At 41.7% G+C, this 235,313-nt stretch overlaps 3 protein-coding genes, 2 long non-coding RNA genes and 7 pseudogenes across 14 annotated transcripts in view; 4 read left to right on the forward strand and 8 right to left on the reverse strand.

Annotated features, from left to right (window-relative positions):
- Positions 1 to 25,656, reverse strand: part of LOC100402531 (intraflagellar transport protein 172 homolog) — a 35,681-nt gene extending 10,025 nt beyond the window's left edge. The window contains exons 1-11 of one of the 8 annotated variants that reach the window (XM_078349750.1): positions 25,564 to 25,656; positions 24,921 to 25,018; positions 24,638 to 24,770; positions 24,436 to 24,552; positions 23,310 to 23,452; positions 21,882 to 21,975; positions 21,672 to 21,736; positions 20,965 to 21,074; positions 20,724 to 20,852; positions 18,758 to 18,793; positions 8,172 to 8,291 (exon numbers count right to left, since the gene is read on the reverse strand). In XM_078349750.1, the coding sequence (XP_078205876.1) occupies positions 8,200 to 8,291; positions 18,758 to 18,793; positions 20,724 to 20,852; positions 20,965 to 21,074; positions 21,672 to 21,736; positions 21,882 to 21,975; positions 23,310 to 23,452; positions 24,436 to 24,474 (708 nt within the window). In that variant the 5' untranslated portion in view covers positions 24,475 to 24,552; positions 24,638 to 24,770; positions 24,921 to 25,018; positions 25,564 to 25,656 and the 3' untranslated portion in view covers positions 8,172 to 8,199. Of the gene's footprint in view, positions 1 to 8,157; positions 8,292 to 15,074; positions 16,590 to 18,757; positions 18,794 to 19,420; positions 19,564 to 20,476; positions 20,853 to 20,964; positions 21,075 to 21,671; positions 21,737 to 21,881; positions 21,976 to 23,309; positions 23,453 to 24,435; positions 24,553 to 24,637; positions 24,771 to 24,920; positions 25,019 to 25,563 lie in introns of those variants that run through there. The other 7 variants (XM_078349753.1, XM_078349754.1, XM_078349752.1 and 4 more) reach the window with 7 other exon arrangements.
- Positions 25,657 to 35,354: 9,698 nt separating this feature from the next.
- LOC144579339 (uncharacterized) lies at positions 35,355 to 36,198 on the reverse strand. Its single transcript, XR_013526741.1, has 3 exons — positions 36,152 to 36,198; positions 35,590 to 35,626; positions 35,355 to 35,491 (listed from the first exon to the last, which is right to left on the reverse strand). It is a non-coding gene; the product is annotated as an uncharacterized LOC144579339 (long non-coding RNA).
- Positions 36,199 to 37,176: 978 nt separating this feature from the next.
- On the reverse strand, positions 37,177 to 39,067 carry LOC118147375 (uncharacterized). The gene is made up of 5 exons (XM_078349758.1): positions 38,660 to 39,067; positions 38,329 to 38,472; positions 38,139 to 38,250; positions 37,718 to 37,922; positions 37,177 to 37,266 (listed from the first exon to the last, which is right to left on the reverse strand). Exons 1-2 carry the CDS (start codon positions 38,972 to 38,974, stop codon positions 38,329 to 38,331), a joined length of 459 nt encoding a protein of 152 aa, XP_078205884.1. The 5' UTR covers positions 38,975 to 39,067; the 3' UTR covers positions 37,177 to 37,266; positions 37,718 to 37,922; positions 38,139 to 38,250.
- A 1,907-nt stretch (positions 39,068 to 40,974) lies between these two features.
- On the forward strand, positions 40,975 to 47,245 carry LOC100896126 (uncharacterized). Its single transcript, XR_013526742.1, has 5 exons — positions 40,975 to 41,205; positions 43,486 to 43,539; positions 44,712 to 44,855; positions 45,573 to 45,678; positions 47,127 to 47,245. It is a non-coding gene; the product is annotated as an uncharacterized LOC100896126 (long non-coding RNA).
- Positions 47,246 to 52,169: 4,924 nt separating this feature from the next.
- Positions 52,170 to 53,101, reverse strand: LOC100405605 (mediator of RNA polymerase II transcription subunit 4 pseudogene; annotated as a pseudogene).
- Positions 53,102 to 91,383: 38,282 nt separating this feature from the next.
- Positions 91,384 to 232,589, forward strand: ASXL2 (ASXL transcriptional regulator 2). 2 transcript variants are annotated; one of them, XM_035272994.3, is made up of 12 exons: positions 91,384 to 91,682; positions 134,881 to 134,963; positions 174,236 to 174,344; positions 180,010 to 180,160; positions 203,864 to 203,964; positions 206,755 to 206,890; positions 208,155 to 208,298; positions 213,182 to 213,345; positions 215,966 to 216,062; positions 218,450 to 218,555; positions 220,327 to 221,044; positions 225,844 to 232,589. In XM_035272994.3, the coding sequence occupies exons 1-12, from the start codon at positions 91,626 to 91,628 to the stop codon at positions 228,295 to 228,297; spliced, it is 4,320 nt and encodes a 1,439-aa protein (XP_035128885.2). In that variant the 5' UTR covers positions 91,384 to 91,625; the 3' UTR covers positions 228,298 to 232,589. The 2 variants fall into 2 exon arrangements, with proteins under 2 accessions (XP_035128885.2, XP_078205885.1); XM_078349759.1 differs by lacking the exon at positions 180,010 to 180,160.
- Positions 104,159 to 104,842, reverse strand: LOC103788052 (U2 small nuclear ribonucleoprotein B'' pseudogene; annotated as a pseudogene).
- LOC144579340 (beta-enolase pseudogene) lies at positions 118,254 to 119,578 on the forward strand (annotated as a pseudogene). Its single transcript, XR_013526743.1, has one exon. The product of XR_013526743.1 is annotated as a beta-enolase pseudogene (transcript).
- On the reverse strand, positions 120,737 to 120,834 carry LOC118147567 (U6 spliceosomal RNA; annotated as a pseudogene).
- LOC118147444 (prostaglandin E synthase 3 pseudogene) lies at positions 155,389 to 156,003 on the reverse strand (annotated as a pseudogene).
- On the forward strand, positions 167,781 to 168,820 carry LOC144579342 (uncharacterized; annotated as a pseudogene).
- Positions 206,459 to 206,598, reverse strand: LOC118147657 (U2 spliceosomal RNA; annotated as a pseudogene).
- Positions 232,590 to 235,313: the final 2,724 nt, after the last annotated feature.

Here is a 235,313-nt window from a genome sequence, read left to right on the forward strand (position 1 = left end):
ATTGTTTGAGCTCAGGAGTTCCAGACCAGCCTGGGCAATGTGGGCTGGGTAATGTGCACAAAAAATGCAAAAAATTAGCCAGGCATGGTGGCACACGCCTGTGGTCCCACCTACTCGGGAGGCTTAGGTGAGAGGGTCACTTGAGCCTGGGAGGCGTAGGTTGCAGTGAGCAGAGACGGTATCATTGCACTCCAACCTGAGTGAAACAGTGAAACCCTGTCTTAAAAAAAAAAAAAAAAAAAAAAGGGCCAGGTGTGGTGGCTCATGCCTGTAAGCCCAGCACTTTGGAAGGTCGAGGTTAGAGGATCATGAGGTAAGGAGTTCGAGACCAACCTGACCAACATGGTGAGACCCCATCTCTATGTTAAAGAAAAAAAAAAAAGAAAGAAATGGTTATGGGAAAACTGGCTCACTATAGAGAAAAATAAAATTGGATCACTTTTTAATACCACATATAGAAGTGGACTCCAAGAATATTAAAAACTAAAATGTGAGATATAAGACTGGAACATAGAAAACAAGGTAGGAGAAAATCTTTGTGACCTGAAGCAGAGAACTCCTTAAGGAAAACTTCAGAAAAATAAACCATAGGCATAATTGCTAAAAGAGAAGAATTTAAATGTTTCTGCCACACACAAAACAGATAAGTGAGATGGCTATGTTAATTCACTCGATTTAGTCAATCCACAATGTAAGCATGCAGCAAACCATCACATTATACCCCACAAATGTATACATTAGTATGTCTCAAATTTTAAAAAAAATAAATTTTTTTCAGATAGCGTTTCCCTCTGTCACCCAGGCTGGAGTGCAATGGTTCAATCTAAGTTGCTAGCAACCTCTGCCTCCTGGGTCAAGTGATTCACATGCCTCAGCCTCCCAGGTAAGCTGGGATTACAGGCATGCACCATCATGCCCTGCTAATTTTTGTACTTTTTGTAGAGATGGGGTTTTACCATGTTGGCCAGGCTGGTCTCAAACTCCTGACCTCAAGTGATCCACCCACTTTGGTCTCTCAAAGTGCTGGGATTCCAGGTGTGAGCCACTATGCCCGGCCTCTCAAAAAATTTTTAATCCAGTAGAACACCCTCCCACATTCAAATGGAACCTCACAATGACAAATCTGCCACTCACTCCTAACCTCAGGTAACTACAAAGAAAGTTGCCTTCACACTGAGAAGTTCAGGGGTCTGAGGTGAAGTCTCTGGGAAGCCATAACCACAAGCTCACTTCTGTATATTTGGCAGCTCAAGTTCACATTATCTGAGTTGTCCCAAAAACTCTTCAAGCCATGAATTTAAAATGCTCCTGGACTGATGGTGCTAGAGTCAAAAGTAAATGAAATACTCTCTGAGGAAAATCTTTATCTTAGGCTTCAAAATCTCCACATAATTAAATATAAGATGCTACTGATTATAAAATATACCATCTATTTATATGCTAGTAGAATGAAAAAAAATACACTGTTAATTAAATTATTAAGTGCCATCAATTGTAAGACATACCCCAATTTCAGAAATGTTAACTATTAAAAAAATAAGCACAAGCACAGAAACAAACCTGCAGAGATGTCAAGTATTGGAATTATCAGATGTAGATTAGAAAACCCCTAAGCATATTATATTTAAGGAAATAAAATTCAAGTATAAATAAATTTGTAAGAAACAGAAGCCCATAAAAAGTGATCTAGCAGATTTGAAAAAAGAATCAAATCTTACTTCCAGAAATTAATAAGAATGAAAAGTACTGAAATGGATGGACTTGTCATTGATAGAATATTTCTGAATAAAGAATGGATATGTACACATATTTAAGTCTGATGAGTAACCACTAAAAGAATAGAAACAGAGTTCATAACTTCCAAACTAGTAGAAGGGAAAAAATGGAAGGAAAAAAGCACCAGTTTGGGATTTCAATTTATAGTAGTGGTTTGAACCCTTCAAATAAAAATAACAAGAAAAGTTGGACAAATATCTATTTTAAAATATCTATTTAAAGTCATTAAGGATCAAGGGATCAAAAATCAGAGGAGCCAAGATCCCAGAGGAAAATGAAGTGGAGGTAAATAAGCCCAGCTAAATTGAAACTTCACAGTTTTGTAGGGATAGATGAACAAAAAAATGAGTTGAGGGCCCTAATATCACAGGCTTTCAGTTGGGACCCCCAAAGGGCTATACTTAGGAGTAAGAATAAACCTGAAATAAACCAGGCTCAAAAATGGAATCTCAGTCTCTGACAAATTCAATCCTTATTTGGATTGAGATGATTCTTAATCTAAATGACTGCCAGAAGCTAGAATAGCTCTACCCTCTGGAGGAAAGTAACTTTATCCAGAACCTTGAATTTTTCTCTTCAAATTTATATATAAACTCTCTGGTATTAAATCAAAAATTACCATGCTGGCAAGAAGACAAGACTGAGTGATTGAAGACTAAGAGATAAACCTGGGGAATAAAAACAAATTCATAGGCAATCCAGATATCAGATAACAAAACATGGTTTTTTAAATATATGTGCTTTAAATATACAAGAAATTAGATGACAAGATGGATAATTTTGGCCAAGAACTAAAAACTAAAAAAATACAAATAAAAAATCTAATGGAAATTGTAGAACAGAAGGAATAAAGAACTCAGAAAGGGGTACATATTAGACACAACTGAAGAAATGTCTGAAGAAAATATCCATAATGAAGCATGGAAAGAAAATAGATGTAAGAGCCAACAGACATATGGGACCGAGTAACAGGAGACCCAGAAGGAAAGGGAGACAGAATAGGAGTCCCAGACAGAAAGGGAGCAGAAACAGTATTTGAAAGTTAAAAGTCAGGGAGTATATGGTAACTCTCTGTACTTTCTGCTCAATTTTGCTATGAACCTAAAAACAGCTTTAAAATGTAGTCTATTTTTTTTAAGGGAATAGCTGAGAGCTTTCCAAAACTGAGAAAGCCTTAGATGCGAGAAGTGTTATGAAGCAGCATGAAGACAAAGAAAACCTAAACTTAAGTACATTACAGAATGCTGATACCAATGCAATGAATCTTACCAGGCAAAATTAAAACACATTATATTCAAAGGAAGAATAAGATGAACACTTTATACCTTTCAGGAATATTGGAAGCCAGAAAACAATAGAATAACATCCTTTAATGTGCTAAAATAAAATAACTGCCTACCTAGATTTTTTTTCCTTTTAGAGACCAGATCTCTCTCTGTTGCCCAAGTTACAGTGCAGTGGCATAATCATAGCTCAGTGTAACCTCAAACTCTTGGGCTCAAGTAATCATCCTGTCTTAGGCTCCTGAGTAGCTAGGACTACAGGTGCATAGCACCACACCCAGACTTTTTTTTTTTTGGTTTTTGGAGAGATGGGATCTTAGTATGTTTCCCAAGCTAGTCTCAAACTGCTGGCCTCAAATTATCCCTCTGTCTTGGCTTCTTGAAGTGCTGAAATTACAGGCATAAACCATAGCACACGGCTCTTAGACTTTTATACTTAGCGAAACTACCCTTCAAAATATAAGGCAAAATAGGAATATGTTCAGTCAAAGAAAAGCAAACTATTCACAGTCTGCCTAGAACTTTCAAAGCAATGTTGAATAGAAGTAGTGAAAACAGGATTTTTCCCAAAAATGCAAAGGTTTTTTAACACAAGAAAATAAATCATTGTAATATACCACATTAATAACTTAAAGAAAAAAACACATGATCATATAACTGGATGTAGAAAAGAGCATTTAATGTAATACAACAACGATTTATGATAAAAACCATAACCAAATAGGAATAGAAGGAGACTTCCTTTGCTGATAAAGGACATTGCAATGGACCCAGTGTTAATGTCCCCCCCAAAATTCATTTGTTTAAATCCTCACCCTCAATGAAATGTATTAGTAGATGGGGCCTTTGGGAAGTGATCAGGTTATTCACTAATTCTTGAATGGAATTAGTGTTTTTACAAAAAATTCTCCAGAGGATTGAGCACGGTGGCTCACACCTGTAATATCAGAACTTTGGGAAGCTGAGGAAGGTAAATCACTTAAGGTCAGGAGTTTGAGACCAGCCTGGCCAACATGGCAAAACCCTGTCTCTACTAAAAATACAAAAATTAGCCAGGTGTGGTGGGACATGCCTGTAATCCCAGCTATTCAAGTGGCTAAGGCATGAGAATTGCTTGAACCTAGGAGGAGGAGGTTACAGTGAGCTGAGATCATGTCACTGCACTCCAACCTGGGTAACAGAGAGAGACTCTGTCTCAAAAACAAAAATAACCACACACACACACACACACACACACACACACACACACACACACAAAACAAAACAACTCCAGAGATAGCTCTCACTCTTTCCACCATGTAAAAACACAGTGAGAAGCTGGCAGTCTGCAACCTGGAAGAAGTACCTCACCAAAATCTGACCATGCTGGCATCCCAATATTGGACTTCCCAGCCCCCAGAGCTGTGTGAAAGAAGTTTCTGTTGTTTATAAGCCACTCAGTTTATCATATTTTATTATAGAAACCTAATGGACTAAGATAGAAATTGGTACCAAGAAGTGAGGGTGCTGCTGCAACATACACCAAAAACTGCGTAATGAGCAGAGGGTGGAAGAGTTTTGAGATGCGTGCCAGAAAAAGCCTACGTTGCCAGAATGAACTATCAAGGGTGATGCTGCTGAGGGCTCGGGAAGAAAAGAGGGGAGTTGTAGGGAAAGCTTCCATCTTCTTAGAGAATATCTAAGTAATCACAAACAGAATGTTGGTAGAAATATGCACAGTAAAGGCCATTCTGACAAGGTCTCAGAGAGAAATAAGGACCATTTTATTGGAAACAGAATTGGTGATCCTTGTAAAGTAGTGAAGAACTTAGCTGAATTCTGTTCATGTTCTAATGTTCCATGGAAAATAGAACTTGTGAGTCATAAAATTGGATATTTAGCTAATGCGATTCCTAAGTAAAGTTTTGAAGAAGTGCCTTGGTTCTCCTGTTTAAAGTAAAATGTGAGAAGAGAGAATCGACTTGAATATGGAATTATTGAGCAAAAAAGAACTAGAATTTAAGGATTTGAAAAATTCTCAGCCTATTTGTATTGCCAAAAACAAAGAAAAATGTGTATTGAAAGAGAACACTAAAGGCGTGGCCAAGTAACCCTTTAACAAGGGGATCAGTATATGTGTGAAACATGGATTAATCAGTCAATCAGTCACCACAGCAGGAAAACTGCCAGGTTGAACTGAAGAAGCAGGAGATGGGAGGGAATGAAGGAAAGCTGTTGGTCTTCTGGAATTTTACAGTTCAGGACCGTAGAGCTCTTCAGCCACAAACATGTACTATTCTTGAAGACAAGGGAAGAGTAATCTGGAAGGCAATTCAGAGATCATCGGGGCTGCCACCTCTGTTTCAAAAAGGGGGACCACCGCCTCACTTGGTGGAACTCCTGCCCAGTAGAGACACTAGAGCAGGTCCTTCACCCCAGAGGGTCTAGAAGTCCTGACTTCACTGCCCCAGTGAAGCCTCATCTGTTTAAAATTGTACAGAAGTTCTAACCAGAGCAATTAGGCAAGAAAAAGAAAAGCCATCCAAATTAGAAAGAAATAAGTAAAACTGTGTTCACAGAAGACGTATCTTACATACAGAATATCTGAAAGAAACCTATTAGAGCTAATAAAAGCAACTCCATTTTTAGCATCCAAAAGAATAAAATACTCAGGAATAAATTTAATCAAGAAGGTGCAAGATTGTACACTGAAAAGTACAAAGCATTGTTGAAAAACTAAAGAAGACCTAAACAAATGGAAAGACATCCCTTCTTCCTGGATTGGAATATTTAATATTGTTAAAATGGCAGTATTCCCCAGAGCAATCTACAGAGTTAGTATAATCCCTATCACAATCTCAATAGCCTTTTTGACAGAAGTGAAAAAGTTGGTCATAAAATTCCCATGGAATTACAAGGGTCCCTGAATAGTCAAGATAATCTTGAAAAAGAACAAAGTTGGAGGACTCATACTTCCTGATTTTAAAACTTACAAAGCTGTAGTAATCAAAACAGTGTGGTAGTGGCATAAGGATAAACATATATATCTATGAAATCAAACTGAATCTAGAAATAAACCCTTATATCTATAAATCAATTGATTTTCTATAAGAGTAACAAGACCATGCAATAGGAATAGTCTCTTCAACAAATGGTGCTTGGACAACTAGACAGCCACATGCAAAAGAATGAAGTTGGACTCTTAATTCACATCATCTACAAAAATTAATTCAAAATGATGCAAATATCTAAATGTAAGAGCTGTAAAATTATAAAACTCTCAGAAGAAAGCATAGAATTGTGATGGTTAGTTTCATGTCAACTTGGATGAGCTGTGTGCCCGGTTGCTTGTTCAATAGCTAGTCTAGGTGTTGCTGTGAAAGTAGTTTTCAGATGTGCTTAATATTTAGAATTAGTACACCTTAAAGCAGATTAACATCCATAATGTGGGCGGGCATCATCCAATCCATTGAAGGCCTTAAGAGCAGTCACTGAGGTTTCCTGAAGAGGAAGGAATTCTGCCTCAAGACTGCAATGGAAAATCCTTGCCTAAGTTTCAAGCCTGGCCTACACACTGATTTTGGACTCAAGACTGAAACATCAACTCAGTTATCTGAGTTTCTGGTATGTCCTAAGGATTTCTGATTTGTTAAGCCCTGACAATTTTGTGAGTCAATTTCGTAAAATCAATCTCTCTCTCTCATATATGTGTGTTTGTTATAATAAAGAATAATCTCGTTTTGTCACAGGTTCCTGGCATAAAACATCAAAAACCTTTAGAATTTTGTTTTAGGGGTGTCTCTTATTCCAATGAGGTGAAAAAGAGGAATGACTTCTTCTTCTATGTTAGGAGGCAGGACTGACTTGATTCTAAAATCTAATAAGGACAATATTAGAAAGAAAAATTATAAGCCAATCTCTTTCATGGACGTAGATACAAAAGTCCTAAAACAAATATCAGCAAAGTGAATCCAGTAATATATGAAAAGCATCCACCTGGCGCAGTGGCTCAGGCCTGTAATCCCAGCACTCTGGGAGACCAAGGCAGGTGGATCCCTTCAGGTCAGGAGTTCAAGACCAGCCTATCCAACATGATGAAACCCATCTCTATTAATAATATTAAAAATTAGCCAAGTGTTGTGCAGGCACCTGTAATCCCAGCTACTAGGAAGGCTGAGTCAGGAGAATTCCTTGAATCCAAGAGACGAGGTTGGAGTGAGCCGAGATTATACCACTGCACTCCAGCCTGGGTGACAGAGTGAGACTCCATATCAAGAAAAAAAAAAAAAAAAGAAGAAGAAGAAAAGAAAAGAAAAGCATCATGAACATGTTATATTTATTCCAAGAATTCACAGTTGTTTTATTTTCAAAACTCTGTGTAATTCAGCACATTGATAGAATAAACAAGAAAAACATATAACCATCTCACATAGAGACATGAAAATTACTTGATAAAATTTATCACCCGGCCAGGCACAGTGGCTTATGCTTGTGAGCACTTTGGGATGTCAAACTCCTGAGGTCAGGAGTTTGAGGCCAGCCTAGCCAAAATGGTGAAACCTCATCTCTACTGAAAATACAAAAATTAGTCAGGTGTGGTGATGCTTGCCTGAAATCCCAGATGCTCAAGAGAATGAGGCACAAGAATCATTTGAACTCAGGAGGCGGAGGTTGCAGTGAGCCAAGATCGCACCACTGCACTCCAGCCCCGGCAACAGAGTGAGATTCCGTCTCAAAAAAAAAAAAAAAAAAAAAAAATTAACACCCATTCATACTAAAACATAAAAGGGAACTTCCTTAGTTTGACAGAGTAATTGCAAAAGCCATATAGCAAACATTACACATATATGGTAAATTCTTGAAAACTTTCCTCTACTCAAGCTTACCTTGTTGGCATTATTTTATTTATTTATTTATTTATTTTTAAATTTTTTTTATTGGATTTTAGGTTTTGGGGTACATGAGCAGAGCATGCAAGACAGTTGCGTAGGAACACACATGGCAGTGTGCTTTTCTTTCCTTCTCCCCTTCATCCACATTTGGCATTTCTCCCCAGGCTATCCCTCCCCACCTCCCCCTCCCACTGGCCCTCCCCTTTTCCCCCCAATAGACCCTAGTGTTTAGTACTCCCCTTTCTGTGTCCATGTGTTCTCATTTTTCATCACCCGCCTATGAGTGAGAATATGCGGTGTTTCATTTTCTGTTCTTGTGTCAGTTTGCTGAGGATGACGTTCTCCAGATTCATCCATGTCCCTACAAACGACATAAACTCATCATTTCTGATTGCTGCATAATATTCCATGGTGTATATGTGCCACATTTTTCCAATCCAGTCTATTATCAATGGGCATTTGGGTTGATTCCAGGTCTTTGCAATTGTAAACAGTGCTGCAATGAACATTCGTGTACATGTGTCCTTATAGTAGAACGATTTGTAGTCTTTTGGATATATATCCAGTAATGGGATTGCTGGGTCAAATGGAATTTCTATTTCTAAGGCCTTGAGGAATCGCCACACTGTCTTCCACAATGGTTGAACTAATTTACACTCCCACCAACAGTGTAAGTGTTCCTTTTTCTCCACATCCTCTCCAGCATCTGTTGTCTCCAGATTTTTTAAAGATCTCCATTCTAACTGGCGTGAGATGGTATCTCAATGTGGTTTTGATTTGCATCTCTCTGATGACCAGTGACGATGAGCATTTTTTCATATGATTGTTGGCCTCATATATGTCTTCTTTCGTAAAGTGTCTGTTCATATCCTTTGCCCACTTTTGAATGGGCTTGTTTGTTTTTTTCCTGTAAATCCGTTTGAGTTCTTTGTAAATTCTGGATATCAGCCCTTTGTCAGATGGGTAAACTGTAAAAATTTTTTCCCATTCTGTTGGTTGCCGATCCACTCTAGTGACTGTTTCTTTTGCCGTGCAGAAGCTGTGGAGTTTCATTAGGTCCCATTTGTCTATTTTGGCTTTTGTTGCCAATGCTTTTGGTATTTTGTTCATGAAGTCCTTGCCTACTCCTATGTCCTGGATAGTTTCCTTCTAGGGTTTTTATCGTGCCAAGTCTTATGTTTAAGTCTTTAATCCATCTGGAGTTAATTTTAGTGTAAGGTGTCAGGAAGGGGTCCAGTTTCTGCTTTCTGCACATGGCTAGCCAGTTTTCCCAACACCATTTGTTAAACAGGGAATTCTTTCCCTCTTGCTTTTGTCAGGTTTATCAAAGATTGTATAGTTGTAGATATGTTGTGTTGCCTCCGGTGCCTCTGTTTTGTTCCATTGGTCTATATCTCTGTTTTGGTACCAGTACCATGCTGTTTTGATTACTGTAGCCTTGTAGTATAGTTTGAAATCCGGTAGTGTGATGCCCCCCGCTGTGTTCTTTTTGCTTAGAATTGACTTGGCTATGCGGGCTCTCTTTTGGTTCCATATGAAGTTCATGGTGGTTTTTTCCAGTTCTGTAAAGAAAGTCAATGGTAGCTTGATGGGGATAGCGTTGATTCTGTAAATTACTTTGGGCAGTATAGCCATTTTCACGATGTTAATTCTTCCTAACCATGAACATGGAATGTTTCTCCATCTGTTTGTGTCCTCTCTGATTTCGTTGAGCAGCGGTTTGTAGTTCTCCTTGAAGAGGTCCCTTACGTTCCTTGTGAGTTGTATTCCAAGGTATTTTATTCTTTCTGTAGCAATTGTGAATGGCAGTTCGCTCTTGATTTGGCTTTCTTTAAGTCTGTTATTGGTGTAGACGAATGCTTGTGATTTTTGCACATTGATTTTATATCCTGAGACTTTGCTGAAGTTGCTTATCAGTTTCAGGAGTTTTTGGGCTGAGGTGATGGGGTCTTGTAGGTATACTATCATGTCGTCTGCAAATAGAGACAATTTGGCTTCCTCCTTTCCTATTTGAATACCCTTTATTTCTTTTTCTTGCCTGATTGCTCTGGCTAGAACTTCCAGAACTATATTGAATAGGAGTGGTGAAAGAGGGCATCCTTGTCCAGTGCCCGATTTCAAAGGGAATGTTTCCAGTTTTTGCCCATTCAGTATGATATTGGCTGTTGGTTTGTCATAAATAGCTTTTATTACTTTGAGATATGTTCCATCGATACCGAGTTTATTGAGGGTTTTTAGCATAAAGGGCTGTTGAATTTTGTCAAATGCCTTCTCTGCGTCAATTGAGATAATCATGTGGTTTTTGTTTTTGGTTGTGTTTATGTGGTGAATTACGTTTATAAACTTGCGTATGTTGAACCAGCCTTGCATCCCCGGGATGAATCCTACTTGATCATGGTGAATAAGTTTTTTGATTTGCTGTTGCAATCGGCTTGCCAATATTTTATTGAAGATTTTTGCATCTATGTTCATCATGGATATTGGCCGGAAGTTTTCTTTTCTTGTTGGGTCTCTGCCGGGTTTTGGTATCAGAATGATGTTGGTCTCATAAAATGATTTGGAAAGTATTCCCTCTTTTTGGATTGTTTGAAATAGTTTTAGAAGGAATGGTACCAGCTCCTCTTTGTGTGTCTGGTAGAATTCGGCTGTGAACCCGTCTGGACCTGGGCTTTTTTTGTGTGGTAGGCTCTTAATTGCTGCCTCGACTTCTGACCTTGTTATTGGTCTATTCATAGTTTCAGCTTCCTCCTGGTTTAGGCTTGGGAGGATGCAGGAGTCCAGGAATTTATCCATTTCTTCCATGTTTACTAGTTTATGTGCATAGAGTTGTTTGTAATATTCTCTGATGATGGTTTGAATTTCTGTGGAGTCTGTGGTGATTTCCCCTTTATCATTTTTTATTGCATCTATTTGGTTGTTCTCTCTTTTCTTTTTAATCAATCTGGCTAGTGGTCTGTCTATTTTGTTGATCTTTTCAAAAAACCAGCTCTTGGATTTATTGATTTTTTGAAGGGTTTTTCGTGTCTCAATCTCCTTCAGTTCAGCTCTGATCTTACTTATTTCTTGTCTTCTGCTGGGTTTTGAGTTTTTTTGATCTTGCTCCTCTAGCTCTTTCAATTTTGATGATAGGGTGTCAATTTTGGATCTCTCCATTCTCCTCATATGGGCACTTATTGCTATATACTTTCCTCTAGAGACTGCTTTAAATGTGTCCCAGAGGTTCTGGCATGTTGTGTCTTCGTTCTCATTGGTTTCGAAGAACTTCTTTATTTCTGACTTCATTTCATTGTTTACCCAGTCAACATTCAAGAGCCAGTTGTTCAGTTTTCATGAAGCTGTGCGGTTCTGGGTTGGTTTCTGTATTCTGAGTTCTAACTTGATTGCACTATGGTCTGAGAGGCTGTTTGTTATGATTTCAGTTGTTTTGCATTTGTTGAGCAGTGCTTGACTTCCAATTATGTGGTCAATTTTTGAGTAGGTGTGATGTGGTGCTGAGAAGAATGTATATTCTGTGGCTTTGGGGTGGAGAGTTCTGTAAATGTCTATCAGGTTTGCTTGCTCCAGGTCTGAGTTCAAGCCCTGGATATCCTTGTTGATTTTCTGTCTGGTTGATCTGTCTAATATTGACAGTGGAGTGTTAAAGTCTCCCACTATTATTTTGTGGGAGTCTAAGTCTCTTTGTAAGTCATTAAGAACTTGCCTTATGTATCTGGGTGCTCCTGCATTGGGTCCATATATTTTTAGGATCGTTAGCTCTTCTTGTTTTATTGATCCTTTTACCATTATGTAATGGCCTTCTTTGTCTCCTTTGATCTTTGTTGCTTTAAAGTCTATTTTATCAGAGATGAGAATTGCAACTCCTGCTTTTTTTTGCTCTCCATTTGCTTGGTAAATCTTCCTCCATCCCTTTATTTTGAGCCTTTGTGTATCCTTGCATGTGAGATGGGTTTCCTGGATACAGCACACTGATGGGTTTTGGATTTTTATCCAATTTGCCAGTCTGTGTCTTTTGATTGGTGCATTTAGTCCATTTACATTTAGGGTTAGTATTGTTATGTGTGAATTTGATACTGCCATTTTGATGCTAAGTGGCTGTTTTTCCTGTTAGTTGTTGTAGATTCTTCATTATGTTGATGCTCTTTAGCATTCAGTGTGATTTTGGAATGGCTGGTACTGGTTGATCCTTTCTATGTGTAGTGCCTCTTTTAGGAGGTCTTGTAAAGCAGGCCTGGTGGTGACAAAATCTCTGAGTACTTGCTTGTTCGCAAAGGATTTTATTTTTCCTTCACTTCTGAAGCTCAGTTTGGCTGGACATGAAATTCTGGGTTGAAAGTTCTTTTCTTTAAGAATGTTGAATACTGGCCCCCATTCTCTTCTGGCTTGTAGTGTTTCTGCCGAGAGATCTGCTGTGAGTCTGATGGGCTTCCCTTTGTGGGTAACTCGACCTTTCTCTCTGGCTGCCCTTAGTATTTTCTCCTTTATTTCAACCTTTTTGAATCTGACGATTATGTGCCTTGGGGTTGCTCTTCTTGCAGAATATCTTTGTGGTGTTCTCTGAATTTCCTGCATTTGAGTGTTGGCCTGTCTTGCTAGGTGGGGGAAGTTTTCCTGGATGATGTCCTGAAGAGTATTTTCCAGCTTGGATTCATTCTCTTCGTCCCCTTCTCGTACACCTATCAAACGTAGGTTAGGTCTTTTCACATAGTCCCACGTTTCTTGGAGACTTTGTTCATTCCTTTTTGCGCTTTTTTCTCTAATCTTGGTTTCTCGTTTTATTTCGTTGAGTTGGTCTTCGACTTCAGATATTCCTTCTTCTGCTTGGTCAATTTGGCTATTGAAACTTGTGCATGCTTCACGAAGTTCTCGTAGTGTGTTTTTCAGCTCCTTTAATTCATTCATATTCCTCTCTAAGTTATCCATTCTTGTTATCATTTCCTCATATCTTTTTTGAAGTTCCTTAGTTTCTTTGCATTGATTTAATACATGTTATTTTAGAATGGAGTGCAGTGGAGCGATCTCAGCTCACTACAACCTCTGCCTCCCGGGTTCAAGCAATTGTCCTGGCTCAGCCTCCCAAGTAGCTGGGATTACAGGCACATACCACTACGCCTGGCTAATCTTTTGTATTTTCAGTAGAGACAGGGTTTCACCATGTTGGCCAGGCTTGTCTCAAACTCCTGACCTCACGTGATCCACCCACCTTGGCCTCTCAAAGTGCCAGGATTACAGGTGTGAGGCACCACACCTGACCCCATTTCTTCAACACATAATTGGATAAAATAAAAGAAAGAAATGAAAATGAACGATTTACAGATTAGAAGACAGTTAAGAGATGCACAAATCCATTTCAATCTGTGATCTTTAATCAAACAGACTGTAAATAATAATTTATATCACTTAGAAGACAATTCGAATTTTTTTTTTTTTTTGAAACAAGATCTGGTTCCATCAGCCAAGCTGGTATGCTGGGGAGCAGTCTTGACTGCAACCTTTTCCCTCCAGACTTAAGTGATCCTCTCATCTCAGCCTCCTGAGTAGCTGGGACCACAGGCACACACCACCACACCCAGCTAATTTTTGTATTGTTAGTAGAGACAGGGTTTCACCATGTTGCCCAGGCTGATCTCCAACTCCTGAGCTCAAGCAATTCTTCTGCCTCGGTCTCCCAAAGTGCTGGGATTACAGTTGTGAGCCACCACACCCAGATGATAATTGGAATTTGAACGCTGAAGGGTATTTGATGGTATTACAAAATTACGGTTAAATTTTTTGGCATGATAATGGTATTGTGTTTAACTAATTTTTTGTTTTTTGTTTTTTGAGATGGAGTCTCACTCTGTAGCCAGGCTGGAGTGCAGTGGTGCAATCACGGCTCACTGCAACCTCTGATTCCCAGGTTAAAGTGATTCTCCTGCCTCAGCCTCCTGAGTAGCTGGAATTACAGGCACGTGCCACCACTCCTGGCTGATTTTTGTATTTTTAGTAGAGACGGGGTTTCACCATGTTGGTCAGGATAGTCTCGATCTCCTGACCTCATGATCTGCCTGCTTCAGCCTCAAAGTGCTGGGATTACAGGAGTGAGCCACTGTGCCCAGCCAAGAATGTTTCATTAAATATCTCGATTATTAAGTTTTGGTGCTCCTTACATTCTGTGTTCAAGGTAAGTACCTCACTCATTTTTACCCTAGTTCCTGCCGTACTGGAAGAATTAGATATCTACATAGGAAGGAGGGGAGTGTTGACCCCTACCCCTCACCATACACAAAGATAATTTGAGATGGATCATGGATCTAAATGTGAAAGAAAAAAAATAAGGCTTCTAGAAGAAATATAGATGGGTATCTTCATGGTCTAGTGGTAAGCAAAGATTTCTTGCACTGGGGGTGGGGGTGGGGGTAAGGAGGAGAACACTAATCTTAACAACAAAACTTCATAAATTGGATTTCATTAAAATTTAGAATTTTTGGTCGTTAAGACACCACTGTAAATGAAAAAACGAGTCACAGAGTGGTAGAATTTATTTTAAATACCTATATGTGGCAAAGGACTCATGTCCATAGTATTCAAAGAATTCCTACAAATCAGTTAAGTAAAAGAAACACTGATAACTCAATTATTAAAAATGTGCAAAAGATGAACAGGCAGTTCACAAAAGAAAATTTCTAAATAGCCGATAAACATGAGAAGTTGTACACTATTATTAGTCATTGGGGAAATGCACATTAAAACCACAGTGCAATATCATGCAGACTCACCAGAGTGACTAAAATGAAAAAGGTGGGCTGGGCACAGTGGCTCACATCTGTAATCTCAGCATTTTGGGAGGCCGGGGTGGGGTGGATCACCTGAGGTCAAGAGTTCAAGAGCAGCGTGGCTAACACAGCGGAACCCCATCTCTACTAAAAATACAAAAATTTGCTGGGCATGGTGGTGAGCCCCTGTAATCCCAGCTACTTGGTAGACTGAGCCAGGAGACTCGCTTGAAGCTGGGAGATGGAAGCTGAAGTGAGCCAAGATTGCACCACTGCACTCCAGCCCGGATGACAGAGTGAGACTCTGTCTCAGAAAAAAAAAAAAAAATTGTCAACAACATGTGTGAATCTCAAACACATTATGTTTAGCAAAAGAAGTCAGACACACAAGAACATATACTGTATGATTCTATTTTTTGCAAGGTTCAAGAACAGGCAGAACTAACAGCCAACAAACATATGAAAAAAAGCTCATCATCACTGGTCATTAGAGAAATGCAAATCAAAACCACAGTGAGATACCATCTCATGCCAGTTACAATGATCATGAAAAAGTCAGGAAACAACAGATGCTGGAGAGGATGTGGAGAAACAGGAATGCTTTTATACTGTTGGTGGGAGTGTAAATTAGTTCAACCAATGTGGAAGACAGTGTGGTGATTCCTCAAGCATCTAGAACCAGAAATGCCATTTGATCCAGCAATCCCTTTAATGGGTATATACCCAAAGGTTTATACATCATTCTGCTATAAAGACACATGCACATGTATGTTTATTGCAGCAGTGTTCACAATAGCAAAGACTTCGAACCAACTCAAATGCCCATCAATGATAGACTGGATAAAGAAAATGTGGCACATATACACCATGGAGTACAATGCAGTCATAAAAAAGGATGAGTTCATGTCCTTTGCAGAGATGTGGACAAAGCTGGACACCATCATTCTCAGCAAACTAACACAAGAACAAAAAGCCAAACATGGCATGTTCTCACTCATAAGTGCAAGTTGAACAATGAGAACACATGGACATAGGAAGGGGAATATCACACACTGAGGCCTGTCGGGGAGAGAGATAGCATTATCAGAAATACCTAATGTAAATGATGGGTTGATGGGTATAGCAAACCACCATGGCACGTGTATACCTATGTAACAAACATGCACATTCTGCACATGTATTGCAAAACTTAAAGTATAATAATAAAAAAAGAAAAAAAGAATCCCTCACGATGCTGCCACATTGGGGATGACATTTAGGTATGACTTTTGAAAGGACAAAATATTCAAAGCATAGAACATTTACTGCTATAAATTTCCTTTTTAACTGTTTTTGCTGCATTCCATGAGTTTTGGTATGTTGTTTTTTACACTTTTATTTGTTGTAAGATATTTTTAAATTTAACTTTTAATTTCTTCAGAAAAAAAGAACAGGCACAACTAATCCATGATGATAGAAATCAGAATAAAGGTTGTCTCTGAGCAGAGAGGAGGGCAGAGACCAGAAAACAACATGAGGGTCATTTCCATTCAGGGCTGTGGCTAAGCCAGATCTCGATCAGGGTTTTAGTTACATGGGTATGTACATTTGTCAAAACTCATCACCCTATACACTTAAGATCTGTGCATCTTATGGTATTCATTGTACCTTAATAAAAATTGTTTGTTAACAAAAAGGTTTTTTGTTACATAAATATGTAGTAAGAAATTGTATTAGTTGTTTTATGAGGCAGAGTGACTTCCTGAATAATTTACACTATATTTTTATTGCTGCATTTTCTGACAAAGAAAGTAGATTCATGCTTCCCTGTACCAAAGAAGGTAGCCAGGCCTTTATCCATAGGGTCTTGGAACTGCTAATGCACAGCAGGGAGTTCGTATTTCAGGGCTGAAACAATTGTCAGGAACCTAGAAACCAATCCTCAAATAAGTCTAGATCTGTGAAAATTTTAAGCTGAAGTGTCCCAGAGGGTTGAGACCGGAAGGAAGCTGGCTCCCTGAAATGCCAACAGTCCTGAAGCCTCAGGTGCACTGGGTAGGAGGACCCTGGGTAGGGAGTCCCCGAGCCCTTTTGGTGTTAAGAGCCCAGATACAGCAGTTTAGGAACCTTAGCAAAGACCCTGGAGACCAAACTTGGCAGAGAGGGGTTGAGACAGTTTTTGCCTTCAGACGGCTAAGCAGAAAAGCAAGAGCTGTCCTTGTAGCTTAAGGGCCTGTCTCACTTCTACTCTGGATAAACTGCAGAAACTCTGGAATTCTTACACAACACAAAGGTTGGACTTTTTTTTTTTTTTTTTTTTTTTTTTTGCCAACCTAGGTAAAGGGAGGCTTAAGCCAGATTATGTTTGATATAGACAAAAATCAAAAACAAAACCTTTGCCATTTCTCATGCGCAGTTGTGAAAACTGTCATACCTAATATACTTAAAGTCAATTAAATGTCATGCATCACTTGTTACAGAAGAAAAAGTAGATGTTTGTCTTTTACTCTTTAAGATGATGTTAAAATAACTTTCCAATTATAAAAAGTTATTGTTTTAAAATCAAATTTATCTAAAATAACTTATATGTTATGAACAAAGGACAAATTGCTTTTGAAGTTGCTAAGGAGGTTGACAAAATTATGAGTGAAAGAAGTTTGAGAATCAAAAAAGGTTTGAAAATGCTGCTGCAGGCAATAGGATACAGAGAAATTTTGTGTGCTTAGTTACTTTTAGCAGAGTGACACAGTTAGCTTTGGGGGTTCTGTGTGTGCTGTCTTTGTTTGTTTGTGACAGCATCTTGCTCTGTCATCCAGGCTGGAGTGCAGTGCAGTGGCACCACCCTGGCTCACTGCAGCCTCCACTTCCCAGGTTCAAGTCATTCTCCTGCCTCAGCCTCCTGAGTAGCTGGGACCACAGGTGCATGCCACCACGCCTGGCTAATTTAGTATTTTTAGTAGAGGCAGGGTTTCACCATGTTGGCCAGGCTGGTCTTGAACTCCTAACCTCAAGTGATCCACACACCTCAACCTCCCAAAGTGCTGGGATTACAGGTGTGAGCCCCCTCCTGCCAGGCTATGTTCTCTTTTTCACCGTATTCTCTTATTCTTTTATTTCCTCCCTTCTTCCCACTAAACCATTAAAATGGCCTAGCTATGCCAGAGAACTATAATAAAAGCCTGCTGGAGGTATTTAAAGCCTCACTCTTAAAGTGCGGTCCCGGTCCAAGGGCAGCAGCATCACCTGGGAGCTTGTTAGAACTGTAGAAACTCAATCCCTACCCCAGACTTACTACATCAGAATCTGCTTTTTAGCAAGACCCCCCCAGGTGACACATATGCATGATAAAGTTTGAGAAGCATTGCTCTAAAGCACAGATCTAAGCACATTTTTTACCTGGCTGTAACATCTTTGATGTCTTTCAAATTGCACAGTTGTATTTATATAAAGTATTCAACCTGGCATTCAAAACTCTACAATGTGACCTCTGTCAACTTTTCAACCTTTCTTTGAGTCCCGATAGTTCTATACTCCATCCAGATTGGTGACATCTCTCCTCAAACACATCCAATACTCTTCCCTTTCCCATGCCTTTTTCCAGTGTATGCCCTCTTTTCTCAAGGTTTCCACCACCCTCCTCTATTCACCCCAACCACCTTACAAATCCCACTCTTCCTCTGAAGCACACTCAAACCTGAGCTCTCCCAGATGGCATTTTATAGAGCCCCCTAGTTCAAAATGCTGTCTACCTCCCATGTCTTTAGCAACATTTATACATCTACTAACTCTTAACACATTCTCTTTCCTTGAAGTTATGTGTCTGTCTCCCCCACTTCACCTCGAGCTCCTAGAAAGTGGGGATAGTTTTTTATTCTTCCTCAATGTCTACTACACTGCCATACATAATAGCTGCTCAAGGTCTGCTGAAATGAATTGAAGGGAAAATGGTTTATAGTGACCTATAGGAAGACATCCATGGGCACTGTCTCAGCTCCCCTCTCTCCACATCCAGTTCCTCCCCGACCCAAAGTATAGGAGTTTCTATGGCCTCAGGAACAGGAACCAGTGAGTTTCAAGGGAGGGCTACATCACTTACCTCTGATTTTTTCTTGGCTGGCACCTGCTTCCAGCTCTGAGTCCCAGAGAACAGCATCCAAAGCCCCAAAATGAAAAAAACAAATAAGAATAAAAGGTTGATACATGACAGCAGTGGGACGTCCATCCCCCAAATGGGTGCCATTTTTCAACCAGATGCTCTTCTCAGCTGAGGGGTTTTCTGCCTCCAGGCTGTGACTTCATGTGCTATCACAATGGGCTTTCCCAGGTAAATCTGACAGCATGCAGTCAGTGTGCAGGCTGCTTAGGTCTCTTCTCTGAGCCACACCCAAAGTAGCATCTGCTGCCCCTTCCTGCAGCTGTCCATAGGCTCTGCTCTGACAGCCAAACTCGGGGAAGAACTCCTTTATGACTCTTCTAGGATTGGGCTAGACAGCTTGTCATTAAGTAGGGAGTATAGAGGCAAGGTTTCAAAGACGCAGGCCTTCCAAGTGGCCTGTTCTGCCCTGCAAGCATTTTCTCTAGAGCCAGTCACTCCCTAGAAGTCCAGGTATGGAGTTAAATGTCCCAAACCACAAACTAGAATACAAGATCAAGTAAACTAAAGAAAGCTAGGATATTTTAAGTAGGTACTCTCAGAACATTTGAGACATACGGTTTCCTAAATCTAAGGCTTGACACATTTCCTAGCTGCTATTGCACTGGGACAGAAAAGAGATGCCAGAGGGAAATTAAATGACCTTAGAGGATCACTCTGCCCCAGAATCTACAGTCTCATTTTCAAAGTCTGGAACATTTATTCTGTCAGGTCATCCGGACGTGACTGGATTCTTCAGGGCTAATTCACTAAACAAAAAATGTACAAGGAATCAATTCATGCTATAACAAAGATTAATAGAACTGGCCAAAGCATTCTTCCTTTGTTTTTTTTTTCTTTTTTTGGGACAGAGTCTCACTTTCTCACAGGCTGGAGTGCAGTGGCATGATCTCAGTTCACCACAACCTCCGCCTACTGGGTTTAAGCGATTCTCCTTCCTCAGCCTCCCAAGTAGCTGGGACTACAGGCACGCACCACCACACATGCCAGAATGCAGCACCGAGCTTTCTAAAAGCCTTGTCTGGGGCCATTAAGAGAATGGAAGCATTTTGGACAATATATAGATGGCACGGGGTCATCGCTGTGAAGGTTGCTGACCGGAAGCCAACAGAATGGTATTTTAGAAAATGAATTAAGTAGTACTGTAGGAACAAAGTCGGAAAGGATAGCATATCAAGACATGATTTGTTTTTTCTTTTTTTTTTTTGAGCCGGAGTTTCACTCTTGTTGCCCAAGCCAGAGTGCAGTGGTGCAATCTCAGCTCACTGTAACCTGGGCAACAAGAGGAAGACTACGTCTCAAAAAAGAAAAAGAATTGAAGTTGGGAGACTTGAACCTCTGTGTCTAAGGTTCAAGTGATTCTGCTGCCTCAGCCTCCTGAGTAGCTGGGATTACAGGCATTGGCCACCATGCCTGGCTAATTTTTTGTATTTCTAGTAGAAACGGGGTGTCACCATGTTAGCCAGGCTTGTCTCGAACTTCTGACCTCAGATGATCCACCCGCTTCAGCCTCCCAAAGTGCTGGAATTACAGGCGTGAGCCACCGTGCCCAGCCCAGCGATTTTTAAAGTTGTAAAAATCACTTCGAAAACACCAAGTTTGACTTTTCTTTGCTCACCATAATACCTAACTCTAAGTCATGCACTTTGGTCTTTACTCTGATATAATATCAACTGAGCCATGTGTTAGTCCAAGTTCCCTAACTTTTAGCTGTCAGGGCTCTGTCTTACATCTGCTTAACAGCCTTCAGAGGTTCTGGCTCTATTATCCAGCGGGCACTCCACAGATTCCCGCTACCTGATTGTAAAGGAAAAGACACAGAGGAGACAGCTGCAGATGTGAGAAGGGAAGCTGAGTGTGAATGGAGGCCTAGGAAGAAGGAGGGCCAGAAAGAGCCTGCTGCCCTCACCTTCATCCAGCCCTTCTCCATCAGGCCGCTGTTTCCAGAGTCTTGCACTCTGAGGTAGCAGTCCACGGCACGGCTGTACTCCCAGCCTGCTCCCAGTGTTGAGCTTGTTCCACGAGTCCCTCCACACCCCTGTGGAGATTAGAGCACTGGGATTAGGCATGGGGGGGCAGCATGCTCTAACCTGTGCATGCCTCATGACCCTCCCAGCCCTGCCACTGCTGCTGGACCTCTGGCCTCATACCTGGCCCCCTTCTTAGTAGCTTCCCGCTCATACTCCTACGGCAGAGCCTCCAGCTGGCCAGGCACATACTCCTTGCAGATCTGCAGCGTGTCACTCCATAATCCAGCCTCCTGCTCAGATTTCCAGGTATCAAGAAGGCAGAGGCAGGCATGACAGCTTCCCACTGCCACACAGGTGCCCTGGTCCACGGACTCCTGGGTCCTTAGACCTCTCTTCTCCTTCCTCTTTTCTGTCTTTCCCACTCCCCAGTACTAATCTCCCTGATCTTTCTTCATACCAGGGGTCACTGTGGCTATCTGTGGGCTCTCAGACTCTCTCCGTCCCCTCATGGCCCTGAATCCAGTGCCCCACCTTATTATAATTGAGAGTCAGGCCTGATCTCTGGGCCCGGAGCAGCAGCTCTTCTGCTTTCTGAAAGTCCTCCTCCTCCGAGGCCCTCCAAGCCTGTCCCACAAGCACCTCACGTGGGCCTCGGCCACACACTGAGCTGTCTCCCAGTCCTGATTATGAACAAACCTGCCCCCAAATGGGGACAGAGGAGAGAATGAGTATAGGACTAAGGCCCCAATTCAGGGAGACAAACAGCCATGTCACTGAGGGGTGTAACACTGATTTGTTCTAGGTTTGAATGAAGGTCAAGATAATCATGAACGATCCTGGGACTGTGACTGGGGAAACAGGATTAAGGAATGTATGGGGTAACTCACATGAGGACTGCTTCCCTGGGTTTTCCAGCTCTGATGAATTCAGCTTCAGCCTCTTCGAATTTACCCTACAGGGAGACGGACAGCTGTGCGTGATGGGAAGGAGACTGGCATCACAGGCAGCCACGAGACCCGGGTCTGCACACCAGGCAGCAGTGCACTAGGGGATGGAACAAGAGGGCTCTGCGGTCGGGGTCCAAATCACACCCATACCTCATCCTCCAGGTACATAGCGTATTTGAGATGGATCTCGGGGGTTTTGTGCTTGAGGGCCAGCCGAGAGAGTTCAAAAGCAAGTTCAAAAGAGCTGAAACAGAAGGTGCAGATAAAGTTTTCTTACTTCACACTTCCCTTCATAAAAGGAACAAGACAAGACAAAACAGAGAAAGGACAGGATTGAGGGGAGAAAAAGTGACAGGTTTAAGGATAACAGACATGAAGTGACAGAAAAGCATAGAGATAAAGAGGAAGACAGGCAGGCAGCCCTGTGAAGACCATGTCACTGTCGGCGCGGATCAAGAGACGTCTGGAAAAGCCTGTGGCTTCCCTGAGGCCAGCTGCTCCTGTGGAAGGAGAATGGGCCTGCGAAGGGGAAGGGAGGAGTGAGCCTCTCAGTCCTATGCTGACAGGGCCAGGAGGGCTCCTGGTGCTCATCACCTCCTCCTGAGGTGGAGATGATGATGAAATATACTGGGTGAATTTGAAATCACTGATGATCATAGAGCTAGGAATATTGTTGTGAACCTCACAGGCAGGCCGAACAAGTGTGGAGCGATCAGCCCCAGATCCGACATGCAACTCAGAGATCTAGAAAAATGGCGGAATAATCTGCTCCCATCCTGCCAGTTTGGTGTTTTGTTGTTGTTGAGATGGAGTCTCGCTCAGTTGCCCAGGCTGGAGTGCAATGGCAGGATCTTGGCTTGCTGCAACCTCTGTCTCCCAGGTTCAAGCGATTGTCATGCCTCAGCCTCCCAAGTAGCTGGGACTACAGGTACCCGCTACCATGCCCAGCTAATTTTTGTATTTTTAGTATAGATGGGGGTTTCACCATATTGGCAAGGCTGGTCTCGAACTCTAGACCTCATGATCCACTCGCCTCGGCCTCCCAAAGTGCTGGGATTACATGTGTGAGCCACCGTGCCTGGCCACCAGTTTGGTTTTATTGTACTGACAAACTCAGCTGGCATCATGGACCATGAAGAAGCAAGACAACAACACATCGGAGGGAAAATCCTGGGATTCTCTAGAGATGTAATACATATTTACAAATAAAATACCTCATGAGCTCTGGTGCTTCCAAAAAAAGAAAAGTTCGCTTTGAATTTGACAGAATCACACTTCCCCTACCCAGAAGCAAGTGACTGGCTTAGAGCAGTCTGCAGTGCTGGCTTTACAATCTGTTCCCTCTCCACCCTTCTTAGAACGGCCAAAACTTAAACACTGTTCGGAGCCCCTAGGGAATAGGAGCAGTTAATTTATTCTTGCCACTCTATCATGTCCTTCCAAGGATCTTCCTTTACTATGTTTCTTCATTCTTGCCTCTGCTTCTGGAAATACTTTTCAGTTATACATCAATTCTCTTTATCTAGAAAGGGGCTCTGGCTGGGATGGGGCTCATGGAGAGAAAGTTTGGGGCCTCACCAATTGTCTGCAGCGTGGTCAACAGAAGCTTCCAGGAGTCCCAGCTTGGTAAGCAATCTAACTGCAGCTTCTCCTCCCAGGCTCTTTGCCCACAGATAGGCCACGTGTTTGTGGGCATTGGCCCCTCCTTGAGTCCTGGCCACCTGTAAAGCAAACTCACTCAATAATCCTCCAATACAGAGTTGTTTCCTTCTCATCTCTGACCTTGGCTTTGACAAGGATCCAGTAACTGTTCTAAATTAATAGGGAGAGGCTGCGTGCGGTGGCTTATGCCTATAATCCCAGCATTTTGGGAGGCAGAGGCAGGCCGATCACTTGAGGCCAGGAGTTCAAGACCAGCCTGACCAACATAGTGAAAGCCCATCTCTACTAAAAATACAAAAATTAGCTGGGCATGGTGGTGAGTGCCTGTACTTTTAGCTACTCGGGAGGCTGAGGCAGGAGAACTGCTTGAACCTGGGAGATAGAGGCTGCGGTGAGCCAAGATCGTGCCATTGCACTTCAGCCTGGGCAACAGAGTAAGACTCCATCTCATAAAATAAAATAAAAAGTTAACAGGAAGAAGGCTACATCTCAGGGTTTCTTAACTTAGGTTGAAGTACTTAGGGTCCAAGGAGAGGCTTCACCTGCCACAGACCCTTAAAATTATAAGTGACATTTTCTGTATATAGATGTGAACGTGGTTCTGGCAAGAGAGACTCTGATCTTCACTCCATTTTCAAAGATGCTCTGACTGATTGTGAATTACTTAAAATGGGAAAGAAGGGCTGGATGGTGGCTCATGCCTGTAATGCTGACACTTTGGGAGGCCAAGGCAGGTAGATTGCTTGAGCCCAGGGGTTCAAGACCAGCCTGGGAAACATGGTGAAAAGCTGCCTCTATAAAAAAATTTAAAAATTAGCCAGGTGTGGTGTGCACACCTATAGTCCAGCTACACAGGAGGTTGAAGTGGGAGGATCCATTGCTTAAACCCAGGAGGTCAAGGCTGCAGTGAGCTGTAATTGCATCACTGCACGCCAGCCTGGGTGACAGTGACACCCTGTCTACAAGAAGAAAAAAAAAGAAAAAAAAAAAACCATGGGAAAAAAGGATGCATGTATCCCTCACTGTGGCCTGAATTCCTTACCCCATAGGCCTCTTCCCAAAGCCCACTGGCTTGGTACATGTTCACTGTTGCCTTCCATTCCTGGGCCTAGAGGTAGTGGTACTCGGCCTCCTGTAGTCAGCCTTCAGCCTCCAGCTCCTGCAAGAAGGTGAGTCAAGATGGAGGGATGGGGAGGTGGAGCCTGGCTGGGGAAGAGATAGGTAGAGCCAGGAGAAGGGCTCACCTTGCCCAGATGTAGGTGTGTGTCACTGAGATCTGGATGGTGCTTCCCAACCAGGCGGATCATGTCATCATACAGCTTGTGCTTTTTGTACATGGTGATGGCAAGATCAGGCTCTTCTACTGTCACATAGAGCCTGGGGAAGGGAGATACATCTGGGGCCTCCTAGACCCAGATCCCTACTGTCACTGCCTTCTGGGCAGAGGGTACATATCCTGAGCCCCATCCCTCTTCCCAGCAATGAAATCTCATCTCTCCCTACACCTCCTCTGAGGCCACAGCTCACCTTTCAGCCTCACGGTACTTGCCCTGCTTCTCCATTTCCTGGGCCTGAGTGATGTACAACACCAACACATCTTCTGGTCTCATGCATTTCATCGCCAGCTGTGGAGGCACAGAGGCAGGGTAGCCTCAGGTCCAATTCCCCAGGGAAGCAGGGCTTCAAGGGAACCTGTTTTTCAGGAACTCTGAACTCTCCCAACAATCACAGGAGTTTGGTTATTGCCACTCTACTAGTCAGGTCGGGGAATTCCAAGTCCTTATGGAGCAGAGGAAGAAATATATTCTGCTAAGGTCTGCAATGCCTTGTGCTGGGACATACACTCCCATTGCCACTGTAACCACTGGGCTCTGAAGTGTAAGGCAAGAGCAAAGTCATCATTGTGACCAGAGCCATCAGGAGTGGTAGTTCAGATTCTGCAGCTCGCAAGCCCATCTGTTCCTTCAAGAATGATAGATAGGTCTGGAAACAAGGGCCTCTCTTCATCCCTTCCTTTCTCTGTGGCTAGGGGTCAAAGTGGCTCAGACTGTTTTTTGGTACTCTTTGTCAGCTTTCAGGGAGCCAAGCAAAGAGGAGAAACAGACCCAGGAATGATGCCACACTGCCACTAAGGCAGAGTTCTCTTATCATGAACTCCACCCATCTCTACCTTGTGGGCTTGTTTCCAATGGCCAGCCTGGGTGTACATGTCTATAGCATCTTTCGTTCAGTCTCCCTTAGTATAGAGCTCCTCAGCAATCTGTAGTTGACGAGAGGTAGATACAAAAGGTCAGAGCAACAGGGTTGAATGAGGAAAGAACAAACCTTGGCTGGGATGATGTTTCTAAGAGATGGCATCAAAACGGTCCAAAGACGGTGATTCATACTCTGGAATTATAAACCTCCTGGGTCTCCTTCCCTGAAACAAGGTCCCCTACACCAGAATGTTGAACCTTCACATGGAGATCTTACCCCTAGGGATTTTGGGTCCCCACAAGTATTAAGCCAAGATGCCCCATTCCCCACCCTACCCTCAATTTTGGTTCCTACCTCACTAAGGCTATTAGTGTTCAAGTCCCCCACCAGCAGTGTGTGTGATGTGTGGGCCACCAAGTAATGTTCCTTTCCCAGGATTTTCACCTCTTCCCCCTCATAGCCAGAGTGGGACTTGAGCACCACCCGGGTTCCCGATGACAGGTTCTTCACAATCACCTTGGTAAAGGACAACTCTGAGCCCCTTAGGCTTCCCCAGTCCAAAAGAAGGGTGAACATCCATGCCCTTTGCCACCTCCACAGTCTAAACAAAGCTAATATCTTGTTCCTCCTTGGGCCTTGGATATTGTTGACAGTAATGGTACCTTACATTTATATGGGGATTTACTATTTATGAAATGCGTTCCTATTTAGCTCTTTTGATGCTCATAATTTATTTAATTCTGAAAGTTCCACGGGGTAAAACCAATCACTCTATGTTTTCATAGTCTTGGTACAAACCTTATATATCACTGATCACAGTATACGTATTGATTGATTAACTGACTGACAGAGTCTCACTATGTTGCTTAGGCTGGCCTTGAACTCCTGGGTTCAAGCAATCCTCCTGCCTCCACCTCCTGAGTAGCTGAGACTACAGGCATGTGCCACTGTATCTGGCTAATATTATTTTTTTGTTATGTCTGTGTCCTCTATTATAACAATCTCCTTGATCCAAGGGACAATGTCTTACAGATAATTATCTGTGTATTACCAATGCCTAACACTGCTGACACATAGTAGAGAATGAATACATGTTTCTGGAAAGAACAAAAGAATGAAGAAACCAAGGTATAATAAATGGAAGGACAGAGGTAGAAAAAAGAGAAAAGTGGGCTCAGGAACCGAGAAATTAGCTTGCAACATCAAAGACATGAGCTCAGGGGCCTTAAAACAACAGAGTTCACATTTATAATCCTGTTTATCAAACTGCCCCATTGACAGTGTGTAGGCAGTAAAGTTTTAAACCAGGAAGGTGTAAGTAGCAATCACTGCACAGCTTAAGCCCAGTGCTTAAAAGTTTTCTTACAATAAGCTGCAGGAACCACAGCAGGAAAGATACCAGGGTGTTGCTCTGACATATTCTGTTGCCCAGAAAAATGCTTCCAGAGGGACAAAGATTAAAATTGACACTATGGCTGTGGCCAGAAGGCAGGGAAATGTTAGATATGTATCAGGATGAATGAGCCATGCAAGGTCTCAGTGCAGTAGGCTACCATCCTGCTTACCTGGCTAGGTCCCACATACGTCAGCTCAAACTTGTTCTTGTAAATGCTTCTTCGGAAGCAGCAAACTGTTCCACCCCACCACATAGTGTGCCCTAGAAGGGAAAGTGATAGCATAAAAGGTCACACACATAGTACACTGGCATGGGGAGAGTATCCACAGACATCCTCAACACCTAGGCTCTAGAGTCTAGAGAACGGTTGGCAGTAAAAGAGCTGGCAGTTTTTGGAAGTACCAAAAGGAAACCGGCTACAATCATTGGACTCAAGGGCACCACATATTAATGGGATAAAAGGGAGAAACTAATGCTGCCTACACACAATTCTTTGTCCTTTTTGTGACCTCCAATAAAGTATGAATTTCTCCTTCCTGCCTTTAACACCAGAATTTTAGGTTAGGATCAAAAGGAAAGAGGAAATTCTCTAGTGTCGTGGGAGAGTGCTGTAGGATAAGGGAGGTTTTTCTAGTTTGGTGAAAGTCACCGATCCAGAAAGGGATTACTAGTAACACACCACACAGAGCCATGAGCCATCCCGCTTCCAGGCCAAGGCAGTGACGGTATATAAATTGGCAATCTCCTTGGGCTTTGCCTCTTCCCAGATGCTTCTTTGAGAGCTCCAGTTGAACACCCGAAGCCTGAAATAAAGTATGTGGCTTTTAGAAGAGATCGAGGCTGAGCTAAAGGGTGCAAATGAGCTGATAACCAGAGGAAATTAGTCTTGCTGTAACAGAAAAGAAAGGAAATAAAAAGAACACACAAGCTAGGCATCTAGCAGGAGAGGACACAAAGGTGCACAGGAAGTAAGCTGGGAAAATCAAGGCAAAACTAAAACAGAATAAGAGTGAGAGGAGCGGAGAAAACAAAAAGATCAGGGCAGGTGAGAAAAATGAGCTGTTAGGAGCAAAAAATATGGAACAAGGAGATAAATGGTAGGAGGCAGTGAAGAAAGGACAGAACACGAGGAGACATAAGATTGAAGGGGATAGAAAGACAGGACTGACAAAGCTGGGGTTAAACACATGCCAGAGAAGTGATGAGACCTGGGACATGGCTGTTCATCTGCTGCTCCACCATTCATTCACTCATTCACCAAACATCTGAGCATATCTTAAATATATACAGCATACAGATGCTAATCTAGGCACTGGAGATAAAAGGATGAATAATAAGCCCCCTTCTTAAGGACTCTGATTTAGCCAGACAGATGCAAACAACAAACTGTAATATGATGTGAGAAACTCTACGCAGTCTCAAAGCAGGCAATGGAAACAGATCATAGAGATGAATTCTGCTGTGGAAGTGCAGGGAGAGGCACAGACAAAACAAGAGCACAGGACATCTGGAACTGCCTGCACACCCATGGATGGTGAGAACAGGACGAGGAAAGCACATGAATTACAATCTGAGAATCTCTTTCAACAGACACTCGATTTTGGTCCAGTCTCCCACTCTGGCTCGGAATAATTTGGCTAAAGCATAAAGCAGGGAGTGTCCACAGGGAAAGTAGGTGGAAGATAAAACTAGAAAGGGGACTCACCTGTCACAGCTTCCTAGCACAACGGACTGGCTGCCAGGACTTGCTACAGCTGTGGTGAACTCCCGCTCCTGAGGGTCACGGCTATAATCAAGTTTGTAGCACGTGGCCTTCTTTTCCATAGGCTATAATCCTCCTATCACAGCCTGCAGCCATGATGCTATTGGTTGCCCATGCCAAGGCACAGGGTGGACACGGGTGGTTAACCAACTTCCCCTAAGACAGACAGAAGGAGAGGGTTTCAATCACTCTCTGAAGACTCCACCCCAGAAATTCCTCACTCTCAGCACCTGATACATTCACTCTGACCATCGTACCCTGCAGAAGTCTTTCTCCCAACATTTTCCCATCTCAACACATCCTAATCCGGAACTCTTCACAAACTGTCACACACACACACACACACACACACCCCTATACAGATGCTTCTTAACCTTGTTCTCTAGAAAACCTCAAAATGCTTGCGTATTGGAAATTTTTAATATGCATCTGGTAAAGCTCCTCTGAAAAGGAGATGTCCTACACATTAACTAACACTGTCTAGCCCCACAAAGAGCATAGGGCTTCTTTTTTTAAGGAGGGTTAAATTTAACTATTATACAAGTCTTGTTTTTTTTTTTGTTTGTTTGTTTCTTTTTTAACATGGAGTCTCACTCTGTTGCCCAGGTTGGAGTGCAATGGCACAATCTCAGCTCATGGCAACCTCTGCCAGCTGGGTTCAAGTGATTCTCCTGCCTCAGCCTCCAGAGTAGCTGGGATTCAAGGTGCATGCCACCATACCTGGCTAATTTTTATATTTTTAGTAGAGACGAGGTTTCACCATGTTGGCCAGGCTGGTGTTAAACTCCTGACCTCAGATGATCCACCTGCCTCAGCCTCCCAACATGCTGGGGCTACAGGAGTGAGCCACCATGCCTGGCCTATATGATAAATTATTATTTTTTTTGATATGGAGTTTTGCTCTTATTGCCCAGGCTGGAGTGCAATGGCATGATTTGGCTCACTGCAACCTCTGCCTACCGGGTTGAAGTGATTCTCCTGCCTCAGCCTCCCAAATAGCTGGAATTACAGGCATGTCCCACCATGCCAGCTAATTTTTTGTATTTAGTAGACATGGGGTTTCACCTTTGTTAGTCAGGCTGGTCTTGAACTCTTGACCTCAGGTGATCAACCTGCCTTGGCCTCCCATAGTGCTGGCATTACAAGCGTGTGCCACCGTGCCTGGCCTACAAGTAATTCTTAATATAAATAATTCAAACAATACAGAATTATATGGAGTAAAACATGAAAGTTTCCTTTTTATCCCCCATCTTTTTCCTTTCCCCTCTCCAGAGTAAACTGTTAATTCTTTTCTCTATAAATTTACCTATATAAATATATATTATATATATTTTATGTAAATAGGAATAATTTTCACTTTTCATTCCCCTAAGAGTTTTTATTTCCCTTTGTCTCAAGGTCCTTTGCACCTGAGCCATCCCTTCTTATAAGCAGTAAGCTCCAGGCTCCTAAACACAAATCCTCTTGGTGGCCATATTCAATTTTTTTCTCTGTCCCTGAGGTCTCACTCCTCTAGCCTCCTCACTGTACCTCGACCCAAATGCCTTAGAAGTCCAGCCTCCTCTAGGAGGGTTCCTAGAATTTCCTTATCCCCTATCCCACAGCATCTGTTTTTTTTTTGAGACAGGGTCTTGTTCTGTCACTCAAGCTGTAGCGCAGTGGTGCTATTGCAGCTCACTGCAGCCTCAACCTCCTGGGCTCAAGTGATCCTCCCCCTCTAGCTTCCTAAGTAGCTGGGACTACACGACCATGCCACCACACCTGACTAATTTATACACACACACACACACACACACATATTTTATTATATATAGACTCACATATATATATATATATATATATATATATTTATTTATTTATATATATTTATATATATATTTTTTTTCCTGTTAGAGACAGCGTTTCACCGTGTTGCCCAGGCCGGTCTCAAACTCCTGGACTCAAGTGATCCACCCACGTCAGCCACCCACAACATTCTTTATTCATACCTGTGACTCTCCGGAGCCTTCATCATCAAAGAAATACCTAACAATGGTACCGACTACGTGACCAGAGAGAATTCTGTCAAACAAGCGCAGGGGAGCATATTTAAAACCACTTTCATAAACAAATTGCCAAACATGATGCTGAGGGAAGAGAAGAAAGAGCAGATTTCTTCCTGGTCCACTAGTGTTTCTGACTACTCTTTAGGAGCCCTGAAAGGAGGCATATGAGGGAGCCTAGGTAGCTTCAGAGCAGTAACAAAGACGCAACATCCCTCTGGGCTTCCAGGATCTCACACGGCCTCCTGTTGACCTTGGACTGATTCCTCCAGGGATGGGATTGCAGAACACATGGGACAGGCGAAGGTAGAAAAGCAACAACAGACTACAGAAAGTGCCTTCAATACCCAAGCTTGGCTTCTCATCCTCTTCATTTCCCCTCCCCAGAGAGGCATTTCTCTTGCCTTTCCTTCTTTCCTGGGCCATTCCATCTCCCAGTCTCTATCCTCACCAATCTTCTCCAATCTTGTAGACACAGATGACATCAGTCTGTCCTATGGCAATTTTAGTGGAATCAGGAGAAAAAGCCATGCCCTTCACCATATAGCTAAAAGTTAAAAAAAAAAAAAAAAAGAGAAAAAGCAGTAATGAGTATACATTAAAGAGAAAAGAAAAAAGAAAAAAAGGTACATGTGTGCTCCTAAGGGGGAGAAAAACGTTGGGTACACCATTTCCTATGCCTATGGCTAGGAGACAGACTAGGTCTTCCAGGTTTGTATGACCCTATCAGTAGGTTAAGGTACACATGAATACACTCTTTACCTTCATGTCAGCTGGTTTGGTGGAGAATTTCTCTCTCCGTTCTCCATGTTCATCATACAGCAATACCACTCGGTCCACTGTGCAGACAGCAAATTTGGCATTGTTCTGGGACAAGCCATGCAGGTCACCTTTGCAGCTCCATCCTGCAGAGGCAAAGGGGTAAAAACAAACCCATGTGCTGGTCTAGAATGACAAAAGCATTTCGAGCTTCATTAATTCTAGTGTAATTCTAGTCAATTTTCTTCCTGTCACAGTCCTATCCTCAAAATAAAGAGATGCCTGTGGCCCATCCTGGTCTGTAAGGCCTTCAGACCCTAGACTGTGAGAGCCGTGTGCTTCTAGAGACTCATATGCAAATGTACTAAGCGGCAGTGTGCTAAGTCCACTGTATCAGTGAATCGCTGCAACAGCCTCCTAGTTCCCTTAGATGCCAGGTCTGCTACTGAAATAAATTCAATTCGTCTGATAAGTTTTGATCTTTAGCCATTCATTCAATTAGTATTTTTTGAGCACCTTACTGATCAAGGCACTTGGCCAGGGGCTGAGAGAGAGACAAAAAGCAAAACAAAGATCCTGCCTCCAGGTCTAATAAGATGTTGCAAAATAGGAAAAGTCTCATTAAAGTCTGTATAAAGTGCTGTAATAGTTTGGAGAAGGCTGAGAGAATTTCATGCTTAAATTACCAAAATTAAGCTTTGAAGAATGAATGCAGTTGAGTAGAAATTATCTGAGATGTGAGCAATGGCAATGAGCAAAGGCAAGTTCTGGACAAGAAACACGAATTTAGTTTATTTAAGACTATTTTATACCTTATAAATAGTAGAACAGAAGGGGAAAGGCAGGAAAAACAGGCCAGCTCAGGAAGAGTCTTTGAAGCCAGGCAAAGGAGTTTGGGCTTATTTGGCAGGAAAGGGAGGGACAGTGAGAGCTCAGGATAGGGGGAGTAAAGTAATTAGAGCTGAGACGCAGGATAAACAATGCCACTTGCTTTTCCTCTTACCCACCTACTTCACAGAAACCTAAGTTAGAAGTTATCTCCAGGTGAATTACCCTGACCAGACCTGACCCTTCCAACACTAGCTCTGCTCCTGTATGGTTCTGCTACAAAGGGTTTCCTTCCTTGAAATCAAAACATTTATTCTGCTTTTCTTCTGCTCCAACTGTTTTTTTTTTTAAATTACTTGGACACTAGAGTTCTTGATTAAAACATTGACACTTTTCACTCCAAACTCACCTATCTCCAAAGTCAGAAGTAAAAATGCTCTTTTCCCGCAAATCCTCAAACCAGAAAATAGCCACCCCAGCATCACTATCACCCTCTGACTCTTCATTACATTAGGTTAGAAGGGCTGAGGCTCCTCATCAACTTTTGCTGATCCTCCTGCTTCATCGCTTTGCCCAATCCTGGACGTTGAGCCCCACCTGCATCATGACATCACCTTATTTAGAGAGACTGAAGGAGGATTTCATTTCCAGGTTTTCCATTAGGGCAAAGAAATTTGTAAATTACAGATTACAGATTCAAGGGACAACTTGCTGAGCAATGAGCACAAATCTCTCTCTCTCCTTTTTTTTTTTTTGCCTTCTTCCACTGAGGAGAGAGCACAACTCTCTTTTGTTCTAATTTCCTTCTTTTCTTTCTTTCTTTTTTTTTGGAGATGGAGTTTTGCTCTGTCCTCCCAGGCTGGAGTGCAGTGTCACAATGTCAGCTCACTGCAACCTCTGTTTCCTGGACTCAAGCAATCCTCCTGCCTCAGCTTCCCTGGAACTATAAGAGTGTGCCACCATGCCTGGCTAATTTTTTTGTATTTTTCTTAGAGACGGGGTTTCACCATATTGCCCAGGCTGTTCCCGAACTCCTGACCCAAGTGATCCAGTCGCCTTGGCCTCTCAAAGTGCTGGAATTACAGGCATGAGCCACCATGCCCCGCCTATGTTCTAATTTCCTTCTATTGTCCAGATGCCACAGTATGTATGAAGTGAAGCCTTCCTTATTCCCATAATCAATTAATTCTCCTTTCTCTACAATCTTTACCTCACTAGATTGTTTTATGGAGTGAGGTAGGGAATAAAATAATAAGAGCTTGCCTTTAACAAGTACCTACCAGAGAATAGGCATTTTGATAAGTGGCTGACAAGCATAATCTCATTTTACCTCATAACACTGAGGTAGATGCTGTTATTATCCCTGTTTTACAGATGGAGGAATAAAAGCCCAAGAAGATTAAGTTATTTGCCCAAGTTCCCACATACAGTTTGTAAGTGGTAGAACCACGATTTAATTAATTAATTAATTTTTGAGACAGAGTCTCACTCTGTCACCCAGGCTGGAATGCGATCGTGTCTCACTGCAGCCTCGACCTCCTGGGTTCAGGAGATCCTCCTACTTCAGTGACCCCGGTAGTTGGGCCTATAGGTGCTCACTGCCATATGTTGCTAAATTAAAATTTTTCTGTAGAGGTCCTGGACTGCTGAGCTCAAGTGATCCTCCCACCTTGGCCTCCCAAATTGCTCGGATTACAGGTGTGAGCCACTGTGTCTGCCCAGACGTCTTATTCTTACTAGCTTTGTATTATTCCACCCTTTGAATTTTGAATGTACTTTCCTGTTGTCTATGAATTTTTCACACTGCTTTTCAGTTTACAATGCTCTTTTGTGTATATTATCTAACTCTTACCCACATCCCCTAAAGTTGCTATTAGTACACATGTTTTCCAAATGCAGAAGCTGGTGAGTGCTCAGAGACACTGTATGATGAAGGCTAAAGGTCATTTGCTTAAAGATGTGGTGACCAGGCTGGGCAACATGGGGAAACCCCATCTCTACAAAAATAAATAAATAAATAAAAATAAAAAATAAAATTACCCCGGGGCCTGCTATCCCACGTCTGTAATCCCAGCTACTCAGGAGGCTGAGGCAGAAGAATCGCTTGAACCCAGGGGGCAGAGGTTGTGAGATCGTGCCACTGCACTCCAGCCTGGGTGACAGAGCAAGACTCAGACTCAAGTAAACTGTTAAATAAATAAAGTAGTGGTGGATCTGAAATAAGGGAAAGGTAAGACATTTGAAAAAGAAAGTAAGAAAGTAGTGGTGGAGCTAGAACTTAAATTCTGGTGTGCTAACTCCAAAGCTCACCCTTTCTTCACCGTGTTCCAGGGCTCCTCCCCTAGGGCCCTGCCTCTCCTCAATCAGAGGAGATTAGATCTCTACCATCAGTATACACCGCTCGGTCTTTGCACTCCCCCTTCACGGCTTGCACCTAAGGCGCTTATTTATGGGTGGATGTATACTCGCTGCTTACACGGGCACCTCTCCCTTTAATACGAGCCTCCTGAAGGCAGGGGCAATAAGTCGGGTGGTTTGGAATTCCTTCGAGCGCCAGCACGGGGCCGGGGCCTGTACACAACTGATGTGAACGAAATGTAAGGAAAGCTCAGGGCTCCATCTCACGTCCTGAACACAGTATCGACAGGACAGGGCCTGGGTCATCGCTATACCCTTTCCAGCCTTCTGCACAAAGTAGGAGCTCCACATCATTAAACTTGAGTTTCTTGGCACCCAGGGACTAAGACCAAAACGAAAAAAGAAAAAACAAACTAACAAACTTCAGTTTCCCCACTTTTCTCGGAACGTAAAGCGAAACGGGGAGGGACGGGCACGTAATTCCTCACCTGAAGGCTCAGCAGGGTCCTCAGGTGCTTCAACTGCCTGAAGCGCAACTGTTGTTCAGATGCTACCGGACGGCGACAACTCCCGTGGTTACTTGGACAACCCGCCACGCAGCCGCAGTGACAGCCACAGACGCTTCTGCGACCCGAGCGCTACAAGCCTCGTAGGGTCACATGTCGCTTTGCGACGAATCAAACAGAAGGTGTACAGGCGCAGTGACATCTGGGGCGGGCCCTTGAGAGGGCTTGATGAATGCTCCTCTTGACCAATCCTGTCGCCGCATGCAAACCCAAGATTAAGCCCCGCCCACAAGCCTTCGGCCAGCCCTGGGTCCTACGTCATCGCGGTCCGTCTTGCTGTTTGTCATACCTGACTTGCTGAGTGCACTCTTTTAATCCTCACAACCCTGGAGAAAAGCAGGACAGTTGCTACGATAGGCCTTTTGCAGTTGCCGGAATTGTGCCCAAATAGGTTAGTTACATGACTTGCACGAGATCCAAAGAGTCCAAGGAGTGAGATCACTAGCAGCTGAAGGGCCTGCCAGGTGAGACAGGGAGCACCTGAGGCTCCATGGAAGACATTGGAGTAGTGCAGTGCAGCATCTGCCTCTAGACTGTGACAATTCCTTTTGTTTGCTGGGGAAAGAGGAGTACCCACAGAAACACCCCTCTCTGAGGCCCAGAGGCAAGATGTGGGGGCAGCTGGGGATGCTGAGAGTCCTGATACAGGTGGAATGGGGCCCCCACTTGGGACCTAATGGGTTAGGGTAGAACAAGTGACTCTCCCCTGGACCGGGGGATGGGAAGAGATATCCCATCTGATATCCGCTCCCCAGGTCCAGGGGCACAGACTTTTAACAGACCTACCTTCTGGCTCTCTCACAGTGGAAAGAGGATGGGTACCAGGCCTGAGATTGGGAGAGTGTCATTACCTTCTGGGAGTCTCAGGCAGATCACCATCTTGGACTTTCCTTGGCCCCACCCCCATCCCCAATTTGTTAGTGCATCTCTCTTCTGGGTGTGTTTCTTTACTTAAACGACGATGGTGTTGACGGATCTTGACTTTTTCTGTGAAAGAAAATGGACTGAGTCTCAATTTCAGGAAGGTAATAGGTGCCACCCTTTCTCTCCAGCCTCCCTCCATCTTTTTCTGCCCCTCTTTGACCTTCTTCCTTTCCCTGGCTGCCCCTCAGGGGCAAAAGCACCCTTTCTGCCCTCACTGGCCCCCACATCATCTGTCTTGTCCCCACTGGCCTTCCCTGAGGACTCTGTTCCCGTCCCTTTCCCTTCTGCTTGGGATTGTTGGTGGAGTCGTTGTCCTTGATGATGTCATACTGATGGCAGAACAGCCCAATTACAGCTGAAACACAATACAGTCTGAGCTTTCATCTCCCACAACAGGGAGAAACCCACATAGCTTCTAGAAAAATCCATGAAGAACATCCTGAATTCCTGGTGCCCAATGCAGTCCTCATCTTTGGGCTCTCAACAGCCTCCTCTCCCTCTCTTCAAACTAACGAATCATCCCTCCTCAACTAAGTATCACCCCACTCCATTTCTTTCACTTCTCTCTTTTTTTTTTTCTTTGAGACAGAGTCTTGCTCTGTCACCCAGGCTGGGGTGCAGTGGCGTGATCTCGGCTCACTGCAACTTTCACCTCCTGAGTTCAAGCGATTCTCCTGCCTCACCCTCCCGAGTAGCTGGGGTTAAAGGCATCCTCCACCACATCCCGGTAATTTTTGTATTTTTACTAGAGACGGGGTTTCACCATGTTGGCCAGGCTGGTCTCGAACTACTGACCTCAGGTGATCTGCCTCCCTCAGCCTCCCAAAGTGCTGGGATTACAAGCATGAGCCACCGAGACTGGCTCAATTCTCTCACTTCTTTTTCTCCTGACAACCTTTTCCACCTCCCACCTTAACTGAGTCCCTGGTCCCCTGTCTAGCTGCTTACTCACCAGCTCACATGAGCAACACCACCACAATGATGACCACTTCCCCAGTCTGCAGTGGTCGCTCTCCATCAAGACCCTCCCCTGTGATGTCACCTGAGAAGGGAGAAGGCAGACTCCAGGTTATTGGGGAATAGCTCTCTGTGCAGACATATGCAGGATGGAGATGCTGGGGATTAGAGAGGGCAGACCCATCATAATGTTGCCCTTGGAGTGTAGAGTAGCCCCTCCGTGGGAGGAAGCCATTGGTGGACAGGTGGTTAGCGACTAAAAAGCAGATGGTTGCAAGTTAATTACTCACTCATGCAGGCTGCAGCTGATGTGAAGTTGGGTAACAGGAAGCTTAGAAGCCCTTCCCCCGGAACAACTCAATACCAGCCTGTCTATACCCAGTCCCCTTCCCACCTGCTTTTCCTTCCTTTCCTGGTAGTACAATGGATTAAATCATCCTATTCATCTCAGCTGGATTGTTGCTTGTCTTGGGGAAGTAAGAAAGAGGCTGCAAGCCGGGTAAGCAGCCAGAGAATCCAATAGCACAGACCCTCACCTGGGCCTGAGCTGTTTGAAGTTAGCTGGTCAGAACCCTTGAGAGTTCGGAAGTGCACCCGGGGCCCTGGGGGGCTCTCTCCCCGAAGGCCGATGCTCCTGACCTACACTGTGTAGTCACTGTCTTCAGCCAGGCGTCAGAGGGTACCAGCCCGGGTGGTGGTGTTCACCTCCCAAATCACACGCTGCCCGGGGACATTCTGCCGCTGCAGGGAGATGAGGGAAGAGGAGACCAGCCTCAACCCAGTGCCAGGCCACAAGGCTCAACCGAGACTCCTCAACATCCAAGCACTCCGGGGAAGTAGCGTGAAAAGGGCAGCCTGAGCCAGGATAGCCTGCTTCCAGATCCCCCACCTAAGTGAAGGAATGTGCAGAAATCCAAGGACACAGGTTGGGGGAGCAGAAGGGTGATTAATACTTGCTGGGAAATGGAGTAGCCAATGACGATGTTGCCCTCTGGGACGTCCCAGGACACAGTGGCCGAGTTGGCTCTGAGGTGAGTGACGGTCGCATTCACAGGAGAGGGAGGCCGGTCTGCAGGAGCCAGAGTGTTAACAGGTTCACCCACTGACTAGCTCTGGTGGACCCTCAGCCCGGTTCCCCTTTACTCACCTACTGGCACGAACCCAGGTCACAGCTGACCAGCAGGAGGACCGTGGGGCTTAGATATGGGGAAAGGGGCAACAGCGAAGCCATGTCCCCACCGAGTCCGCTGGCGGGGCACTGGGGCATCCGCTTGACATCCAGGCGGGGCTCCTTGAGGTGGCAGGAGTTGTGGGAGGTCAAGGACTGCCCAGAACTCCCGGTGGTCGGGGGGCGGGGGCAGCACCTCTCCTGGGCTTTCCACAGCTCGCAACAGCCCTATTCCCCCCCACACACACGCCCTCCCTCCTCTGCATTGCCTGGGCGCCCCCAGAGCGCGGTCAGCCCTGCCCACACCCACCTCCACCGGTCCTCGCGGTCGATCAGGCTTCCGGGGGCTGCTCGGTGCCCAGAGGGCGGCCCATCGCCTGACTCGGTGGCTCTGTCCGTACCCCATCCTGACGCGGGCCCTCCGAGGCAGGCAGCGCGGAGCCGAGCTGAGGGCGGAGCGGGCGCGGGTCTGCGGAGCCCCCACAGCTCGGGCGGCGGGGGGAGTCTGTCCCGGAGCAGGGGGCGTTGCCCGGACGCTGGCCTGGGTCCGCGGTGCCGGAGGCAGTGCGGCGGCCTCCGCCAGTCCCTGCAGCGGGATGTGACCGTCCCGGAGAGCCAGCCGCATTCTGCTATGCTGGCCCTGCTTGCTCCGCCGGAGACCCACCGGGATCCGCGGGCCGCCGGGGTTCTGGCCGCCGTCATTTCCCTTTAGCCCCTCACCCCTGTCCTCTCCGGGCTCCTCCCACGACCCTCCCAATGGCGCCTCCGGGGCCCCGATCCCTTAGCCCTTCTCTCTCCCAGCTCAGGCAGCGGAGCCGGCGGGAGCGTGAGGGGAGGCTCCGGTGCGAGGGTCTCCGGTACCTGGGAGATCCCCTTCCTCCCCGCGTGGAAGAGCCAAGTTGGCAGGAGGAACTCCACATCCAGTGCCAGAGGGGCTAAGAGAAGAGGGGACAGAGTGATGGAGATAATAATTGCTTTAACAATCCCTTACTTATAGACTGGGTCAGCTTTTAAGTCTCTTTCCCATTCGTAATCTAATTACGTTCCCTTTCTCATTCATTCTTTCATTTGTTCAGCAAATGTTTATTGTGTTATGTGTCTGGTTAAAACCTGGGGACACAGAGATTAAGAGTGTTGGGCTTCTAGGGAGAATCAAAGCTCAGAGACCTATGGCTTTTTAAAACAAAATTGTTATTCCTTTCTTTTTGTCTTTTTTGTTTGTTTGTTTCGTATTGTTTTGTTTTTGTTTTTCTAAAGCTCTGCCACTTACCCTGTGGTTTTGGAGAAACTGGTTTATCTGTGCCGCAGATTTCCCACCTGTAAAGCAAAGCAAATGAAACCTCAGGGTTGTTGTGAGGCTCAGATGAGACAATGTTGGGGAGAGATCTTTATAAATCTCACAACACCGTGTGAATAGATGGTGATTGTAAATTTGCACCAATGTTTTGGTTCCTTCCTTTGTTCAATAAGCATGTAAGCCCTTAAATTATTTCATGCTTTGGTTGAGCTTCAAATCTGGAGTGGGAACCTGGGTGTGAGTCTGAATTTGTCCAGCTGAGTGACCTTAAGCAACCAACTCAACTACTCTGTGCCTGTTTCATCATCTGAAAAATGAAGGTGTCAATATTGACCAACGTCTTAGTCTTGGTGTATCCCATGAGATACTGTCTGTGAAAAGTGTGTTGTTCAGTGTAAACAGATGCTGGCTAGCATTGTGTTTAGGGCAGACCCTTTGGTTTCTAATTCTCCATGCAGTATTCCTGTCTCTGTGGCATTTTTCCAGCTGTAATGTCCAGTACAGTGTGTGCACACTTGGGGCTCAGAAGCTTCTGCTGCCTTCCTTTCTGAGAGGAGAGGGTAAAATGGGACCAGTGGGACTTTGCCTGTGGAGCATGTGATCAAGTCATGGGCCAGGTCCTCTGACTTCTGCTGACCTGGCCACCCTGATCTCTGGCCTTGGAGGACACCTGCCCAGGGATTCTCACTGCCCTGGGTGTTGTCCTGTACTCCCAGGCTCTAGGTCCTCAGGAGAAGAGGGCATTGTCCCTGTAGAGCAAGAGTCAGGAGCCTCAAGTCTACCCCTTCAGGGGCCAAAGCAGAGGCTGCAGAGTCAGGGTACATGCAAAGAGGAGTTTTCCTGAGGTTACCAGAGGGCTGGGGGCCTAGTCATCAGGAAAGGGTGGTGCAGGCGGTGGTACAGGGGGTAGTGCCCTGAGAGCCCAGGGTGCTTCAGTTAATCATCACTGTGGCTCAGATAAGGCCCTGCCAACTGGAAGCAGAGTCACTGTGACCAGAGGGGTTTGTGTGGCTGAAGAGGCAGGCAGAACAGTGTATCCACAGTGCAGGACCATGCCAGCCACAAAATGGTTTCAACATGTCATTGAGACCCCAGAGCCTGGCCAGTGGGAGGTGAGACCCTTCTCCATGTTGGCTTTCCGTGCTGATTCCTAAAATTGTTTTTCATCCAGTCTTCTGTCAGACCTGGGTTTCTGCTCACCTCTTTTTCCTTCCTGATGTTCTTTCCTTAATATGCCCAGAGTATCAAGTGCAGGCTGAGTTTCCGGTGTGGGGGGTGTGTGTGTGTGTGTGTGTGAGAGAGAGAGTCCAAACTCCGTGCCTGCTGCCACTCCCACCTCCAGCTCAGCAGGCATGAATGAGGCTGTGGCTTCCTGCTCCCTCCTTGTCCCCTCTTCCTTCTAGTTGTCTGGGTATGAGGCAGCTGTGCCAATCACAGAGAAGTCAAATCCACTGACCCGGGACCTAGACATAGCAGATGCTGAGAAAATTGTTCGACTGCTGGGGCAATGTGATGCTGAGATCTTCCAGGAGGAGGGGCAAGCTCTGCCCACATACCAGGTAACCCAGACCCATGTCCTGGACCCTGCAAATAAACATGCCAACCCCAATCCCACCTCTGCCCTCCCTGACGGTGGCTCCTAATACTGGAAACCCTGAGACCCCCTCCCCAATCCACCGTCCTCCTCGTCTTGGCTTCTGATTCCTGCCTGTCCCCTACAGAGATTCTATAGCGAATCTGTTTTGACCACCACGGTACAAGTGGCCGGGAAAGTTCAGGAAGTGCTGAAGGTACAACCTTCCTTCTGCTCCCTGCCTCAACTTTTCTGCTTCCCTCTTTCTCTTTCTTTAGTCTCTATTTCTCACTTTTGCAGAACTCATTCTCCTTTCTCTCTTTTGGAGATCCTCCCTTTTGGATCCTTATTTTCATCTTATTATTAATAATAACTTAGGCTGAACGTGGTGGCTCACGCCTATAGTCCCCGCACTTTGGGAGGCCGAGGCAGGTGGATCACGAGGTCAAGAGATCGAGACCATCCTGGTCAACAAGGTGAAACCCCGTCTCTACTAAAAATACAAAAATTAGCTGGGCATGGTGGTGCACACCTGTAGTCCCAGCTACTTCGGAGGCTGAGGCAGGAGAGTTGCTTGAACCCAGAAGGCGGAGGTTGCGGTGAGCCAAGATCGTGCCATTGTACTCCAGTCTGGGTAACAACAGCGAAACTCCGCCTCAAAAAAAAAAAAAAAATAATAATAATAGTAACAAGTTATCTGCTTAACACTTGTAATTGACAGTCTACTTTCACAGCTATTACCTCACAAAAACCGGTGAAGTTGACATGATTTTTGTTTGTTTGTTTTTATCAGGTGAAAAAACAAAGACTTAGAAAGATAATCACTGTAGCTTGTCAAATACACTCAGCTAATAATTGCTGGATAAGGCTGCTTTTATTATGTGCTTTTATTTAGATGACAAAGCTGCTTTCCTTCTTTCAGGGATAAGTAAGGATTTGAATAAGTAGTGGAGCAAGACCTGGGAGTCAAACTGGTTTCTCTAATCCGGTGTTCTTTTTCTACACTACACTGCATGTATTTGTTCACTTTTGTGATGAGAGGAGGGATAAGGAGCCTTTTCAGTTCCTCTTGCATTACTGACAAAGAATATGCTTCCCCCAACCTAAGCCAGGCCCTGGTGATATACGCCTTTTTCCTTCTTCAGGAGCCAGATGTATTGAGTGGAGGGGGCACCTCTGGCCGGATGGCATTCCTCATGTCAGTGAGCACCGTGGTCCCCGGTTTTCTTACCTCTCCACTTCTTGAGGTGACCCTCAGGACCATAAAGATCACCATAACTGAGCTCCCAGGGCCCCCCTCATTAGACCTGGACTCCAAGCGTGGCTCTCTCTCTCTTCCAAAAGCTAGGCGTCACCATGAAGTCCCATTTCTTCTGAGCCCATCTGAGTCCCACCAGTCTGTTGTCAATGTCTCTACATCCCATGCACTGCCAACTAATCATCCCCAAGTGGCTGCTTTAAGCGCCAGATTCCATGTAGGACTGGGTTAAGCACTGGTCTAAGAGAATCATTATATAGTCTCTGTCCTCTAGGAGTTGAAAATCCAAGATAATTGTTTCTTCTCTGTCATTACCCCTTCACATCCTCTCCCCTTCACACATGTCCTCTAATCAGCTGATGAAGGGTCTGGGACAGAAACCTCTTTACACCTACCTCATTGCAGGGGGTGACAGGTAAGCCAAGTTAGGCTGTGAATATTTTGTTTGGCCTGAATAGTGCTTCTTAGAAATTGAGCTGAATGCCTTTAGGCAGAGATTGAGTCCAGCTTGCCTTAGTCCCCCATTCCTTACTGCCTTACACTTGGTCCACTTTATATACTTATCTCGCCTGACCGGCTGTTGTAGGTATTTGGGTTATTTGGGTTTTTCAACTCTATGGAGTGTCTATCATGGTGCCCAACAAACAGTGGGTGCTCATTCAATGATAGTTTTCCCTTTATTCCCATCTCTTAATGTAGCCTGCCCTAATAAACCATAAGCTTCTGCTTCCCAGCCAGTGCCACTGACCTTGACTCTGTGGTGGCCTCTAGGGAGGGGACGGAAGATAGTGCCTTGCACGCGATTAAGGAACTGAAAAAGGTCTGTGCTTCCCACTGATACTTGACCAGAGACCTCTATCTGTTCCTTCTCATGGGGACATAAAAGCCCCAGCATTCAGCCAAAGCCTATTCCCTCTCTCCCCTGTTCCTGGCCCTGATACCCTCACACAGTAGGTTTGTGCCTGGAATCCTCCCATTTACACTGCGTTGTCCATCCTCTTCTCCTAGGTGGATGCCGGGAAGAAGAGGGTGATTGTCGTTCACATTTCTGTGGGACTCTCTGTGAGTAGAAAGATGGGTTGAGTGGATGAATTTTAGAGAGAAGAAGTGAGTGGGAACGGAATAGCATGGAAGATAGATCAATGAGGTGGGTGCTAGAAAGCAGGAAGTTTGCTCAAGGAATTTCGGTTTTCGTTTCACTAACTTGGATCGAGTTGTATGAATGTGGGAAGATGGGGAAGGGATTCAATTTGAGAATAACTGTATCAATCAATCAGCAACCAAGAGAGGTGGACTGGTCCAAGGGTAAGCAAACTATACCGGCTGGCCAATGCAGCCAGCTGCCTGTTTTTTAAATTTTTTCCTTTTATTGAGACTGAGTCTTGCTCTGTCACCCAGGCTGCACTGCAATGGCATGATCTCATCTCGCTGCAGCCTCCACCTCCCATGCTCAGATGTGGTTCTATGCATGAGCTGTCTGGGGGGAGTGTTACAGAAAAATAAAAAAGATTCTTAGTTCCTTGTGCGAGAGGTCTGGTTTTGTAGGTTTGGAGTAAGGCCCTGAAATATCTATTTTTTGAAAGCATCCCTAGAGATTCTGATGCAGAGCCAGAACTGGGGAACTCTGCTAAATAAACCATTGGAGTGGGCCACCTGACAAAGCTGAGGGCTTCCTGACACCAGAGGGGTATGGCAGAGGCTTGTTGAAAATTTTAGAGCAGCTTTTTTTATTTAGTGGCGGTCTTGGGAAGGGAGACCAGCGGATTTTTCAAAGGTGCTTTTCCACCTCCCAGATTCTAGGCTGTATAACTCATGTGAAGGTGTAAATGAATCTGAAATACCCTAACCCTGATCCTTTTCATGAGGGCCCTCCTTCACCAAAAATGTATCTGCTGCAGTGGATGCTAATTTCAGGCCTGATGACTAAGTGAAATGAGGAATTTCAAAACAGTGTAGGCGTGGAGATCTTCCAGTTGTTTCTTAAATCAGTAGCTCCCAAACTTGGCTGATTTTCAGTCATCTGGGAAGCTTTCTAAAAATACAGATTTTGGAGCTCCATTCCAGAACTACTGAATCTGAATCTTAGGGTGGATGTGGTACCCAGAAATGGCTAGTTATTAAAAAACAAAACTCCCCAGATGATTTAGATGCCCAGCTGTGTTTAGGAATCTAGACGTTAAACCATCTAATATGAACCCTATCTCTGCTTTCTGCTTTGGTCTCCTCTTTCTTAGATCTCTAGCAAGTTTCAGAAATAGTTTGAGGACAAATGACAGGACACATTTTACACCATGGGCATAAAATATGTGAAACTCCTCTGCCCTAGCAGTGATACAAAAATAGTTCAAGAAGGGATGGAACCTTCGCAGGATTGGATGGTAAGGCAAAATGTGGGGTGTCATGTACAGAGGTAACCAACTCTTTGAGGTCCTGCCATAATGGGCGATTCACAAATTATCCCCTAGCAAAGCCATTAGAAATCAACTAAAGAAGATCCTCATTCTTTGAGATTCCATGATTTGTAACTAAGCAGATAACAAGTCTGCCTCATTAACACATTCATTTGTTCCTGATTAATTCATTCAAGGAACGTTTGGCAACCGTGAGGTGCTACACCTACCTTGCAGCTTGGTTCCCTCACCATCATCCCTCCCTCCATTACTAGGGGTTCACTCTTTGGAGGGATTTCCAGAATGTATTTCCATGAATGGCAAGGGCTTCTGATGAACCTTAAGATGGAAAATAGGTGGCAACTTTGACATTTGAATGACAGGCATTCCCTAAGAGGCCTGCAGAGGGTGAGGTTAGTGTGGCCATGGCATTGGGGCTTATGCAAGACAGTCTGGGTCTCAGGCTGGAACTTTAAACTTGAGTATTGGCTTTGCTCTGGGCTTGAGGTGCTGAATGTTTTATTAACCCCCGTCCTTGGGGTTCAGGGACACAGTGCCTCTAAAAGCTCCAAAGCATACGTTTATGTGAAGTTGTTGACCTCTGACCTCAATCCCAAAGCAGTCCTTGATCATGACTCCCAGCTGAGGCCCTTCTTTGAAATCCTCATAGACAATCTCCCCACCTTGTGTCTCTCTGGACCCCAGAAATGACCCCATTGAAGACTGGAGTTCAACATTCCGACAAGTGGCAGAGCGGATGCAGAAAATGCAGCAGAAACAGAAAGCTTTTGTGCTCAATCCTGCCATCGGGGTAGGGCTTCTCCTTTTCCTATGTTCTCCAACCCGCCAACACCTGGGAACTGCTTGCCACTTCCTTGGGGCCTCTGATTTTAGGTTCTTTTACATCTTGTTTAAATTCCTGAGGCTTTGTGAGTCAGCTAAGATGTTATAAACCAAATCCTATTTTCCCATTTACTTTTTCACCTTAAGATATTTGTCTTCATTCCTATCCTGTCTCTCAAACCGATAATCATTAAACACTTTAGTGGTCTGGGCAGTTTCTGTAAGAAGCTCTTTGCCACCTATGTATAGACAGTGGTGAATAGCCACAGTTATGTCTCAGTCTGTTTGTCTTACATATTTACATTTTAAATATGGGCTTTAAAAAATGGGGTGCAGTTTTGTTTCATTCTGCCTTCTGAATCCTCTCCAAAATTGGCTGGTCCTTCTTAACTTTAAAGCTGTTTTCTCCTGTGTCTTTTTTCTCATATGGATTGCGGATATATTTCACTAGCACCATTTCTCCTCACTTGGGCCTTAGGAGGGCCTTAGCCAAATTCTAGCCGGTGCCTCCCTCTACCAGTGATAGAGACATTCTCCTCCATCTTCCTTTTGTGAGATAGGAAGGTAGAATTCCGTATGATGTAAGAATTCCATAGCTTTGACCTCCTAAATACTCGTCTCTCTTTCCTCCTCTCTGCAAATGTTGACTTTCAATCTTCTTTTCTCATCATTACTGTTATCATTCTGTTTGCTGGAATCTCTTTGCTGTCCGGTGTGCTGTGTTCCACATCTGGACCCCTGTCCAAAGCATATGACATGTGATATTTGGATTGATAAACTACCACAGAAAATGGTAGAGGTGGGGGAGAAATTTCTTAGAAAGAAAAGCACTCTCTGGGCCGGGTGTGGTGGCTTACACCTGTAATCCCAGCACTTTGGGAGGCCAAGGTGGGCAGATCACTTGAGGTCAGGAGTTCCAGACCAGCCTGGCCAACACAGTGAAACCACATCTCTACTAAAAATACAAAAATTAGCTGGGTGTGGTGGCAGCTTCCTGTAATCTCAGTTACTCGGGAGGCTGAGGCAGGAGAATCTCTTGGATTTGGGAGGCAGAGGTTGCAGTGAGCCAAGATTATACCACAGCACTCCAGCCAGCCTGGGCGACAGAGCAAGACTCTGTCTCAAAGAAAAAAAAAAGGAAAGTACTTTATGAAAAACCCTTGACCCAGCTGACAAGAGACCCAATCACTGTGACTTCCTCCCCAGAGGGGCCTAAATATATACCCAGGAATGACCAGAGCAGGCCTTTTCCCTCTTTCTAATCTTCCTCTGAGTCAAGCCCACCCCAGCACCCTTCCTCACAGGCACACTGGGGGCCAGCAGTACCATCACATGCACGCCTGGGGGTCACTAACAAGCGGTCTCCGGAGTCTTCATCCTCTCCCAATTCCTCTTGGGTGTCTTCACGTCATTCAGCCTGAGGGACTCAGCGGCTCCTCCCGGATGAAAGGTGGAAGTGCCACCAAGATCCTGCTGGAAACCCTGTTATTAGCTGCCCATAAGACTGTGGACCGGGGCATTGCAGCATCTCAAAGGTAGGGAGGATCTGGACAAGAGAGAGCTCAGTCAGGTGAGTGTGAGATGGTGTGGATGGGGAATGGCAGGTCTAGACCCAAGGACTGGGCTGGTGGCAGTAAGACTGCAGCCCACCATGCCTCCCCGGAAAGGGAGCTGGCGGCGACATGCTGTTGCTCCCACCATGTAGTCACAGAGTCCAGATTGTCTCTAGTGGATCCTGGATTTCTCAGGCCCAGACCTAATCCCTGAGCCTGCCTGGAATCTCCAAAGCTAGCCTGGCTCCCGAGGGTCCTTTGATTTGGGGACCTATATGTTCCATGTAACGTTCTAAGTGCTGGGAATATAGCAATGAACAGAAAAGACAATCCCTGGCTGGGTGCAGTGGCTCATGCCTGTAATCCCAGCACTTTCAGAGGCTTAGGCAGGTGAATCTTGGGGCCAGGAATTCAAGACCAACTTGGCCAACATTATGCAACCCCATTTCTACTAAAAATACCCCCAAGATTAGCTGGGCATGGTGGTATGCACCTGTAATCCCAGCTACCTGGAGAGTCGAGGCAGGAGAATTGCTTGAATCCAGGAGGCAGAGGTTGCAGTGAGTCAACATGACTGCATTCCAGCCTGGGTGACAGAGTGAGACGATCTCAAAAAAAAAGTCCCTGTCTTCATGGTGCCTACATTCTAGGATGGTGAGAAAGACTTTAAATGAGAAAACTTATTGTATGTTGGATAATGATAAGTGTGGTTTTGTTTTGTTTTTTTGGGACAGAGTCTTGCTCTGTCACCCAGGCTGGAGTGCAGTGGCGCAATCATAGCTCACTGCAGCCTTGAACTTAAATGAGCACCTCCTGGTGATTTCTTTTTTTTTTTTTCTTTTTTTTTGAGATGTAGTCTCACTCTGTTGCCCAGGCTGGAGTGCAGTGGCGTGATCTTGGCTCACTGCAACCTCTGTCTCCTGGGTTCAAGTCATTCTTCTGCCTCAGCCTCGTGAGTAGCTGGGACGACAGGCGCACACCACCACACCCGGCTAGTTTTTGTATTTTTAGTAGAGGTGGTATTTCACCATGTTTGCCAGGCTAGTCTCAGACTCCTGACCTCATGATTGACCCACCTCAGCCTCCCAAAGTTCTGGGATTACAGGTGTGAGCCACTATGCCTGGCCAATTTCTTTCTTTCTTTTTTTTTTTTTTTGAGATGGAGTTTCCCTCTTGTTGCACAGGCTCAAGTACCATTTCACAATCTTGGCTCACTGCAACCTCCACTTCCCAGGTTCAAGGGATTCTCCTACCTCAGCCTCCCAGGTAGCTGGGATTACAAGCACATGGCACCATGCCTGGCTAATTTTTGTATTTTTTCAGTAGAGGCAGAGTTTCACAATGTTGGCCAGGCTGGTCTTGAACTCCTGACCTTAAAGTGATCTGCCTTCCTCAGCCTCCCAAAATGCTGGGATTATAGGTGTGAGCCACCATGCCTGCTCCCTCCAGGTAATCTCTGTGAATACTCACTGAAGTGTGAGAATCTCAGTCCCAGCTTTGTTATTCAGAGCCATCCTCACAGTGGGCCTGCTCTTCAGTAGGCCCAGCACTGGGGCCCCCACTGTTTTGTGACACCAGGATTGGGCTCCCGAGTAGTAGAGCACAGAGGGCACAAAGCCATTGGAAGGCACCCCAGTGCTCAGCCACGTTTCCCTTTACAACAGGGTGGAGGGTGGGGTGGGGTGCTTCCCTCTTTGGACTAGGAAACCAAAGTGATGGTGATGATTGTCGTCATTAGTTTTTGGTTAATGACAATAATGAAAAATTGTTGTCACTCAGCTTGGAGTGCAGTGGAGCAATCATAGTCGTAACCTCCTACTCCTGGGCTCAAGTGATCCTCCCACCTCAGCCTCCCAAGTAGCCGGGACTGAGGTGCATGCCACATGCCCAACTAGTTTTTGTATTTTTTGTAGAATTGGGTTCTTGTTATGCTGTCCAGGCTGGTTGCAAACTCCTGGCATCAAGCAATTTCTCCATCTCAGCCCCGCAAAGTGCTGGGATGACAGGCATGAGCCACTATGCCAGCCTAAAGTGATTATTTGTTATATCCAAAGCTCTTATTTTGCAATAAGGAAAAAAGTAGGCCAAGAAAAGGAAACTGATTCTGGAAAGTCACACAAATGATTAGCAGGCTTGGGATGGGCATGAGCAAGGCATGAGGACTGATGAGTCAGACACACTGTTTATGGTTTTTGTTGTGTGTTTATTTAATTTAATTTAATTTTTTTTTTTTTTGAGACAGAGTCTCGCTCTGTTGCCTAGGCTGGAGTCCAATGGCACAACCTCGGCTCACTGCAACTGCTGCCTCCTGGGTTCAAGCGATTCTCCTGCCTCAGCTTCTAGAGTAGCTGGGATTACAGGCACCTGCCACCACCAGCCTGCCCCCGCTATTTTTGTATTTATATTTATTTATTTAGAGACAAAGTTTCACTGTTGTTGCCCAGGCTGGAGTGCAAAGGAGTGATCTAGGCTCACAGCAACTTCTGCCTCCTGGGTTCAAGCGATTCTCCTACCTCAGCCTCCTAAGTAGCTGGGATTATAGGCATGTGCCACCATACCTGACTAATTTTTTTTTGTAATTTTAGTAGAGACAGGGTTTCTCCATGTTAGTCAGGCTGGTCTCAAACTCTGTACTTCTGGTGATCTGCCCACCTCGGCCTCCCAAAGTTCTGGGATTATAGGTGTGAGCCACTGTGCCCACCCGAGTTTTTTTTTTTTTTTAATAATTTAAAACTCATAGAACAGGGCCAGGCACAGTAGCTCACGCCTGTAACCCCGCACTTTAGGAGGCCAAGGCGGGCAGATCATGAGGTCAAGAGTTCAAGACCAGCCTGGCCACCATGGTGAAATCCTGTCCCTTTGAAGAATACCAAAGTTAGCCGGTCGTGGTGGCACATGCCTGTAATCCCAGCTGCTCGGGAGGCTAAGGCAGGAGAATTGTTTGAACCCGGGAATCAGAAGTTGCAGTGAGCCAAGATTGCACCACTGTACTCCAGCCTGGGTGACAGAGCCAGACTCCCTCTCAAAAACCCTCACAGAACAGGCCAGGCATGGTGGCTCACACCTATAGTCTCAGCACTTTGGAAGGCTGAGGCAGCTGGATCACCTAAGGTCAGGAGTTTGAGACCAGCCTGGCTGACATGGTGAAACCCCGCCTCTACTAAAAATACAAAAAATAAGCTTGGTATGGTGCTGGGTGACTGTAATCCCAGCTACTCGGGAAGCTGAGGCAGGAGAATTGCTTGAACCTAGGAGGCACAGGTTGCAGTGAGCCAAGATCATGCCACTGCACTCCATCCTGGGTGCCAGAGCGAGACTCCATCTCAAAAACACATTTAAAAGGAATAAATAAAACTCACAGAACAGTTGCAAGAAGCATTGCACTAAGAACTTGCATATACTCTTCATCTAGGGACCCCATTCAAGTTTTGCCAACTGTCCTAAGAATGACCGTTACAGCAGAAGGATCCAACCCAGATCCTGGGTTGCTCTTCGTTGTCATATCTCTTTAGTCTCCCATCTAAAGTTCCGCAGTCCATTCATGACCTTAATGACCTTGATGCTCTTAACAGACTGTAGTATCCCAGGCAAGTTAATTTGCAGACAGTCCTTCAATTCAGGTTTGTCTACTGTCTCATGATTAGATTCAGGGGATACACAGAACTGATGCTGTGGTCTTTTCACGGTATCCCATCAGGTGCGCATGGTGACATTGCCTTGACCCGTTACTGGCAATGTTAACTTTGAGCACTTGATTCAGATGGTATCTGCCAGGATTCCCTATTATACAGTTACTATTTGCCGCTTTTAATTAATAAGCATTTTATGAGGCGATACTATGTAACTATGTAAATATCCCCACTCCTCCTCTGAATTTCACCCACTAGTTGTAACATTTTATGACATTTCTTGCACAAAATAATTACTGCTATGATGATTGCTAAATAGTGGCTTTTTTTTTTTTTTTTTTTTTTTTTTTGAGACGGAGTTTTGCTCTTGTTACCCAGACTGGAGTGCAATGGCACGATCTCGGCTCACCGCAACCTCTGCCTCCTGGGTTCAGGCAATTCTCCTGCCTCAGCCTCCTGAGTACCTGGGACTATAGGCGTGCACCACCATGCCCAGCTAATTTCTGTATTTTTAGTAGAGACGGGGTTTCACCTTGTTGACCGGGATGGTCTCGATCTTTTGACCTTGTGATCCACCCGCCTCGGCCTCCCAAAGAGCTAGGATTATAGGCATGAGCCACCGCGCCGGGCCTTAAATTGCAGCTTTTAAATGCCATTATTTTTTCTTTTTTACAAACAAAAGTAAATGTATTTACAAAAATTACAAACTGTACAAATTGAGGCAGTTTTCCATTCCTCCAACAGAAGCCAAGAGACTTTACTGTCAAATAAGAGTTTTTGTCATTTTTAAATGACACACAAAAATATGATCCCATTTAGTTATCCACTGCCAGTTTAAAAATGCTTTTCTAAATAATTCCAGGAAGCCTATGAGTGATATGTACATGGATCATTTCCCTCAACTCTATTTCCTTTGTGCTTTACTGTATTCGCTAAATGTTTGATAATATGTTGTATTACCTTTGAAATCAGAAAAAAGATACATTGTCTAAAACTCATAATCAAGAAATAGTTGTATAAGCATATTACTTAAACACAGAGGTTAACCACTAGAAATTAAAAGTGGTAAAAAGTGACTTCTGGCAAACTGCAAGAAGAGGAAGGTGACAAATCCAGCACAACTGGAACAGAACGGGGTAAACAGCACTTAGCAACCGCTTTTTCTTTTCAATAGTAAATTTTGACTATTCCCCTAAATATCTGCCTAGGGGCTGAACACTAAAACTATAATCTTTGGCTTCAAAAAGAAAGTTCATTGACTTTTAATGGCTGCACAATTCTACCAAAGCCAGAGTTTACCTGGCTATTCTTTGCCATCTGTAGTTTATCCTCCCCTGCTACTGTTAAAGAAACAGAATTTGACGCTATTCAATTCTGTATACTCTCTTTTACAGTGTTTTAATCAGGCTCACTACTACTGCTTGAGGAGTCCGTTGACATAATCTCTACATCATCTTCATTTTCTTTATTATGCCCAGGAGGTTCCGCAAAAAGTCAATGCTATGATTTGGTGGTAACGTATTCATTGACATGTCATTCGACTGCCATGGATACTTAGGAGCAAGGACATCTGGCAATTTTCCTGCTGCGAGTGCATCCCCTGGTAAATGGCCATTCACACCATTAGTGGAAGGATTGTTCATCTGACCCAGTAAACCACTTCTCATCTCTAAATCAGTTGGTTAAGGTCTCCGGGGTCCCCTGGAACCCAGGTTAGTGGAGCACATACAGCATTACTTGCACTGATCCTATGTGCATACTTCATTATTTCTTCAGAGGAGATAGAGCCTTTTCTTGCTTTTTCTATGGACTTGAGTTTCTCCTTTGCTTGGTAAACAGCTCCTGCCAGTATTTGTTCTGCTTCCTTTAGCTGTTTTTGTAGTTGCCGAATATCACTGTCTCTCTTCTCTACTTCTTTTTCCAAAACTTGCATTTCATGATGAATTTTTCCCTGATTAACTGCCAATTTAATTAGTTCTTGAAATTCTCCATCTCGAGGAGTTAACAATTCCAGGACCTGGTTTTCTTCTCCAGCCTGTAACAACTTTTGGTTTCTTGAAATTGCCAGCATTTCTACAAGTTCCCTGGACAGGACTTCCAAATCTTCAAGGGCAGACAGCAGCCGCTCTCATGTGCCGCTACCACTTGCCACTCCCAAGCTGCCTACCAGCCACTCCTTCTCCGTCTTACCACTCGAAGACACAGCCATACTCCGCCATTATTTTTTCTACACGTATTCATCAGCATTAACTTGTGAGAAACAATTTTCTCTTTCTCTCTCTTTTTTTTTTTTTTTTTTTTTTTTTTGAGACACAGTCTCCCTCTGTTGCCCAGGCTGGAATGCAGTAGCACGATCTCAGCTCACTGCAACCTCTGCCTCCTGGATCAAGCGATTCTCCTGGCTCAGCCTCCCAACTGGCTGGGACTATAGGCACCCACCACCACACTGGGCTAATTTTTGTATTTTTAGTAGAGACGGGGTTTTGCCATGTTGGCCAAGCTGGTCTTGAACTCCAGGTCTCAGGTATTTCACCCACCTTGGCCTCCCAAAGTGTTGGGGTTATAGGCATGAGTCACAGCGCCTGGCAACTACTTTCTCGTCTCCTTATTTGTTAAAGAATGTGTGGGCTGGGCATGGCTGCTCACGTGGGAGGCTGAGACAGAAGAATCGCTTGAATCAGGGAGGTGGAGGTGGCAGTGAGCTGAGATTGTGCCACTGCACTCCAACTTGAGCAACAAGGCAAGACTCTGTCTCAAATCATCATCATCATCATTATCATCATTTATATTGGCCAGGCACAGCAGGTCATGCCTGTAATCCCAGCACTCAGCAGAGATTGGTGGGTGAGGCTGAGGCGGGTGGATCACAGGAGGTGAGGAGTTCAAGACTAGCATGGCCAATATGGTGAAACCACATCTTTACTAAAAATACAAAAGTTAGCCAGGTGTGGTGACACAGGCCTGATATCTCAGCTACTCGGGAGGCTGAGGTGGGAGGATTGCCTCAGTCCATGAGGCCAAGGCTGCAGTGAGCTGTGATAGCACCACTGCGCTCTAGCCTGTGCGCTCTAGCCATAGCTGTATGCATGGCCCTGTTCCTGTTCACAGTGCATGCCCTGTATTCCTTAGGCTCTGGTCTCTCTGCAAAGTCCAGCCATCTCAGCCAGGAGCAGAGCCAAGGTTTGTGGGACTTGGGAGAAGAGGGACCAGAGAACGACTCTCATTAAGTAAAAGGATAAAAATTATGAAACAAAATTAGATATATAACTGAGAAAAATATTTTTATGAGAAAAAAGACATGTAAAAAACATGCAGGCTGGGCACAGTGGCTCACATCTCTAATCTCAGCACTTTGGGAAGCTGAAGCAGGCAGATCACTTGAGATCAGCAGTTTGAGATCAGCCTGGCCAACACGATGGCACATTTTAGCAGTAGTCTCTACTATCTATCTGTCTGTCTGTCTGTCTATCTATCTATCTATCTGTCTATCTATCTGTCTGTCTATCTATCTATCTATAGACAGATAGATAGATAGATAGACAGACAGATAGATAGATAGATAGACAGACAGACAGATAAAATTTGGCAGGTGTGGTGGCAGTCACCTGTAGTCCCAGATACTCAGGAGGCTGAGGCACAAGAATCGCTTGAACCCCTGAGGCGGAGGTTTCTGGGAGCCAAGGTCATGCCACTGCCCTCCAGGCTGGGTGACAGAGCAAGACTCCATCTCAAAAAAAAAAAATTATAAAATAGCTGCATGAGGTGACTCAGGCCTGTAATACCAGCACTTTGAGAGGCCAAGGCAGGAGGATCCCTTGAGCCCAGGAGTTTGCAACCAGCCTGGGCATTATAGGGAGAACTCATTTCTATTTAAACAATTTAAAAATTAGCTGGGTATGGTGGTGCATGCCTGTAGTCCCAGCTACCCAGGCAACTGAGGTGGGAGGATTGCTTGAGCATGGGAGGCAGAGGCTGCAGTAAGCAGAGACTGTGCCACTGCACTCCAGCCTGGGTGACAAAGCAAGACCCTGTATCCAATATAAATATGTATATGTAAAATGGTTCAGGCATGGCGGCTCAGACCTATAATCCCAGCAGTTTGGGAGGAAAAGGCAGGACAATCACTTGAGTCCAGGATATCAAAACTAGCCTCGCAACACGGCAAGACCCTGTCTCAACAAAATTTAAAAATAAGCCAGGTGTGGTGGCACATTCCTGTGGTTCCAGCTACTCAGGAGGCTGAGGTGAGAAGGTCACTTGAGGCCAGAAGTTTAAGGGTTCCATGAGCTAGGATCAAACTACTGCCCTCCAGCCTGGGAAACAGAGAGAGAACCTGTGTCTTTTTTTTTTTTGAGACGGAGTCTTGCTTTTGGCCAGGCTGGAGTGCAGTGGTGCAATCTTGACTCACTACAACCTCCACCTCCCAGGTTCCAGTGATTATTCTGCATCAGCCTCCTGAGTAGCTGGGATCACAGGCACCCGCCACTATGCCCAGCTAATTTTTTTTTTTTTTTTTTTTTTTTTTTTGAGATGGAGTTTCGCTGTTGTTACCCAGACTGGAGTGCAATGGCACTATCTCGGCTAACTGCAACCTCCGCCTCCTGGGTTCAAGCAATTCTCCTGCCTCAGTCTCCCAAGTAGCTGGGACTACAGGCGTGTGCCACCATGCCCAGCCAATTTTTGTATTTTTAGTAGAGACGAGGTTTCGCCATGTTGACCAGGATGGTCTCGATCTCTTGACCTCGTGATCCACCTGCCTCGGCCTCCCAAAATGCTGGGATTATAGGCGTGAGCCACCACACCCGGCCAATTTTTTGTATTTTTAGTAGAGACAGGGTTTCACCATTTTGGCTGGTCTCTAACTCCTAAACTTAGGTGATCCACCTGGGCAACAAAGCAAGACTCTGTTTCAAAAAAAAAAAAAAAAAAAGGAAAAAACAACTTAAGTTGTGCGACTTGCCTAGTTTTATTTATTTACTTATTTAGAGACAGAGTTTCCCTCTTGTTTCCCAGGCTGGAGTGCAATGGCGCTATCTCGACTCACCGTAAACTCTGCCTCCCAGATCCCAGCGATTCTCCTGCCTCAGACTCCTGAGTAGCTGGGATTACAGGCATGTGTCACCATGCCTGGCTAATTTTGTATTTTTAGTAGAGATGGGGTTTCTCCATGTTGGGCAGGCTGGTCTCGAACCCCCCGACCTCAGGTGATCCGCCTGCCTTGGCCTCCCAAAGTGCTGGGATTACAGGCATGAGCCACCATGCATGGCCTTTGGCTAGTTTCGTGTTTTGCTATTTAAGGTTTGTAATACATGCCTATTCAAGGTGGAGAGAGAATAAATGCCTTTCCAGGAAAGCAATAAAGACAGACAGACACAAATGAAAATGCTACTCTGAGACATCACCTAGAAAATGGCATTCAGAGGCCAGGTGCGGTGGCTCATGCCAGTAATCCCAGCACTTTGAGAGGCTGAGAGGGGCCTCAAAGTCTGTCTGTCTGTCTATCTATCTATCTATCTATCTATCTATCTATCTATGAGCCCAGGAATTCAAGGCCAGCCTGGGCAACATGGCAAGACCCCCCCCCCCATCTCTACAAAAACAAATTAGCCAGACAGGGTGGCACATGCGCCTGTGGTCCTACAGGATTGCGTCACCACACTCCAGCCTGGGCAATACAGCAAGACCCTGTGAAAGAAAGGAAGAAATAAAGAAAACAATATTCAGAAAAGAAACATGCAGGGAGAAATGCAGTCTCTGAGAGACTGAGAAGAGGCTCAGCAGGAGGCCCACTGTGCTCCACAGACCTCCAGGGCCCCAGCAGGAAAGCAAGTTAAAACTGAACTTGGAATCAGTCCTCTTGGCTGGTGGAAGGATTTCAATGTCATCTCTGCAAAGAAAAAACAGATTTTCTGCTTTTGTTATTATTTCATTTTTGAAACTTGTGCTGAAACAATGGTTTATTTCCTTGGATGAGATGACTCGTGTTTGAGATATTTTCTTCCTCACCTAACCAGCGTAATCAGTTGAGCAGTGTGACAGCTCTCTTTGATGTGCGAAGCTGGCTGCTTGGCTCATCTTTGCTATTGCAGAGATCAGGGCTGTCATCTGCCAGTTTTGACAATTTACAGGTGTTTATGGCCCTTTCCCTTGTCAAATTAAACCCATATGTTGATTGCCTTTGGTTGCAGTAGGGATGAAATACTGTGGAAACAATAAAAACACTTCCAAGAAATAGACTTCAAGGAATAACTTGCTTATTGCCCGCAGTGCACTAGGATGAGTTTCATGTCACTACCAGCACTCACAATTCACCTCTCCCAGCAACCAGAGCCCCTGGAGACCAACCAACCCCTTCCGCCTCCCAAGAGAATTGCCGAGCTCTGGAGCCACCCCCACTCAATTTGCTTTACAAAGGGAAAATAATTCTTAGCAAGCTGTTGGAAATTTGCATTGTACCCCAAAAAAAGGGAAGGGGTAGGAGTGCAATATTTAATAAGTGAGCTGGAGAGTGGAGGGGAATATTATATCCAAAAAATTTCAAGTAACACAGGCACACGCACCCTCATATACCCTTTTGTATATGTGTTATACAACTGTTACCAACAAAACAATGGAATCCAGTTTGGAGAATAATTTACAATATTCTTTGCTTTATCAGTAAAGTGAAGGATTATAATCATGCATTTCAGAAAGGAAGGGGACTTCATGATTCCTTCGATGACTGTTAGCTGAATGCCCACAATGTGCAAGACATTATGCGAAGTGTCGTTCTCATTAGCAAGTCCTCACTGCTGCATAACTGACCATTTCTCACCGTATCCATTGCTACTTCCCCTCCCCAGGATATTGCAAGACCTCCTGACTGGTCTCTCCGTTTCTAGTTGCTTTCCCATACACCCTGTCACCCTCACCACCACCATCCTCCATGGTACTCTCCACACAATAGCCAAGAAAGATATAGCAAATGATTCATATTTAAAATGTAAAATAGCTGGGCGCGGTGGCTCACACCTGTAATGCCAGCACTTTGGGAGGCCAAGGTGGGCAGATCACCTGAGGTCAGAAGTTCAAGACCAGCCTGACCAACACGGAAAACCCTGCCTCTGCTAAAGAATACAAAATTACCCGGATGTGGTGGCGCATGTCTGTAATCCCAGGTACTCAGGGGGCTGAGACAGCAGAATCGCTTGAACCCGGCAGGCAGAGGTTGCGGTGAGCCCAGATCATGCCATTGTACCCTAGCCTGGGTGACAAGGGTGAAACTCCATCTCAGAAAAAAAAAAAGTAAAATGAAGCCAGGTGTCATGGCTCATACCTGTAATCCCAGCACTTTGGGAGACCGAGGCAGGTGGATCACTTGTGGAGTTGGAAACCAGCCTGGCCAACATGGTGAAACCCTGTCTCTGCAAAAAATACAAAAATTAGCCAGGTGTGGTGGGTGGGTGCCTGTAATCCCCGCTACTCAGAAGGTCAAGTCAGGAGAATCGCTTGAACCAGGGAGGTGGAGGTTGCAGTGAGCCAAGATTGCACCATTGTACTCCAGCCTGGAGTAACGAGCAAAACACGGTCTCAAAAAACAAAAACAAAACTCTGCAGCTGTCCTGGCACTTTGAATGTCTTACTTTGTTTCTTAAAACAAAAAGCACAGGTTGTGCTTGTTTTCTGCTTAGGGCCTTTGCACTTGCTATGTCCTTTTTTTTGAGATTGAGTCTGTCGCCAGGCTGACGTACAATGGCATACTCTTGGCTTACTGTAACCTCCACCTCCAGGGTTCAAGCAATTCTCCTGCCTCAGCCTCCCAAGTAGCTGGGATTACAGGCGTGAGGCACCATGCCCGGCTAATTTTTGCATATTTAGTAGAGAGAGTTGGTCAGTCTGGTCTTGAACTCCTAACCTTGTGATCTCCCTGCCTTGGCCTCCCAAAGTGCTGGGATTACAGATGTGAGACACCACACTTAGCCTCTTTTATTTTTTTTCAGAGTGAGTCTCACTCTGTCACCCGGGCTGGAGTGCAGTTATGTGATCTCAGCTCACTGCAACCTCCACCTCCCAGGTTCAAGCAATTCCTGTGCCTCAGCCTCCCAAGTAGCTGGGATTACAGACACCCACACATCTGGCTAAATTTTTGTATTTTTAGTAGAGACGGGTTTTCACTATATTGGTCAGGCTGGTCGGAACTCCTGACCTTATAATCTGCCTGCCTTGGCCTCCCAGTGTGCTGGGATTACAGGTGTGAGCCACTGGGCCTGGGTTTTTTGTTTTTTTTTTCCCAAGACAGAGTCTTGCTTTGTCACCCAGGCTGGAGTGCAGTGGCACAATCTCAGCTCATGGCAACCTCTGCTTCCCAGGTTCAAGCAATTCTTCGGCCTCAGCCCCCTGGGTAGCTGGGACTACAGGCGTGCACTACCACACCCAGCTAATTCTTGTATTTTTAGTAGAGATGAGGTTTTGCCATGTTAGCCAGGCTGGTCTCGAACTCCTGGCCTCAGGTGATCTGGCTGCCTCAGCCTCCCAACGTGCTAGGATTACAGGCATGAGCCACTGCACCCACCCACTTGATATGTCCTTTTCATAGAAATGCCCTTCCCCCAGATTTTTAGGTGGCCTGCTCATATCAAATGTCACCTTCTCCGAGAGTCTTTCCCTGGCTACCCAACCTAAAGTAGCCCCCCACCACCAGATGACTTCCTATTCTGTTACCCTCTTTGATTTTCCGAAAGCATAGCACTTACCAGTGTCTGAAGGTATTTTACTTCCTTGATTGTTTACCTTAGTAGCTCTTAATGTTTGGTCCCGGGACCAGCAGTATTAGCATCACCGGGAACTAGTTCTAACTGCATATTCTCAGGCCCTACTCTAGACCTTTTGAATCAGAAATTGTGAGCATAGGATCCAAAGATCTGCATGTAACGAACTTTCCACATGATTTTGATGAAAATTAAAGTTTGGCAACCACTGGCACTCTTAGTCCATCTTCTGCTGCAACATCAGAATACCACAGGCTAGGTTATTTATTTATTTATTTATTTATTTATTTTTTGAGGTGGAGTTTCGCTCTTGTTACCCAGGCTGGAGTGCAATGGTGCGATCTCGGCTCACTGCAACCTCCACCTCCTGGGTTCAGGCAATTCTCCTGCCTCAGCCTCCTGAGTAGCTGGGATTACAGGCACACACCACCATGCCCAGCTAATTTTTTGTATTTTTAGTAGAGATGGGGTTTCACCATGTTGACCAGGATGGTGTCAATTTCTTGACCTTGTGATCCACCCGCCTTGGCCTCCCAAAGTACTGGGATTACAGGCGTGAGCCACTGTGCCCGGCTGGACTAGGTAATTTGTAAACAATGGATGTTTACGTGGCTCACAGTTCTAGAGACTGGGAAGTCCAAAAGCATGGCACTGGCATTTGAAGAGGGTCACCCCATGGCAGAAGGTAGAAGGGCAAGTGAACATGCGAAACAGACAGTGTAGAAATAGGGTCAAACTTTTCCTTTTTATCAAGAGTCCACTCTCATGATAAGTAACCTACCTCCTCAATAATAGCATTCATTCATTCATGAGGGGAGAGCACTCATGGCCTGATAATCACCTCTGAAAGGCCCCACCTCTGAATAGTGTTACAATAATAATTAACTTTTCAACACATGAACTTTTGGAGGACACATTCAAACCGTTGCACTGGTTTACAGTGATTATTTCTCCTCTCTCTCAAGCCTGTCCTAGAATGTAAACTCCAAGAAAATGGAAGTTCATCTGTCTTGTTCAGTATAGTACCTCCAGCACCACGCAGAGCAGGCACTCAATAAACAGTTGTATGGTGGAAGATTGAGAGATTGATGAATGACTGAGCAACTGCTCTGGGATCTGTGTCTCTGGAGCCACGTCCGGGAAGGCCTAGCAGATGGTCCAATATAACTGAGTCCCAGGGGCCTGTCTGCCATCTTTCCACCACAGTCTGGCTATGTTGCTCAGGATGGAGTACAATGGTTGTTGACAGGCACAATCATAGTGCACTATAGCCTCAAACTTGAACTCCTGGGCTCAAGCAATCCTCCCACCTTAGCCTGTGAAATGTCAGAGACTAGGCCAGGCGTGGTGGCTCACACCTGTAATCCCAGCACTTTGGGAGGCCAAAGCGGGTGGATCACCTGAGGTCAGGGGTTTGAGACCAGCCTGACCAACATGGTAAACCCTGTCTCTACTCAACATACAAAAATTTGTCAAGTGCCATGGTTCACACCTGTAATCCCAGCGACTCAGGAGGCTAAGGCAGGAGAATCGCTTGAATCCAGGAGGTGAAGTTTGCAGTGAGCCGAGATGGTACCACTGCACTCCAGCCTGGATGACAGAATGAGACTCTGCCTCAGAAAAAAAAAAAAAAAAAAAGCAGAGATGACAGGCTTGTGCCACTGCACCTGGCCCCACCAGAGCTTTTATCTGTGTAACAGAATTTCCAGGCGGATAAAACTGAGGAAGGGGTTCTGAGGTAAAAGAATCACTTGAAAACTATGATTTGAACTGTTATTAATTGCAGTCTGGAAACTGCAAGCACATTCCAAGGTCCTCCTCAGAGAACCAGAAGGTTTGTGGATCATATTCAATTAGAGGATGAGGACAATGCTTTTTGCTTTTAAATTCTGTACCGCTCTTACGACATTAATCCCAGAGTGACTGCCGACTGACTAAGTGGCTTTCTCTTTCTCAGTCTTTCTGCTTTATATCAATCCTGGGATCTTAAAAAAAAGAAAAAAACAAAAACAAAAACACCACCTCTAAACCAATTAATTCTGCCTCCAGTGGCTTCTTAAAGCAAAAGATTGAAAACATTTGGTCAGCTCCCAGCTCAAATGGGAAAAGTGGAGAGGACATTATCCTGCAAAAGACAGTGAACTTTAGGAAAGGATAAATGAACACCAAGAACTATGGAAGAGGCCTTGGGAGCCCCTCCTTAGAAATAATATGCTGGCTTGAAGCAAATAGTGTGGGCCAGACACCATGCTAGGTACTGGGGTTCTCAGAGGCCACAAGAATATGGTTCAAGTCTTCACAGAGCTCACAATCTGGAGAACAGACAACCATGTAGAGAAATACCCAGCGCAGAGTGCAGAGTGTTAGTGCTGTAGGGATGACTAACTCCTGAGTGCTGCCAGGGAAAGATTGCTGGAGGAAGCGATATTTGAACAGATCTAGAAGACTGTGTCTTGTCAGTTAGGCACAAAAAGAACAACAATCTAGGCAGAAGGGATGACACATAGAAAAACACAGGGATGTAAAAGGGTAAGAATGGGTTTGAAACTAGGTAAGAGAAGTGAAGAATTTATATACACACATATAATATGTATATACAATATATATACACGCACATTAGGACAATTTGAATACTGACTGGCTACTTCATGAGACTAAGAAATTGTTAGCTTTGAAAGGTATGTTAATGCCATTGTGGTTATGTTGTAAAAGAGTCCTTATCTTTTGGAGACACACACTGAAATATTATTTCTGGGTAAAACGATGATATCTGGAATTTGCTTCAATATAATATGGAGGGGGGCCGGGAGCAGTGACTCACGCCTGTAAACCCAGCACTTTGAGAGGCTTAGGCAGGCAGATCACCTGAGGTCAGGAGTTTGAGACCAGCCTGGCCAACGTGGTGAACCCCCGTCTCTACTAAAAATACAAAATTAGCCAGTCATGGTGATGTGTGCCTGTACTCCCAGCTACTTGGGAGGCTGAGGCAGAGAATCACCTGAGCCCAAAAGGCGGAGGCTGCAGTGAGCCAAGATTGCACCACTGTACTCCGGCATGGGCAACAGAATAGGACTCCATCTAAAAAAAAATACACCTACACACACATACATAATATGGAAGGGTTAGGGGAGGGCAGAGATTAAAAGTAAAATCAGGGTGGTCATGAATTATGAATACTTGTTGAAACTGTGTAATGATACATGGGAGGTCATTATACCATTTTTTTTTTTTTTTTGAGACGGAGTCTAGCTCTGTTACCCAGGCTGGAGTACAGTGGCTCAATCTCGGCTCACTGCAATCTCTGCCTCCCAGGTTCAAGTGATTCTCCTGCTTCAACCTTCCGAGTAGCTGAGACTACAGGCGTGTGCCACCAAGCCCTGCTAATTTTTTAATAGAGATAGGGTTTGACCATGTTGGCCAGGCTGGTGTTAAACTCCTGACCTCAGGTGATCTGCCCACCTCAGTCTCCCAAAGCGTTGGGATTACAGGCATGAGCCACCGCATCCAGCCCATTACACTATTTTTTATACTTCCATATATATTTGAAACTTTTTTTTTTGAAATTGATTTTTGCTCTGTTGCCCGGCTAAATTGCCATGGCACAATCTCGGGTCACCACAACTTCTGCCTCCCAGGTTCAAGCAATTCTCTGCCTCAGCCTCCCAAGTAGCTGGGAGGGACTACAGGTGCCTGCCACCATGCCCAGCTAATTTTTGTATTTTTAGTAGAGATGGGGTTTCGGCAGGATGGTCTCGATCTCTTGACCCCCATGAGCCACCTGCTGTAGCCTCCCAAAGTTCACGGATTACAGGCATGAGCCACCGCACCCAGCAATATTTGGAACTTTTCACAAGAAAAAGTTAAGAGAGAGAGAAAGAGAAAGAGAAACACTGCCTAGAACAGTAGCTACCATTATAACAAACATTCAACAAACATTGATTTTTTTCTTGCTTTCTTTGATGTGTCACTAGATACGATCACCACACTACTCGTGTGGTGGAGGCACGAGCTGGAGGGAAAAGCTGAGCGAGCCACCTGATGCTTTTCCTAGGCTGAGCCCTGCTTCCTGGTGGGTACTGTGTTATGCACAGTTTGACACAAAGACGCAGGAGTAGCCTTTCACTATGGATTTGCACAGGAGAGGCTCTTGGCCCCCAAAGTGTGTGCTGGTTTCTCTCCCAGGAATCCTGAAGGCCAGTCTGAGAGATGAGACATACTTGATAAGGGCTGAGCTACGGCTCCAACCCCTGCACTCACAGAAGGCATGAAATTCAGCCTTCTCAGGGTTGACCGTGCCCTGTCTTGGTCTGTTCCTGCTGCTATAATAAAATACCACAACTGAGTAATTTATTAATAATATTAATTATTTCTTTTTTTTCCAGTTCCAATGCAATAAATTACTATTTCTATTAATTTTGGGCAACATGGAAAAACCCCATCTCTACAAAAAATACAAAAGTTTAGCTGGGCGTGGTGGTGTGTCTGCAGTCCCAGGTACTCCATAGCATGGCCTGAGTCCAGGAAGTGGAGATTGCAGTGAGCTGAGATAGCACTACAACACTCCAGCCTGGGGAACAGAGACCCTGTCTCAAATAATGCTAATAATGATAATAATAGAAATGTATTGCTCACAGTTCTGGAGGCTGGGAAGTCTAAGATGAAGGCGCCAGAAGTTTCAGTGTCTGGTGAGAGCCCAATCTCTGCCCCTAAAATGGTGCTTTGTCCTTCCATGATGAAACGCAGAAGGGCGAAAGAAACTGGAGAGTTCTTTTCAACCTTCTTCTTATTATTATTACTTTTTTTAAAAAACACTGAAGTCTCATTCTGTCACCCAGGCTGGAGTGCAATGGCGCAGTCTCGGCTCACTGCAACCTCTGCCTCCTGGGTTCAAGCAATTCTCCTCCCTCAGCTTCCTGAGTAGCTGAGATTACAGGCACGTGCCACCACTCCCGGCTAATTTTTTTTTTTTTTTGAGATGGAGTCTCGCTCTGTCATCCAGGCTGGAGTATAGCGGTGCAATCCCGGCTCACTGCAACCTCCACTTCCTGGGTTCAAGCAGTTCTTCAGCCTCAGCCTCCCAAGCAGCTGGGATTACAGATACCCACCACCATTCCTGGCTAATTTCTGTATTTATAGTAGAAAATATAGAAATTATTTATCAATGGGATTTCACCAAATTGATCAGACTGGTCTTGAACTCTTGACCTCGTGATTCACCTGCCTTAGCCTCCCAAAGTGCTGGGATTATAGGCGTGAGCCACTGTGCCTGGCTTAATTTTGGTATTTTTCATACAGACAGGGTTTCACATGTTGGCCAGGCTGGTCTCAAACTCCTGATCTTGTGATTCCCCCGCCTCCCGCCTCAGCCCCCCAAACTGCTGGGATTAAAGATGTGAGCCACGGTGCCCAGTCACTTCAACCTTTTTATAAAGTCACTAATCCACTCATGAATCTTCTGTTCTCATGACTTAATCACCCTACAGGTAACACCTGTTAATAGTAGCACATTTGGGGCTGGGCATGGTGGCTCACACCTGTAATCCCAGCACTTTGGGAGGCTGAGGCAGTTGGATCAGGAGGTCAGGAGTTTGAGACCAGCCTGGCCAAGATGGTGAAACCCTGACTCTACTAAATATACAAAAATCAGCCAGGTGCAGTGGCAGGTGCCTGTAATCCCAGCTACTTGGGAGGCTGAGGCAGGAGAATCACTTGCACCTGAGGGTGGATGTTGCAGTGAGCCAAGATCACGCCACTGCACTCTAGCCTGGGCAACAGAGCAAGACTCTGTCTCAAAAAAAACAAAAACAAAAACTATCACATTGGGGTTTAAGATCCAACATATGAATTTTGGAGTGACATATATTTAAACCATAGCATTCCACCCCCAGCCCCCCAAAACTCTTGTCCTTCTCACATACAAAATGCATTCATTCCATCCCAATAGCCCCCAAAGTCATAATTTGTTCCAGCATCAACTTTCAAATCTAAGTACAAAGTCTCACCTAAATATCAGTTAATAAATATATGAATCAGACTCAAGGTATAATTCATCCTGAGGCAAATTGCTCTCTAGCTGTGAGTCTGTGAAATCAAACAAATTTATGTGCTGCCAAAATACAATGGCAGAACAGGCATAAGATAGACATTCCCATTCCGAAAGAGAGAAATCAGCAAGAAAGAAGGATTAACATGTCCCAAGTAAGTGTAAAAGTCAACAAGGCAAACAACGTTAAATCTTGAGGCTTGAGAATAATTTTTGTTTATTTTTATTTTATTTATTTATTTATTTGAGACGGAGTTTCGCTGTTGTTACCCACACTGGAGTGCAATGGCACGATCTCGGCTCACCGCAACCTCTGCCTCCTGGGTTCAAACAATTCTCCTGCCTCAGCCTCCCGAGTAACTGGAACTACAGGCGTGCACCACCATGCCCAGCTAATTTTTGTATTTTTAGTAGAGACGGGGTTTCACCTTGTTGACCAGGATGGTCTCGATCTCTTGACCTTGTGATCCACCTGCTTCGGCCTCCCAAAGTGCTGGGATTATAGGTGTGAGCCACTGCGCCCAGCCTATTTTTATTTTTTGAGACAGAGTCTTGCTCTGTCACCCAGGCTGGAGTGCAGTGGCGTGATCTTGGCTCACTGCAACCTCCACCTCCCTGGTTCAAGCAATTCCCCTGCCTCAGCCTCCTGAGTGGGTGGGATTACAGGCGCGTGCCACCATGCCCAGCTAATTCTTTTGCATTTGTAGTAGAGACAGGGGTTTCACCATGTTGGTCAGGCTGGTCTTGAACTCCCGACCTCGTGATCCGCCTGCCTCAGCCTCCCAAAGTGCTGGGATTACAGGCGTGAGCCACTGCACCCAGCCAAGAATAATCTTTGACTCTATGTCCTGCCTTCCAGACAAGCTGGGGTATGCACTGGCCCCCAAAACCCTAGGTAGCCCTGTTACCATGGCTTTGCTGGCCATAGCCCATGCTGCAGCTCTCAGGGATCAGAGTCACATTCCTGTGGCTCTCCCAGGCTGGCATTGCATGCCAGTGGCTCCAGAGTTCTGGGGTGTTAAGGCAACTCTGCCCCCATGGCTTCACTAAACTTTGCCCTAGTGGGGCTCTCTGCTGTGTCCCTGCATCATGGAAGTTCTCTGCCTGGGCCTCAAGGCTCTTTGAGGCATCCTTTGAAATCTAGGTGGAGAGAGCCATGCTTCCACAACTCTTGGACTCTGTGTGCTTGCACAATTAGCACTGTGTGGATATTGCCAATGTTTATTGCTTGTGCTCTCCAGAGTGGCAACCTAAACTGCACTTGGACCTTGTTTGAGACACAGCTGGGGTGGCCATGGAGTGTTGCACCAGAATTCAGGGAGCAGAGACTTGAGGCAGCATGGGGCAGTGAATGCTAAGGTCTCATGTAGGCACCCAAGACCCTTCTTTTGACATAGTTCTGTCCATCAGGTCAGAACTCTGGGCCCATAATGAGAGGGGCAGCATCAATAATCTCTGAAATGCCTTCAGGGACATGCTTTTATTATCATGATAAATAGCATTTGGGTTTCTTCTAGCCATGAATCTTCTTATCCAACAGTTACTCAATGTTCTCTTCCAAACATGTTTTTACAATGTGGGAAGGCTACGAATTTTTCAAATCTTTAAGTTCTGCTTTCCTTTTATTATAAATTCTGTCCTTAGGTTGTTTCTTTCTCCTCACAGTTTACTATAAGCAATCAAGAGAAAGCATGCAGCATCCTCAACATTTTGTTTAGATACTTCTGCCAAATCTCCTAGATCATCCCTTGCAAGTTCTCCCTTCAATAAAGCATTAGAACATGAATACAACTCGGCCAAGTTCTTTGCCACTTTACAAAACAATGGCCTTTCCTGCAGTTTACAATACCTTCTTCCTATTTTCTTTTTACTCTCTTCTTGAGAGACCTAATTTTTGTTTTATTTTGCTTTTTGCTTGAGCTCCCATAAGGGTCAGGATGTCTCTAGTGGCTCCCTGACCCCATGTATCCTGACTGGGAGATACCTCCTAGCAGGAGCTCATGGATACCTCATATAGGAGAGCTCTGGCTGACATCTGGCATGTACCCTATTCCTCATTTTTATCTAAGATCTCATTAAAATAGTGTTTACTGACCATATTTCAGCCAGCATTCTGATCACAACCACTTAAGTAATCTCTAGGGCTAGGCACGGTGGTTCACACTTGCAATCCCAGCACTTTGGAAGCTGAGGTGGGTGGATTACCTCCTAAGGTCAGGATTTTGAGACTAGCCTGGCCAACATGGTCAAAACCCATCTCTACTAAAACTACAAAAATTAGCCAGGTATGGTGGTGCGCACCTGTAGTCCCAGCTATTTGGGAGGCTGAGAAAGGAGGATCACTTGAACCCGGGAGATGGGGTTTGCAATGAGCTGATATCGTGCCACTGCACTCCAGCCTGGGCAACAGAGCAAAGAGTTCAAGACCAGCCTGACCAATATGGTGAAACCCCATCTCTACTAAAAATTAAAAAAAAAAAAATTAGCCAGGTGTGGTGGTATGCACCTGCAGTCCCAGCTACTCAGGAGGCTGAGGCAGGAGAATAGCTTGAACCTGAGAGGAGAAGGGTTGAACCTGGTGGTGAAGACCACAGAGGTCTTCTTCCCAAAAGTGCCATTTTCATCACATCATATATATACTACCAACATGACTTATCACTGTTGATGTTGACCTTGAGCACCTGGCTGAGGCAGTGATTGTTAGGTTTCTCCACTGTAAAGTTTTTGTTTTTTTTTCTTTCTTTTTTTTTTGAGACAGAGTCTTGCTCTGTTGCCCAGGCTGGAGTACAGTGGTGCGATCTCAGCTCACTGCAACCTCCACCTCCCAGGTTTAAGCAATTCTCCTGCCTTAGCCTCCTGAGTAGCTGGGTTTACAGGCACATGCCCCCATGCTTAACTAATTTTTGTATATTTAGTAGAGACAGGGTTTTACCATGTTGGTCAGGCTAGTCTCGAACTCCTGAATTCGTGATCTGCCCCCTTCAGCCTCCCAAAGTGCTGGGATTACAGGCGTGCGTCACTTCGTCCAGCTGAAAGTTGTTCTCTTTTATCCACTTTCCTTATGTGCTGTTTGGAAGGAAGCCACTATGAATAGCCCATGTGCGCAGAGGGAACTATGCTCCACCTCCTTAAGGGTGAAGGATCATCTAATACATTATTTGGAATTCTTTTTCACAGAAAATTTGTCTCTTCTCCCACTTATTTATTTTTCAGTCATTTATATCAGTATGGACTCATGGGTATTTATTTTACATTTTTAATTATTATTTTATTTTAATTTTTATTATTATTATTATTTTTGAAACAGAGTCTCACTCTGTCACCCAGGTTGGAGTGCAATAGCGTGATCTCAGCTCACCACAACCTCTGCCTCCTAGGCTCAGACAATTCTCCTGCCTCAGCCCCCTGAGTAGCTGGGACTACAGATGTGTGCCACCACACAAAGCTAATTTTTGTATTTTTAGTAGAGACGGGGTTTTACCACGTTGGCCAGGATGGTCTTGATCTCTTGACCTTGGGATCCGCCTGCCTCAGCCTCCCAAAGTGCTGGGATTATAGGCATGAGCCACCGTGCCCAGCTGATTATTTTATTGTTCATATTATTAGGAGCCATTTTTAATAATCTGTGTCACTAAAGAAATAGAACAGGATTAAAAAACACTAAAAAATGTATAGGCTGGGGACAGTGGTTCATGCCTATAATCCCAGCACTTTGGGAAGCTGAGGTGGGCAGATCACCTGAGGCCAGGAGTTTGAGACAGCCTAGCCAACATGGCAAAACCCCATGTCTACTAAAAAATACAAAAACTTAGATGTGGATGGTGGCTCACACCTGTAATCCCAGCTACTCGGGAGGCTGAGGCAGGAGAATCGCTTGAACCCAGGAGGCGGAGGTTGTAGTGAACTGATACTGTGCCACTGCACACCACCCTGGGTGACAGAGTGAGACACTGTCTCAAAAAATAAGTTGGGGTATTTATTATACACCAACTCCTTTCACTTATTGGTGGAAAGGTCCTTCTGAGTACATTAACACCATGGTGATTGCAGTCTGCCTCAAGTGTGGGTTAAATATGTACCTATGGCCAGGTGTGATAGCTCATGCCTATAATACCAGCACTTTGGGAGGCCAAGGGGGGTGGATCCCCTGAGGTTGGGAGTTCAAGATCAGCCTAACCAACATGGAGAAACTCTGTCTCTACTAAAAATACAAAAGTTAAAAAAATAAATAAATAAAAATACAAAACTAGCTGGGCATGGTGGTGCCTGCCTGTAATCCTAGCTACTTGGGAGGCTGAGGAAGGAGAATTGCTTGAACTGGGAAGCGGAGGTTGCAGTGAGCCAAGATCGCGGCTGCACTCCAGCCTGGGCAACAAGAGCTAAATTCGTCTCAAAAAATATATATATATATATATATACACCTATGGCCACGAAAGCCACCAGACAAAGGGATACAGGTGCTGGCAGGAAAAAGGCATGAGAGTGAGGAGTTCTATGCCAAGGGAAGGTGTGCAGGGTACAATATACCTTGTTTCACTCTGATATACTTGTATTTCACATTAAGTCCATTCTGTTACTGACTCTTCAAAGTGGTAGCCAGTGAAGATAGCTAAACAAAATTAATAGAGGTGAATTAATGGAAGTAGTCTATGGGATGATCTTATGACTTGTTCTCATCAGTAAGAATGGCAGACGTGATATTGTACCAGCTTCAGAGCCTGGGCCTTGAGATGCCTTGCAGCGTAGATCTCCACATAAGGAAGCAGGACTAGCAAAGTAAGGGATAAGAGACAATGTGGAGGAATACCAAAGTGGTAATACCAAACTGGGCACGGTGGCTCAGGCCTGGAATCCCAACAATTTGGGAGGCCAAGGCGGGAGGATCACTTGAGGCCAGGAGTTGGAGACCAGCTTAGCCAAGATGGAAACCCCATCTCTACTAAAAATACAAAAATTAGCTGGGCATGGTGGCATATGCCTGTAATACCAGCTACTTGGGGGGCTGAGGCAGGAGAATCATTTGAACCCTGGAGGTAGAGTTTGCAGTGAACCGAGATTGTGTCACTGAACTCCAGCGTTGGCAACAGAGTGAGACTCCGTCTGAAACAACAACAACAAAAACAGGCCAGGCGCGGTGGCTCACACCTGTAATCCCAGCACTTTGGGAGGCCGAGGTGGGTGGATCACAAGGTCAAGAGATCGAGACGATCCTGGTAAACATGGTGAAACCCCGTCTCTACTAAAAATACAAAAAATTAGCTGGGCATGGTGGCGCATGCCTGTAATCCCAGCTACTCGGGAGGCTGAGGCAGGAGAATTGCCTGAACCCAGGAGGCGGAGGTTGCGGTGAGCTGAGATCGTGCCATTGCACTCCAGCCTGGGTAACAAGAGAGAAACTCCGTCTCAAAAAACAAAACAAAACAAAATAGAGTCCCAAGCCAACAGCCAGCATCAGCTGCAAGACATGAGAGTTATACCAGCTTGGACCTTTCAGCCCAGCTACTCTGCAGTTGAACGCAGCAGCTCCATGAGTGAGCCCAGACAAGACTGAAGGGGAACCCCCTGGCCCACCGAAAGAATCATACGAAATAACAAAACATTGTTGTCTTAAGCCACAGGATTTTGGATTCGTTTGTTACCTGCAATAGGCAATGAAATGCATATATTAATAATATACACTAACTCCAGTCAATCATTGTTTGGCAGTCACTCCTGGGGACATGAACACCCTGGCTTTTCTGGTCTGCCCTGCTCATGAGTCAAGCCTGCTTCAGTGATCAGGGAAAACTCCCAAGCAGAGAGTCCCAGATGCTTGCAGGAAGAATCTGTCAGCATATATAGAAAGAGCCAGTGCTGGGCGGATACGACTGGGGACAGAAGCATTTGCTACAACGTCAGAGCCTCTTTTTCTCTGATTTATAAATATGTGGGGTGGAGGTGGGGGAGATGGAGAGGAGGTTTTGTGAGGAAGCAAGAATTTTGGAGTGAATGGTGCCTCTGAGACAATACCACCTAGGGGAAGAGTTTGCAGAACACAGAGGTGGAGCTATCAGAGACTTTGAAATTGGGGGCCTATCTTTTTTTTTTTTTTTTTGAGACCAAGTCTCCCTCTGTCACACAGGCAGGAATGCAGTGGTGCAATATTGGCTCCCTGCAACCTCCACCTCCTGGGTTCAATCAATTCTCGTGTCTCAGCCTCCTGAGTAGCTGGGATTACTGGTGTGCACCACCTTATGCAGCTAATTTTTATATTTTTGGTAGACACAGGGTTTTACCATGTTGGCCAGGCTCTTCTCAAGCCTGGCTCGTCTCCTGGCCTCAGGTGATTCCCAGCACTTTTGGCATCCCAAAGTGCTGGAAATTACAGGTGTAAGCCACCAGGTCCAGTGGGGGGGCTTCCTTGTTCATTTCAACCTCTGGAACTGCATATGACAGCAGATGGCCTGCTGTCAGACTCTGTGCCTAGAATCCCACACATCCCTTGCTCTCAGGTTCCTCGCTGTTGCCTGTTGCCCCTGGTTGGGGTACCCACTTATCTCTTGCTGAACTCCTCACTCACCTCACTAGTCACCTGCCAACCAGTTGTCATTCTCACCTCTCAGTACCTACCTGTCTCCCGGCCCCTGTTCCCAGGTCCCCAGTGATAAAACATCCTATGCCCAAGCCTTTCTCCATGTCTTGTTGTGTTTAACTCTTGTTCATGCTTTTCTGCTCCATAGGAAGTGCTTTTGGATATCACAACTATTAAAGCTTAAGGAGGCTTAAAAAGGGATTTGTCTAAAAAGATCTCATCAGTGAGATGAAATTACAGGAAATCTCAGGTGTGGTTTTCTCCATTACTGCATTGTGAGGGAGATTGTATTTAAAGTTGTAACAGATGTGATATCCCAGGCTGCAGAGTTGTTCCCAGGTACCAAATGTTGTGAATTAACATTTCAAGACATCTTAGAAATTTACCAGCAGACATCTTTATTTTGTCTGAGCACTGAGAAAGCTAAAGAAAAGCAAATTTTGTGTATATACTAAAATGAAGCAAGTTCCTGTATTTGGAATACAAGGAACTAGTTCTACAAAGGACTGATCAAAGAAATTCACTTCCAAGCTGGCTGCAGTGGCTCATGCCTGTAATCCCAGCACTTTGGGAGGCTGAGGTGGGAGGAGCTCTTGAGCTTGAAAATTCAAGACCAGCCTGGGCAACAAAGTGATGCCTTGTCTCTACATAAATTACAAAAAACTAGTGGGGCATGGTGGTGCATGATTCTAGTCCCAACTACTCAGGAGGCTGAAGTGGGAGGATCCCTTGAGCTTAGGACTTTGAGGCTGCTGTGAGCCAAGGTTACAACACTGCACTCCAGCCTGGGTGACATAGAGAAACCCTGTCTCAAAAAAAAAAAAAAAAAAAAAAGATATTCACTTCCACTTTATTAAAACCACAAGAACAAAAATCACTGCATTTGCATTAGGTATGTAAAAACACTCAGGTTGTGTCAGCACTGTAGCTCACGCCTGTAATCTCAGTACTTTGGGAGTCTGAGATGGGTGGATCCCCTGAGGTCGGGAGTTTGAGACCAGCCTGATCAACTTGGAGAAAATCCATCTCTACTAAAAACACAAATTTAGCCAGGCATCACACCTGTAATCCCAGCTACTCAGGAGGCTGAGGCAGGAGAACTGCTTGAACCTGGGAGGTGGAGGTTGCGGTGAGCCGACATTGCGCCATTGCACTCCAGACTGGGCAACGAGAGCGAAACTCTGTCTCAAAAAAACAAGACAAAACAAAACCAAAAAACACTCAGGTTAAAATATCCAGAAGCAGGTCGGGAGAGGTGGTTCACACCTGTAGTCCCAGCACTTTGGGAGGCAGAAGCGGGTGAATTGCTTGAGGCCACGAGTTCAAGACCAGCCTAGCCAACATGGCGAAATCTTGTCTCTACTAAAAATACAAAAATTAGCTGGGTGTTGCTGTGCATGCCTGTAGTCCCAACTACTCTGGAGGCTGAGGCATGAGAATTGCTTGAACCCAGGAGGCACAGGTTGCAGTGAGCTGAGATCATGCCACTGCACCCCAGCCTGGGCGACAGAGCAAGACTCTGTCAAAAAAAAAAAAAAAAAAATCAGAAGCAAAAATCTCACTTTAAAAGAAAACCTTAGTCTTGAGGCCAGGCGCGGTGGCACGCCTATAATCCCAGCACTTTGGGAGGCCGAGGCAGGTGGATCACGAGGTCAAGAGATCGAGACCATCCTGGTCAACATGGTGAAACCCTGTCTCTATTAAAAATACAAAAATTAGCTGGGCATGGTGGTGCATGCCTGTAGTCCCAGCTACTCGGGAGGCTGAGGCAGGAGAATTGACTGAACCCAGGAGGCGGATGTTGCGGTGAGCCAAGATCGGGCCATTGCACTCCAGCCTGGGTAACAAGAGCAAAACTCTGTCTCAAAAAAAAAAAAAAAAAAAAGATAACCTTAGTCTTAAATCTAAGATCAGAACACACAATGTGTTATCCACCTTTCCTCTGAGTTGCAAATGGTAGCAAAAATGAAGGGTTGGTTTCCTCTCCATTCTAATATTTTCTACATCTTATAATAGTTAACATTTTTGAGTATCAACTATGAATCCAAACCTCCCGTTCATTTATCTAATCCTCAGAACATCTACTATGCCAACTACTTCTAGTTGAAATTCAGGACCACACATCTCAAAAGGATTGTCAATGCTGCCAAGCAGTCCTACTACACTTTCCCAGTACATTCTTTCCTCCGTTCTCCAAAGCAACTTTTTCACACATTCTTTGCTCTCTGCAAATCTCCCACATCCTCCTCCACTTCCTCAGTCCTGCCTACCTCTCCCACATCTTCCCACATCCCTCTCCATCTCACTCAATTCTAGAGCTTTGTTACGTTCCGTGGACATTCCAAACTCTTTCCTCTGCCGTAAAGCTTTTGAAACTCCCCTTCCCTCTCACTGGAATGCTCCACACCCTGATCCTCATAGGGCTAGCTGCTTTTTGTCTGCCTTACTTCTGTCTCAGCTCAAACATCAAATTCTCAGAGGCTTTCCTTGTCATCTAAAGATGCTTCCACCCAGTCATTATCTTTCACATCAGCTTGTTTTACTGTCTTCCAAGCATTTATAAATATCCCATGTTGTCTTGTCTATTTATTTCTCTCCCACCTCTACTTGAATAAAGCTTCATGATAGGCTGGTCACAGTGGCTTGTGCCTATACTCCTAGCAGTTTGGGAGGACAAGGTAGGAGAATCACTTGAGCCCAGGAGTTTGAGATCAGCTTGGGAAATAGAGCAGGACCCTGTCAAGAAAGAAAAAAAGAAAGAAAGAGAGAAAGAGAGAGAGAGAGAAAGAAGAAAGAGAAGAAAGAGAGAGAGAGAAAGAAAGAGAAGAATGAGAGAGAGAGAAAGAAAGAAAAAGAAAGTAGACCGGGTGCAGCGGCTCACGCCTATAATCCCAGCACTTTCGGAGGTTGAGGTGGGTGGATCATGAGGTCAAGAGATCAAGACCATCCTGGTCAACAAGGTGAAACCCCGTCTCTACTAAAAATACAAAAATTAGCTGGGCATGGTGGCGCGCACCTGTAATCCCAGATAATCGGGAGGCTGAGGCAGGAGAATTGCTTGAACCCAGGAGGCGGAGGTTGTGGTGAGCCATTGCACTCCAGTCTGGGTAACAACAGCGAAACTAAGTCTCAAAAAAAAAAAGAAAAGAAAGAAAGAAAGAAAAAAAGAAAGAAAGAAAGAAGGAAGGAAGGAAGGAAGGAAGGAAGGAAGGAAGGAAGGAAGGAAAGAAGGAAGGAAAGAAAGAAAAGAGAGAAAGAAAAAGAAAGGCTCCAGAAAAGCAGGGCCTTCCAGCCAGGTGCAGTAACTCACACATGCAATCCTAGCACTTTGGGAGACCAAAGCAGGTAGATCACCCAAGTTCGGGAGTTTAAGACCAGCTTGACCAACATGGTGAAACCCCGTCTTTAAAACCAACCAACCAATCAACCAACAAACAAACAAAACAGGGCCTTCCTTACCTGATTTACTTCTATATTCTCAATACCCAAGTCTGAGTCTGTAACATAAAAGGCATATAAGAATAAAGATTTCTTGGCCAGGCATGGTGGCTCACACCTGTAATCCTAGCACTTGGGGGAGCCAAGGAGGGTGGATCACCTGAGGTCAGGAGTTGGAGACCAGCCTGGCCAACATGGTGAAACCCCGTCTCTACTAGAAATACAAAAAATTAACCAGGCATGGTGGCGTGTGCTCATAGTCCCAGCTACTCTGGAAACTGAGGCACGAGAATTGATTGACCCTGGGAGGCAGACATTGCAGAGCAAGACTCCATCTCAAAAAAAAAAAAAAAAAAACAAATGTATTGAGTAAATTATCTCCAGCTTTAGGTACATGAGAAAACTGATGATTAGAGAATTCAAATAAATTGCTTAAGTTCACTCGGCGAGTAAATAACAAGGTTCGGATAAACCTAAGTCTATTTAGTCCAGGCTATATCCCCATCTACGTAAAAATGGATTTGTCTTCTGAGGCGTATTTGTGAATGCGAAGAGAATGTAAGACAACTTCAGCATGAATAGTCAAATTCCTCAGGCCAAAAACCAAGGAGATGCTGAGGACATTGGGCTGGACGGAGCCCGCAGTAACTAAGGAGCAGCAAGGCCCGGCTGTTCCCAGCTTGCTCCTGGCTAGCCTCCTACTCCTCTGCCTTCCCTCCTGTTTCCTGCAGTCTCTGAGCTTTTGGCCACCTGCACTACAGTACAGTTTCAGACAGCCTCTGCGTTTCCCTTCATGCCCATGAGGTGGACTAGTTCATGGCTGCCAATAGCATTCAATAAGAATGCAGAAGGCCAGGCACGATGGCTCACAGTAGCCTGTAATCCCTGCGCTCTGTATAGGAGGCCGATTGCTTGAGCCCAGCAGTTCCAGATCACATAAGGAGATCAGATTTTTTTTTTAAAGACAGGGTTTCGGCCAGGCATGGTGGCTCAAGCCTGTAATCCCAGCACTGTGGGAGGCCGAGGCGGGTGGATGACGAGGTCAAGAGATCGGGACTATCCTGGTCAACATGGTGAATCCCTGTCACTACTAAAAATACAAAAAATTAGCTGGGCATGGTGGCACATGCCTGTAATCCCAGCTACTCAGGAGGCTGAGGCAGGAGAATTGCCTGAACCCAGGAGGTGGAGGTTGCGGTGAGCCGAGATCATGCCATTGCACCCCAGCCTGGGTAACGAGCAAAGCTCCATCTCAAAAAAAAAAAAAGACAGGGTGTTACCACGTTGGTCAGGCTGGTCTCAAATTCCTGACTTCAGGTGATCTGCCTGCCTCGGCCTCCCAAAGTTCTGGGATTACAGGCGTGAGCCACCGTGCCTGCCTGATTTCTAAAAAAAAAAAATACAAAAATTAGCCCTGTGTGATGGTGTCCACCTATAGTCCCAAGCTACTTGGGAGGCTGAGGTGGAAGGGTCGCTTGAACCTGGGAGGTCAAGGCTGCAGTGAGCCAAGATTGCAGCACTGCACTCCAGACTAGGGAGATCTTATCTATTTTTTTTTTTTTTTTTGAGATGGATTCTCACTTTTGTCCCCCAAGCTGGAGTACAGTGGCACAGCCTCAGCTTATTCAACCTCTACTTCCCAGGTTCAAGGGATTCTCCAGCCCCAGCCTCCTGAGTAGCTGGGCTTACAAGCATGTGCCACCATGCCTGGATAATTTTTGTATTTTTGGTAGATATGGGGTTTTGTCTGCTCTGTTGACCAGGCTGGAAAGATGGATCTCAGGAAAAAAAAAACACACAAGTATTACAAGATGCACTACAAATATAATAATGAGCATGGCAGACACTGTCCCTGCACCTAGGGTTCTGCAGTCTTATACTCCTTTCTGGTCTTTGGTATTTGGCTCAAGGTTGAAAGAGACTAAATTAATCTGTTTAATTGACTTGATTATTTAAAGGTCATCATATTAGTTGGCAGAAATTGTCCCTAAAGAAAATGTTTCTTGGCCAGGCGTGGGGGCTCACACCTGTAATCCCAGCACTTTGGGAGGCTGAGGAGTGTGGATCATGAGATCTAGACCATCCTGGCCAACATAGTGAAACCCCATCTCTACTAAAAATACAAAAGTTAGCTGGGCATGGTGACACATGCCTGTAACCCCAGCTACTCGGGAGGCAGAGGCAGGAGAATTGTTTTAACCAGGGAGTTGGAGGTTGCAGTGAGCCGAGATCGTGCCACTGCACTCCAGCCTGGGCAACAGAGCAAGATGCTGTCTCAAAAAAAAAAAAAAAAAAAGCTGAATTAAAGAAGTTAAGTAAGGCCACATGGTGGTACATGCCTGTAATCCCAGTACTTTGGGAGGCCAAAATGGGAGGATTACTTGAGCCCAGGAGTTTGAGACCACCCTGGGCAACATGATGAGACCTTGTCTCTACAAAAAATTTAAAAATTAGCCAGGTGTGGTAGCATGCACCTGTGCTCACAGCTACTGAGGAAGCTGAAGTAGGAGGATTGCTTGAGCCCAGGAGGTTGAGGCTGCAGTAAGCTGTGATCACACCACTGCACTCCAGCCTGGACAACACAGTGAGACCTTGTCTCAAAAAAATAAAAAGGAAGAGAGAAATGGATTGCCCAAGTTTTCATAGGTAGAATATACTCACGTGGAGGAATTCCAGCTCAGGCAGTCGGATTCTAGCACCTCTTACTATACTCTGTGTAGTTACTGTTTTGACCCATCTGGGATCAGATACAAGGACTTTGAAAGGGGCCCACCTACAGCCTGTCTCCTAGTCATGATATAAACTGAGGCAGGAGTGAGATGGCAAGGTGGTCAAGGCTAAAGTCTGTGGCCGGGGCAGAGGTAATGAGGGCCTCAGCAGCCGTGTGCTCTGGCATATTCATACTATGCCATTTATTTAATATTGCTTATTTATGCCAGTGCAGTGGCTCACGCCTGTAATCCCACCACTTTGGGAGGCTGAGGCGGATGGATCACGAGGTCAGTAGTTTGAGATCAACCTGACCAAGATGGTGGAAACTTGTCTCTACTAAAAATACAAAAAATTGCTGGGTGCAGTGGCGCATGCCTGTAGTCCCAGCTAGTTGGGAGGCTGAGGTGGGAGGATTGCTTGAGTCCAGGAGTTCTGGGCTGTAGCGCACTATGCCGTTTGGGTGTCTGCACTAAGTTCCTCATCAATATGGTGACCTCCAGGGAGTAGAGGACCACCAGGTTGCCTAAGGAGGGGTGAACTGGCCCAGGTTGGAAACGGAGAAGGTCAAAACTCCCATGCTGATCAGTAGTGGGATCGTGCCTGTGAATAGCCACTGCACTCCAGCCTGAGTAACACAGCGAGGCCCCGTCTCTAAAAAAAAAATACAAAAAATTAGCCGGGACATGGTGGCATAAACCTGTAATCCCAGCTACTCAGGAGGCTGAGGCAGAAGAATTGCCTAAACCCAGGAGGCGGAGGTTGCAGTAAGCCAAGATCCTGCCACTGCACTCCAGCCTGGGTGACAGAGCGAGACTCTGTCTCGAAAAAAAATTTCTTATTTATTTATTAAATAGGAGGCTGGTCTCAAACTCCTGAGCTCAAGTGATTTGTCTGCCTCATGCACCCAGAGCGCTAGGCTTACTGGTGTAAGCCACCATGCCCATCCAATATTACGTTTTTAAAACAACCAATATTCCCCTGTAATTGATATTGGTTCTACTATTTGTGAGGCTACAGAATTTTCCTCAAAAAAGAAATTGTCTTTGCAATGCCATCAGACAGAATTGGAGAGAGAAGGAGAGAAAAAACAACATATTATCTTTTGGTCTGAGCTTATGTTCTAAATTTTTTTCTAGCTTGTTGCTGTTAAATGTCTTTCCTTTCCTAAAATTATGGAGATCATAGATAGTAGTCAATTTTTAAAAATGTGTTTACTGGCTAAGTGCCATAGTTCATAGATGTAATCCCAGTACTTTGGGAGGTTGAGACAGAAGGATCAATTGAGACCAGGAATTGGAGACCAGCTTAGGCAATATGGTGAGACTTCATCTCTATAAAAAACTAGAAAATTAGCTGGGTGTAATGGCATGCACCTGTAGTCCCAGCTACTCGGGAGGCTCGGCAGGGAGGATGACTTGAGCCCAGAAGTTTGAGGCTTCAGTGAGCTTTGATCGTGTCACTGCATTCCAGTCTGGGTGATGGAGTGAGACCCTGTTTAAAAATGAAACAAACCAAGCACAAAATGTGTTTACTTACATAATTAAATAGTTGAACATCTTATGTCAGTGATCTGTCTGTTAAAAAAAATTGTGTTTGTGTGTATTGTTTTTAAAGCCAGTGTCTCGCTATGTTGCCCAGGTTAGAGTGCAGTGGCTGTTCACAGTCATGATTACAATGCACTACAGCCTCAAACTTCTGGCCCCAAGAGATTCTCCCACCTCAGCCTCCTGAGTGGCTGGGCCTCCAGACACACACCGCCACTACTGACTTAAAAAAAAAAATTAATTTGTCCTTGATATCCAGAAGTTTGTGGACCACTGTGCCAGGCATCCTTCACTGAGTTAAAAACACAATGGTGAGTAATATAGCATTCTAATTTTGAATGTTGGCAATGGATACCAGCCTTGAATCCAAACGGGAGCCAGACTACCAAATAGGTACTGTGCTTCATCTTGATTGTGAATGTGAGAAAATGGACTTTTATGGGAGCTATGTTGCCCTAACAAAATAGGCTCTGAGACTGTCGAGGTCTCAAGTGAGCATTACTGATCACAAAAATTGCTCATGGAATCGAAAATAGAATGATAGTTACCAGAGGTTGGGGGGAGGGGAAAATGGAAGTGGTTGGAAGTGGTTCTTTAATGGATACACAGTTTCAGTTTTGCAAAATGAAAAACTTGTGGAGATCTATTGTACAACAATGTGAATATACTTCACGCTATTAAACTGTATACTTAAAAATGATTTTAAAAGGTTTTTTAAAAAACTAAGGCCCTGGGCAGTGGCTCATGCCTGTAATCCCAGCACTTTGGGAGGCTGAGTTTGGCAAATCAGGAGGTCAGTAGATCAAGACCATCCTGGCCAACATGGTGAAACCCCATCTGTACTAAAAATACAAAAATTAACTGTGTGTGGTGGCACACACCTCTAGTCCCAGCTACTTGGGAAGCTGAGGCAGGAGAATCGCTTGAATCCAGGAGGCAGAGGTTGTAGTGAGTGGAGATTGCATCACTGCACTCCAGCCTGGGAGAAAAGGCGAGACTGTCTCAAAAAAAAAAAAAGAAAAAAAAGGAAGAGTCTTCTTTTTATAATTCCCAATTCCAGTCCCACTACCCTTAGATATTTACTTTTATCTAGAAATTATTGTACCTACCAGCATGGATGCAGAGTAGGCTAGCATGTGGGAAGTCCATTAGAGGGTGCCTTCAGGATCAACACCTGTGGGGGAAGTGAAGGAAGCAGGACTGGGCAGATGGACAAGTTGGACTCTGCTACACTTTCAGCAAATGTTTCAGCCGACTCCATGGGGAGCTCTGAAGCTGGGCTAGCACTTCAGGGACATCTGAGTCAAGGTGAGGTGGTCAGGCCTTTATACCCCAACATATCAGCTGCCCTGAGAAGCGACCCTGGGCAGAATGGCTCTTTTCAGCTGAGGAAAGTCTCAGAGAAAATTCCGAACAACTGGGGGAGTATTTCAGTCCTGAAGGGGAGGATGGGAAGTGAACCTGTGTTTTATATTCAGTCCACTTGGGACCACTTATTGTGTAGGTTCCGGGATCAGCTCTTCCTGGATCCTGGTGGGCCTCTTTCCCTGAGGGAAGTTGATAAGGAGAGGAGAGTGGGGGGAAAGACAGCCTCCAGCACTGCAGTCGATCTCAAGGTTGCAACTCTACTGATTGTCTCTCTCCTTTACTATCCAAATGCAGATTCCTCTCACCCTTGGTTAGTGCCTCTGCTGGTCTAGGCGGCCTACCTGGTGATGCAGCCCAGACTTTCATGCCCAAGGGGTCTAAGCACCTGTTACCAATCATGGAGTAAAGTGGCGTGATCTCAGCTCACTACAACCTCCGCCTGCTGGGCTCAAATGATTCTCCTGCCTCAGCCTCCTGAGTAGCTGGGATTATAGATGCCTGTCACCACGCCCAGCTAATTTTTGTATTTTTAGTAGAGATGGGGTTTTACTATGTTGGCCAGGCTGGTCTCGAACTCCTGACTTCAAGCAATCCACCCCCCTTGGCCTCCCAAAGTGCTGGGATTAAACATGTGAGCCACTGCACCAGACCAACAATTTTTTTTTCTTTTGGGCTGGAGTTTCACTCTTGTTGCTCCAGCTGGAGTGCAATGGCAGGATCTTGGCTCACTGCAACCTCTGCCTCCCGGGTTCAAGGGATTCCGCTGCTTCAGCCTCCCGAGTAGCTGGGATTACAGGCCTGTGCCACCACGCTGGACTAATTTTGCATTTTTTTTTTTTTTTTTTTTCAGATGAAGTCTTGCTCTGTTGCCCAGGCTGGAATGCAGTGGCACGATCTCAGCTCACTGCAACCTCTACCTCCGGGGTTCAAGTGATTCTCCTGCCTCAGTCTCCTGAGTAGCTGGACTACAGGCATGCACCACCATGCCCAGCTAATTTTTTGTTTTTAGTAAAGATGGAATTTCATCATGTTAGCCAGATGGTCTTGATCTTATGACCTCGTGATCTGCGCACCTCAGCCTCCCTAAGTGCTGGGATTACAGGCGTGAGCCACCATGCCTGGCCCCTAATTTTGTATTTTTTAGTAGAGATGAGGTTTCTCCATGTTGGTAAGGCTTGTCTTGAACTCCCAACCTCATGTGATCTGCCTGCCTGGGCCTCCCAAAGTGCTGGGATTACAGGAGTGAACCACCACGCCCAGCCAACAATCCTTTTTAAAGTTTTGGCTGATGTACTTATCCATTTACTAACAAAATTGGGTAAGAGAGTACTAAAGGACAGCTAAGTGGAGCCCTTGTGTGCCAAACAGGGTCATTTCAGCTTCCATTGTGTAACAGAATGTCAACTTCCTCTTTTGTTGTTTTTTTTGTTTTGTTCTGTATTGAGACAGGGTCTTGCTCTGTTGCCCAGGCTGGAGGGTAGTGGCACAATCTCAGCTCACTGCAACCTCTGCCTCCTGGGCTGAGGTGATCCTCCACCTCAGTCTCCTAAGTAGCTAGGGCCACAAGCATGTATTACCACACATGGCTAATTTTTGTATTTTCAGTAGAGATGGGGTTTCACTATGTTGGCTTGAGGTCTTCAACTCCTGATTTCAAGTGATCTGCCCACCTTGGCCTCCCAAAGTGCTGGGATTATAGGCATGAGCATACATGGGATTATAGGCATGCATAGCCTGTACTTCCTCCTGATGATCAGGATCAATAACCCTTGACAGCGTGGTGACTTCTCTTTATGTTGTCTGGTCCCTTGACACAGGTGTCTGAGGTGCTCAGGCAGCAACCACAAAGTTCAGTGGGACTCTTGCTGCACCTCTTGGTGGAAACAGTCCTCTAGGAAATCAGAATTTCTAAGCTCAAAGAGCCCAGAGCTGAGATGGGATACACAAAGCTGAGCCATTTCTTTTTCTACCCCTTTGTTTCCAGACCCATGTATTCTGCCTACTGGGGACAAAGCACCATATGTTTCTGCAGAGTTGGATGACAGTAGACTACTACACATTCAATTAGTATCCTCGAGAGCTATAGGACTTGAAGAATTATATGCTTTTTGAAAAATATAGCTCCTGGGACCAGAAGATCCCAAAGTCATGTATCCCCTGCCATATCTTCTTTGTTATAAAATGGGCTCTTTGTTTTGATGCACTGTTATATGAGATCCCATATCAATGGATCAAATATTTTGTAAGCTCTTGAAAGTGCTGCTGGCTGAGAACCACTTTGAGGCTCCATTAGTAGGAAAGGCAAACTCATACCTGAAATATTTGCATATTGAAGTTCAAGTGAATTGCTGCCCATTATAAGGTGAAGGTGTCCACGGTGGGCAACTTACCACCAAGTGGCTGATTGGTCTACTTGAGGGATGGTGTCAAATCAGAGGGTTGGTTTTCTTTTTTTTCCTGAGATGGAGTCTCACTGTATCTCCCAGAGGGGAGTACAGTAGCGCCATCTCAGCGTACTGCAACCTCTGCCTCTCAGGTTCAAGCAATTTTCCTCTCTCTGCCTCCTGAATAGCTAGGACTACAGGTGCATTACACCACACCTGGCTAATTTTCGTATTTTCATAGAGATGGGGTTTCACTAAGTTGGTCAGACTGGTCTCAAACTCCTGACCTCAAGATCCACCCACCTTGGCCTCACAAAGTGCTGGGATTACAGGTGTGAGCCACCAGGCCCAGCCTCGGATGGTTGGTTTTCATCTTTCTTCATCTTCCTTGCTGGCAGGTTGGACATGTGGTAGCAGTAGTAGGTAAAAGTGGTGAGTGGGAACCCATGGTGTTGGGTCCACTCATAGCCTCCATCTTTGCCACTATGTCTACTACGTTCATAGACGAATTATATGCCACTGGAATGGTCAATGACAGATGCTGCCTGATGTCAACTGGCTAAGTCATTCTATTTGTTTGCTTAGTGTTTTTTCTGTTTTTTTGTTGTTGTTGTTGTTTGTTTTGTTTTGTTTTGTTTTGTTTTGTTTTGTTTTTTTCCCACAGACGGGCTGGAATGCAGTGGTGTGATCATGGCTCACTGCAGCCTCACCCTCCTAGGCTTAGTTTCCTGAGTAGTGGTCAGTTTCCTGAGTAGTGGGAATCACAGGCACATGCCACCATGCCCAGCTAATTTTTAAAACATTATTTTCTGTAGATACAGGGTCTTGCTACGTTGCCCAAGCTGGTCTTAAACTACCGGCATGAAGTGATCCTCCCACGTCAGGCTTTTAAAGTGCTAGTATTATAGGTGTGAGCCACCATACTCAGCCAATGTTCTCCTATGCTTTCTGGTATTAATATAAGCATTAACATGAGATCTTCATATTTTGTGTTCATAGATTCATCCACATATCTCTATCCCAATCTCGTTACCTCTGATATTATAGTCTTTTTTGTTCCATGATCCTGACCACTTGGCTAAACTATCCTCCACCTACCATGAATCTGTTTATATTCTGACCTTGGGCCATTTCTCTTTCCACACAAAGTAGATAATCCAGTACACTGCACATTGGAAGGATATCCCTTCTCTCCTGTCTTTCAAAGCTATTCGTGAATGGACTGTAAGGCAGGTGAGGTCCATTTGCATATTGGACCTTGTATTAATCTGTCCTCACACTGCTATAAAGAAATTCCTGAAACTGCGTCATTTGCAAAGAAAATTGGTTCCACAGGCTGTACAGGAAGTATGGCTGGGAGGCCTCAGGAAACTTACAATCAAGGTGGAAGGGGAAGGGGAAGCAGGCACCTCTTACATGGCTGGAGCAGGAGAAGAGAGAGTGAAGAGGAAGGTGCTACACACTTTAGTTTTTATTGTACTTTAAGTTTTTGGATACATAAGCAGAACGTGCAGGTTTGTTACACAGGTAGAGACGTGTCATGGTGGTTTACTGCACTCATCAACCCATCATCTACATTAGGTATTTCTGCTAATGCTATCCCTCCCCGAGCTCCCCATCCCCCTGGCGCTACACACTTTTAAACAGATATCACGAGAAGTCATTCACTATCACGACAGCAAGAGGGAAATCCACCTTCATGATTCAATCACTCCCACAAGTTTCCTCCTCCAACAGTCGGGGGGAATGCAAATCCAAACCATAACACACCAAATACCAAAATGACCCATCCATGAATCAAGCTTGGCTTTTCTTCTCCTCCGTCAGTTGGTCATAGGAAAATCTCCCATGCAGCCATAAGGTGAGCTGAAGGAGTGGTGTCAGTGTGACAGTGGAGCATGAAATGGAAACTGGACCATCTGTTGTTGATGATGTTCTTATGCTCTCTGGCTTGCTCGTGCCCAATTCCAGATGAACAACTTCCACCTTACAATGCCTTGCTACTGAGCCCATCTGACCTTATAATTTGGTGGAGATGACTGACAGATATAAGCTCATGATAGACAGTTTTCTGGTTGCATGGCCATGTGCTCTATCTATACTAGGCCTTAATATTATGCCAGGAGCTATTTTCTCCAAAAGTGTATGTGGCAATAGAGATTATTAATGCATTCAATTTGAGTAGTCTACTGTCATCTTCCAGCATCCATTGGATTTTTGTAGGGGTAAGATGAGTGAATCAAATGGAAACATGATGAGGACTAGACCCCTGAATACTTTAGGTTTTCAGGGATGCCATTTTCCCTGGGTTGGGATATTGTTTATTTTTTTGGCTGCTGCAGGAGAAATGAGGGCAAAGGCAGTTTTAGGGCTTCCACCTGGCTTCTCTCACTTTGGCAGCTCTAATGCCACTGGCTAATAAACCAATCTTCAGGTGTGCCAACTGCCAAGTACATCTATTCTTTCTTTATTTCTATTTATTTACTTAGAGACAGAGTCTCGCCATGTTGCTCAGGCTGTAGTGTAATGGCATAATCTTGGCTCTCTGCAACCTCTGCCTCCCAGGTTCAAATGATGTTTCTGCCTCAGCCTCCCGAGTAGCTGGGATTACAGGCACCCGCCACCAATTTGCCAAGTTTCACAAAAAATGGAAAGCTATCTAGAGGAGACAAGCCGATGGAGATAAAAATATCACATTCATAATGATAAAACTGTTGAAGATAAAACAGCTTCGGTGTGAGGGCCAAATGGGCTTGCTAGCGCTTCCTGTATCCAACTTCGCCAAGTCTAGACCTGCTATCTCATCTGAGTGAAAACTTTGGTTCTACAAAGGAGGCACACTTACAGAAGGGCCATTCATGCTTAGCCGAGTTGTGAGGCTGAGGCTAGGCTTTCCTTAGCATGAAGACGAGAGAGACTTCCCTCTCTCTCTCTTTTTTTGAGACAGAGTCTTGCTGTTTCACCAGGCACCAGGTTGGAGTGCAGTGGTGCAATCTCAGCTCACTGTAACCTCCACCTCCTGGCTTCAAGCAATTCTCCTGCCTCGGCCTCCAGAGTAGCTGGGACTACAGACACATGCCACCACGCCCAGCTAATTTTTGTATTTTAGTAGAGACGGGGGCGGGGGTTCACTATGTTGACCAGGATGGTCTCGATCTCTTGACATTGTGATCCACCTGCCTTGGCCTCCCAAAGTGCTGGGATTACAGGCATGAGCCACCATGCTCAGCCTCACTTTTTTTTTTTTTTTTGAGACAGGGTCTCACTCTATTGCTCCGACTGGAGTAGGGTGGCACAATCTCGGCTCACTGCAACCTCCACCTCCCGGGTTCAAATGATTCTGCCACCTCCACCTTCTAAGTATCTGGGACTACATGCATAAGCTACCATGTCCGGCTAATTTTTGTATTTTTTGGTAGAGACCATGTTTCACCATGTTGGTCAGGCTGGTCTCGAACTCCTGACCTCAAGCGACCTGCCCACCTTGGCCTCCCAAAGTGCTGCCATTACAGGTGTGAGCCACTGTGCCCGGACAGCTTATTCCCTTCTCTATGATGCTTCCCTCACACCGTTACAGGTTTCTTCTGAGAGCACTCCATTATATGACTTGCACAAGGAGTCAAGGCTCAGTCTCTGCTTCCACAGACAAAACAAATATCTGTAGAATTTTTATCATGAGCAGCTTGGTAAAGATGAAAAAAAGTTAATTTTATTTTGAAAATAAAAATCTTATGTGGATTCGAAGATAAAGCATTCTAATGGGTTGAGGCTGAATATTTATAGCCTAAAAACCATGATTTCATTTTCTACAGTACCCTGAGCTAAAGTTTGTCAAAGCAGGTCATTCATTCACTTTACCACGAAAGAGTCAGATCTTTATTTGTAGATGTAAAGCATTGTTACACTTAGTAGGGCAGCGGAGTGGGTGGAAGTTGTGGAAGTGGAGACAGTGAGTGTAGGTCACACATTGAAGATATTTATGGGCAAGAAAGAGAGGAAAAATACTTTGGTATGAAAGGGCGGTAGGGTAAAGAGATTTCTTTAAGCTGGAAGGGTCTTGAATATGCTTGTAGAAGGAGGTGGAGGAGTATCAGAACTAGAAAATAATGAAAAAAATGGAGCAACATTCCAAGGAAGATGAGAAGGGATAGTGTCCCGTACACGGTATATTGAAGGAGGTATTAGGCTATGGTGAGGAGGAGGAGGAGGTGGTTAGAATGGGTGAACTTATGGGTAAACCTAGGGACTGAAGGAAGGCAAGGTGAGACTGCAACTGGTGGCCAATAATGTTTACATGATGTAGGAAGCAATGTTATTAGTTAAATAAAGAGGCAAAAGTAGAGGTAGGAGTCTTCAGGGGAGTGGCAAATGCTGATGGAAGTAACCAGAGATAAATCAAAGGATGACTAAGTTGATTATAGAAACTGTATATGGAAAGCTAAGAAACTGTGACTCAATCAAGTGCTAGGGAGTGTATCTCAGTAGGGTAGTGGATGGAGATTTCTCCATCACCCAGGCTAGAGTGCAGTGGTGCAATCTTGGCTCACCACAACCTCTGCCTCCCAGGTTCAAGAGATTCTTCTGCCTCAGCCTCCCAAGTAGCTGGGACTACAGGCGCCTGCCAGAACACCCAGCTAAATTTTGTATTTTTAGTAGAGATGGGGTTTCACCATATTGGCCAGAATGGTCTTGAACTCCTGAACTTGTGATCTGCCCACCTCAAAGTGCTGGGAATACAGGCGAGAGCCACCACAGCCAGCCATGGGTGGAGTTTTAAGAAGATAGATTTGGCATCCCCTGATGGGTGGGCTTGAGTAGGGTGAGAATAGAAACAGAATATCTAAGGAAATCCAGAATGAGGGTGTGGACGATGAGAGATATGCAAATAGGAATAACAAATTAAAAAAAAAAAAAAGAAATTAAAACCTGGGGATAGAACTCCAGAAATGCAAAGTAAGGTCAGCTGCATGATCTGATCTAGTAGGTTCTGCAGGTTCTGAAAACCAGTTGGGGCTCCAGGACCAAGCAACAGGACTGGATGATAAGCCAAACTCAACTCAACAGCCAGGGATGGAGAAGACATTTTTTCCTTTTTCTTTTTCTTATTTTTGTCTGATTGTCCACACCAAATATTATTATCATTTTTTTGAGAAACTCAGTTGAAATTGAAACTTGGTGTATTATTATTTTTAAGACAGAGTTTTTGCTCTTGTTGCCCAGGCTGGAGTGCAATGGTGCTATCTCGGGTCACTGCAACCCTGCCTACTGGGTTCAAACGATTCCTGTTTCAGCTTCCCGAGTAGCTGGGATTACAGGTGCCCACCACCATGCCCAGCTAATTTTTGTATTTTTAGTAAAGACAGGGTTTCAACATATTGGCCACGCTGGTCTCAAACTCCTGATCTCAGGTGATCCACCCACCTCGGCCACCCAAAGTGCTGGGATTACAGGTGTGAGCCACCGTGCCTGGCCAAAGAAGGCTTTCTTTTTCTTCTTTTTTTTTTTTTTGAGACAGAGTCTTGCTTTGTTGCCCATGCTGGAGTGTAATGGCCTGATCTCTGGGTTCACTGCAACCTCCACCTTCTAGATCCAAGTGATTCTCCTGCCTCAACTTCCTGAGCAGCTGGGATTACAGGCACATGGCACCATGCCCGGCTAATTTTGTATTTTTAGTAGAGACGGGGCTTCCCCATGTTGGTCAGGCTGGTCTTGAACTCCCGACCTCAAGTGATCCACCCACCTCGGCCTCCCTAAGTGCTGGGATTATAGGCATGAGCCACAGTGACTGACCAAATTTTGTATTTTTTGTAGATATGGGGTTTCTTCATGTTGTCCAGGCTGGTCTTGAACTCCTGACCTCAATTAATCCGTCCTCCTCGGCTTCCAAAAATGTTGGGATTACAAGTGTGAGCCACCTTGCCTGGTGAGAAGGCCTTCTTAGAGTACAGACATAAGCTTTGGAGGGAGGTGGTACATACTACATGTGTAATGGATAAGGCTATGAATTATTAAAGACATTTGGGAAAACATATCAATTGCTGAAATGTGCTGTCTGACCCATAACTGAAGGGAAATATAAGGAAGTATGTAGATACTTCTAGATGTCCTCTCAAACTCCCTATGATACCTTTTTGTTTTTTTCCGGCACAACAGAACCTTTTTGAAAAATGGAGGAAAAGTTATGAATCCTCTTCTCAAAAAATTCACATATAACACAAAATATATTTCATAGTTTAAGGGAGTCCATGAATTTTTGAAATGCATCCATAAAGTTCAAGAGAAGTTGATGAGAGAGATGCAAATAGAAATAATAAATTCAATCAATAGACCTAGGGATAAAATACTTTCTGGGGAATTATACCTTTATAATAATAATAAACTATCTTTATCTGTGGAAGATTAAGAAGAATCACAACATCACAATCCCTATCCTTCAAATTAATACCTGGGGATGGAGCTCCAGAAATTCAAAGTAAGGACAATTGGATCATCTAGTCTAGTGTGTTCTGAAAACCAGTTGGGGTTCCAGGACAAAACAACAGGACTGGATGGTAAGTGGTACTCAACTCAACAGCCAGAGATGGAGAAGACTCTTTCTTTTTCTTCTTCTTCTTTTTTTTTTTTTTTTTGAGACAGAGTCTTGCTTTGTTGCTCTCACTTGTATTGCTCTCACCTGTCTTTCCTCCCAAGAGGCAATCAATTCTCAGTCCTATATCACACTACGGTAAATTCACTAGATTGTTTGGAAGCAGCTTCTGGAAGCAGGTGGATTTGGGAGATCAGCAGGTGTTACTATGCTTTTCTTACTTTGCCGAGTATCAACACATAGATAACGTAACAGAAGATGTCACATTCTGGATCTTTCAGAAGGCTGTTATGGACACTACAAATAATGGTCTCTGACCACAGACATAGCTGAATCATTCAGCAAATATTTACTGGGCGCCTGATATGTACAGGCACTGTGCCAGGGACTGAACCCACCGAAATAAAGAAGACACCATTTCTGTCATTGATGAGTGGCTTCACATGTAAAAGCGTGGATGCAGTTACTAGTGGCCTTAAAAACAAAGACACCTAAGTTTGAGGCATTCTGAGGAGATGGAAAGGGCTCTGAGCTGGCAATGTGATTTTTGGTTTCTCCACATCCCAGACTTCTGAGCTTGGCAAGCCACTCAAACCTCAGTTGCTTCACCTACCAAATGGGGTTAATAGGTAGAACTGTTGCCTATCTTCAAAAAGATAACCTCTGTAAAAATGAACATAAATGAGAAAACACAAGCACGGGGCTTATCTAAAGTGATAGTTGGCAGAGGGAAGAGGGAGGGAACAGGTCAGCTCCCCAGGTCTAAATAGCCTGCGCTGCGTCTCGCACGAGGCGGGATCCGCTCAATCAGCCTTCCCGGATGGATCAAGCTCCGCTTCCGCCGCAGACAGTCGCTGAAGGTGTGAGCGCCGGGCGTCAGACGCAGGGAACTACCAGGGCCTCCCTCGCGCGCCTGCTCCTGCGGAGAGGTGGAGACCGGAAGGGTGGGGGCGTGGCGAGGCACCGCAGACCGCCGGCTCGCTCTCTCAGAGGCCCGGCTGTGGAGGCGGGGACGCGCCCGCGCTCGTTCGCGCGCCCTGGTGCGTACAGTAGTGACGGCCGCGCGGGAGCGGTCACATGACCGTAGCGGTAGCCTGTACAGTAAGAACCCAATATGGCAGCGGCGGTAGCAGTGGCAACGGCAGCAGGAGGACCGGCCGCCCCATAGACCCCCCCGCGCACCACCCCCGCCGCTTCCTCTGCTTGGGTGCCCCTCCGGCCTGACTTCCCCTTTCTCCCACCTTTCCCGGCACCGCGGGAAAAGCAGCGCAGGGCAGAGCAGTCAGGGAGGGCGGCCGGAGCCCGGACACGGGAGCCTCCCAGTCAGTTCAAGACCCGACATGAGGGAAAAGGGACGTAGGAAGAAGGGCAGGACCTGGGCGGAGGCCGCCAAGACGGTAAGGGGGATGGAACGAAAGGGAAGGCCGGGAGGATTTTGTTCCCTTGTCGCTCGCCAGTCGCAGGGGAAGGGAGGCCACTGGCTCAGCGACCCGGTGGAGGGGGCACAAAACGGCGCATAGAGGGCGGCGGTCAGTGTCGGGGTTGCGATCCCTGTGGGAATGGAGGCGCCTGGCGGAACGTGAGCGCCGCGGGGCCATGGCTTCTCTCCGCATCTGCGGCGAGTCCTCTCGGTGTTTTGAGGCTGTCTCTTGGGGTCACGTCGCTATCACCTCCGCTCTGTGGTAGCCCCCGCCCCGGACGGGGAAGTCTGTGGTGCTTGCATGGTAGCCGGTTCTTCTCCCTTGTGCGGCTGGAGAGCCCCCATTGGATGCAGATAGGCGAAGGCTTGTGCGTGCATTCAGCCCCGGAAAGGAGAGGGGAGCGCTGGAGCTGGATAGAATTTACCCGTTACGGCGGACATGCCGCCTGACTTCGGGGCCTCTGTTTGGCTCCCGGAGCGGACGTGAGATCACGAGGCTTTTGTTTTTGTTTGGTGTTGGAGTCGAAAGTGCAGGAGGTGTTTAGAAACGAAGTAACAGGTGGGACTTGTAGAATTTTTTTTTCTGTTTCCGTAGAGACCTACTCTGAACAAGGCAGCAATGCATGGTGGGACGTGTAGTTTACCCGGCGTTCACTTTTCCCTAGCAAAAGTGATGGTGGCTTAACGAAGTTGTAATGAGTGGGTAAAACAGTTTTTTCCTCTTGATTCCGTTGTGACGAAATTTAGAGGTAGGTTTTAAAAAGTGGAATACTGAGGATTAGTGAGAACTTTTGCCGTATTTGAAGAAAAATTAAAAGCATGTTGTATGCAGAAATGAAATGGTAGGAGATAGTGAAGTTCATTCCATCGTTGAGGGTGCAGCAGAAAAGTAATAGGACGTTAAACAGCAACATTTTAATAGTGGAAAATGAAGGGTATTCATCCCTTTAATGGTGAATCATGTCAGTAATAACCCTTATTATATGTCATGGTTTATTTTTTAATGAGTTTTTAAAAATAGTAATGTTCACTGTGGGGAAATTTGGAAAGTTATAGGAAAGTATAGATAAGACAATTAAAGAAAATCACATTTCACCCCTCGGCTGTATCTGCTAATATTTGGTATATTACAATCTATTCTCTTTTACGTATTTCCCCAAATCTAGGTCATACGGTTTATTGAGACTTGTGCATTTGTTTGTAAACTTTGTGCATTTGTTTTGTAAACCTTATGCATTAGGAGGTTGATTAGTCTTCAATTTGTATTTCTCTTAGTTGGAAATGTAAAAAAGTTAAGAAATAATAGCATTTTTTACTTACTGTTTTCACTTACAATGTATCTTCGTATAGCTTCCTGTGCTAGTATTTTCCCTCTAGAAGATAAGACTCTAGAAATACTTTTTTTTTGATGAAGCAGGCTGCTTCTCACAGAAGGCTATTTTACTCTCTGGTGGATACTTCAAGACTTCTTTCTGTTAAAGAAGCATGATGAATTTTAATTATAGGTAAGCAGAACCTGAGCCCTAATTTATGGCAATTAATTTTAAGTTTCTAGGATCTTTAAAATTGTTCTTTTAATTTTAAAAAGTATTTTATAGAGACAGGGTCTTGTTTTGTTGCCCAGGCTGGGCTGGTCTTGAACTCCTGGGCTCAAGTAGTCCTCCTACCTTGACCTCTCAAAGCACCAATATTACAGAAGTTTCTAGAATCTTCAGAGTATTTTCTGAATTATGATTCCTTTGATTGGGAGATTGTGATGAATAGGAGAAATTAGTCTGCATCTACTTAGCTTTTCTTATATTAGACTATTCGCTCATTTCATGCCCTAACTAGCTATGAGAAAAAATAGTATTTAAAAGTTGAAAAAACTGTTTGATTAGTAGAGTTCCTGAGGGGACCAGTATATTAGCAGCTTGGTGTTTTTATTTGATTCTGGCAAATACATAAATCCCCAGTCTCAGTGAAAATGTGTTTTAGAAAGAGAATGATGACGCTAAAGTTTTTCTTTGTCTAGTAGCCAAAATCTAGAAAACACTCTAATTTTTGGGGGTTATTTTGTTACCTATACGTGAGTGGATTAAACTAAATCTCAGTGTTCAAAATACTTCTGTTTTTAGGAGAACTAGATGAAAACGAAAGGACTGGGCAAAGATACATCTGTAATATTTCAGACTGCAGAATAATGAAATCAGAAAATTAGTGATTTGACAACCGAAAGTAATTTTGACTTAAATAAGAATGCTAGTATTTAGATCAAGAGAAATAGGAAAAGAGGTTTTAAGGCGCTTAAACTTATTTCTTAGGCATTAGGATGTCAAGTGATCTAGAAACAGTTTCATCAAGAAAGCAAGTGTCTGTTTCTTATTTCATGTGTTCTTGGTACCTCCATTGTAGAGCTATCATGTTTTAGAGAGTACTACTAAAATCGGGTTATTTTCCTAACCAATAATATAGCAACAGATCTATTCAACACCTTAGATGTATATATGTGATACTGGGATGATACAGGTGTGTGTGTGTGTGTGTGTGTGTGTGTGTGTGAGAGCTACATGGGTTGAGGTGAGGTTACTATAAACTAAGAAAGCAAAATAGTAAGATTCATAATGATTATTATCACTTTATTTATTTATTTAGAATGGGTTTTGCTGTGTTGCCCAGGCAGGAGTGCAGTGGCTTCACATGTATGATCGTGGTATACTACAGCCTTGAACTTCTGGGCTCAAGTGATCATCCTGCCCAGGCTTCCCAAGTAGCTGGGACTACAGGCATGTGTCATTGGTCTGGATTCATAATTATTATATTAGATGATGCCAAAAGGCTGATAAAATGAACTTAAATGTATATACTCGCCCCAGTAACTAAGGACACCAGAGAGAGGTGATGGAGCTGTGATTCAGCTGATCTTGAATGCACATTGACTACACTGCACTGCCTCCCTGTTGATCTCATTTGTCTTATTTAAATATGCTAGTTACAAAAAGCATTATTCTAGTATTTAGTTAATAGTTTCACATGTTTTACTTTTTTTTTTTTTTTTTTGAGACAGAATTTGGCTCTGTCGCCCAAGCCGAGTGCAGTGCCGTAATGGTGGCTCATGGCAATCTCAGCCAACCCCTCAAGCAATCCTCCTGCCTCAGCCTCCTGAGTAGCTGGGACTGCAGGTGTGCGCCATCACTCCCAGCTAATTAATTTTTTTTTTTTTTTTGTAGAGATAGGGTCTCCCTATGTTGCTGAGGCTGGTCTTGAACTCCTGGGCTCAAGTGATAGTCCTGCCTCAGCCTCTCGAAGTACTGAGATTATGGACGTGGGTCATCATACTCAGCTGTATGTTTTAAATTTTAAGGACAGTAGTGGTGGTAGTAATGAATGATTTGGGTGAGCTATATATATGTAGTGTTTAGTACAATTTAAATTGAAAAACTTGTACCTAACCAGGGATATTGAGAACTATTACACTGACTTTATTTATTCATTTATTTATTTTGAGGCGGAGTTTTGCTGTTGTTACCCAGAGTGGAGTGCAATGGCACGATCTTGGCTCACCGTAACCTCCGCCTTCTGGGTTCAAGCAATTCTCCTGTCTCAGCCTCCCAAATAGCTGGGACTACAGGCACGCACCACCGTGCCCAGCTAATTTTTGTATTTTTAGTAGAGACAGGGTTTCACCTTGTTGACCAGGATGGTCTCGATCTCTTGACCTCGTGATCCATCCGCCTCGGCCTCCCAACGTGCTGGGATTATAGGCGTGAGCCACCGCTCCTGGCTACACTGACTTTATTTTTTGAGGCAGGGTCTTTGTCACCAAGGCTAAAGTGCAATTTTGTGATCACGGCTCACTGCAACTTCCAGCTCCTGTGCTCAAGGGCTCCTCCCCCCTTAGCCTATGGAGTAGCTAGTAGTACACACATGTGCCACCATGCCCAGCTAATTTGTGTGTGTGTGTGTGTGTGTGTGTGTGTGTGTGTGTGTGTGTGAGAGAGAGAGAGAGAGAGAGAGAGAGAGAGAGAGAGAGAGAGAGAGACAGGGTCTCACTCAGTTGTCCCAGGCTGGAATGCAGTGGCGTGATCTAGGCTCACTGCAGCTTCTGCCTGCTGGGCTTGAGGAGTTGTCCTGACTGAGCTTCCCAAGTAGTTGGTACTACAGGCATGTGCTGCTATGCCCGGCTGATTTTTTGTATTGATGGGGTTTCGCCATGTCTCGCGGGCTGGTCTCAAACTCGGGTGATTTGTCCACCTCAGCCTTCCACTGTGATGGGATTATAGGCGCGAGCCACTGCACAGGGCCCACAGCTAATTTTTAAACTTTTTTTGTAGAGACGGGGTCTCACCAAGTTTCCCAGGCTGGTCTCGAACTCCTAGACTCAAGTGATCTGCCTGCCTCGGCCTCCCAGAGTGTTGGGATTACAGGTGTGAGCCACTGCACCTTGCCTGCATTGACTTTAGGATTATGTTCAAAGTTAGGCTCATTCAAAAGAAAGATGAATCGTCTAAATATTTGATTACATCCTGAGGATTTTAGCAGTTTTTGCAAAGCAAAACTTTGAAAATAGCAGTCTTATTGATCTTGTTTACTTTTTGACTTTTTCCTCCTTACCCATCGCTGGAGAAGCATTACAAGGCAAAAGAGTCCCAAAAGGACAAATGTTATGTGTGTGATGGTAGGTGGAAGAGATGGAGAGGCAGACTTTAGAGACTATACACTGAAGGGACATTGGGTATTTTTTTTGGGAGGAAAGTGATGAAAAATATGAGAAACAAGGTGTGGGTGTTAGAGATGAGGAACATAACCTGTAGTGTAGATCTTTGGAATATAATTTGTAGACTGAAGAAAAAGTTTTTTTTTTTTTTTGAGATGGAATTTTGCTCTTTTCACCCAGGCTGGAGTGCAATGGCGATCTCGGCTCACCGCAACCTCCGCCTCCTGGGTTCAGGCAATTCTCCTGCCTCAGCCTCCTGAGTAGCTGCTGGGATTATAGGCACGCACCACCATGCCCAGCTAATTTTTTGTATTTTTTTTTTAGTAGAGACGGGGTTTCCCCATGTTGACCAGAATGGTCTCGATCTCTTGACCTCGTGATCCACCCGCCTTGGCCTCCCAAAGTGCTGGGATTACAGGCTTGAGCCACCACGCCCGGCCAAGTTTTTTTTTTTTTAATTTATGTAGACTTGATTCATTGGTTTATATTTTGAATGTAGACAATATTTTAGTTTTTGTCATTTACCTTATTTAATTTTAGGGAATAAGGTAAAAGAAAATTTCCATTAAAGGGATGACACTGGTAGGCTAATTACTTTGAGGTAGGAAGTATAGAAAATGGAAATATTATTTTCTGAGATGGAGTCTCACTCGTTGCCCAGGTTGGAGTGCGGTGGTGCGATCTTGGCTCACTGCAACCTCCACCTCCCGGATTCAAGTGATTCTTCCGCCCCAGCCCTCCAAGTAGCTGAGATTATCACGCCCGGCCAATTTTTATTATACAAACTTTAGAAAGTAAAACTGGGCAGAATCTTGGCTCATGAATTATATAAAAATTGGTGAGAAAGCATTATCAGTGGCATGCGCTAAACATTGAGAAACTGAGAGCTAAGCTATCAGGACACAAAGGCCTAAGAATGATAGAATGGACTTTGGGGACTCTGGGTGGGGGAAGGGTAGGAGGGGGATGAGGGATAAAAGACTACACATTGGGTACAGTGTGCACTGATCAGGTGATGGGTGCACCAGAATCTCAGAAATCACCACTAAAGAACTTATCCATGTAACCAAACACTACCTGTTCCCCAAAAAGTATTGGGGGGAAAAAAGAACTTACAACCCCCCACAAGAGCCAATACATAAGAGACTTCTGGGAAAAAAAATTCTGAGAAACTGTCTGGGCCCAGTCCTTTTTGATGAGCTAATTCCTTGATAATTTTATGTATTTCTTCTGTGGAACTTAGTTTGCCTCAGCATCCTCTCTCTACGAGGGTCAATTTTAGTAAATTATATTTTCATTAACAATTATCCATATGATATAGATTCTCAAATTTATTTGCCTAAAGCTGTGGAAAATCTCTTAGAATTTAAAATTATCTCTCTTTATAGTTATTTTTCCCTTATTGATGCTTACTTTGTATTACTATCTTTTTTCTTTATTAATTTTGCTAGTGGTTTTTTTTTTGTGCGTTTTTTTTTTTTCTCCAAAGAAAAGGATTTTATGAATTGGTTTTTTATTCTCTGACCTCAGTAGTTCACTTAAACCTTTACAGTTTAACTCTTAGGCTTTGTTTTGGTTTCCTTTGTTACCTTTCTAGCTATTTGAGTTGGGAATTTATTTACTTTATTTTTTATTTATTTATTTTAAAAAGAGTCTCACTCTGCCACCCGGGCTGGAGTGCAGTGGCCGATCTCAGCCCACTGTAACCTTCGCCTCCGGGATTCAAACTATTCTCCTGCCTCAGCCTCCCAAATAGCTGGGATTACAGGTGCTTGCCATAATGCCCAGCTAATTTTTGTATTTTTAGTAGAGATGGGGTGTCACCATGTTGGGCAGGATGGTCTTGATCTCTTGACCTTGTGATCCGCCCACCTCTCCTTCCAAAGTGCTGGGATTACAGGCGTGAGCCACCGCATCTGGCCTATTTATTTTAATTTTTAATTTTTTTTTCCCCTTGAGACAGTGTCTTGCGTGTTGCCTAGACTGGAGTGCAGTGGCGTAATCTCAGCTCGCTGCAGCTTCTGCCTCCTAGGCTCAAGGGATCCGCTTGCCTCAGCCTTCCAAGTACCTGGGACCACAAGCGCGCACTACCATGCCTGGCTAATTTCTGTATTTTTTGTCGAGATGGGGTTTTGCCACGTTGCCCGTCCTGGTCTCAAATTCCTGGGCTCTAGCAATCTGCCTGTTTTGGCCTCCTAAAGTGTTTGGATTGCAGGTGTGAGCTGCTGTGCTCTGCTAATTTTTAATTGATGTAGCTCTTTGGTCTTGTGAATTTTCCTCTGAACTCTGCTTTACATTTATCCCATAGATCTGTATGCAAAATTTTTACTCATTGTGTTTCTGAAATTCTATAATTTATTTCTCCTGTCACCCAAGAGTTTAATACAAAGTTCTTTAATTAAAAAAAAAAAATTGAGAAACTGCTCTCATGCATAATTTTCAAAACAACTGTGTATTTATATTCATGAAATTACTTTCTGCAAGTCTGTTAGTACTAGGTGGCTTGATGTAACACTTTGCTTGACTTATCTTCCTTCTTGCCATATTATTTAAAGTTCTCCTGCATAAATTTTGTGTTAATTTCGTCTTTTTTTCTGTCCTGTTTTTATTGCCCTATCTGGAAAGCAGACAAGCCTCCTAGCTTGTTGAAGGGGTTTGGAAAAAGGCAGAATCTTTTTTGAACACTTAAATTAAAAATTTCTATGAAAGGTGCTGCTGCTGCTGCTGCTACTCCTGCATCTCTTATAGAATTCCGAAAGGCGTTGAGAAAAAACCTCTGGTTTGTGAAAGTCCTGCTGCTTTCCCATCCACAGATTCTGTGTACACTTGAGAAGCTGGACAGTTTTGCTGTGGGTGAAGGGACATTTTTTTTCCCCCACTACAAAAGCTGTCTGAAAGGAGGCCAGTGTGTGGAAGATATAACTAAGCTTGCTATCTTTGTCATGTTTACAAAAGAACTTTGAATGCCCCTCTAGTTCTGTATTCTTTCTTTTTACATCTCACAGAGGCCGTCCTCATAGTTAGTTGATGGTATTTTATAATTTAGTATTTTTAGTACAGTGTGATTTCTTGTGTTTTTACTGTTAAAAGGTTATTGAATGTACTAAATTTTAGAATATTAAATATGATTTTAAAACAGTGATACTTGCTTTAAATTTATTTCCTATTCAATATAGGCTCATTTTTTTTTTTAAAAAAAACAAACAAGTAGAAGTATATAAAGAGTTAATCCTGGAGGATTCAATATACTGAAAACGGGGACTAAGTAAGTCTGCGTACTGAAATATTAAAAATATTTACCATACTGAAATTAACTGTGGTTGCTAGCTTGTTACATATGGCTTTCTGGATTTTTTACTCTGTTTATACAAACAGGTATACCTTTGTTTGACATGAAATTCTGTAACTTTATGAATATCATGGATATCTTTTCATGTCATTACTTGTATATTTAGTATCTGCCTCTTTTTTTTTTTCTTTTCTTTTTTGAGATGGGGCCTTGCTTTGTTGACTAGGCTGAAGTGCAGTGGCATTCCCAGATCACTACAGCCTTGACCTCCTGGGCTCAAACTATCCTACTGCCTCAGCTTTCTGAATAGCCAGGATGACAGGCATGTGCCATCATATCAGGTTGTTATTTTTTTTTGAGACAGAGTCTTGCTCTGTCACCAGGCTGGAATGCAGTGGTATGATCTTGGCAACCGCCGTCTCCTGGGTTCAAGCGATTCTTCTGCTTCAGCCTCCCAAGTAGCTGGGACTATAGGTGCGTGCCACCACGCCCGGCTAATTTTTGTATTTTTAGTAGAGACAGGGTTCACCATGTTGGCCAGGATGGTCTCGATCTCTTGATCTCGTGATCTACCTGCCTTGGTCTCCCAAAGTGCTGGGATTACAGGTCTGAGTCATCACGCCTGGTTGCCAGGGTAATTATTAATTAAAAAAAAAATTTTTTTTTTTGTACAGATGGGGGTCTCACTATGTTCCCTACCCAGGCTGTATTACATCTTTTGAAGATGCAACTGAGCTGTTAGCTGTCATGGTGAATTGAGGCTCTAGTGGAGATTCTGTAGTAAAGAGCTTCTGTAAGTTCACAAATGCTTCTTTCATCTTAAAGCCTAGGCTGTGCGCAGTGGCTCACACCTGTAATCCCAGCACTTTGGTAGGCTGAGGTGGGCGGATCACAAGGCCAAGAGATCAAGACCATTCTGGCCAACATGGTGAAACCCTGTCTCTACTAAAAATACAAAAATTAGCTGGGCGTGGTGGCAGGCACCTGTAAACCCAGCTACTCAGACTGAGGCAGGAAAATCCCTTGAACCCAGGAGGCAGAGGTTGCAGTAAGCTGAGATCACGCCATTGCACTCCAGCCTGGACGACGAGCAAAAACCCTGTCTCTAAAACAAAAAAACAAAGACTTTCTTTTAAAGTGTTTTTACTTGTAGACCTTAACTAAGTTTCTTACATAGGAATGCTAAATCTTTTTTTTTCTTTGTAACTTTTTAAAATTGGAGATAAAAGAGAAGATTATTTTTCTCACTTTTTTTTTTGGAGACAGCATTTCACTCTGTTGCCTAGGCCAGAGTAAGTACAGTGGTGTGATCTCAGCTCACTGCAGCCTTGACCTCCCAGGCTCAGGTGATCCTTCCACCCCAGCCCCTCGAGAAGCTGGGACTACAGGCACGTGCCACCATGCCAGGCTAATTTTTTTTTGTATTTTTGTAGGGACAGGGTTTCAGCATGTTGCCCTTGGTAATCTTGAATTCCTGGGCTCAAGCAATCCTCTCGCCTTGTTATAAAACTATTTATAACATCTGCTGAGTAAGTTGATCCATCTTTTGGCAAAAATTAATGTTGTGAGAGAGTTTTCATTTGAAAATTTCTTGGCTACTGACATTAATTAGGAGTTGATACTAGAGTGGACTTTCATTGAAGTTCTCAGCCTGGGATGGCCCGTGTCATCTTGAATCTTTAACTCAGTGATGTTTGAATTATTCAGTAGCTGGCTTAGCCATATTCAATTTCAAATAAATGTTCAATGGTGTTAGTAACTTATTTCTAAGTGGTACACAAGATTTGAAAAGTTTTGCTATTGATTTATAATGATGAGTTTATGTCTGATTTGAGAGGTTCTGACAAATTTCCTAAGAAACAGATGTAACCATGAAATACATTAGTGTTATGAAAGGTTTTCTTTTTTTGTGTATATTTTGTGTTTGTGTAAGAATGTAAAAAGGGATGGATTACAAGATAAAGATAATAGAAAAATGGTTTTCATACTAAAAGACATGAAAGACATAATGGGAAAAGGACTTTTTTTTTGAGACGGAGTCTCGCTCTGTCACCCAGGCTGGAGTGCAGTGGCATGATCTCGGTTCATTGCAACCTCCGCCTCCTGGATTGAAGTGATTCTCCTGCCTCAGCCTCCTGAGTAGCTGGGACTACAGACATGTGCTACCATGCCTGGCTAATTTTTTTTATTTTTTGCAGAGACAGGATTTCACTGTATTAGCCAGATGGTCTGGATCTCCTGACCTTGTGATCCGCCTGCCTCAACCTCCCAAAGTACTGGGATTACAGGCGTGAGCCACTGCACCCAGCGGAATAAGGAGTATTTTTAATAACTTGTGAAGGCCTTTTTGTTTTTTTTTTTTTTAAATGAGACTGTTTTGCTCTGTTGCTCAGGCCGGAGTGCAGTGGTGTGATCACGGCTCACTGCAGCCTCAAACTCCTGGGTTCAAGAGATCTCCTGTCTCCAGCCTCCAGAGTAGCTAAGACCCAGACTTGTGTCACCAAGCCTGGCTAATTTTAAAATTAAATTTTTTGTTGTTGTTGTTGAGATAGAGTATCACTATGTTGCCTAGGCTGTCTAGAACTCCTGGGCTCAAGTGACCTTCCTACCTTGGCCTCTGCAAGTGCTGGGATTACAGGCATGAGCCACTGTGCCTGGCTGGGACTAGTCTTAACAATAAATATGTGGACCCTATTTAAGAAAACTAATTATTAGTTGGTGGTTAAGAACATGGACTTTGAATCACACAGATCTGGATTTGATCTTGGCTTTACTGTTTATTGTATTAGCTTGAGCTAGTTATTTAAACCAGTGCTCAGACATTGGTGTGCATAAGAATCATCTGGGGATCTTGTCATAATAGAGATTTTGACTCAGTAGGTCTGTGGTGTGGCCAGAGAGTCTTCATTTTTAACAGGTTCCCAGGTGATTCTGGTGCTGTGGTCCAAGGGCCATATTTGGAGTTGTAAGACTTGATGTTTTCTAAGCGGTCTCAATTTCCCCAACTTTAAAATGGGGATAATAAACCTTCCATTTGGGGTGTTAAGTGATGAGGTGAAAATGTATAAAAAGTTATTTGTACAATGCCTGGCGTATTGTAAGAACTGTTTTTTAATATTACTTAGAAATTAATAAATATGAATTATTTTGTGTTTCTGAGTAGGAAAACTAAATATATAAAGATTTATTATTTAAACATTTAGTTTATATTTAATAAACTAAATAAATACAATAAACAGTTATTTCTGTGCCAGCTCACACCTGTAATCCCAGCACAGACAGGCCAGGCCAAGACAGAAGGATCACTTGAGGCCGGGAGCTGGACACCAGTCTGGGCAACAAAGCAAGACCCCGTCTCTATTTAAAAAAAAATGACAGCAAACCACATTGCCATGTATGTACCTACGCAACAATCTTGCATGTTCTTCACATGTACCCCAAAACTTAAAACGCAATAAAATTTATATTTAAAAAAAGGTAAAAAAAAAAAAATGATAGCGAGAGAGCAATGTTATTTCTTAGCAGCAAGTAAGTGCAGAGGTTTGAGACAGTTCTGATGAAAATCTGTTTTATTTCAGGAAAGCCTCATTTGCTGCTTGTTTCCCAGAGTCAATGTGGAATCACACAGAGACTTAACCCAGCTTGTGTTCAGGAGATTGTGTACACAGCCCCACTCTCCTGCCTCACATCTCTTCTCTCTTTTTTTTTTAAGCATTGGCAACTCTTTATTAATCAACCTATTTGTCTTAAAGAAGGAAAAAAAAAAGACTAGATTATAAAATTTTTACCCTGGAGGTCTTTCAATAAAGAGGCTGGGTATTAACCTTAGCAACAGTTGTGCCTCATGAAAGGACATTAAATACAAAGTCAGAAGACAGTATTCTGTTTTCTCAGTAAACAGTAAGCACAGCCTTTATTTAATACTGAATGAAAAAGACTTGTGGAATGCCTACCAGCAGCAAAATACATTCATTTCTTTAAAGGATACAAAGATCAAATTTAGACACTGCCTGGGTCTCATTTTCTTCTAATACCCAGAACAATCACTGTTACCATTAATACAAGTCACCTACAAGCTTCTGTGATCTAATTCTACTTAATTTTTATTAAAATAGTTCAATGATGTTATATTATTAGCTCCTCCAAAATAACGCTAGCAAAGCAAGCATCCTTTTACACGGTTTTATAAACCTTAAGATGTGTTTTAGACTAGAATAGTCATTTGATGATAGGGCAGTGGGTCAATAAAGAAACCATTATATACACAGAATACAAATAAAAGTTTATTGTACAAAATTAAGCCCTTCATATTTCATAGTTCACCAAGGCTAAAGAAACACTAGTTTAAGTCCTTCACAAAAATTTCACTTTCACTCTCCCTAATCTCTAGCTATTAAAATGACCCAACTAAATGTTATCAAAACAAACACATAATACCAAGTCCTTTTAAAGATGACTGTCCCAAATGTTATTTATTGGCATAGGTGATCTTCATAGCATGGGATGGTATGATCTTAAATCTCTGTAAAACATCCCTGGCAGTTCCAGCCTGCCGATCATTTTCAAATTCAACAAAAGCAATGTCATGCCTCCTTGGTACGACATACTTCCTTGAAGCCAGGGAACTGATTAAACAACATGGATAACATCATCTCATTAGTCTCTTCTGGTAAGTTATTAAGGAATAAAATACAGTTTGGAGGGTAATCAGGGACCTGAGGATTTGGTGTTGAATTTCCTTGGGTATTGGCTGAATTTGGAGTTCCCTGGCCAGGCTTTTTGTTTGTGGTTGCTGCAGTCTGTTCCACAGTTTTGACTTTTTTTGTTTCTTTGTCAGCAAAAGTGCCATGCATTTTAGATATTATATCCGAATCTGTTTTTGCATACTGTATTTGCATTGGTTTACCATAAAATGGAAATCCTTGTAACTGTCTTAAAGCATTCGTGGATGAGCCCAGTTCCTTAAATATGACAAAGGCCTGCCCCCTCATCTTCATGGTCTTTAAAGCCGCAATGTCCACCACATGACCAGACTGAGAAAACAGGGCATAGAGGGATCTCTTCAGTTCTTCCTTTTTAATTTTGTCATTCATATTGTTGATATAAATTGTATGATTTGGTCTGATATCCATGTTTGCATTAAATTCTTCAAAAACAGACAGTAAATAATCTAAGGTGTACACTGTCCCTCATCTCCCGCCTCACATCTCAATTGCTGACATCTCTACCCTAGAGCTACCCCTTATTTGCACAGTATCTTCAACTCCTCTTTTCTTTTTTACCTCCTGCCACCATTGTAGTAATGATGTTTGAGTGTGAATCTAACTGCATTCTCATAATTTGTTCAAAATGAATTGGTTTTGGTCATGAGTAAATAATAAAATACTGTTTTCATCTTCTGCTTTTGAACTTAAAAGAGTGTCTTCCTCTTGCATCAACTGCAATTCATTTTATTCCATCCATTGGTGTTGATTGAATACTTCACTGATTCTGTGCTATGTCAGTGCTTATGAGAAACATGAAGAACACTGTTTTTGCCATCTTGGAGTTCACAATGTAATAGAAGGCAGAAAAATGATTTATAGAAGCTGTGATGATTTATACAAGTTTTATGTTTTTAGTTACTAAAAATACTCTTTTTTTCCATTATACTTTTAATGGGTTATTACTGATATTTAGGAAAATGTATTTTAAAAAATATACTGCTACTGCTGGCTGCAGTGGTGCCCGCCTATAATCTCAGCTATTCAGGTGGCTAAGGGAAGAGGATCTCTTGAGCTCAGGAGTTTAAGACCAGCTTGGGCAATGTAGTGAGACTGTCTCTTTTTTTTTTTTCTGAGACAGAGTTTCGCTCTTGTTACCCAGGCTGGAGTGCAATGGCGCGATCTCGGCTCATTGCAACCTCCACCTTCTGAGTTCAGGCAATTCTCCTGCCTCAGCCTCTTGAGTAGTTGGGATTACAGGCACGTGCCACCGTGCCCAGCTAATTTTTTTTATTTTTAGTAGAGACGGGGTTTCACCATGTTGACCAGGATGGTCTCGATCTGTTGACCTTGTGATCCACCCGCCTCAGCCTCCTGGGATTACAGGCATGAACCACCGCACCCGGCCCGAGACTGTCTTTTAAAAATAACAAGAGCGAAACTCCGTCTCAAAAAAAAAAAAAAAAAAAAAAACTTAGGCTGGGCTGGGCACATTGGCTCACGCCTCTAATCCTAGCACTTTGGGAGGCCGAGGTGGACAGATCACAAGGTTAGGAGTTTGAAACCAGTCTGGCCAACATGGTGAAACCCTGTCTCTGCTAAAACAAAAATTAGCTGGACGTGGTGGCGCGCTCCTGTAATCTTAGCTACGTGGGAGGCTGAGGCAGCAGAATCACTTGAACCTGGGAGACAGAGGAACAGAGATTGCATCCCTGCAGTCTAGCATGCAGCGTGGGCAAGACAGAGGGAGGCTTGCCTCAAAAAAGAAAAGAAAAGAAAAAAATGTATAGGCTGGCCACAGTGGCTCACACCTGTTATCCCAGCACTTTGGGAGGCTTAGGCAGCAGAATCACTTGAGTCCAGGAGTTTGAGACCAGCCTGGGCAACGTAGTGAGACCTCATCTCTACAAATAGTAAAAAAAAATTAGGCATGGTGGTGCATGCCTGTGGTCCCAGATAGGAGGCTGAGGTGGAAGGATAGCTTGAGCTCAAGTGGTTGAGGCTTTAGTGAGCTGCTGAGATTGTGCCACTGCACTCCAGCCTGGGCTGCAGAGGGAGACCCTGTCTCAAAAAAAAAAAAAGAAAAAAAAAAATATATATGTATGTGTATATATGTATGTATATATGTGTGTGTGTGTGTGTATATATATATATATAGGTGTGTACACACACACATGTATATATATAAATCTCATGGGAATTTAGTTTTAGTAGGTAGTATTTTAAGATGGCCAGAATATTCTCATCTGTATAATACCCATCCCTTGAGCATGAGCAGGATTTATGAATACATGGGATGTAACAACTCCTGTGATTTGGTTATGTTTTACAGCAAAGATGAAGGTATTTTGCAGAGATAATTAAGTTGACCCTTGAGCAACACTGGTTTGAACTGCATGGGTCCACTTATGGGTGTTTTTTTTTTGTATTAAATATGGACAACCCTCTGTATCAGTGGGTTCCACATCTGCAACCAAATGCCCATTGAAAACATAGTATTCCAGGGACGTGAAACCTGTATATATGGAGGGCTGCCTTGTGGTACTTGTCGTATTAGCGAGTTACACAGGGCCAACTTTGGGACTTGAGTTTTTTGACACCTGCAGATGGTCCTGGAACCACTCCTCCATGGGTATCAAGGAGTGACTGTACTCTGACTTTAATCAAAAGGGTGAACCCCTGATGTAATCAAGCCTTTTAAAACACAATCTAGAGGTCAGAGAGAAGCAAGAAAGATTTTCCTTCTGGTCTTGAAGCAAACAAGCCATGTTTTGAATTGCCTGTGGAGAAGACCATGTGGCAAGAAATGGCAGGCAGCCTCTAGGAGCTGAGTAACTCTCGTCTAAGAGCTGATGGTAAACAGAGCCTCAGTCCAGTACTCAAAAGGGACTGAAAGCTGCCAACAGCTAACAACTAGCGAGCTTGGAAGAGTACTCCAAGACTCAGGTGAATTCACAGCCTTAGCTGATGCTGCAATTTCAGCCTAGTGAGGTCCTACATGGAGGACCCAGCTAACCTGTGCCCAGAATCGTGACACACTTGAGACTGTGAGATAAGTTTGTGGTGTTTTACTGTATTTGATAATAAAGTTTATAAATAAAATGAATCTGTGTTGTTATAATAGCAATATAGTAGTAATACTAAAATTTGGGAGTGTGATGGAGCAGGGTTGCCTCAAAGAAAGTTTGACTTGGGTATTCAAGGATGACGGATAAAGTATTTACAGGTGAAGAATAGGCAAGGGTATTCAAGGCAGAGGGAAGAGCTGAAAAGAGGAAAGGCTGAAAATTGCAAGATATGTTTGATGTGTGGCTAATTAACCTGTGAGTGCTGTGTAGCATAATGGTAGGTAAAACCAGAGAAGGTAGGTTGGGGCCAAAATGTGGAGGGTTGTAGAAGTTGGGCTGACAGGTATTTTCTAGGAATAACAGAGAATTTTTAGGCAGTAGATAATAATGTATCTGTTTTAAGCAGATTGGGGCATTTGTAGGATATATTGTAGAGGGCAGAAAAGACTGATGGGAGGGGATGTAAATTTCTTTTACCGTCTTTCACATTTTTCTCATTTCATACCTTTTTTTTTTTTTTTTTTTTACCCATACTTATCCTGCTTACAGCTTTTTAACACCTTTACTTAAGATTTTTTATTTATTTATTTTTTTGTAGAGGCAGGATCTCACTATGTTGCCCCAGGCTGGTCTCAAACTCCAGGCCTCCATCTATCCTTGTTCTTTGGCCTCCCAAACACTGGGATTATGATGTGAGCCACTGTGCCTGGCCTACTTTTTTGCCAGCCTCCTGAAGTTTCCACACATACAAGAGGTCTTGGAATACTCTACAGCACAATGTAATTATTCTTTTTTTTTTTTTTTTTGAGAGTCTCCCTCTGTCGTCTAGGCTGGAGTGCAGTGGCCTGATCTCAGCTCACTGCAACCTTTGCCTCCTGGGTTCAATCCATTCTTGTGCCTTAGCCTCCCGAGTAGCTGACACTACAGGCATGTACCACTATGCCTCGCTAATTTTTGTATTTTTAGTAGAGATTGGGTTTCACCATGTTGGCCAGGCTAGTCTTGAACTAGTGACCTCAGGTTACCTGCCTGCCTTATCCTCCCACGGTGCTGGGATTACAGGCATGAGCCACTGCACCCAGCCAGATTCTCTCATTCTTTTTTTTTTTTTTTTTTTGGTTGGTCTTCCTCGCCAACTCTCATTTTTAAAGGAAAAAAAACCCAAAGCTAACACTCTTTCCCCCGTTATTCTAGGTCTTGTTTTTTTCCTCTGAATTTCTTTTCTTCTTCTTCTTCTTTCTTTGAGACAGTGTCTTGCTTATGTCACCTGATAGTTCAATCACAGCTCAATGCAGCTAGGAACTCCTGGGCTCCAGTGATCCTCCCACCTCAGCCTCCTGAGTAGCCAGGACTACAGGTGTGCACTACCACACCTGGCTATTTTTTATTTATTTTATTTTTTGTAGAAATGGGGTCTCACTGTATTAATCCCTGCTTGTCTCCAACTCCTGGCCTAAAGCAATCCTTCTACGTCAGCCTCCCAAGTAGCTGCAACTGTAGGCATATGCCACCATGCCTGGCTAATTAAGTTTTTTATTCAGAGATAGGGTCTTACTATGTTGCTCAGGCTGGTCTCAAACTCCTGGCCTCAAGCCGTCCCTTGTTTCAGTCTCCTGAGTAGCTGGGATTATGGGTGTGAGTCACCGAGCCTGTCTTTTCTTAGATTTTCTGTTGCACTGTTCCTTCCATACCATCTTCCTCCGTGCTGCTGGTCTTTGGGTTGGTTCAGGTGATAGACTTAATCAGGGTTGACTCCTTGTGGGGGAAATCACATCTATAGTCCTAGCGCACTGGAGGCAAAGACAGGTGGATCATCTGAGATCAAGGGTTTGAGACCAGCCTGGCTAACATGATTAAACCCTGTCTCTACAAAAAATGCAAAATTAGCTGGGCATGGTGGCGCATACCTGTAAACCCAGCTACTCAGGAGGCTGAGGCAGGAGAATTGCTTGAACCTGGGAGGTGGAGGTTGCAATGAGCTGAGATCATGCCACTGCACTTCAGCCTGGGCAACAGGGCGAGACTCTTATCTTAAAAAAATTAATTAGGGCTGTGTGTTACACAAGTACTGGGGACCTTTTTTTTTTTTTTTGAGATGGAGTCTCACTGTCACCCAGGCTGGAGTGCAATGTGCAACCTTGGCTTACTATAACCTCCACCTCCCAGGTTCAAGTGATTCTCCTTCCTCAGCTTCCTGAGTAGCTGTGACTGTAGGCGTGTGCACTCCAGCCTGGACAACAGAGTGAGACTCTTGTTTCAAAAAAAAGAAAGTAAATATTGATATATATTTATTTCTGACAAGAATTAAGGACACTTTAGCCCAGTGAAAACCTGCCTGTCATTGGTTTGGAACATGAAAGTCAAACCTTGAGAACAGATGTGTGGGACAAGAAGGGCAGCCATTTCCCAGTTTGAGGATTGGATTGCTTCATATGTATTTTTTAGCTCTGTTTTCTAGCAGATAAGAGGTAGTAAATGACAAAGTTTTAATGAAAATGTTTTTCAAACTAGACCTCCCATAGGGAATTTGTTGATTCTGAAAGTTGTCTATGAAAATGGAAGTTTTAAGCTTTAATGGCAATCTTAAAAGTTACATATTGTTAACTTGCTGTTTGATTTTGGTATCCATATTTAATGGAGTAGGCAGGCGAGAGGGAAATGATGCATTTGTACCAAGCAAAGGTCACAGCTGTCATCATGGTGCATCAATAGAATGAAGGTTTCACCATAGTTTGAATAAGAAAATGTGGTCACATGTGTCCGCAGAGCACATCTCAGGTCTCATGAGTAGGAGTTAAGACCAATATAATGTAGTTAACAGTCTAACGTTATTTTAATTTTTACTTAAAATGGAAGCTCATTGTTTTATAATTGGATTTAAAAATTTTTTTTTATTTCAATTTGTTTTTGAGACAGTCTTGCTCTGTCACCCAGCCTGGTGTGCAGTAGCACAATCTCGGCTCACTGCAATCTCTGCCTCCTGGGTTCAAGCAGTTCTTGTGCCTCTGCCTCCCAAGTAGCTGGGACTTACTGGTGCACACCACCACACCTGGACTATTTTTTACATTTTAGTAGACACGGGGTTTCACCATGTTGGCCAGGCTGCTCTTGAACTCCAGGCCTCAAGTGATCCACCCACTTCAGCTTCCCAAAGTTCTGGGATTACGAGGGTGAGCCACTGTGCCCGGCCTGTATTTGTAAATTTGGGCTGGGCACGGTAGCTCACCCCTGTAATCTCAGCACTTTGGGAGGCTAGGGTGGGTGGATCACCTGAGGTTAGGAGTTGGAGACCAGCCTGGCCAACATGGTGAAACCCTGTCTTCGGGTTGATGTTTTTTGTGACTAAGTAAAAGATTACTATGTACCCAAAACTAAATCTAATTCTCAAAACATGTTCTTCCTTTTGCATTTCATTTTTCTTTCCTTTAACAAAATTAAAAACATTTAAATTTGTATTTCATTTTCTTTTCTTTTAACAAAATTTAAAAACCTAGAATCATCTGTGTTTTTAAAGTCACCTGCCACTAAAAGTCTTAGGGATTTTTGAAATCTCTCATTTCCATTTCCAATTCGTGAGGCTTAGTTGCTGTAGTTTGCGAAACTGGATTTCATTACCTGTCTATTAAAGCCCCCTCCAATCCATTTGACCTCCCTGTTTTTGTTAGAATAATCTTAAAATGTGAGTCTCACTGTAATGTTTCTTTTCTCAGTTTTTTGCTAACTCCTCACCTGCCAGTAAGGTAAATTCAAGGCTTATTGCATGGCATTAAAGGTGTTTTATTATGATCTTGCCCTCGCCTCTCTGTTCAGTTCTCTTTTACTGTTGCTGCTTTTGTGTCCAGTGCTCCACCGTAATGAGTGGTTCATGAAACATGCCATTTCTTCTGGGTATATGTGTTTTCTTATTTACTTTTTCTGAAATTCCCTCACCTTTCTTCACTTATTAAGTTCACTTCTATTTTTATTTTATTTTATTCTATTTTATTTTATTTTGTGTTTTTTTTGAGACGGAGTCTCGCTCTGTCACCCTGGCTGGAGTGCCGTGGTATGATCTTGGCTCACTCTAACCCCTGCCTCCCGGGTTCAAGTGGTTCTCCTGCCTCAGCTTCCCGGGTAGCTGGGATTATAGGCGCCTGCCACCATACCCAGCTACTTTTGTATTTTTAGTAGAGATGGGGTTTCACCATGTTGGCCAGGCTGGTCTTGAACTCCCGACCTTAAGTGATATGCCTGACTTAACCTCCCAAAGTGTTGGGATTACAGGTGTGAGCCACTGTGCCTAGCCTCTTTTTATTTTAAATTCCAGATGAAAACTCACGTCCACATAAGTTAATTACTTCCTGTTGTGAGTTTCTTTAGTTTGCATTTTAAAATTTGGTTGTACTCAAAAATATTGTAATGAATTTGTCCATCTGTCTTTCCTACCAAAATGAGAGCTTTTTTGAGGGCAAGAATGAATGTCTTCTAAAAACTTTATTTTTTGGCTGGGCATGATTGCTCATGCCTGTAATTTCAGCACTTTGGGAGGCCAAGGCAAGTGGATCACCTGAGGTCAGGAGTTGGAGACAGGCCTTGACAACGTGGTGAAACCCCATCTCTACTAAAAGTACAAAAAAAATTAGCCAAGCGTGGTGGTGTATGCCTCTAATCCCAGCTACTTGGGAAGCTGAGACAGGAGAAACACTTGAACCTGGGAGGCAGAAGTTGCAATGAGCTGAGATCATGCCACTGCACTGCACCTGGGCAACAGAGCAGGACTCCCTCTCAGAAAAAAAAAACAACGTATTATTTATCTTTAGCACTTGTTGTATAATATGCACATAATAGGCATTTAATAAATACTTGTCAAATTAATTTGAAATGTTTTTTTTTGACTAAGTTTCCCCTTCCTTGTGGAATCGGATATTTAGATCTCTTGGAGGTCTAATGTATTAAAGATAAGTGGTTGGAGAATGAAATTAGAAAATATATGTACCACACATACTTTTGTAATTGTTTATATCCTGATATGTGCCATTGTAATACAAGTTAAACTCGTTGGTTTTTTGGTGCCTTAAAACACTGTAATTTCTAAATCTCTTTGTTTGGGTTTGTATCAGTTTTAGATATTTTCTTTATCTATATCCAGTCAAACATTTTGTCAGCCCTCCTTATTAATATCCTAGACATACATAAATTTATTTCACTTTAGTATGTGTGAAACTTGGTTCTAAATTAGAATTAATGCATGTTTTTTCACTCTGTTAATACTGAGATTTAAAATTTAGGAAAATGATTAACATAGGTTTCCTCCATTTCACAAAAGTTAAATGACTTTTTTTAAAGATAGGAGTAATATGACATTAAATTAATTGGAAAATAGAGGGAAAAAAATCCCTCATCATTCTAGCATCTGATACAGTACAGTACTTTGGAGTTGGAGTCTGATTTTCCGCAGTCTGCCTGCTGTCATTTACTTTGTTCAGTTTGATTTGTTGGATTTTGTTGAGGATTTGTGCATCTATGTTCATGAGAGATAAGGGTCTGTAGTTTCTATTCTTTTTTTTTTTTTTTGAGCTGGAGTCTTGCTCTGTCACCCAGGCTGGGGTGCAGTGGTGCAATCTCAGCTCTGCCTCCTGGGTTCAAGTGATTCTTCTGCCTCAGCCTCCCAAGTAGCTGGGATTACAGGCGCATACCACCATGCCCGGCTAATTTTTGTGTTTGTAGTAGAGGCGGGGTTTCACCATGTTGGTCAGGCTGGTCTTTAACTCCTGACCTTGTCATCTGCCTGCCTCAGCCTCTCAAAGTGCTGGGATTACAGGCACAAGCCACTGTGCCTGGCCTGTAGTTTCTATTCTTTTAATGCTTACCTGATAGAATGAGTTAGTAAGTGCAGATGCTTCTGATTTGCAGTAGGGTTATGTCCCAAGAAGCCTACTGTAAATTGAAGATATCCTAAGTTGAAAATACATGGCTGACTGGGTGCTTGAGTTCCCTGCTGCTGCCCATCATCACAGGTATGAATGTGTATGCCTTTTGCAGCAGCATAAACTTGAAAAATCAAACCACTGTAATTTGGGGACTTTTTGCATTCCTTCTGCTTGTTTTCTGGAAGATATTGTAGAGAATTGGTATAGTTCCTTTAGGTGTTTTGTAGAGTTCACTAGTAAACCTATCTGGGCCTGAGGCATTCTGTTTTGAAAGGTTATTAATAATTAATTCAGTTTCTTTAATAGATGCTAGGCCTATTCAGATTATCTGTTTTTTTCTTGTGTGAGTTTTGTCAGATTATGTTTTTCAAGGAATTGGCTTTTTCTTCTAGGGTATCAAGTATGTGGGTATAGAATTGTTCAAAATTTTTTTTTTATTATTTCTTTCTTTTTTCTTTTAAAGACAGGTTTTCACCATGTTGGCCAGGCTGGTCTTGAACTCCTGACCTCAGGTGATCCACCTGCCTCAGCCTCCCAAAGTGCTGAGATTACAGGCGTGAGCCACCACGCCCAGCCCCAAAATTTCTTTATTATCCTTTCAATATTCATGGAATCTCCAGTGATGTTCCTTCTTTCATTTGTGATACTAATAATCTGTGTCTTCTCTCTTTTTTACTTAGCCTGGCTAGATGCTTATTGATTTATTTATCTTTCCAGGAAGCAGCATTTGGTTTTGTTAGTTTTTTCGTATTGATTTCTTGTTTTCAATTTCATTGTTTTCTGTTATAATTTTTATTCTATTTTTCTCTTACTTTGGATTTCATTTGCTTTTCTAGTTTTTAAAAATGGAGGCTTAGGCCAGGCGTAGTGACTCAAACCTGTAATTCCAGCACTTTGGGAGACCAAGGCAGGCGGATCACAAAGTCAGGAGTTCGAGATCAGCCTGGCCAATGTGATGAAACACCATCTGTACTAAAAATACAAAAAAAATTAACCAGGCATGGTGGCAGGTGCCTGCAGTCCCAGCTACTTGGGAGGCTGAGGCAGGAGAATCGCTTGCACCGGGAGGCAGAGGTTGCAGTGAGTCGAAATCACGCCCATTGTACTCCAGCCTGAGCAAGAGAGCTCCATCTCAAAAGAAAAAGAAAGCTGAAATTTTGATATTAGATGTTTTTTGTTTTTTGCTGGAAGCAGGTTCTGTTGCCCAGGCTGGAGGCTGGAGTGCAGTGGTGTGATCTCAGCTCACTGCAACCTATGCCTCCTGGGCTCAAGCAGTCCTCCCACCTCAGCCTCCCAAGTAGTTGGGGCTATAGGCATGCACCACCATGCCCGGCTAATTTTCGAATTTTTTTGTAGGGACAGAGTTTTGGTATGTTGCGCAGGCTGGTCTTGAACTCCTGAGCTCAAGTGATCTGGCCGCCTCGGCTTCCGAAAGTGCTGGGCTTACAGGCATGAGCTACCATACCCAGCATAGATCTCTTTTTTTTTTTTGAGACAGATTCATAGATTGCCTTTTTTTTTTTTTTTTTCCTTTTCCTTTTCTTTTTCTTTTTGAGAAAGAGTTGTGGTGTGTCACCCAGGCTGGAGTGCAGTGGCTCGATTTCAACTCACTGCAACCTCCACCTCCTGGGTTCAAGCAGTTTTCCTGCCTTAGCCTCCTATGAAGCTGGGATTACAGGCACCTGCTTTGGCTTCCCAAAGTGCTGGGATTACAGACATGAGCCACCTCGTCCAGCCCAGATCTCCTTTTTTAATACGTGCATGCAGTCTGTAAATTTTCCTCTAAGCATTGCTTTTGCTGTATCCCACAAGCTTTGATGTTATATTTTTCTTATTTATTTATTTTTGAGATGAAATTTCCCCCTTGTTGCCCAGGCTGGAGTGCAATGGCATGATCTTGGCTCACTGCAACCTCTGCTTCCCGGATTCAAGCTTCTCCTGCCTCAGCCTCCGGAGTAGCTGGGATTACAGGCATGTGCCACCACGCCCAGCTAATTTTTGTATTTTTAGTAGAAATGGGGTTTTACCATGTTGGTCAGGCTGGTCTCGAACTCCCGACCTCAGGTGATCTGCCTGCCTTGGTCTCCCAAAGTGTTGGGATTACAGGCATGAGCCACCTGTAATTATTTAAAAAAATTTTTTTTTTTTAAGAGACAGTTTTGTTGACCAGGTTGGTCTCGAACTGCTGAGCTCAAGCGAACTGCCCACCTTGGCCTTCCACAGTGCTAGGATCACAGGTGTGAGCCATCGTGCCTAGAAAAATATTTTAAACTTATTTTGAGATTTCTTATTTGACGCATGTGTTATTTAGAAGTGTGCTGTTTAGTTTGCAAATATTTAGGGATTTTTCCAATTATCCTTAAGATTTGTAGTTAAATTCCACTGTACTCTGAGAACAGGCATTGTATGATTTGTTTTTTTAAATTTGTTATGGTGTGTTTTATGGCTCAGAATGTGGTCCATCTTGGTGAATATTCCATGTGAGCTTAAGAAAGGTCTGTTTACCTTGCACAGTCTTCAGCTCCTCTCTGCGTTTTGTCCAGGTTTTATAGCTACATTCAGCAGGAGTGATAGGGTAGTCCATCTTAAGAATTGGAACTCATCCCTATATTTTGTGGTATTTCCTTCGGAAAGATCAGAAATGTGGTTACTTGTAATTTACTTCTTTGATATGTTGCTTTATTTAAGGTATATACCAATTTGTAATGCCACCAACAATGTATGAAATCACCAGTTTTGTCACATAGAGATGTATTTTAAGGGCAACACTTTTTGCTTAAAAGTATAAAACAGCTTGGAAGTTCAACTATAACCAGATAATATTGCCTTAAATGGTTAGAAAAGCATAAAATATGTTATTAAATATATATTTCAGTCTGAAGTTTTTCATGTCAAATTCAGTTTCTTAGCTGGGTATGGTGGTATGCTCCTACAATCCTAGCTACTTGGGAGGCTGGGGTGGCAGAATCACTTGAGCCTAGTTAGCAATTCAAGGTCAGTCTGGGCAACACAGCAAGACCCTATCTCAAAAAGAAAAGGCCAACCGTGGTGGCTCACGCCTGTAATCTCAGCACTTTGGGAGGCCAAGGAGGGTGGATCACCTGAGGCCAGGAGTTCCAGACCAGCCTGGCCAACATGGCGAAACCCCATCTCTACTAAAAATACAAAAACTAGCCAGGCATGGTGGCGGGCGACTGTAATCCCAGCTACCGGGGAGACTGAGACAGGAGAATAGCTTGAATCTAGGAGATAGAGGTGACAGTAAGCCAAGATCGTGCCACTGCACTCCAGCCTGGGCAACAAAGAGTGAAACTCTGTCTCAAAAAAAAAGAAAAAAACTTAGATTTTTACTTAAGTTCACTTTATTTGTCACCATTTCTTCTCTTTGTCAATCTCCCTCTTTATATTAGGCTTAAATTTTTTGTTTGTTTTTTCTTTTGGAATATAGACACAACGGAGATGAGGAAGTCGTGGCTGCTGTGGAGTAAAGGAAGGCACCAAACTAATATACCCTGGGTTGTGATGGAGAGGTCATTTTGTCATTTTCTTCTGAAACCTTTTCTGGCTTTCGCTATATAGGATAAGAGATTTAGGCGGAGACCAACGGAAATGCTATAAATATTGTAAATTTTAAAAAATCAGTTGTTTGCATCTATTAGCTAATGGAGGGAGTGGATCATTGGTGATTGTCTTAGGTTGGCTCAGGGTAGAATCAATTTGCAAATATGAAATCTCAGTGGCATATATGTGGGGACTCATTGTATAGAGCATTTAATATAGTTAAATAAATATTTATTGAGCACTTGTTTATGCCGGGCACTGCTCTAGGATCTGTGGATGTAAGAGTGAACAAATGAGGAAAAATAAAATCCCTGCCTGCAGAATTGCTTGAACCCAGGAGGTGGAAATTGCAGTGAGCCGGTATTGTGCCACTGCACTCTAGCCTGGGTGACAGAGATTCCGTCTAAAAAAAAAATCCCTCCTGTGTGGAATTTAACAGATTTGTAGGTAGGGGTAAAAGATGGACAAACATGGTAAATAAATTACGGTATATAGTATGTTAGTGGTAAATGCTGTGGGGAAAAGGAAAGCTGGATGACTGGGGAATGCTGGGCTGGTTTTGATGTAGTTCGCAGTTTAAATAGGATATTCAGGGAATGCTTCACTGAGAAGTTGACATTTGACCAAACATATGAAGGCAGTGAAGCTTTGCATATATCCAGGAAAACGGCATTCTACATGGATGGAATAAACAGTGCAAAGATTCTGAAGCAGGAGAGTGCCTGTCTTAGTCTAGCAATGATGAGATGGCCAGTGTAGCACCACGATTAGTTGGAAGCTTATTCCAAGAATGCAAAGCTACTTTTTTATTAGGAAACTATAGATTCATTAAATTACTAGGTCAGTAATAAAAACGATATGTAGAGATGGGTACATATGGGTACAATCCTTGTCCCAGCTACCCAGACAAGGATTTTATTTTGTATGTTCTTTTGTGTCTAGGTAGTGCCAAGTGACTATTTTTTGCCGTAGAATGTGAAGAGAAGTAATATGTGTCACTTCCTAGCCAAGGTATTCAAGAATAGGGTGTGCTTTTTCTATGTGTTGTCTTTTCAGGTTGGATACCGAGAACTCTGTGGCTCACCACATGGCTTGCCACATATTGGAAAGAGCTTTGTTTTTTTAATTGCTTGATTGAGAAAAGCTGCCCGTCTCCCCCCGCCCCCAAAAATCAAACTAACAGCCAATAACACAATGATAGTAAATTGCTAGAGACAAGTACATGAAAATATTAGAAACATGATGAAGACACTTGCTATTATTATTGTTATTTGGCATTTTTCTAGAACTTGTAGCCAATATAGTATTAAAAATGAGGTGTAGGACACTGTCCCAGCTGCCACCTAGACTCGGAGCTCCATCCAAACCTCCAGCAAAGACATCCCAGCCATGGCCATGCAGAAAATCTTTGCCCAGGAAATCCTGGACTCGAGGGGCAACCCCACAGTGGAGGTGGACCTGCACACAGCCAAGGGCTGATTCTAAGCAGCTGTGTCCAGTGGGGCTTCCATGGGTATCTGTGAAGCTCTGGAACCAAGAGTTGGAGACAAAGCCTGCTACCTGGGGAAAGGAGTTCTGAAAGCTTCGGAACACATCAAGACTCTAGGCCCTGCTCTGCTGGAGAAGAAACTAAGTGTTGTGGATCAAGAAAAAGTTGGCGAATTTATGATTGAGCTGGATAGGACTGAGAATAAGTCCAAGTTTGGGGCCAGTGTCATCCTGGGGATGTCCTTCACCATGTGTAAGATGGGAATAGCTGAGAAGGGGGTCCTCCTGCACTGCCACATTGTAGATCTCACTGGAAACCCTGACGTCATAACTCCCAGTGCCAGCCTTCAGTGTGATCAGCGGGGGTTCCCATGCTGGAAACAAGCTGGACATATAGGAGTTCATGATTTTGCCTGTGGGAGCCAGCTTCTTTAGGGCAGCCATGCACATTGGTGCTAAGGTCTACCACCACCTCAAGGGGTCATCAAGGCCGAGTATGGGAAGGATGCCACCAATGTGGGTGATGAAGGTGACTTCACACCCAACATCCTGGAGAACAGTGAGGCCCTGGAGCTATTGAAGATGGCCATCCAGGCAGCTGGTTACCCAGACAAGGTGGTGATTGGCATGGATGTGGCAGCATCTGAGAATGGGAATCGAAATGGGAAGTATGATCTTAACTTCAAGTCAGCTGATGATCCCACATGGCACATTGCTGAGGAGAAGCTCAGAGAGCTGTTTAAGAGTTTTATCAAGAACTGTCCTGTGGTCTCCATCGAGGACCCCTTTGACCAGGATGGCTGGGCCTCTTGTACCTCATTCCTCTCGGGGACAGGCATCCAGATTGTGAGGGATGACCTGACAGTCACCAACCCCAAGAGGATTGCTCAGGCCATTGAGAAGGCCTGCAACTCCTGAGGTCAGGAGTTTGAGACCAGCCTTGCCAACATGGTGAAACCCTGTCTCTAATAAAAAATATAAAAATTAGCTGGGCCTGGTGGGGCATGCCTGTAATCTCCACTATTTGGGAGGCTGAGTTGGGAGAATTGCTTGAACCCAGGAGACGGAGGCTGCAGTGAGCTTGAGATCATGCCACTGTGCTCCAGCCTGGCCAATAGAGTGAGACTCTGTCTCTAAATAAATAAATTTAGAGCATTATCAAGATTGTGTTTCTGTCTCTCTATGTTTGTGGTGTTGGTTTGATCCTCACACTCTGTGTGGAGCAAAAAAGCTGTTAGCTTTAGCCTCACGTCATGCAGATTTAACTCCAGTCATTATTGGGTTGAACAGAGTTTTGATTTTTCTCTTATTCTGCCCTTTGGCCTCGGCTTGAGCCTTCTTCCCATTAGTAAACCATTTACTGTGGTCAAGAGGATGGGAAGTGTTAACTGAGTTTCATGTATTACTGCTAGTGTTGCTTTACACCGTATAAATTGAGAATGGAGTAGAGGATGGATCTTCAAAGAAAATCAGGGCCTTTTTAGCAGAAGAATGTTGAATTGTAGGCAAATTCCTGAAAACAGAAATCTACCTTGGGCTTTATGGAGTCCATGGACCCACAGCAACTTAACAGTAAAAATTATGCCTTTGTCTGAGAACAGTCTTTATAGCTGTCGTTCTCCACCCTTAGAAAAGATTATGTATTGCCTGGCATAGTGGCTCATGCCTGTAATCCCAGCACTTTGGGAGGCTGAGGTGGGCGGATCACAAGGTCAGGAGTTCAAGAACAGCCTGGCCAATATAGTAAAACCCTGTCTCTACTGAAAATACAGAAATTAGCCAGGCATTGTCTGCGCCTTTAATCCCAGCTACTCCGAAGGCTGAGGCAGGAGAATCACTCGGACCTGGGATTCGGAGGTTGCAGTGAGCCGAGATCACACCACTGCATTGCAGGCTGGGAGACAGAGCAAGACTTTGTCTCAAAAAAAAAAAAAGAGTAAGATTAGTGAAATCTGTTTTGCCGGGCAAGGTGGCTCATGCCTGTAATCTCAGCATTTTGGGAGGCCGAGGTGGGCGTATCATGAGGTCAGGAGTTGGGGACCAGCCAGACTAACATGGTGAAACCCTATCTCTACTAAAAATACAAAAATTAGCTGTGCCTGTAGTCCCAGCTACTCAGGAGGCTGAGGCAGAAGAATCACTTGAACCCAGGAAGCAGAGGTTGTGGTTAGCCGAGATTACGCCACTGTAGTCAGCCTGGGTGACAGAGTGAGACTCTGTCTCAAAAAAAAAAAAAAAAAGAAAAGAAAAAAGATTACATATTGATAATGGGTTTGGGAGAGAAAACAGCATTTAAAAATTTTTTTTGTTTATTATTAAAAAAACAAAATGCTTCATGAATTTGCATGTCATCCTTGTGCAGGGGCCATGCTGATCTCTGCATGTTCTTGTTGTGTGTGCTGCAGAAATGAGCACAAAATGCCATTTTGACAGAGGATAGCTTCATTATCAAAGGCATATGTGAGAATTATTTTTGAGGGACTTTGGAATTGGACTGACTTAATCTTGTGGAGCTAATCTATTGAGGACAGTAGAGTATAAGTTTGGGTAGTCACAGTACAGCCGTATTTTGAATGACTTTTTAGGAAATGCAATTGTAGTAGATGCTTAGGTATTTGTTCAAATCAACTATAGTAAGAAAATCAATTATTTTAAGAATATCAGACATTGACAAATAAATTATTTCCTTTTCCATAATTATACCTTTCATTTTACTTCTCTTAGGTAGATATAATTGTGATTTCCTTGTTGATCCCAGACTTTTTGGGGGTAGAGATGAAAAATTATAATAAGAAATTCTTTTTTATTGCTAATTTACCGTTGTTTTTGCCTTTTTTTTTTTTTTGAGATAGAGTCTCCCTCTGTCGCCCAAGCTGGAGTATAGTGGCGCAATTTCGGCTCACTGCAACATCTGTTTCCTGGAGTCAAGTGATTCTTGTGCCTTAGCCTCCCGAGTAGCTGGAACTGCAAGTGCACGTGGTGGTGTGCACAACCACGCCTTGTTAATTTTCGCACTTTTAGTAGAGACAAGGTTTCACCATGTTGGCCATGCTGGTCTCTGACTACTGACCTCAGGTGATCTACCCACCTGGCTCTCCCAAAGTGCTGGGATTCCGAGGATGAGTCACCACGCCCAGCCGATTTTCTTGCCCTTTTTTTTTTGAGACGGCTTTTAGTTTTATTGCTCAGGCTGGAGTGCAGTGGCGTGATCTCGGCTCACTGTAACCTCCACCTTCCAGTTTCAAGTGATTCTCCTGCCTCAGCCTCCTGAGTAGCTGGGATTTACAGGCACCTGCCCTCATGCCCTGCTAATTTTTGTATTTTTAGTTGAGTCAAAGTTTCACCATGTTGGCCAGGCTGGTCTTGAACTCGACCTTGTGATTCACCTGTCTCTCCCTCCCAAAGTGCTGGGATTACAGGCATGAGCTATTGTGCCCGGCCTTTTGCATTTTAATCAGAAAATAAGTTGGAACACTTTATGGCTTTGAGGTTTTTTTTTTTTTGGTCGAAGTTTCATTCTTGTTGCCCAGGCTGGAGTGCAGTGGCGGGATGTTGACTCATTGCAACCTCCGCCTCCTGGGTTAAAGTGATTCTCCTGCCTTAGTCTCCCAAGTAGCTGGGATTACAGGCATGCGCCGCCATTCTCCGCTAATTTTTGTGTTTTCAGTAGAGATGGGGTTTTGCCATGTTGGCCAGGCTAGTCTCAAACTCCTCACCTCAGGTAATCCACCCACCTTGGCCTCCCAAAGTGCTGGATTACAGTCATGAGCCACTGCACCTGGCCAGTTTTCCAGGTTTTCTAATAAACAGCCAATTTTCAGAACCGTTCCATTAATGATTGGGATAAAAAGTGAAATATTTCTGAAGAGTTTAAAGTTTGAGGCCAGGCGTGCTGGCTCACACCTGTAATCCTAGCACTTTGGAAGGCCAGGGCAGGAGGATTGTATGAACCCAAGAGTTTTGAGACCAGCCTGGACAACATGGTGTGACCTTGTTTCTCAAAAAAAAAAAAAAAAAAGTCAGCTGAACGTGGTGATGTGCTCCTGTATTCCCAGCAACTCGGGAGGCTGAGGTGGGAGGATTGCTTGAGTCTGGGATGTCAGTACAGCAGTGAGCTGTGATCCCACCACTACTCCAGCCTGGGTGACAAAGGGAGACCCTGTCTCAAAAAAAAAAAAAAAAAATTTTTTTTTATTAGTCTGACTGATTTTTGCCATTCATATATTCTTATTACTTACTCTTTATAGACCTGGGTGAGAATTATAGTAGAAGGAATATTGGGATGAGAGATGTACTCTAGTATTAGTTAGGATCTGTGATTGCTGTATTAGCTGCATTTTCTTAGTGTATGATTTAGCCTGCTTCATTTTATTAGAAGTTTTTTTTTTGGAGACAGAGTGTCGCTCTGACACTAGGCTGGAGTGCAGTGGTGCAATCTCGGCTCATTACAACCTCCACCTTCAGGTTCAAGAGATTCTTCTGCCTCAGCCTCCCAAGCTGCTGGGACTACAAGCACGTGCCACCACACTCGGCTGATTTTTGTATTTTTTTTAATAGAGACAGGGTTTCACCATGTTGGTCATGATCTCGGCCTTTCAAAGTGGTGGGATTACAGGTGTGAGTCACCAAGCCCGGCCTTTTTTTTGTTGTTTTTCTAAATCAGGGATGGCCTCACAACTCTAGAATTTGACACCTACTTTTTAGCTTAGACATAGAATCCTTCTAGTGAAGTTATTCTGTGATGGGAACACTGTATATTTGTAGAATGGCACTGTCAGCCTTGGTTTCCTGCTGCTATTCCTTCTTTGTTGGCTGGACCCAGTATGAAATCTTGATCCTCCAGTGTGGATAAGAGTTGGGGTTATTTAAGACAAACTAAAACCATTATGTTTCAAGATGATAAAAATGTTCTGAGGAAACATCTTAGTATTTAGGTCATTTAAATTTATTATATTTTAAAAATTAGAAATGGGGGCCAACGGTGGTGGCTCACACCTGTAATCCTAGTAGTTTGAGAGGCCAAAACGGGAAGATTACTTGAGCCCGCAATCTGGAGTTTGAGACCAGCCTGGACAACATGGCGAGACTCCATCTCTAATAAAAATACAAATAATTAACAGGGCTTGGTGGCGTATGTCTATGGTCCCACCTACTCAGGAGGCTGAGGTGGGGGGATTGCTTGAGCTCGGAATTGCAGTGAGCTGTGTTCGTGACACTGTTCTCCAGCTTGAGTAGAGACCCTGTCTCAAACACACGCACGCATGCACTCGCGCGGAGGGAGATGGATGGGTTCTTACTCTGTTGCCCAGGCTGCTGTTAAATTTGTCCTGAAGTAGCCCTCCTTGCCTTGGCCTGCCAAAGTGCCAAGCCCAGCTTCATATTTTGTGGAAAGTGTTTTCTTTTTTTTGTATTTTTTTCTTTTTGTGGAAAGTTTTAAAACAGCAAAATGTGTCTGGGCACAGTGGCTCACATCTGTAATCCCAGCACTTTGGGAGGCTGAGGCAGGAGGATCACTTGAGGCCAGGAGTTCAAGACCATCCAGGCCAACATAGCAAAACCCCATCTCTACTGAAAATACAAAGAATTAGCTGGGCATGGGGGTATAATTCCAGATACTCAAGAGGCTGAGGCATGAGAATCACTTGAACCTGGGAGGCAGAGGCTACAGTGAGTTATCATGCCACTGCCCTCTAGCCTGGATGACAGAGTGAGACTCTGTCTCAACATAAATAAATAAAAATAAAAACAGCAAAACGTAAAGAAGGAGGAACAGAATTATCTTACTTATTTTGGGGTCATGGTTCCCTTTTGGAATTTGTTTTCCTTTTCTGCCCACCACGAGTCACTGCAAATGATTCCTTTGGAACTTGATGAAAACTGTGGATGTCCCCAGAAAAATATATAAACACTAAATACTATATCTAATTCCAAAGGGGTTCATGGACTCCTGAAGCCTGTTTATACTGTGGTCCTGAATTATTAATAAATACTCTGAAGTCATTATTGTTATTTTTGAGGTGAAGTTTTGCTCTTGTTGCCCAGGCTGGAGTGCAATGGTGTGATCTCGGCTTCCTGCAAACTCTGCCTCCCAAGTTCAAGTGATTCTCCTGTCTCAGCCTCGTGAGTAGCTGGGATTACAGGCGCCCACCACTATGCCCGGCTGTGATTTTTGGTATTGTTAATAGAGACAGGGTTTCACCATGTTGGCCAGGCTGGTCTCGAACTCCTGGCCTCAAGTGATAATGCCCACCTCGGCCTCCCAAAGTGCTGGGATTATAGGCCACGCTCCCAGCCTAAGATCATACTAATATTTGTATATTTATTTCTAATCCCTCTTCTAAAATTTAATTGAAATCTTACTGTATATTCAATTTTGTATATCATAAGCATTTCCTTACCTTTGGAAACTCAAAAGTTTTTTTTTTTTTTTGAGACAGAGTCTTGCTCTGTCGCCAGGTGCCAGGCGCCAGGCTGGAGTGCAGTGGCATGATCTGAGCTCACTGCAACCTCTGCCTTCTGGGTTCAATCAAGCAATTCTCCTGCCTCAGCCTCTTGAGTAGCTAGGACTACAGGCAGGGCCACCACGCACAGCTAATTTTTGTGTTTTTTAGTAGAGATGGGGTTTCACCATGTTGACCAGGATGGTCTCAATCTCTTGACCCTGTGATCTGCCCTCCTCAGCCTCCCAAAATGCTGGGATTATAGGCGTGAGCCACCGTGCCTGGCTTAAAGGCATTTTTAATGACAGCATATAATATATTCATTTTCAATTTAGGAATAATTTATTGGGTTCCTCTTAAGTTTTGGGTATTTTCTAATTTGAGGAGCACAAATATAAGAGGCTTGTGGTGTCTCTTTCCTTCTTTACTAAGGATCTTGTTGGAATGTGAGTTAAATTACTTGATTATCTTAGTGTTGTGTATTTAGATTATTTATTTTTATAACTATGTTACAGATGATACTGTAGTAACACTTTTGTGCCTAGACCTCATGTATTTCTGTTACTTTGCTTTGATAGATTGCTAGAAGAAGAGTTACTGGGCAAGAGGGTGTCACTTTTTGAAAGGCTCTTGAAGTTTAATTAATACCAATTTTTTTTTTTTTTGAGATGGAGTCTCGCTCTGCCACCCAGGCTAGAATGTAGTGGTGTGATCTCCGCTCACTGCAATCTCTGCCTCCTGGGATCAAGCAGTCCTCCCTGCTTCTTGAGTAGCTGGGTCCACAGGTGTGTGCCACCATGCCCGGCTAATTTTTGTATTTTTATTTATTTATTTGAGACAGAGTCTCACTCTGTCACTCAGGCTGGAGTGCAGTGGCATGATCTCAGCTCACTGCAACCTCTGCCTTGTGGGTTCAAGTGATTCTGCCTCAGCCACCTGAGTTGCTGGGATTACAGGCACGCACTACCATGCTCGGCTAATTTTTGTATTTTTAGTAGGGACGGGATTTTGCCATGTTGACCAGGCTGGTCTCGAACTCCTGATATCTGGTGATCCGCCCGCCTTGGCCTCCCAAAGTGCTGAGATTACTAGTGTGAGCCTAATTTTTATATTTTTAGTAGAGATGGAGTTTCACAGTGTTCCCCAGGCTGTTCTCTAACTCCTGGGCTTCAAGCAGCCCATCCACCTTGGCCTCCCAAAGTGCTGGGATTACAGGTGTGAGCCACTACGCCCGGCCTGTTACCAAATTACTTTCTAAAAAGGTGTATCGTTTTACTTTCTCCGCTCTTGAGTGTGTAAGTGCCTGTCTGGTTCTGCTCTTGAAGAATCGAATATTACCAGTTAAAAAATCTTTGCTGTTTTGTTAAGTGATAAACTTTGAGGTATCTGTCAAAAGGAGTAGGGAAGATATGGCATAACAGCGGCATGAATGAAGGTGGTATGCTGGCAGTGTGTGAGAGGCACTGTCTGCCAGAGCTGAGGAGGTTCTTGAGGGACATGCGTGTTACAGGACACTGAAAGATTCTATTTGGATGTGTTTCTTACATGGATTGTGCTCCACAGTAAACCTGTGCTTGACACCAGCTCCTCAAGAAAGACAATGGCAGCCGTCTCTTAAAATGGCTCACTTTGGAGGATTAGTGGACTAGGCCATAGTCTCTGCTGCAGCAGCTGGTTCCAAGGCCATATTGATATTCATCATCTCCCTCTGCCACTGCCTAGATTTCCTTCACTCATGGCCAGACTGCAGCTGATCGAGGTTGTTTGCCTGAGGCCATCATTCCTGAGGAGTCTAAGCCCCTATTTTTCTTTTCCTTATCATGTCTTTACGGTATATTGTACTTGAGGAGCACCTACTAGGTTAAGCTACAAATTGCTGTCACCTTCAGGGCAGAAGAGGTTCAGTGTAACCGACTTGCCACTGAAATGGTTGGCCCTTCTTTTTGAGGAATTGTAACATAGGGTGCGGAGAGTTGGATTCTGCTGATGAAAAGTTGGGCAACTTAGTAGCAGCAGTGGCTCTTGTCATTAATTAGCTGACAGAACCTTAGGCAAGTTATTTAATTTCTCTGGACCTCAGTTTTCGCATCTGAAAAACATGGGCTGATAGTATCTGCCTCATAGGTTTATTGTAAAGGTTAAATAAGCTAATATATGTAAATCACTTAGAATAGTGCTTGACAAATACTAGGTAAGTATTAACTGTTATTAATTCTTCAGCGTTTGAAGAGAGTTTGGTTGAGAGCTTTTTTTCTTGAACTAGGGAGCGCATATAACATCCAGACTTTTTGGTTAATTAAAAGAATCCAAGCTAGGAAAGACTAACCCAAAGTGACTTGATAGAGCTGTTCAGAATTGAGGGACCCCTAGGTAAACTATGCCCATGAGCTTACGAAGTCAGCTTGTGTAATCTTCTCTGTATATCTGTAGGTGCCTCTCTGTATAGATTTGGTATTTAAATATTATCAGCTACTTTTACATTCAAGTTTCTACCCCCAAATCTGTAAATTTATTTGCATTTTCCCTTACCTTTTATCCTTTTATTTTTTTGAAGAGGCATTTTTACTAGTGTCTAAAGCTAATCTTGCCACCTGTGTTCCTAATTTCATCAGCCAACCATTAAGTATTTTATATCTGTCATGTAATAGGCACTAGTAATACTAGATGCATAAGGCTGGGCATGGTGGCTCACACTTGCAGTCCTAGCTACTTGGGAGGCTGAGGCGGGAGGATTGCCTGAGGCTTCAGTGAGCTCTGATCGTTTCTCTTCACTTCAGCCTGGGCGACAGGGCGAGTCCCTGTCTCAAAAACAAAAAACCGGTGCACTGTGATAAACTGTACTGGGGATGTGTAGGGTGCTGCTATAGGAGCATAGCTATTTTTGAAGCCGTGGGAGGACGAAAATGTCTAAGGAAAGTAGAAAATGAGGAGAAAAGAATCCTGAAGAAGACAAACATGGAAAGACTGTGGAGTATGAGAAAGTTGCTAGTAGAGAAGTAGAGTAGAGTGAACCAACAAGAGTCTAGTGTGACAGAAGCTGAACAGAAAAGTGCATCTCAGGACACAGGTAGTGATCAACAGATACTGCTAAACAGCCAGGTAAGGACCTTTTCCCTCTTTCCTCTGAAGGCTCTGTTGGGTAACATTTCTGTCTGAATACCATGTGTTCCTTGCTATTCTCATGTGTTGAGCTCCTCAACTCAGGTGAGTGTTCGTATAGTGAGTTTGGTGGCTGAAGGAAACCACATCCATCCTCTGAATTCATTTTGTTCTTGAGTGTCAAATCTGAACTAGTAGCTCAAATTCAAATGATGGCTCAAGTTCAGATAATGAGGAATTTGTCAAAAACTGTATCCGAAATTACTTGCAGGGAAATACTGGTGGGAAGCATGGAGATGGGATATATCTAAGGGATGTTTGGGTTTCCCTTTATCCTGGTTCAGTGAAACTTCATTTGACAAGACAATTATTCTTCAGTTCCACATTTTCTGCTTCCTTTATTGTCCTAGAAAGAGTTGTTTTAATTCCCTGTTGCTACCTCTAGACTCCAGTCAGTGCTAAATCCCCTTACATCTGATTTCTTCCCTCCAGATTAAGTGGAATCTAAATTGACAAAGCTAATTAAAGATCCCTTTGTTGCTAAATACAGGGGATACATTTCTGTTGTTATCTCAGCTTCTAGGCAGCATTTGACATTGTCGACCACCTAAACCTTAGAATACTTTTGTCTTCTGAAACACCAAAGTTTTCTGGTTTTTTTCTTATCCCTCTGGTTAGTTTATTTGCTAGCTTTTCTTCTCTGGCTCTCAAAGGTTGATGTATTGTTCTATAGCATAAGCCCTCCTCTCTTCTCACTCTATATTGCTGGCTGATCTGATTTACTGCTGTGGCACAAGTTACCCTAATTAAAGCTTTTGGGCAGTTAAATGAGCCTTATGACACTGATAGAACTCTATGTAAAGATCACTGTGTTATTAATTTGCATATTTTAAATGTAATCAAGTAGATTATACAGAAATCAGACTGTGCACATCTGTATATCTGGAATGAACTCATAGTGCAACAGTAATTGAAATATTCCTGTTATTTAGGCTAGAATCAAACTTGAATCTTAGAGGCAACTCAATTATTCTTGACTGCTCAAAAAATGTAATTTTCAAATCCTTTTTATTAACTGAATTGGGAATCTGCAAGCTAAGAAGTAAATATATTAAGCACCCTCTTAAAATCTAGATTTAAATCTGTGTAGTGTTGATTTTTAATTCTTCTGAGTGGTTATTCATCTTGTCATAAAATAGTTTCTAAAATTGTACTTTAAAGTTACATGAACATTTCAGTGGAATCAGGTTTTCTTTGATAAACACCGCCCTCCTGTGGTTAACGTAAGCTAACAGTTTTGCAAAACTGCTGTAGTCTTTTCCACTTGTAAAAATAATGTGTGGTTTCATACAGCATATTTGCCCAGTAATATATGTGGTCATTTAGGTTTTTTCCCCCTCATTGTCTCTCTCTTAGTTTTTATTTTTAATTTTCTTTTTATCATTTTATTTTAGTTTTTTTCTAGTGTGTCTGCATATTTTTCTCATTTCTATCTATGCACATTTTCTTTCTTTTTTTGGTGGGGGGACAGTCTCACTCTGTCCCTCAGGCTGGAGTCCAGTGACGTGATCTCATCTCAGCTCACAGCAACCTCAGACTCCTGAGTAGTTGGGATAACAAGGCGTGTGCCACCACACCCAGCTAATCCTTCCTTCCTTCCTTCCTTCCTTCCTTCCTTCCTTCCTTCCTTCCTAATCCATCCTCCCTCCCTCCCTCCCTCCCTCCCTCCCTCCCTCCTTCCTTCCTTCCTTCCTTCCTTCCGTCTTGCTCTGTCGCTGAGGCTGGAGTGCAATGGCTCGACCCCAGTCACTGCAGCCTCCGCCTCCAGGGTTTAAGTGATTCTCCTGCCTCAGCCTCATGAGTAGCCAGGATTACAGGTGCTCACCACCATGCGTGGCTAATTTTTTTATTTTTAGTAGAGACAGGGTTTCGCCGTGTTGGGCAGGCTGGTCTTGAACTCCTGACCTCAAGTGATCCACCCGCCTTGGCCTTCCAAAGTGCTGAGATTACAGGTGTGAGCCACTGCACCCGGTCTAATCTTTGTATTTTTAGTAGAACCAGGGTTTGGCCATGTTAGCCAGGCTGGTCTCTTACTCTTGGCCTCAAGTGATCTGCCTGCCTTGGCCTCCCAAAGTGCTGGGATTATAGGCATGAGCCACGGAACCTGGCCCATGCACTGTTTCTTATGTGAATTATAAGAGTTAAATGTAAATGAATATAGAACAACTATTAAGGGATCAAAGGGGGGAAGCTACATTTAAATGTAAACATGCTAAAATAAATCGAAAAGAGCAGTCAGTTACAATACATAAAATTAATAAAACTTCCATGGAAATTCAATAGTGATAAAAAGGATGAAGAATAAACTGGAAAAAGGGTTTGTAGTAAATTTGACAGTAAACGTTTCAATATATTTAATATAAATTAGAGAGCTCTCACAAATGGTATATAAGTAAGTGAACGATGGCCTTGAATAGCCAATTCACAAGTGAGGAAATACAGTAATTAAAGCACAAAAATATATTTAAATTCATAATGCTACTTTATAAAATTATAGTCATAAGATTTATAATGGTATTTCAGACAAAAACCAACATCACCTTGGGAGCATGCTAGAAAACCAGCTAATTAGTTACTTATCCTGCTTTTTTTTTTTGAGACGGAGTTTCGCTCTTGTTACCCAGGCTGGAGTGCAATGGCGTGATCCGGCTCACCACAACCTCCGCCTCCTGGGTTCAGGCAATTCTCCTGCCTCAGCCTCCGAAGTAGCTGGGACTACAGGCATGCGCCACCATGCCCAGCTAATTTTCTGTATTTTTAATAGAGATGGGGGTTTCACCATGTTGACCAGGTTGGTCTCCAGCTCTGAACCTCTTGATCTGCCTGCCTCGGCCTCCCAAAGTGCTGGGATTACAGGGGTGAGCCACCATGCCCAACCTGCTTTTTTTTCGGGGTAGAGGGGGATGGAGTTTTGCTCTTATTGCCCAGGCTGAAGTGCAATGGTGCAATCTTGGCTTACTGCAACCTCTGCCTACTGGGTTCAAGTGATTTTCCTGCCTCAGCTTCCCGAGTAGCTGGGGTTACAAGTGTGTGCCACCATGCCTGGCTAATTTTTGCATTTTTGGTAGAGACGGGGTTTCACCATGTTGGTGAGGCTGGTCTCAATCTCCTGACCTCGTGATCTGCCACCTTGGCCTCCCAACCAATGTGCTGGGATTACAGGCGTGAGCCACCGTGCCTTTCCTAAACATTTTTGTTATAAAGAAAATGAACATTCCTTACCTTGGCCTCCCAACCAATGTGCTGAGATTACAGGCGTGAGCCACCGTGCCTGGCCTAAACATTTCCGTTATAAAGAAAATGAACATTCCTTAAGAATGTGTGTTTATGTACACACACACACACACACACACACTTTTTTTGAGAGAGAGTTTTGCTCTTTTTGCCCAGACTGGAGTGCAATGGTGCGATCTCAGCTCACTGCAACTTCTGCCTCCCGGGTCCAAGCAATTATCCTGTCTCAGCCTCCCTAGTAGCTGGGATTACAGGCACCCACCACCACACCCTGCTAATTTTTGTATTTTTAGTAGAGACAGGGTTTCAACACATTGGCTAGGCTGGTCTCAAACTCTTGACCTCATGTGATCTGCCTGTTTTGGTCTCCCAAAGTGCTGGGATTACAGGCGTGAGCCACCACGCCCAGCCTCGTTAAGTAGTTTTAACTAACAGGTTTTCTCTGTTTCATTAAAGTACAGAACATCTGGGAAATCAGTGAAATCCTCACTAAAACGACATAGTTTTTGGTCTCCACTTGTAATAGTTCAATGCCTTATGATGTTTCAACCACATTAAAATATTAAAATAACAATTCCTTGTTCTGTAGAATATATCAGAAAATATTAATTTGTATTAGCATGGATAATATAATATTTTCAATTCTGAGTGTGACTCATTCTGATAATGATTTAATAATCACCTTTCAATTAAGATTTGATATGCCAGAGAATTACACTCCAGAAATACTAATTTCCATTTTCTAGCTCCTTGGACAGATGTATGTATTCACACATGTAGCCATTTCATGGTGTTTATTATTGTGATGTTTTTGCCATTTAAATTGGCAGGAAAAAACCCACATTGAAATGTATTTTATTTGACTGCTAGTAAAGTCGAATGTATTTCATTTGCTTCACAGATTTTTATTATGGGATATTGAATATGTACGTAAAAGTGGACAATAACATAGTGAATATCTTTGCTCACCATTTAGCTTCTGTAATTATCAATTTATGGCCAGTCTTGCTATATTTAAACCGCTGTCCTCTTGTATATTTTTTGAAGTAACTCCCAGACATCACATGATTTCATCCATAAATACTCTAGTGTGCAAATGGTTTTTCATCTGGTTATTATCCAGTTATATTAACCCTTTTGTGAACTATTTCTTGTCCAGGTCCATAGTGTATTTTTGTTCATTTTCAGTACTTTAATACATTTTTAACATACAGACAATAAATAAATAGAGGTTTGGTTTTCTGTATGGGCCTTAACTTGATGAAGGCAGTAAGTTCAACTTTGGACAACTGAAATTTGAAATGCTTATGGGATATCCAACGATTACAGGTTTTTAATAGTTTGTAGTAGACGGCTTGATCCTTCAAAGTGTGAGTGGTGAAGGCTTGGTGCGGATAATGTTATTCAGGGAGATTTTGGTGGAGTGAAAAGTAAAAGGGGTAAGTGGATGTTTATAAAATATTTGAGGGATGGGCATAGAAAAGACATCTATAAAGAAGACTGAGAAAAATGTTTTTGGGAAAAAGAAAAGTTTAGGACTGTGACATCTGTGAGGGGAACAGTTAATAATGTCAGATGTAGTAGAGAGATCAAAGAAGATGATCAACAGAAATATGCATTGGATTTTATGGCTGACCAAAAGAAAATAGTTGCAAACACAGGAGACAGTATGTTATCGTGATGCAAGACTTGGATTTGAATTTTGGCTGCCGCTTATCTTGCTATGTTATGTTTGGAAATATTACTGGTTATTGCATTTTTGTTTCATATAGAAATGTAAGTGTAAACAAGAAAATAAAACATACACAAAATACACATGTATATCTGTTGAGACTCTGTTAGCTATTTGTTTCAAGAATATTCCCCAGACATCTTGAAGCATAGTTACAATAGCTGCTTCTGTCTGATAATTCTATCATCTGTGCCACCTTGGGTTTATTGTGTATAGCTTGTCTTTTCTCTTGTGAGTTACTGATTTCCTTACTCTTCATATGTTAAGTTTGAATTGTATATTATACACACACACACACACACACATATATATATATATACTTTTTCTTTTTTTTTTGAGACAGGGTCTTTCTCTGTTGCCCCGACTGGAGTGCATTGGTACAATCTCCGCTTACTGCAACCTCCACCTCCCAGGTTCAAGCTATTCTTGGCCTCAGCCTCTCGAGTAGCTAAAATTACAGGCATATACCACCATCCCTGGCTAACTTTTTCTTTTCTTTTTTTGAGACAGAGTCTTGGTCTGTTGCCCAGGCTGGAGTGCAGTGGCGTGATCTCGGCTCACTGCAACCTCTGTCTCCTGGGTTCAAAGGATTCTCCTGCCTCAGGCTTCTGAATAGCTGGGATTACAGGCACTCACCATCATGCCTGGCTAATTTTTTTATTTTTTTTTTTTGAGGCAGAGTCTTCCTCTGTCGCCCAGGCTGGAGTGCAATGGTGCAATCTCGGCCCACTGCAACCTCCGCCTCCCGGGTTCTTGCAGTTCTCCTGCCTCGGCCTCCAGAGTAGCTGAGACTACAGGTGCACACGGCCAGGACCAGCTAATTGTATTTGTGTGTGTGTGTATTTTAGTAAAAACGGGGTTTCACCATGTTGCCCGGACTGGTCTTGAACTCCTTTACCTCAAGTCATCTGCCCACTTTGGCCTCCCAAAGTGCTGAGATAACAGACATGAGCCACCGTGCCCAGCTTGTAGGACCCCTTGGGAGGTTCTGCTTTCTTGGAGTTTTAGGTCCCTGTGTAGCTGCTGCTGGTGTTACCACAGCTGCTCCCATGGGATTGCCTCAGCAAGGGCAGAGAAAAACAAAAGCGGGGAGAAACCCAGAGAATTTTCCCTTTCTCTATCTAGTATTTAGAAATGTCCTCTTGACTTTGCCTCAGACCAAAGCAAGAGATTTTTCTTTTGTAAAACTTTCTGCCTACACTTAGCCTGCAGTTCTGGGTTTGGGGCTGCCTTTGAGTCAGGCTTGGGGGAGGTATCAGAGGGAAACATAATTGGGAAAATCACTGCTGGACTAGTGGTACTTCTAGTTGTGGTTTTCTCCCTAAGCCATCTGCTACTATTTCCCAAGTCCTCGAATAGCTGCTCCATGCATTCTGTCCAGGTTTTTAGTTACATTCAGTGGGAGAGACAGAATGGACTATGCCTACTCTTTACTGGAACCAGAACATAGATATCACTTTAATTTTATTATAATTATATTGTTCACTTGTTTTGGTTAAGGATTTATTGTATACCTGTGATTTACTAGGCTTTGCTGTACATTTACCAGGAAATGGATGATCTAACATGCCTGCTGGGTCACAGATAGTGAAGGGATGTGGGGATGGAGGCAGAAGGTAAACAATTACATATTTATTAGTAGTGAATAATTTGGGTTATTAATTTTAGCTTTTTTGGTCAATTTCTACTTCAGGATTTGACTTACTGTTTATGACTGAGAGAAAGAAGATCTGATATATATTGTTAATTTTTTTTTGATTCTGAAATACAAGGAACGAAAAGTCTGTATATGTATGGTCTGGATATAATTATTAAGCTACAGTTATAAGAAATATAATTACATATGGAATTATAAGAACTTAAGAAATAATTTATTATTATGTACTTGTTTCTCAGGTCTTAGAAAAATACCCCAATACACCTATGAGTCATAAAGAAATTCTTCAGGTTATCCAGAGAGAAGGACTAAAAGAAATCAGGTGAGTTATTTATAAATATTATTAGTAATAATTAATAATACTTGATCAGAGTATTTGGTAGCATATAGTAGTATCCTTTAGTCTCAAAGATTATTTATTAAATTTTAATCATTTGTTAATAATTTATTCAGCTGTTAGATCCTTGGAATTTTTTAAGTCATTACATAGTTTTAAAACCAGAAGTAAATTAAATTCTTAGAAAGAGCATAGGTATCTTTAAGCTCATGCACTTTAAATTTTAGGAAGGGCTGGAGCCATCTTCAAGCCTTCATCTGTTACTTCAGGCTTTTGATTTAATAAACTTGGTCATTAGTGATAAAAGTTATTGTCATACAGGGAGAGTCCTTGAGGTCGAGAGATAGTCTAGGAAGAAATAACACTGGCTAAAAAGGATAAAATGAAAAAAACTGTAAAGCAGTATATATGTCAAGTAATGATCTTATCGTGTTCAAACATAATAGACTTGGGTCATTAATACAGGATTAAAGATAACACACACTTTAATTTCTAAGAACCTTATTATATTACAATAACAAGCCAGGCATGGTGGCTTACACTTGTAATCCTAGCTCTTTGGGAGGCTGAGATGGGAGGATTGCTCGAGGCCAGGAGTTTGCGACCAGCCTGGCCAACATAGTGAAACTTCATCTCTACAAAAAATGGAATTAACTAGATTTGGTGGTGTGCTCCTATAGTCCTAGCTCTTTGGGAGGCTGCGGTGGGAGGATCACTTCAGTCCAGGAGTTTGAAGCTGCAGAGTGCTAAGAAGGTGCCACTGCACCCCAGCCTGGGTGACAGAGCAAGACTCTGTCTTGTAAAAAAAAAAAAAAAAAGGCCGGGCACGGTGGCTCAAGCCTGTAATCCCAGCACTTTGGGAGACCGAGGTGGGTGGATCACGAGATCAAGATATTGATACCATCCTGGTCAACATGGTGAAACTCCATCTCTACTAAAGACACAAAAAATTAGCTGGGCATGGTGGCGCGTGCCTGTAATCCCAGCTACTCAGGAGGCTGAGGCAGGAGAATTGCCTGAACCCAGGAGGTGGAGGTTGCAGTGAGCGGAGATCGCGCCATTGCACTCCAGCCTGGGTAACAAGAGTGAAAACTCTGTCTCAAATAAAAAAAAAAAATCACAGTAATACATACTAGTGTTCTTTGTTTTGAGATACAGTCTTGCTCTGTCGCCCAGGCTGAGGTGCAGTGGCACGATCTCAGCTCACTGCAACCTCTGCCTCCTCTGTTCAAGCAGTTCTCTTGCCTCAGCCTCCTGAGTAGCTGGGATTATAGGCATGTACCATCCTGCCCAGCTAATTTTTATATTTTTAGTAGAGACGGGGATTCACCATGTTGGCCAGGCTGGTCTCAAACTGACCTCAGGTGATCCACCCGGCTCAGCCTTCCAAAGTGCAGGGATTACAGGCATGAGCCACCACACCTGGCCAATAGTCAGTGTTCTTAATCAAGACTGTCATCAAGAAATGTTAAAATTATATTAAGTATGCTCTGTATATTAAGACAGAAAATTGGGAGTCTATGTTAGATTTTCATTAACATAGGAAAAGTTGCAGTGCTTTCAAACTACTAGTGGTTTTCAACTTCTAGTGGTTGTCAGCTATGGGTGGGATTGTGTAACACTCTTAGAGAAAGAGTTCAGAATTTTGGAGGGCTGTTTTTGATTATACAGTGATTGCAGTGGGGGAACACAGTGTCATTTAGTGGGCAGGTCACAGGAATGCTAAATGTCTGGCACTGTGCTGGATATTGCTTCACACTGAATAGTTTTTCATCTCAGGTACCAGTAGTGTTCCCATTGAGAAACAGGAAGCTATGCCCAAATATCTGTAAATGGACAATATATTTCTTGATGAATAGCCATTGCAAATTCTAGATTTTATCCTCATTTTCTTTTTTATTTTAAGACAAAGTTTCACTCTTCTTGCCCAGGCTGAGTGCAATGGCGTGATCTCGGCTCACACTGCAACCTCCACCTCCGAGGTCGAAGTTATTCTTCTGCGTCAGTTTCCCAAGTAACTGGGATTACAGGCATGTGCCACCACGCCTGGCTAAGTTTGTATTTTTAGTAGAGACAGGATTTCTCCATGTTGATAGAGCTGGTCTCGAACTCCTGACCTCAGGTGATCTGCCCACCTCGGCCTTCCAATGTGCTGGCATTGCAGGTATGACCACCATACTTGGCCTTTTTTATTTTTATTTTTATAGAGTCTCTGGCTAGGTTCGGTGGCTCATCCCAGCACTTTAGGAGGCCAAGGTGGGCAGATCATGAGGTCACGAGTTGGAGACCATCCTGGCCAACATTGTGAAACCCCGTCACTACTAAAAATACACAAATTAGCTGGTAATGATGGCGCGTACCTGCAATCCCAGCTTCTCGGGGAACGGAGGCAGAGGTTGTGGTGAACTGAAATTGAGTCACTGCACAGCATCCTGGCGACAGAGCAAGACTCTGTCTCAAAGGAAAAAAAAAAAAGAAAAAGAGATGGAGTCTCATTATATTACCCAGCCTGGAGTGCAATGGCTATTGACAGCCATGATCATGGTGTACTACAGCCTTCAACTGCTGGCCTGAAGTGATTCTCCCATCTCTGCCTTATGAAGCTGGGACTATGAGCACTCCTTTTCTTTTCTTTGACATGAAATTCTAATTGAGTTTTTAAATTGGCTCTCTCTAAAGCAGTTTAAATTTTTTTTTATTTGATTTATAGTGAAACTTAAGTAGGCTGAAACAAATTAGGTTTGCTTCATGGATATGAAAAAGTGAATTATAAATTAGTCTGTCTTACTTTACATAACACATCCCTGAAAAATTGAGTGTACATATCTTAAAATTAAAACATTAAAATGCATTTTGAAGGCTGGGTGCAGTGTCTCATGCCTGTAGTCCCAGCACTTTGGGAGGCCGAGGTAGGTGGATCACCTGAGTTCAGGAGTTTGAGACCAGCCTTGCCACCATGGTAAAACCCCATCTCTTTTTTTTTTTGAGATGGAGTTTTGCTCTTGTTATCCAGGCTGGAGTGCAATGACGTGATCTCAGCTCACCACAGTCTCTGCCTCCTGGGTTCAAGCAATTCTCCTGCCTCAGCCTTCGGAGTTGTTGGGACTACAGGCGCGCGCCACCATGCCCAGCTAATTTTTTGTATTTTTAGTAGAGATGGGGTTTCACCATGTCGACAAGGATGGTCTTGATCTCTTGACCTTGTGATCCACCCACCTTGGCCTCCCAAAGTGCTGGGATTACAGGCGTGAGCCACCCCGCCTGGCCATACCCCGTCTCTTTAATAAAAAAAAAAAAATCAGCCAGGCACGGTGGCATGCACCTGTAATCCCAGCTCCTTGGGTGTTTGATGCAGGAGAATAGCTGAAACCCGGGAGGTGGGGGTTGCAGTGAGCTGAGATTGCGCCACTGCACCAGGGAGCAAGCAGGAATAGTAAATAAAGATTAGTAAACAAAACAAAACAACAGCAAGAAAAAAATGGAAGAGTTTTTTTAAAAAAAGGTAGTAAAGTATGTGGATCATCAGATAGCTTCTGGTTCACTTGGTGACAATTTAAAGTAGCTTTTCCTGGTTAAACTATATTGTGGTTATGCAGTTATGGGAATACAAAACAGTTCTTTCTACGTCACCAGTAACTTTCATTTTGCCAAATCTACAGGATTTTTACTTCTTGCTTCTCCTGCGTCTTAGAATTATTTAACATAGGAGGCTATTATATTACTTCCTTCTTGAAACTTAAGTGATGCCATGAAGCTTCCTACCTTCCTTCCTCTAAGCTTTCTTTCTCAGTGTTTGTGCTAATAACCTTCTCTCCAATTTAAATGCAATTTTTATTTCCATTTCCAGAGCTTTAATTATCATTTCTGTTTTGTTAACTCCCACATATATAAGGAAGCTACTTTCCCTTTCAGCTTCTGTACATGCTGACCAACCTTAGCAGGGGATGTGCTTTCACTCAGCTATTTGACAGTTAAATCTTTCAGGTGTCCATTTGGATACCTCTTTTTCAGAGAGAATTCTGTCTGACTTAGTGGTCTTGATCATATCTACCAATTTTAGTTTTTTGTAGTGTTTTGTGTTTTTTTTCTTTTTTTTTTGATTCAGAGTTTTGCTCTTGTAGCCCAGGCTAGAGTGTGACAGTGCAATCTTGGCTCACTGCAACCTCCACCTTCTAGGTTCAAGCAATTCTCCTGCCATAGCCTCCTAAGTATCTGGGCCTACAGGCATGTGCCACCACGACTGACTAATTTCTGTATTTTTAGTAGAGACATGGTTTTACCGTGTTGACCAGGCTGGTCTTGAACTCTTGGCCTCAAATGATCTGCCCTCCTCAGCCTCCCAAAGTGCTGGGATTACAGGCGTGAGCCATTGCACCCAGCGTGTTCTGTGTTCTTCATAGCACTAAGGTTTGAAATTATACATTTTTGTAACAGTTAAAAAAACATAGTTTCTTTGTATCTTACATTAAGCTAGCTCCAGAGGCAGTGACATTATCTTTCCTCCACCCCTCAGCATATGGTTCATAAATATGGTGCATAGTATTTCAGGCCTACTTGTTAATGAATATATGAGGTATTTTTGGTTGGAAGGTTATTTTCTTTAATATTTTTCTTTCTTTTCTTTTTTTTTTTTTTTTTTAATAGAGAAGGGGTTTCACCCTATTGGTCAGACTGGTCTCGAGCTCCTGACCTCAGGTGATCCACCCGCCTTGGCCTCCCAAAGTGCTGGGATTACAGGCGTGAGCCACTGCACCCGGCCCGAAAGATCATTTTCATATGTAGTTAGAGATTATTCTCTTGCTGCAGTGATGTATCAAATGGTAGTCTTTTTTTTTTTCTTCTGAGACAGGGTCTCGCTGAGTCACCCAGGCTGGAGTGCACTGGCCTGACCTTGGCTCGCTGCAGCCTCATTTTTTTGGGATCAGGCAATCCCATGACCTCAGCCTCCTGAGTAGCTGGGATGAGAGGTGTGTGTACCACCTATCCAGCTTTTATTTGTATTTTTTGTAGAGACAAGGGTTTCACCATGTTGCCCACACTGGTCTCAGACTCTTAGGTTCAAGCGATCCTCTTGTCTTGGCCTCCCAAAGTGCTGGGATTACAGGCGTGAGCCACCATGCCCAGCTGGTAGTCTTATACTCTTAAAAGTTTTTAGAAAGATTACAGAATGAAACACATACTATGCTTCTCAAAGGTGTGTGACTACTTCCTGTTTTATTTTCATTCCTCAGACCTCAGTACATGACTTGGAACTCTTCTCCCTTTATATTTTCCCTTTGGCTCCTACATTTGGAAGTATTTGGCTTAGATTATTCAATACCATTTTTGTTTGATTTTAAAATTAAGTGGTAACAACTGAAATTATGAACATATTAATGAATGAACAAAATAAGTTATATGTATGCAAGGAATATTATTCAGTCTTAAGATAGAAAATTCTGATACATGCTACAGTATGGATGAACCTTGAAAACATTATGCTAAGTGAAGTAATCAGACCCAAAAGTACAAATATATGACTCCACTTACATGAAATACCTAGGTAAGTTCGTAGAAAGTGAGTTACTATTGAATGAGTACAGAATTTCTGTTAGAGACGTAGACAAGTTCTGAAAATGGATGATGGTGACAACATTGTCAATGTACTTAATGCTACTGATTAAAAATGGTTAAAATGGTAACTTTTGTGTTATGTAGGTTTTACTGCAATCAACCAATAAAATATTTAAAAAGAAGTGGTTAGCTCCTAGCTGAGAAAACTTCAGCTACTAACCCGTTTAAGAAGTTAGGTGGTAAGATTGACAATCATTTTTCCAAAGTATGGAATTCTCAGAATTAATTAGAAACATGAATTCCTTTTTTTTTTTTTTTTTAAAAAAACATTGCAATCTTTAAATTAAATGCCTGTTTATAACTATAAAGCATAGCAGCATTTTAGAAAATACAGGAAGAAAAAGGTCCTTAAATTTTTCCCCCTCACCATTATGTATGACTTTGTATATTCCATTATTATTATTTTATGCATTAATGCACTAATTTTAAAGATAGTTTAGGCTGGGCATGGTGGCTCATACCTTTAAACCTAACACTTTGGTGTTTGTATTTTAAAGTACAAAAATTTGCTGGGCATGGTGGTGCGCGCCTGTAGTCCCAGCTACTTGGGAGGCTGAGACAGGAGAATTGCTTGAACCTGGCAGGCAGAAGTTGTAGTGAGCCAGGATTGCACCACTGTACTCCAGCTTGGCGCCTGGCAACAGAGGGAGACTGTCTCCAAAAAAAAAAAAAAATCTATATATTGGGTAGATATTTTGTTTATTGGGTTTATTTAGTTAAACAACTCGTATTCTGGCTGTGATCTCAGCACTTTGGGAGGCCAAGGCGGGCAGATCACGAGGTCAGAAGATCGAGATCATCTTGGCTAACCCTGTGAAACCCCATCTCTTAAATAAAGAGCCCATAGTCTCATTATTATATCTCGTGTGTTGATTCTGGATTATACTGTGCATTTGTATGAATCTAAATATTGAAGGAATGGCTAGGTATTTTGTCCCTCTAAGACACTAGAAATAAAAGCAAGGATTCAGAGAGATGTGTCCACTTGTGTACATTTTGATGGTATACTTCAGTTACTCTCTAAGGGAAACAATTCAGAATTTTATGTTACCTTGAATCAAAGTAACATTTATGGCAAAATGGCTGTCATTAGCCATCAGGATATAAAATAGCCTTTTAAAAAGTGCTTTCTTTTTAGTCCAGTGATGTTGATTTTACAGTTTGCAGAGAAACAAAGAGCACCTAGTGCCCCAGTTTGTTTTTAAGTTTCTCCCAACTCGAGCCCATATTTCTTCTTGTCATTACAAACTATGCCATTGGTCAGGAAGTGTCAGAGGTGATTCAAACGGCAGCCTCCCAAATATGCTCCCATAGCTACTCCCACACAGCTTCATGGAACTATCTGAGATTTTGGGCATTGATAGTTTATTTAAATGTTCTCTGTAAGCCTCTGAGCTATACAGTTCTATAGTTCTTAGGGTCTGATCAGAAGACCAGAAACTACACAGTAATTTGAACAGGAACGTTACCAGCTGGAAGTTATTAACAGATTATTAACCAGGGATTAACTATTCAAAGGTAAAGAGAAAGCAGGGCTCTGGTTCAGTGGATGACAAAGTTCAGCGGTGCTGTAACCTGAGGTGGCCACAGGAAAACTGCCTGCTAGGTACTAGAAGAGCTTTGCTGTAAAGCCCTTTGCTGGTGAACCTGTCCAACCTTTTGGGGAATAAATATTAGCTATTATGTATTTATGTAATATATAGAAATATACAGGTACAGCTAAACACATGAGTGAATGTAACTTCTTTCTTTCTCTTTTTTCTTTTCTTTGAGACAGGGTCTCACTGTAACCCAGACTAGAGTGCAGTGGCACAATCATGGCTCACTGCAGCCTTAACTTCCTAAGTAGCTGGGACCACAGGCATGTGCCATCATGCTTGGCTAATGTTTTATGTTTTTTGTAGAGACAGGGTTTTGCCATGTTGGCTCAGGCTGGTCTTGAACTCTTGGACTCAAGTGGTCCTCTTGCTTTGGCCTCCCAAAGTTTACAGTCATGGGCCACTGCATCTGGCCACCTCTTGTTTGTTTTTTTTCCAATCACAGCTCACTGCAGCCTCAAGTGATGCTCCCACCTTAGCCTTTCTAGTAGCTGGTACCACAGGCACACATCACCATTCCTGGCTAATTTTTAAATTTTGGGTAGAGACAAGGTCTCTGTGTTGCCCAGGCTGGTCTGAAACTCCTGAGCTTAAGGGATCCTCCCACCTTGGCTTCCCAAACTGCTGGGATTATAGGTGTAAGCCATGACACTTGGCCTAAAGACACTTTTTTAAAATATAAATTTTTACTTTTGGAAAATTCTAAGCTAAAACAAAAGTATACATCCTCCATCATAAACTATAGTCTTTATACCTTGGGTGTTCTGAAATAAATTGCAGTCATTTTATCATATGAGTATGTCAGTATATATCTAACAGATAAGGACTTGAGACTAGTTGTGTGCAATTTTGATATTTTGGCTTGTTATACAAAATAAAACAATTAAATCTACACATTAAGCATACACACTGTTAACAGAATACACACCCTGAATACTCTTTGAAACCATGCCTGTTAATTCTTTACTGTTACTCATGACTGCTTCTACTCTTAGGCTAGATATACAATAGGTTTTCCCCCTCCATCAGCTGTGGCTGCCATTGGTTGACAGATGTGCTTTTATAGCATTAATTGTAGGAGTTAATGCCTTCCTTCTAAAGTAGCTATTACCTTAGTGCTTTTCCCCCTCCCTGCCTTTGGAGTTTCCTTAACCTGCTTTGCTCATTTTGTTAGCTGTATTATCTTGACTCTTCTTATATCAGCTAATGGAGAAATAGTGTTTTTAGGAAAGAAGAGAAAAATAGTAAAGTATTTCGTTCTTGAGATCCTATTCTGAATAGTTTTTCTTGTCTTTCCATTCATGAATAGAAGAAGGGAAATAAATTAGGAAGATTATTTGTTCATGAATTTATCATCCATGAATTGGGCATTTTCTGAATTAAACCATTCCTGAGTGATCCCAAGGGTTCATGATATATAATTAGTAATTTTGATGAGTTTGAATCTTCCACACATATATTACATATAAGATGAATAAGTAAGTTATAAAGCTAATGAATGCATGTGGCCAACTGCCTAGATTGTTAAGAACTCTGGGAACCACCCAGCAAAGATCAGGCTCAGTAAACATTTTAGAGATTGGGATTTTACCTCTTTGGGGGAGTCCTAATGACATCTGTTAGTACTAATTTGTCTATGAAGAAAATAATCTCTTTCCTACAGTATTTAAGGTTATATGTTTTAGCTTACCTTATACAAAAACCAATCAGAGCACCTATTTTTCCCCCATCTCTCCACATGCAAAAGTATATAGCAAGGGAAATAAAGTCAATGTTCTCTGTGACTTTCCAGCAGAAATCCTTACCCCTGCAGAGTAGATCATTCGATTATTTGCTAGGATTTCATTAGAAAGAGCTTAGTTTTAGAATGAAGAACATCTTTTATTGTATTGATATTATATCTAAGGTTGGCTGATACCTTCATGGTTAAGCCTGCATCTTCCTCCTCCTCTTCTTTTTAAACATCTTTAAAATATTCTTTGTAGAGATGGGGTCTCACTATGTTGCTCAGGCTGATCTTGAACTCTTGGGCTCAAGCAATTCTCCTGCTTTGGCCTGGGCATGAGCCACTGTGCCCAGCCATCTTCCCTGCCTATTAGTTGTAATCTGCTTTGAGGTTCACAAAACTGGTAGGGATGTCAAGAAGGATTAATAATGAAAAAATGACAACGAAATACTTGGGTCTCGACAGAAAAGAGTATTCTTATCCATTGTAATTCAAATCCTCAAGAGCTCTATTACCGGGTCACAGGGAAGCTCATAATAAACCTTAAGTCCGTAACTGATGGCTTTATGGTGGCTCCTTGACATTGAAATGCATGAGAAGAATATTAAAGAATGGGAAGTATTCCTTGTATTCACTTTTAACTGTAAATTGCCCTAACAGTTTTACTTAAATAATCAAATTACTGCAACTGTTTTCTGAAGTAGTTTAGACTTTTTAGCTAAATTTGTATATTTTTAGATATATTTGGATATGATATTTTTGTCTAACTTTTAAATTTTAATGAAGAAATTAATGTTTTATGTAGCATAATGAGAGGGTTGCTAATTGGGGGAATTGTGGATATTGCTGGGGGTAAGAAAAATAAAAAAATTAAAAGCTTTTTTTTTTTCCCTTCTTTCATTTTGCTGCACTGCATTCCAACTCCAGAAGGTAAGAAGTATTACTTTATTCTAAAGAAGTATTATGCAATTATAAAGCACACTTTTGTAAATTTAATTGAACTTACCTTTGGATGCATCAGTTTTACTCTTTAAAACTACATAATTGTCCAGAAACTAATGTTCATTATTATGTTAATGTTAATTCATTAAGTGTGCTTTTTTTGGTTCTTGCAGTTTGTAATCATTGATCATAAGTTTAGAAATCCAGTCTGCATTAACATTTATTAAAATCAACATTTGACTCATAATAGCATTGGAATACCAAGTGTTTTGGAGATTAATAATGAAAATATTTAGGCCAGGCGTGGTGACTCACGCCTATAACCCCAGCACTTTGGGAGGCTGAGATGGGCGGATCACCTGGGGTCAGGAGTTCGAGACCAGACTGACAAACATGGTGAAACTCCGTCTCTAAAAAAAAAATTAAATTAGAAAAAATAAATAAAATATTTAATAGACTGGAAACGTGTATATTAACATTTGCTTTATGGCTGTAAGATTGGAAATGTATGTTTATGCTCTAATTTAGAGAAAATATTGGTAAATTGGCCAGGTGCAATGGGTCACGCCTGTAATCCGAGCACTTTGGGAGGCTGAGGTGGGCGGATCATCTGCAGTCAGGAGTTCAAGACCAGCCTGACCAATATGGTGAAACTCTGTCCCTACTAAAAAATACAAAAATTAGCTAGGCATGATGTTAGGCACCTGTAGTTCCAGCTACTCAGGAGGCTGAGACAGAATTGCTTGAACCCGGGGAGCAGAGGTTGCAGTGAGCCGAGATCGTGCCACTGCACTCCAGCCTGTGCAACAGAGCGAGACTCCCTCTCAAAACAAAAAAAAAGAAAAAAGAAATTGGCAAATCCTCTAGGGCCATGATATTTAAAGCCAGGGCAGAATGGGTTAAAAATTATAGTCTGGATCCTTGACTGAATTGGCCTTTTGTGTGTGGGCATGGCCTTTTAAATTTGTCTCCGCCATAGCAGCTCCCGTGTTATATTATTGCCTACCTTGCCTGTGAGACTTGAGGCCAACAGTCATGTCCATGTATTTTAATGTTATGTGGACACGGCATGCTTGAGTTAGAGTTTAATTAGTCTTTTTAACTTTAGTTAAATCTGTAGTTCATTAAGTTCATTTGTAAGAACCTATTTATTGTAAGCAAAAGTTTGTGAATGAAAGTTTAATTAAAGTCTTACCAAGTTAAAATTATAATTAAATCAAAAACTAGGTAAATTTTTGTTTTGTGTTATGTTTGTTTGAAGGAAGCATATTTACTTATTTATTTTTTTGGAGACACAGTGTTGCTCTGTCACCCAAGCTCTGGAGTGCAGTGGCAGGATCAGCTCACTGCAACCTCTGCCTTCCAGGTTTCAAGTGATTCTCCTGCCTCAGCCACCCGAGTAGCTGGGATTACAGTCATCTGCCACCACTCTTGGTTAATTTTTGCATATTTAGTAGAGATGGGATTTTACCATGTTGGCTAGGCTGGTCTCCACTTCCTGACCTCAAGTCAAGGAAGTCCCGCTTCATCCTCCCAAAGTGCTGAGATTGCAAGTATAAGCCACCATACCCAGCCATTGATTGGGTTAAGTGCAAATGATAGGAACCAAATGTGAATAACTTAAGCAAAATGAGGTTTATTTGGAGAATATGGAGGTAAAGGCAAGACTCAGACTCAAAGGCAAAATACAGGCTCTGAAATTAGGAGAAGGAAGGCAGCTTCAGAGATCAGGTAGATGGAACTAATGCCTAGTCTCATCAAGACATTCCAGCTGGGCTAAATTAGTCGTCTGCTCTGCTCAAAGTTAAGCTTTAAGGAAGAGTGAACTTGGTTGGCCCAGTGCCTAGGGATGGTAAGACGTCTTGATGGACAGTCTTACCAAGACTGCTTCCAGTAGGGTAGGACATAGTTTCCCAAAGCAAAAGTAAGCATTTTTTTTAAAAGACAGAGTCTTGCTTGCTCTCTTGAACAGACTGAAGTGCAGTGGTACAATCTCTGCTCACTGCAACCTCTGCCTCCTGGGTTCAAGCAATTTTCCTGACTCAGCCACACAAGTAACTTGGATTTCAGGTGCACACCACCACACCCAGTTAATTTTTTGTATTTTTAGTAGAGACAGGTTTTCACTGTGTTGGTCAGGCTGGTCTTGAACTCCTGTCCTCAAGTGATCTGCCTGCCACAGCCTTCCAACGTGCTGGGATTATAGGCATGAGGCACCATGCCCAACCAAAATTGAGCATTCTTTACAGAAGAGGGAATGGATATTGGCCAGGCAGAAGCAATAGCTTTCCATTGCTCTCTATAGAAAATTAGAGTATACCCGAAAAATGTAAGCCATAAGCAGTAGTAAGAAATAATTTTTTAGGCAGATTCTCCTAAAGGAGCATTGTATGAAACCATAGTGCAGTTTCACAGCCAGAATATTGTTTCTGATATAACCCACCTGGTTTTACTGGTACCCAGATGTATGTATGTGTGTGGGGTGCTAGGTGATTTTTTTTTTTAAGATGGGGTTTATTTTATTTTATTTTTAAGATGGGGGCTAGGTGATTTTTATCATGTGTATAGACGCATGTGCCCACCACCACAATCAAGATACAGAATACTTTCAATGAGTATCCCTTGTGTTCTCCTTTTAAAATCACATGTACTTCCCTATTATCTCCTCTAGCTCACCTTCCTGATACTAGTCTGTCCTACATTTCTATAATTCTGTCATTTCAAGTGTTTAATAGAATCATACAGTATGCAACCATCTGGGATTGGCTCCCCTGCAACCCCCACTCTTGGTATGTCTCTGGAGAGTCTTCCAAGTTATCGTGTCCATAGTTCATTCTTTTTTATTGCTGAGTAATATTCTTTGGCATGGATGTACCACAGTTTCTAACTGTTTATCCGTTGAATGATATCCGAATTGTTTCCAGGTTTTGGCTATTAAAAATAAAACTTCTATGAACATCTGTGTCAATGTTTTTGTATGGGCATACATTTTCCATTCTCTGGGATAAATGTGCAGAAAATGCTGTTGCTGGGTTGTGTGGTAAGTGCATGTTTAATTTGAAAGAGACCTTGAAACTAAATGAATTTCTTGTAAACTGCATATAGTTCAGAGTTTTGTTTTGTTTTTTTTTTTGGCCCACACTGCCAATCCTTGCCTTTTGATTTGTGTATTTACACCATATATATTTAAAGCAATTATTGATAGGTGAGTTTGTCTGCCATTTTTTTTGTTTCTGTTTGCTTCCTCTATTTCTCATTCCTCTGTTTCTTCTTCTTGACTTCCCCATGGATCGTATTAGGATTCTGTCTTGATTTATTTATAGTATTGTATTTATTTGTATGTCTTTACATAGTTTTCTTAACTGTTTCAACACTTTGGGAGGCCAAAGCGAGCAGATCATGAGGTCAGAAGATCGAGATCATCTTAGCTAACCCTGTGAAACCCCATCTCTTAAATAAAGAGCCCATAGTCTCATTATTATATCTCGTGTGTTGATTCTGGATTATACTGTGCATTTGTGTGAATCTAAATATTGAAGGAATGGTTAGGTATTTTATTTCCCTCTAAGACACTAGAAATAAAACCAAGGATTCAGAGAGATGTGTCCACTTGTGTACATTTTGATGGTATACTTCAGTTACTCTCTAAGGGAAACAAATCAGAATTTTTAGTCAGTATTTCTTTATATGCAGTAGTCACCATTCTAACAAAAGGTAGAATGACCTTTTTTTTTTTTTTGAGATGGAGTTTCGCTCTCGTTACCCGGGCTGGAGTGCAATGGCGCAATCTCGGCTCACCACTACCTCCGCCTCCTGGGTTCAGGCAATTCTCCTACCTCAGCCTCCCGAGTAGCTGGGATTACAGGTGCGCACCACAATGCCCAGCTAATTTTTTTTGTATTTTTAGTAGAGACGGGGTTTCACCATGTTGACCAGGATGGTCTCGATCTCTTGACCTCGTGATCCACCCGCCTCGGCCTCCCAAAGTGCTGGGATTACAGGCTTGAGCCACCACGCCCAGCCAGAATGACCTTTTACAAAAGGTAGAATGAATAAGCATTCTGTTTCTCTTAGAAAGTCTTCTCTCTGTGTGTGTGTGTGTGTGTGTGTGTGTGTCTCTCTCTCTCTCTCTGTGTGTGTGTCTCTGTCTTTGTGTCTCTGTTTCAGGCAGGAGTGCAGTGGTGTTATCGTAGCTTACTGCAGCCTCAACCTTCTGGGCTCAGGTGATTCACCTACCATAGCTTCTATAGTAGCTGGTACTACAGGTGTACATTGTCACATCTGGCCTACTTTTTATTACCTATTCCTCATAACATTGAAAAGCCTGATGCTGTAATAAACCAGTAGTGAAAATGGCCTTGACTAAGATGGGAGTCCATTCACATGGTCTGTTTAATCTTAAATAAACCCTGTGAAGTCATTATCTCATAGATAAACATATCAAATCAGTGAAAAATTACATATCTAATGAGTGGTAAAACTTGAACCCACATCTGTGAGTCTAAAATATAAGTGGTTTCTGCTGCCTCACTTTTGAATAGGACTTAGGAGATTGGACAAGGATCTTAATGAACTTTGTATTTCTCTTTAAGTGACAGATTGTTCTCTAAGACCCCTTATACCAAGAGTTTGTAATTAATCTAAATAATATTGATAATATTGAACTTTGTTACTTCATTTGTTTACTTAAAAATAGAGCATAGAATTACTGGACTCCTTTTCTTTGAGACGGAGTCTTACTCTGTCGCCAGGTTGGAGTGCAGTGGCGCAATCTCGGCTCATTGCAACCTCCGCCTGGGGTCAAGCGATTCTTCCACCTCAGCCTCCCAAGTAGCTGGGACCACAGGTGCATGCCACCACGCCCGGCTAATTTTTGTATTTTTAGTAGAGACGGGGTTTCATCATGGCCAGGATGGTCTCGATTTCTTGACCTCATGATCCGCCCGCCTCGGCCTCCCAAAGTGCTGGGATTTGAAAGTGTTATGCCTACTTGTTACTGCTCGTGGACAAAGCCATGCTTTTTAGAAGACATTACTGGAAGACAATAATGGAGTGATAGAGTGAAGGTTTATAGTTAAGTGTTAAGAGTAAGATAAAGCAAACAAAAAAATTTCCAAGGAATCTTTTGTTGCTATGACCTCCCTCTCTAGGCGATTCCTAGATAACTCTGCTTATTTGTTCTAGGCGCATCTGCTGCTCTGTTGACCCAGACTCATTTTGGGACCTACTTATCCCAAAATTCTTGTTTAAGAGTTTTTCTACACTCTTTCCCCTATGTCTTTAGTGGTTTTATTCCTGTTTGTTTGATGGTATGTTTTGGGGAGGAAAACAGTATGAAGAAACAGATTCATTAAAGTGTGGATGAGTCAGATCTACTTTTTAAATCAAAGTTTTAGATTGAAAAGCTACATTTATATTATTTCTTTTTAAAAAGCAGATTAGTTGTTAATCTGAATGAATCGATCATTTGTGGAATTACAAGTAATATGATCAAGGGAAGGAAGAATGTTTACTGAAAGTATATAGGAGTCCACAGATTTAAATTTGAATCTAAAATCTACCATGACTATTAAATTGGTAATTTCTGAATTCACTGTTTTCCAGTGTAAGTGTGCTGTTGAGGTCAGTTTTGTTCTGTGTGTTCTATTTATAAATGTATGTTAAGTATGAGGTAAAAATCTATTTTTTTTTAGATTATGTAGTTTTAAAGGTTTTAAAGTTATGTAGTATTACATTTTGAGAGTTTATATGTGAATAATGATTATGGGTGTGTGTTTACAGATACATGTTTAAGTATATATCATGTAAATGAAAGATTGTAGATACATTGACTATACATTTATATTTTTACATTTAAAATTGACTTTAGGCCAGGTGTGGTGGCTTATGCCTATAATCACTTTGGGTAGTGGAAGCAGGAGGATCGCTTGAGCCCAGGAGTTTGAGACTAGCTTGAGTGACATCGGGAGACACCATCTCTACTAAAAAGAAGAAAAAAAAAAAACAAGTTAGCTGGACGTGGTGGTGCAGGCATGTGGTTCAGCTACTCAAGAGGGTGAGGTGGGAGGATCATTTGAGCTTAGTAGTTCAAGGCTGCCGTATGATTGAGCCAGCCTGGGTTATAGAGCAAGACGTATCTCAAAATAAATAAACTAATTAATGAATTTAATTAAATAGACTTGACATGAGGGCATTTAAGCTTCTGGTCTAGACTACTTCATTTTTTTTTTTTTTAAACCTTGAAAGTCTGAGTCTATATTGAAGTTCAAGGGATTGAGCTTTGAAGGATAAATATAGATTATGTATAATTCAGCCAGGAATAGGGAAGATGATTAATCATCATCACCTTAAGGCCAAGTTTTGACAACTGTATTTTGTAGGAAGAAGTACAGAAAAAATGGACAAGAGATTGGGGATTAAAGTAGGAATTGGGGTAACTTATTACAAGGGAGAATATCTCTAGCATCATATAAGTTGAATTTTGGGACCTACTTATCCCAAAATGCTTGTTTAACACTTTTCCTACACACTCTTTCCTCTATGTCTTTAGTGGTTTTATTCCTGTTTGTTTGATGTTATGTCCTTTAAACCTGTTTATTAAAGGTTCGAAATTGGGATAACAAATACTGGTGGACACTGGTGAATTTGAAGATGGGCAGTACAAGCTTATTGTATTAACATTCTTTGGATTGAGTGCAGCAGGGAATGCCAGTGAGGAGACCAAAAATAATCTGGAAAGGAGTAGACTTCAGGGTTTCATGAAGTCTTAAAATACTTGAATGACTATGATTGGAATGATAAAGAAATAATGTCAAACTTTTCCCACCCACCTTCAAAGATAATTTGTTGCAAAATCAGTTTCAAAATTCAAACACTGCAGAGGAAAACAAAGAGCTCCCCAGATTTTCCCACCATTATGCTACTGATTTCTATCATAAAGGTAGACTTGTAAATAGACTTATAGGAAGATTATTTAGCTTAGCTTAAGAAGGAATTTGTGAATGACTGGAAATGCTTGAGGACATAATGCCTTTCCACCACTTCTATAACACATTGGATGATTACCTGTTTAGATGTTTTAGAGGGAGTACAAGTACCTATAAGTAAATGGACTAGGTCACCTATGAAGCTCCTGTTTGGATGATTACCTGTTTAGATGCTTGCATAACACATTGGATGATTACCTGTTTAGATGTTTTAGAGGTGGTACAAGTACCTATAGGTAAATGGACTAGGTCACCTATGAAGCTCCTTGTCAACCTATAGATTTATCTGATTCTTGTCTGTAGGTGTTGAAAAGAGAGAGAGTTGTGTAAACTGAGCATTAAGTAAAGAATGATCAAAAGTTGTAGGATTTTATTTTACCCAGCAATTTCTCTTCTGCGTATATAGACAAAAGAATGGAAAGCAGAGACTTAACAGATAGTTTTAACACTAGTGTTTGTAGCAGCGTGATTCACAATAGCCAAAAGGAAAAAACAACCCAAATATCCATTGTTGGGTGGATGGGTGGATAAACAAAATGTATCATGTATATTTAATGGAATATTCAACTTTAAAAAGAAAGGAAATCGACATCTGCTGTAGCATGGATGAATCTTGAAGACATTGTACTACATGAAATGAGCCAGTCGGAAAGTAACAATTACTGTATGATTCTGCTTATATAAGATACCTAGAATAGTCAAATTCGTAGAGACAAAGTAGAATTGTGGTTGCCAGGAGCTGGCAGGCAGGGCAAGGGGGTGGTTGTTTAGTGGGTATAGAGTTTCCATTTTGTAAGTGAAAAGAGTTCTGAAACTTGGTTGCTCAACAGGGTGAGTGTACTTAACTCTGCTGAACCTGTACACTTAGATTAAGGTGATAAATTTTATGCATATTTTATCACAATAAGAAAGTTGTAGGATTTTGCTTTTATTTGAATGAGGCACAATTTAATCTAATGTAGGAGAAACAGCCATCATGTTATATTAGTAGGAAATAGAAAACATTTGGCTAAGGTAAAGAGAATGAGTAGAAGTATGTCTTTAACTTTTTAAAGAAGGTTAATGTTCATTTTACCTAGTTAAATTTAAAATCCAGACAGTGATAGGTGGTTACGAAAGTGAAGGATAAGAGTATGATTTTTATTAACTTCTGCTCACAATGCGATGATTCAGAATTGGTAAAACAAGTAAGTTTTCGAGTTTTGGCAAGAGCCTTTATAATGGGGAGAATTATAGACAAGACAAAGCAAGCTGAAGCTGAGGATTTGACTTTTAACTTTCACTGAATAGTTGATGGGCCATGTATACCTAACAAACTTTATTCTGGACTTCGTTTACATGTGTCTTTGAGCCCCAGAAAGAAACTAAGAATGGAAGAAACAATAGTGAAAATGTCATGATTTTCAGTGGAGAAATTAGACCTCATTAGTTATGGGAAAAGTTATCAGTTAATTTTGGGAAGAAATCTCTTTTTAAAAATATATTTAATTAGAAAACATTAAGAATCATGCCGGGCATGGTGGCTCACGCCTATAATCCCAGCACTTTGGGAGGCCGAGATGGGTGGATCACGAGGTCAAGAGATCGAGACCATCCTGGTCAACATGGTGAAACCCCGTCTCTACTAAAAATACAAAAATTAGCTGGGCATGGTGGCACACGCTTGTAGTCCCAGCTACTCGGGAGGCTGAGGCAGGAGAATTGCTTGAACCCAGGAGACAGAGGTTGTGGTGAGCCGAGATCGCGCCATTGCACTCCAACCTGGGTAACCAGCAAAACTCCGTCTCAAAAAGAAAAAAAGAATCATTTTGCTGCAAGTGCTACTGCATTTACAGTTGAATATACTCTTGTTTGTAAACCAGGGGGTTGGAGACTGACAAATTGGAAAACATAAACTCTAAACCTGAGTTTCTGATTTTGTTCCTTTCTTGAATTGGTAGCAGAATTGCAAATATGGCTAACAATTTTTAGATAGTGTGCATTTTAAACTTGTACTTATGTGCCGTATTTTCCTGGGGGGGTGTGTGTGTGTGTGTGTGCATGCACACACTAGCAAATAAGGTAGACTGTGTCATTTGGCTCTGCCTATCTCCAGTTCAGTTATTTTTATTATTACATTGAAATTTAAGAATGAGTACTTATTTCTTGTGGAAACTTCCACTTCCTCTTTTATATCACCTGCACATACCACTGTGTTGCTACATGATAGGTCCTTTGTAAATATTAAATGAATGAGGAACGAAGACAGCCTCTTTTTCATATTTTTTTTTCCTGAGTTAACTTTATGGAGCTTTAATATTATTTGATTTTATATTTGTATCTGTTTTCTTTTACATTGAAACCCTTGGTTCAGAACAGCATTATAAATGTATTTATCTTTTCAGTACATAAACATAGTTTCAAATTAATAATTTCAGCATAAATACTAATTATTTTATACACACACACGTACACACATACACACACTTTTTTTTAGAGGAGGACAACACATTTAGTTTTATTTCAATCAAATCACAACACTTTCTTTTCCAGCTGCTGCAAAGTGCATCTACAATATTTTATTATGATCCATTTTGAAAAGGTTTCCTGTCACATTACAGCAAGCCTCTTTCTTGAAACAGAGGAATAATCACAAATTTTCCTCAAATAAAAATAAAAACTTCATTCCAGCAAGTGGTAAATACATAAAAATTGCAGTAAGCCAGACACTTAAAAGTATAGCCAAGAAGTCTTCCAACAGTTTATTAGAAAGAATGTAAACATTTTAAAAAATCCCCACTGTCACGAATATAAATTGAGGTTTTCAGCCCTCGTAGAAGCTGAATCAAAAAAAATAAAACTCCAACAGTGTATTAAACATTTTTCACTCATTTGCCATACTGACAATGCAGGTACAAATTTGGTCTAAATGTACAGATTCAAACAACAATGTACAGCTTTCTTCATCCTCCATGCTAAGAAATGTAAAAGCAATACCAAATATATAGGCTTCAAAAACCATCTAAGTTAGGACATTCTCTAGTTTTCGCTAAGATACATCTGGAATACTGACAAGTGATCACTCACATAGAATGATGTAAAGTAGATTTTTTGAAAAATAAACTTTAGTGGAATGGTCCTAAAGGATAACACCTGAAGAGTAGCAGGTTGCCAGTAAGGTGTCAGCTAATTTGTTCCAGCCACTTTTGAATTCATGTTCTGTAATCTAAAATTTAGTTTTCTTTCCCTAAGCTGAGAGCTTCCTGTCATGTTAGTATCTGTGATATGAAGAAAAGATGACTTAGATGAGATGTTTTTATGTATCACAACTGCTGCATCAATTGCTTGGGACCTCAGCAGCTTCATGAAAATCTGTGAAATGTTCATATATAAGGTTATTGCCTTAGCTGACTTAAAATTGTCCCATACAATGGTTCATATCAACCCTTAGTGAAGCCTTTTAAAAAACAGAAAATGGGTGAAAGTAGGCAAATACAGCATCTGCCTTTAGAGCTATCAACTCAAGAATTCTCTCAATTATATAATCTTGCAGAGAAGTCATTTTTCTAAGTCCCAGTGATGACAATATTCCTTACTTCAGATCTGGCATTTTTTTCATCATCAGTATCTTGTTAATCATCATCTGCTCCATCTAATTCTGGTAAATCTGCATCCTCATAACCACCCACGTCGTTCATCAACTCAGAGAAATGATCAAAATTAGACATGTCTTCATCTGAGTAATCTTCCCAGTCTTTCCAATTATTAAAGTCCACACCAAGCCAATTAAGGTTTGCCCTTTCTTTTGTTAACCTTTGCCATGACTGGCCAGATTCTCCTTTTAGTAAACATAAAATTGATCTGTCCATTCTTTTATGCTTGAAATCATTTGAATCAATACAGTGAAAAAAATCAATTTCATTTAAATGCTTAAAATTATCACTTCCTCCAAGACAACTGATGCAAGTTTGGATTTTTCAAAATTTGCATTAACATCCTTACTGTTTTCAACACAAAATTCAATGAAGACATGGTCCCTTCCATCGTACAACTTTGCAGAAGCAGGCTGCATTGTAAACAGGGTAGGGGGACAGGCGAACACGTGGGCGGGCCTCTGGTGGCGGCGGCTGCTGCTGCTGTTGCGGCTGCTGCTAGGCAGTCGACTTCTCTCCCGTAGTTACTCCGCGTTTTCTCCCTGTCACAACCTCTTCTTGCTCCCGTCAGTCCACGGTGGCAGCCACTGGCTCGACCTCTGTCCCTAGAATGCACCACGTGGAAAGAGCGGCTTCTCTGGTCCGCGAGAAGAGGAAAGTGTAGGAAAATGGAAGTGAGGACCTATTGTTATATTTTTATATAGAGACAACCTTACAGAGTAAAGAGTTAACTACAAGTTTCTTTTACCTTTTATTATCATTTTTGGGCTTTCAAAATTTCTATGTGAAGGCGGAAGATGAATTCTTCTCCCCAACTCCATTTTTAGTATTAATGTTGATAGGATTCTTGCCAATGAGATTCAGTGCATTAAATCTGTAGGTTACCAGATAATCTGAATTACTTGCAACTCATTATATCATAAGCAGGAGATGTTCTAAGAGTGTCAGTGATATTATTGTACTCTTTAGATGGTAGATCAGTTTGTGCCATATTGAATGCATTCATTAGCGTCCACCCTTCATCATAGTGCAGGTCCAGAAACAGCAGAAAGGTGAACACTCTAAATAAAGCAGAGAGACTTTAGGTGCTCCAGCGTTTTCATTTCCTTTCTGCTTTTTATTTCGGAAGTGGATATTTATGGTGTTTGTTTTGGAATGGTTTTCTTTTCCTTTGGCGGGTCAAGTGGTCAAGAGCTTTGTTTTCTAGATACATTTTGTTATATTCGACCTTGGAAGAATATATACATGTTCATAGAAAATATGGGAATAGGCTGGGCACGATAGCTCACATCTGTAATCCCAGCACTTTGGGAGACTGAGGTGGGTGGATCACTTGAGGTCAGGAGTTCCAGACCAGCCTGGCAAACATAATGAAACCCCGTCTCTACTAAAATACACACAAAAAGGTAGTCTTTTCTTCCTTCCCTGCCTCCCTCCTTCCTTTTTTTCCTTCTTTCTTGCCACCTACCCATCCATCCATCCTTGCTGTCTTTTTCCTACAACTAGCAAATTCCTTGAACTTAAATCTCAGAAGTAGGCAATGGAAGTGAAGATGGAGATCTAGATCATTCCCCCTTTTGTTCAGGGTACACATACAGGTTTATTACATAAGTAAACTTGTATCATGGCAGTTTGTTGTACAGCTTATTTCATCACTCAGGTATGAAGCCTGGCACCCATTAGTTATTTTTCCTGATAGTCTGCCTCCTTCCCTCCCTACCCCCCCCCCCCACCTTTTTTTTTTTTTTTGATACAGTCTTGCTCTGTCTCTCAGGCTGGAGTGCAGTGGTGTGATCTCAGCTCAGTGCAACCTTCACCTCCCGGGTTCAAGCAGTTGTCCTACCTCAGCCTCCTGAATAGCTGGGATTACAGGTGCACACTACCACACGTAGCTATTTTTTTTTCTTTTGTAATTTTAGTAGAGATGGGGTTTCACTATGTTGGCCAAGCTGGTCTCAAACTCCTGACCTCAAATAATCCACTCACCTCTGTCTCCCAAAATGCTGGGATTACAGATGTGAGCCACTGTGCTGGGCCCCTATTTTTTCTTTCTGTATTTGCAAACTACACAAAGAGCTGGGCTACCCCCCCAACCTTTTTTTTTTTTTTTTTTTGAGATGGAGTTTCACTCTTGTTGCCCAGGCTTCAGTACAATGGTGTGATCTCCGCTCACTGCAACCACCGCCTCCTGGGTTCAAGTGATTCTCCTGCCTCAGCCTCCCAAGTAACGGATTACAGGCATGTGCCACCACACCTGCCCAATTTTTATATTTTTAGTAGAGACTGGGTTGGTCAGGCTGGTCTTGAACTCCTGACCTCAGGTGATCCTCTTGCCTCAGACACCCTAAGTGCTGGGATTACAGGCGTGAGCCACCACACCCAGCCCCCCATATTAAAAAGAAAAAAACAACTTTATTGAGGTATAGTTTATATACCGTTAACTCCAAGCTCCATCTCTTTTTCTTTCTTTTACTTTCCCTTTACCTTTTCCTTTTTTTCTTTCCTTTGTGTTTCTTTCCTGACAGGGTCTTGCTATGTCACCCAGGCTGGAGTGCAGTGGTACAATCATAGTTCACTACAGCCTTGAACTCCTGGGCTCAAGCGATCCTCTCACCTCAGCTTCTGGAGTAGCTGGGAATATGGGCACACACCACCACTCCTGGCTAATTTTTTAAATTTATATATATATATATTTTGTAGAAACAAGTTCTCCCTATGTTTCCCAGACTGGTCTCAAATTCCTGGGCTCAAGTGGTCCTCGCGCATCAGCCTCCCAAAGCATTAGGATTTTGGGTATGAGTCACCACACCAGGCCAGAAACTTTACCCATTTTCAGTGCGCAATTCAATGGTTTTTAGTAAATTTACTGAGTTGTGCTACCATCACTGTAATCCAGTTTTAGAATATTTTCCTCACACCAGAGAGATCTCTCTTACTTGATATGGGTAATGCTGGTTCCTCCCGCCAGCCTGTAATCTGCTTTCTATCTCTGTAGTTTGGCCATATCTGGACATTCATATAAATGGAGTCATATCATATATGGTATTTTAAGGTTAGTTCATGTTTGTAGCATTGATCAGTACTTCCTTTCTTTTCATTGGTCCATATTGTTGTACAGAGTTTTCTCATATACATACTTTAAAAAATCATATATATTTATTTAACTTTTTATTTTATTTATATGACCTATTAATTGCAGACATTTAGAAAAGTTGCAAAAGTAGTGCAAAGACTTTTGATACAACCTCTACCTAGATTCTCCAGATGTTAACATCTATCTAATTGGTGTTTGTGGGATGTCTGAGAATAAATTGTAGACATAATGCCCCATTCACTTTTAAATACTTCAGAGTAGGCTTGATGCAGCGGTTCACACCTATAATCTCAGCACTTTGGGAGCTGAGGCAGGAGCATTGCTTGAGTGTAGGAGTTCAAGCAACAAAGTGAGACCAGGGCAACAAAGTGAGACCCTGTCTTTATACAATAATAAAATAGGAGTAGGAGTTCAGGGCAGCAAAATGAGACCCTGTCTTTTACAATAATAAAATAGCCAGATGTGGTGGCGCATACTGGTGGTCCCAGCTACTCTAGAGGTTGAGGCAGGAGAATCAAATTTGAGCCAGGAGTTCAAGGCTGCAATGAGCTAGGATTGCACCACTGCACTCCAGTCTGTGGGGCAGAGCAAGACCCTGTCTCAAGGGGAAAAAGAATCAAGCAACCAAGCAGACTTCAGAATATATTTTCTAAAGGCAAGTACATTCTTTTATAGAACGACAGGGTAAAGTAGTTAGTAGAAAATCTACATTGGCACAATATTATTATCTAATCAGACTTTATCCAAATTTGATAATTCTTCCACTGATGTTCTAATCCAGGATCACATGTTATGTTGTATTTGCATTTAGTTTTCATTTACTCTTCTTTAATCTGGAATTGTACTTCAGTCCTTGTCTTTCATAACTAGACATTTTTTGAGTGCATGCCAGCTATTTTGCAGATTGTTTTTCAATTTTAATTTCCGGTGTTTAATCATGATTTAAGTTGTGCATTTTTGGCAGGAATGTCACAGGATGGATATGCCATTTTTACCGCAAGATATCTGGAAGCCTGGCCGGGCGCGGTGGCTCACGCCTGTAATCCCAGCACTTTGTGGGGCTGAGGCGGGTGGATCACGAAAGAGATCGAGACCATCCTGGTCAACATGGTGAAACCCCATCTCTACTAAAAATACAAAAAATTAGCTGGGCATGGTGGCGTGTGCCTGTAATCCCAGTTACTCAGGAGGCTGAGGCAGGAGAATTGCCTGATCCCAGGAGGCGGAGGTAGCGGTGAGCCGAGATCGCTCCATTGCACTCCAGCCTGGGTAACAACAACAAAACTCCGTCTCAAAAAAAAAAAAAAAGAAAAGAAAAGATATCTGGAAGCCCATGATTTCAGTATATCACAGTATTGGTGATGGTAACTGTGATTTCTTGGTTTATTTGATGTCTACCAAGTTTCTTCACTGTAAAGATACCATTTTTCCCCTTTGTAATTAATAAGAATTTTGGGGTGAAGATACTTTGAGACTCACTCTATAAACATCTTGTTTCACATTGTACTTTTGCCCACTAGTTTTAGCATGTCATTATTAGTTAATCTGTCACTGCTTAACAATATCACAGATTTAGCAGCTTAAAACAACACATTTATTATCTCAGTTTCTGTGTGTCAGGAGTCTGAGCATGGCTTTACCTCGTCCTTGGCAATGCAGCAGGGTGTTGGTCAGAGCTGAGTTTTTGCCTGAAGATTTGATTGGGGAATGGTCAACTTGCAAGCTCATGTGGTTGTTGGAAAGATTCAGATCCTTGTGGGTTATCAGATTGAGGGTCTGGATTCCTAGCTGGCAGTTGGCTAGAGGTTGTCCTGAGTTCTTGCCATGTGGGTCTCCCCAGCATGGCCACGTACTTCCTCCAAGGCAGCAAGGAAGAGTCACCAAGCAAGGATACTGCAATCTTATGTGAAATAGTCACTTATGTGAGATCCTATCACCTTTGTTCTTTTTTGATGATTAGAAGCAGATTACAGGCCCTACCCATACTGCAGGTGGAGGGATTGTGTAGGGCGCTGAGTACCAGGAAGCAGAGATTACTGGAAGCCATTTTAGGTCTGTCTACCACAGCATCCACTAGTCTTACTTACCTGAAACTTACTATCACTCTTAACACATATGGTGATTTTCTAATTCCATCATTTTTGGTATTTTGTTGTTGTTGTTGGAATTGTACTGTAAGGAATTCTCCCCCACTTGTTGATTTGTTCATTTATTTCTATCAGAATGAACTCGTGTTATTATTTGGTTTATTTCTGCTATAATCATTTATTGCTTTAGAATAAGTATCAGTTAATCTCTCCAAGAACAGCATTTAGAGAAGTCTTTAGCATGTTTTTTTTTTTGTTTTTTGTTTTTTTTGAGATGAACTTTTCTTCTGTCGCCCATGCTGGAGTGCAGTGGAATGACTTTGGCTTGCTGCAACTTCAGCCTGCCAAGTAGCTGAGATTACAGGTGCCTGCCACCATGCCTGGCTAAGTTTTTTGTATTTTTAGTAGAGACAGGGTTTTGCCATGTTGGCCAGGCTGATCTCGAACTTCTGACCTCAAGTGATCCACCTCTCTCAGCCTCCCAAAGTGCTGGGATTACAGGCATGAGCCACTGCTCTGCCCAGCATGGATTTCTAAACAGGATTTGAAGTATAGTAAGTCATTTGTCAAATATACTGTAGATGAAAAGTAAATTTTAACATGTGAGCCATTGTATCATATGTTTCCAAAGCCTTTGAAATTCTATTTGAAAATATACTTTGATGCAGCAGATTTTCAAGTTACCACCAAAATGCTAAAAATGCTTTATGTTAATTTTTTTTAAGTGAAAAACTAATTTTTCCCCTAAAAATCATTACCATGTAATTTGCATGATTAAAAGTTTTGGTGATATGATCTAAATACACTCATTCTAAAACCACTAGTTTTCTCAGCTTTATCTTTGGCTTGTCTCTTGATCTTTGATTGTTATGTATAGGCATCCCCTTCTTATTTGTGGGCGTTTGGGGTTCTCACTCTTTCAGTATGTCTTCTTGTACTTAGTGAACAAGTACTTTGCTATTCAGTGTGTCTTTTTAAGTAAAAGTCTTTTCATTTCCATCTGTATGCAATTTCCCCTCTTACCTGCTGTACTGGTTTTTTTTTTTCTTTATTTTTCTAGCAACCAAAGGAAGCTGTTCTAGTTTTTGTTTTGTTTTTAATAGCATGCCCTGTGACAAAGTGATTTTGAAAAAGGGCTGTATTGTCTTTCAGAAGTGTCCTTGTTTTAATAGTTTATTTGTATATTTCTGGAGTGTTTGCTTCAATATTTCTTGTAGAAATGATGCCTGATAACCCCCACCCCAATTAAATTAAGCAGTGAAAAAAATGTACACCGAAGAACATATCCTGAAAAACTCTTTAAGTAGGAATAACCATCGTTTATTGCATTTAATTGAATAAACCAAGAAAGTTGTTAGGCTTTCGTTTCTTCACTGTGAGGTAATATTAATTCCTAAATGATCTCTGAAGTTGAGGAAAAAGAAAATAGACAAATTTCTGAAGTGTGTTGTTATTTTAAAAATGAAAGTTGGAAAAAATATAAAACATTTACGTTTCTCTTATATTACCTAATTGCAAATATATTCTACCTTTTTTTTCAAAAAACATTTTCTCCATTCCTGAATTGTTTACTTTGGTGCATTTCTTTTTGGCTGGATTTCACCATCAGATAGAATTTTTAAGTTTATTGGATGATCTTTTCCCTGAGTTCTTGTGGGTTTAAGAATGTTTTCTTTGGCCGGGCGTGGTGGCTCATGCCTATAATCCCAGCACTTTGGGAGGCCAGGGTGGGTGGATCACGAGGTCAAGAGATCGAGACCATCCTGGTCAACATGGTGAAACCTTGTCTCTACTAAAAATACAAAAATTAGCTAGGCATGGTGGCCCACAAATGTAGTCCCAGCTACTCAGGAGGCTGAGGCAGGAGAATTGCTTGAACCCAGAAGGCAGAGGTTGTGGCAAGCCAAGATCCTGTCTGGGTAACAACAGCAAAACTCTGTCTCAAAAAAAAAAAAAGAATGTTTTCCTTTTTTCCTTTTTTTTTTTTTTTTTTTTTTTGAGACAGAGTCTTGCTGTGCAGTGGTACGATCTCAGCTCATTGCAACCTCAAGCGATTCTCGTGTCTTAGCCTACCACCACGCTCAGCTAATTTTTGTATTTTTAGTAGAGATGGGGTTTTGCCATGTTGGCCAGGCTGGCCTTGAACTCCTGACCTCAGGTGATCCGCCCACCTCGGCCTTCCGCAGTGTTGGGATTATAGGCATGAGCCACCGCACTCAGCCAAGAATGTTTTCTTTGCCTTTTTGTTTGAATGCCATCTATGCTAGATATAAAATTTTTCATCCATATTCTTAAGAACTTGGTTTACTGTCTTTTGGCATTGAGTATTGCTAAGAAAGCAAATGTTGCCTGCATTATACAGTGCTTGCTTTATCGGTCAGTGTTTTGCCGCATAATCTTAAATTTTCAGTGGCTTATAACAACAAATACTTTCTTCCTCATGTCTTTAGATTAATCGGGGCTTAGTTATTGTTGGCTAGACTTTGTTCTAGGCTGTGGATTGTTCTCTTGTTCTGCAGGAATCAGTCACTTTACTCTCATGGCAATCACAGGAGTCAGCCAAACAAGCAAGCACATTTTAGCCTCTGCTTCCATCATGTCTCTTATTTCATCGATCAGATCAAGTCTTGTGCCAAGCCCAACATCACTGTGACAGGGAAATATATTTCACTTAATCTAGTGTACTGCAAGGTCACAAGATGGTATGAATGATGAAATAAAAACACTAATTCAAGCTACCACTTAGGCTTTTAATGCCTAGAACCTGATTTGACTTTTTTCTTTATCCTTGAAACTTTAAGATTTAGGAAAATACTAACTTTTTTTTTTTTTTTTTTTTTTTGAGATGGAGGCTCAGTATGTTGCACAGGCTGAAGTGCATTGGTTCACTGTAACATCCGCCTCTCAGATTCAAGTGATCCGCCCACCTCAGTCTTCCAAAGTGCTGGGATTATAGGTGTGAGTCACCATGCCCCGCCAAGATTTAGAAAACATTTAGATGTTTCTGAGTATCTGAGTACTTGGGGTTAATATGTACAGATTTGGGTAGCGTCTTGCCTCTTGCATAATCATGTAATATACATTATTGATTCATAAGGATAATCTTTTCTCATTAACAGAAGAGAGTGGTATACCTGTGAATATTCTTCTTTATTATTCTTCTGTTTCCTTTTCATAATCTCTAAATTTAAATGCTTTTATTTAGGTGCTTTGTATCTGTTAAGATACTTTCATTTGTAAATAGCAGGAAACACAATGTAAATTGGCTTAAAGACTGAAGGAAATTCATTATTTAATGCAAGTGAAAAAAAAATAGGCAAAACTTTATCCCAGTGCTCCAGTCAGTTTCATCAGTGTCTCAACTCTGCTTCTTCAATTTTGTTGCGTTCTCAGTAGGCTGGCTCATCCATCATAATTGCAAGATGACTGGTCACAGGCCTTAGAGTTGGATATTCTGGGCTCAGTTATGGAAGAGAAGTGAGATTCTACTCTTGAGAGTCATTAAATAAAATCACTCATCACTGAGTCTGGCTGGCTCACAATTGAGTCAGATTTTTTCCTTACAGTATATGTAGTTGTAAATATTTGTTTCAGAGAAGTATAGGATTCTGTAGAACATAAAAATGGCTTCTTTTAGCAAGAGACATTAAGGCTGAAACCTGAAAAGTTGTATTGGAGGTTGCTAGGAGAAAAAGAAGTGAGGGTTATCATTGCAAGCAGAAGTGTTAGGCCAAGTAGTCAGAAGAATTTTAAATCAATAAATGAAAGAAAGGTAGAGTAGGATGGCAGAGTGTGTGTGTAGCAGAATAGTCAAGGTCAGATTATTTTGATAATTTTGTACTTTATCTTAACATTATGATATTATGGATGAATTTTAAGCTGGACAGGGGTAATATGATCATATTTATATATAGAAGGTTAGTCTGGCATCAAAGTGGAGAATATTTGTGTGTGAGGGTGAGATTACTATCACTGGAGATAGGGAACACTGGAACACTACCAGATTAGGGTAGAAGAGTAAGTTGGTAAAGTAACTGCTGTAGTTACTGAATCTTGACCCTGTGACATACACTTTATATGTACATTATCTGTGATCTGCACAATTGAGTTACACAGTAGGCAGTATTACCTCTATTTTGCAGACGAGTAAATTGAGGGTATTTAAAATGACTTGGCCAGGCCACACTCATCTGTATTCAGACTGTATCAATTGTTAAATCTGGCTCTTTTACCAAGCAGTGATGACTCCTTTCATTAGTTGCTATATTTGCTTCATCTAAGCAGTGCAGTTATTGACTTCTGGCCTCTTAGCCCTACTAGCTACTAATTTTATTACATAGAGAACTGAAAGGGCCATTGGCAATATGATCAAAGTCACTTTAGTTCTTTGGGCCTTATGTACAAAACATATTAGTATGTTTGCTTACGTGCTTACAGCATAAAATTATAATAGCACTGCACTTGTCTATTTCCTTGAAAGAACACCTACCTCTTCAACCCCAATCTCTTGAGCATGGACAATAAAATTAGAAGCTGACTTGTTTCGTGATAGTTACATAATCTTTAAGGTGGTTCTTACTAATAATCTTTAAGGTGCTTCAGGTGTTAGTACTTACCCTATTGAATTTACTTGTACTTTTAAGTTGGTATTGATCTCAGTACTGTGGTTTTATTACCCATGCACATTGTGTCTTATTTCTTCAAGTCATTCAGTCATTTTGATTTAATTACAGAATTCTGGAGCTCTACCTTCCCATGAAGATATATTCTAGCCATCATGGGTAGTGTGTCCTGTGTTGCTTCTCTGCTATTGCTTTATTATTCATTAAAATAAACTCTGCCAGGTTTAACTTTCTGTATTTTCCTGAGATCATGTCTAAATTTTGTTTTAAATGGTACTGTGTCCTGTATATCTTGTGGGTGTTTCAAAACTTTGTTTCCTTTTTTCCAGATTTACAAGGAAAATATGACAGTTTGTAGTTACTTTTGCTGTATCTTTTCACCAGATACGTGTGCCATTTACTTTCATTTTATAGGTTTTACTTTAAGGACTGTTTTGTTACTATTTGTTGTTCTAAGTACTTAAGCCTAGACTAGATTGTTTTTTTCCCTCTGATTTAAAGCACTTTATGAACACACTTTTGCAGTCTCTTATCCATAATTACAGTATCCCCAGTGCTTGAAAAACAAAGTTTCCTTGTACATTTAGCACCAAACTCGTTGACAACCACAGTTCTCTTGAAGTGCCATGAGACTGTTTATCCCATTTAGTGTTAGTATTAATGTTTCATTGCATTTGGTTATGGGATGCTGCCCCTAATCATGACAGTGTTATGTAATTCATGGCATATCGTGTTACCTTTTTCAAATAAAAAAATTCTTATGTCTGAAACATTTGGCCTAAGTGTTTTAGTTCAGGCACTGTGGACTTGTGTCTATATTAATAGCACTGGTCACAGTGTGGTGTGGCTGCTTGCTCCCTTGTCTATCTTCTCTGTTTGATTCTGAGCTAAGAAAACTTCTCTCTTTGGATCCATAGATCCTAGTTTACTGCCCTAAACAGAGTAGGCACTTAATACTGGAACAGAATACGATTAATTGGGGTAAACTTACTAGGTAGGTTATTGAAAAAATTTTTTTCTTGGTTATATGTTCTTTTTTTAAAAGTCATCTCTTCCAGTTCTGTTTCTCTTTTCTTTCTTGTTACTGGAATCTTGGCTTCACCATTTAGTGATAAGGTGATCTTCAACAGCCTATTGAAAACCTATAGTTTCTTCATTTATAAAAATGGTGTAGTAATTTTGCTTACCTCATAGATTGTTGTAAGGACTGAACAAAGTGCTTCTTGGAACTTAGCATTCCTTTAGCTGCCAACATGGCTGTTACTGATTTTTGTCTTGTTGGTTACTTTATTACATGGTCAACATCCCCTTCTTAATGGACTTTGAGATCATTTTTCAGTGCTTTGATGCTTTCAGTGATGGACGAAATCCTCGCACATTTGTCCCTAAGTCCTTTGGCCTTGGTTTTATAGGACAGATTCAAGTGGAATTGTTGCATCAGTGGTCCTAAATATTTTTAGTTTTAATGCATATTTCCATATTACTTTCCTAAGGCAGAATTGAGTAATGTAAGAAAAGGTAGCAGTTTTCTGTCCTCCCATTAGTCTATAAGAGAGTTCATTTGCCCATAACCTTGTCAGCAATGGATTTTATTAATCTATTTGTTGTTGTGTTGTTGTTTTGAGACTAATTTTCATTCTTGTTGTCCAGGCTGGGCTGGAGTGCAGTGGCACAATCTCGGCTCCCTGCAGCCTCTGCCCTTCGGGTTCAAGTGATTTTCCTGCCTCAGCCTCCCGAGTAGCTGGGATTACAGGCACACGCCACCATGCCCAGCTAATTTTTGTATTTTTAGTAGAGACGGGGTTTCACCATGTTGACCAGGACGGTCTCGATCTCTTGACCTCATGATCCATCCACCTCAGCCTCCCAAAGTGCTGGGATTACAGGCTTGAGCCACCACGCCCGGCCCAGAAATTTGTATTTTTATATAATCAATATGTTTCTTTGTTTTGTGGTTTTTGGGTTTTTCTCTTTGGTGGAAAGCTTTCTCTGCTGTGTGTGTGTGTGTGTGTGTGTGTGTGTGTGTGTGTGTAGCTTTCTCTGCCTTCTAGGTTATACTCTTTTTGTGTGTGTTTGTGTGTGTGTGTGTGTGTGTGTGTGTGTGTATTTTAAGCCAGGGTCTCACCCTGTTGCCAAGGCTAGAGTGCAGTGGTATGATCATGGCTCACTGCAGCCTCAAATTCCTGGGCTCAGGTGATCCTCCTGCCTCAGCCTCCAAAGTTGCTGGTACTACAGGCATGTGCCACCATGCACAGCTAATTTTTTTTTTTTTTTTTTTTTTGTAGAGACGGGTTGCTCAGGCTGATCTTGACTCCTGGGCTCAAGTGATCCACCCACCTCACCCTCTGGGATTACAGGCATCAGCCACTGTTCCTGGATGGTTATACTGTTTTCTTTTAATTTTTTATATTTTGCCTTTGGCCTTTAGTTCATTTGGAATATGTTTTTATATACTGTGTGTACTTCCCCCCCCCCCCGAGATGTATGAGAGATTCTAGCACTGTTTCATTTAGGACTTTTTCAGCTTCTTGTGACTTAAATCTCAACAAAATTCCAAAGGTAGTACTGGCTCAAGGCAAGACTTGATATAATGGTGAGAAACAGCTGCAACACCTATTGGAGGAGGCAGGATCTGGAGCATGAGTAGTAGCTGGGTAGGCACCATGGCTGGGATCACCACCATAGGGGCAGTGAAGTGCAAGATCCAGATTCTGCAGCAGCAAGCAGATGATTCAGAGGAGAGAGCTGAGTGCTTCCAGTGAGAAATTGAGGGACAAAGGCAGCCCAGGAACAGGCTGAGGCTGAGATGGCCTTGTTGGACCATAGGATCCAGCTGGTTGAAGAGGAGCTGGACCATGCTCAGGAGTGCCTGGGCACTGCCCTGCAAAAGCTGGAAGAAGCGGAAAAAGCTGCCAGTGAGAGTGAGAGGTATGAAGGTTATTGAAAACTGGGCCTTAAAAGATGAAGAAAAGATGGAACTACAGGAAATCCAACTCCAAGAAGCTAAGCCCATTGCAGTATAGGCAGATAGGAAGTATGAAGAGGTGGCTCGTAAGTTGGTTATCACTGAAGGAGACTTGGAACACACAGAGGAACGAGCTGAACTGGCAGAGTCCCGTTGCCAAGAAGTGAATGTGCAGATCAGACCGATGGACCAGAACCTGAAGTGTCTGAGTGCTGCTGAAGGAAAGTACTCTCAAAAAGAAGACAAATATGAGGAAGAGATTAATATTCTTACGATAAACTCAAGAAGGTAGAGACTATGTCGAATTTGCTGAGATACTGGTTGCCAAGCTGGAAAAGACAACTGATGACTTGGAAGATAAACTGAAAATGTGCCAAAGACGAGCGCTCTGTACCCAAAGGATGGTGGACCAGATTCTGCTTGACCTGAGTGAGATATAGAGCACCCCAGTCCCACCCTGCTACTATTCCTCCCTCTGACCCTGACTCCGCCTGAGGCCAGCCTTCCCAAAGCTAACCTTTAGTTGAGGGCCTTTAACTGGAAGGCTGCTTTCTCCTTTTGCTGCTCCCTCCTCCCTTGTGTCTCTTTTTGCAAAACTGTTTCTTCCTCTTCCCAGAGATTCCAGCTGGTCTAGAGGCTGAGCACCTTTGGGAACAACGTTTAAGGGAATGTGAGCACAATGCATAATGTCTTTAAAAGCATGTTGTGATATACGCATTTTGTAATACCTTTTTGTTGTTTTGTAGCAACCATTTATAAAGCATTCCAAATAATTCCACAGCTTCAAAGCAGCAGTCCATTCCTTTCTTACTTTTGGAAGGTAACTTTTCAGTTCAATGCATATTGCCCTCTCCATAGAGGAGAAGAAAAGGTATAGGCCTGTCTTACTGAGAGCCAAACAGAGCCCAGGGAACGACTCAACTATGGGAGACTTCATTGCTCTGTACAGAGTACCAGCCAAACCAGAAAGGTGATTCCAGGAGGAGTTAGCCAAACAACGACAAAAACAAGAAAAATGTGCTTCTCAGGTTTTCAGCTTTAAGATATCTTTGGGCAATATTACTTCCGTTTTTTCTTTTTTTCATTTAAAGTGACCAAATTAAGATGGTAAGACGTCTGAGACCAAATTTTTATTCCATCTCTACCCCCTCCCAACTGCTTATAGAATGGATCATTGGCCCTTATGTTGAGGTGACCACTTAATTGCTTTCCTGCCAGAGAGAGATTATGTTTTTGCCACTGATTTAGCCATATGAAACTCATCTCATTATTCTTTTCTTGGTTTGAAGCTGCTTTCTCTAAAAGTGCCATCTCATTGTGCTTTATATCAGTCAGTGCTAGAGAAATCTTGAATAGCCTAGGTACAAAACTTCAAAATTTTTTTTTTGCTTGAAAACTTTATTAAAATAAGGATTAAATCTGAAAATAGAACAATTAGAATGCCAGCCCTTTGCATAAAATCAGCAAGAAAAAGGAAAGAGGGAGAGAAAGGAAGGGAGGGAAAGAAGGAAGTGGGGCTGAGAGAGGGAGGTTGGGGAGGGTTAAAATTTTTTTATTAGTTTGAAGCTTTGCTTCTTTGGGTTTGTGGCACCCTGGCCACTCTGTCTGGCTGTGACAGCCTCTACAGTGTGTGGGCTGGCACTTTGCTGATCTTTTAAAGTTTCTTTACCCAATACCCATTTTCTGGTAAGATTTCAATGAGGTCTGTTATATGTACATCCTGCAGCTTACTGGTTTAAAATGTGTTCTTCTTCGATGTGGTCTCTTTGAGGCCGACTGGAAGAAAGAGAAATCAGTAGTGCGACTCTTTTGATATTTAATATTGACAAGCGTCTTTTTGAAATAAAGAACCAGTTCTTCCAAAAAACAAAACAAAAAAGGCTTGATACAGTGGCAAAACTAATACCACTTTAAAATTTTTGGCTGGACACGGTGGCTCACACCTGTCATCCCAGCACTTCAGGAGGCTGAGGTGGACAGATCACCTGAGGTCAGGAGTTTGAGACTAGCCTGGCCAACATGACAAAACCCTATCTCTACTAAAAATAGAAAAATTAGCCTGATGTGGTGGTGGGCACCTGTAATCCCAGCTATTCAGGAGGCTGAGGCATGAGAATCACTTGAACTCAGGAGACAGAGGTTGCAATGAGCTGTGGTCATGCCATTGCACTCCAGGTTAAGGTATAGAGCGAGACTGTGTGAAAAAAAAATTGCTTCCCGACTTTTCTCAGTTCTGCCCCGTTTTGGTGTTGAATTTCTCTTTATGAGCCGTACTATGTCATTCCTCAGTCTGTCTTGCGTGTTGTTCCATTCTGCTTCTAAATCCTTCCTTTGTGGTCACACAATGACTAATGTTGTAGGCATTGCATCCTAATACCACGCAAGGGAAGAGAAAGGATCCCTTTCAGAAGATTACCGGTGAACAAGTTTTTTTCCCGGTATGCCCTAGTAAATAGCTCCCTAGATTGTTGTTGGCCCTGATTAAGTCATGAATCTGTCAATGTGGACTTGGGTTGGGCGGGGAGCGAGAGAGAGAGAGAGAGAGAGTGAGTGAGAGAGTGTGTGTGTGTGTGTGTGTGTGTATGTGTGTAAAAGCTGATTAATTTAAACTAGTTTGGATTTACCCCTGGGATGGGCATGGGATTAAGTCCCTCTCAACCACATGACTAAAAGTGGGAGAAGTTTTGTTTCACAGGAAATTTTTGGGTACTGTCTCCAGATGTCAGGTAGTCAAACTACAGGGGACTATGGCATGGCCTCATGTTTTTCCTACTGAACTCAAATGATCTCTTAAATTTATTATGACCTGTTTCTGCATTTTCTGTTTTCGTGATTTTTCTCTCTCAGAAACATACTGCTTCAGTAATAGTGGCTAAGAGTACATGTTAATATCTTTTTAAGCAAGTCTCCTATCATTTTTTTCCTTGAAATTTCTTGGCAATTTTTATATATTTATTTGATATAAACTTTGGGGTCCTGATTGGAATTATATATATATTTTAACATGGAAATCAAATTTAGATAAGCATAACTGTGGAAATGAATTTGGAAATGCTCAACAGTTCTTCTGCAAAGACTTTGCTTTTCTTTGTTATACTGTTTACCAATGTTGTGGGGGGATGAAACTCTTGTTTTTGACCCTGAACACTTTCACAGTTTCAAGAGACAGTGGACTCATGTCGCTGCTCTCCCCAACAGAGAACTCTTTAGATAGACTAAGAATCCAACAGCCTCTTCTAGTAAGCTTATTTCTGGTTATTGAGTATTGTCAACAGAGAACTGAGAGGGAAAAGAGCTGGAATTGTGGGGTTAAGCTGCCTTATACCTCAGATATTGTGAGAAATTTTTAAAAAACTAAGGATACCACACATCTCCAGAGACTCTAGACCACTATTTCCATTTCACAGCTTCCATACGAACTGTGTGTTTGCTTGCTACCTAATTTTTTTCTTGTGAAGTATAATCTTTTATCTAATGATTTTGTTATTTTCCTTAGATACAGAAACACTGTCTTAATTATAGCACTATTTTAAAATATTGGTTGGTGCAAAATTGTGGTTTTGCACCAACCTAATACTACTACAGCTCTTAATCTTATGCTAATCACCAGATTTTTAACAATATTTTTCCTACAACTGTACTTTTGTGTTCTATATTTTAATACTGTTCTTATTTAGAAGCTCTTGTTTTTATCCAACTTCTTTTTTTTGTTTTGTTTTGTTTCGTTTTTAAGATCGAGCCTCACTCTCTCACCCAGGCTGGAATGCAGTGGCATGATCTCCACTCACTGCAACCTCTGCCTCTTGGGTTCAAGCGATTCTCCTGCCTCGGCCTCCTGAGTAGCTGAGACTACAGGTGCATGCCACCATACCCAGCTGATTTTTGTTGTTTTCGTAGAGTCAGGGTTTCACAATGTTGGCAGGCTGGTCTCAAACTCTGAACCTCAATTGATCCACCTGCCTTAGCCTCCCAGAGTGCTGGGATTATAGGGGTGAGCCACCATGTCCAGGCCAACTTTTTGGTCTTTTTGTAATTCCTGTTATGTAAAAACTAAAGGTTAATAATCGGAGATAAAAATTTCATATAATTTTATGCTAGTCAGTTTATAATTTGATATTTTATACTGAACTCTTTTTTTTGAAATGAAGTTTTACTTTGTTGCCCAGGTTGGAGTGCAGTAGTGCAATTGGCTCACTGCAACTTCTGCCTCCTTGGTCTCGAACTCCTGACCTCAGGTGATCCACCCACCTTGGCGTCCCAAAGTGCTGGGGTTACAGGCATGAGCCACTGTGCCTGGTCTATACTAACTAAGTCTTTAATGCACATGATTCCATTTGGTTGTATGTCAGAAAGCATGCATCTCTAAGTTATAGTTCTCTTTCCTCTTTCTTAATATGTGAGTAATTATTTTAAAAAGCCAACATTGGGCTCAGTGGTGAAATACTGGTGCTATTCTCTTCAGGAAGGCACAGGCCAGGCGTGGTGGCTTGTGCCTGTTATCGAATCGCTTTGGGAGGACAAGATGGGAAGATATCAAGCTCAAGAGGTTGAGGCTGCAGTGAGCCATGTTTGTGCCACTGTATTCCAGCATGGGTGACAGAGTGAGACCCTGTCAGAAAAAAAAAAAAAAAAAAGGCGAAGGGACAAAATCAAGAATACTCATTTAATAATTTTTATTGCTGTTTGTTTTGTTAGATAAGTACAAGAAGACAGAAAAATGAAAAATGATTACAGTTAGGAAAATAATATGTGTGTATAATTTCTATGGATTATTTTATACCTGAAATTATAGTAAAGATGATAAATACATATTAGAATTAATAAACATTTAACCAAGTTGCTACATATAAAATAAATACTCAGAAGCCTACTTAATAACTTTTCTTGAGACAGAGTCTCACTCTTTTGCCCAGGCTGGAGTGCAGTGGCACGATCTCGGTGCACTTCAACCTCTGCCTCCCTGGTTCAAGCCATTCTCCTGCCTCAGCCTCTGTAGTAGCTGGGACTACAGGCATATGCCACCACACCTGGCTAATTTTTTTGTATTTTTAGTAGAAATAGGGTTTCACCATGTTAGCCAGGATGGTCTCGATCTCCTGACCTCATGATCCTCAGCCTCCCAAAGTGCTGGGAGTATAGGCGTGAGCCACTGTACCCAGCTCTTAATACCTTTTAAAGTGATCTCATGATAGGTTCGACTACAAGAGACAATGGCAATATGTTAGTTTCACAACAAGATTCAGTCTGGTGCAGCAGTATGCAAGGGAATTAATACTGTTTTTTTTTTTTTCAAGATGGAGTCTCACTGTGTCGCCCAGGCTGGAGTGCAGTGGCTTGTTCTCAGCTTACTGCAACCTCTACCTCCCAGGTTCAAGTGATTCTCCTGCCTCAGCCTCCCAAGTAGCTGGGATTATAGGCGTGCACCACCACGCTTGGCCAATTTTTGTATTTTTAGTAGAGAGGGTTTCACCATGTTGGTCAGACAGGTCTCTATCTTCTGACCTCATGATCCACCTGCCTCGGCCTCCCAAAGTGCTGGGATTATAGGCATGAGCCATTGCACCTGGCCCCAGGAATTAGTACTGTTTATTTGAATCTGTGTGTGTGTGTGTGTGTGTGTGTGTGTGTGTGTGTGTGTGCGCGCGCGCTTTTTTCTCATTGTACATCTGGACATTTGTAAAGCTTGCACTAAACAAAATAGACTGTTTACAAAATATGTTTGTGATACTTTTGTATTTTTCTTGACTTAAATGTTAGATACTGGATCAGCATTAAGGAATTACTATTTTGTAGATACATGGGAATGATTTTTACATCCATTTTCTCCATGGCAGCCTCTTTCTAAGAAATTGATAGACTTTTTATAGTTCATAAGACATGTTTAAGTCAAAGGAGTATTGACTAATTTTATCTTAAGTAAGTGTTACATAGGATATTCAGAGACAGAAATTAATCTTTGTGTTTCTCATCACGTCTTCTTTTTGTTTTGCAGTGGGACTTCCCCTCTTGCATGCCTGAATGCAATGCTTCATACAAACTCCAGAGGTGAAGAGGGCATCTTCTATAAGGTTCCAGGTAGAATGGGAGTATATACTTTGAAGGTAAATATTTTGTTGGGGAGTCATTTAAAAAGGAAAACCAGGAGGTGACCACATAAAAATATTTGACTCATAGAGACAGAATTCTGTTCTTGAAGAGCTTGTTTTCAGGAAGAGGTAATATTTTCAAACTTGCACCCAGTACATTTTTAAAAACTAATCTATAGCTAACTGTAGGTAGATCAGAATAACTTTATTTTTTATTTTTTAGGATAATCTTATCTTGAAAAAATGAAATTCAAATGACTTCCAGTGACCTTTTAAGGAGCTCCACAACATTTGTATAATAATTGTTACTTTGGAGCATTCTGCCTAGATGCTTTACATTACATTCTCATTTCATTCTCTACCACAATTCACAGTTGTGGTTATTATTCCCTTTTTATAATGAAGAAAGTAAAAGTTCAGAAGATTGGATTTTCTTGCCCAGTGTTGCCCATATCGTATCAGAACTAGTACAGGAACCCAGATCTGACTGAATTTCTAAGCCCATATTCTTTCTAACATAACAAGCTTGCTAATTTCAAAGACATTTTATTAGCTCATGTAACTGAAAAGTCTAAGGAAATCCAGGCTGGATCCAGAAGCTCAGTTGACATCATCAGGGTTTGTTGTCTCCACTTTCTTCTGGCTTTGTTTTCAGTCAGGGTCTTTTCTTATCACACATAACTTCACCCCCAACCTGCAGTCTGCAAGCTGTAAATCTGAGAAGAGACAGGAGCTAAAGTAGGAGCCTCTGACTTAATTCTGATTTGGCTTAATTGGTTTGGCTTTGCCCACATATGAGTATACCTTAGTTATCATGCTTGTCAAATGTATGTAGTCTTCTGATTGCCCAGTTGTAGATATGGTTGAGATTACTCTTGCTTAGGCCAGGTGAATTGAGGAGAGAGGATTTTCTCCAAAGGAAATTTATCAGCTGGAGGGGAATGAATGCTTGGCAGGCAGTGACTGTGTCCATTTATATATGTGTTACCTTTTTAGCTTTCAGCTGTAGTCATCACTATGCCCAGTGGTTGTGTGGAGCCCTAACATTAAAAAGATCTAACCTCCCTCTCTCTCTCCCTTTCTCCTTTTTATATACTTGGTTGAACTTCCTATGGTTACAGGGCTTTATTCTCACATGAAACTTTCTGTATTTCTTTTTGGTTTTAGCTGTTCTAGACCTTCCATACTGTTTACAAAATTTATTAAATGCTTATTCTATTGTAGAGATGGGGGAAAGGAAAACCAAAGTGTTTTTCCTATTCTCATCCACCATTAAGTACAGTACTTCTAACACCAGATGAGTGGAGATTTCTCCTCATATACAAGCAGTTCTCCAGCAGACATTAGGTTGTTGTCCTTTAATAATTAAGAGTTCCAGTCTGTGGCCCCTTAGGAACCTGACTGCACAGCTTGAGGTGATTGGTGGGCAAGCAAGCATGACTGCCTAAGTTCTGCCTCCTGTAAGATCAGTGGTGACATTAGATTTTCATATGAGTGTGAACCCTATTGTGAACTGCATCTGTGAGGGATCTTGATTGTGCACTCTGTATAAGCATCTAATGCCTCATGATCTGAGGTGGAATAGTGTCATCTGAAACCACCCACCCCTACTCCCCACCCTTCTGTGAAAAAATTGTTTTCCACAACACCTGTCCCTGGTGCAAAAAGGTTGGGGACTGCGGCTCTAATTCAACTCCATTCTGATGCTATCTGTCTATCTATCTATCTGGAGACAGTGTCAGATTCCACAGGTTGAGGGCTCGGCACCCTCCCATCCCCTTCAGATGACAGTTGTTGCAAGTACCACGTTATGACTTGTACTTCTGACTAGTTGTAGTTGGGGTTCCCTCCTTGGGTTTGATTAATTTGCTAGAATGGCTCACTAAACTCAGGGAAATGCCTTGCTTACATTTACCCATTTATTATAAAGGATATTAGAGTAGATACAGATGAATGGCCAGATGGATAAGATGCTTAGCATGAGGTTTGTAGGAAGGTACACAGAGCTTCCCGGGCTTGCCACCCTCCAGGAACCTCCGTGTGATCAGCTAAATCTTTTATTTATTTATTTATTTTATTTATTTATTTATTTACTTTTATTTTGAGATGAAGTCTTGTTCTGTCACCCAGACTGCAGTGCAGTGGTGCCATCTCAGCTCACTGCAACCCCACCTCCTGGGTTCAAGCAATTCTCCTGCCTCGGCTTCTGGAGTAGCTGGGATTACAGCAGCCCACCACCTCAGACAGCTAATTTTTTGTATTTTTAGTAGAGACAGAGTTTTGCCATGTTGACTGGGCTGGTGTCGAACTTCTGACCTCAGGTGATCTGCCTGCGTTGGCCTCCCAAAGTGCTGAAATTACAGGCGTTGAGCCACAACGCCCAGAAGTGATCAACTAAATCTGAAAGCTCTCAGAACTCAATCCTTTGCATTTTTGTGAAAGCCTAAATACATAGACACAATTGATTAAATTATTGGCCATTGGTGATCAGTTCAACCTTCAGCCTCCTCCCTCCCTGAGATTGTGGAGTGGACATAGTTGGTTCCCCTGGAAACCAGCCCCCATCCTGAGACTATGCAGTAGCTCACCAAGAGGAGCAAAAGATGCTCCTATCACTCAGGAAATTCCAAGGGATATAGGAGCTGTGTCAGATACTCCTTTTACTCAGGAAATTGCAGAGGTCTTAGGAACTCTGTGTTGGGAACTGGGGTCAAAGACCAAATATGAGAGCAAAAGATTCTACTAGTAACACTATTGCTTAGGAAATTTTAAGAGCTGAAAAGAGTTCTAAGTCAGGAACTGTATCAGGAACCAAATATATATTTCAAACAATATCACAATATTACCTCTGTGCTGGACACTATAGAGGCTGTAAGGAAGGTTAAGCTGTGGCCCCGATCTCTTGAAGCTCATATTATAGTTCCTAAAATAACTGCATACTCTGAAAATGTTCCATGTTTTTAAAAATAATATAGAGAAATAAGAATTAATTTTGAATAAAGGAATATAGAAGTTTTTTGTTGTTGTTAACATGTAAGATTTGAGCTGGTCTTTGTTAGATAAGTAATAAGAAGGGCCTTCCAGGACATGGGAATAGCTTAAGCAAGGACACAGTTGGAAAGACTCAGAGTGGCCTTGAAAGTAGAGTAAACTGGAGTGATAAGACCATAATCTTTGCGTGGGCTTAAGTGGCAAAGATGCCGGTGTGGTAAACATCAGGTAGAGAGACCAAACACTGGAGTCCTTTGAATACCTGATTGAGCTGTATATGTGTGGGTTGGGGGTTGGCAGATGTCACAGGTTTTTCTGGAAAGAAAGCATGATCAAATCCAAGTTTAAGAGGAGAATTCAGAGATTGAAGGGTGAAACAGGAAAATTTGTCAAAAAGGTGGTTATGGTTGGTTGGAAGAAATACTCAGGGCCTGAATTAAAAGACAAGTAAAAGAGATGGAGACAAGGGTCAATTGAGGAATAAATAGAATATGTGGCATTTGGAGTGGGTAAAAAGGACTGAAATGATTCTAGAATTTGGGACATGAGCAATTGATCCTGTATGGATCACAAATTTTAAGAAAAGAAGATAATTATATTTATATTTCAGATACTTGTTCAACCTACAAGTCAAGATGTCTGGCTGGCAACTAATTCTATAAAAGCTGTCCTGCATTTTTAAGGAAAGAATAGAAAAAAATGGTGTGTGTATTTTAAGAAAGTGTATAACGTAAGAGATGACTCAGAGAGAAGTGGCACTAGGACATAAACGTAAATGAAAAACAGCTAACTTACCTAGATCAGAGTTTATAGTCTTGGCTGTAATGTCATATAGATGTCAGTTTTGTGTTAGAGGATCACATTTTTGTGTCTGTCAGAATTGTTTTTTATCTGATTATTAAAACAATGTGGGAAAATAAAATATTGGAGGAAAAAAGAACCATCCATAGTTTTATGACTTAGAAATAATATTCACAGGCTAGGCACAGTGGCTCATGCCTGTAATTCCAGCACTTTGGGAGGCCAAGGCAAGAGGATTGCTTAAGCTCAGAAGTTCAAGCCTAGGACCAGTCTGGGAAACATAGTAGGACCCTGTCTCTATAAAAGTTTTAAAAAATTAGTCAGGTATGGTGACACACACTTGTAATCCCAGCTACTCCAGAGGCTGAGGTGGGAAGATTCCTTAAGCCTGGGAGATCAAGGCTACAGTGAGGTGTGATTGCACTACTGCATTCCAGCCTGGGTGATAAAGTGCGACCCTATCTCCCAAAATAAAAAACAAAAAACCACAAACACTAACGTGTTTAGCCATACATGTGTATTTTTATATATATTATGTAAATACATAATAGCTAATATTTTTGACCTCTTAGATTGGGCATGATTCTAAGCATTTTATGTTTATTAGCTTATTTAACTTGAGCTAATAGATTAATGATCTTTTAAGGTAGGTACTATTATCCCCACCTTATAGATGGGGAAACTGAAGCATGAAAGGTTAAGATTTTAACCGAGGCTGCACAATTAGGAGAGGGTAAAGCCAGGAAATCTTGTTCTCTAGTCTTTGGTCTTGGAACCATTCTGTTATCTCTCTCACATTCTAAGCTGACACAGTTATCCTTTCTGATTAGCATTCCCTCTATCTAAGTGCAGAAACCAAAAAGTTTCATATGATTTGTTAAATGATTTCTTTCTTTTCTTTTTTTTTTTTCTTTTGTCTGTCAGGAAGGAGACAGGCATATAAAAGAAAGATTTCTTTTTTATTTAATTCTTGCTACTTACTAACCAATATTCAGGAACCAATGAGATTCAAATAACGCACTATCTCTTGCTGTCTAGACTCTTATTCTCTAATCGAATTCAGAGTATATAATGGTACTTATACACATACCCACATGGACATACATATACTTAATACAGTTATTTTATTTAGTTTTTTGAGACAGGATCTCAGTATATTACCCATGCTGGAGTGCTGTAGTGCAGTCACAGCTCACTACAGCCTCAAACTCCCTGGGTTCAGGCAATCCTCCCAACTCAGCCTCCCAAGTAGCTGGGACCACAGGTACATACCACTACACCTGGCTAATTTTTGTATTTTTTTTTGTAGAGACAGGGTTTCACTGTGTTGCCCAGATTGGTCCCAGCCCAGATTGGTCCCAAACTCCTGGGCTTAGTTCTTCCTCCCACCTCAAACCTCACAAGTAGCTGGAACTATAGGAACTTGCCACCATACCCAGCTAATTTTTTTTTTTTTGGTAGAGACGGGGTTTCACCATGTTGCCCAAGCTGGTCTTGAACTCCTGGCCTCAAGCAGTCTTCCTGCCTCAGCCACCCAATGTGTTAGCATTATAGGCATGAACCATCACACCCAGCCAATAAAATTATTACGTAGTTTTAAAATCTAGAATATTATCATTATTTACCCAATTTTGTCTAATTTAAACCTGTGTTGTACCTGCATATGAATGTTGTATATAGTTTTTATCTTTGGATGTAGTTGGAAACATGAGCTAATTTGCCTCAAAGAGATGACAGGAATTCAGAAAATATTGCTGGTTCTGCTACTGAATCCTATAGTAACAAAAATTAATCAGTGCAATTAAGTTGCAACATTGCATATCAGAAATTTAATTTTTACTTGCTGAAATGGTAATGATTAATCCTAATTGGATGCCTACATTTTCAGAAAGATGTGCCGGATGGGGTGAAAGAGCTATCAGAAGGTTCAGAAGAAAGCAGTGATGGTCAGTCAGATTCCCAGAGTTCTGAGAACAGCAGCAGCAGCAGTGATGGTGGCAGCAACAAGGAGGGAAAAAAGAGCAGGTGGAAAAGGAAAGGTAAATCCACCTGATCCTTCATTAAAGTACTAAATGCTGTAGGACAAATGCCATTGTTAGTAGTTTCTCTTTTCCCAGACCCCAGGTTAGTCAGTCACTTTGCCTTACCCTCTATAACAGTCTGGTCTAGGAGAGTTTTCTGCAATGATGGAGACGTTTATGTCTTTATGGCCAGCACAACAGAGTAGTCACTAGCTACATGGGCCTGTTGAACACTTGAAATATGGTTATGATGACCAAGGAATTAAAAAAATAAAAAATGCCCTCTTTTATAGAGCTTTTTCAGGTTCACAACAAAATTGAGAGGAAGGTACAGAGATTTACCATGTATGCTTTCTCCCGCTACATGCACAGCCTTTCCCACTACCCACATTTTCCACCAGAATGGTATATTTGTTACAACTGATGAACCGACATTGGTAAATCATCACCTACCAGAGTCCATGGTTTACATTAGAATTTACTCTTGGGAGATACATCCTATGGCTTTGAACACATGTATGATGATGTGTATTCACCATTATAGTATCAAACAGAATAGTTTCATTGCCCTAAAATCTTCTGTGCTCCAGCTTTACATCCCTTCCTTCCTCCAAACCCTTGACAACCATTGACTGTTTTTTTATTTTTGAGCTGGAGTTTTGCTCTTGTGGCCCTGGCTGGAGTGCCATGGAGCAGTCTCAGCTGACTGGACCTTCTGCCTCCTGGGTTCAAGCGATTATCCTGCCTCAGCCTTCTAAGTTGCTGGAACTACAGGCACCCACCATCATGCCCGGCTAATTTTGTAGTTTTAGTAGAGGCAGGGTTTCACCATGTTGGTCAAGCTGGTCTCAAACTCCTGATCTGAGGTGATCCACCTGCCTTGGCCTCCCAAAGTGCTGGGATTACAGGTGTGAGCTACTTTGCCTAGCCTGACAACCACTGACATTTTACTGCTTCCATAGTTTCACCTTTTCCATAATGTCATAGAGTTGGAACCTTTTCAGATTGGCTTTCATTTAGTAATATGCATTTAAGGTTCCTCTGTGCTTCATGGCTTGATAAGTCATTTCTTTCTCTTTTGTTTTAACTTTAAGTTCAGGGATACAAGTGCAGGTTTGTTACATAGGTAAACCTGTGCCATGGGTGTTTGCTATGCAGATTATTTCATCATAAGGAATTAAGCCTAGTAACCACTAGTTAGTTTTCCTGTTTCTCTCTCTCCTCCCCCACTCCACCCTATGAAAGACCCCAGTATGTGTTGTTCCCCTCTATGTGTCATGTATTCTCATCATTTAACTTCCACTTATAAGTGAGAACATGTGGTATTTGGTTTTCTGTTGTAGTAATCGTTTGCAATAGGTCATTTCTTTCATTGTCTAGGTGTGCCACAGTTTGTTTATCCATGCACCTACTGAAGGACATCTTGGTTGTTTCCAAGTTTTGGCAATTATGAATAAAGCTGCTTTAAACATCTGTGTGCAGATTTTGTATGTGCGTAAGTTTTCAGCACCTATGGGTAAATACCAAGGAGTGTGATTGCTGGATCCTATGATTAAGAGTATGTTTAGTTTATAGAAACTTTCAAACTATCTTCCAAAGTGAGTGTACCATTTTGCATTTGCACCAGCAGTGGATCAGGGTTCCTGTTGCGTCATGTCCTCTTCAGCATTTGGTGTGGTCATTGTTCTAGATTTTGGCCTTTCTGATAGGCGTTTAATAGTATCTCATTGTTTTAATTTGCATTTCTCCAATGACATATGTTGTGGAGCACCTTTTCATTTGCTTATTTGCAGTCTACATATCTTCTTTGGTGAGAAGTCTCATCAGGTCTTTGGCTTATTTTAAAATTAGGGTTTTTTTTCTTAATTGTTGAGTTTTAAGAGTTCTTTGCATATTTTGAGTAACAATCCTTTATTATATGTCTTACAAATATTTTGTGTCTTTTTTTTTTTTTTTTTTGAGACATAGTCTCGCACTGTTGCCCAGGCTGGAGTGCAGTGGTGCCATCTTGGCTCACTGTAACCTCTGCCTCCTGTGTTCAAGTGATTCTCCTGCCTCAGCCTCCTGAGTAGCTGGGATTATAGGCACCTGCCACCACACCCAGCTAAGTTTTGTATTTTTAGTAGAGACGGGGTTTCACCCTGTTGGCCAGGCAGGTCTCGAACTCCTGACCTTGTGATTTACCCTGCTTGACCTCCCAAAATGCTGGGATTACAGGCTTGAGCCACCACACCTGGCCAAGCCACCGCCCCAGGGCTGTCTTATCTTTTTATTTTCTTGGCAGTTTCTTTCATAGATCAAAAATTTTTAGCGAAGTGTAGTGTATCAAGTTTTTCTTTTGTGAACTGTGTCTTTGGTCTTGTATCTAAAAGTCATCACAAAACCCCTAAATTTTCTTCCATATGGTATGGTATGGTATGGTATGGTATGGTATGGTATGGTATGGTATGGTATGGTATGGTATGTTGTAGGGGTTTTATAAATTTTCATTTTTATTTAAATCTGTGATCCATTTTGAGTTAATTTTATGTGAAGGGTATGAGACCTGTATCTGGATTTCTTTTGTTATTTACAGGTGGATTTCTAATTAGGAATTTAATTTAGATTTTAATTTTAAATAGCCACATGAGGATAGTGGGTACCACACCAGACAACATTCTAGGTTTTACCCTGATTTGTTCTTAAGTCTTAAGTCGTTCATAACCTTTTTAAGATGCTTTTATTTTACTTGGCTCTGTAATCTTCTCTTCTAAATTTTAAGCCCTTAATGCTCTAACAACCCTCCTTAGGAAAAGAATGCTTTTCATTTCTACTAGGAAACACTGAATTTAGTTTGCTGGTCTTTGCTCTCATTCCCTTTGGTGTCTACTTCATAGCTCACTCGAAAAGCTTTCTTTAGGGAATAATGTATGTTGCTACAGCTTCCCTGGAATGGATTTTCTGGTTTAGGATATGAATTACTATTTATTCCTGCTAATTATTCTGTAGCTTCTTTTCAGAGTCTGTTCAAAGTGGGCAAATCTTTTTTATCCCAATATCTGTAATTTTAGCTGTACATAACAAGGCAAATTTTTAAAAACTCATGATGATTCTTTCACAAGGACTGATAATAGTTATGTTCCAGAGCAAAAGAGATGTTCAAGCTTTTTCCTAGCTTGAATATCCTCTTAGATTTGAGTGATGATAGGTAAGTTGTCTTTGGAGCTGGCTAGCTCAGGTTATGCTGGAAAACTAGACTCATTCATTTAAGTCCCTTCAGAATAGTTAATATGCCTATGTTAGAAAAATAGTTCTGATTCATTATTATCCCTCTGTTAATGTTCTTGCTACTCCTGGAAAGAATTGAGATAATTGATGGCCTCATCTGTGCTCTCTGCTATAGCTACCACATACATAATTTGAGCGAACTTTGTAATCAGAGAATCTTAGCTTTAAGATGATAACCACTTAGCTACCCAGACCTCAATGGTTAGGAATAAAGGGAATGAAAGCAAGAGAAAAAGGGCGCTTCTAACAAGTATTGTTGATATATGTTTTTAACGTAATCCCTGTCAATAATGAAAGGAAGTATGGTTCAGGGCCCCGAATTCCCTAGGGTCCACTAAGCACCTATTTTTGAAAGAATCCAAAAGTGTAAAGGGCTCTCTCTGTCTATCCCCTGCTTCTCCTCATTTTATTTTTTTAATTCTGATTTTTTCACAGGTGTTGATTCTCCCCATTTTAAGCTTTTCCTTTGAAGTTTGGAATTGCAGATCTAAGTAAGATTAGGAACCAAGCCAGGTCATCAGATAAGGGAAGCAATTAGCAAGATTTATGTTTTCTGGATGGGATTGGGACAGGGAAATCAATATTAAAGAAAGTTTAGTAAAATGGGAATATAGTTGGAGCCCTTGCTTTTTCAAGAGCCACATATGCTGCTCTTTGAATAGTGGCTGTGGTATCTGTATTTCTTCTGCTTAGCACTAATGGTTATTGCTGGGTGCAGTTTCTCATGCCTGTAATCCCAGCACTTTGGGATGCCGAGGCAGGCGGATCGTGAGGTTAGGAGATCAAGATCATCCTGGCCATGGTGAAACCCCATCTCTACTAAAATACAAAAAATTAGCTGGGCACGGTGGCACGTGCCTGTAGTCTCAGCTACTCAGGAGGCTGAGGCAGGGGAATCACTTGAATCCAGGAGACAGAGATTACAGTGAGCTGAGATTGTGCCACTGCACTCCACCCTGGCGAAAGAGCAAGACTCTGTCTCAAAAAAACAAAAACAAAAACCCTAATGGTTATTAATGGCTATCTCTAAGAATTTGAGATGAATGTATTAAGATACAGGAAGATACAAGAAATAACCATAGAACCCTATTGCCAGTAGCCAGATAGGTAGATATGAATAGCTTAAACTTGCCCCACACTCTGCATAATAGAATACATGAACAGCAAGTTAATGTCAAATTGAATGTTGGGTCTAATTGTTTATGAACTGCCTTTCCTTTATTCCTTTTCCAGAAATTATCATATCGATTATTTTTCCTTGGTTTACAATAAGATGAATTGTTCTGTAAAGCTCTTTTCTGGTTGTAGGTAGTCTAAAGCTGAGAGGAAAATTGACTATGTGATATCTGGAAGGTGGGGTGAGAGGTGCACATGTCACATGTAATTCATGTTTATTTAAGTAGCGCTGATATTCTCAAGCAATGAATGAATGCCAAGCTATCAATAATGAAGAATTATTTAGTCTCTCATAGAATGTGCATTTGTCATTTATATGTCATACATATGACATAGATACCATATAATTTTTAGGTATATATTATATATTTATGGATGTTTTTGTAGAACAGTGCAAATTAAAGTGACATGTGTAACCAGCAGTCAGCATGCAGCAAAGCAGTTCTAAATCTTAGTTATCAATAAAGGTAAAGCAAGCTAATTGTGCCTATTACTTTTTCTTATTTAGGGCTTTTAATCTCAATCTGACATCACTTTATTTCAAATGCATTGTAAGACAGGAAGAACACTGAGATAGTATCAAAACCCACTTCCTTTTATGTTCAAAAATAAAGAGCTCTGACAGCAAAACTGATACTTGTAGTTGAAAATCGATAGAAACTTTCTTGATATATGTATACCTTTCAGCCCAATAGGAGCAGAGAATAGAAATTTGAAATTCAGTTCAATATTAAAACTAGTTTATTGATTTCTATGTAAAGTGGAAGAACTCTAGTTTTGGTTCCTAGTTTTCAGACAGGAAACACAATGTTCAGAGAAGAGTTTTATGGAATTCCAAATCAAGGTAAGGTAGAATAATAACTTCAGAAAAACAAATACTAAGATCAACTATTATATTGCTTTTTTATGATCATAGCTAAGTGAAGTCTCTGCCTTTTCCCCAAAATAAAATACTGCATTATGAAGCAAGTGTAAGACTATTATTTTTATCTTGTGATAGAAAAAGTTTTGTTAGATTTTGGTCTGCTTTTAAAATGTCTTAAGAATGAAATCAATTACATGAAATATACTTTTCTCTGTAAGGAATCACTGTTTCCTCTAGTGTGGATTAATGTTAATTGTACTGCTTGTTCAGAACTACTTTAAATCAGGAATTTGATATATATTGTGTCTGGAGTTATTTAAAATACCATAAACCTATCTACCTTCTGACATTTATATGTGTTAAGTTACCGAATGGGGATGATTATGTCTCCTTGTAAAAGTATACTGGAAGCAAAACTTTTTTGGCAAGTTAACTTAGGTGGAGAGAGACCTTTTGGAGATGTTCTGTTTTCTTCTGGAGTTATGATTGGTGGCTGAATTGGAGGTTTTAGCTCTGTCTTGTGTTAAGGATGGCTACACTGTTAGAGCTTTGGATGATCAGGGTACCCAGAAGCAAGGAAAGTGTTCAGGTGTGGCCTTTCTCATTTAGGCCAAGGGACTCTGAATGTAATTAGGAAACTCCGCCTGCCTAGTTTGGAGTAGATTGTACTTGGTGTTGGAGGAAGGTACTTAGAACTAAAAAGGATCTATTACCTCTAAAGAAAGGCCTGTTAGAATAAAAACTGTCCTTCAAGAGAAACGTCACTGTTCTAAAGACTAAAATCATTTTGGAAACTTCGATTGTTATTATTCCTTCAACAATCAATTCTTCAACTATATATGGCTCTTAAGTTTCAATTTTGTTATCAGTGCTTCAGTTTCTGATATCTCCCTAATACTTAATAGGGGCCCATTAAATGTCTTTGGGAGAAAATCAAAATTTAAGTCAGAGATTATTTACTAAAGCTTTTAACTCAAATGCATCTAATATTAATAGTCTTTATCTTTTTGACCTCGCTCAACATTATAATCATCCTTTGAAGTGGAAAATTCTCCATGCTGTAATGTATGTGAAAAGTAGTACCTTTCGACTTAAACTTAGTGAGCAGTATGTAAATATCCAGCAACCCAAAACTGCTTTAGTGAGCTATGTAAAAGTGACTGATAAGCCTCAAGTTCTAAAATTTGTTTTGTTGTATTTATTTTACTTATTTTTTGAGACAGAATCTTGTTCTGTCGCCCAGGCTGGAGTGCAGTGGCACAATCTTGGATTACTGCAGCCTCACTTCCTTGGTGCAAGCAATTCTCCTGTCTCAGCTTCCTGCACCCCCGTAGCTGGGATTACAGGTGTGCGCCACCATACCCAGCTGATAGTTGTATTTTTAGTAGAGCCGTGATTTTTGCCATGTTGGCCCGGATGGTCTTGAGCGCCTGGCCTCAAGTGATCTGCCTGCCTCAGCCTCCCAAAGTGCTGAGATTACAGGTATGAGCCATTACACCCAGCCTAAATTTTGTTTTAGATGTTTTTCTGAAAACACATAAATTAAGCTTTAAACAAATAATGTATTGGCCAGGTGCGGTGGCTCACGCCTGTAATCCCAGCACTTTGGGAGGCCCAGAAGGGCAGATTACCTGAGGTCAGCAGTTGAAGACCAGCCTGGCCAACATGGTGAAACCCCGTCTCTATTAAAAATACAAAAATTACCCAGGTATGGTGGTGCATGCCTGTAATCCCAGCTGCTTAGGAGGCTGAGGCAATATAATTACTTGAACCCAGGAGGCGGAGGTTGCAGTGAACCAGATTGCACCATTGCACTCCAGCCTGGGTTACAGAGTGAGACTCCACCTCAGAAAAAAAATCTTCTAGATTACTGTTTGGGTTTTTGTTTAATTTTTTTTTTTTTTTTTTACAAAAAATAATAGTAAGTGTTGATCTTTTGATCCAAATTTGTTAATCTTTTATGTTATATGTTTATATAGAAGCAAACATTTTTGTTTCTAATTAGACAAAAAAATGTGTTAAGAATTGTTTTAATCTGTTGAGCAGTCCACATTAGAGGATAATTATAATCCTGAAAAGTATTGGTTAAGCCATTGGTTCATTTGTAACAATCAAAGTACTATCTCTGTTTAAACTACTTGTTAGGCCTGGTGTGGTAGCCCCCACCTGTAATCCCAGCACTTTGGGAGGCCAAGGTGGAAGGATCACTTGAGTCCAGGAGTTTGAGACCAGCCTGGGCAACATAGTGAGACTCCTGCCTCTATAAAAGGTAAAATTTGCCAGGTGTGGTGGTGAGTGCCTGTAGTCCCAGCTGCTTGGTAGACTGAGGCAGGAGGATTGCTTGAAGCCAGGAGTTCGAGGCTACAGTGTGCTATAAATGGCACCACTGCATTCCAGCCTAGATGATGACAGAGTGAGATGCTGTCTCGAAAAATGGACAAGCAAATGAACTACTTTTTACAGTCCTTCCTTCTTCAGTCTGTAGTATTTGCCAGGTATTTCGGAAACAAATTTGAATGCGGTGTCAGCCCCACCCTTAAAGTTGTCTCAGCATATTTAGAGGGATAGAAAAATAAGTAGATAATTAGCACATAACTTCATAAAACATGTGTGTTTATATTTATCATGTTATGACTGCATTAGAAAAGGGATACTAAGTTAACTTTGCCTGGATTACTAAGTATTTGCTATAAAAGTTCTGAGATACTGTTCTTCTCTAGAGAGTTTAATCTCTGGGGAAGACAGGATGTATTACGGAAAGAAAATATATATAAAGGCAAGAAGGTGGGAATGTGTATAGTGTTTTCACGAAGCCATAAAAAGATAAATTTGGCTGGAAGAAGGGATTTCTGGAGGGAAAGAAATTTGGATCATACATTTAACCTTTAATAATAGTCTTATTATTTACAGGATATTGTTAGGCACAAAGTTTCTTAGGAAAATTGAGGTATAGATCAGAGACTATGACTGATGACTCTTCAAATTTTTATAGCCAGATGCCAGGAAGAACAAGATTGTTTATAGGCTGGTTTTGGTGGTGCACACCTGTAGTCTCAGCACTTGGGGAGGCCAAGGTGGGAGAATCACTTGAGCCCAGAAGTTTGAGACTGCAGTGAGCTCTGATGGTGCCACTGAATTCCAGCCTGGTGACAGAGAGATCCTGTCTGGAAAAAAAAAAAAAAAAAAAGACTGTTTATTGACCCTTTTTTGTTGGTTTCACACTTCTGTTCATTGAGAGTTTCTGAGTGAATAAACCAGCTTCTTTTATTTGCTTTCTACTTACTAGTGTTTAAGTTAGCTCAATTTATTTCTCATCACTGGTATACAGGCTAAAAGTTTTGTTTTACTTTTGAAAATCATTTGTTGCTGGGCACGGTGGCTCACTCCTGTAATCCTAACACTTTGGGAGACTGAGGCAGGTGGATCACAAGATCAGGAGTTTGAGACCAGCCTGGCCAACATGACGAAACCCTGTCTTTATTAAAGATACAAAAAAACAAAATTAGCTGGGCGTGGTGTGGCACATGCCTGTAATCCCAGCTACTCAGGAGGCTAAGGCAGGAGAATTGCTTGAACCTGGGAGGCAGAGGTTGTAGTGAGCCGAGATCCTGCCATAGCACTCCAGCCTGGGCGACAGCGCAAGACTCCATCACAAAAAAAAAAAGAACATCATTTGTTGTGGGTCGTATACTTCTGTGCAGGATGACATTAATTGGTGACATTAACTAGTTTCATTTGAACTAGTAATAGAGAAATATGAGGGATTATTTTTCTGTAAGTGCCACTTTGTGAGAAAAGATTATAAACAGAGTCTTGATATAGTTAATTGCAGCTTTAATGTGTTTTTTTTCTTTCTTTAATGCTTATTTTTTAAGCAAGGTCTCTCTTTTTTTTTTGAGACAGTCTCCCACTGTTGCCAGGCTGGAGTACGGTGGCACAATCTTGGCTCACTGCAACTTCTCCCTACTGGGTTCAAATGATCCTCCCTCAGCCTCCTAAATAGCTGGGACTACAGGCGAGTGCCACCACTCCTGGCTAATTTTTTATTTTTAGTAGAGACGGGCTTTCACCATGTTGGCCAGGATGGTCTCAATCTCTTGACCTCGTGATCTACCCGCCTCGGCCTCCCAAAGTGCTGGGATTATAGGTGTGAGCCACCATGCCCAGTCAACAAGGTTTTATTGTTAATAGTTTTTCTCTTTGTAAGATGTAGTCCTAGGAAACCTTGTTCATGCTCTTCTCACACACCTCCTACTCCTATCACCACCACCTCAGTTGTTAGCTAGTTTATTCTCAAATTATTCATCATGTAAGGACCAGTTTTTTTCCTTCGATCCATTGTGGACTGATAGTGTTGTAAAATGCATTCAGAATGGCCCAGCATTGTCACATTTCTATGAAAGTGCCTAAGTGTTCCTGCTTTTATACTTACCTTGTCACAGACCAGTCTGTGGACATTTGAACAGCAATAGTTTAGATGATTTTTCAGCTTTACTTTTAAAATGGGCGAGAAGGTGCCAAATTTCATCTTTTAATGAGAAAATACAAGAAATGATCTCGTCTCTTTTTTTAAAAATTTAGAACATAAAATAACCCCACGTCCCTAGTAAATAATTCACTATTATGATGCTTCATCAGCATTGCGCAGACATTATGACATCTCCAAATCACTACTGATCCTTTCTCAAAAGTAGCTACTGTCCTAACTTCTGTCAATTTGGGTCACATTGCCTGTTTTTTTAAATTTTAAATTATAATATATATAAAGTACTTTTTCTCTGAAAGGCTTGGAACCAAAATGTTTTGGAGTTTGGATTTTTTTAGATTTTGAAATGTTTGCATTATTTGAGTTGAGCATCCAAAATTCAGAAAGTTCAAAATCCAAAATGTTCCAGTGGACATTTCCTTTGAGCATCATGTTGGCACTCAAAATTTTTCTGATTTTGGGCATTTCATGTTTTCTGATTTGGAGTGGCCAACCTGTATTCATTGAAGTACACATAATATAAGTATACGCTTGTAGGATTTTCACAAACAAAACAGTACTATAAACTAGTAACCAGATTAAGGAGCAAAATACTGCCCTGGTATCTCTCCTCTGAGCTCCCTTCTGGTCACACCCATTGCCCCAAAATAACCACTCTAACAACTTTTTATAGCATAAACAAGACATGTCTGGAACAGGATAATGTCCAGAGAAAGTTTTTAAACTTATGTAATCAAATTATACTTAAATAATTTTTTGCTATTACATTATTTGCATGTGTGTAAGACTCATTCACCTGTTGTGTAGAAATACATCAGATTCTTGTCTTTTTTTTCCCCTGTTTTTATTTGGGATTCTTAAAACTATATAGTATTTTCATTGTATAAACATCCACCAGTACCCAAATTCATTTATCCTACCATTGATGAACATTTAGGTTATTCTTATTTTTTGCCTATTATGATTAATTCTACTTTTAGAAAAAAATTTATTTTTGTACTTATTTCTGTTGGATATATACTCCAGAGTAGAATTAGCTATACTATGTATAGCCAAGCAGTTTTCCAAAGTAGGTGTAATAGTTTAAATTCTCACCAGCAATGTATGAGCATTCCCATCAGTCTTTTAAATTTTGGACTTCGGTGAGTGTGTAGTAGTATCGCATGTGGTTATAAGTTGCCTTTCTGTGGTTGCTAATGGAGTTGGACTCCTTTTCATTATTAATCATTTTGATATCATATTTGTGCAATGCTTGTTTTGGTCTTTGCCCATTTTTCTGTGAATTATCTTTTTCTTAGTAACTTGTAGGAGTTAATTCATGTATTCCTTCGTTGCATATATTTATTACAAATAACTTCTCTATGGCTTGCATTTCACTTTTTTAAAGTTATGTTTTGATGAATAAAACTTTTTAATATACTGAGTATGTCCTTTTCTTTAGAAAATTGCCTAGTACATTGACATGAAGATAGTTTTCTCTGTGTGTGTATATACATATTTCAATAAAAGCTTTATTCTTTTATCTTTTACATTTAGATCTATAGACCATGTGGAATTTTTCTGTATTATGTGAAATGAGGATCATCATTTTATTCCTTTTACCCTGCAGGGATATCTAAATTACCTAGCACCCTTTTTTGAAGACTTGTTTCCTTTATTGCAGTGTCTTCTATGTGATAAGTCAATTGACCATATAGTTATGGTTTAGTTTCTGGACTTTGCTTTGTTCTGTTATGTTTTGTCTTTCCTTGTAACAGTACCACCCTATTTTAATTACTTTAGCTTTATCATTAATCCTGATATCTAATAGTTTAGTTCTTTCTGTTCTTCAGTGTTTTCTTGGCTTTTCCGACTGATCTCATCTTCATGTAAATTTTAGAAGCAGCTTGTCAGTTTCCACGTGTCCCCTTTCCCATCAGCCTGCTATGATTTTGGTTAGGGTTGCATTGAATCTATAGATAAATTTTAGTTCTGTTGACTTTTTTTATTGTGTTACTGTATTTTTTGCAGTTCAATTTTGTTCATTAATGCTATGGATTTTTCTGTCTTACAGGTCTTTGCACATTCTTATTAGATTTATTCCTTAACTTTTTTTTTCTGTCATGAATGGCTTTAACCTTTTTTGCTTTATAATTGTGTGTTGCTGATATATAGAAATACAGTTTTTATAAATTGACTGTGTCTGTGAAGTGTCTAGGACTTTACCTGATTTGTATGTGAACAAGTTAGCCTCTCATGGATGTTAACAAAAGAAACAAGAATCCTGGGTCTTAGAAAAAATACTGTATTACCCATGATATAGTAAGCAAATGACTATCAGCATACTTTTTGTGTCACCTTTCTCTTACCCCAAGACTCATAGCAATGAAACAGAGGCCCAGGTGTATGCTATTTGTGCAGTGCGTTTGCATCTCAGCCAAGAAACATTGGTTTGAGGTATTCACTGCTTTTAGCAGAAGCAAGCATATTTTACCTGGGAAGAGACATTGCCTCGTCTCATGGTTGCTCTGCAACTGCAAACATAACCCTGAAAGATGGCCCAGGTAAAGAGTGTTCTGGGACTTAAAACACTGTTAGCATTCCTTGCAGGTACACACAGCAGCACTCAGGGCCTGTGATGGATTGCATCTCTGAACATTGATGCTGTATATAACAACATTATAAAACTAGTTTTTAAAATCTGTTAGTCTATACATAGGTTTATTTTTAGGATTGTCTACTTAAACAAACATGTAATTTATGAATAATGGCATTTTTCTTTCTTTCTTTCTTTTTTTTTCTCACCATTTTGTACCAGCCAGGACTTACAGTAAATAATGGAACAAACATGGTTATCAATTATCCTTTTCATTCCCTATCTTTAGGGTAAAACTTTTAATATTATAATTTTTTTTTTTTTTTGAGACAGAGTTTTGCTCTGTCACCTATGGTATAGTGCAGTGGTGTGATCTTGGCTCACTGCAACCTCCTCCATTTCCAGGGTTCAAGTGATTCTTGTGCCTTGGCCTACTGAGTAGCTGGGATTACAAGTGTACATCACCATGCCCAGCTAATTTTTGTATTTTTAGTATACACGAGTTTCTGCCGTGTTGGTCAGGCTGGTGTCAAACTCCTGGCCTCAAGTGATCTACCTGCCTTAACCTCTCAAAGTGCTGGGATTATAGGCATGAGCCACTGTGCCCAGCCTTTTAAAATTACTTTTTAAGAATGATGCGTCATAGTAGGTTGTTTGTAGACATTCTTTAGTAGATGAAGTTCCCTTTTATTTGTAATTTGCTAAAGGATTTTATAATGCACACATGTTGAATTTTATCAGTTGCTTTTCCTTCATGTACATAATTCTTATAGTGAATTACATTGATTTTACTTATTAAATGTTAAATCAACCTTGGGTTCCTTGGATAAACCAACTTGGTTGTGATATGTTATTAATCCTATATATCATTAGATTTTATCTGCTCATATTTTGCATTTAACTTTTTTATTTTATTAAGATTTGCCTGCATTTTTCCCCATATAATGTCCCTGTCAAAATTTTGCATCATAAAAATCTTAGTAATTGGTTTTTGGTTCTCTGAAAGAATTTTTGTAAGATTGTTGTTTTTGTAGCCTGGGCATAGTGGCTCACACTTGTAATCCCAGCACTTTGGGAGGCCAGACTGGCAGATCACCTAAGGTTATGAGTTTGAGACCAGGCTGGCCAATATGGTGAAATCCTGTCTCTACTAAAATGACAAAAATTAGCTGGGCATGGTTCTGGGCACCTGTAATTCCAGCTACTCAGGAGGCTGAGGCAGGGGAATTGCTTGAACCTGGGAAGTGGAGGTTGCAGTGAGCCAAGATCACATCATTGCACTCCAGCCTGGGACAAAAGGAGAGTTTGTCGCAAAAAAAAAAAAAAAAAAAAACCAAAACCAAAAACAAAATGATTGTTTTTCTTCCTTAAAAGGTTTGGGGGCTGGGCACAGTAGCTTACTCCTATAATCCCAGCACTTTGGGAGGCCGAGGTGGGCAGATTACTTGAGGTCAGGAGTTTGAGACCAGCCTGGCCTAATGGTGAGACCCCGTCTCTACTAAAAATACAAAAAATTAGCGGGGCGTGGTGGCATGTGCCTATAATCCCAGCTACTCTGGAAGCTGAGGCAAGAGAATCGCTTGAACCCAGGAGGCAGAGGTTATGGTGAGCGGAGATCATGTCATTGCACTCCAGCCTGGGAGACAGAGCAAGATTCTGTCTTTAAAAAAAAAAAAAAGTTTGGGAGAATTTCCTGATAGAAGTTTAAGCTTAGGCTGAAATATTTCTTTTTAGGGATATTTTACTTTTAATTAGAGCTTAACATAAATATGATAAAACACACAGATCACAAGTCTATAATTCACATACATGAATGAGAATATGAGTTAGAATAAATGAGAATACTTCTAATTCCTTGACTTGGGGAAAAATTCTGTTAGCCTGGGCAGCACTATTATATCTTATATTCAGTGAATGACAGTGTTAAGTTCACAGCATCTGTGTAGCTCTGGAAAATAGGCTAAATAAAAGCAAGTGTTATCCTTCAAATTGTGTTCCCTTCAAAAACATATGTTGAAGTCATAACCTCCAGTACCTCAGAATGTATCCTTATTGGGAAAAGAGTTGTTGTATACTTAATTAGTTAAGATGAAGTCTTACTGTAGTAGGGTGGGTCCTTAGTCCACTAAGATTGGTGTCTTTATAAGATGGGTCATATGAAGACATAGAGACATGAAGAGACTGCCATGTGAGGATGGAGACGAGGTTGAAGGGATGCTGCTATAAGCCAAGGAATGCTGAAGATTGCTGGATGTTGCCAGAAACTAAGAGAAAGGGATGGAATGGCTTATCTGACAGAAGAAACCATCTCTGCTGACACTTCAGTTTTGGATTTTCAGCCTCCAGAACTGTGAGAGAAATAAATGTCTGTTGTTTTATGCCACCTAGGTTATGTACTTTTAAAATGACAGACCTGGAGAATTAACACAGGGAGTAAAGTTCATTCTTCAGTATACAATGTATTCAGTATATTATATTCTGGTGAAATTTTTTAAAGTATTATATAGTCATCATCTCTGCTGCCATAATCTTTCGGTTAATGTTTTAATCATCTTCTTTAAGTGAGCTTGAAGCCAAAGCTGAAGGGCAAGGAAGCTTATACATACATGGGTTTGATGTCACCTACTTTCTTAATTTCTTTTTTTAGTGGGGAGACAGGCTCTCACTCTTGTCACCAAGCTGGAGTGCACTGGTGTGATCACAGCTTACTGCAGCCTCAACCTCCTAGGCTCAGGTGATCCTCCTACCTCAGCTTCCCAAGTAACTGGGATTACAGGTATGCTCCACCACACCCAGCTAATTTTGTATTTTTAGTAGAGTCAGGGTTTCACCACGTTGGCCATTCTGGTCTCAAACTACTGACCTCAGGTGATCCACCTGCCTTTGCCTCCCAAAGTGCTGGGATTACAGGCATAAGCCACTGCACCCAACTGAGCATCACTTTTTTAAGATACATGCAAAAAGATGTTGAAACAACTAAATACCCCAAAAGATGAAATTGCATTCATTCCTCCAAGATAAATTCCAAAGAAATTAGAGTTATAATAAATGTTAAATATGAAACCAAGCACTACAGCAAAACATGGGTGAATTTTTAAAACCTGAGAATAATGAAATTTTTTTCTGTGATGCTTCTTGAGGGGTACACGTTTATCTTTTTGCCTAGCAAACCCACTGTTAAGAATCAATCTCGGAGATAAACTGTCAAAAATATAAACTGACAGAGATTAACCAGCGATTCTCAAACTTGAGCTTGCCATCAGAATCACCTGGAGAACATATAATGCAGATTCCTGGGCCTCACCTTCAGAGTATCTGATTCAATAGATCTGAGCTTACACCCAATCATTTTCATTTCTAACAGATTTTTACGTAGTAATGATGTTGTTCTGGGTATCACATCTTAGAACCACTGGTTAAGATGTAGTCATGAGAACAAAAGACCAGAAAGAACTCAAATACCCATCAATAAAATCTGGTGGAAGAAATCATGGTAGATATACACAGTGGAATTCTATGCAACTGTTAAAAGGAATGCAGAAGAGTTCCATGTTCTATTCTAGGATATCCTCCAGGATACATTGAGTTTTTTCATTCAAATCAAAGTGACTCCACCCTGGGTGACAGAGTAAGACCCTTTATTTAAAAAAAAAAAATCAAAGTGCTAGACAGTTAGTGGTGTATGATCTTTTGTTTAAAGAAATAAGTAAAAGTATTAAAACAGGCCAGGCATGTTGGTTCATGCCTATATATATTCCCAGCACTTCGGGAGGCCGAGGCAGGTGGATCACCTGAGATCAGGAGTTCCAGGCTAGCTGGCCAACATGGTGAAACTCAATCTCTACGAAAAATATAAAAATTAGCTGAGTGTCGTGGCAGGCACCTGTAATACCAGCTACTTGGGAGGCTGAGGCAGGATAATCGATTGACCCAGGAGACAGAGGTTGCAGTGAGCCAAGACCGCCCCATTGCACTCCAGCCTGGGCAGCAAGAATGAAATTCTGTCTTAAAAAGGAAAAAACAAAGTATTAAAACATATATGCTATATTTTCATAAAATAAAGGAAAAATATGAATAAAAACAATGAAAAGGCAAACAAAAACCTATTAAAATGATTTTCTATAGAGAAAGAGATATAAAGTAGTATAGTTAAGGAAGAGAGCTAGACTTCTGTGAAATAGGAGTCTCACTTGGGCCAAAAGTTATGCAGGATTTGCCTGGGACAACTTTCTGTGATAGGTAGTTAAAAAAAAAAAAAAAAAAAAACCTCAAATACTGGTGGAACCATGTGCTTGAGAGCGTTTACAACTTGAAGGAAGTTCCATTAAGTCAAAATGGGACAGTCGGAGTGCTAAATATATATATATTTAAACATATGTAGTTTGGTGTATAGTATCAAATCTTTGATATTTGCATTTGATTTAATATTTCAAATATATAAACATCTATGAGAACTTGTTGGTTTTAGTTATTGTATGAGTTCTCTGAAGCTGCAGTTCATCACAAAGTGGCTGGCTTAAGCAAACAGTTATTCTCACAGTTTTGAATGCCAGAAGTCTGAAAGCAAGGTGTTGGTATGTCTGCACCCCCTATAGAGGCTTTGGGGGAGAATCTGCTCCCTGCTTTCTCTTACCTTTTCCTTGCTGACTTCCTTGCCTTATATAAACACATTACTCCAGTCTCTGCTTCTGTCTTCACATTACCTTCTCATCTGTATCTGTCTTCTCTTAGTGTCTCTTCTGAAGAGATTTGTCATTGGCTTTAGGATCACTTGAATAATCCAGAATGATCTTGTCTGAAGATCCTTAACTCAGTTATACCTGCCAAGACTCTTTTCCCAAATAAAGTAACATTCACAGATTATGGATCTTATAATATGGACGCATCTTTTTGGTTGCCACCATTATTAGCCAGCTATACATTACCTAGTCATTACTCTGAGAATGAAGTTCAAATATTGGCTCTGCTCCTTTACTGGCTATATATCATTTGGCAAATTAATTGAATTTCCTGATATGTAAAACTTAGATAATACCATAGTAATGTGCAGATGAATATGTATCTTTGAAATTTATTTTTGTATATAAATATATAGCCTTAAGATAATTCTCGTATTTTTGTTTGCATAGAAAAATATGAGGATGCCAACCAAAAATTTTTGTTATTTCTAGAAGTATAATTTGAGGAGTTTGGGTAGGAGTAGAAAGAAAACTATGCTAAGAGAGAGTAGTTATGAGAATTCAGTGAACTACTGCTAAAATGAACCTAGTACGGTGTTAGGCATATAGAAGATACTTGTCCACTGTTATTATTAAAAGTAAAATTATGTCTTCAAAGATACTCAATATAGTGACTAAAATGAATTATGAGAGATAAGTTTCTCAGTAAAGTTTAAATCTTTATGTTTAAGCCTTTTTTTTTTAAATGGTAGGGTCTCATACTATCACCCCTAGGCTGGAGGGCAGCCTCCCAAGTAGCTAGGACGTGTATGCCACCATGCCCAGCTAATTTTTTAAATCTAGAGACAGGGTCTCACTATGTTGCGTAGGCTGGTGTTGAGTTCCTGGCCTCAAGTGATCCGCCCGCTTCGGCCTCCCAAAATGAGGCCGAGGATTTTTGGGGGGGATTAGGGGTGTGAGCCACTGTGCCAGGCCTGTGTTTAAGTCTTGTTTGCTGATTGTAATACTGAGCCTTTAATATTTTAAAAGTCAGAACAAGATTTAGGTGACATAGCAAGATTCCATCTCTTAAAAAAAAACCACCATCTTTTTTTTTTTTTAATTACCTGGATGTGATAATACACACCTGTGGTCCCAGCTGCTGAGGAGTTGAAGGTAGGAGATTGCTTGAGCCTGGGAGGTCAAGGCTGCAGTGGGTTGAGGTTATGTCACTGTACTCCAGCCTGGGCAACAGAGTGAGACCCTGTCTTAAAAATAACAATATTATAATAATAAAGTTAAAATAGTGCTTAAATTTCATAGAAGTTGAGATTAGTACTTAGCATTAAGTCAATTCTGGGAAATGTTTATACTGGTAGGTTCTGTAATTTTCATGATTTATTTTGGTTGGCTTAGTTAAATGCTTCTGGTTTCATTTGTTAAAAAGAGTATTTGGCTTAAGGGTAAACATTCCAAGCAGTTTGTCCTGGTAATTACAGACAGCTTTTTTGTCCCTTTTCTGGGCTACAAAATAGAATTCTTATAGTTTCTAGTGGCGTTATGTTGGCTTTTTATTTTCTGTTTGTAATCAGGCGGTATTTGATGTAGGGGAGGAAATGTATAGTCTTAAGATTTCTGCAAGACATTGTTGAGAGAATAAACAAAGTTAATAGTTTTAACTTTTACTTTTTTCTCTTTAAAAACAATGGCCAAGTAAAAAAGACAATAATAAGCATTGGTAAGGATACAGAGAAAGCGGCCTCATACATTCCTAGTGGAATTGTAAAAATAGTGCATCCATTTTGGAAAACAACTTGGCAGTTCTTCAAGTTTAACATAGAATTATTGTAAGATCCAGCAATTCCACTCCTAGGAATGAACCCAAGAGAACTAAAAGCACATACATACAAAAATATGCACACAAATGTTCTTCATAACATTGTTCATAATAGCCAAGAAGTAGAAACAGTCTAAATGTTCATCAGCTGATGAATAGACAAAATACAACATATGCATGCAATGGAATATTATGTTACAATAAAATGAATGAAGTATTCATACATATTGAAGCATGAATGAGCCTTCAAAAGTAAGTGCTTTGTTGGAAAAGCCATCACAAACGAGCACTGATGGATGATTTCATTATATGAAATATACCTAATAGGCAAACTTAGAGAGACAGAAAGTAGATTACTGGTTACCTGGGACCAGGGACATAGGTGGGGTAAAAGATGAGTAACAGTTAACATGTATGGTAGTTTTTGAGTGGTGATGATGTACAACTTTGTGGATATACCGAAAGCCATTAAATTTTACACTTTTTTCCCCCAGCATTATCAGAATGAATTTAATTTTGTTAGCTTACCAGGGAAAATTAAATCGCTAACCACACAGCAGATTGATTCTGAGTGGATTGCAAAACCAGAGTTTAAACCCAAATCCTGATGCTTTTAAAAGAAAACAGAGAATAACATATTTGTGGTCTTAAGGTAAAGAATGATTCCTTAAATAAAAGATACTTAATATACTGGGGAAATGACAAATGAGATTATTTAAATATATGTAAGTATTTCTCATCAAAAGACAGAGAGAGAGAGGAGAAAGAGACAGAGAGAGGATGTATTAGTTTGTTTTCACATTGCTATAAAGAAATACCTGAGACTGGCTAATTTATAAAGGAAAAAGATTTAATTGACTCACTGTTCCACATGGCTGGGGAAGCCTCAGGAAACAACAATCATGGCAGAAGGCGAAGGGGAAGCAACAAACTTCACATGGTGGCAGGAGAGAGAAGCGAGCAAGAACAGGGAAAACTGCCTTAAAAAAACATCAGATCTCGTGAGAACAGCATGGAGGAAGCTGCCCTCAAGTTCCTACTTCAACAAGCGGGGATTACAATTCAAAATGAGATTTGGAGCTGGGTGGGGTGGCTCGTGCCTTTAATCCCAGTGCTTTGGGAGGCTGAGGTGGGTGGATCACCTGAGGTCAGGAGTTTGAGACCAGCCTGGCCAACATGGCAAAACCTTTTCTCTACTAAATATACAAAAATTACCTGGGCATGGTGGTGGGTACTTGTAATCCCAGCTACTCAGGAGGCTGAGGCAGGAGAATTTCTTGAACCTGGGAGGCAGAGGTTGCAGTGAGCTGAGTTCGTGCTATTGCACTCCAACCTGGGTGATAAGAGCAAAACCTTGTCTCAAAAAACACACAAAAAAGATGAGATTTGGGTGGGCACACAGAGCCAAACTGTATCAGAAGACTAACTAAAAAAGGACTCCTGTCTAGCATATGTAAAGAACTACACAAATCAACAAGAAAAAGACAGTTATTAATAAAACAACAGGAAGATAGGCAACATGAAATAACAGTCTTCAAAATAGAGGTTATTCTATGACCAAGAAAGTGTTAACAAGTGTTCGACTTTCTTAGCAATCAGAGAAAAGCCTAATATAAACACAGCAACCAGGAGATTGAAATGAAAATGACATAAAATACCAAGTGTTGGCAAGGATGTAGAAAACTACATATAAATATAAAACAGCCTGTAGAATTAAAAAGCTATATATAAAAAAGTTCCCACTCTACAATATTTATATAAAATGTAAAAGAGGTAAAAGTAACCTCTGCAACGTAGTACAGAGATGGCAGTGTAGTGCTCATCCTTAAGGATAGTGACCAGCTGGGATCACAGAAAAATAGCTGTGGGCTTAAAGTTTCCTGTTTTGTTTTGTTTTTTTTAATTTTAAATATAAAAGCTTCATTGTGCTACCCACTTATGACCTGTGTACGTTATGTTTGTTTGTTTGTTTGTTTTTTTAGCTTTTGTTTTAGGTTGAGGGGTACATGTGCAGGTTTTTTTATATAGGTAAATTATGTGTCATGGGGGCTTGGTGTACAGAATACTTTGTCACCCAGGAAATAAGTGTAGTACGTGATAGGTAGTTTTTTGATCCTCACCCTTCTCCCACCCTTGATTCTCAAAGAGGCCTCAAATTTTGTTCTTTAGACAAGATATATAATATATGAATTATATCTTTTGTGTGTGTGTGTGTGTGTGTGTGTGTGTGTGAGATGGAGTGTCACTCTGTTGCCCAGAGTGGAGTACAGTAGTGCGATCTCAGCTCACTGCAACCTCTGCCTCCCGGGTTCAAGTGATTCTCTTGCATCAGCCTTCTGAGTAGCTGGGACTGCAGGCGCATGCCACCATACACACCACTACTTCTACCTCTTTTACCTTTATGTAAATATTGTGCAGCAGGAACTTCTGTACATGGCTTTTTACACGTTCCGTAGGCTGTTTTGAATTTATACGTAGTTTCTCATGTTGCGAAAATATCACCCAATTAATTATTCCACTGCTTATGTGCATGTGAGTGTTTTTCATCTGGAAATTTTTGTATTTTAGTAGAGGGGGTGGTTTCACCATGTTGGCCAGACTGGTCTTGAACTCCTAACCTTAAGTAATCCACCTGCCTCGGCCTCCCAAAGTTCTGGGATTACAGGTGTGAGCCACTGTGCCCACCGTATGGTATATAAATTTTATCTTAAAGCTACTAAAAAATTGGTCAGTATCAAAGTATACTGAGGCTATGATTTCTTTTTGCAGTTGAACTCTCGAATTAGTCATTTTTAAACATCAAGCTTATTGTACATCAGCTCTTTTCCTTATATAAACCTTTTCATAAAGGTTGGGATACAGAGTTAAACTAAGTACAACAAGTCAGCATCTTTTTTTATTTTTTGACACCAAATCTTGCTCTGTTGCCTCAGGCTGGAGTGCAATGGTGTGATCTCTGCTCATTGCACCCTCTGCCTCCCAGCTTCAAGTGATTCTCTTGCCTCAGCCTCCTGAGTAGCTGGGATTACAGGCGTGTGCTACCACGCCCAGCTAATTTTTGTATTTTTAGTAGAGACAGGGTTTCACCATATCGGTCAGGCTTGTCTTGAACTCCTGACCTCAGCTGATCCAACGACCTCAGCCTCCCAAAGTGCTGGGGTTACAGGCCACCATGCCTGGCCAAGTCATCATCTTAATTGTTTGCTGCTGTCTTCTTTAAATGCGTCTACTGTGCCTTCCTTTCTTAGGACATCTAAGTAATTTGAAATACTATAGTCCAAAACTTGCATACTCCAATGAACTATTAGGCTTCTACCTTTTTTTTTTTTTTGAGATGGAATCTCGCTCTGTCACCCAGGCTGGAGTGCGGTGGCATGCTCTCGGCTCACTGCAACCTCCAACTCCCGGGTTCAAGCAATTCTCCTGCCTCAGCCTCCCAAGTAGCTGGAGTTACAGGTGTGCACCACCACGCCCAGCTACTTTTTGTATTTTTAAGTAGAGACGCAGTTTCATCATGTTGGTCAGGCTGTTCTTGAACCCCTGACCTCATGATCTGCCCCCTCAGCCTCCCAAAGTGCTGGGATTACAGGCGTGAGCCACTGTGCCCGGCTGCTTCTACATTTTTATGTTAGGTAGCTAGCTACCTACTAGTACATATATACTTTTTTTTGTTTTGTTTTTCCTGAGATGGAGTTTCGTTCCTGTTACCCAGGCTGGATTAATAGTGAGATCTTGGCTCACTACAACTTCTGCCTCCTGGGTTCAAGTGATTCTCCTGCCTCAGTCTCCCCAGTAGCTGGGTTTACAGGCAGGTACCACCATGCCCAGCTAATTTTGTATTTTTAGTAGATACAGGGTTTCTCCATATTGGTCAGTCTGTTCTTGAACTCCCGACCTCAGGTGATCTGCCTGCTTCAGCCTCCCAAAGTGCTGGGATTATAGTCATGAGCCACAACATACGGCCTTGTATGTGTTTTTATGACATCTTAAAGCTTATTGGCCTTACCATGGCATATCATTTTGCTCTTTGGGCCTTTTCAGTTCAACTGCTATGAAAAGAGGAAGACTTTAGTAAAGATGCATTCTTCAAGAGTCATGATTATAATTTTTTTCTAGGTTTTTTTTTTTTTAATAAGGGGGCTGAAATTGCAATTTCTGTATTTATCGTAAACACTACTCACATACTGTTGAATTGTATAGAACATAAATATCAACTTGCTGATTATTATAAAAAGTATAGATTCTTAAAGAAAGAACCCTCATTCATATAAGACCCAGTCAGGTCTGGCTAAGTTCTGCCAGGCTATATAAAACAGCTAGTGATAAAGTAGAGAGTGGTTACATCCTGTTCAAATTCAAATTGCTTCCATTAGAGAAATCTTAAAATGCCTTCTCACACTGGTAAACCTGTAACTATTGATTTAAGGGATGAAGGAATGTAAAGATTAAAACTATGGTAGAGTTTTGAGGTTAAATGGCCTATTGTCTTCATTTTAAACGGCCAATCCAAGGCCCTTCCACTGTGTCATGTTGTCATTAGATTTACTGTGAGACCATAGATACTGTCTAAAAGGCCCTAGAATCTTTTCTGAGTTTTATCTGATTTGATGAGTCATTCTTCTTTCATCAATTCTATTGAAAAATTCGTTCCCCATCCTGTCATTCTTCACCAGAGCTTTCAGAGGAAATAAACTGAAAAGGCAGGCTGTTTGCAGTAAAACTCCAAAAAACAGATGGTTCCCAAAAATGTTTGGTCACATTTCTTACTCCAGGTAGCAGCATATGATTGGGGAAGGAATGGTGCTTGATATCATCTCTGTTAACAAAAATCTTTTATTGTCACTTTTTTTTCCCTAGTATCGTCGTCCTCCCCGCAGTCAGGCTGCCCATCACCCACCATTACAGCAGGTAAAGTCATTTCTCCATCACAGAAGCACAGCAAGAAGGCCCTAAAGCAGGTAAGCATTGCTAGTCTGTATTTATCAAGTATGATCTTTCACATCAAAAATGTACACCTCTGGTAGTCATCAGATATTTCTTGAAAGTTTTTTACATTGGGCCTTTGTCAGTGGAAACTTCATGCAGTAGCCCAATGTGGTTTTAGTAATTTATGCACCTCTTTGTAATACATGTTACAGGTTTTTGGTAGATACTCTTTTTGTCACATTTTTTTAAGTGTCTAATTTGTTCATAGTTTGCTCAGAATCTTTTGTTTGTATGTATTTTCATTTGTTTGTTTTAAGACAGGGTTTCACCGTGTTGGCCAGGCTAGTCTTGAACTCCTGACCTCAGATGATCCGCCTGCCTCTGCCTCCCAAAGTGCTGAGATTACAGGCGTGAGCCACCATGCCTGGCCTGTATGTATGTTTTTAAATCATGACTAGGTGTTGAATTTTTCAGGTTTGTTTTCTTTGGGAATTATTGAGATCATCATGTAGATTTTTCTCTTTTAATCTATTAATATACTGAATTACACAGATTTTTTTTTTCTTTTTTTTTTTTTTTTTAAAGACAGAGTTTCGCTCTTGTTGCTCAGGCTGGAGTGCAGTGGTGTGATCTCAGTTCACTGCAGACTCCACCTCTAGGGTTTAAGAGATTCTCCTGTCTCAGCCTCCCGAGTAGCTGGGATTACAGGCACCTGTCACCATGTCTGGCTAATTTTTGTATTTTTAGTAGAGAAGGGGTTTCACCACATTGGTCAGGCTGGTCTTGAACCCCTGACCTCAAGTGGTCCACTCACTTCGGCCTCCCAAAGTGCTGGAATTACAGGAGTGAGTCACTGCACTTGACCTAGATTTTCTAATACTACACTACCCTTAACTTGGCTGGGTGCAGTGACTCACGGCTGTAATCCTAGCATTTTGGGAGGCCGAGGTCAGGAATTTGGAGATCTGCCTGGCCAACATGGTAAAACCCTATCTCTACTAAAAATACAAAAATTAGCCAGGTGTGGTGACATGTGCTTATTGTAGTCCCAGCCACTTGGGAGAATGAGATGAGAGAATCACTTGAACCCAGGATGTGGAGGTTGCAGTGGTCTGAGATCATGCCAGTGAACTCCAGCCTGGGCAACAGAGCAAGAGTCTAAAAAAAAAAATAAATAATAAAAAATAAATGAATTTACACAATCACAGCAGAAGTAGATGTAGTCAAGTGGTTCTACTAAATTTTACATTGACCTGAAATTCCACGGGTCCTGTGAAGAGCAAGGAATGAATACTGGTGGCTACATCCCCAGGAAGTCTATGAACATCTTCTGATCTAATTGCAAAGAATGAGAGAATAAGCCATAATCAATGGTCAGGCAGTACTGCCATTTTATGTACTTTGTGCCTCTGCCTCACCTATTATAAATGTAGATGAGGCTAAGCCAGACACAGAGCTCTCTCAGTTGCTTTTCTGCATTGGCAACTTAGAGTGAGGAGATCAGTTGTTGCCACTGTGCCTGTAGCATAGCCAGAGATACAGGTGAAATGTTAAGCAGGAGGAAACTATATTGGGAAGAGAGAATAGGAAACCAAAAGTAGCCAGTTATTCCACACTTTTCTACATGATGGTCTTAAAAGCTTAAAACTGGCAACTCAGCAAAGTCAAACTTCAGTTTTTTTTCTGAAATTACTTTCTTTGTTTATCTCTTTGTTAAAAAACCTTTAGTTAAAAGTTGCTTTTGGCTGGGTGTGGTGGCTCATGCCTATAATCCCAGCACTTTGGGAGGCCAAGGCGGGTGGATCACAAGGTCAAGAGATTGAGACCATCCTGGTCAACATGGTGAAACCTTGTCTTTACTAAAAATACAAAAATTAGCTAGGTATGGTGGCCCACGCTTGTAGTCCCAGCTACTCAGGAGGCTGAGGCAGGAGAATTGCTTGAACCCAGGAGGCAGAGGTTGCGGCGATGCAAGATCATGCCATTGCACTCCAGCCTGGGTAACAAGAGCAAAACTCCGTCTCAAAAAAAAAAAAACGTTGCTTTCATAATATTTTTGTGATTAAAATTTGGATATTTCTCTTTTTTTTCCTGTTCATTTAAATAATATTATTGAGTATATTCTGTAAATTCAGAACCTCATAGAAATCAGTATATTCTTAAGTAGACAAAAGGAACCACACCGTTGTTAGAACCAGTGTTGTCTAATCTTCCTCCTCTGTTTACTGCATTATTGCTGTAAATTGCTGAGATTTGATAATTGGGATATACCTCATTGCTGTCACGCAAAATAACTGATGTAGTTATTTACAAACTTTTGTAAAAATATAGTACCTCTGAAGCCTGTGTAAACGAAATATTTACGTTTCTACATAGGTTTGACGCAGACAGGGCTCTTTTTGTTATAAGGCTTAGAATTTCGTTTCTCAAAATGATTGAAAGCATACAGTCTCTGCTTACAAGACTGGGAAGTTTTTGGCTTACCTAGTGATAATTTAAGTCCTAAAAAATGCTAATGACTATTTTTTACACTTATATAAAGAAATGATACTGACAAAGACTATCCAAACTCTAAGCATCATTCAGGGTTTGTGTTTAGTTGGCTTAATTTAAACTGATAAGAATAGATGCTACACTTGATCTTAGTCAAAAGGCCAAAAAGCAATAGTTGGCTTAATTTAGGTTTTTGTTTGCTTTGATAGATTTCAAAGATAATAAATGATCAGCATACTTCTTGCCATTTAAAAATTAAGTCATTTACTTTACATTATTACTAAAAAACTGATTTGTTTTGTTTCTTATAGTCTGTTTTATTTTTATAGGCACTAAAGCAGCAACAGCAGAAGAAGCAGCAGCAGCAGCAGCAGCAGTGCAGGCCAAGCATATCCATCTCCTCCAACCAGCATCTCTCTCTAAAGACTGTCAAAGCAGCCAGTGACTCTGTACCTGCCAAACCTGGTAGGCAGTTTGGGCATTTTTTCAATGGAAGTTTATTTTTCCTAGTATTTTTGTGTTGGTTTTCCTAATTTATTTATGACTTTTTTTTTTTTTTTTTTTTGAGACAGAGTCTCTCTCTGTTGCCCAGGCTGGAGTGTAGTAGCTCCGATCTCTGCTCAGTGAAACCTCTGCCTCCCAGGTTCAAGCAATTCCCTGCCTCAGGCTCCGGAGTAGCTGAGATTACAGGCACATGCCACCATGCCTGGCTAATGACATCACTTATTTTTAAATTATATTTATTTACACTAATCCTTGTACTGCCACAACATCAGTATAAATCCTTCTAGGATAAATGGGAAAAGTTGTATGCAAAATAATCATGGAGTTGTTAAAAAATGCCTCAGAGGTTGCAGTGAGCCAAGATTGCACCACTGCACTCCAGCCTGGTATCAGAGCAAGACCCCATCTCCAAAAAAAAAAAAAAAGCCTCAGAGCCTAGGAGTTTGAGGCCAGCCTGGGCAAAATACTGAGACCCTGTCTCAAAAAAAAAAAAAAAATTAGCCAGGTGTGGTGGTGCACACCTGTAGCCTCAGCTAGTGGGAAAGCTGAGGTGGGAGGATTGCTTGAGCCTGACGGGTCAAGACTGCCATTAGCCCTGCTCTCACCACTGCACTACAGCCTGGATGACAGAGCGAGACCTTGTTTACAAAAAAATGTTATCACTGGAACTGCATCTAAGAAGGAAATCAATGACTGGCTTTCAAGATGGTCTAATCTAATAATATTTGGAAACCTCTAATCAGCAACCTTAAAATCTGATGTTTCCAAGAGGCTCAAACTAAATTCTTAGCCAGGTTTCTGTAAAAACACATTTTCCTAATGAATACATACTACCTTTGAGTTTCCTTTGGACATGTCTATAAGGCCTTTGGATCTTTTGTTGTGGTTGCTTGTTTTGTTTCTACTCTAGACTTTCTAGATACAGACATTTACATAATTCAGCTTGATACCATAAGCTGATTCTGTGGGCTTGCCAGACTCATTCTGAATCTTACAGAACTGCATTTTTATGAGAAAGGAAATTTACCACCAGAAGCAAATAGTATGCTGGGAGGAAAAACAGGGTTTTATTTTACTCTTTGACTTTAATTCTCAAACTCAAAACACATTAGGGAGGGTCACATTGCCTCATACATAACTTCATTTAGTGAATGGTGAATGACTGATTGATTGATTCTGTCTGTAATCTCAGTGCTACCAGTCTTTACGTATTTTTTTCTCCTAGCAATATGGGAAGGAAAGCAATCTGATGGACCGTCAAGCAGTCCTCAAAACTCAAACTCCAGCTTTTCTTCATCAGTTAAAGTGGAAAATCCTTTGTTAGGCTTGGGGAAGAAGTCATTCCAGAGATCTGAGAGACTCCATACAAGTAAGTTTGCTTACAAAGACTTCAGTTTTCATTGCCATGGTTTATCAGCTACATCTTTGAAATTCATCAGCTACCTGTCTTAGGTGTACTTATAACTTAGATTTGAGTCACATAGCCAAGGTTAGCCATAAGTTTTCTTGTTGGTAACATAATTACTTTTAAGACATGAAAAGTAACAGGAACAGAATTGGTTTAATATGTCTTTCTCCTGTTATCCACTGTTTACCTTTGAGCTCTTTACTGTATTCATGTTCTTCCTGTCTTCCCCTTAACAAACTTTATTTCAGAGAAAGATCTATTATCAGCCATTTTGTGGTTTATTTCCCTTTCTGCCAATAGATTGCTTTGTCCGATATTATTCATGTTTTATTTCTGTGTAAAGAAAGAAAGAAGGGTTATAATTAAATATATATGACAATTTTTTTCTGAACCTTTTTCTGTTTCTTCTGAAATCCCACTGAAATGAGAATATGGAAATACAGCAGATAAAATCCATACAGGCTAATAAAACAAGGAGACCACAGCTGGGCAAGTGATGTCAGCACATTTTGAGAGCTAAAAACTGGATAGAATTTTTCACTGAACTGAAGAGCAGTTGCTAGGGATAAGCAAGCCACATAAGGCTGGAGAACACCAGGAAGGCTACAGAATTGAAGATATGTGTTACAGAAGAGAAGCGGGGAATCTTGTTTGAAAGTTAGTAAGAGGCAGTTTGATGCCTTACCCAAGCAGGAGACAGGAGGTTTATTTTGAGGTGAAATTTGAACCAGAGAAACTCCAAATTCAGGGATATTAAACATAGCTGGGGGCAGATGAGGAGGCACTGTACTGAAATCTGGAAAATCAAGTAAAATGTAAATACTGAATAGGGATTCTCCTCCTGGGCTTCCAAAATGCTACTAACAAGGCATATTTCTAACACCACTACCTTCTTCTTCCTCCCATCATGCTCCTGCTTGAGATTTGGTGGATTGGTACCTAAAGATATTGAATAGTCTTAGAAAAAACTCTGCAGGCAAATGTAGGTTCCCAGCTAAGTAGAGATTATCTTGATAATGTTTTAGTAAAGCTGAAGAAATTTCTTAGAATAATCTGTCAAAGTGGAAAAAGAGGTTCATAGGAGAGAAAAAGAAAGAAACTTAGAACACCAATCTAGGTTGTACAATGTCTCACCTAGTAGGAGTATCAGACAGGAAGAACAGAATGTGATGGAAAGAAACACTATAAGAACATTATTTAGAATCAAGAGCCACAGAATTCCAGATTAAAAGTATGTAATAGGCATTAAGATACATGAGTGAAAAGAAACCTATGCCAAGGCACATTCTTTTTAAAATCTCAAAACATCCAGGGTCATGAGAAGGTAACAAAATGCCTCCAGAATGAAGAAAAATACTGCATATAGAAAGATTCAAGATTTGGAAATACAGACATCCTTAGCAGCAACATGAAAGCTAAAAGTGCAGCAGTGCTGACACATTCTGAGGGAAATTTATTCTGTATTCATTTACATCTTCTGGACTGATCTAAACTCTTAAGTGTGAGAACAGAATTAACAGTATTTCAGACAAATGCTTTGTTTAAAAAAAAAAACAAAAAACTTAGTTTGATTCTAGAGGGGATTCTACATTTTTCTTAATGGTAGTATGTCACATATTTAAACTGAATGTGCTCTTTGGTCATCAGTTTCACTGCTAAGATAAAAAATTTATTTATTAAACAAATATCTGTAGAAGGTATGCTAATATGCCAAACACAGATTGAGAGTCCTAGGGCTATGGTGATGAAAAGAACAATATTTCTTCCTCATGGAGCCCATATTCTACTTAAAATCAGTTAAAATTGCAGTTTTAGTAAATTCCAAAAGAAATGTAGAGGTACAAAATTGGGAAATTATGGACCAGGAATTTCTAACTTTCATGGAAAACTAGGAAAAATTAACCATAAAAAAAAGAAAGCACTGTTTCTCTTTATTTAAGTTTGACCTAATGGCTGAGAAGTAAGCAAAAGTCCATGTTCTTTCCAGCAAATGAGCATTAAGGGAAATAGTGTGGGAATTTTTGTAACATAGCCACAATGACTATTTTCAAAACACATGGAGGAAATTGTGTAAAACATAAATGATAACTAAATTAGCTAATTTATATACTTTCTACCTGACACCGTTTTCATTTTTATTTAACGTCTGTAAAATTGATAATATATAATATGTTTTTACATCCCAGATTTGGTCAGAAGAATAAACATAACTCAGGTTACAAGTATAATATAATCGATTAAGGCAACCTAAATTGAAAACACTGGGTTAAGTCATCTTTACTAAAATTAGAGGACTTAAACTGACCACTATGAGGTACAAAAGTATCTTCACAGTAGAGTTTGATCAATACTAGAAAATAATTCACAACTACTTCCCAGTCTTACTTTTAAAAAGTTAACATTTTAACTGAAGTTTGACTACAATATGCAAGTACAATGAATGCGTAAATAGTGAAAATTAGTCAAGGAAGATTGACAGCCCAATTCCATTAATTCTTTTGAAAACCTGTTGCTTTTCAAAAGTTTATAGAGACATTGCAACATTGTTTGTATCAATACAAACAAAAGACTGGTAGCCATTTACCTTTGTCATCATAAATTTCCATTTAAATTAATCATGATATGTAGCAAGTTTGCCCAACCTGCCAAGGGCTGCATGTGGCCCAGGAGGGCTCTGAATGTGCTTAACTCAGATTCATAAACTTTCTTAAAACATTTTTTTTGTGATTTATTTATTTATTTACCTGTTTTTTTTTATAGCTCATCAATTAGTGTTAGTATATTTTATGTGTGGCTCATGACAATTCATCTTCCATTGTGGCCCAGGGAAGCCAAAAGATTGGACACCCGTAGTGTATACATTGGAATATGATGCAGCTTTTTTAAAAGAAAGAAGATGAATTTGTAGGTGATAATTTGAAAAATGTTCAAGATATTTAGTGAAATTAAAAACTAAATATGGTTAACGTGTACATTGTGATTTCGTGTCATCAAATTTAAAATGTCATTTCTGACAGGAGTATTGGGGGTTTGAATGTAGAAACCTTCATTTTTCATTTTGCATCTTTAGCTACTGTTTGAATTTACAGACAACATTTACCTCTTAGACACTGTTTTTATTATCATTTACTTTGAAAAGATTTGAAATTTTATTGTAATTTTTTCTTTTTCCCAGGAGTTATTTTGAAGTTTTTTTGGTTTGTTGTTGTTAATTTCCAAATATATAGAGATTTTTTTTTACCTTTTTGTTATGAAGCCTCTGGTCAGATATCATGGACTGTGTGATGCTTATGCCTATGTAGTATATTGATAAACAACAGACTTTAAAATCAAAACGTCTGAGTTTAAATTCCTACACTAACTTAAGAGTGTAATTTGGGCATTATCATATCTGGGCCTTATTTTCTTCATCTGTGAAATGGGATGGTAATAGTTACCTACTTCATAGGCTTGTGTGAAAAAATGAGCGAATATATGTAAATGCCTAGAATAGTGTCTGGCACTTAGAAAGACCTGTATATGTTTGCTGCTCCTGTTATTGCTGTTACTGCACTACCATTATTCAAAATTTACTGAGACCTACTTTTTTTGACCTAATATTGAATTTTATAAATATATTCTACTTGTTCAACACAGAATTTTGTACTTATTGGATCAAGCTTGTTAATCTGAAATCAGCTTGCCCTTTTTTTTTTTTTTTTTTTTTGACACAGAGTCTCACTCTGTCACCCAGGCTGGAGTGCAGTAGTGCAGTCAGTCTTGACTCACTTGCAGCCTCCGCCTCCCAGGTTCAAGCGATTCTCTTGCCTCAGCCTCCTGAGTAGCTGGGATTACACTGGCTAATTTTATATTTTTAGTAGAGGCAGTGTTTCTCCATGTCTTTTTCTTACTGATTTGTAATTGCTGTTTTCTTTTTTTTTTTTTAATGGAGTTTCACTCTCTAGCCTAGGCTGGAGTACAATAGCACAATCTTGTCTCACTGCAATCTCCACCTCCCAGGTTCAAGCAATTCTCCTGCCTCAGCCTCCTGAGTGTTTGGGATTACAGGTGTCCACCACCACACCCAGCTAATTTATATATTTTTGGTAGAGACGAGGTTTTACCATGTTGGCCAGGCTGGTCTCAAACTCCTGACCTCAGGTGATCTACCTGCCTCAGCCTTCCAAAGGCCTGGGATTACAGGCTTGAGCCACCATGCCCAGCTTGCTATTTTCATATGAAGAATAGCAACCTTTTGTCATGGCTTGCAAATATTTTTTTGAAGTTGGTCTCGTGTGTGTGTGTGTGTGTGTGTGTGTGTGTGTGTAAAATTTTTTTTACATTTTAATCCTTTGTGTACTCAGTTTTTTGAAAGATTGTAACCTTCTGGTTATGGACAGATTTCCTGAAACTGCTAAGCTATTAAATCGTAACATTTTTAGTCAATGTAAATTAAAATCAGTGGAAAAAAAAATTCATAGCAAAAGATGTCAGTACGATTTATAGATTTGAGTTTTCTTTCTTAGACATTCTTTGTATCATAAACTTTCTCAGTTCTTTTGGGGGGGAAATAGTCTAGTCTCAAACATAAAACGAATTTTTAGTATGGTAGAAGACCCACTTTTACCGACCTTGTTCTATTTTTGCAGAGAAGATATTACATTTTATTCTTTTATCCTCTATAAATGAACAAAACTTGTTAGTCTTGGAAGTATATCCTAAGATTTTAAGTGTTACCTTCTTTTCTTCAATGTGATATTTAAACACAATCTGTGGGTTTTTTAATACTGCACAGAAAGCTACAGTTTATATAGACACAGGACTTGCGAGGGAGGCCCAAATGATCCTTTTCCATGTTTCTGTAGGACAAATGAAAAGAACTAAATGTGCCGACATTGACGTTGAGACACCGGACTCCATTCTGGTTAATACAAATCTGCGAGCGCTGATCAACAAGCACACATTTTCAGTCCTTCCTGGAGACTGCCAACAGCGACTGCTTTTACTGCTCCCAGAGGTAGATCGACAGGTGCGTCATTGAACTCCGCTATTTATGTATACTTGTAAAGTGGTATTAATGGTAATAAGTGAGAAGTAAGAATATTTTTACATAAGTTTCTTAATAGGTGGGCTTCATAAGGCTTTTGAAGAAAAGGAAAAAATTATCCTACTAGAATTTCAATATTACAGAATTAATGTGACTGAATTAGGATGTAAGACATCCATAGAACGAAATTCAGGAGGAGGGCCAGGAAAGGTGGCTCATGCCTATAATCCCAGCACTTTGGGTGGCCAAGGAGGGTGAATCACCTGGAGATCAGCCTGGCCAACATGGTAAAATGTCAAGAATAAGCCAAAAACATGGGTCCAGGTAAATAAATACAGCTAGAAAGACAGCACAACATGGTATAACAGTGGTGTACTTAGGAATGTTTGCTGTTTGCATTTTTGTTACATTTTTCTAAGAAAAACATAACTTTCATAATAAAACCCAGTGTAAGTTATGCTTTAAAAAAAACAAAAGAAGCAAAAAGAAATGCCATAGGTTTGGCAAGCATCAAGGCAGGGACCAGAGAGATTTAGTGATTTAGCTTGGTCAGGAATAAAGTAAAAGTCTGAGACTTCAGCTTTCATCAATGAAAACGGTGTCCCAAGTCACTCCCCCTTCTGATCTTCTGTTTCCTCCTCTGTAAAAGGAAGATAGAACAATTATGATTCATTTAAGCTTTCTTCAATTCTGAGATTTTTTTTAAAAATTTATTATTTCCAAATACGAACTATGTTCTAAGTAATGTGATAGGTTTCCCCCAATCCCCAACTTCTAAGAATTTTTATTAAAATGATGAGAGAGAGATTTTCCTTAGTTTACAGTAAAAAGACTGTTATACTCTCTTGTTCATAGTAAGAGGATAACAGAGAATAAGTAAGCTACAGAATTCGTTATTAGCTAATTGACCTATAAAGTTAAAACTAAATCTTTGTAAATCTGAAAATCATCTTTCTTCTGGAAACTACCTTGATATCAATTTCATAGTGCTGTGAATCAGAACATGTCAAAGAAGTTGAGTCCATTGTCCAAAGAGTACAAATAAATGAGGTATTCTTACAGCAGTAGGGACAAAGAAGTAGTCCTTCTCGGTGACTGCTTTCCCTACCTTAACTCTTCTTGGAGAAATTACAGCTTTGAGGATGCCAGTTCTTGGATAGAACAAGTTAGGGAGACTGAAGTTTCAGCAGTTTTAAGAGAACCTCTTGAAGATTGCTCTCACCTTTTTTTTTTTTTTTTTTTTTTTCTTTTTCTTTAAGACTCAGGGTTGTTAGGCTGGGAATTTTAGTACAGGAGCCAACTTGAGGGCCTGTTTATGGAATGCTAATGCTGCTTCCTCAGAACTATCTTTTGACTGATAGCCTTTATCAACCTCTCAGTCTGGAGGATTGCCACATACAATTTTAGAATTAAAAGGAATCTTGGAGGTTTTCTAGTTATTTTCCCATAGTATGCAATCCTGGAGGGGTATTCTTAATAGGAGGTTACTTGGCTAGTCTTTTTCAGTTGTTAATATGGTTGGAGCCCACATTAATCTGAGTAGTATTGTCCTTATGTATAGAGAATATGAAATTTCGATTAAGTGAAATACAAACTATCGTCAGATGAAATTTAGAATGGTTAAAGAATTCTGACTGTCACTAGAATGAAAAGTTGGAAGTCATACGTCAGTGTGTGGAGTATCTAGCAATGAGCAGTAGAAAAATATTTAGACCAGAGAAAAACATAGGTTTGGATGAAAACACCTCTCTTTCAATATATTTGAAGGCCCATGATATAGAAGAGGTAAACTTAGTTATACAGAAAGCAGATTTGGGGGTTAAAATAACTTTTTTACAATTGGAGAATTAAACTGCAGAATAGATTGGCTTATAGTGGAGTAACTTGCTTATCACTGGAATACTCAAGTGGAGGCTGGATTAACTGCTCTTATAGGGAACTCCATTACCCTTGTACTAATTCTCTAGAGTATGAATCAGCAGTCAGCAAACTACAGCCCACTAGGCAATTTCTAGCTGACTGCCTAATTTAAAAAGTTTTATTGACTTAAAGCCACTCCTGTTAGTTTTCATAGTGTCCCTAGCTACTTTTGTGCTACAGTAGCTGAAATCAAGCCATACTGCCTGCAAAGTTAAAGTATTTGTGGTCTCTCCCTTTATAGAAAGTGTACCAATTTCTTCTGTAGAACCATGGGGAAATGATGTCAACCCACATAGGCTTACAAAGTTAAGTGGGTTGAGAAGAGTTCCTCAGTCTCAAGAACGTCCAAGTCATTTTCTTAATTTTCTTCAAAAGAAACTATTTTTGACTTAAAATTTACATTTAGATTTTTTAATTCATCTTTTTTATTTTGAATCTGAATCTGGGATTCAGTTTTATTTTCTACTGGGTGAATAGCCAGTTGTTCCAGCATTATATGTGTGGTTCTGTGAGTAGATTTTTAATTGTTAGGGAATGGACATGAATGGAGAGAAAGGAGTGAGGAAAGGTAAATAGGAAAGGAATGTAATATACATACATTCTTTTCTAAAATGAAAGGGAAGTCAAATACCACATGATACCTTTCACTTTCTTTGTAAGCTTTCCTTGGCTTATTCTTTAGGTTGGTCCAGATGGTTTAATGAAGTTAAATGGCTCAGCCCTTAACAATGAGTTCTTCACTTCAGCAGCCCAAGGCTGGAAGGAAAGACTTTCAGAAGGTAAGTATTCTACCTAATGTGTCTCCCAGGTGGTGTGTGCACTCGGAGCACCTCTCTTCTTCATCAGGTAATTAAGCAGTTTTGGAAGGTAAAGGACAAGATATTTCTATAGGATAGAATTAGCTATCCTTTGTGAAACACATTATTAGACTTCTATCTGGAGCCTGTGTAACCAGGTTAACACCAGATGGGGTCCAGCAAAATGTTTCTTTAATGATATAAAGTCTTCTAAGAAAATATAAATACAGATTTTGGGGCCCTGTTCCTAAAGACTCTGATTCAGCAATTCTACATTAATGCCCAGGAATTGAAATTTTAATAGGCTCCCTAATAAGAGTGTAGAATTAGTCATTTTATGGTGCTTTTCATCCCAGTTTATTAAGCAATGAAATAACCTCTTTATCACTGCCTAGCCTTAATGAAACTAATAGTAAAAGGAATCAGTGAGAACTTTTTTTAAAAAGATCACTTCGTTGAGGTATATTTCATATAACATAAAGTTCAGCCATTTGAAATGTACAGTTAATTGGCAGTCAGGACATTTTAGTAAGTATGGATCATGATTTAGAATTACTGACTATGATCACTGGTCTGCCATGTGTGCCATGCTTCTAATGACTGACTCTGTGTGGGCACTGCGTGTAGTATCTGTCAGTACTAGTAGTTCTTCACCTCTACTGTTGAAAAACACCTATGGTGTTTTTAAAAATATTGATGTACAAACACCACTGTCAATTATTTTGTTTTTATTGCTCTGGATTAGTGTCTCAGCTTTACTGGTTTTCTTTTTTCAAAGTTTTCCCCAACGATTCTAATATGCAGCCATAAGTAAAACCACTGGCTGAATTATTTTTATTACATCTCTTTTTCAGTATACATGGAAAAAAAATAGCACTTGAAAAGTCGTATGCCAAAGAATAGCCTAAAACAAGTGTGAGAGACTCTAAAATATATACATTTGTAAAGAGCACATTAGGAATGCTATGCATTGCTTATTTTCTGTCAGATCCCTGACAATTCGAGTTAAATGAATAGCTAATAAATTAATCTAGGTTGTTTCTTGAAATTGTTGGCTTTTTCCCATCCTCTTCTTTTAGAGGGAGTTCTATGTAGAAGGGATCTCTTGCTCTGATTACTTTGGTCCTTTATTTTTCCTATAGGTTTTTTTAAGGCAGAGACTCCCCCCCCTTTTTTTTCCCCAGAAAGGTTAAAACATACAAGTTACCAATACCTTTCTTTAAGAAGAAATTGGTAAAGGATTTACCTCCTCAGCCCCCGCTTTTTTTGTTAGTAGGTACTGTCAGCAGTGATACTACAATTATTATCAGTGTTGTTTTTTTTTTTTTAACATGCAAGCAGTGACTGCTGTTATATTTTATGGGCAACAAAAACTTGGAACACTGTGTGTATGTGAACAGAGTTCAATACATTTTATTCCTCATTTTCAGATACACAGTAGACTCAACGTCAGAAGTTCTGGGTTGGATTCTGACAACTAAATCCCTCTTTTTCCCAATCCTTTTCCCATGACTGTGATATTCACGGTCCTCTAATAATACTTTTCCTTTCTTTCTTCTCACCCCCAGGAGGTCTTAAACTTCAAATTCTGCCATTTCTACCTCTTATTTCTTGATGTCCTGGGTATTAGAGTATAAAAGAGAGCAGCCTATCTGAGCCACAAGTTTGAAGATGGCCTACCAAGCACATTCACTGTTCTCTGCTGATGGAGTGGGAAGGATTGAGGTGGTTGGTAGTATATGCAAATAAATGGTATATTCAGAGCAGCTGGGTCTTTCACATGTTGAGTACCTTCTTGCTAGAGCATTATCCTGGTACAGTTTCTGGAACAATTAGAAGACTGACAACTCCAGAATAACTCCCTACCTTTTTATGGGAATCTCAAATGCTTTTAAGTCGGGCCACAGCTTTTCTTTATGCAGTTAGAGGTAGAAGGCCTAAAATTAAGTTGCCTTGGAGAAACTGAACTTTTAAATAGTAAAAATGTCCAGTGGCATAGTTTATTGAAAGCACATCACTTTTTTTTTTCTTAGTGGAAAATAAATTGTAAGTTCAAAGTAAGAAATAAAATAAATCTGTATGGAATGTGATGTTTGGAGCGTGAGGAAGGTATCACAGGGAAGCCCAGGGAAAAGGCTCTGTCAGCTTCAGCTGAGTACTGAAAGCTACATGGAGTGGTGTGCAAACATTTTTATTTCACCTAGTGGCATTTAGGTCCTCCTTTACAGTGAGGAGGTTTGGGAAGTTTTGGTTACTTTCACATGATAGTATTCTGATTCTTGCATTAGTCTTTCATGATTTATAAAGAGTTACATGTGTGTTGCAAATAGCATTTTTCTATTGAATATCCTTTTTTGGGTACATTACAGGTGAGTTTACACCTGAGATGCAGGTGAGAATTCGGCAAGAGATTGAGAAGGAGAAAAAAGTGGAGCCATGGAAAGAACAATTCTTTGAAAGCTACTATGGGCAGAGGTAATATTAGGACAGGTTCTATAAACCAAATGTTAATTCTTGCATATATGTCATGTAGTGCTTTATCTCATTACCTTAACAGAAAATCTAGGCCCTAGTTTCCTTCTGGTTTTTTTGTCTCACTGATTCTTCTTTAGGAAGTTTTTTTCTTATTATAAATCACAGGTTCACAGAATTAGATTTCTCATAATCCATTATCCTTAGAACTGTCATTGTAGGTGAGATGGTTTCTTTAAAAATAAATTTTTTTAAAAATCTTGAATTAAGAGTTCCATTCTTTGCAAAGATTGGCTTTTCTTTGGTTACTTTATAAGACAGAAGAATACTGAAGTTCGTTTTTTTTTTGAAACAGAGTTTCCCTGTTGTTGCCCAGGCTGGAGTGCAATAGTACGATCTTAGGCTCACTGTAACCTCTGCCTCCCAGGTTCAAGCAATTCTCCTGCCTCAGCCTCCCAAGTAGCTGGGATTATAAGCGTGCACCACCATGCCTGGCAAATTTTGTATTTTTAGTAGAGATGAGGTTTCACCACGTTAGCCAGGCTGGTCTAGAACTCCTGACCTTAGTTAATCTGCCCTCCTCGGCCCCCAAAGTACTGGGATTACAGACATAGGCCACTGCACCCGGTCAGAATACTGAGGTTCTGTCCACTCTTTATAGTAGCTAATTATCCCAAAATGTAGCTATCAGGAATCACCAAGGAATCTTAGGAATTCTGTAACGTGGACTATTAGAACTAACCTGTAATTAAACAGCCTCTCCTCTTTAAAAGGCACGCTGGGAGATGTACATAGCTGAATCAAGAGATGAATTCTGTTTAAAAGGGGCTGTAGCCTAAATCAGTTTTTTCCCCCAACAAAAGGTCCAACAACGAAATTATAATGAGACATTTAAATAGATAGTAATGGAAACGTTTCGTTTGGAATAGGATTGAACACCTAGACTCCTACTTGTTAGTCTCCCTTCCTTCCTTCTGGACACCAGTGGCAGCCCTTAAGGAGACCCATAACCACAACTTGAGAACTAAGCGCTCCTCTTCCTTGTCTCCAACTAGTGTTTATCTATCGCCTTCACAATCATTTAGGAAAGATTCCTATTGAGGTTAAGAATTCCATAAGCAGCCTGGCACTGTGGCTCATGCCTGTAATCCTAGCACTTTGGGAGGCCAAGGTGGGTGGATCATGAGGTCAAGAGATCAAGACCATCCTGGCCAACATGGTAAAATCCCGTCTCTACTAAAAATACAAAAATTAGCTGGGTGTGGTGGCTTGCACCTGTAGTCCCAGCTACTCTGGAGGCTGAGGCAGAAGAATCACTTGAACCCAGGAGGCAAAGTTTGCAGTGAGCAGAGATCCCGCCACTGCACTTTACCTTGGTGACAGAGCGAGACTCCGTCTCAAAAAAAAAAAAAAAAATAGTTCCATAAGTTTTGGCCAGGCACAGTGACTCACTCACACCTGTAATCCCAGTGCTTTGGGAGACCAAGGTGGATGGATCACTTGAGCCCAGCAATTTGAGACCAACTTGGGCAACCTGGCAAAACCCCATCTTACAAAAAAAATACCAAAAAATGAGCTGGGTGTAGTGGTGTGTACCTGTAGACCAAGGTTCATGTGGGAGAATCACTTAAACCTGGGAGGCAGAGGTTGCAGTGAGCCGAGATTATGCCATTGCACTCCAGCCTGGACAATGAAGCGAGATCCTGTCTCAAAAAAGTTCTATAAGCTGATTTTTCTACATTTCAACTAGAATATCTTTTTTCCCCCTTTTTAGTTCTGGCCTGAGCCTTGAAGATTCTAAGAAATTGACAGCTTCTCCCAGCGATCCCAAAGTAAAGAAAACCCCAGCTGAACAACCAAAATCCATGCCTGTATCAGAGGCCTCTCTTGTCAGGATAGTTCCAGTAGTCCCCCAGTCAGAGTGTAAAGAAGAAGCATTGCTTATGTCATCACCAGGCAGTAAAGAAGAGTGTGAAAGCCAAGATGAAGTGCCGCCAAACTTCTCTACATCCACAGAGCCCATGCTTTCCTCAGCTCTCAATATACATGAGCTTAGCAGCGTTCTTCCCATCAAGTGCCCAAAGGATGAGGATCTCTTGGAGCAGAAGCCAGTCACCTCTGCTGAACAGGAATCTGAGAAGAATCATCTCACCACAGCTTCTAATTATAACAGAAGTGAAAGCCAAGAATCTTTAGTTATATCGCCAAGCAAACCCAAGAGTCCTGGGGTAGAAAAAGCAGTAATGAAGCCCATAGCAGAAGCAAGTCCACAGAAGACCACTATGAAAGAACCTCTAGCAACTCCTGTTGATCAGAGCCCAGAAAGCCTCAAGAGGAAGTCTTCCCTCACCCAAGAAGAGGTCCTTGTGAGCTGGGAGAAGAGGCCACGTGTCACTGAGAATCGCCAGCACCAGCAGCCATTTCAGGTCTCACCACAGCCCTTTCTCAACAGAGGGGACAGGGTCCAGGTGCGAAAAGTACCACCTCTCAAGGTAAGAGAGTGGGAAGAATTGAAAAGGAGAGATGATCTGAACCCTCTGTTTTTGGTCATAACTACTAAATTTCAAGTAACGTGTGGTAGTTCTTAATGCAGAAGCAGTTGGATGTATTTGATAAGCATGTAACTATGGTCTTACAGAAATAAAATAATAAACAGACATTCAGAACTGCAGTCCTCCTTATAGGTCTTTCCTGATGTTTGAATAAGGAAGGTACCTGGGCATCTAATGTAAACCACCCCCATGCTCACTACTTAAGCTCAGAGGTACCTGGTCTCAGAATTTTAGATTTAGACCAAGTAGAATTTAAACGGACTCTCAAAAACTCAGTTATAATTCTCAGCCTTTATAGAACTTCTCCACAGGAACTCTTAGATTCTTACTGCCTCCACAGGACTTCTTAGATTCTTAGTGCTGGGATTACTGGTGAACAGAGCAAGCTCCATCTCAAAAAATAAAAAAAAGAATCTATTTTTTTTTTTTAACCATTAACATACACTGTCATGTATTGCCAGAGATTCTGATTTTTGTTACAGTCACTTTTACTATTCTTTCTTATAAAGATATTAGAAACTTTTCTTTAATAAATGTCATTCACAGCTTATCTCCAGACCTGAGAGCTGAGTAACTGTTTAGGTTTTGCTATAAATATTGCCAAGACCCATCATTTCTATTTCTTTACCTATAAACAGACTGGGTTACATTATATTTTGTCTGCTTTCTGCTAGTCCAGAGAGACTACACAGAAACCTTAATCCACCATGACCAAATTAATATAATTTTATTTTTTTCCATTCTTTTCTTTTCTCTTTCTTGTTTCCCTCAAAAACGACTTCTCCAGAACCTCTTTGCTTAGTCCTTATCTCAAATACTGCTTTCTTAGACAAAGCTTAATGTAATTTATAATGGAACAAAACCTTTTAAACAAAATTTACAATGTGGCATAAATGTTATAACTTAGTTACACACATATGTATATAAAAATTATATGGCTGGGCACAGTGGCTCACGCCTGTAATCCCAGCACTTTGGGAGGTGGAGGAGGATGGATCACGAGGTCAGGAGTTCAAGTCCAGCCTGACCAACATGGTGAAATCCCATCTCTACTAAAAATACAAAAATTAGCTGGGCATAGTGGTGTGTGCCTGTTTCCCAGCTACTCAGGAGGCTGAGGCAGGAGAAATGCTTGAACCCGGGAGGCAGAGGTTGCTGTGAGCTGAGATCACACCACTGTACTCCAGCCTGGGCGACAGAGCAAGACTCTGTCTCAGAAAAAAAAAAAAAAATTGTATACATATACATGCACATTATATGTTTTACATTCCATATACAGTAAGCCCTCTGTATCATCAAGTTCCGCATCCTCAATGTTAGTACAATATTTTCAACCACCACCTATTGGAAATATTTAGAAAAGAAAATTAGGCCAGGTGCGGTGGCTCAAGCCTGTAATCCCAGCACTTTGGGAGACCAGGGCAGGTGGATCACGAGGTCAAGAGATGGAGACCATCCTGGTCAACATGGTGAAACCCCGTCTCTACTAAAAACACAAAAAATTAGCTGGGCATGATGGCGCGTGCCTATAATCCCAGCTACTCAGGAGGCTGAGGCAGGAGAATTGCCTGAACCCAGAAGGCGGAGGTTGCGGTTTGCCGAGATCGCGCCATTGCACTCCAGCCTGGGTAACAAGAGCAAAACTCCGTCTCCAAAAAAAAAAAAAGAAAGAAAAGAAAATGAAATACAAATGTAAAAATACAGTATAACCATTTATATAGCATTTACATTGTGTTAGTTATTATAAGTAATCTAGAGATGACTGAAAGTATATGGGAGGATATGTGTAAGTTATCTGCCAATACTATGTATGCCATTTTATATAAAGAACTTAAGTATCTTCAGATTTGGATATCCTCCAGGGTCCTGGAACCAATCCCCCATGGATACCAAGGGATGACTGTACACTTAAAAAGAAAAGGGTTGAATCTCTCTGCTCTCTCAGGGTAGAGCTTCTTGGTAAATTAAATTGTTATCAGTGCCTGGACAACTTTGAGTGGTTTTGCACTTAAAAAGAAGTATGATTTATTCTGCATAATCAGGTAATAGGGCTATTTACATAAGTAACTGAAACTTATTTTTAGTTATTGAAACCTTTAATTTTAACCACTTTTAATGGTTGTTCTTACTTGATTTCAACATGTTATTAATGATTGTGTCATGATGATAGATATCATGTATTATGCTAGGTATAGTGTTACTCTCAAGAATATTCTTTTATAAAGTTGTTTGTCCCTAAATAAATTCTTCTAAACACCTTTCTTGTATTTACTTCTTTAGTTTTATCTAGTTTTTTTCCCATTTTTTCCCCCTGCAGTTTCTTTCATATGATATAAATAAAGGACAGTAACTGCTTCTTTCTTACTGTGGACAGCCTCTAAAATACTATGTGCTGAGTAAACATACTATCTAGGCTTGTTAGAATTGGATGTAAAATAGATGTATCTCTTAGAGAGATGAAATCCATTTCCTGATGGAAAATAGATACTTTGTGATGCCTGCTATGAAGTCCCATGGCTCTCACTTCTGAATTAGAGAGAATCAGTTTTTCAGGACTACCGATCTTTGGAGAAATGAGTATTGCAAATCATTAAACATGTTTAGTGACTTTATTATTATTAAGAACATTAAGAAAAATGACATGCATTTTCTTAGAGTGTAGTGGGTTGATTTATTTTAATTAAATGCTTTTAGAACATCTTAACAGTTGTTTGCTCTTTTAAATTCAACCAGTTACTAGAAGGGTCCACATTTTGATGCATTATCAAAGTATTATTCAGGACAGGAGGCAGATTTGTTTCAGACTGATGAGTTTATGGTATGAAAATCATGGTTTCGGCCGGGCACGGTGGCTCAAGCCTGTAATCCCAGCACTTTGGGAGGCCAAGGCGGGTGGATCATGAGGTCAAGAGATCGAGACCATCCTGGTCAACACGGTGAAACCCCGTCTCTACTAAAAATACAAAAAATTAGCTGGGCATAGTGGCGTGTGCCTGTAATCCCCTCTACTCAGGAGGCTGAGGCAGGAGAATTGCCTGAACCCAGGAGGCGGAGATTGCAGTGAGCCGAGATCGCGCCATTGCACTCCAGCCTGGGTAACAAGAGCGAAACTCCGTCTCAAAAAAAAAAAAAGAAAATCATGGTTTTGGCCAGGTGGGTCACTCCCGTAGTCCCAGCACTTTGGGAGGCCGAGGTGGGTCTATCACTTGAAGTCAGGAGTTTGAGACCATCCTGGCTAACATGGTGAAACCCTGCGTCTCTACTAAAAATTAAAAATTTTTTTAAAAGCTGAGAATGGTGACAGACGCCTGTAATTCCAGCCACTTGGGAGGCTGAGGCACGAGAATTGCTTGAACCCGGGAGGGTGGAGATTGCAGTGAGCTGAGATTGTGCCACTGTACTCCAGCCTGGGTGACAAGAGTAAAACTCTGCCTTTAAAAAAAAGAAAATCAGTGGTTTCAAACATGACAGACATCAGAATCTCACAGTGGCTTTTTAGAAACACATTTTTTTTTTTTGAGCTGTAGTCTCCCTCTGTTGCCCAGGCTGGAGTGCAGTGGCACAATCTCGGCCCACTGCAGCCTCCACCTCCCGGGTTCAGGCTATTCTCCTGCCTCAGTCTCCCAAGTATGGGATTAGAGGTGCCTGTCACTACGTCCAGCTAATTTTTGTATTTTTAGTAGAGACAGGGTTTCGCCATGTTAGCCAGGCTTTTTCAGGCTGGGTGCAATGGCTCATGCCTGTAATTCCAGCCCTTTGGGAGGCCAAGGCAGGTGGATCACATGAGGTCAGGAGTTCCAGACTAGCCTGGCCAACATAGCGAAACCCCATGTCTACTAAAAATACAAAAATTAGCCAGAGGTGGTGTCACACACCTGTATTCCCAGCTACTCGGGTTGCAGAGGCACAAGAATCACTTGAACCCAGGAGGCAGAGGTTGCAGTGAACCAAGATCACACCACTGCATTCCTGCCTGGGTGACAGAGCAAGACCCTGTCTAAAAAAAGAAAAAAAAATTCCTAAGGTCCTGGGGGTTCTAATTTGTATATTTTGGGATAGGACCCAGAGTATGTATATTTTTAAAATGTTGCTCAAGTAAATATAATACCAGCCAGAGATGAGAATGGCTGGTAAACATTATGTACATACTCCCTTGTGTGTGGGGGCATTATGGGGCCTCCTGTAGATCACACATTGTCTTCCTTCCAGTGCTATCTAGAAGCCTGTGTAAATTGAGATAATCCAGCCCAACTCTGTGTGCGTGTGTGTATATGTGTAGAACAGAGAAGAGCAAGTATTTTCCCCTGGACCTTGGTAGTAAAGCTAAGAAGTAAAAGAAAAAAGCTAAGAAGTGTTATGGGTGTCTGGCTTGCTTTTCTCTTCTTTCTCAAACATAGACACACTTTTTAAAAACGCAAAGACCATAGGAAGCTTTGTGTCATAATGAGCACTTGTAAAAATAACATTATGAGGAAGTTGAGGTGGGAAACAGGCATGGGGATTTAGGGTGAGAGCAGAAGCAGTCATCTTTGGCACCAATAGAAAAAGTGGATGTAAGGACCCTAGAGACAAACTGGTGTTGCTGTCTCCAAGGTTTGACCTCTCAGCCATAGACCTCCTATGTTTGTCACAGGTACTGTAGTGTTCGTCTGTTTTTCAAATATGAGGGCTAATGCAGTTTTGTTATTCTTATAAATGAAAACTAAGCTCTGTTGTTTTTCCCCCTCTACTTTTTTCAGATCCCGGTCTCCAGAATCTCCCCAATGCCGTTTCATCCATCGCAGGTCTCTCCCAGGGCTCGTTTTCCAGTCTCCATCACTAGTCCTAACAGAACAGGAGCCAGAACTCTTGCAGACATCAAAGCAAAAGCCCAACTGGTCAAAGCACAGAGGGCAGCAGCTGCAGCTGCCGCTGCAGCTGCCGCAGCTGCCTCAGTTAGAGGGACCATTCCAGGACCTGGCCCAGGGGGTGGACAAGGTCCAGGAGAAGGTGGTGAAGGGCAGACTGCTAGAGGAGGCAGTCCAGCCTCAGACAGAGTCAGTGAAACTGGAAAGGGCCCCACACTGGAACTGGCAGGAACTGGAAGCAGGGGAGGTACGAGAGAGCTTTTACCCTGTGGTCCAGAGACTCAGCCCCAGTCTGAGACCAAGACCACCCCAGGCCAGGCACAGCCTCTTAGTGTCTCTGGAGCACAACTACAGCAAACCCCCCCAGTGCCTCCAACACCTGCCATCAGTGGAGCATGCACAAGTGTCCCATCACCAGCCCACATAGAGAAATTGGATAATGAAAAACTGAACCCCACCAGGGCAATAGCCACAGTGGCCTCTCGCAGCCATCCACAGGGGCCCAGTAGTTGCAGACAGGAGAAAGCACCTTCTCCTCCAACAGGTCTTGCTCTAATCTCAGGTGCCTCACCTGTTCATTTTGCAGCTGATGGCATAGTTGAGCTCAAAGCAGGTCCCAGTAAGAATGCACCTAACCTTTCAGCTTCATCAAAGGCAGATGCTAGTGTGCCAGTGGCTGTAACTCCCTCCCCTTTAACATCTTTGTTGACCACAGCCACTTTAGAAAAGCTTCCTATACCCCAGGTCAGTGCAACTACAGGACCTGCTGGATCAGCTCCACCCTCGAGCACTTTGCCAGCAGCCTCTAGCCTTAAAACCCCAGGAACTTCTTTAAACATGAATGGACCCACTTTAAGACCAACCTCGAGTATCCCTGCTAATAATCCTTTAGTGACTCAGCTGCTTCAAGGCAAAGATGTTCCCATGGAGCAAATTCTGCCTAAACCTCTCACCAAAGTTGAAATGAAAACGGTTCCACTGACTATGAAAGAGGAAAGGGGGATTGGAGCACTCATAGGTACCAACACAACAGAAAATAGCTCCAGAGAGGAAGTTAATGAGAGACAGTCCCATCCAGTTATACAGCAGCAGCAGCAGGGCAAAACTTTGCAAAGTAAGCAGCTCCCCCAGGTTCCAAGACCCCTTCAGCTCTTTTCAGCAAAGGAGCTGAGGGACTCTAGCATTGACACACACCAGTACCAAGAAGGACTAAGTAAAGCAACCCAAGATCAGATCCTTCAGACTCTCATTCAGAGGGTTCGGAGGCAGAATCTTCTCTCAGTTGTACCACCCTCGCAGTTCAACTTTGCTCACTCAGGTTTCCAGCTGGAAGACATCTCCACAAGCCAGAGGCTCATGCTGGGTTTTGCTGGCAGAAGGACATCCAAACCTGCAATGGCAGGGCACTACTTACTGAATATTTCTACCTATGGCCGGGGCTCAGAGAGCTTTAGGAGGACCCATTCTGTAAACCCTGAAGACCGATTTTGTCTAAGCAGCCCCACTGAAGCCTTGAAAATGGGATATACAGACTGTAAAAATGCAACAGGAGAGAGTAGCAGCAGCAAAGAAGATGACACTGAGGAGGAAAGTACCGGTGATGAGCAGGAATCTGTCATGGGGAAAGAGGAGCCCCACGTTTCCCAGAGTACTGGCAAAGGTGATGCAAGTTCAGCACCCCACAGCAGGGAGACTCTATCTACCAGTGATTGCTTAGCTAGCAAGAATGTGAAGGCTGAAATAGCAGTGAATGAGCAAACCACTTTAAGTAAGGAGAATTACCTGTTCACTAGAGGTCAAACATTTGATGAAAAGACCCTAGCCAGAGATCTAATTCAGGCAGCACAGAAGCAGATGGCTCGTGCAGTAAGAGGTAAGACAATGTGTAGCAGCCCAGAGCTTTTCAATTCTACTGTTCTTCCTCTGCCTGCAGACAGCCCCACCCACCAGCCTCTACTCCTCCCACCCCTGCAAACCCCGAAGTTGTATGGAAGCCCCACCCAGATAGGGCCAAGCTACAGAGGCATGATCAATGTCTCCACCTCATCTGACATGGACCATAACTCTGCTGTACCAGGTAGCCAGGTATCTAGCAATGTAGGTGATGTCATGTCATTTTCAGTGACTGTCACTACGATCCCTGCTAGCCAAGCTATGAATCCCAGCAGCCATGGCCAGACCATTCCTGTTAAGGCCTTCCCTGAAGAGAACAGCATAGAGGGCACGCCTTCGAAATGTTACTGCCGCTTGAAAGCCATGATCATGTGCAAAGGGTGTGGAGCTTTCTGCCATGATGATTGCATTGGCCCCTCCAAACTGTGCGTCTCCTGCCTTGTTGTTCGGTAAGGAGACTAGAAGGAGACACGCTGTAAAGGAGGGGGAAGGGAAGGGTTGACCAGTTGGGTTTTTTTGTGTTTTTTTTCGGTTTTGGTTTTTTTTGTGTCCTTTTGGAATCACAGAAATAAACAAGTAGGTTTCAGTTGTCTTCAGAGACAAATGTTACTTAATCAGGAATACAAAGTACGTTATAGAGGAAGAGCACCTTGTATAGTAAGTCTGAGTCAAGCAAGACTTTGTGAATTTGTGACAAGTTTGCACTTAAAAAAAATCATGTAAATATGTCACATTTTGTTTAACATTATTTTCCACGTGTTTAAGTAATAATGTATTACTTTGAATTCAGATTTATGTTCTACTACTTGTGACTCTGAGAAAAGTTTAATGCCAGCATGGTGAAAGGAAGCTGTCTCCCTTCTGACATTTCCTAGGAAGCTAGGAAAAGGAAAGTGAATGAATGACCATTCACACTGATTGTATCTGGACAGTCTGGCCTCGGGTTATTCCTAGATTATTCAGCCTTTGCAGGACTTGGATTCAGGGCTTAGTCCCTTTACCTTAGGTGGAATCTTCTTAAGTTGAAATTTTTGGCAAGGTATTCATTTCACAGGTAGTGTTTCAGACTCTCAAAGCCCTAACTTGGTTCTTGACTTCCATGGACTAGTACTGTTGCCAAGCACTCTGCTTGGAATTTGTGGATCCCCGCTGCTCCCTAATTGCACCCCCTGCCCCGAGACAGTGAATGTAGTCTATGAAGGGAGTACCTCTCTGGGACCCCCTGTATCGTTATAGGCTGTGCAGTGCAACAATTCCAGCAAAAACATTCTGTCCTGCACTTACTCATTTACTCTTTTTAAGTACTCATATAAAATGACCAGGGAAGTGTTATTGATTGGGTGACCTGACCTACATCTTGTTGAGCAAGGGGAGTGAAACCACAGAAACTGTTCAATTGAATTTAAAGAACTTTGGAGAACAATTCTGACACTAGAACGAGGTAGCCTCTCTTTTCCTCTTCTCTCCCAACCTATGAACCTAGTGCTCTGTAGTCAGCTGTTACAAGTAGAAAAGCTCACCAATGCCACATTTGTTCATTCTGTTCAACCTGTTAGACCTCCCAGGCATCTGCACGTGATCACATAATCTTATATCTTACTTTACACAAACGTGTATGTGCACATACATAGTACAAGACACTTTTCCTGTTTTAGAAAATATGTCCCCTGTTTGGATTACTGCTGTCTGAGCACTAGAAATTTCTAATGTAAAGGGGCCTTAGTGAATGGCTAAGGGAACATCTGGAAAGGAAGAAAAATTTCTTTGCCCCAAAGTTTTTTTGTTATTTGTTTTTGTTTCTTTTTCCTTTTTTTTTTTTTAATCCTTCTATAGTGACTGAAGAATTTGTGAGTACATAATATTTAGAACATGGTTAAGGAACAGTAAAATAAACCTTCAGTTTACCAGAATTTTGTATTAAATGGGCGAGTGTCCGTTTGCATCATTTGCATGTTGATTTCAAGTCTCCTAATTTGGAATGTGTAAAGTACAAATGTTAGTGCAACATAGTACAGTTGTATTTGTCATTCATATTCGGGATGTGATATTTACAAAATGCAAAACAGTTTAAACCTGTTAAGTCACATTCCAAATTAGGAGAAAACACGCAATCTCTGTTTTGCCCCCATTCTACTACCCACCCCTGCTCACCCCACCCCAATATCACACACTCTTTAATGCTTTCCCACAGTCCCTACTCTGCCCCATAAGAAACTCACTGTTTTTCACTTTTCACTTCTGGCTTTTTTGTGGCCCAAAGCCAATACAGGATTAATATCTGTGTTCCAGCTTCAGTCAGGACAGTATGTTCTTCCGTCTTTCCCCCTTTCTTCCACCACACACACTGCTAAGAGATAAAAAAGACTGCAAGGATCAGGGATAAAGAATATATTTTCAAGCCAAGAATCAGTAGGAAACAAATCATGGTGCTCCCAAACATTCAGTACCTTAGGCAATCCAAGAAGGGTTTAAAGAGACCTGTTGCTGAGTAGAACTCTCCCTGCCCCACCCACCCCTTCACTCCACCATAGTCCCAGGGCTGAGGGCTGGTCTGCATGCTGGAAGAGGTTGAGAGTTTCAGAATTGACTGCATGCTAAATGTCAGTTACCAATTTGGGTTGATGAAAGTGATTTTTCTGCTTTACTCCTTTCCTATCGGAAAGGTTTTTCTCTGTGGTTCCCTTAACTTGAGGATGAGCAGACTATAACCAGGAAAGGAGAAAAGATATCAGGGATTTTTAAGTTCGTTTAGAAAGCAAACCATATTGTGCCTCTTCATCTTGACCCAGGCTATTATAGATAGGTCCTAAACATTGCTGTTCACCAGATTATCTTAACAAGTAATACTCAGCTAAATATTTGCATTTAGGAATACTCCTAAAACAGATATTGCCAACTAGATAACACTGCCTCAATCTTGACCAGATGAGAGAACAGTTAAATTCTCTTAGGTGAGTAGTAAAATTGAATACCAATCTATTTACCAGTTTGTTTCAACACAGGTTTCAAGTGGAAAGCCATTAATCTTATAAGCTGAACAGAAAAAAACATTACAATCTGACCTTTTAGAAAATGAAGCAGTAGAAACAAGAAAACCTTCGAATTATTAGTATGGTACTCTAACAGCACCTTTAAAGTAATCTTTACCTTAGTTTTTGAATTGTTTTACCTTTCAGCTCAATCTGAAGAGTTTTAATAAATGCTGAGCTTATTCTTAGGGTATGACCTGGCATTATTTCCAGTGACTAGTCGGGCATTATGCCTGATGCATCCGCCTTTCGTGTATCCTTCTCCAGCCTTCAGATACCCTCCACTGCAGGTCACCTCAGGAGATAGCATTATTAATATAGCCTCAGTCTTGTTTATAAAGATTCTAAGTTGTCTAGTAAAGAAGTCTCCCTGAATCTTAAATTAATTTTGATTGATTAGAATTTTCCATCCTATTAAACAGAAAGTAAAGCCAAATAACCTGGAGTTGTTTGTCCTGCTTCTGTTCCTTAACCCCTGTGCTCAAGATACTGAAGCTATCTGTGGTATTTCATGTAACATTTCTAAGAGCTGGCAAGTGGGAAACTTTTCTTGGGGTGGAGAGAGCATATCTATTGAGCTGTGAAGGCATACAGATGTACATGTTTTAGATCTTATCTCAGATTTAAATAGCCAAAGGAAGACCTCATTGCCTTCCAGGTGAAGGTGCAAAGTCATACATATTAATGACCTGACAGTTAACATTCTGTTGATTATTATTGCCTTTCTCCATCTTAGAGAGCCATAACTAACTCTCTGGTGAAGTGATTTGCTGTAAGGGGGTGGGGGGTGGGGGGCTTCTCTGGTCATTACACTGCTATTTATTTCTAGAATTCACTGTCAATCAATGAGCAGTGCCAGAGTGTTTTCTCTTTGACTTAGAGGTTTCACATGATAGCAAGGAGTGAAAAGTCTCCCAGTCTCATTCCAACAGTGTGCTAAGTAAGTAACTTGGCCAAGGGTAGTTTCAGCTCAATTTATAGAATAGTCCAAAGAGACTCTGAGAAACATGATGATAGGCAGGGACCTTTTCTACCATGTTTCAATACCTACAAACCTATTGAAAGAGAACAGTAGGTAAAACATTTCCTAAAGTTGAAGCAATAGCTTCGTAGATTCTTGGTTACTTTATTTTTTTTAATGCTTTACATTTGATACAACTATTAAAGATCAATTTTAAAAATAGCTTTCCAGTAATATATTTTAAGTAATATATATTTTAATATCTATGTAAAAAGTGACAGTGGAAGACTTTGAATTTCTCATATGTGGTATGTTTGATGTAGGACCTCACTGTTAAGGCACAAATTATTTCAAAGGAAGTTACTCTAAAGACACTCAGATTATTTCAGAAAAATGCAATAAGGGGAATAGTTTTGGGGTTTATTTTTTATTTTAAAAGAAAATTGACTTATTTACCACAAGCTATTTTTTTCCCTTCTGGCTCTAAGGTTTGTACAGACTGGTTTGGTAAATGCTAAACTTTTGTGTCTTTTGCCTTTTTAAAGGAATTGTTAACATTGGAATTGAGGGTATGTACAGAGAAGTTGGTGTCAACACCATTTAAAAAGTCATATTTTTTCACAAATATAGAAAACCATTTTACATAAGAATTTTAAGTATTTGCAATAAATATATGTATATAGATTGTATGTATTCCTATATTCTTATTTTTCATTTTATTATTAAGTAAAGATCATTAAAAGTGAAAATAAAAACCTTGGAGTTTTTGGTGAATTTTAAGGTTTGACGTACATCTGAGAGTGGTGTGGGGAAGGGCCTCAGTTGTTGCCTTATACTACTATGGGATGGTTCCCACAGATCGTATGGACGAGAGTAAAATGAGGAACTTGGTGATAAATCAGGATAGTGTATTTGTTTCAGAATTTAAGTAAAACTGATTAAATTTTCCTCATCTGTCTGTATCCATGTTTTCTCCCTTAATCTGTTTTGTCTCCTGACTACCTAACTTACTGGAAGAGTGAAGAAACGTGGTGCAGCCTCTTTCTTAATGTGCCCATTGTTTGCTTCTAAATCAAAGACTGGTAAGGAAATATCTCAGGGGAAAAAATAGATTTTCCTTTCTCCACAGTGGTTAATAATTCTTAGCAGAGATATACTGCCACCACCTTCCAGGCCTTAGGGGAGTATGAAGAAATACTCTCTTGAAGATGATAGAAAAAAAATTTTTTTTTCCATTTCTCAGTTCTCTCAGAAGCAAATTTCATAGCCAGTCACGTCCTTCCTGCCTGTCTAATCTGGAGAGTTTAAAGAGCCAGGAGAATTGTGTGAAGAGAACCACCTGTGCCTTGATTAGGTTCTATTTCAGCATGTGACACTTGAATTTTGAACTCCCTTGTGTCAGAAAGGGTAGCTATGGAAATGAGAACTGAGCCAGTTGTTAGGAGAGGTTAATTGTATGCCATGCCGAGATTCCTGTCTAATTCACGAGAACTAATTTGTGGCTACAAAGTAAATACCTGATTTTAGGATATGATAGGAGCAGAATGGTGCCTACATGGTCTTTGTAAAGAAAGGTATATAGCCCAGTTTTTAACAAATGAATAATATATTGAATCATTGATGACCTGAAAGAAAAATTATTAAGGTCAGATTTTCAAGAATGTATCTTGATGACCCATGAGACTGACTTTTTATTGTAGTTCACTAGTTCCCATAATTGCCCAGTTGTGGTTATTTTCACTGAAAAAAGAAAAAAGTATATTTTGGAAGTTAAGGATACATTGGGTTTTTCTGTTTTCTTTACATTGGCTTTTTAAAAGATAATTTTTATTTTTTCAATATTGAAATGTCAAATATCTGGGTTGTCCCGAGACGTTGAGGATAATTCAGCCTTCCAAGAGAACAGCAGTCTAGATCTTAGCTGAAAATAGCACGTACTGTTTCTAAAGGAAACTTAAGTCTCAGGAACACATCTTCATAATTTCCATATATAAGAATGAAGGTAAAATATTTAAATGTGTACAAACTAATCCATAATGACCATTTACAAAGATTGACTCCCCATTGCTGGTACATATTTATCATTATTTAGATGGGCCTCCTACCTCATGGGAAGATAAATTTATATTCGGGTGATGACCTGGGTACCTGCAAGTAGAGTTGGTCTGCAGCTGAGGGAGAAAGAACAATATACCAGAAGACAAGACAGCTTCAACTTGGACCCCCAGCTACCCTTTATTTACTTCACAGTCATAGAAACCTGTGTTCCTTGCTTCTGAGACTACCTGACCTCAACTGGTCTTTAGAAGTCTAATTTTTTATGTACAAATCATGTTATTTACTAATTCAAATATTTATAAAGCACCTACTGTGCACTAAGCACTATTAAAATGCTGGTTATACAAAGGTAAGTGAAAATAGTCGTGTAAATTGCAGAAAGGTTTTCCTAAAGTAGTGACCATACAGCATATTTCAAGTTCTGGGCTCAAGGAGTAATAAATGCTAACCTTTTTCCCATGATATGTTAAAAATTTAATTGAGACACTGGACACAATAGTGGCAAACACATGAAGAAAGGAAAGAAGGTCCCTAGACGAAAAAGTGTGGAAATGGGTAGCCATTATTAATAAAATGCACCTTTTTGAGAACTATCGTTGGAATAGCTGAAGAAGTTTATAGAAATTTCGAGAAATCTGTAACATCTAAATTAGAAGCAGGCCAACAGCAATCCCTGTCTTCTAATTTAGGTCAGTAAGTTAGTGTTTTGTTAAACTAACCCTTTCAAATACAGCTGGGTAAATAATGCAGCTTTCCTGTCACTGTTCAAACCCAAAAGGAGCTAAAGGGATTTTTTCTTAAAACATGATTTTCATCTTATAGATGATAAGTAACTGTATGTCTTCATTTGGAATTGTTGCATCCCAGTTTTTTTCCATAATGGATAAAATTACTTTCATGTCCTTTTCTAATGTAACTGGCTTTTTCTTCTTCTTTTTTCTCTTAAGTCACAACTTGAATTAAAAAGGGCTTCAGCAGAACTCTAGCGCTTTTCAAAGAAGAATTTGGTGTATTCCATTATGTAATGTAGCCTCAACTCTGTCCAGGAACCAGGAGGATGAATGTCCTCGGTTTTCCTAATACTTGGTAACCTTTAGCAATAGATTGGGATTTTGAGGGTTTTTTGTTTTGTTTTGTTTGTTTTGTTTTGTTTTTTCATGGAGATTGTATACTGTACTTCCATGTGACTTTCTGCCTTAACCTAAAAAGAGATTCATTCCCTGGAAGGAGATCTTGTGACAGGAAGAACAAGTGAAACCAGGAAAAGAGCCAGAATGATCAACTTGGAGATGGGGTGTGGCTAGATAGTGGGTTTTCCTGAAGAGTAACTTCAACCTCGGTCTTTGTACTGCTTCAAACCCTAAAGAACCTAAAGGGAATTTTTTTAAATCCTGATTTTCTTCTTAATTGTAAAACCTAGA

The sequence above is a fragment of the Callithrix jacchus genome, chromosome 14, assembly GCF_049354715.1.
Source record: "Callithrix jacchus isolate 240 chromosome 14, calJac240_pri, whole genome shotgun sequence".
Lineage (NCBI taxonomy): Eukaryota > Metazoa > Chordata > Mammalia > Primates > Cebidae > Callithrix > Callithrix jacchus.

What these genes read in the sequence shown, in the direction of transcription:
- LOC118147375 (XM_078349758.1), bottom strand. Translation starts at nt 38,974, where the DNA reads ATGCGGCTGGCTCTCCGGGACGGTCACATCCCGCTGCAGGGACTGGCG. An exon ending in GACCGCGAGGACCGGTGGAG is followed by an intron (nt 38,473 to 38,659) that starts GTGGGTGTGGGC and finishes TGCCACCTCAAG; the next exon opens with GAGCCCCGCCTGGATGTCAA.
- ASXL2 (XM_035272994.3), top strand. Translation starts at nt 91,626, where the DNA reads ATGAGGGAAAAGGGACGTAGGAAGAAGGGCAGGACCTGGGCGGAGGCC. An exon ending in GCAAGAAGGCCCTAAAGCAG is followed by an intron (nt 203,965 to 206,754) that starts GTAAGCATTGCT and finishes TTATTTTTATAG; the next exon opens with GCACTAAAGCAGCAACAGCA. An exon ending in GAAGGAAAGACTTTCAGAAG is followed by an intron (nt 216,063 to 218,449) that starts GTAAGTATTCTA and finishes GGTACATTACAG; the next exon opens with GTGAGTTTACACCTGAGATG.